This window comes from Phaenicophaeus curvirostris, chromosome 28, assembly GCF_032191515.1.
Source record: "Phaenicophaeus curvirostris isolate KB17595 chromosome 28, BPBGC_Pcur_1.0, whole genome shotgun sequence".
NCBI classification, from domain to species: domain Eukaryota; kingdom Metazoa; phylum Chordata; class Aves; order Cuculiformes; family Cuculidae; genus Phaenicophaeus; species Phaenicophaeus curvirostris.
Genome location: NC_091419.1, coordinates 5,867,609 through 6,141,655, shown reverse-complemented (window position 1 = coordinate 6,141,655; position 274,047 = coordinate 5,867,609). Strand labels below are relative to the sequence as shown.

At 55.2% G+C, this 274,047-nt stretch overlaps 16 protein-coding genes across 30 annotated transcripts in view; 7 read left to right on the top strand and 9 right to left on the bottom strand.

Annotated features, from left to right (window-relative positions):
* COMP (cartilage oligomeric matrix protein) overlaps positions 1 to 10,805 on the top strand; it is a 15,548-nt gene extending 4,743 nt beyond the window's left edge. The window contains exons 4-19 of the mRNA XM_069877798.1: positions 1,636 to 1,808; positions 3,059 to 3,196; positions 3,991 to 4,068; positions 4,218 to 4,376; positions 4,960 to 5,064; positions 5,233 to 5,340; positions 5,771 to 5,930; positions 7,167 to 7,285; positions 7,726 to 7,778; positions 8,012 to 8,205; positions 8,449 to 8,627; positions 8,816 to 8,864; positions 9,113 to 9,309; positions 9,452 to 9,624; positions 9,923 to 10,062; positions 10,236 to 10,805. Of these exons, the coding sequence (XP_069733899.1) occupies positions 1,636 to 1,808; positions 3,059 to 3,196; positions 3,991 to 4,068; positions 4,218 to 4,376; positions 4,960 to 5,064; positions 5,233 to 5,340; positions 5,771 to 5,930; positions 7,167 to 7,285; positions 7,726 to 7,778; positions 8,012 to 8,205; positions 8,449 to 8,627; positions 8,816 to 8,864; positions 9,113 to 9,309; positions 9,452 to 9,624; positions 9,923 to 10,062; positions 10,236 to 10,282 (2,072 nt within the window). The 3' untranslated portion in view covers positions 10,283 to 10,805. The remainder of the gene's footprint in view (positions 1 to 1,635; positions 1,809 to 3,058; positions 3,197 to 3,990; positions 4,069 to 4,217; positions 4,377 to 4,959; positions 5,065 to 5,232; positions 5,341 to 5,770; positions 5,931 to 7,166; positions 7,286 to 7,725; positions 7,779 to 8,011; positions 8,206 to 8,448; positions 8,628 to 8,815; positions 8,865 to 9,112; positions 9,310 to 9,451; positions 9,625 to 9,922; positions 10,063 to 10,235) is intronic.
* An 841-nt stretch (positions 10,806 to 11,646) lies between these two features.
* CRTC1 (CREB regulated transcription coactivator 1) lies at positions 11,647 to 59,050 on the bottom strand. 5 transcript variants are annotated; one of them, XM_069877799.1, is made up of 15 exons: positions 58,854 to 59,050; positions 39,701 to 39,817; positions 38,093 to 38,140; positions 34,715 to 34,852; positions 33,953 to 34,014; positions 32,533 to 32,627; positions 31,456 to 31,541; positions 31,026 to 31,069; positions 30,502 to 30,722; positions 28,667 to 28,803; positions 27,268 to 27,519; positions 25,200 to 25,301; positions 20,148 to 20,234; positions 19,166 to 19,346; positions 11,647 to 18,088 (listed from the first exon to the last, which is right to left on the bottom strand). In XM_069877799.1, the coding sequence occupies exons 1-15, from the start codon at positions 58,977 to 58,979 to the stop codon at positions 17,877 to 17,879; spliced, it is 1,908 nt and encodes a 635-aa protein (XP_069733900.1). In that variant the 5' UTR covers positions 58,980 to 59,050; the 3' UTR covers positions 11,647 to 17,876. The 5 variants fall into 5 exon arrangements, with proteins under 5 accessions (XP_069733900.1, XP_069733902.1, XP_069733903.1 ...); XM_069877801.1 differs by lacking the exon at positions 20,148 to 20,234; XM_069877802.1 differs by lacking the exon at positions 25,200 to 25,301.
* Positions 59,051 to 70,068: 11,018 nt separating this feature from the next.
* KLHL26 (kelch like family member 26) lies at positions 70,069 to 88,367 on the bottom strand. 3 transcript variants are annotated; one of them, XM_069877805.1, is made up of 4 exons: positions 88,300 to 88,362; positions 75,156 to 75,338; positions 70,575 to 72,138; positions 70,069 to 70,142 (listed from the first exon to the last, which is right to left on the bottom strand). In XM_069877805.1, the coding sequence occupies exons 1-4, from the start codon at positions 88,344 to 88,346 to the stop codon at positions 70,116 to 70,118; spliced, it is 1,821 nt and encodes a 606-aa protein (XP_069733906.1). In that variant the 5' UTR covers positions 88,347 to 88,362; the 3' UTR covers positions 70,069 to 70,115. The 3 variants fall into 3 exon arrangements, with proteins under 3 accessions (XP_069733906.1, XP_069733908.1, XP_069733907.1); XM_069877807.1 differs by lacking the exon at positions 75,156 to 75,338 and having other exon boundaries at positions 88,300 to 88,367; XM_069877806.1 differs by having other exon boundaries at positions 70,069 to 72,138.
* Positions 88,368 to 99,020: 10,653 nt separating this feature from the next.
* Positions 99,021 to 105,121, bottom strand: TMEM59L (transmembrane protein 59 like). The gene is given in 9 exon segments (XM_069877816.1): positions 99,021 to 99,224; positions 99,227 to 99,272; positions 100,103 to 100,220; positions 100,359 to 100,470; positions 100,743 to 100,851; positions 100,953 to 101,099; positions 103,182 to 103,276; positions 103,525 to 103,630; positions 104,933 to 105,121. Coding segments are annotated over 9 exon segments (1,014 nt in total). The 5' UTR covers positions 105,107 to 105,121; the 3' UTR covers positions 99,021 to 99,117.
* A 6,005-nt stretch (positions 105,122 to 111,126) lies between these two features.
* Positions 111,127 to 123,357, top strand: CRLF1 (cytokine receptor like factor 1). Of its 2 annotated transcripts, none has more exons than XM_069877950.1 (8): positions 111,127 to 111,211; positions 117,633 to 117,911; positions 118,800 to 118,929; positions 119,279 to 119,448; positions 119,579 to 119,736; positions 120,424 to 120,592; positions 120,804 to 120,982; positions 121,694 to 123,357. In XM_069877950.1, the coding sequence occupies exons 1-8, from the start codon at positions 111,145 to 111,147 to the stop codon at positions 121,715 to 121,717; spliced, it is 1,176 nt and encodes a 391-aa protein (XP_069734051.1). In that variant the 5' UTR covers positions 111,127 to 111,144; the 3' UTR covers positions 121,718 to 123,357. The 2 variants fall into 2 exon arrangements, with proteins under 2 accessions (XP_069734051.1, XP_069734052.1); XM_069877951.1 differs by having other exon boundaries at positions 120,804 to 120,986.
* On the bottom strand, positions 123,011 to 127,079 carry REX1BD (required for excision 1-B domain containing). Its single transcript, XM_069877952.1, has 5 exons — positions 127,033 to 127,079; positions 125,278 to 125,360; positions 124,661 to 124,865; positions 123,768 to 123,856; positions 123,011 to 123,485 (listed from the first exon to the last, which is right to left on the bottom strand). Exons 1-5 carry the CDS (start codon positions 127,033 to 127,035, stop codon positions 123,413 to 123,415), a joined length of 453 nt encoding a protein of 150 aa, XP_069734053.1. The 5' UTR covers positions 127,036 to 127,079; the 3' UTR covers positions 123,011 to 123,412.
* A 105-nt stretch (positions 127,080 to 127,184) lies between these two features.
* On the bottom strand, positions 127,185 to 141,924 carry UBA52 (ubiquitin A-52 residue ribosomal protein fusion product 1). Of its 2 annotated transcripts, none has more exons than XM_069878225.1 (5): positions 141,919 to 141,924; positions 128,757 to 128,876; positions 128,285 to 128,371; positions 128,089 to 128,191; positions 127,185 to 127,325 (listed from the first exon to the last, which is right to left on the bottom strand). In XM_069878225.1, the coding sequence occupies exons 2-5, from the start codon at positions 128,857 to 128,859 to the stop codon at positions 127,232 to 127,234; spliced, it is 387 nt and encodes a 128-aa protein (XP_069734326.1). In that variant the 5' UTR covers positions 128,860 to 128,876; positions 141,919 to 141,924; the 3' UTR covers positions 127,185 to 127,231. The 2 variants fall into 2 exon arrangements, with proteins under 2 accessions (XP_069734326.1, XP_069734324.1); XM_069878223.1 differs by lacking the exon at positions 141,919 to 141,924 and adding an exon at positions 129,177 to 129,257.
* KXD1 (KxDL motif containing 1) lies at positions 130,166 to 133,114 on the bottom strand. Its single transcript, XM_069878220.1, has 5 exons — positions 132,980 to 133,114; positions 132,373 to 132,473; positions 132,123 to 132,275; positions 131,657 to 131,703; positions 130,166 to 130,602 (listed from the first exon to the last, which is right to left on the bottom strand). Exons 2-5 carry the CDS (start codon positions 132,465 to 132,467, stop codon positions 130,367 to 130,369), a joined length of 531 nt encoding a protein of 176 aa, XP_069734321.1. The 5' UTR covers positions 132,468 to 132,473; positions 132,980 to 133,114; the 3' UTR covers positions 130,166 to 130,366.
* Positions 133,525 to 140,658, top strand: FKBP8 (FKBP prolyl isomerase 8). The gene is made up of 9 exons (XM_069878157.1): positions 133,525 to 133,561; positions 134,207 to 134,485; positions 134,660 to 134,829; positions 134,988 to 135,076; positions 135,550 to 135,767; positions 135,842 to 136,014; positions 136,125 to 136,202; positions 139,071 to 139,208; positions 139,843 to 140,658. Exons 2-9 carry the CDS (start codon positions 134,221 to 134,223, stop codon positions 139,927 to 139,929), a joined length of 1,218 nt encoding a protein of 405 aa, XP_069734258.1. The 5' UTR covers positions 133,525 to 133,561; positions 134,207 to 134,220; the 3' UTR covers positions 139,930 to 140,658.
* A 133-nt stretch (positions 141,925 to 142,057) lies between the features above and the next one.
* On the top strand, positions 142,058 to 198,495 carry ELL (elongation factor for RNA polymerase II). The gene is made up of 12 exons (XM_069878258.1): positions 142,058 to 142,238; positions 167,133 to 167,180; positions 172,865 to 172,986; positions 173,329 to 173,492; positions 176,644 to 176,897; positions 180,185 to 180,309; positions 184,489 to 184,582; positions 187,811 to 188,312; positions 191,131 to 191,197; positions 193,156 to 193,327; positions 194,217 to 194,261; positions 195,250 to 198,495. Exons 1-12 carry the CDS (start codon positions 142,104 to 142,106, stop codon positions 195,352 to 195,354), a joined length of 1,833 nt encoding a protein of 610 aa, XP_069734359.1. The 5' UTR covers positions 142,058 to 142,103; the 3' UTR covers positions 195,355 to 198,495.
* Positions 198,489 to 210,112, top strand: ISYNA1 (inositol-3-phosphate synthase 1). 2 transcript variants are annotated; one of them, XM_069878259.1, is made up of 11 exons: positions 198,489 to 198,628; positions 204,507 to 204,631; positions 204,710 to 204,871; positions 205,913 to 206,042; positions 206,117 to 206,310; positions 206,391 to 206,540; positions 206,620 to 206,835; positions 206,912 to 207,076; positions 207,749 to 207,862; positions 207,937 to 208,154; positions 209,713 to 210,112. In XM_069878259.1, exons 2-11 carry the CDS (start codon positions 204,518 to 204,520, stop codon positions 209,927 to 209,929), a joined length of 1,680 nt encoding a protein of 559 aa, XP_069734360.1. In that variant the 5' UTR covers positions 198,489 to 198,628; positions 204,507 to 204,517; the 3' UTR covers positions 209,930 to 210,112. The 2 variants fall into 2 exon arrangements, with proteins under 2 accessions (XP_069734360.1, XP_069734361.1); XM_069878260.1 differs by lacking the exon at positions 198,489 to 198,628 and adding an exon at positions 203,235 to 203,299.
* Positions 210,113 to 210,181: 69 nt separating this feature from the next.
* On the bottom strand, positions 210,182 to 225,385 carry SSBP4 (single stranded DNA binding protein 4). 3 transcript variants are annotated; one of them, XM_069878262.1, is made up of 18 exons: positions 225,237 to 225,385; positions 223,513 to 223,585; positions 223,298 to 223,359; positions 221,725 to 221,809; positions 216,662 to 216,751; positions 215,815 to 215,898; positions 215,617 to 215,676; positions 215,432 to 215,498; positions 215,252 to 215,322; positions 214,204 to 214,271; positions 214,048 to 214,093; positions 213,817 to 213,852; positions 213,672 to 213,726; positions 213,494 to 213,564; positions 212,685 to 212,763; positions 212,509 to 212,537; positions 211,958 to 212,059; positions 210,182 to 211,707 (listed from the first exon to the last, which is right to left on the bottom strand). In XM_069878262.1, exons 1-18 carry the CDS (start codon positions 225,290 to 225,292, stop codon positions 211,678 to 211,680), a joined length of 1,164 nt encoding a protein of 387 aa, XP_069734363.1. In that variant the 5' UTR covers positions 225,293 to 225,385; the 3' UTR covers positions 210,182 to 211,677. The 3 variants fall into 3 exon arrangements, with proteins under 3 accessions (XP_069734363.1, XP_069734364.1, XP_069734362.1); XM_069878263.1 differs by lacking the exon at positions 215,815 to 215,898; XM_069878261.1 differs by lacking the exon at positions 215,815 to 215,898 and having other exon boundaries at positions 213,672 to 213,852.
* A 2,862-nt stretch (positions 225,386 to 228,247) lies between these two features.
* LRRC25 (leucine rich repeat containing 25) lies at positions 228,248 to 230,503 on the top strand. Of its 2 annotated transcripts, none has more exons than XM_069877943.1 (3): positions 228,248 to 228,308; positions 228,552 to 229,456; positions 229,657 to 230,503. In XM_069877943.1, exons 2-3 carry the CDS (start codon positions 228,567 to 228,569, stop codon positions 229,775 to 229,777), a joined length of 1,011 nt encoding a protein of 336 aa, XP_069734044.1. In that variant the 5' UTR covers positions 228,248 to 228,308; positions 228,552 to 228,566; the 3' UTR covers positions 229,778 to 230,503. The 2 variants fall into 2 exon arrangements, with proteins under 2 accessions (XP_069734044.1, XP_069734043.1); XM_069877942.1 differs by having other exon boundaries at positions 228,552 to 229,462.
* A 959-nt stretch (positions 230,504 to 231,462) lies between these two features.
* Positions 231,463 to 236,719, bottom strand: GDF15 (growth differentiation factor 15). 3 transcript variants are annotated; one of them, XM_069877941.1, is made up of 3 exons: positions 236,692 to 236,719; positions 234,154 to 235,320; positions 231,463 to 232,967 (listed from the first exon to the last, which is right to left on the bottom strand). In XM_069877941.1, exons 2-3 carry the CDS (start codon positions 234,467 to 234,469, stop codon positions 232,180 to 232,182), a joined length of 1,104 nt encoding a protein of 367 aa, XP_069734042.1. In that variant the 5' UTR covers positions 234,470 to 235,320; positions 236,692 to 236,719; the 3' UTR covers positions 231,463 to 232,179. The 3 variants fall into 3 exon arrangements, with proteins under 3 accessions (XP_069734042.1, XP_069734041.1, XP_069734040.1); XM_069877940.1 differs by lacking the exon at positions 236,692 to 236,719 and having other exon boundaries at positions 234,154 to 234,543; positions 234,816 to 235,865; XM_069877939.1 differs by lacking the exon at positions 236,692 to 236,719 and having other exon boundaries at positions 234,154 to 235,865.
* Positions 236,720 to 243,055: 6,336 nt separating this feature from the next.
* On the bottom strand, positions 243,056 to 259,344 carry PGPEP1 (pyroglutamyl-peptidase I). Its single transcript, XM_069878288.1, has 5 exons — positions 259,288 to 259,344; positions 255,922 to 255,974; positions 250,933 to 251,049; positions 249,762 to 249,994; positions 243,056 to 249,098 (listed from the first exon to the last, which is right to left on the bottom strand). The coding sequence occupies exons 1-5, from the start codon at positions 259,319 to 259,321 to the stop codon at positions 248,906 to 248,908; spliced, it is 630 nt and encodes a 209-aa protein (XP_069734389.1). The 5' UTR covers positions 259,322 to 259,344; the 3' UTR covers positions 243,056 to 248,905.
* A 344-nt stretch (positions 259,345 to 259,688) lies between these two features.
* Positions 259,689 to 267,964, top strand: LSM4 (LSM4 homolog, U6 small nuclear RNA and mRNA degradation associated). The gene is made up of 5 exons (XM_069878221.1): positions 259,689 to 259,747; positions 260,270 to 260,311; positions 260,875 to 260,973; positions 264,002 to 264,185; positions 266,602 to 267,964. Exons 1-5 carry the CDS (start codon positions 259,745 to 259,747, stop codon positions 266,688 to 266,690), a joined length of 417 nt encoding a protein of 138 aa, XP_069734322.1. The 5' UTR covers positions 259,689 to 259,744; the 3' UTR covers positions 266,691 to 267,964.
* Positions 267,965 to 274,047: the final 6,083 nt, after the last annotated feature.

Genomic DNA, 274,047 nt, shown 5'->3' with positions numbered 1-274,047 from the left:
GTTGAAGCCCCTTCCTTGAACATGGAGTGGAGGAGTAGCCTTCAATCACAACCCCCCCCAGCACTCACTTAGTTCCACTATTCCTGCAATAAGTTTTAGTGGGTTTGTGACACACCAGGCTGTGCTGCTGCGGGAAGCTGCCCAACCACGTCTTCTCACAATCCATCCCACAGCCGGTGTTGGAATTGCCTGGGAATGCACACGGGGTATCCTCTGGGATATAGCTGGCTACTCCTGCGCTGCAAGTGGAAGAGAACATCACCCCCAAGAGGCATCACTCTGCTATTCCTTCCATCCTAGTGCTGCCACCATTCAAGCAAAGAGGTTGTTACAGAGGATTCAGGAAACGGGGCCATAAATTTTCCCATATAAACCTTGCCCTCTGCTCCCCAGTAAATAGTTTTTTCTAGGCTGGAACTCACTTCCAGTCTATCTGGCTTTCGGAAAGCGTGGTTCTTGGAGGTGCTCTGTTATTTGCCAGTACACTCAAAGGGTGGAGCAATAACCATCTCTGCATTTGGAGAGACTGTTCTGCTGGAAAAGAGATTAGCCAAAGCTTTTGGGACCTGCAGGACAGAAATGCATTCATCCACAGCAATTGCTTTAATAATTTGCTCGTAAAGCTGTCCTGGAGTTTCTTTCTTGATACTTGATTTCTGCCTTCCCGACTTGCTATTCCACTTTATATTGTTCTTCTCTTGTACTGCTTACTGTAGGATTTGAACATCTTTTAGTCATGTGTTGAACAACGTGACTCACAGCAATCGTGTGCTTCTCATTATTCCTCAGAAAGAGAAGCACGAAGAGAGGAGGCCTTATTTTTAGTGAAGAATTTGCAGCTCGTAGTGGCAGTGCTGGTTTTTGTTTTCTTTTTGTTTCAGGTTCTTTATGCTGGGCTTTTAAGCTGTAGAAAACAGGAGCACAAAGTGTCCTTGCCATGTAGAGTGGCGGGTGTGGGAGAGTTGTGACAGTTCTAGATTCTGGGAAAGTTTATTCACAGTCTTAGATTGGCCTTCAGTGAAGTTCTGCGTCCCATACAGATTAAGTGAGGTCTCCTAGCCCCGTGGAGATAACAGGTAGCACGTGATGTGTAACATTAGGGCATGAGAGCCTTAGTGAGCCTGTTAGGAGCTTGTTCCTACCACAAACCAAGCCAACCTGTTTAACATACTTGCCTCCTACAGCAGAGTTCTTTGCTGACAGCCCTCTACAATGCTTCCCAGATTTAAAACTGTGTTATGTGGGCTCTGCTTTAGCCAGGTGAGGTGTTGGAGTCCATGCCATCAGTGGGGTATACCTGTAGAGGTACCAGGGAAAGAGCTGATCTCTGTGGAACTCCAGAAGCCAGGGCATTATGCCAACAAGGAGGGCAGCACAACAGGAGTTTTGGACTGGGAGCTAAGTCTTTAGGGAGGGAGGGATTTATTTACTTTTTGTCTGCTCTGACTCAGAAAGCTGTCTTCATTTTTCTCCATTTACCAAACAAAGCGACAGCTGCTCAGCCCTCAGAAAGGTTGCACAGATCCTGTGTGGGAAGCACGCTGATATCTGCTGAGGTGGTGAGGCCACCTGATGATACCCTCTGGCAGCAACAACTCTGTTCTTACTGTTCTTACTGTTCCTCCTGTCCTCCAGGCATGCGCCCCGAGGTGACAGGCCCAGTTATCACCGTGACCCAGTTTAACAGATGTCTCCCCAACTCCTGCTTCCCCGGAGTGGCCTGCACCGAGACTGGCACTAGCTTCCGCTGCGGACCTTGTCCCCCAGGTTATTCAGGCAATGGGTCCCACTGCGCAGATATCAATGAGGTAAAAACCAAGTAGGACAAACTGGAAGTTACAAAACTGGCTTGCTTTTCTTGGAGCGTTGTGGGCTTGTCTTGTTGCTGTAAAGAAAAGTCTTGCAGTTCCCCTAGGAGCTGAATTTTACCAGAAACCTCATTTCACTGGAAGGAAGTCTATATCTCATCCTCCCCTAACTCTGCTCCATGTTGGGGTTATATCCAGTCTAGGCAGACGTTTCTCTCTAAAAGACACACAGGCTCAAACAAAATAAAGCTTTTGGTTTGTACCACAAAGGAAGGTGAGTCTGAAAGACCAGAACAGTCCCTTTTGCTCTTGCAGTCTTTCAAGCTAATGGCTGACGAGTTGTTAGAGATAAGATTTATTATGTGTGGAACAGAATCAAACACTACTGGAATAGTCCTTTATACAATAAATCCGACCACACCACTCACATTGCTTTGCTTCTGCCTGTAAGTCAGACCTTGCCAGGCAGATACTGTTTACATATTTTTATAAAGTGTGGTGTTCCATCAAATTTACTCTCTGTGTATGCAAAGCTTTACTCAACCATTAATTGTGTGTGTCCATAAGACTTCTTAGTTCTGTAGTCATCAAACCCATAGCCCTGTGCTTGCTGTGTGTAAACCAAGCACCTCTAAGTGTCTCGAAAAACCACATCACCTCTCTAGCATTTCAGTTTAAAACATGCTGAAGGTACAAGGGTCGATGAGAGATTTGAGACTGATGATAACTCATTAGTCGCCAAAATGTGAGATCCACTATTAATGCATTGCATCTGCCAGTACAGAGCATAAGAATTCAGTGATAAGAACAGTGTTGGAGGAAATAAAGCAAGCATTAAGAGCAATTTTGGAGAGACAGTTGCTTCCCAGAGCAGTAAACAACTGCTCTTGTCTTTAAAAACTAATGTAAGAAATTATCTGGTTCTCTGGGTTCACAGACTGCCAGCAAGTGTGAAATAAAGCCAGCTCTTTGCCTGGGCAATTGATGTCAGCCAAGAAGAATTAGTCCTGAAAGTTGATTTGTTTTACTTGTCTGCACATATTGGAATTTGGGAGAACAACTGAGATGGGGAAGCTGTGTTTTCCACTTGCAAGGAAAGCCAGCAACTTCTATGTGGTTTTGTTTTATTCTTTTCAAGTAAGCACAATAGCTGGATCGCGCCCAGCAAGGGCTGCTTTGAGAGCTGCCTTCAGAGCTGGCCTTGAGCGAGTCTGCCTCACGGTTCCTCACAACGTCTGTCTTGTTTACAGTGCGACGCAAACCCCTGCTTCCCGAAGGTCCGGTGCATTAACACCTCCCCTGGCTTCCGCTGTGATCCCTGCCCTCCCGGCTTCACTGGGCAAATGGTCGAAGGTGTTGGGCTAATTTATGCCAGGGCCAACAAACAGGTAAGACCCAGGAACTTTTCTGTCTCCCTCAGAAGCCATTAACTCTTTCCCCTCTGTAATTGTTATTCAAAGGTTTTGGAACCCTCAAAGAAATGGGTAGGAAATACAAGATGACTGTTCTGTCTTGGTGGGAAGGCTGATGCGGTGAGAGGAGGGACTTACCGAGGATATCCCAGCCCAGCAGCAAAGCAACTTCTGCTCCAAGACCTTACCTTCCTGAATTTGTGCTGGACAGAATGTCCTGTCTCTGACACCTTTGTGGCTGTGAAACCAATCTGGAGAATCCTTCATAATAGGACACACAAGAGTTGATGCCACTGCTCTCCCCTCCAGCTTCCTTAACAGCTATAGAAGGATAAAGTAAAAACAACCAAGCAACCCACCTAGTCTTAGTATAGTTTACAAGAATATATTGCCAAAAGCAGGAATGGTACGTGTCTCGTGTTATTTAGAGAGCTACCAGCTGGTCACAGGACACACTCTTTGACCTTCTTGCTCCATTGACTCTCTTCTATCCTTGTACAGTAAGGAGATACTCTGACAGCTAAGCTCCAAGCTAAGCTGTTTTGCCAGGCTGAAGTCTCTGGTGACTCTGCAGAGGGTCAACAGCTTGCCTGGGGTCAGGAGTGTCACTGGGATGTGACTCAAGCTTGTCTGAAGGAAAACTTTGAGCTGTGGGTCCTAGTAGGGTGTGTTAGGGGCTTTCTTTCTGTACCTGGCAGTGCCCCAAATCTGCAATCGGATGTGGTATCTGCTTAAGAATGAAGTTAATGTCTGTTGTTCTTCCTGGGCAGGTTTGTACCGACATCAATGAATGCGAGACAGGCGCTGCCAGAAATTGTGTCCCAAATTCCATCTGCATCAATACACAGGTAAATATTACCAGAAAGCCTGATGTGGATCTCTCTTCTCCAGGCTCTGGGGTCTCTGTTAGCTGTGACAATCAGCTGCTGCGGGAGGTCACAGCGAAGGTTTGCCAGGACTCATGTTATAGTTAGTTCCCTATTGCTTTTTCTTGCAGGGATCCTACAGATGTGGGGCTTGTAAACCTGGCTTTGTTGGGGATCAAGTCAATGGCTGCAGGAACCAATCGGTGAGACGCTGTCCGAATGGTGAAATCAGTCCCTGCCACGAGAAGGCACAGTGCATTGTGGAGCGCGACGGGTCCATCTCCTGTGTGGTAAGGTCCAAACGTCCCTGCTTGCTCTGGATTGTCCAAACCCCGCTGTGACTGGGGTCTGCTCGCCTCGGTATCCCTCGCACTGTGTGCGCTCTTCGGGGTCTGCCACTGCCCTCTCCTGGAGAGCATGCCTTCCCGACAGAGCCCTGGTTCCCATTGACACCTGAGCTACGGCAAGATCTTACTAGCGCTCTCTGGAGAAGTAAATTGCTCCTGGCACCTCAAATCCACTGTTGTTTGGGGTTTTTATGCCTGACGCATTACAGATTTTTGAGTCATAGAGCATCACACGCAGCTGAGCAGGGAGAAGCACCGTTCCGCAACCTGCGAGAGCCAGGAAGTTTTGCTCCTGCATCTGTTTTTACAGTCTAAGGAGCAAGCAGAGAGCTTATATCTGAGCTATTTAAAATACTATTTGCAGTATCACTACTTCATCCAGACAATATTTTTTCCTGTAGAGCATTGTGTACCTGGATTTGCAATGTTCTGTGCTGGTTCTCATGTAAAGCCTTTAAATTTTGGAGGCATACGGCCATCAGGGGACTCACCAGCAGCCTCGTTTTGTTTATCTGCTGTCTTCCAGTGCCTTGTGGGATGGGCAGGGAACGGCTACATCTGTGGGAAGGATACGGACATTGATGGAATCCCTGATGAGAAGCAACGCTGCTCTGACAAAAAATGCCGCAAGGTAAGATGCAGTTGCCTCATTTTTCACTGGGCACAGAGTATCGTAAGGATGCCAAACCAGAAGTGGTCAGTTTTGCCTTGAGGCAGGCCTTGGCTGCTGGTGAGACCCTTCAGAACTCAGGCTGACACACACAGCCTGCTAACAGGCCCGTTGTTGCTCTCCTTTCAGGATAACTGCCTGACTGTCCCCAACTCTGGCCAGGAGGATGCAGACAGGGATGGAATCGGTGATGCTTGTGATGATGATGCTGATGGAGATGGAATATTAAATGCTGAGGTTTGAATTCTAATGCTTAAGCCCCGACATACTTAAATGTCCCAAGAGGTCTAGGTAGGCAACTGCCTGTACCTTTAACATGAAGATAGAGGTCACAGCACGTGATGTTTCCCTTCAGTCTGGATGATATGAAGACTCTAAAAACAAGCAGAGAGGAGAGAACATTGTGGCATGGAAGGGACTTTACAAGTCATGTTCTCCTGAGAACTGGGGAAGCTCTCTCTCCCTTAGTCAAGCACTGGCTGGGGATATTTTCAGCTGCTCCTGGTTTCCCTGCACAGGCAGCAACTAGGCTGAATGGAATGACTGGTGAATGGCTGCTGGGCTCTCAGAGCAGCTGGGCACACACCTCACAGCTTCTGTCTTGCTGGCCCCGCATAAGCATGCTCAGTGCCAAACATTCCCTTTAACCAGGCCCTCTCTCCCCCAGGACAACTGCGTGTACGCACGCAACACAGACCAGCGCAACGTAGACAAGGATAACTTCGGCGATGCCTGTGACAACTGTCGCCTAGTGAAGAACAATGACCAGCGAGACATCGATGGTGATGGGAAGGGAGATGAGTGTGACGATGACATGGATGGAGATGGTAAGAGCAGCTGGAGAGCCTCCCTGAGATGTGTGTATTCACTGAGCTAAGAATCGGAAAGCTCTTCAGCACACAGCTAGAGATCCTCATGGCCAGTATCAGCCTTTTGAGGCTTGAGATTTACAGGAGCAGAACTTATTTCTGTGAGATGAAGCACAGCTCAGTTCTTAAGATGCCAGATGAGCAGCCAAGCCAGCACCCTTCACAGTTCAGCTCTTTTGGGGTTTAAAGAATGGTACAGGTGATTTTTATTAGCACACTTGTGCACAATCATGTCAAACCTGTGTCAGACTTAAGAAAGAAAGATGCACCATGCAAACTGATCTCAGTCCAGACAAGGAGAATGCTTTCTGCCTCAATTTAAACTTAGGAAGAAGTAAAGGAATACCCGACTTGTTAGCAGTTACTGCCTTGAGGCAGAATGTATCAGGGCTGTCTTCTGGGGGGAAGGAAAACCTGGCTGCTGTTAGAAACAGTCTGTGCGCTAATGATGTTGTGTTTGCACAAAGCCTGCTTCTAAAAGCCAGAACTCACAACTGCTGCTGGCCTGAGACACACATGTTTATTTACAGAGTATTTCCAGGGCATCTAGTGCTGTTTGGGTCTGGCTACATCCTGCCAAGTAGCTCCCTGCTGGCATGAGTGGCTGGTGTAGTAGGTAGGTAAATGCAGGGAAGGGGGAAACGAAGTCACACAGGTCACCGGTCAGATTGTTCCTGTCCTGTCTCAGGCTGAGCAAAGGCACCATCTACATCTTCCATGTCGAAGAGCCAAGGTTAACCTTGCCTTGTTTTATAACTACATAGACATCTACTGTCAAGCAAAAAGACTCTGTCACAGTTCAGGGAACCACAGACAGCTTCACCTTCATTCTTTTGGCCACTGTCCTGCACAGATATCATGGCAGTTTGCAGCCACATCCTTCAGTTCTTTAGCTTTCATTAAGGAATGCAGTTAAGGACATTTCTGCTCAGGTTCAGGGGCAAGAGCATGCTCAGACATCCCTTGTGATGCAGTCTGGAGAGTGTTTTAAGATCAGTTACTGATGATCTCTTGCATAGCTGCTAGGCTGAAACTTAAAAGCGTGCAAGATACATGCAAAAATGGAAACTGTTGCTTTCTTGCATGAATTTACCTGTCCTAGATTTTTGCAATTTCTTACATCCCAAAAAATATCTTGCTGTGTAGACATTAACAGCCTTGTTGCCTTATGAATCCTCTTTGCATGTTTTGCAGGGATCAAAAACCAGATGGACAACTGTCAAAGAGTTCCTAACCCTGATCAGAAAGATGCTGATGGCGATGGGGTTGGAGACGTGTGTGACAGCTGCCCGACAGTCAGCAACCCAGACCAGGTAAGCACACAGCCCCAGCTTTGCAGCCTTAGGGGTTCATTTCTCTCACTCACCATAGTGCTCGTGTTCTCTGCCTGCGGTGGGCAGACCCGATAACTCATCAAAAGCACCAATTGCAAGTTCTAGCTGCCATCCTGCAGTACAAAATTACAGCCCTCTCAAGATCAAATGTCCTGGGGCACAGAAAAGTAAGTCAGAGGAAGTGTTGTGCTCTGGACTTCTCTCTTCCTACCTTGCTCATCTGTGTTTAAAAATAACACTGCTTGAGTTCAGCGGGGCAATGTGTAAATACTGCAGGAGGAACACTCCCTCTGTTGTCAGCACTATTTTCAATCAGAACGACCGCAGCACTGAAGATAACAAACTTCTTGTTCTCTTGCTTGCCTAATCCTTCTGTCGACCTATGCAAAGTCTAAATGATTATTGCTTTATTTTACTAGAAAGACACTGATCATGACCTCGTGGGAGATGTCTGTGACACCAACCAGGACAGGTGAGAGCTTGCTATAAAAATTATACTTGGGTTGGATGAAATCTTGGGGATGGAGAGGTCAACAGCGTGCGTTGGCAGCTCCGTGACAACCTGGCTGATACAAAGACAGAGGTTAAAGGTGGTAGAATTTTCTGCTGTTCTTGCTGAGGATCCTAGCTCCTAGAAATGTGTTACACGCTTCTTTTGAAAGCCCTTGTCAGTGGATAATCTTGACCTGTGATTTTCTCCACCAGCGATGGGGATGGACACCAAGATTCACGGGATAACTGCCCGTCAGTGCCCAACAGCTCCCAGGTGGATACAGACAACGACGGGCTGGGAGATGAATGTGATGACGATGATGACAACGATGGGATTCCAGATGAGAAACCTCCAGGCCCTGACAACTGTCGGCTTGTCCCTAACCCTGGCCAAGAAGACTCGGACGGTAGGGGAAACGGATACATGTTAGCTGTGCATGAGGGCCTGGGGGATCTCCTATTCCCGATGGGCAACACATACCAGTGTGACTGCTAGAGAGAGATAGGAAGCAAGATCTTAGCACTGATCACCTCTTAGCCTTGCACAGACACGGCTGCCTTTAATTGTGCTAGCTGAGCAAAACCCAGGCGTGAGGGGTAAGAGAAATTAATGAACGCTTGTCTCTCCTCTTCTTCTGTCGTGCTGTCAGGTGATGGTGTGGGGAACCTTTGCGAAGATGACTTTGACAGAGACATGGTGATCGACAGAATCGATGTGTGCCCAGAGAACGCAGAGGTGACGCTGACAGACTTCAGGGCTTTCCAGACAGTCGTACTGGACCCGGAAGGTGATGCACAGATTGACCCCAACTGGATTGTCCTCAACCAGGTAGGCGGCTGCTCTGGAACGGGCTGGTGAGTCCAGCAGGACTGTACCTGTACCAACCCAGACACAGTTCTAACAGTGCTGGTCAACAGTGTCCTGATCCTGGAGCATCCCCCTTCCCTGATCACACTGCTGCAGTGTCATTAGCACGTTTGGAGCTGTACTAACGAGCCAACATTCATCTTTCTCAGGGCATGGAGATTGTCCAGACCATGAACAGCGATCCTGGCCTGGCTGTAGGTGAGACACTGATTTTTGTCCTGTTGGAAAATGATTGCTCGTTAACTGTGAGCTTGTCAGCACAGCTCTTACAAATATTTCAGCCCCTACTTAATGATTCCATCCAGCTCCTGGGGAAATATTCTCTGTAGTAGGCAGAGTCTTCATACTCGGCATAGCAAAATCCACCTCCCCATCTGAATCTGGGAACAAACAGATCTGCATTTTATTGTAGAATACAGAGCGTTTTTTTTTCCTACCAATTCCAGGTTACACGGCATTCAATGGAGTGGACTTTGAGGGCACGTTCCATGTCAACACTGCCACGGATGATGACTATGCCGGCTTCATATTTGGCTACCAGGACAGCTCCAGCTTTTACGTGATCATGTGGAAGCAGATGGAACAGACGTACTGGCAGGCAAATCCCTTCCGAGCAGTAGCAGAACCTGGAATCCAACTGAAGGTAAAAACGCCTTTGAGAAAGAATTTGGTGGTGGATTTTTGCCTTTTTCTCGGTGGTGCTGCTTGGGCAGCCACAGCAGAAGAGCAGCTGCAGTCGGTCAGGCCTTTAACCACACACCTTACCCGTCTCTTCTTTGTGTCAGGCAGTGAAGTCTAAAACAGGCCCGGGCGAGTACCTCCGCAATTCTCTCTGGCACACTGGGGACACCACGGACCAGGTCAAATTGCTGTGGAAAGACCCGCGCAACTCCGGCTGGAAGGACAAGACATCTTACCGCTGGTTCCTGCAGCACCGGCCTCAAGTTGGATACATCAGGTAAGCGGTTTAGTTTCCTTTGTAGGGCTGAGTGGAAGTTTAACGTGCAAAAGCAGCGTCTCCTGTGGTAGAGAGGAGCGAGAGTATCTGTCTCGGAAACAGTTTCTGTATCAGTTTGTCCCCTGCACGTGCTTATTCTCTACCCAGGGAGGGGGTTGAGTCCCCTTCGCTGGAGGGGTTTAAGGGACGGGTGGACGAGGTGCTGAGGGACATGGGTTAGTGATTGATGGGAATGGTTGGACTCGATGATCCGGTGGGTCTCTTCCAACCTGGTGATTCTATAATTCTGTGATTTCAGAGCTCGCTTCTACGAAGGCCCTGAAGTGGTAGCAGACACTGGAGTTGTCCTTGACACAACCATGCGAGGAGGACGCCTTGGAGTCTTCTGCTTCTCCCAGGAGAACATCATTTGGTCAAACCTGCGTTACCGCTGCAACGGTGAGTTAGTTTGGAAAGTCAAAGACAAATCTTTGCCATTTTGCTTTCAGGATGTCAGTTTGTCCTTGGCTGTACACATACAACAGCAATGGGACGTCATGCAGTAGCCTATTCTACTTCTCGTGTCTGGTTCTACCTCTGACTTGTATTTGCTTTCATCTCGTCCTCCTCAGACACCATTCCAGAAGACTATGAAACATTTAGAGTTCAGCGAGACTAACCCCTGGCTTCAACGTCTGTCCAGCCAAACCCGCTTTAAAAGCCGAGCTCAGCTGCCCCACTCTCGCTCTGGTATACGGAATAAAGACCTGTACGTAAGGTACCACTGCACGCTGCACAGCGCCAAGCGCCAGCGCCTTACCTGGCATCTTCTCTACAGCAGCAACTTTCTTTAAATGCTACAAAACCCCCTTGGAACGGGCGAGGTGTGAACAGAAACCTGCGCTGTGAACACCCGTCCTCTGCGCTGCAGGGGAAGAGATGTGCCAAGAAGCCACCTGCAGTAGGTGGAATTGTCTGAGTAAGTTTAGTGTGGATGATTCCCAGGAATATTTCCCTCCTCAAAGGCTCTCGAGTGTGAACGTTGTTCTCCTTTTCAAGACCTGCTGCAAAGCAAACCCCGCATGAGGCTGAAAAGGACGCAGAGAGCAGCCTATATACGAGTTGCTCACGGAACTTAAAGCACTTTAAGGAGAGTATCTTTGTTCTGGAATGTTGGATAATAAATACTAGATTTCTCCTTGGTCACGTGCATGTTGCTTTGTCCTCTTCTGAAATGGTTCCAATAAAAGGTGTAACGGGGAACCCTCAGCCGGCGCCAGCAGTGGTTCTGCTGGGGCGCCCGCAGCCGAGTGCTGTGCCACTAGGCAAACGCACAGGGCCACTGTTCCACTCGAGACCCTCCCCTGGTGCCCCTGCCCCACCTGGTTCCTGCGAGTGCTGGTTTGTTTTAGAACGAGGAATGAAAGCTTTATGCTCCGTTTGTCTTGTGCTGCCGGGCCAGGGCTCTCACAAACGGGACTGGGAAAACTGAAGCTGTTAGCATCACGGGGGCCTCACAGTAGACAAAGGATTTCTAGGGTTAGGAACCCGGACCGTTATAACCCTGTGCTGCTGCAATCCCCAGTCCCTTCCAGGTAAACCATCCCCCCCCCAGCATTCCAGTCTCCCTGAAGCAACAACAAAAACCTCATTTTGCAAGATGCTTCAGGTTAAGCGTGGACCCTCCTGCCCCCGGATGGCTCCACAGCTGCGCGGGGGCCCCAAAAGGTGACGCGGGCTCTGGCTTGGGAGAAGGGGAGGCATCACCGCCCTGTCACCACGGTGCAGCTCAGGGGCTGCTGCGGGAGCTGCCTTTAATTCCAGGACTCATCACAACCCTCTGCAGCGGTTAGATGCAGCTGCAGGTTCCCCTGCAAGGGCAGAGGCCGGTTTCCCTCCCTGGGAGAAGCCAGCTCCCCAAATGAACTTGCTTTTACTCTTTCTTTATAAACCCGAGCGCTGAAACCATCACTATTTCAGCACTGAACCTTCAGTCCACAAGCAAACAAAGGGACCTAAGGAAGAGCCAAGCAGCCAGAGACAAAACCAGTTGAACTTTTATTACATTTCATTTACAAATAATGCAAAGATACAAAGACAAAAGCCTTCACACAAAAAAGAAAGGGTTGAAAAGAATGTACATCGGGTTGAGCTGCTTTGTCACATCATTTCTCAGATTGCAAACACTTAAAGCCAACTTCAGTTTTCCACTTTACCTATAGAAAAAAAAACCACAATAAATAAAACTTTGATGTCACGGGGACAACTTTTCCAGAGTTCCGGTGCCACCGACGCTGTAGCTGGATATCGGATTGCATATATCAGTGAAATCATACACGATTATCAGAATAGAAAAAGGTGAGCTTGTACAGAACAGTATATTATACTGCATAAATCTGCCCTCTCGCCCCAAGCTCAACGAACGACGTGAAGTTGTTTTTAGCTGCCAGTCTGTGAGAGACGCTGCTGGAAGCAGCTGTATTGAAGTGTAGTAAAATCAAACCTGCCCTTCACTACTACAACCCTGGTTTGACTCCCAGGAGGGATCCTTCACGGATGGGGGTGAGAAGGAAAAGGAGCTAAAAGTTCTAATTCCTCCCCAAAACCAAACCTCGACGCCTACCGCGGATCCGCAACACGACCAACGACTGCGCTAACGCTGCCCCGAGGCCAGTGGAGGGGACAGGGCGTTTTATGCTTTTTCTCTTCCAACTGATGCTCATGCCATGAATATTCAGGATCCAGGGAGTAAAGGAAGTCGCGTCCAAGCAAGCCCGACACCCCCTGGTGTTTTACCCCATAATTATATGTTATATTCTCACATAACTTCTATATTCATCCCCTACTCTGCAAGAACAGAAGCTTTACCTGTTCATCTGCTCTACATTTAATGTCTTAGAAATCCCCAAGCGGAGCCAAGCTCCAGCTTTGCCTCCCCAGCGGAAGCGTCCGACGGTGCAAAGCGCGACCCGAGAGCTGCTGCGGCTTCGCCTCCCGACACGCAGCCGGAGCCAGGTTCCCAGGTTCGGTGAATTAACCCATCACCCTCGGTGCGCTCCGACTCGCCTCCAGCCCTCCAATTCCTGAGGGGAACACCGACAGCCGCAGGAACCGGTTCTTAAACGGCATGAACGCACAGAGACCTGGCCTCCTCCTCAGCCCCAGGAGCTGAACGAGCCCGGTTCCGTTTCCCTACGGCCGAGGCGGCTCTCGGAGGAGCCAGCAGCACCGGCAGCCCCTGCCCCGCCGAGCTCCGACCTTCCCAGCGACCGGACAAAGAGCAAAACCAGCTCCCACAGCTCCTACCGGCCAAACCCACACCGGGATCAACCAAACTCACACCAGGTTCAGCCAAACCCACACCAGGATCGGCCGCCGAGCTCCGGCAGCCCCAGCGTGGCAGCACATGGATGGAGATACGTCAAGAACCCTTCGCGTTTTCCCCTTCGTCTCCCTTGCCCCCTGGGTTTTCTTCCCCAGACTGTGTCGCCCTAAAGCCGAACCAATTACTAAAGGAAAAACAATCAACAAAACCTTTGTACGCACCGGCAAACGCCGACACCGGCGCGCCGGGATTCTCCAGCGCGCAGAACACGGACACAACACTCAACGCGTCGCCGATGCTTTATTCTCCTGCAGCTGCTTCCCAGCAAATTCAAAGTAAAAAGGACCAAGACAAAGCAACCCGGTATCTCACACGGCTTCATCTTCTGCCTGCACGGATCCCCTACGCTAAGGATTCGCCTCCCTCCGCGGAATTCTCCGCAGCCAGCCCCGAGCCACCCAAGAAAACAGTAAACGCCTTTTACCCCTTCAGGTCTTTATTTTGATAAAATTGGTCAAGCCCACAGAAGGCAAACGTACACCACAGGGACCCCCCCTCCCCCCCCAAATAACAAAATAAATAACACGACGGAGAGCCAGCGATGTAGTGTTTTGGTTGGCAGAATAGAAATTCCACACGATGGTTCGGTTTAAAAAGGTAAAAATGGTTTATAATACAGAGCCGTGATGCCGCCGCGGCGAAAACCGCCATGCAACCCATGCCCGCGCTGCGCGGCGACGCCAACACCAACAACAGGAACACCAAATTCCTTTTTTTTTTTTTTGTTTTTTTTTTGGTTTTTCTAAAGAAAGGAGGCGGGGAGGGACGGGCGCTGCCTGCGCTCACCTCGCCTCACAGTGTCGAGGCCGCGGCCAGCGGACGCGCTGGGTTCTCCGCGAGGTCCCAGCAGGAGGAGGAGGAGGAGGAGGCAGCTCCCCTCGTCCTCCTGGTCCAGGGAGGGGGCCAGGCGAGCGCTGTGCTCGTTAGGGACGGATCTCAAGCCTTAATTAGGGTTTCTACAGCAATCCAAGCTTTAACAGACAAGCACAGTCAAGACCTTAGTTTTGCGGGGAGTTTAAACGGTTCCGTACGGTATCGGATGCGGCTTCGATGCGCACTCAGGGGGCAGCGCTTGCTTTCCATCCTTAAGCGTTAGGGCTGCAGGCACGCTCCTTAAAAAAGGAATTAAAATGGAAAAGAAGGTAATAAAACATACAGGTCGTGAGCGATTCCGCTCGCAGGCTCTTCCTGGAAACCCGCTGCCCTCTTAAAAGCCCAAAGAGAACCCGCAGGGTCTCTGGCCGGGGCGGGGAGGGCAGTTTGGGGTCTCGGACGTGCAGAAGCGCTGGGGACGCGGGCGATCCCGCTCTCGGAGCCTGGGGACAGCCTCCTGCCCACCAAAATCACAGTATTCCCTCCCCCGAGGGGTCGCTCCTCACGTTTCCGCGCTGTCAACGCAACGGTCTGGCTCTGGAACTCGCGAGATCGATTATTGATTATCGATTTCTCTCCGACACCGCGGGCAGGGCCCCCGGCAGGGTGGGAACAGCCGCTCTGAGACAGCAGCACCTCAGCGTCCGCGACGGGAACGCAGACGCGTGCCTCCAGCCCCTTTGCTCTGGGATCCTGTCGCCCCCCGGCTCCCCTCAACTCTCGCCCGGACGCACAATTTGAGACTGAAAGGGTCCAAACTGAGTTTCCCACTCCAAGCAGGTTCTGAGAGCGCCGGGGATCTGCTCCACACGGATCGGGTTTGCTTTAAACCCAGCCCCACGTTACAAAAGCGGGAATATTCAAGGGAGAGGGGCAGAAAAACCCCTGTGGAAGTTCAGCTCCCACCGGTGCTGCCAGGAAACCACCTTCCCAGCAAGGGAAACGCAAGCGCTGTTGGACACCGTCCCCGTTCCCACAGGCAGCTGAGCCCAAGCGCCTCTCGGCCCCGCCGGCCGCCTCCCGCGGCTCCACCCGCGCGAGGAACAAACCCTGGCTCGCTCTCACCGAGATGGTCCCTAATTGTAGCATCCACACATGCTGCGTTTGAGTTAAGGCCATTTTAAACGTCTCATTAACAAGATCTCTTATTTACAGGCGTAGATTAAAAAAAAAAAATAACGAAGCGAGAAGGTAGCGATGAGCGGCAGCTCCCTGCGAAAGGCTCCGGGAGGAATCTCGACCTCCTACCTCGCTGCTTCCTTCTGAAGCGACTCTGGTTTTAACGAAGTTGATCACAAACAAGCATCGACATGCAGGAGTCATTCCAACGAGAGCAGGAATCCCACCGAGGAACCGCGGGAAGAGGGAGCGGATCCCGCTGCGGCCGCGCTCCCCTCGCTCCCGCTCCCTCGCGGCATCCTCCAACGGGGAGAAAAAAAAAAAAGCATTAGCAATCCGGAATAAGCAGACACCGGGAGTTACCGGGAGCTACGGGGCTGGAATCCTGACAGAGAACACTTCCAACAGAGATACGGAGACGCTTTCCGTGGCGCGGGAAGGAACGTGAGGAAAGGACAGAGGGAAGCGGAGAGAGCAAAGGGGAACACGAGTTTAGTGCAAATGGTCAACGAATGGCACAAACGTGAGCAAACGCGGCCCCGGCTCCGCGGGATCCGAGGCGGCAGCCGCTCCGCGGGGCTCGCCGGGAGCTCCAAGGGCGTCCCACCCATTTCTGGAAGCACACAGAAACCTAATATAACTCATTAGGGCAGCCCGGCCGCGCGGGCTTCGTTATCGCCTCCTGCCCAAGGGATGGGGCTCTGGCTGGAAGGTCGTGGCGGCTGAGAAACGAGGGACAGCTCTGGGGACAAAACGGGACGGCCGGTGGTGCGGGTGGAGGGGAGGGAGCAGCTGGGGAGGCGCAGGAGGGGAAGGGACAAAGCACAGCTTGTTCCGAGATGGAATTGAGGGGGCTCTCCTATCCAGGTGGGATTTAACCAATCGGCTCAACCTCCTGCGCGGGAACGTGCTCCTCCAGCGGGGACGGCTTCGTCTCCCGGCCCGGGGCCGAGCAAGGAATTTCTGGTTTCTTAGCAAGACTCAAAATGATATTAAGTCAGAAATTACCCCAAAAGGAGGGTCCTGCGCTCACGGATCCTGCCCCTGTGCAAGTGCAGAGACAGAATCATCAAATCCTGGAATGGTTTGGGTTGGAAGGGACCTCCAAGCCCATCCAGTCCCACCCCTGCCCTGGGCAGGGACACCTCCCGCTGGATCAGGGGCTCCAAGCCCCATCCAACCTGGCCTTGAACCCCTCCAGGGATGGGGCAGCCACCCCTGCTCTGGGCAACCTGGGCCTCCCCACCCTCACTGGGAAACGTTTCTCCCCAAGGTCTCATTCTCAATCTTCCCTTTTTCTGCTTCAAACTGTTCCCCCTCATCCTATCCCTGCACCCCCTGATCCGGAGCCCCTCCCCAGCTTTCCTGGAGCCCCTTTCCCTACTGGAAGCTGCTTCAAGGTCTCCTCAGAGCCTTCTCCTCTCCAGGCTGAACAACCCCAACTCTCTCAGCCTGTACGGTGAGAATCCTCACCAGTTCCACCCTGACATCCAAGCGAAGCCGCTGACTCGGAGCCAGCGTGGGGCTGGAGGTGTTTTAATCCACGGGTCGCTGCTCTGCTTCAGGAAACAAGGACGAGCAGGAACAGCCCCTCGTCCATCCTGCAGCTCCGTGGCCCCTCCGAGGCTCGGGACGCCCTGCGGAGCACACGCTGCTTTCCCCCAGCTCAGAGAAGGAACATCTCAGTTCCCACCACCCTGTTTGGACTATGGAAAACATCCAGACTTGCCTTCGGCTTCCTTCCTTCTGCTCAACATCTATTTAAAATTCCAGTTAGTTAAAAATACCTGTATATATAATATATATATAATATATTTCTGGAGTAAAAACACAAAGAAGATGCACTGTACAGTCTGACGTCGCGTGCTCCCGCCGGCTGCGTGTAGTTCAGCTACTTTCCTAATATCCAAATAATTAAATAAAAAAAAATAAATCATAAATAATGGTAAGAGGATAAGTAATGACTAAAAAACAAACAACAGTCCTCGCGGTTCAGGCATCGCTACGGGAACACCCTTCCTGCTGCCCGGGAATCTCTCGCGGAGCGGGATTAGGAGCAACTCCGCGAGTTAGGGCTCCTCTATTCCTTTAGCTGCTTCAAAACGCTCTGATCCTTCCTCCGTGCTCATCAAGTAATGAATTATAGTACTTTCTGGTGTGCTCAGAAATGCTCTATATATGTATACATATATTATAAATATATATAGTACACATATATCCGTTTCAAAAAGCTTTGAACATAGTGTTTCCGGGCGCCGGCTCCGCGGCCTCCAGCCTGCTCGGCCGAGGCCGCGGGTTTGCTCAGGTCAGGAGAGAAGAGGGAAGGGCCCGGGGCCCGAGCAGGGATGGAAGCAGCGGGTTTACTCTACGAAGCGGCCGTCACAAAGCGGAGCCGAACCCTCCCGAGCCCCCCCAGAGGGTGCACAGCCCAGATTTTGCTTCCCCATCGGAGCAGGGAAGGGGGAGCGTAGCCTGCGTCCCCCTCCGGGTCTCAAACAGCAGCCGACGAGCGGGTACGGGAGAAAAACTCTTTTTTCTGAACCCTCTTCACCTACCCGACCCCGCTCCCGACTTCTAGTGCAAAGGATAAATCGACAACTTAACGCTGGAGCTTTGGTGGGGGGGAAGGGGGAGACTCCGGAGAGGAAAAGGCTGATGGAAACTCCTTTCTCGTTCATGGCGATGAGCGGATAAGGGGTGAGATACGGCGCGACGGGGAGTAGGGGTCTGCAGCGCTGCAAGCTTAGAACGACAAGCTTTACTCATTGTACAGGTTGGACAGGACAGCGCTGCCGCGCTCGGCAGCTCCTGTTCTGCCCCGACTGACCCATCGGACTCTCCAGTTGGGCCGGGCTCCAGGAAGAAGCATCGCTCCCACGCTCCTGGCGTCCGCGCTTCACAGCCGATCCATCCGGAACGTGTCCTCTGTGGCGGGGTCGGCGAGGACCATGTCTGGGTCGTTCAGCATGTGCAGTCCATCCAAGGTTAAAGGGTCAATTTTGAGTTCATCCAGAGGGAACTGGGAATCCGTATCAAAGCTGACGTCTCCCACTCCTGCCAAAGAGCTGGTCAGTTCTTTTGATAAGCTGGGAGGAGATTCTCCCGTCACTGCAGGGAAGAGGAAGAGAAAAGGTGTCAGCAGGACTCAGCAAATACACCTTCTCCAGGCAGATGAGTCATAAAACAGCTTGCAAAATCCTGGGATAGTTCATTGAACTCGGGCTGATAGAGAAGAAATGTCTGCTCCTCTGCTGGGAGGAGTTACGGCTCGGTCAGAGCGCCTCAAAACCATCACAACCACCCAACTCAAAGCACGATTCACACACGTGTGTCTGGGGGTCACAAAGCGGTGTCACCCGGGTCCCTTTGCTCTCCCTCACGTTTAGGAGCAATCGCCTTTATTTCTGTGATTCGACCAGCGAGAGCCCTTGGCTGGAACAGCGACTGAACCGCAGGATTGTTTCCAAACGCCCCACGGTGACCAGATTCGCCACCATATGGGACAGGGACAAGCCTGGTGTTGGCAAACTCCAACAGAGCAGCAGAGGAAGGAGTTCAGCTTCTCTCTCGCTGCGAGAGAGGATCCAGTAAATTCGGAGGCAGGGAAGGTCTGAAAGACATTGAGTGTTGCTCTACCTGTTTGCGGGGATTAGAGAGGAATCCACCAGACCGATAACACAAATATTTACAGAAGGTGAAACCGAACCTTCAAAGGTAACAAGACTCCTTGCCTTTAATGTTGCACCATGAAGAGAATGCTGGAATGGTTTGGGTTGCAAGGGACCTAAAAGACCACCCAGTCCCACCCCTGCCACGGGCAGGGACACCTCCCACTGGCTCAGGGGCTCCAAGCCCCATCCAACCTGGCCTTGAACCCCTCCAGGGATGGGGCAGCCACCCCTGCTCTGGGCAACCTGGGCCAGGGCCTCCCCACCCTCACAGCAAAACATTTCTCCCTAAAGATCTCATCTCAATCTCCCCTCTTTCAGCTGAAAACAGTTCCCCCTCATCCTCTCCCTGATCCAGAGCCCCTCCCCAGCTTTCCTGGAGCCCCTTTCCCTACTGGAAGCTGCTCTAAGGTCTCCCCGCAGCCTCCTCTCCTCTGGGCTGGACAAGCCCAGCTCTCCCAGCCTGGCCTTGGCTCAGAGGTGCTCGACTGGTCGGTGAAGCCTGCGATTTCCTCACCTGTAAGGATGATGTTGGGGATGTTCCCATGGCTGGAGTAATTGAGCTGCTGCGTGTCCTGCAAGCTGCCGTGGCTGCCGGTCAGTCCCATCATCGCTGCCTGGGAGTAGTTGAGGGTGGAGCAGGGGCTGTACAGGCTGTTGGAACTGATGGCGTTCTCTATCATGTTAAACTGTTCCAGCTGGAGACCAAGGCACAAAGGAATCGTTACTTCCAAGCACAGAGAAAATGCAGCAAGACAACTTACAAAGCTCGAGTTACGGGGAGCAGCACTGAGAGAGACAGGCAAACAAATTCATCTTTAGGTTTCCTTGATCAAAACGTGGCCTATTGTCACTCAACTTTCCAGAGTTCACTGCCAAATTCAGAGCGCAGGGGAACGAGGAGAGGGGGGGATGCAAAAAGAAAATCACTGGTATCGTAAGAACAAAAGAAAAGGAAGCTTAAAGCAAAGTGAAAAGGCCCAAGGTTCATGCTGCTAACTCAGGTATCTGCCCCTCGAGCATCACCTCGCAGAAGCCAGCTCCTTTCTCCCTGCTCCTAGAGGCTATTTCACAGTCTGATTGCTTCGTGCACGCGCTCGTCACGCTAACGAGGGGCCGGCTCTGCAAATTGGGTTTTGGTCGCGTGCACGAGCCGTTTGCCAAATTCAGGAGTGACCATTGTTCCCACCTACAAGTGATCCCTTCCCGGAGGCAGCTACGGCCAGAGAGAGGAGGGGGTTAACTTTATTTTCATTATTTTTAATCCAATAAACCTGGCAGGACACCTTTCAAACCATCTGCTGCAGGGGCCGAGAGGGAGGGGAGGGGGGGAAGAGTCAGAAGGGGGAAAAAAAAAACAGGAGAAAAGAAAACTCAAAGTAACAGAAGTAAAGCTCTACGGACAAAATGTGATCTCATAAAAGAACCAGTTGATCTATATTTATTTTAAGCTGAAAGTGGCCGAAATATAGCTGAAAATCGGAGATGAATTTGCTCACCTGGTGGGATAGGGCATTAGCCTGCCTAGCTGTCATCTGCTGATCATAATAGGAGTCACCAAATACACTCCCCAGAATGGAAGAATGCTGAAAACAAAACAGAGTCTTTATGGCGCGAGAGTCCCCCAAGAGCCGCACCCACGGCCCTCCGGCCGCTCCAGCCACGGCCTCGACCCACCAGCAGGATCCCGGCAGCGCCCGCGCCTCGGCCCGAGCCACAAAGCCTCGCGGCGGGCACAGAAATGCAGGCATGGGACCAAACAGACTCCTCGGGGAGGACACACGACACAGAAAACTTCTGGTTTATGGATGCAGACGAGGGCGCGAGGGGACACGAGAGAGAGAAAACCACCCTGCACCCACCGGGAAGATTTTTTTGGGTGGGTGCAAAAGACAAACCCCCACGGGGAGAGGCCGGAGGCGGCGCTGCCCGGCGAGGGATCCAGCACCCAGCACCCCAGAGGAAGAGCCACGAGTTAAAGCCGTTTCCCTTCGGCTGCAGAGCAGAAACGTTAAGGAGAAGCCGGGCAGAGCGCAGGAACAGAGCTCCGAGGTGCCAACCTGTAACTTCAGCATCCCCTCTAGCACGGTAAGCGTTTACTCTCCATCATTTATCAATTATTCTAAAGGTGGCCAAGAATTTGAGGTCAACGTTTTAAAACTATTCACTTCTGTCCCAAAGACTCGACAGAAATAAAAGAAATTAAGAGATTACTTGTGTTTAAAACCATCACAAACGCTGAGCACAAACCAGAGCGGAACGCGGACGAAGAGGCTGTAACAGACAGTATCTATCAAAGCCAACTGGTATCAGTCGTGGGAAGAAAATCCAACACCCTGCATGGTATTTCCCAGCTGTGCTACCTGCACATTACACGGAAGGCTACGGATTCTCTCCCGGGAAAGCTCGGACTTAAGCGAAAGGCCGGGAACTATCTGAACAATTGCAGCAGGCAGCCCAGCCGAAGAGCAAGCACCTCCAACCACAGGATGCGTCCATCACCGTGAACACAAAAACTTCAGCAAACACCACGGTTTAAACGCTCTCCCCTCCTCCACGGCACATCCCAGCGCGGCTTACGCAGCCGCAGCAGGAGGGGACTGTGGGGACAGAAGGAACACGATATTCTCTTTAAATCAAACCCAAACCTTCCTGCCCTCAGCCAGACTCCTCGGCTAGCGCATTCGATCGCTGCTTTTTGGATAAATGGGGCCTCGAGGGAGGGATTCAGACTCCCCGGGGCGGGGGCGAGGGCTGAAGTTGAGCGCACGCCACGCGCGCCGCAGAGCTCCTCGCTGAGCAGGTCCTGCTCTTCATCACCGTGAAGTACTTTCCATCAGCCGCACGCGAGGGGGTGGGTGGCGGTTGAGTGCGCTGCGAGGAGAGAGAAATTTGCTGCGGAACAGAGCTCTGGCTAACGTCAGAGCCCTGGAGACAGGAGCCTCGTGGCCTCCCCGGGGCTGTGTTTGAGGTGAGGCACCAGCAGAGTCTGGACAGGTAGCAGAAATCGCCTGCAAATCCGTGTCGGAGACGGTAACGGTGACTTCTCAGTAAGAAACGGTTTAACTAACTGGAGCCTGAGCCAAAACCAGCGGTTACGGACAAAAATAAAGATTTTTGATTCACTTTCCTGGGTGTTTATGATCGGCCACAGCAAAGACCAGGGTACAACGATGTCTTTGCAGCCTCAGACCCTACTCGGTGCCCTCGTAGAAGCAGGGAAAAATGGAAACTGGCTGTAATTGGACCCAGTTTCCCTGTTTATCACCCCATCCTCAACGCTGCGGCGGCTGCTCTAGCCCTCACAAGACACAGGGCTGCGAGGTCACAGCCTCCTTACACCTGGTAAAAGCATTTCTTCAAGAAAAAATCCCACAACTGCCTTTAAGCCACCGATACCTCGCTCGCTGCCCTTTCGCGCTTTGCTCAGCTCCTCAAACTCCACGTCGTTCAACCTGTTACCTGCGCTACTTTTTAAGAAGCGGAGTCAGAACCCAGCGCCGGCTCCAGCGAGCGGATCAGGAGCAGCCACGCTTGACTCCGTTGTGGGAAAAGCAGCAGGCGCCGCCTCGGAGCTGCGTGATAGTTTAGAACCAGTTCTAATGAAAGATTTGTGCTTCAGGACACTGCACGCTCGATGCGAACCAGGAATACAACTGCTATTCGAGAGCTCCAGAGAGGATCAAGGTGTTTTTTAGCTTTAACTGCTGATATTTCGGTTCTGCAGGAGCTTTTCCGGAGCAGGGCAAAACCGAAAAGCTTCACGTTCCACTAAGCATCCTTCCCATCTTCAAAAGACTGAGCAACACGAAAAATAACAAACAGGAGGCCAAAACCGATTTGTGCAAGTCCAGGTTAGCGACTCCCAACAAAACATACAAGCCCTTCTTTATTGCTGGGCTCTGGAGAACACGGGTTTCTAGAGCCGAGCACGCTGGGACTCCCAAACGAAATCAACTGGAAATGTCATTATTTCAACACTTCAGCATCCTAGAATAATTTATTGACAACTCCGAAAAACATCTTGCTCACAGCACCTCCCAGAAGCAGCAGATGAGGTCTGTTTTGTCAACAGTGCATCTCCTCCGGTTAATGATGTGGTGACTGCAAGGAGAAAACCCAACCACAAAACCCCTGGCTTAAATTATTAATCTAAAAATACATACCGTGTTATCCCATCCACAGCCATTCTAATCGAAAAAGCAGATTTCTATCTAATTGGAACAGTGTGCCGGGGTTAGAGGGGAGGAGCGGAGTGGTAATAAACAAGCCATCGTCAATGAGAAGCCATGCAAACACAAAGCTGGGAACTACAAGCAGAGCTTTTCAATTCGTGTTTGAACAGGGAGACCTTCATAGAGCACACACACGGCTGAAACACGAGAGCAAATAGATCTGGAGATGGGCGAAGACGGGAAATAACTAGTGGTGAATGAACTGGACGTGATCAAAATCAAACCCAGGTCTCTTTTTGGAGTGTGTGCTGGGCTCTTCTCCCAAGGGACAGGGGACAGGACGAGAGGGAATGGCCTCAAGCTCCACCAGGGGAGGCTCAGGCTGGACATCAGGAAAAAATCTTTCACAGAAAGGGTGATTGGTCCCTGTCCGAGGCTGCCCAGGGAGGGGGTTGAGTCCCCTTCCCTGGAGGGGTTTAAGGGATGGGTGGACGAGGTGCTGAGGGACATGGGTTAGTGATTGATGGGGATGGTTGGACTCGATGATCCGGTGGGTCTCTTCCAACCTGGTGATTCTATGATTGGCTGCAGAACCATTTACCCTAAAATTCATCAGGGAAAGAGGAGCCAGGGGAAGACAACTACCCAGTCACACCTACCCGACTCCCCTCTCACCAGCCGCTGCCAGGCTGCTCCAGAACGGGCTCGGCCGGCTCCTGGCACCGCTCTGCCCTTGCTCTCGGCAGATCCCTCTGCAGCTCGGTGCGTCTGGCTCTTTGGGAGCTGCCTCCATCAGCACAACCAACCCCGATTTTGCTTCCAAATTGGTTTTTTCTTGCCCCGTTGCTTCTCTCCACGCTGAGTATCTATAACCACAGATCGCTCGCTTGCTGCTAGGAGCCTCGGTTCGTGGATGGAGGCAGGGGAGCCACCTCATCTGTAATTTAGCAAAACTAAAGACCCGTGTGGGTGTTTTGGGGAGGCCAATACTAAAGCAATTAATCTTTTCACACGGAGTTATGGTGTCCCGCCTGAAAACAGCGGAACCTAAGCAAGAGTTTACAGGATAAAACAGGCTCAGCAGGAAAAACCACAGGCGGGCACGTGCCCCACCGGGCAGCGCTTGCTGCACCTCGGCCCTTCGGCTGCCCCAGTGGCCACAGAGGCCGTGGGCAAAGCCAAGGGAGAGTTATTGAGAAGGCAAGGGGGACAGAAAATATAAGCAAAAATCAGAATTGGATGCGCTGCTCAAATAAGACCTGGACCTCAGCAGCAGGCCTGGCAACAGCTCTGCTCTCCGTGACAGCCTGGAGGGAGGGGGCTTGTTGTCTCGGAGCCACACACAGAACACGGCAGAACGGGCAGAAGCAGGCAGAAGAGAGAGGAGTTAAGAAGCAATTAAGCAAGGGTTAAGAAAATCCAGACAGTCCTGACACTCGGATCTATCGCTGAGCTTACCAGTGACCTGTCTCTGGCTAATGGCAAGGAGAGACGGAGCTTCTGCTTTGGAACCGTGAAGGGGCAGCGCTTATTTAGATAGGATCCTCCTTACAGCCTTAAACGTTAAATGACGAAACAGAAAATGCGTTTTCAGACTCTGGTGTGATGCTCTGGAAGAATTTCCCCACCTGATTTCTACAGGTGGGATTAGGAAACGGGCACGTGGAGCTGTTGTTATTGCTGCGGCGAGAACGCCCTCGCTCGCTCACATCGTGGGCACCCCCAGAACTGCCTGGGCTTTAACCGCAGCGCCGCTGGTGGATCAAACATCCCCTTCTCAGGCTTGCACACACGCCAGGCTATACAGGACACGTGGATGTACAAGAATCTACATACACAGGAAGGAAAACAGCCAGCATGCACCATAGCGTGTTCACTAACCCACTACTGCGAAGCCACCAGATACAATTCCTAATTTTAAGCGCGTTTTCTCCAGTGTTTTCTTTCCACGTGCGTGTTCCCACGTGAAGGAAGGTCCTGATGGAAATGCCTCAGGCCCCACAAGTGAGATTTAGTGCCACAGGAGTCATCCTGCTGCAGGAGGCGCCTCGGTTTCCTCCTCTCTCCCCTGCCCTCCCAACCTTATCCATCAGCTCCGAAAGGATACAGCTAATCGGAAGGGGTCTACCTGGACGCCGTGCCCACGGCACACCCTGCGGAGGCTTAATAGCGTTCAAATAGCAGTTTGGCTCAATAAAAATGCCAATTCACCAGCTATTGAAAAACTCTGGAAGGGAATGGAACCGCAGACAGGATGAGACATCGGCAATGCATGAGGCACACGGTTACAGTGAGACAGCTATGGGTCAGTGATGGAGAGACTCAGCTAAAAACACACACGAGAAGCAAGGCCTGTGGAAGCACAGAGTCCCTTACTTGAGGGGAGCTGCCAGGAGAGAAGCCTTGATTGGAGACAGGAGAGGTGGGAGACTGGTTGGCTGGGGATCCAGCATTACTGCGGTACTGCTGGAGTGAAGCCTACAGAACAACACAGAATTAAAGACCATGGGATTGATGGAAGGCTGGAAAAGCATCAACTTCTGGCGCACACGGGGAGCTGGGAGAAACCATCGTCTTCAGGGGCTCCTGGCTGCGCACGGAGACGCAGGTACTGTGAAAGGAGAGTTAGGAATCGGCGCGGCACGGAAGGGCCGAGCGCAGGGCAGCGCCGCTGAAGGGTTTTCTCACGGCTCTCGGTCACGTTCGGTTAAAAAACCACCTCCAGCAGTGCAGGGAAATCGAGTCCCGAAAGCTGGGAATAACTCCAAACTCCTTTAACTCATTCTTCACTTCAGCTGCTGCACCCGCACGATCTGAACCCCTGTTCCTGCTGCTCTGAGAATCCTTCTCGTGGTGCCCTGGGGGAGAGGTGGAGAGCGAGGGGCACGGCCACGCAAACCCAGACCCTTCCCAGAGCTGCCCTGAGCCCAGGACACGAACAGCCTCGTCCGAGGAGTCACACTGCGTTCAGCAGGTTTATAATCCTCACATTTACATCGTTCTCAGTCGTCCCGAGAACATTTCCAAAGATTTACCTTTTTTATTCAGTCGTTACCAACACTGGATTTGAACAAGTTAATAATCTTAATGGCACTTAATAGACTGTTACGCTAATTAACATCAACAGCATGGCTGTTCTCGTTATCCTTTCTCCAGCAATTAACAGATTGAGGAAAACCTGCGATGCAGTGGCTGGAAAAGGAGTGATTTAATCAGAAAGCTTTGTGGCGTGGGGGATGCTGTACAAATGATGCTTTCTGACACCCGATTCTGTCCTTCCCAAGAAAATAGGCCTTAACCCTTTTTGCTACGTGTTGCTACTCACGTGCTGGAAGCAGAGCCCCAACCCACAGCAACATTAATTTCAATATGAATCAACAAAAATGGCATAAACGCTGTCAACGAGACCCTAAAAAGGCTCAAACGGCTCAAGTTCAGAGCTTGTTTATTTACAAGTTATTTCAGCTGCTTTAAAGATAAGCACAGCACCCCAAAAGTTAAGGGCATAAAGAAGTTTAGGATGAGGAAAGCAACACAGAAAGCAAGGAGTGAAACCAGAATCATCTATACTGGTACGTGAGTATTAAAATCAAAACGCTGGGACACGGTTGGAGTGGGTCGAATCCTTTTCCACTGCCAGAGGGGTCCCTTCTCTTCCCTTTCCAATCCTGAAGGGGAAGCAGCTCCTCTCAAGAAGCACTCAGCACAAACTGTTAAAAAAACCTCATCCAGAAAAGAAACCCCTGATCAAACGGGAGATCAAAAGACAAGGATTTCTTCTCATTCTCCAGGGCAGAATGAGAGAAGGAGCCATGAAGCTCCCCTGGCCAGTTAACCCTGTGCCTGCTCTGCATTTTATATATATTATATTTATATACAGGGAGACACGACATTTCCTAACAGACTGTGTTAAAACAAGCAAAGAAAGGAATCTCTCGGTGAACCACTGCTGTACGTACACACCAGCCACAAAATCCATGTCTGACGATAATAAAGCACGCTCTAAAATGCCTTAAAATGAAAGGGTTCTGACTATCAAAAGTATAAGAAATGCTTACTTTCCAGCTTTCAGAAAACACCTGTTAGCAGGTTTCTTCATCAAAGTTCTGTTGATCCCTCCAGCCTACAGCGCGCTCGCCAGCACGCAGCGTGTCGGGGGGGGCTGCATTTAACAGCCTGCAAACCTTCTCACAGCCAGGTATGAAATCAACGCTGAGAGATTTAAGCTGCTCGAATCGAACACGGACACCACTTGATGGAACCACAGCAACCCTAAGCGCAGATTAAAACCAAATCTTCCTCTATCAAATATTTAAACGTGGGTTCAATCGAGACCGTTCAAAGCCTGCGTCAGACTCTGCCTAACTCTGGAAGTCCTGAGCTACGCTGTTAGCTACCAGGTTCTCAAAGGAGAGCTCCAGCGTTCCCAGTTTACCCAGCTTACCGAGTTGATGTCGATTCCCATGGAGGGCTGGGTCTGGCTGCCCGGCGGGGACTGCGGGATGGTGGAAGGTACCGTGACGGAGAGCGGGGGGAGCTGCGTGCCGCGCTGCAAGCCAGACGTCTGCATCAACGGAGTGTTCTGAGGAAGGGTGCTGGCCACCTGGGTCTGCGGCTGCTGCTGGGGGGTCGTCTGGGTGAAAAACGGATACGGGGGAAGCTGCTGCTCCAGAGACAACGCATCCATAGCCACAGCCTTAAAAAGAAGAAGCAAAATCCACGTTGGCAGGTGGTTTCCCTTCATTTTAGAGTCATAGAATAGTTTGAGTTGGAAAGGACCTTAAAGATCATCCAGTTCCAACCCCCCTGCCATGGTCAGGGACACCTCCCACTGGATCAGGGGCTCCAAGCCCCATCCAACCTGGCCTGGAACCCCTCCAGGGATGGGGCAGCCACAGCTTCCCTGTTCCAGGGCCTCGCCGCTCTCGTAGAGAAGAAATTCTTCCTTACACATAGCCTACAGGCCTTTGCAAACAGTCCCTCCCCAGCCTTCTTGTAGCCCCTTCAGGTACTAGAAGGTTGCTACAAGGTCTCCTCGAAGCCTTCTCTCCTCCAGGCTGAACAACCCCAACTCTCTCAGCCTGGCCTCGTACGGGAGGTTCTCCAGCCCTCGCATCACCCTCGTAGCCTCCTCTGGGCCCGTTCCAACAGCTCCATCTCCTCCTTATGCTGGGGATTCCAGAACTGGACACGATCCTCCAGCTGAGGTCCCCCAAGAGAGGAACAGAGGGGCAGAATCCCCTCCCTCCCTGCTGGCCACGCAGCCATTTTCAAGCACATCATTTCACACCAAGTGAGCTGCACTAAGCCAATCTCACCTTGTATTTAAAAAATGTTACCTAGAGGCTTGGGAACAGCCAAAAACCTGTTCCAAAAGGCTTAACGTCCCCTCCAGTGCATGATGAACAAATACACTGGTAGTATTTATAATACATAATACCCTAACCTTATGTTTAGGGTATTTAACTTATATTAAACTTATTTATTCTAAACTTTTTCTGTCTGAATGTTGAATGTCAGGTCAGGAACTCACGATCCAGGCAGTCACGGAGTCACAGTTACAAAATCAATTTAAAAAGCACATAGAGTTTCTCTCATGAATTAGAGAAACGTCTTTCCAATCACACAACTAACTTTGGGACCATTCCATTACAGAAAAGTCTTCCAATAGAAGTTTTTTACTACTGTTCTAGAAAATTCAAAGTCAAATGTGCCCCCTCTACAAACCTCCCTCTTCTTACGGCTCTGAATTGAACGCGTTTAAAGAAGAAAATTACAGAATAAGATGGGTGAAGTTTCAGGTGGCTTCTCCCTCGGTAGAAGAATTAATCTGTGGTTCCTACCTGAGTGATCGGTGACAACGGGGAAAGCGTAGGAGACATCTGCTGCGACTGTGGCCGCCTGGAGTCGGCGCTCAGCGAGAGAGGGCTGACGGCCGGCTGGCGGTGCGGCTGCGACGGGGCCGGCGTCGTCGTTATTCCTGCAGGAAGGAAGAAACCAGCTGCAATGGGAACAGAGCAACGGTTCCTGGGTGCTCGTACGGAGGCAATTACCTAAACGATGACAAACGAACGGCCTAAGTGGACAACCGCTTAATGCAAAGTGCTGAACGCGCCTCGGCCAATCAGGCTGGAACTCGTTAGCTAGTTTGCAATTAATTGTGTCAGGGTGAAGAGCATCAGGATGAGAGGAAGATAGAGGTTTATCTTGGAGCAAACCCAGTCCTGGCTGTTCAGGGTTGAAATGGGAACAGGCAGGGCAGCTCCAGCTGCGCACAGAGGCCATCGGGCATCGCTCCGTGCACACCTCCTGGGCGGCACGCACCGACCCCCGGGGCAGCACGTTCCGCTCTAGTCCTAAGAGCTCAGACTTCTGAAAGAAGAGAACAAGACTGACCAGAGGGCACTTGAGATATTCTAAAAGCAAACACCTGTTTTGTGGAAAATGCCGAAGAAAAACTGGTTACGCAGGAAGTTTTTATGGCGTCCCAGCGCACGTGAAGGCAGGAAAAACACTTCACCCTCTGAAGAGCCACAACCGAGCAGGGCGCAGGGAGAAAAAAAATTAAGTACTGTAATCTTATCCAAATTCAAGACAAAAATCTCGAGGTTTTGAAGCCTCCCCTCTTTTCTGCCTCACCCTAGAGGAACCAAGACACCCCGGGAAGTGATTTCAGGACAATGTAGCTTGTAAGCTGTTCTTCCAGAGCTGCCAGAAAGGAGGAATTTGCGAGAGCCTGAGAGCTCCTAAGCACTTGGCAAATGTTCAAGGCTTCCAGGCAGGCTGCCAGGGAGCCAGGAAGTCCGGGCTGCCAAGGAGCCAGCAGGCAAACTGGCTCAAACGGCGCAGATTGCAACGTTTGAACAATCGATGTCGTCTCGGGGAACGTGTCAGCGAACCGACAAACCCAAACGTGCAGTCACGAACTGCTGGCAGCTCTTTGTTCCCCACCTTCTCTTGGGGACAGGCCTGGGCAGCGTGCAGAGCTCCCAGCAGAGCGCGAAGCCTTCACCTTTCCTGCTAAAAAGCCGAGAGATAAGGAGAAGCAAGGAAGGTTTGGAAAAATCAGTCAAAATAGCACCAAACTGACTGTGCCAATGATTAAACTATGGGATAGTCTCCAAAGAGAGGCAGGAAAATCCTCAGTGAGCACCTCTTCTTAAATTGTTATGTCCTTGATTGCTTTGAAAACATTTCCTGATCTATGATACACTTATCGGTTTGGTCTGACACCGTCTGCTTGGCTAATTATGGCTATGGTGAAAAAATTAGCAGCCCAGTCCAGCCTAAAGGCACACAAGGTGTTTGTTTCCTTTTACACACGCAACAGCTCCTTCCACAGAGTCACCAAGCTCTACATGCCTGACAGCCCAGCTCTGGAGCACCAAATAGGCTCTTTTGAGACCTGGAGAGTTGTTCAAGGACGCTCTGTTGAGCGGCTGAGGGATGTGGGGTGGTTCAGCCTGGAGACGAGAAGGCTGTGAGGAGATCTTAGAGCAGCTTCCAGTAGGGAAAGGGGCTCCAGGGAAGCTGGGGAGGGGCTCTTGATGAGGGAGGGCAGGGATCAATCCGCAGAGATGCGCGATTACCTCTCAGGCACCACAGCAACACAACCTCATCCCTTCAGACAAGTGACCCAGGAGGGACGATGAGAACCACCTCGGAGTGACGATCTTACCCTGACTGGCAGTGCTGATGCCCAAGTGAGTCAGGTTGGCAGCAAGATTTCCGGTGCTGTTGGAGCTACTCAGGGCTGGGAATGTGGATTCCTCGGGATCTAACGGCGTTGGGAGAGGGGAAGGGAAATGGATGTTCGTCAGGTCTGGCAGGGAGCCGCCCGTGTTGTGCGTGGCAGGAATCAGGGTTGTAGTGTTTTCCTGGTCAGCTGATGGGAAGATGCTAAATAAGGAAGAGAAAAAGGAAACGCACCTCAATTTAAATTTCAGCCTGGATAGATCAGCGTAAAACCTCTTTATAAAAAGAAAGGTGCCGTATACAGAACTCAGTATCGTGTTCCCGATAAAATGATGGGAGCTGTAACAGCCAGTGGGTCCCTCCAAGAGGCCCTGGCCTGGCTTGTATCTATCGCAGCGTTAGACCGTCTACAGGCTTTATGGAAACTCCAGAGCAAGAGGACACACAGCGCGCAACATCCTTAAAGATTTCAATGCTTTTTAACAAAAAACATTGCTCAAAACTTACTTGATTCCTGGAACTTCACACGATTTAGGTCTCGATGACCCAGTCTAAAATAGAAGGAGACATTTTTTTAAGCCAAAGACACTGCTAGAGATAATTTCATAGGACAGATTTCAATCAGAAAGTTTTATTTAATTGAACACATTTCTACACAAAAGCTGTTCTTCCACACAAGAGCTCCGTGAAGCTCTTATGCCTGTCACCCCTTGTGCTTTATTGGTCCAACAAGGCTCAAATTTAGAGTTCTTCCCAATATAATAAAACAAGCACACGCACTCTTACACGTAAAGTACCCTCTAACCTAATTGCTAGTGATTTGTTGTTAAATACAGCATTTCATCTCTAATCTTCGTTTCACAATATTTAGCACATTAATTTACCAGGGTATACTTAGAAAATAAAATCCCTACACTTTGAAATGTGAGTTTCCTACCTTTTTAGTGTCCCAGCCTTGCTTAGAGAGGGTCTTGTCCGCCTCCGAGGTGGTTTCCTCCATGCCAGGGACAGTCAGTAATAAAACTAAAACAATGAGAACACAAGGAATCGTGGGGAAAGGCTGTTTAAAAAGGCTTGTGGTGATAGGACGAGGAGCAATGGGTATAAACCAGAGAGGGGCAGATTTAGACTAGACATAAGGAGGAATTTCTTTACTATGAGAGCGGTGAGACCCTGGAACAGGGAAGCTGTGGCTGCCCCATCCCTGGAGGGGTTCAAGGCCAGGTTGGATGGGGCTTGGAGCAACCAGATCCAGTGGGAGGTGTCCCTGCCCATGGCAGGAGTGGAACTAGTGGGCTTTGAGGTCCCTTCCAACCCAAACTATTCTGTGAATCCATAAAATAGTAACTATTCGATGTTCTACAGCTCTACGAGGATATGGAAGAGCTGCAGTACAGAGCATACACATCTGCGTGTTGTGCGTTCACCTCTCTCTGGGTGGTTGTTTAAGGATTAAGTTTCTCTGCAGGGATTTAAGAGCTTCCACTGCGTTTCTTGAACAGAGAGCAGGACCAAGGGCCAGCAGAGGGCACCAGGATTGTTAGTGCCGGAGGGCTCATCATCAGAAATAGCATCAGAGCATTGTGTGCTGCCTCTGAGGGTGTATTCACACCAGTGACCCCAATCCTGTAAATGAAAACTAGATGAACTCTGGCTACTTCGATATCCCCGTGATCTCCACACTTGTCTAGAAGCTACTCGAAATCACAAACCTCCAGTACCGCTGAGAGCGGCCTCACCAGCATCCCACAAGCCCAGGTGACACCCCTCAAGGTCTCAGAATAACAGAATTCGGGGCTCAAGGAAACATCCTGTTGGCTTTGTATATTTTTTTCTGGATTATGGTACCCAGATGCATAATTTTGGTCCCTTGTCCAATTCCTGCGCAACTGAATATCAGGAGTGTTTTGCACACCTGTATTTTGAGATGGATGAGCACCGATACGTGTGCACGTCACCGAAATACAATGCTTTGAACGTTACAAATACATATTACTGTTAGATTTCCATTTACCTCTCTTCTGCTGCATGTCCTGGGAGCCTCCCGAAAAGGATTCTTGTTGAGCTGGGGTCATAGTGCTCTGGTGCAAGGCAGAATCGGAATTTGTCCTGAAAGGAAGGCAAAAATCAAGACTTTTATGGTCAGTTCCTCTAAATAAAAGAAAATTTAATCTCAGATCAATGTATCCAAACCCGGCTACCTTGCATTAAAAACCCCAAATCGATAGATGGCACATCCCAGGCTCAATTTCCTTGTGAAACAATCAATTCCAGACCAAAGCAGTTCAAGCTTGAAGAGCAATTGTTTGAATAACGGGATTGAGAGGAATAGAGGATAAACTGGTAGCCGTCGTTAGAAAATAATTTCATGATTTGTTAAGATTACGCATGATCAAATCATGCAAGTTTTAAGCTGCTGACACACTCTTTGGTTATGGTGGTCGCTCAAAGGACAGCATCTCTGTTCCATAAGGAGGGAACACGAGTGGTTTGGGATGCAGGTACGTGGTGGAGAGGGGAGTCTCCACGGTCAGCACATCTCACGATGAGATGTCCTTCGCTTGGGAACGCAGGCACCACCGAGGCACCTCAGTGAGGGCTCGGAACAGGCAGCTCGGAGCTCCTTTCCACTCCAAAGCTTGTGAGCACGGGCCGGCCCAGCTGCTGCGCACCAGAAACAGCCTCGTCCTTTACAACCCAACAATGCTGGGTTTGGTTCTGGGCCCCTCACCACAAGAAGGGTGTTGAGACTCTGGAGTGAGGCCAGAGAAGAGCAACGAAGCTGGGGAGGGGGCTGGAGAAGAAGAGGAGCGGCTGAGAGAGCTGGGGGGGTTTAGCCTGGAGAAGAGGAGGCTGAGGGGAGACCTCATTGCTCTCTCCAACTCCCTGAGACGAGGTTGTGGAGAGGAGGGAGCTGGGCTCTTCTCCCAAGGGACAGGGGACAGGACGAGAGGGAATGGCCTCAAGCTCCGCCAGGGGAGGGTCAGGCTGGACATTAGGAAAAATTTTTTCACAAAAAGGGTGATTGGTCCCTGTCCGAGGCTGCCCAGGGAGGGGGTTGAGTCCCCTTCCCTGGAGGGGTTTAAGGGCCGGGTGGACGAGGTGCTGAGGGACATGGGTTAGTGATTGATGGGAATGGTTGGACTTGATGATCCAGTGGGTCTCTTCCAACCTGGTGATTCTATGATTCAGAGGTACGCTTGGAACACCTGCTAAGATTTACCTTTAGAAAGATCACGTTAGCTGACACGCCTTTAGTTTAAAACTGAATCGTCTGAAGAGTGACGGGGAGAAAACATCAATTTCTAAACCCAGGAAGGGACAACAATCCCAGTGAGCGACTGCTGCTGGGACCAGTAAAGGCCTCTGCACATGTGGTAGTATTGGAGAATGCGCTCCAAACCCTCACACGCACGTACGACAGTGCTACTGACCTTCTCCAGCTGGTGTCGGACGGAGGTGACAGATACACAGTGCCGTAGGGACAGCTGTCCACGTGGTTCTGTCAGTTAAGGGCAAGAACACCACTTTCTCACTTAAGTAGGAGCCTATTGGAAATCATTTCCTAAGGAATAATGCAAATTCCCCCATCAGAACCAGGATGCTCACACGAGAAACGCAAGCGGGCTTCCCTACGGGACAGCTGTAATGTTTGAAGAGGGCACCCACCCTCCTTTTCCCTTTCTGAGCATCTATCTCCTCCCTGAGGAGCCCCCGCCTCGCTGCTCGCCCCTCACCTGGCCCCCTTCGCCCTCCCAGGCCGCTCTGACTGTCCTAAGCCGGCCAGAAACACCAAGCTAATTCCTTGTCACAAACAGCAAGAAGAAACAGAGCTCGGCAAACACTAAACTGGTGAATCAACCTGTAATAAAACACGCAATGTGCCGCGAAGAAGCATTCTGGTTTGGATTTCATCAGCTTCAAAGGGAAATTCGGCATCCCCAAGGCTGCCTTGCCTCTCCCATCACAGGGGCTCGATCCCTCGCAGCTCCGCACACGCCGTTATCCCCATCGGAGCGGAGGAAACAGAAAGGTAAATGCTTACTTTACAGAATAGCAGGTATTTATAGACCAGACCGCAGCTCGGGGAGCTGATGACATGAACTGCACGGGGATGGGAGGAAGAAGGGGACTGCAAAGCTGCGATATCGCTGGAAAGGCAGGTGCTCGCTGCCAGCTCGTAAATCAAAGGATATTTGTCTTCCGTGTTTATCCACAGAGAGAGGGCGGCGATGCGGGGAGCCGAGGCGGTTCCTGTCCCGATAGACTCTGTCCACCAGCCCGTGGTGTCGAGTTGTTCTGCTCGTGTCCAGTCCTGACGACTGAAAAGGAGTCTGAGAGAGACACACGAGGTTACGAGAGAAAGGTCCGCGCTGAGCAGCCTGCCCAGACCCGGTCACATCCGTGTTATTCTAAGGAATAAAACTCAAAAGAGAGACGGGCGAGTGTAACCACGTCCGTTTTCCTCCAACACCACGTTCCCTACGGCCACGGGAAGCGATGACCAAGGCTCTCTCCTCCAGAGACGAGCGACAAGCGGAGGCAGCCCATGCTGGACCTGCCCTCCCGGCCCTCGGCGCTGCTCTCCGACCTTGGCGTCTCGAAACCACCGCAGGGAGCCTGCGGCCAGGGGCTGCTCGCATTCCCTCGGCCCAGCATGCAGCATGCATCCAGGAGGAACATGCTGACATCCAGAGCTTCACCTCCCAGGGCAGGAAATGTGGGAAGAAGATGCACGGTGAGCCTAACATTCACCAGGATTCACGTTCTCCCAACACTTCCTTTCAGCCCTCCTCGCAGCAGAATTACTTTAAGGGGACACTGACAGAACGAAAAGAAAAAGAAAAGCCGTTTCCTTCCTCCTCTGCCTAGGAAAAGTTATTTTAAGTGATTTTCATTTCATTCAGGCAAAGCTGGGTGGGTTGATTCCACCTTGAATCTTATCAGCACCGATGTCTTGAGAGAGTTCACTTGTCAGCGAGTGATTCCAGAGAACGAGGATGGCAAAGAAAGGACAGGGAAGATGAATTCCCAGGCTTAAAAGGAAAACATCTCCTACGTTTCCAAAAGCCCTTCGCAGGGTCTACCTGTGGGGAGGGAAAGGAAGTGCCGAAGGGTCAGCCTCTACTCATACCTCGCAGCAATTTATGGGCCTCCGGGGAAAAAAAAAAAGCTCCAGTCTTCCCCTCCTTGCCAACGCGAACAGCTTTGCCGAGTCCCTCAACACCATCTGTTTGGAAACCCAAAATTTCCTCCTCCATTCAGGTGCTGCACGCGGCAACGGCGCTGTCCTGCCTGCCAAGCCGGGGAGCCATCTGGCCTCCACACCATCTGCATTTCCTAGTGTCCAGCTCTGGCTGCTGAAACCATTAGCGCTAAAAAGTTTTACACTTATTTTCAAACGTCTTGTTTGTGATAACTTTTTAAAGAGTCTTCCTGCTATTTTAAACTCTTTTGTTTAGCAAATACTCGTCTCCTCTCCCTCTCTGCACACACAACCTGTGCTAACAAAGGGATGCAAAGCAGCTGGGCTGTTTATTTTCTCCTCTCAGGGCCAACACTTTCTACGCAGCAGAACATCGCTTAAATCAACACGGGACAGCACAGAGCGCAGCAACTTTTTACTCTACTCTCAGCCACAAAGATGATGGGGTTTTGATTCAGTTCTCAGCAAGCCTGATTTTTCTTGCGTGAAGACTCAGAAACCTCAAGTCATAGCATCTCAGTTTAGAACCAGACTCCTAGAATGGTTTGGGTTGGAAGGGACCTCCAAGCCCGACACCTCCCACTGGATCAGGGGCTCCAAGCCCCATCCAACCTGGCCTTGAACCCCTCCAGGGATGGGGCAGCCACCCCTGCTCTGGGCACCCTGGGCTGGTGCCTCCCCACCCTCAGCGTGAAGAATTCCTTCCTAATGTCTAACCTAAACCTTCCCTTTGCAGTTTAAAGCCATTCCCTCTCATCCTATCACTCCAGGCTCTCGTAAAGAGCCCTCCCCAGCTTTCCTGGAGCCCCTTTCAGCACTGGAAGCTGCTCTAAGGTCTCCTCAGAGCCTTCTCTTCTCCAGGCTGAACAACCCCACCTCTCCCAGCCTGGCCTCGTACAGGTTCTCCAGCCCTCGAATCATCTCTTGGCCTCCCTGGACTCATTCCAACAGCTCCATATCCTTCTTTAATTAATTGAAGTAATCTAAACTAAAACACATCGGTTTATTCCCCGCTGCAAACACTCAACACCAATGCAGCTCTACCTCACGGGCACCCCAGAAGCAGGAATATTGATAATTAAAACCAGTAGCACAAGGTCTCAAGCCCCTCTCTCTGCTGGCCTCACCTGAGCACAATTTGCCAACACGCTGTGTTTGGGGAGCTCACCAGGGGAAGCGATTTCCTACCCCAGCGGTGTCACCACAGCGGTTCTAAAAAAGGAGAAGCCAGGCCAAGGGACACAGAAAAAGCAGCCCTGGCCCCGGCGTTTAAAAGGAAGCCAACGCACATCAGCATAGAGAAAAAAAGGTGAACGCAAGAGTAGTTAAGAAGTTCTCCCGTTTTTTGGCATAAATAAAGCAAAAATGTGATTTGAGTGCTTTAGAAACAGACCCTGCCCCTGCACAGAGCTACAGGTCACAGCGTGAGGAATTCGAGGCAATGCTGTTCTCTTGTCTTTCCAGGAATAAAGATTCCAAGCGAATCCTTAACTTGCTTCGGGAAATCAGAAAGGAATACAAAACACCTATCACCTCCAACAGGCCTGGCTTCTCTCAGCAACCAGACTGTGAAACTGACCCTGGACCAAACACCTTCGCTCAAGTTCTCATCCGTGTAGGGAACCTGGTATCTCACTACGGTAAACAACTGTGATGGGAGAAAATAAACAAGAAGAAGGGATCCAAGCATCCGTTTTATTTGCAAAATGAAGAACTAGAACTGTTTCACTTCCCTGAAAACCATTCAAGGGTTTGAGATCAGAACCCAGACTCCACAAAGCATTAAAAAAAAAAAAAAAAAAAGGAGCTAAAAATACAGACAGGAAGGAAAAAGCTCAGTGCTGGAAAGCAACAGTGTCCCTTTAAGATTTGGCAAGACACGGACTTGAGAAACAAAACCAAGCGAGGTGGATGAGGGGGAAGGAGCGGAGTGGTCCCTCCTGATGGTTTCCATCCCGGCGACAAGCAGCGTTGGGGTGCGTTGGGGTCGTCATTCTGCTCTTCCCGAGGGAGTTTAACATGCAGGCTGAGTGCGCATGCTCAGAGACGGCTTAAAGACAGGCCAAGACAGTTCCAAATAACCCACCGCCTGCACCAAACGAACCCCCGTACATCGTAAGTCATCACAGCACAGAGCACAGCAAGTCCAGGGAGCCCGGACGGGAATTATTATGCACGTTCCAAACCGGGATGCATGGCAAACCCTGTATTTATGTGACAGACCACAACTCCCGCGGAGCTGGGAGGGTGAATCAAATAAATACTGTGCATACCAGGAAGAGTAACGTGTGCCGAAATACGTATCTACCTGGGCAAACAGGACACCAGTCCTAAATACGTATTTGCACAAACCTAAATGCTTGTTTACCAAAGAGACGGGAACTGCTCCAAAGGTTTCTGCCAGAGCTCCGTTGTGCTGCAAATGCAAAGAACCAAGATGCTCAGACGCTCTCAAGAACCAAGAACCGACGCTCTCAGCAGAGACAACCAGACAGGCTTCGCCTGCGCGGCGGCAACGTCAGCGCACGGCACCTTAGAACCGAACACCTGGAAAGCATTCACCACTGGGACAATGCATGGGTTTATTTTGGTGCTCGGCACCATTTCTTATCTGTAACAGCATCAACTTTGGGTTTTGTGGGTGAAAAATGCCTCCCAACCTGGGGTTTCAGGACAATTTCTTTCCATACCCTCCTCTAGTCATTCATAGATGCTTGAATACTTACGTTATCATAGAATGGCTTGGTTGGAAAAGATCTTGGAGATAACCGAGTCCAACCGTCCCTGTCCACTAGCAAACCATCCCTGAGCACCTCATCTACCCATCTTCTGAACCCATTAATTTGTTCTTAAAAGAGCAAATTAACTATGAGCCTCCGTAGTAAGAAACGAAAGGCAACATCTTGCAGAGAGGAGACACTCATAGAGCAATACCAAGGGCTTCATAACATCACAAACCTCCCTAAAGGCAGAGAAGATCAGGCATTTGCTTCTCCTCTTGTACAAGATTTGAGCTTTTAGCTTCCACAAACTCAGCTGCCTGAACGTACGTCAAAACGCGTAGAGGACATCATCAATGTTTCTCCGTATTTATTACGTCAGGCTTCATCAGAAAACCACAAAGTGCAAGATTTAACTCTTACCACATCCTCATGAGATAGAATGTAAATGTTACCACTCAAAACAAAAAGAAAACTAATGCAGAAATTTTAATTTTGAGCACCCTAAACCAACTAACTACGGAAATCAGGTGTCTCAAACGTATCCATCACCTAATCCTACCCACTGTACATCACCTTCTGTTCAAACACGCTAACAGGAAAACACCCACACAACACACGGAGAACCTCTGTGCACCTGTGGAGTCCCAACAGCAGGTGGAGAAGAAGTCAGCACCTCCCTACAGCTACTCTTCAGCCAGACCAAGGACAAGTGACCCTTCCGATACCACTTCATGTCCTGTTTGCCCTTCCCCTCTCTTAAAATCCAGACGTTGCTCTCGCGGAACGTACGCAGTGCCACGAGGCACCTTCTTCCACAGCCCCATCTCCCAGCACTTGCCCTAGTTCCCCTCCTCCACATCCCCCACATTCTTTGCTCCCACTTTGACTGTGAGCCCGCAGCATCCACGCGGGACCTTCCGTTGAGATTCGGTACCGAAACAAAACCCCAGTCACCGACCCACCACCAGGAATATTCACGGACAAAGAAACCACCTCGCCTCCGCCAGCTCCTGACACAAAAGCACGACGCCAGGGGACAGCAGGGCTGGTATCTGACACCGGATTTATCCACACCCCCCAGACACAACTACTCTCCGTTCCAGAAGAGCAAAGGTCTCTGAGGTAGGGTGATCTGAGGCCTCGGTGCTACGTTCGGCACCAGCAGCTGGTTCACGGTCTCCTGTGAGGAAAAGGAAGAGCATCCAGGCCCAGTATTAATCAACACAACCTAAGAAACGCGGTATTAAACTCACCTGGAAGGGCAGATCCATGGCACTGTTCCCAATCTGGTTCACATTTGGCAGTGACCCTCCGTAGTACTGGCCACGACTCTGTCCCAGTTGCAGGTATTGGGTTTTCTGCAGCTGTAACTGTAAGAAAAGGAGGAAGAAGCGTAAGCACAACTCGTTTATCCATTTCAGTTGTTTTAACTACTCCGCCCCGGCGTTCGTTACCGCCGAAAGTGGATCCCAGCCATGACTTCTGCGAGTGGACGTCAACCTTCTGTCTCGGTGAGAGCATAAAGGGAGGGGAAAAAAAGCAACTTCACGGTCAGCAATCGTATTAGAATTTCCATCAAAGAACCACCACGTGGAACCACACGCTTCTCGTGTCACCTGCTACTCTGAACACTCACGACTCTAGTAGCAAAATCAGTGGTTCTGGTGGGATATGCGTAAAAGTCACTTTTATGGAGTATGTTGTTTAAACAAACATTTGCTCTTTTAACTACCCAGGTAACAGAGGCTGCAGCCTCCCACCAGCTCAGCGTCCTTCTTCCCTGCCTCGGGGCCAGCTCTGCAGGAAGGGCAGGGACACGGGGTCTCAAAGAAAACACACCAAGCGGAGGATGAAACAGCAAGGAAAGAACCGTGAAAACGTGGAGATAAACCTGCTAGTCTGTAAAACGCCGGGTATCACTCCAGTTCTGAGTGATGCTTCCCTACTAAGACATCCCAGCAGGCTTCCCCCAGTTCCTGCACAATCCAAGGTACAAAACCACCTGCAAGCAAGAAAGTCTTTCCTTTTCTACTCCAAAGTCAACTTATTCCCATCGTCACTTCTTTTAGAGAACTACACTATCTCAAGTCATCAAGAGCCATCATTTTTTGATTAATCTTTCTTCGGTGACCTTTCTCATCTTTTTATTAGCAGGATCGCTATTTAAAATAACACCGTGTTCAATTCTGTTCCCACTGAACCTGCAACCATCTGAACACAACAGCCCCGCTCCCAGCGATCTATCTCCCAAGGACTCAAGAAACTACAATTAAAGCAGCAAAGAAACGAGCTTATGTAAGTCCTCTCTCCTCCCACTGTGGAGGAGTTCGTATTTTATAACGCGTGTTGTTCCTCGCTAGATGTCAACTGGCTGGTTCTGCGCTCTGAAATGCAAGAACGTTCCTAGATGGGTAGCAAGGAATTGTTTAAAGACTCAATGTTCAGATCTTGGACGAGATGCAGGTTGGTTGCTAAGGTACGGGAGTGTGTACATCAACAAATCTGGTTCAGTTTCATTCAGACAGATCCGAAAGCCTTTGCCTCGCGATGCCAGAATTCGGAAGAGCAAAGTTGGGAAAAGCACTGGAAACCGCGGCATCCCCGAAGGTGGATGTTCACACGAGGGTTTGGTGGCCCTGCCTCTCTGGCTTGAGGACAAAGGCCCTGAGGTTGGGTGAAGATGTTCCCAGCAAAGCAAAGAAAGAGCTGGTGCCACCTGTGAGGGGATCTGCAGAGTCCTCCGATGAGATGGGAAAGGGATGCGGAACGGAGCCGACAGCACCGGGACAGACAGAGAGAAAAGGGACTGGTGTGCTCACAGCACAGCGACATCAGGGGTAGAAATATCAGAGAATCATGGAATGGTTTGGGTTGGAAGGGACCTAGAGCCCATCCAGTGCCACCCCGGCCATGGGCAGGGACACCTCCCGCTGGATCAGGGGCTCCAAGCCCCATCCAACCTGGCCTTGAACCCCTCCAGGGATGGGGCAGCCACCCCTGCTCTGGGCACCCAGGGCTTCCCCACCCTCACAGCAAAACATTTCTCCCTAAGATCTCATCCCAATCTCCCCTCTTTCAACTCAAAACAAGCTCCCCCTCATCCTATCCCTGCCCTCCCTGATCAAGAGCCCCTCCCCAGCCTTCCTGCAGGCTCCCAAAATCTTTACGCTTCACCTGAGGGACCAAATTCATCCAGAACTTCCGAGATGACTCTTAGAAACGACACCTCTCTACAGAACAGGCGCTCTCAAAAGCCCCAACTGTTCAGCCAAGGTATCAGTCCCATGGGGCTGATGGTTTTTTCTTAACCAAAGGGCAGATAAATCCCCTCAACCCAAAGATTTTGCAGACATTCAGTGTCCCGCATCAAACAGTTCAAAAAGCTCCCACCTAAAAAGCACAAGAGGTCCCCCCCAGGCTTCCCTTTCGCAATCTTTTGACAGCGATTCCAACCCCGCGCTCTCTAAGCGACACGTGAAATTAGAGAAACGCTCCGCGCTGGTACCACGAATGAGTCACAGCCCCTCCACCTCGGAGCCGCAGATCCCTAAAAGCACAATAGCAGAACTCGCTGTGCTTTTTTGCCTGGCCCCTACATATGTTTTTGTTGTTAAAAAAGCCTCGCTCGGGATTTCTGCCAAACGCTGCAGCAACTGCTCCAGCAGGTGTGGGTTTCTGGTACAGAACAGGCTCCAAAACACCCAGCGATGGGCGCGCTTCGTGGTTTTGCCTCCCCTGGGTCAAACCTACCTCAAAACACAACGTAACCCAGGAGGTCACAACCATTTGTCTGAGCAGGAGGACGCAGAGCGGGCTCGTTCACCGACCCCCTCATTGAAAAGCAGAGAAAGCATTGGTGAACATGCCACCACCAGACCCCGCCGCCGTTCCGAGGGGCGTCGCGAGTAAGTTCAGCTCAGGTTGGTGGAAGCAGAGGATCGGCACAAAGCCTGCAGGTTTCGCTGTCGCGGTTTGAGGTAAATCAGGAGTTTCGAGTCTCACTAAGGGACCTGCCGCGCCGAAAATGGAAACGCGCATCGGTTGCGACTAAACCGAACGCTTCCTCCCCTTCCTGTACAACCACCTCGCGAGGTGAACTAAGGATATTGAGCAAGCGGGGCTTGGGGATCAGGTTTGAAGAGAGGGGTGGGGGGATTTTATGTTAAAATACATTTTAAAAGCCTTTTCTTAATAGAAAAATTCAGATTAATCTTAAAATGTTAGCGAGCCTCCTGACGGCTGCAGCCGCGTCTCCTGGGGTTGGAGTCAATCAGAAGCGACGCGCGCTCCATACAGACTTAGATGATGAAGCCCGATAATGAATTACTCAGTGTTCACCAGATATATTAATTTCTTGAACCGTGAGAACGCGGTGACTCCACAGCTTTTCCATTTACGTGTTGTGCAGCCAAGATAGCGGCTCCCTGACAGCTGAAAATACGGCTAAAGATTCCAGTTCTTTCCCCGAGAAAGTTGTCAGTAAAGATAAAGCTTTTGCTTGTTAAACCTGCATCTCTCTGCTTGGTGTTCTCGTTCGGAAGGAGCACTTCCCAACCGACAGGTCCTAGCTGCGTCTGTAATCGTCCCTCCACCAACACGGCTCTTCAGCTACTTAAAGATAAAATGAAGATTTTAAGTTAAAATCCAACTTAATCGTTAAAAATCAAATACTTCTGCCTAACCAGCTCTCTAGAACAGCTGAGAATGTTCTCCAAATAAAGGCAGGATCTGAAGCGATGTTAAAACCAATGAATTCTACAAAGAGCAGCAATCGGTGAGGCAGCAGCATCTCTACAGCATTCAGGGAAGGAATTGTTAGCTTTCAAGTAGTAATTAGGGATTTGCAAGCAATTACACTCTTTAAGTCCAGTGACGATTGAGTAAAATGGCACAATCTCAGCCTGGTTAATGGCACCGGACACACACAACCTTGGTAACACGAGAAATACCAGGTTGGAGAAGCAGCACTGGGCAAACCTCACGAGGTTCAACAAGGACAAGCGCAAAGTCCTACACCTGGATCGGAGAAATTCCCGGGTTCAATACAGGATAAGGGACGATGTGATGGAGAGCAGCCCTGAGAAGGACTTGTCCTTGCAACTATTCTATGATTCTCTGATTTAACATGACTGACTCGCTGGCGATGGAGTGTTCTCCAGGCACTGGCTCTGGTGGGAACCCATTTACATGAGCCACCTCAGTTTTTCCATCCACGCAGGGTTCAGGGCTGCTGGACGCACAGCTCTGTTTATAGTGAGAAAGTCAAGTTATACATTAAAAAAGAGAGGAGCTTATCCCTACAAGCATATCCCGTTCTCTGACAGACCTTCCAAGCCGTGCAGATGGGAATCAAAGGGAGCATTTACTAAAACTCAACACTTGGGCTTCTCTAAATTCTTCCAAATAAACTCTGGGCAAATTACAGGCTTTGGGACAGAGCTCAACCGTAATCAAACAGCAAACCCGACGCTGGCACGGAGTCAACCAAAATCCACCATAACCATTGCTTTTTAGCTGTTCTTTTTAAGCACATACTCGATTCCCTTAATCGTAATAAAAGGGTGGAGTGTCCTTTTGATAAAAAACCCCTAAGATATCTGATGAATACAGGAAGTGAGATCTCACGATAACTGCTCTTCTGCCGGTTTGCTGTTTCCATACGAAGCTTTCTTATGAACTTCAGCCTTTCCCCTCCGAGAAGCTCTCTCCTTAGGACACTGGGGTGAACAAGCAGCCAAATGAGTGCGGATTAAAATCAGAAATGTCTTATTAAAGCCTAATTGCAAATTAAATTCTCTTCAGAGGATTAACCGCAAGTTTTAGAGATTACATTATAGGTAAATCCTGTTGTTCAAATGAGTTCAAAGTTTCCCTGTTAGAAAAGGTCTCAAATTCCTCAGGAAGGGTTTCTCCTGGGGCAGCCAGCGGCAGGACCTGCCACGGAACGGAATGAGAGGCCACACGGAGTTTTGAGCCTGGCTGGGACTGATTTGGCCTCCTCAATCCTACGGCACCGCTATTGCTGCTCTCCCACAAGGAATGAACTTCCAGCTCAGCTCTGCCTCGAAAGGCACTGGTGCAGCTGGTTCTGGCCCCAGCAGGGACCCAGCACCCTGGGATGCTCCGGATTGGACTTTTCTCCTCACTCAGGGGAAGCAGCGAGAGCGAAGCCGCCTGCTCTGTCCCTCCTGTGAGCCAGCAGAGGGTAGAGCCTCCCGAACTACCAACCTGGCTGCTTTCTCCAGCACAGAATTAAACAGCAAGTCAAACAAACCCTCAGGACACGTCAGTGACTCAGCGGAACCTCAGTGGAAGCCTTTTCTTCTTCTTCCCATTCACAATCCTCGCGTTGATTAGAAAAGCATGCACGGTCTTCAAAAGAAAGAGAAGTTCACATCAGTTTAAGGATCCACAGTTTAGACGCGGTGGCCGTACCTTGAGGTCAAAATCACCTCGTTACCCATCCAACCACTGCACTGACAAAGTTTGTGTCCAAGCTGCTCCAACAATTAATGAACCTATCGAATAATTAAAGAACCGCTCTGAGCACCAAGCCGTTTGGCTCCTGCCTTCCCCTCAAGCCAGCCCTTTCTGTTAAAATTCTAAAGTTCGTATCAGAATTTGAATTTTCAAACCCTACACTTGCTTCCCAACCGATTTCTAAAATGAATACACATCTGAATAACTGCTGATTGACCAAAATCAGCTGAAAGCTGCCTAAAATGTGTTTAGTTAAATGAGGACGGAGTCACAAATCAATAACAGAGAATCCTGGTTAGCCAAGGGAAAGAAAATCCAAACATTAGCCACAATTTCATTAATTACAGCAGGTACTCGGCTGCCAGTCCCTCTCCGCATCAACAGACGCAACCTCGTTAAAGCCAAGAACCTAAAATTAATATCAATAATGAGAAGATACAGAAAGTTATTAGCAGAAAAAAAGTTCCATAAGCAAAGAAGTAGTTTATAAGAGAACCCAGGCAGAACCGCTCGGGTCTTAGTCACCTTCCTCTAAAATGAGAATAATCCCACTGGAATACTGGACAGATGAGGCTGGGTTTGAACTACTCGGAGTCTTGAGCAGCACCCAAATTGCCACCCAGAGCTCCACAGGGAACACCAGGAATAATTCAAGCTATTTCACAGCCTCCCATTATCTGTGTTTGTGCTGAAAGAGGCAGGAGTCTCGGTCTCACCAAGCAAGCGGGGAATATACAATAAATTAATTAAAGACACTCATCCTGCTCACGCAAGAGATGAATGAAGATTGGAGGGAGGCTTGGAATGCTTGACTTTTTAATCTCTATAATGCTTTTGTAGTTTGAGTACCACTGATAAGTTAATGCTGACCATTCATAGTGCTATCAGGGTTTTGACAAGGTCTTGCAAATAATGAAAAAGACTTTCATTACCGAGATGTCGCAGATTAAAACTCACCTACGCGTGTTATTGGAATGGTGGCTAAGGAAGAGATCACAGAATCATAGAATAACCAGGTTGGAAGAGACCTACTGGATCATCGAGTCCAACCATTCCTATCAAGATGGGTGTCTACTCACAAATGTAGCCCTTTGCTTTTATTTCCCAAGTAATTAAAAGCTAGATGATGAAATCTAATAACACTGACACTTTCCCTTCCATCCCCGTGTGAGCGCAGAGAGCTGCGTGTGTACGATGGGTGTTTCTCTGCAGTCCAAAGAGCATCCTGATGGCCAGGGAGAATAAACCCCAGCATGTAAACTCACTTTTAAATTGTCTTCCAGCATCCCTCACGCTGCTGAGCCTCGTACAAAGGGAAAGGAACCGCACCAGGAAACTACGGTTCAAGTTCTTTGATTAAAGACTTTGATTCTCTAAAAGAAAGGCTTGACCGCAGAGCCAGATAAAGATTATCTGGAGTCACACAGCAGCACGCAGGCTGCTAGCAGCTCCTTGAAGCTGTCGACACAGAAAGGGAACTCTGAAACCTGCCTTCCTCTGAAAACCAGGACACATTTCCACGTGCCAGCTGCAAAGCGAGTGACGCTGCTCTTTTATTCCTCACTAACCAACCATTCATGGCAACTCGGGAAAGCGAGCTCGGCAGACGGAGCGACAACGGAGCAGGGAGCGTCGCTGGCGGCTCCACGGCCCCTAATGGCTACTGGAGACAGACTCACAGAGCGATTCATCACGCATCCTCCTTCGATTCATCCTCTCTCCTCTGGGCTGTCACCGTCAGGAAGAAATGCCATCAAACTGGATTTCTAAACTAACTTATTTCCTGCAGTTTCCAGGTCCGATCCAAGAGCAGCAGCAGATCCAAGCGCACAGCTGTTCCTCCCGGGAAGGCTGGTGGAGGAAATGAAGCCTGAAGTGCAGAGGAAAGGTATAATCCGCAGCGATAGCAGCTGCTCTGGCTGGGTCACGGGGGATTTAAAACATTCCATCAGCAGCTTTGTAAGAAAATACATAGGAATTGATAGGAATGGTTGGACTCGCTGATCCGGTGGGTCTCTTCCAACCTGGTTATTCTATGATTCTATGAAAATGGTTTGCAATGTGGGTTGGGTTTTTTTTGTTTGTTTTAGTATGTTTTTATTTCCATAAAAGTGAAGATTTTCACGCAGACAAGCACTGACAAAAGTTTTCCTCCCATCCTCTGGGCTCCTAACGCTGTGAGCATCCCCGTGCAGCGACAGCGCGGAGCGAAGCTCGGAGCCAAAGCAGGAAGCCAAACGTCTACGAGAAACAAAGTGAAAACGACCGCGAAAGGATCCAGACACATGGCATGAACTGGATTTGAACCCCTGCGTTCAGAACTGCTACCTCATTGTTTACTCCTCCATCACCAGCACTGTCACTGCAGTCACTCACGAGTATTTGTTCCATCATCGCGTGGCCCTGCCAGGACACAAACAGAAAAACCTCGCAAAGCAGCCAAACACCCAGAACACAAATTGAAGAAAAAAAAAAAAAAAACCACAATTTTGCTGCTTTTTTTTTCTTAGGGAAGGAATCTGTTGCAATACATTGGAATTCAGCAGCCACAGAAGAGGAAGGGCTTTGTTTCTGGCACACTGGAAACCTCACAACCCTTTACTCGCAGCAGAGCTGCAAGGACAAGGCCAGCTCTGCCCTCGTTTTTTCCTGGTGGATCAAACACTCTGCCCAGGGTCTGAGGCTTTCCCAGAGCACTCACACCCCCAGATATTCTCAAGGACTTCACAGAATGGTTTCAGTTGGAAAAGACCTTTCAGATCGTCGAGTCCAACCATCAATCCTGCCCTGCTAGGTCCACCACTAGACCATGTCCCCCCCAAAGAAAGAGGAGCTCCCCCCAGATGCCATGAAAAAACAAACTGGGAATCAGAAGAAGGGTTCTTCATCATGAGAGTAGTGAGATCTGCTAGTCAGAGGAGCGGGGACAGTGCGATAGCTGACTTCAGATTTTAAAAACCTGAGTAAGCTTAAAGGTTACCTGGTAAGACAACACAGAAGCCACAATTCCAGTGGCTTCCCAGTAAAACTGGGAGGTCTCAAAGGGCGAGCACCTACTGGAACACCCGTGCGGGTCCCTCGCAGCTACAAAAGAGCTTCTACAAAACTCAGTCAGTCCTGAAGGATTCTGTGCTTTGACCAGGAGAAAGGATGATGGAACACGCTCCTATCCCCAGCAGCTCCAACAGCGCCACTCATCCAAGGAAGATGTTCCTGTTGGTTTGGGAACATCTAAAACCCTTTCATTTTGAGAGCTCACGTGTCCATGAAGCGACGACCTGCAAAGGTCGAGGTTGCTTTCTTTCCGCTCCAGGAGGTGCGAGCGTTATCACAGGTTCTTCCCCATCAAAAACTCATCTTGGTCACCTGGCTGAGTCACGGAGCGAAGAGCAGAGAAGAGGAGAAAAAGCAAACCTGGAAAGATGAGGCGCAGCCCCAGCCCACGCAGCCGAGGTGCAAAGTGCTACTACTACAAACCAACTTAAAATAAACTTCTCCCGACTGGGAACTGCAACGCCGCGTTGCTAAAGGCATTACAGTCCAGTCCAATAAACCTCATTCATGAGAGCCGAGATCTATATTGATCAGCAAAGCCTAAGCAGGAATCTGCTGAATCCCTGCCAACCGGCGATCGCTGCACTCTTAGCACTCCAGGAGAGCCAATTATTGCTCATGAGTTCATGATGTTTTCTTCACCTTCCTGTTGAAGAGATTATTTAAGACCTCAAATCACTTAACTGGATTGTTTTGTCCCGTTATGAGTCATCTACGAATTCCAAGGCACCATTAGATTCTCCTTCAGGAGCTCCAACCGCCTCCCCAGCTGCCTCGGCCATAAAACCGGGAGGAAACGGGGTTATAAAAACTGCACCCGGCCCCGGCTCTCCACCCCCCAGCTGCCTCCGGAGCTCACGGGAAAAGAGCTCAACCCAAACACACACTCACTTTTATAAACCACCCCGAACGCGCATTAAATCCAGGCCAAAACTCCTCTTCTTGTGAGCCCAAAGAGAACAACCCCGAATCTTTAACTACTCTGGGGAAAGAGGTGGGGGAGAGGGATGAACACAAGAGAGTTTCATGCTGCGATTCATTTTTCTTCTGGTTTTACCAGCCAAACCTCGAAGAGTTCCGCTGCCTTAAGCGTGAGCTGCATTTAACTTTCTCCCCCAAAAGAATTAACAGGAATAATTCGATATTTTGAGGCAAAAAAAGGTGGTAAGGACACACCTTGCAGAATTTGAATAACAAACAATAAAGCAATAATAATAAATTTGAATAGCTGGGCTGTCGCTCTGTGTTTCAAAACACTCTGCTATTTCTGGTGAACAAAGGTTTACTGTTTAAAACTTAACAGTCACAACCGAGGAGCGAGTAAAAACAGGATACGGCACAACTAGAGACTTAAAATAGTGACTATTCTTTGGCGTCGTGCTCTATCGCCGGGCAGGGAGCCAAGCGGAGCTACAACACGAACCAAACCCGATTTGCGCGGCTTTGAAAAACAAACCAGATCCTGTGTCAGGCTGGCGAACGCCGCCCTCCTCCTCCAAAAGGGGTTTCAGAAAGAGAAAGGCGATAATTCAATCCTGCCCATCAGAGAGGACTCGCGCTCGAAGCTCGGGGATTAGTTGATAGCTGGGAGGCAAAGAAATCTTTATTCTAGGCTTAAATCTAGCACGATGCTCTCAAAACGTATGCATTTTAGTGAGGGTTATTAGCTAACAAGGTGCTTTTGATGCAAATATCCACCCTGAGCAGGCCGGCGTTTCTTCTTTCTGGCTGACCGACAACACCGGGAGGATGAAAGTCCAGGCAAACCCAGAAGTTCTTAAGCCATCCCCTTTCCTCCTATTGAAATGCCTCTCAAAAGATGAAATAAAAGCAGAGATGCCCTCATTAAGCAAGATAAAAATAGCTTTTATGTTCCATTTTTTATTTTTAGCCGAAGAATGAAAATTCAGTTACGTAACCCTACGAGTTTCGTAAATTAGGAGAGGAACGGGGCACGTTTGAGCTCTTCGGAGTTCATCAGCCACCAGGAGAGCCCCTAACGGGCACGGCCGGCTCCGCTCAAACCTACCAGCACACAATAAATCTGTGATTCTGCTGCCACCGAGGCGAGAAAGCCACCTCACAAGCTCCAGTCCTGCTGCCAAGATAACACCTCAGCAGTCCTCAAAATCAGTGGCCTCAGCACCTTCTTCCCTCCGAGTCCTCCCTCTCCAGGTCAATCTTAGCCCCTCCTGGTGCAGCTTTTGTAGCTTTTAAGATGAGGCACCCGACGATTCCCTAAGCATCAAAACCACCTGCTGATGGAGTCCCAATTCTTCGAATGCAGAAGGCTCGTACGGTGTAATCGTTACACCGCACGAGAGAAAAATCTAATTACAACGAGAAGGTCAAGAAGATCTTTGGATCCGAGTCGCCTGGTGGAAAAGTGCAGCATTAAAGGTGTTATTTTTGCTCTCTTCTCGCCAGTGGAGAAATGCCAGAGGCGGCGAGTGGAAAACAGGGTTTCGTAGAATTGTGATTGAAATATTAGAGCGAGAACCATCACGTATGGACAGGACAAGGAGAAACACAGAACCACACCCCAATAACCGGTGGCCACTGCTGGATGCCATGAATATGACCTGTGCAAGACTCCACAAAGAAAGAAGAAGGTGAAAAGTCAGCATATTAAACTATGACTATCCTCCCTTTTGCCACTGAGGTTGGTTTTTTCCCCCTTATTCCATCTGAAGGATCTCCAAACACCACTGAAGGACCCCAGAGCAAGAAAAATCTTCTGGGCAGTTCCACATCACTCCAAGATGCTGCTTCTACAACAGGTTTGAAGAGGCTCCACGGCACAAAAAGGTAGGTCACGAGTAACCGAAACCCTCTCCGAGCTGAGAACTATCACCTCATGCCTGAAAATACAGACGACTTGGAAAATCAACTCAAATTCCTTCTCCTTTGAGACCTCGGCCAATGATAAAAGGCCAGGTTGGATGGGGCTTGGAGCCCCTGATCCAGTGGGAGGTGTCCCTGCCCATGGCAGGGGTGGGACTGGATGGGCTTGGAGGTCCCTTCCAATCCAAACTCTTCTATTCTATGAAAACCCAGGAGCAAGCAGCCCAGTCGGGACATCACAGAGGATATTTTCCCAGTCACCAAGAAAAGCGATAGACGGAGCAGGCGAGGAAGTAAAATCCGCATCGAGAAAATCCGCCTGGAAAAGAGACTTTCAGACAAGGATGGCGAAGTGCTGCAGAATTATTGCTGCAGCCTAAAGCCAGGACGCATCATTCTATTCTCCTCTGCTTCATTATTTAAGACCCATTTCTGTGGGCGGCGGTGGCGGTTTATTGCAAAGGATTGTTCTGGTTCAAGGGGAAGAATTTGCAGTTCCCAAGCAATAATTTGCAAAACAAGGCGATTATCAACACTCGCTTACGACTTCATCATTTATAAAGTGCCAATGAGATCATCCAAAACCAGCCCCGGCCGATAAAAACACGCACTTTGGGCTCGACGAGACCCCACGGAGATGTCGACAGAGATCTCATTCCTGGATATCACTTACACAGCACTAAACACGCTATGCAAATCACGTAGAGCAAATCAAAGCAAGGCTTTAAATATTAACTCCTACGCGCTATCAGACACGCGGATCTTGGGTAATGAGTTAATGAAGACTCACAAGTTTGGCTGCCACCTCAAGTTTACACCGAAGCCCTCGGGACCGCATTTGTTTATCAAAGCGCGAGGAGTTCAGACCAAAAGAGAAAAAAAAGGGAAGCGGCACCGAGGTCGCAACCGGTCGCTGTCACAAAACGAACAAGCTTCTGCTGGGGAAAAACCTGCCAGGTTTTGACAGTTGGCTTCTCTTCGCCCACTTCCTCCGGTCGTGTCGGCTACCAACTATCCTCAAAACAAAGCCGCAGCGACCCCACCACCCCGACAAAACCACCGGGGTGAAACTCCAGCCATCGCAACCAGAAAGGTTATTTTACAGAAGAAAAGCTTGGTTTGTGAAGATCTGGTATTACGCTTTAGACTAGACATCAAGAGGAACTTCTTCACAATGAGGGTGGGGAGGCCCTGGCCCAGGGTGCCCAGAGAAATTGTGGCTGCCCCATCCCTGGAGGGGTTCCAGGCCAGGTTGGATGGGGCTTGGAGCCCCTGATCCAGTGGGAGGTGTCCCTGCCCGTGGCAGGGGGTGGGACTGGATGGGCTTGGAGGTCCCTTCCAACCCAAACCATTCCATGATTCTATAATTTTACTCTATGACTCCACACTTGCTGCAAAGTGCCCTCATGTCCACCGGAGCTTCAGGTCCTGCAGGTACAAAACCATCGCTGCCAGCAAGGAACCTTCCCTGGAGGGGTTTAAGGGACGAGGTGCTGAGGGACATGGGTTAGTGATTGATGGGAATGGTTGGACTCGATGATCCAGTGGGTCTCTTCCAACCTGGTGATTCTATGATTAGGGACCAAACCCTTCTAACGCAGCCCAGGAAAAGGCTCCTCTGCAACGAGACACGGATAGCAGAAAGCCGAGGCAAATATTTAGCCTTTAAGACATTTTGTTTAAACCCCTATTGATCAGTTTTGAGAAGACGCCTACTTTTTGCCAAATTAGTATTTATCGCCACGACAATGGTGTCCAGAAATGTTTGATAATTCCTTACGGAAGGACTCACGCGTCTGGTCAGAGCAGAAAGCCACTCAGCTCACCAAAATCCTAAACCTACCAACTTAGCGTGGCCAACCCTGATGCGACCCACGGCGCGGCCACGCTGGAACCTCCACTCGGTGCAGGAGAGAGAACTCACAGGAGCTTAACTCAACCCAACGCTGCGGCCCCAGAGGAGAACCAGAGCCTCGATCGTGGTGAGGCACAGTGAACGCTCCATAACTAAGATCGATGACATTGATGGATTGATTGTAACGTGGAAAACAAATGCTAAGTGCTAGGAGCAGGGTGTTGATGAAAGGCAGATTCAAATAAAAGCCGTTTCCAAATCGGCACAGGTAATCCAAGATGGTGAGAACAATAAAACTGTAGGTTGTGATTTAAAAAATAAACCAAATAAAAGGTCATTCCATTGAGAAACCCAACTGCAATTAAAACGGTTTTCAACATCGCATCCTTAGAATCATGGACTGGGTTGGAAGGGACCTCAAAGCCCAACCAGTTCCACCCTTTCCATGGGCAGGGACACCTCCCACTAGATCAGGGGCTCCAAGACCCATCCAACCTGGCCTTGAACATCTCCAGGGATGGGGCAGCCACCCCTGCTCTGGGCAACCTGGGCCAGGGCCTCCCCACCCTCACAGCAAAACATTTCTCCCTAAGATCCCATCTCAATCTCCCCTCTTTCAGCTCGTAACCCTTCCCCTCTCATCCTCTCCCTGCCCTCCCTGATCAAGAGCCCCTCCCCAGCTTTCCTGGAGCCCCTTTCAGTGCTGGAAGCTGCTCCAAAGTCTCCCTGGAGCCTTCTCCAGGCTGAACAACCCCAGCTCTCTCAGCCTGGCCTCGCACAGGAGGTGCTCCAGCCCTCATCTCCGGGACCCTGCGCTCCTCACAGTCCCATTATGGGCTCTCCAGGTCTTGGGGGTTTCTCTTCCCTGTTCCATCTCACGGGGAAGCTTTGCACCTTGGCCACACTACAAAAACCATCTTTCAGCACAAGCTATTCTTGAGAGCTGCTTTAAGGAACAATCCCTGCTGTCCCGTTCCCGCGGTTCAATGCTTTACTTGCTCACCTCTGCCCTTCCCCTGCTGCCAGCACATAACTCGGACTCACGGAATCAACTCCTGCGACTTCTACGGGAGGTTTGTAGCTCCAGCATTCACCACTAGAAGTCAAAGTCATCAAAACTACAAACTTGAATTTGTAAATACATCGGCATCCAGACCTGGAGGTTTTCAGGATGTTAACCACCTGCACAGCTCCTCTCGGCAACTCGCTTCGAGGGAAAGCCCCGAATCACCTCAAAGAGCTGAAAGGGCTGACTGCACGTAACCTTGAGCGCGTATTCTCTTACTAAATTAGTACCTTTTATAAATGCAAATTACTGCAAACGCTCTCCACCGCTGCAGCTAAAGAGAACCAAAACGCAGCACACTGAGCTGGGTTCTTCGGGTGAAGTACAATTAATAATAATAATAATAAACGATACACAGCTATCGTTTCACGTGCTCACAGCTCCTTCACAGCTCTGCGACGTCATTAAACCAGATGGACTTGGCCACGGCACAGAAGACGACGCCGAGAGCCGAGGCGAGCGGCTGTAACACATGCTAATGGAGGAATAACAACAGAAATAGTCATTGCCTCCTCAAAGCTCCAAACCACAACAAAAGCCTGATGGATGCAACCAGAAGAAATACACCGCTGGGGCCAAGCTGTTTGCCTTGGCCAGCTCAGCCGGGCTACCCACGGACAGACCCGCTGGGCCCCCGAGCAGCTCCCCTCTGCGCGGTCCCCCTCTCGTTTACAGTCATTCTTTCCAAGAATTAACGATGTGACACCTATAGTCCATCTCAATCAATGCAGCCCCTCGCCTGTCAGAAGAACCGCGACGTGGGGAGCGCGTCTGGCAGCAAGAAAACCAACTGACTTGGTTCCGTGTCCTGCTTCATCCGGGAAATCAGAGGTTTCATCCAGGAAATCAGAGGTTTCATCCACGCTCTTCCTAAGTGACCTATTTCTTGGCCTGGAAATGTGCTAATATAGGGTCCAAATCCTGCATCTCGGAAAGTAACGGAGGAAAAACACCATCCGGGGCTTGAAAAATCAACATTTCTGTTTAGAGAGAACATCACGCCACTATTAACTCGAACAAAACTCCTTCCAGCTGAAAGCATTCATCTCCGTGCTCAGTCCTGATTCTGATGCATGGCTTTAATATCTTTCAGACATTCAAAAATCCTGGTACATAGGCAGGAATTTATTTTTGATCGAATTAACTCATAAAAACATGCTGAAAACATTAGGGAGCATCGTGACGCTGGACCATCATCATTAGTGCTTCTCATTTTTAAAGCCACAGATTAGCATTCCTGATTTAACTAAGCTTTTAAACACTGGTTTGCTTGCTGTCTGCACCGAGCGATGATCTGGGCACAGACAGTTTGATCTCTTCCGCAGGCAGCAGGAAGGAGTAAAGCAGGAGGCAGGCGTTTCAGTACAAGTTTTGTTGCAGAGAGGCGCGTGCCTGCGTTTTACACGCATGCGACACTAAGCTGGGTTTGTTTTTTTAAACTTGATTTTCACTTAACTGCATTTCCATCCGGTTTTGCAGAAGGCTTTTGCTCCCCTGTTTTCACTCCACGAGCACCAACGCCAGCGCTGCCCAGCAGGTTTTGGACTTGGGGGGGGATCTTTCTGTTAAAGTGAGACTGTAAGGTCTGTAAAAGGGAGTTGAACCCCAGCTCTAGCTGGAATCCCTCAGATTTAAGTGAGTTTAACAATATATCCATTCCAAATCCAATCCTGGGATGAGAATCCCAAGCAAGAGCAACACAGTTTGCCAGCTCTGCCCAGGTTTTCTTTCCAAATCCTACACTCCCCAGCGTTTGAGGAGCCGCACATCAAAGCGTTCAGCACTATCCACGTTATCCTGAGCGCTGATGTTTTGTTAATTACTATTTTAAAGGGCAGGGACAGCCTCGCGCGAGCAGATCCAGGCAACGCAGCCAACGTCGCCAGGGTTTGCTACGACAGAGCGAGCTCAGGCCCTGGCAAGCAACAGAAACCCAGGCAGTTCTACGATTTCATGCTGCACATGGAAAAGGAGCAGGAGCAGCGAAACACAGGAGTCTGTATCACACGAGGAAAAAAAAAGCCTCCCCCTCGCCTCCCCCACTTTGTTACTATGGGAGTCGCGGGAATCTTGGGGTTATAAACACGCAGGTCCCACTCACGAGACAATTAAGCAGCTCCAGGGCTTCTCTCGGCCACCCACCTCCACGACTCCTCGCAAGGCCCGCGTCTCCCAGAAAAGCTAAAATGCATTCTGGAATGTGCCAGCTGGAAGACAGCACTCGCTCGCTCCTGGGCCCAGGGGAACGTCTTTGAAACCAAAGCGACTGGTTTCTTTCAAAGGAATTCTTGCTTTTCCAACTGGACGGTGATGGCAACGGAGCAAGGAGGAGTTGATGTCACGCTCTGTTTTGTCCTGGGTGAGGAAGATGGGGTAGAACTTCAAAAAAAATCTCAGATGGATGGAAAAGCAGAAATAGGGGGAAGAGCAGCACGGCAGAAAACAAGCTGAGAACCAGCCCGGGCCCAGGAGAAACGGTGGAGCGGGAGCTGTGCCTCTGCGAGGGCCGGTAACTAACAATAAGGCAGACGAGATGGTAAACACTGCAAAAAGACAATTGCTAATAATGAAAAGGCAACAGAAAATTTGGGCTGCTTCCACAAACTGAGTAACGTATTTTCAATCTGACAGCAAAGCGCCGGTTGCCAAACGAAAATGAGAGCAAACAGCAAAGTTGTGCTTAACCCCTTTCTGCTTTTAGACTGAGCTTCAAACACCAATGAAATCATGGAATTTAGGAGAAAAAGTCTACAAAGGAGACATTTTATTCGGCTCCTCGGTCAGTGTTTCCACCACATCAGTACCCAGAATCCTCGGACAACTTATTCATCTCGGGTCCCGTACTCAATACCAGGTTCATGAAGGTAAATGGGTTTTCATCTGTAAAACCTGGGTGAGAAACCCTCAGATTTGGGAGAAAATTAATTAGGATTCTGTTGCCGAAGGCCAACATTCAACCTAAGAATTAAGCAAAAGACAACCTGCAATCCCTGACTTCAACTCCCTCTCACAGGGATGCTCGGCGCTCCAAGGACCAACCATCCAAAGGGAAAACCCTGGGGCACACAGGGACAAGAAAGACCCCGCAGTGTCCACAAACACCTCTAACCTGTCCTCCATCTGCTCGAAAGCGACTCTAGCATCATCCTTTCCGCATCCCCAAACAGGCTAGTGGGAACAAAGCTCCGGCCTCGCGCCTTCCCAAGCGCCGTTCTTCTACATCCAATGCACCAATTCAAAAGAAATAGTCACTCTCTTCTGGCACAGAGGAATAAAAGGAAATATCTCGCTGCAAACCCAACTCTACCTTCTCCAGACCCCAACCCTGCAAAGGTTCGGCCACAAACGAGACCATAAATTGGCTTTAAAAAGAAAAATAGAAGCGTCGGCACGAGCAGGTGAGGAAGGAGCCGTGGAGAGCAGCTCCAACATCTCCACCGCCACCCCAGAAAAGGCACCTGATAGTGGGAAAGCATTGGTTACGCCGCTGATTTCTGCTGATGGCTTTGCAGAGACATCAGAAACCACGGAGGATTTGCAAGTGCGGCGATCTGCACCTACGACAACCCGAGTTCAACAGGAATAACAGCGAGGACAGGAGGCCAGCAGCTCCCGCGGTGTCTCCGCAGGCCCCACAGCGGGAAACGGGGGGGCTCGGCTGCTGGTGGCCCAGGGCTGGAGCAGGGGATGCTCTGCAGAGCCCCGAAGGATGCGCTGCCCACGCAGGAGGGTGCAAGGCTCGGACCCCCCAAGTCCGGGCCTGTCCCAGGGTGAGGATTTGGGACCAAACCCCTAGATCTGGGCTTGGCCCAGGGTGAGGAACCACTCCCCCCTCATCAGACCTGGGGCAAAGGAACCAGGACCCACCTCTAGATGAGGGTGAGGGAACCAGGACCCCCCTCAGACCTGGAGTGAAGAAACCAGGACCCCCACTCAGACCTGGTGTGGAGGAACCGGGACCCCTCTCAGACCTAGGGTGAGGGAACCAGGACCCTGACTCAGACCAGGATGAGGGAACCAGGACCCCGACTCAGATCAGGATGAGGGAACCAGGACCCCCCTCAGACCTGGGGTGAAGGAAATGGGACCCCCCCCTCTCAGCTGAGGGAATGGGGACGCCCTCAGATCTGGGGGGGCGGAAGGAACCAGGACCCCCTCACTCAAATGAGGGAATCAGAACCCCCCTCAGACCTGGCTGAAGGAATTGGGACTCCCCCCTCATCTGAGGGAACCAGGACCCCTTCAGATCTGGGGGGGAAGGAACTAGGACCCCCCCTCGTACGAGGGTGAGGGAACCGGGATGCCCTCAGACCTGGGGTGAAGGAACTGGGACTCCCCCCTCAGATGATGGTGAAGGAACCAGGTTTCCCCCTCAGACCTGGGGTGAAAGACCCAGGTACCCCCCCTCATATCCATGTGATGGAAACGGGGCCCCCCCTCAGAGGGAGCCACAGCTGAGCTGCCGCCGAGGAGCCCCAAACCATGAGGAAGATGGAGCCCCCACCCCAAAATACAAGCAGGACGGAGCCCCCCCCGCCCCCGCTTCCCAAACAAGAGGCCGACGGAGCCCCTCCCCTCCAACAGGAGAAAGACGGAGCCCCCGCCCCCTGAACGGCCGCACGGCGGAGCTCCCCCCTCCCAAAACAGCAGAAAGATGGAGACACCCCCCTCCTCCACCGGGAGAACAACGGGGGCGCCCCCGCCTCCTCCCCCAGGCCCCGCCCGCCCCCGCTGCAACCGGGGAAACCGGCGGAGGGAGAGGGGAGGGCGGGGGATGCCGGGGGGTGGGGGGAGGCTCCGCGTAGCCCCGCCAGGGGGCGCCGCCCGCCGCTGCCCCCGGCCCGGGGTACATAGAGGGGGACGGCGGGGGGGGACGGGGGAGAAGGGGCGCGCGCGCGGGAAAGCGGGGGGGCGCGCGCGCGGGAAAACGGAGGGGGGGGCGCGCGCGCGGGAAGGCGCCGCCCTCCTCCCCCCCGGGGGCGCGCGCGGGGCGGCGGTTGAAGGGGAAGGACTGAGGCGGCGGGGGGGGTGAGGAGGAGGAAGAGGAGGAGGAGGAGGAGGAGGGGGGGGGGGGTGCGCGTCTCGCGGACGGCGGCTCACGGCTCACCCGGTGCGCGCGGGTCAGGCTGAGGTCCTTCATGACCTCCTCGAAGGCCGCCGTCTCCTCCGCCTGCTTCTGGTTGTGCAGCGCGATCTTCTCGCTGAATTTCCGCGGGTTGTTCGAGGCCGCCATCTTCCCCCGTCCGCATCCCCCTCCCCGCGGCCGGAGCGCGGGGGGGAGAGGGCGGGGAGGGTGGGAGGGAAGGGAAGGGGGAGGGGGCGGGGGAGAAGGGAGGAGGGGGGGGGAGGCGCGCGAGGCGCATGCGCGGGGCGGGCGCTGCCGGCGGGGCGCGGGGCGCGTGCGCAAAGGGGGCGGGGGGCGCGCATGCGCGGGGCGGGGGTGTCGGCGAGCGGCGCGCATGCGCGGTACCGCGCGGGGCTTCCCTGCGGTGGGCGGGGCTGGGGGCACGAGTGGGGGGAGGGCGGCGCATGCGCAGTGAGAGGGGCGCGCGCGCGCGCGGGAAGGGGGCGGTGGGAGCTGCGCATGCGCAGAGCGGGGGCTTCCCCGGTGAGGGGCGGGGCCAGTGAGGCGGGAAGGGCCCTCAGAGCACAGCCAGTGCCACCCCTGCCAGGGGCAGGGACACCTCCCGCTGGATCAGGGGCTCCAAGCCCCATCCAGCCTGGCCTTGAACCCCTCCAGGGATGGGGCAGCCACCCCTGCTCTGGGCAACCTGGGCCAGGGCCTCCCCACCCTCATCCTGAAGAAATTCCTCCTTATGTCCAGTCTAAATCTGCCCCTCTCCAGTTTATCCCCATCGCCCCTCGTCCTGTCACTCCAAACCTTTGTGAACAGCCCCTCCCCAGCTTTCTTGTAGCCCCTTCAGGTACTGGGAGCTGCTCTAAGGTCTCCTCAGAGCCTTCTCCAGGCTGAACAACCCCAACTCTCTCAGCCTGGCCTCATACGGGAGGTTCTCCAGCCCTCAGATCGTCCTCGTAGCCTCCTCTGGGCTTGTTTCAACAGCTCCATCTCCTTCTTATGCTGAGGATTCCAGAACTGGACACAACCCTCCAGCTGAGGCCTCCCCAGAGAGGAACAGAGGGGACAATCCCCTCCCTCCCTGCTGGCCGCGCTGCTTTGGATGCAGCCCAGGACACGGTTGGTTTCCCAGCACCCCAAGTCCTTCTCCTCAGGGCTGCTCTCCATCACATCATCCCCCAGCCTGTACTGAACCCAGGAATTGCCCCAACCCAGGTGCAGGACCTAAACAAACCCAGCAGTGATGTGGCTGGGCCCTGTCGAGGCACGAGGTGAAGGACAGAGCCAGCTCCTACCCATCTGTGCAGCGGGGAAGGAAAGGGAGAAGAAAACAAGCTACAAATTCATCAGCAGGTCTTTTAAGATAAACAACTGTTTATACTCCCCAATTGCTGCCTCTTCCAAAGCCTTGCAAGATAAGGCGAGGGATAGGAGCTTGACTCGATGATCTTTGAGGGTCCCCTTCAACTCAGGACATTCTATGAAATCTAGTACCAAAATACCAGGTAAAGCACGAGTTCTGTGAAAGGTTTAGGAATCGGGACGCCCCCCTTTTTCCTGGGTGGTTTAGGTGTGTTGTACAGCGAAGCAGAAGATGCTCCCGTGGTTCTGTTCCAAACTACGCCGAGCAAAACAGCGCAGCCTTCCCACACACGCTCATCCTCGCTGCCAAACCTGCAGGCACATCCAGCCTTCCCCCTCTCCTGCGGCGTTCCGCACACGCAGCCTTCTTCCTGGTGAACCCCAACCCTACGTCAACGCCAGCGGAGACATTTCCCCCCTCCCCAAGGAGTCAGGACCTTGGCCGCCGCGGCCGGGGGTGTGTGGGACGCAGCGGATCTGTCACAGGGACGCGATGACGGGCAGAGATGACCCTGCTGGGATGCCTGCGGGGTGTTCTGAGGAGCACAGACGTTTCAAAACACCAGCTTAGGCTGCTAAACCATTGATTCCAGCTGTGTTAACATCGGATGGGTGCAAAGTGCTGCGATGCTCAGGACAGACGCATTAGGCAGCAATAAATCCTGACCGTACTGTTTCCCGACACCCACACGTTGCCCTTTACACTCTGTTTTTTTACAAAGCAGCAGAGAGAAAGCGGACACTCTCCTTTTCTTGGTGCTCTGCTCTGCTCCCGAGCAGGGCTTGCTCCAGAAACCTGATCCTCTCAGGGCTGAGCTATCAGATCGAAGAAATCAGACTCATTTCCACTGCGATCACCTCCATGGCCTCAGCTCAGGCAGTTTACCCTGATGGATAAACATATAAGCATTTATGAGCATCTCCTGCCCACGTGAAAATAAAAAGATTATAATTACCCACCACTGCAGGGCTGTTCGAGAGGGGCGGATGGAACTCAGCTCAGCAACTGCCAGGATTGGTGTCGGCCACAAAATCACGTCCTCCCCTAAAGTCTCGTTGCCAACTTGCACTTTAGTTTATGAAATAGGTTGAGATACCATCGCGGAAAACAGAGCTGGGACTTAAAAGATCATCCAGACGCTGGCGGGATCAGCCCTTCCTCTGTCATTCCTGACAGATGTTAGTCTAACCACTTCTTGTGCCTTTCACCAGGAATAAACAACCGGCACGCATATCCCGTTAAATACCCTCTAGCTGTGTACATGAACAGCCCGTGACCTGCAAAATTGGCCTGTCATGCTAAAAGCTCATCAATCATAAAGATGTAACACTCTGATACCTATTACCCACAGTGTTTTTGCTGGAGAAGCGAGACAATGATAAATAATTTGTTGAGTAATCCTGGATTTCATACCATAGGTGGTAATACCAAACGTCTGGAGACCCAGCTGCCATTCTGCCTCTCCTGTAGCACCAAAAGATTAAGTGCCTCAGATGAAACTTGATAAATTTTCCCCTCTTGGCTCTCCTGAGATTGAAGAGAAAGAAATCTCCCCTCCGTCGGCTGCTCCTCTCGTGGTTCTTCGCAGGGAAGGAACGCAGATGGCCAGGGAGGTGGGGGCTTACGACTTCCTCCCATAAGAAGACTCCCCTTTTCTTATTGTTTCGCCTGTGCAGCTTTATCAGATTGAATTCCAGAGCACAAGATGGACCCCGCTCCTGTTCTTAAATTCCTCGCTTTTCAAAACAGTTTGCCCAACAAACTTCTCTTCAATGAAACATTTGTGTTTGCCGAGCTGCTTCTGGAATTTCTCACCCGCTTGGAGCCCCACGTTTCGGGGTGTGGGTGGATCCGAGCGGCTGCTAAGTGCACGGCCCAGCAGACAATGTAAATCTTGACTGCATTAAGCCATTGGCAAGGAGAGGCTTCAGCCCGGTGCCAGGTTTCCTCCTTCCTCCACCGAAGGAGATATGCCATGCCTTGGACTAAATGATGAGCTCATACCCTAAGTATTATTTATGTCTCCTGCCGTCTTCACCTTGAGCACATATGGGGCCATGCGAGAACGACTGGATCTCGCTGGAAAGCTGCGGTGGGATCCCCTGAGAGCGCAGAGCTCTCTCCCCCAGCCTTCCAGACGCGTTATGAAAAGGGTTCTTGTAACCGCGACCCGGAGCTTTGCTCTGGAGCAAACAAAGAGGCCAGGGAGGACGGGGCTGGTGTTGTTCACATCTGCTTTTGTGGCCAAGAGCTCCTCGCCGAGCAACCTGCATCTTCTTAGAGCAGATGCAGCCGAGAGTCGGAGGGAGGAGGTTGTGTTTACTTATCCCCTGTTTGTTATCCTCCAGGTCCTTTGGAATCGCTCTGGCAGACAAGAGCCAGCAACTTCCGTGCTCTCTCTCGGAGGCTCCAGAGGAAGGTGTGAGGTTGAGCAGCTTACACAACAGCCTGGGATTGTGCCTTGATCGACAAAGAAGCTGACATTGTTTTGCCTACAGACACAAAGATTTTGATCTCTCACACTTCCTACTTAATGTTCCTGTTGGCGTTCCCATTATCCTCCGAGAAGAATATCCTGTCAAGTCCACCGTGTCCCTAGTTCCAACCCTGTTTGGAACTGAGCTCCAAATTGTGCTTTCAGTGGGGAAACAGTCTCTTGTTTCCCTTGGAATATGTGACCATTTCTTTAATTTAAGATCGCCTCCTTTCCCCGAGGGCAGATAAAAGCACTGAAATAACCCTCGACACTATTCATCAAATCTGACGAGGGGTCCAGGCAAACCAAGAACGTGTGGTTCTGCTCTCCATACCAACATTCCCTTGTTGTCCTTCCAGTTTAGTCCCTTTAGCATCCCCCGCGAAGTCTAGAATTGCAGCAAGCGAGCACACGCCGACTGCTACAAGATACCCTTCTCATTTCTACCAGCCCTATCCGCTGCTGCTCTGAAATCCTTTGGCAACCACACAGAGGATTCTGTTACGGTTATTTTACCCAAAATCCAGGCTTGGCCTGGGGCTGCACTGAAGCGAGGAGCATTCCCAGGCTGCTGAGGTGAGGTGCGAGCCCGTAGAGCGGCAGCCGCTTTGTCTTTCCAAAGATAACACCCTGGTGGTAGGCAAAGCGCTCCACGCTCACAGGCAGCGCTAAAAAGCGAGGCACCAGTGGGATTGAACTTGATGGAAACAAACAGGAAAGAGGGAAATACTTTTTTTACCACTAAGAGATGGCAAATCGAACTGTAGCTGGGACAGAGAAGCACGTCGGGTGGCTCGCTGCCTCCTGCTGTAGCTTTCTATCTAATCCACGCTCAGAGAATTTGCTCGTTTTCTATATTTAAAGCAGCAGAAAGTATTTGCTTTCTGAATTTCATAGCTCCCTGCCTGCTCCTCTGGGTCGTGTCCCCGCGCAGAACCAGCCTTTGCTGTTCCCATCCTTGGGACAGACGCTTCCCTACAAGTCACAGCCTCGGTTTTCATGCTGAAGGTATTAAAAACCCACAGAAATCTAAAGGGGAAAGAGAATTCAGAGTGGGCTTGTCCAGGTACAGGTAACTTTTGCATGAAAACCCGTGGAACAGTCAGTCAAATGTGGAAGCCAAACGCAGGCACCTCCAGAGTTTCAATCATTGCACCCTCGGGAACGCAGGAGCTTTAATTCCAGTAGGGAAAGGAGCTTCAGGAAAGCTGGGGAGGGGCTCTTGATCAGGGGGTGCAGGGACAGGACAAGGTGAACGGTTTTCAGCTGGAAGAGGGGAGATTGAGATGAGATCTTGGAGAGAAATGTTTGGCTGTGAGGGTGGGGAGACCCTGGCCCAGGTTGCCCAGAGCAGGGGTGGCTGCCCCAGCCCTGGAGGGGTTCAAGGCCAGGCTGGATGGGGCTTGGAGCCCCTGATCCAGTGGGAGGTGTCCCTGCCCATGGCAGGGGTGGGACTGGATGGGCTTGGAGGTCCCTTCCATGATTCTATGATAAAAGAAGGTTGAATTCTCAGCAGGACATGAAGCAGTCAACACTGCGGCCCCAGTTTTGTGGCCTCTGGGAGCGAGATCTTCTCTTTGCCGGCGATTCCCTTGGTTCACCAGCTGTGCCCGCACGGTTGTGTCTCCACGAGGACGGCTCGGCGCGTGCCCCAACAGGAACGCAACTAACTCTACCATCAGCCACGCTTGCAAACTGCTCTGTAGCCACAAAGTCAAACCGCCTCCTTTCTCCCTCCCTCTTCCTGCTACGGAAGCAAAACACGCGGCGCTGCCAAAGCTGCCGGATGGGGCAGTTCTGCAGGGAGAAATCAGCTTTGTTTTGCAGACATTTCCCTGGTGAAGGCTGCTCCGGTCGCTGCCTGTGGCCAGTTGAAGGCTGCGATTCGGCAGCACCCATCGGTGCACGGCACCTTCGAACACGGGGTTCCATCCTCCTTCAGCAAAACACCCATGTGAACCCACAGCAAACACTACGCTGGGCTGGGATCCCATCTCCAGCTCCTCCGAACGGGGTTGAGATGCAGGAGAAAGCTCCGTGCCTCGAAAAAATATGTTCCTATGAAGCCCCTTTCAGGCCTCTTGGATAGCAGCAGCGAGTCGTTCATGCGAACTCTAATTGCTGTCCTGAAAATCCCTCGGAAGGAATGTGACAGCTTGTTTTACCCTGTGAAAATGGGAGGCTCTCCACTGCGAGCTCTGAGCCTTCAGCTCAAAACCTGCCACACATCTGGCCCGGGATCAAGGTTGGTTTTGATGGGCACTCACGGTACAACGGGTGGACGCATTTCTAGGTTAATACGACTCATAGAAGTGGGAAGAAGAGGGTCCCTTCCTCCTCTTACCTTTAGTGTAACCGCACAGAACGCACCAAGCATTCGGAAAGACTCTGATGGCAGGAGGAGAAGCCTCCAGCACGGAGCAGCCCCACAGAAAGTGGAGGAAGAACCATGGGACAGCGTCCCTGGCCTGCACGACTCACGAGCAAACACACACGTGTGCTTGGATGTAGAGAGCATCTGCACTCATCCAAGGACTAAACCTGACCCCTGCACTGGCCCTGGGTGCCCAGAGCAGGGGTGGCTGCCCCAGCCCTGGAGGGGTTCAAGGCCAGGTTGGATGGGGCTTGGAGCCCCTGATCCAGTGGGAGGGGTCCCAGCTCATGGCAGGGGTGGGACTGGATGGGCTTGGAGGTCCCTTCCAACCCAACCCATCCCACGATTCAGTAATTCCATGCTACATCCTCCAGTTTTCTTCAGCAAGCGTGCGCTTCTGGCTCAAGCGAGCTCTCATCACGTGCGAACCTCCAAGTGCAAAAAATGAAGGTCCAGGCACGCGAACTGCGCTGCAGGGCGAATTTCTCTCTTCCAAACCTCAGTGAAATTCATACATTCCTTCTAAATCCCGTTGTAAACCACTCTTCTTAAGGCCCCGATACTGCAGGCGAGTATCGATATTGCCAAAGAGTAAATCTGCATCCGTAAGGAGGATCACGGGTTTCGACAAGACCCCAGGCTACAGCGAGGGGAAAAAAAAGGATGCGTTCAAAGGAAATAATTGTATGGAGACCCAGATTAGCAGCCTGATTACAAACATCAGAGAACCATATGTAAAACGCTTTTTAGTACATTTTCAAAGCGTTGTGACCGGAAGATCTACATCACAAATATTAAACTCGGCTAAAAGGATAAATTCAGCTCCAGGTACTCCAGTGTTAATGGAGCACAACTGCAGTGACTTCAAAGGACCTGCACCAGCTCCAGAGCAGCGTAGCCAGGAGCAGCCTGGCTGGTAGCCCGCATAAACAAGCAAAAGAGTTTCATTTTTTAAAAAGCCATCTAAAATAGTTCCAGCTAATTATGTGACAGGAGCCTGGGTGTGAAGTAGCAAACGCAAAGCCTCAGGGACTGAGCCAAGCAGCTTTGATTTGCTTTCTGCAGCTTCTAAAACGTTCTGAGAACTTTTGCTCCAGCAGAATTTCTTCATTCCCCTTCAAACTGCAGATCCTGCTCCAGCGCTGCCCTCCTGCCGGCCCCAACCATCACTCTCCACCACATCTTTACCTTTTGTCTCACAGTCCGAAGCCGATCTCAGGTTGCAGAGCTGAACCCCCAGCTGTTTCCAAGCAGAAAGCACATTTTGTGTTCATTTTATGAACAGTGGATGTTGGAACAGTCGAAATCGCGCTGGCTCCACAAATAAATTGTAAAACTTCTCTGTGAAACATCCTCAATCTGAAATATTAAATTGAAAAGTGCCAAGCAGCCTTCCAGTAGGGAAGGGGGCTCCAGGAAGGCTGAGGAGGGGCTCTTGATCAGGGAGGGCAGGGATAGGACAAGGAGGAATGATTTTCAGCTGAAAGGGGGGAGATTGAGATGAGATCTTTAGGGAGAAATGTTTTCTGGGAGGGTGGGGAGGCCCTGGCCCAGGGTGCCCAGAGCAGGGGTGGCTGCCCCATCCCTGGAGGGGATCAAGGCCAGGCTGGATGGGGCTTGGAGCCCCTGATCCAGTGGGAAGTGTCCCTGCCCGTGGCAGGGGTGGGACTGGATGGGCTTGGAGGTCCCATCCAAGCCAAACCATTCCACAATTCTATGATTCTAAGCTTGTGTTCCTGTAACTCCAGTTATTATTTTGAAACGAGAAACAGAAGTTCTGGGTCTGTGGGATGATTCTGTGCCTACTCACCATTAAAATGCAGAGCAGAATCGCAGCTGTCTCTGTAAAGCATCACTTGAAGAGGGAGATGTCGAGGTGATGTATGGATGCTCCCAGGTGAAATTCAAGGTAGCCGAGCCTCTTCGGAAGGCACCGCCGGCTCCGCTCCCTCCCAGGCCTGCACACCCAGGCCAGACGGTGAATTTACTCAGCCACGTTCACTTTTCCTGGTCCTTAAGTCACAAGTGATGAAATCTCATTCATTTATGCAAGCAACTGGAAGATTTATTGTAAATCAAGTTCTGCACATTACACAACTGGCTAAAAATCATAATTAGAGTTGCACTGGGAACCATGTTTTATTTATTCTGACAGTAGTCTGGCTTCAATAATCCCGGCATGATAAATGTCCCTGAATTTTGCAGAATTTCAGCAACTAAAGACCTTATCACAGCCACGAAGTGGGAACATCTGACCGGGTTTGATGTGGCTGACGAGAGGCCCCGTCAGTTCTGCTGCTCAGCATCATCTCAGAGCAGCACCAGCCCCCGGCGCTGGCGGCAGCTCCTGCCTTCGCTGTAAATCAAAGATTTTCTGCTGCTATTGAACTTCCAAGACCTCGGTACGAACGCTCGGACCCGTCTGGGTGAATTAGCAAGGTTCTAGGATAGGGAGAAGTGACAGTGGGATTGGGGAGCCGACAGACCCTCTGGAAAAGGGTCAGTGACACCATTAATAGGATGCAGACATTCCCAGTCTCTGGCTAATCCGCGCTCTGCCAAAAGCTCCAGTGCTCGCTTGCTTTATAGATTTAAACACAATTTCAGGCCCATAAAACATCAGGGAAGACAGAAGCTGTTCTCCTGGCCCTGACAGGAGTCCCTGACGGGACGGGCTCTGCAAATACCTGGAACCAACGGCTTTTACCGCTCCCCATCTGTTCAAGGGCATTTTCAAATGCACCAAATCAGGTTTACCCTTGTAATGTTTATAGCTGCTCGGAGAGCAATAACCGACTCCGTGCGCAATCAAACACTTATCTGGCTTTGCTCATTCCTGAAGAGAAGAGGAGCCCCGTCCACTCACTTTCCGCATGAGGCACGTTTCCTCCGACCCACCGCGGAGCACGACCACGGAGGTATTTCTGCGACGACCCCCATCCAGCAGGGAAGTTGCTAAAACATCAAACCCGTTTATTTTCAGAGTATGAGAGAGGTTTGGCACAGAACAGCCCCGAGCCACAGCCACGACGCAGCAGCAGCAGCGTAAAACTAACCCGTCTCGCGACAGTCTAAATCGAGCTCACGCTCCTTGTTAGCGGGTGAACAATCCAACACGCGGTGAATTCTACTTCACAATGAAAAGAAGAGTCAACATCGAAGGATCAAAAAGCGACGTCGCCGTGAACGCTTGGCCGGCACGAGCCAGGGTGAAACCAACTTTATTGTCAACGTGGATGATGCTTCCACCAACACCTCAGTCTCTGCTAACTCTGTAAGAGCTGGAATATTATGAAAAATAGTTGTTTATATTGCTCTAAAAAGAACATCCCGGTAACAAAGAGGCCATCCAACACGAACCAACACAGAGGTGAAGTTGATTTTGGCAAGGCTGAGACCAAACCCACGACCCCCCAACACACGCCTGGACCTCAGAAGTTTGAAGTGAACCATAAAGCAGGTTTCCTGGTGACAGGACAACAACTACAGTCACCATCTGGCTTCTCTAGTGGCTGTTGTGGTGCCGCTTACGAGCACTGAGGTTGCACGGCCAGAAATTCTGTTACTAGAGACCACCCGGAGCCCCAACCGCTGCCATGGAAATGCTTTTGGTAGGGCAATTTCAATAAAATAGGGCAGAATACTGAAGTATTTTAGGAAGGCAGTGCTGAAGGAATGACAGACTCCTAAGAGGATTAATTGTACTCTGCAAATAGGAACACATTTGTTACTGACCCCAGAAAATACCCTTTTCATAAACATATGGGAGCATTAAAAAAAGAAAATCCATTATTTTCTAACTTTGAAGTTCGTATCGAGTTACATTTCATCTTTTCAGAATTCGCTTGTTATCTGCCAAGGCGGTTCTGCTGCATTTCTGGCTTCTCCGCCAGAGCAAACGAACAGAGAACGGAGCGAATTAACTGCCAGAGAGCTCGAAAGCGGCGCCTGCCCACCGACCTCAGCGTACGACGACGAGTGCTTTTCATCCATTTATTATTGGCAAACCAGCAAATGGACGGGAACAGACGAAACCACGCATCATTTTATCTAAAATTCAGAATGCAGAGATTAAGGGAGGGGCACGTGCCCTCCCCGCGCCGTATCCAAAGGTGCTTTGATGCCGTTATTAAAGTATCTTGGAGTGAATCTGAGGTACGAGGTTCATGCTGCACACAGGCCCGCTCGGTGATTCATTAGCGAGACAGATTTTTCACATTATCTCTAAACATAAGAGCACGGTATTGTTTTAACAGCAGAATGCAACGGTTTCGCTAAAAAGAAGACTGCAACCATCGAAATCCAATTCACACAGAGAGAGAACAAAGCCCTTGAAACAATACCTGATTAAAGGAGGAACCGTCAATCCATTAATCAGTCAAATTCATTAGGAAGGAATGGCTTTGGAGGAAAGGAAAGTTCAGGAAGTAACAGTATGCTGTGCGGTAAACACAGGTCTTAGAAAAATGACAGAGTCATCGTAACATTAACCTCATAATTGAAAAGACCCACTGGCAACAACAGCAATAAAACCCATTCCAATCAGAGCGCGGCCACATTAGGATCCAAATCTCTTATTTACAGGTCAAGGGAGAAAACCTTCATGCTTGTGACAAGTAGCACCCACCTCCTTTACTGTAGGAAAAGGGTTTGGACCAACGTGACTGGAAAGGCAGAGGAGCCCTAAGCCAGCACCTCCAGGCGCTCTCGGCTCCAGCGAGCAGCTCCAGAGCTCTTATTGCCACAGGGCTTTGGCAATGAATTAAAAAAAAACAATCATGCTCGTTTATACATAATCAAGTTATCAACATGGCTTTAGTGCTGCAAACTCTGGATGCTTCAAGGAAGGGAGAATTTCTGGGCTGGAAGATCATGCTGCTCTCTGGAGGGGGTGAGGAAAGGCTCTGGAATTGCTGTGTAATCCAAGCAATGAAGAACCAGAGATGTGCAGGGATGAGCATCCCCCTTTTAGGAGAGGGGGAAAAAGTCACTTTTGAAAAGCAAGACTATGTTGTCATAATCCAAGCACCTGAGCTCTCCCACTCCCGCTGTCCTTTATTGCTTCTGGAGGTCAGTGCGTTACACGGGATTTGGTTTTCTGGTTTGCTAAAAAACACCAAAGCGAGACACAATGATTTTTTTTGAGCTATTAATAAAAACCCCACCTGAACTCTTTTAAATGTACCACAGTTCTTTGTGACTCCTGAGCTGGCGATGTCTGCAGCGCGTAACAGTGTTAGAAGTATGAAAAGTTGGCAAAATGCACTCCCCGCATGGGAAATATGGAAAGAAAAGAGAGAAGCTTCTCCCGGCTGTAGCATCTGTGAAGGCTGAGAAGGGCTGCTGCCGCACCGCGTTTGCCAGGACACGGCGTGGAAGGAGGAGGGACTCGCGGAGGAGGGAACGCGAGCAATTCGTCTCCTTCCCTCGCCCACAAAACGCACAACACCACTGGCAGAGAACGAAGAGGCCACACAGCATCCTGACAACATGCAACGCGACTTCCCGGGCCGTGCGTCGTTATCTCTGGGTCGTTACCTGCGGCAGGATAACGGGAGCGCACGCTATCCCAGCAAACGACTCCGGAAAATGGAGGTCCCTTTCCCACTCATCGGTTTCTGTGTTGTACACCTGCACGATGCTCGTGACATTGTTCAGGTGCCAATTGTACCCCCCTACGATATAAATCTTTTTCTCTAGCAAGCAGCAGCCGGCTTCCGACTGCCCCGCGCGCATGGGGCTCACCGTCGTCCATTGATCCGTTTCAGGCACGTAATATTCCACAGCCAAAACATCAAAACAACGGTCAACGTGGTCCATGCGGCCTCCCAGAGCGTAAATCCTATTATTTGCACTCACCATGGCGTGCAGAACCCTGGGTTCGTTCATGGGGGTTTTAAACTCCCACTGATCCGTAGCGGGGTCGTAACAGTGCAGGGCTTTTTTGTCCTCCACGGAAATGCCATACCCACCCGATATGTACAACCGGTCTCCTACCGTGGCTCCCGCGTGCCCCCATGTCCTGCGTTTCAGGGAGCAGACGTAAGTCCACTCGTTATTTTTGGGGCAATACTTCTCTACGGAGGCCAAGCTCCCCGAGCGGTTCCTCCCGCCGGTGGCGTACACCATGCCGTGGAGGACGTTGAGTTGGAACTGGATCCTGCTCTCCTGCATGGCCTGGATGCGCAGCCACTGGTTCAAGTGAGGATCGTAACGGTAGCAGATATCAACGGCTCCCTCGCCGCTCCGGTACTGCAGGTGCTGCCCTCCGACGATGTAGACGAAGTTGTCGAGCACGGCCACGCAGGAATGGCTGCTGCCCACCTCCATCTCCGTCAGCTCCTTGAACTGGCGCACGCTGGCATCCGGCAGGCAGTAGACTTTGCAGCTCACGGTGCGGTCGTTGTCGGTGTAGGGGGTGCCGCCGAAGGTGATGAGGGACAGGACGTCCGAGCGGATGGTGGTGCGAGGGGATTGCATCTCGTGCTGCCGAAAGGGCAGGATCTGGTAATTGAAGGCCTCCAGCAAGTACTGCCGGCACAAAACGTCTTCCACCATGATGTCCAAGGTCTGGACGCTGTCCACCAGCTCCGAGGATTTCATCAGCGGGAAGCGGATGTGGCAGAGCACCTGGCTGGCGTTGGCGCGGCGCGCCGGGTCGTACTGCAGCCAGCGGACGGCAGCGCGGAAGAGGTCGATTTCACTGCAGCTTTTCAGCTTATTGCTCTGCAGGAAGAAAACCAGGCGCTCCAGCGGCAGGTGGAGGAAATCCTCTTCCTCGGAGATCTGGAGGAAATGCCTAAAAGTGAACGCATCGACCGATTCCTTCAGGGACGCGAGGCTGAAGGTGGTGGCCATCTGCCCGATATTGAGGCACGTCTCTACGCTCATGGCAGACTTCAGGAACTCTTCGCAGAGCTCCACGACGGGCACCATCTGGAGGAAGACGGCGGCCCCCAGCACGTCCTGAATACAGTCAAGATCGAGAGTCACCTCGGCGCTGTACGCAAAGTCTATGATGTGCTTCAGTCCTTTTGCAGATACGCCTTTCAGTTCGATCACGTCTTGGCTGGCTTCTCTCATCCCGCCCGTGAACATCGCCCTGGAGGTCAAGAACACAAACAACAATTCCCCCCTCTTTTAAATCCATTTAAAACGATGTGCTGCTTCATAATTTAATTTTATCTTTTGAACACGCTGATTCTCTTAGGGAGGATAGGGAAGGGGAGGAATAAATCAAGGCTAAATCTCTAAAAGCCAGGAGAAATTAGGGTATGCAATTACTGACATAAAGCTCTGCTCTAAAGACTGCACTGAGAAGTAACGCGCAGCTATCAGAAGGTTAAGTTTTTCAGTCCCGCTGGCAGCACAAGTAAAGCAGGAGAAAGCTTCGGGAGGACACTGGACACCAATGAATCCATCATAGTCACCAACCAAAGGACACAATGGGATCTGCACCAGCAGAGACCGGTAACCATGCCCTAAGGAGTCCAGGTACACAGGATTTATGAGCACAAAGAACACGCCTCGGGAAGCACCTGTGTTTAGGAGCCAGCGATCCCCTGAGCTTGCCTGCAGCGCTGCCTTTAGGCACAGATCGCAGTCAGGCAGGCTATGAAATGGCTTAAATACTGCAGATGCAACACATCTAATGAACAGCTTTAGTAATCACAGCAGAACTTCCCCTCCAAGTTTCATTCCCAGAAAACAAGAGGTGCAGCCCCTTCAGAAAGCATCTGTCAGGCTGCAGCGTGACAGCAGGGGGTTAGCAGGCGACTAAACCCACAAACCCAAAGATTTGGTTACAGCACAGCTGCAAATGCATCGGTTGACCAAGCCACACAGAGATTAGGCCCTAGATCCCCCTCCCTGGAAGGCTTCGTAATTCCACAGGAAGCACACACCACGCCAAGGACTGCGCGCAGGCACCTCGGGAGCCGCTCATGTAGAGCCACGCTGCATTTCTCAGCTACGGGGCCTGAGGTGTGACAGGGACATCCCTGCATGCTTGGGTTTGGCACATTTACACCACATTGCAGCTGTCTGCGTTCTATCTGGGCAGCTCGGGGGCGAAGGTTTGTGCCCTGTAGGATTCCACAAGCAGTAGAGGAGCGGCTCCGGGGAAGTCAAAGTTGGAGCAGGTTGGTGGAAGAGCTGAGACGTGGAGTTTCACCTGGAGCTGCCGTTGCACGCTGGCAGCACGTTCCGGGCTGGTTTTCCCACCACTGATAATCTACTCTTCTCCATGGGAAAGGGAAATTCCTGGTGAAGTCACGGTGCCGTTTGAGCTGCCTTAGGGAGCTGCAGCAACTCTAAGATCCGAGTTAGCAAAAATGCTGATCAGACCCTCCTCTTCCGCGCTGGAATAAAGGAATATCTTGGGAACGCTGTCGGAGACAGCAGCTCCAAGTTTCCTGTCCAAACCCAGCTAGAAAACCTGCTGCCATCCAGCATGACCCCGAGAAATCCCCCATGACCTAAATAAGGAAATATCTGCATATGAAATCAGCTTTCCGTAGCCGAGTGACCAGGAATGCTGTTCCCAATTACTCATCCATAGAGCAGATGCTGAAATCCCCTCGCGCATCCCGTGTCCCGGCCCAGCGCGCTGCCCTGATCCCCTGCCCCGGGGGGCCGTGCAGGCACACGTGCACTCGGGCGTTCGCTACACGGAGCTAAACGTGCACAGGGAGAGAGAAGCGTTATTGTTGCCATGATGAGGAGAAATCATCAAACAGAATGCAATTCCATTACGGTTCTTAAACGCTGATTATATAAATGCCTCCATTTCACTCTTCCTTCCTTCCTTCCTTCTGCATAAAACCAGAGTATTTTCAAAAGCAGGATTATTCTGCTCTTGTTCCCCAGGCCAACCTTCCTCAGCACCACAGAAGTTATAACCAGAAACCTACTCAGCAATTATATTTTGACAGCAAAAACGCACTCGTAGTGGCTCTGCACACAGCATTTCTGAGTGCAAACAGAGCTATTGGCATGTGGGGAGAGATGGGTTCCTTCATTAACTGCAGGGGAGAAGAATCAGCTCGGGAGGTTTGTGCTACCGAAGGGAAAGAGAAGGGAACAGCCTGGAAAATCTGTGTGTGTGTAAGACAGACAGCATTGGAGCGGCAGAAGGAATGAGCGAAGGGACACAGGGGATGTTCCAGGGGACACTGGAGTCCCTCGCTCTCGGTTACCTGCTGAGCAAACCAGTCTGCTTGGCCCAGGAAGAAACCTACACATCAGGGAGGGGAGCAGTGAGGACAGCTCCCTCTGCCCCTCTCTTGCTGTGGGGAACAACACCCAGGCTGAGCTCTCTGTTCTGAACCCTCCCTGTATGCTCTGCCTCCAGCACATCCTCACTCAGCACTGCTACTGGTGCTGCCAGAGAAGATCCCTAACTCAGAACAGAGTCATTCCCAGTCAGAGAACCGTTACAAAAGACTCTGAAGGAGGCAGGATGGATGCATACATATTTTCGCTTCAGACTCGATTTCCTGCTCTGCAATAGGTTCACTCTGCATTAATTTGGCTGAAGAAACTCATCACTGTGTTTCAGTTTACTACCCACTCAAGATGGGACGATTCTGCCTCTCTCTAGGGGCCAGGGGAGTGCACACACAAAGCACTTTGCACTCTTCAGATCAGTGGTATTTAAAGATAACACGAGGGTAGCTACAGTGGGCACCATCGTTCCACGGGATGACTCACTGAATTGATTGAATGGTTGGACTCGATGATCCGGTGGGTCTCTTCCAACCTGGTTATTCTATGATTCTATGATTCATTCCAGAGCCCTCGCTGCCACTTGACAATCAGCTCGAGTAGCTCTAGGGCAAACCCTGTTTCCTCCAGTGCCGCGGAGGTGGGTTCAAGGCCTGAGCTTCAACTCGCGTCTTGGCCCAGCGGCTGTAGTTGAACAAACCGCATCTGCGTGCGGAGGGACCAGCTCTGAGCCTCCAGGAGCCTGCAGGTAATCCCACCACCACCGTGGGCAAACCATCCCTCCAAAGGGCTGTGTGGGTGTGATTGTGGGGGGAAAGTTGGGGTGGGGGAGGATGGGGAAACAGAAAACCAATGGGAAGGGTAAAAATGCCTGCTTCCCTATTGGATTCTCACCTGAAATAGTCACTGCAGGCAGCCAAGACAACTTTATGAACCTGAAACACTTCATTATTTATAGTGAGGATGACATCAAGCAGCTGAGCCTGAGCTCGGAGCGAGGCCAGTCCCTGCAGTAGAGTGGTGCTGTGGCCAGGAGCAGAGAACGTGCATTTCAGGGTGCTGTTCTTGTCAGCCATGCTAAAAACAGAACAAGAGAGACAGGCCGGGTTTAAATTAAAACAATATGTGGCACACCTACAAAGCATGCTGGGGTAACACGAAGCGGTTTGAGCGCAGATTCCCAGCTCAACGGCCACACGGAACACCATGACATCAGTTGTATTCCCTTCTCCCAGTACAAAAGAGACTTCCAAATGTTCCAATTATCCTTTCGCATTACTGACAACCCGTGCAGCACACGTGGCCTGCAGGGACCATCCAACGTCAGCCAGTGAAGCCAAAAGCTCCGGCGAACACGCGTGTCCCCACGCTACAACCACCCCAGAGCCCACCCTGACATTGACTTCAACCACGAGATGGAATCACAGTTGCTTAATCTCCCCACCACCTTTCCTGCCTGCAGCTGTGAGATCCTCAGCATCCAGGGGCAGCCCCGCTACCCTGATTTGATCCTTTCCGTATGCCTGACCCTCACGAGAAGAGCAAAGGCAAAATATTACAGAGCCCTGGCTGCTCTACATAATGTCAGCGGTTTGAACTGCGCTGTAAACAGTTCCCTCCCAGGGTAAACATCTCCTTGGTTTTCTCAGTGCCTCTCACACGTTTCCTGCGTGACAGCATCGTTCCTAGATCACCTGGCCTCAGACGCGCTTGTCGGAGAGAGGGCTGCGTTTGCAGATGAGCATCAGCAGCATCCGTGCAAGAACAGACTGTGAGATGTCTGAGGGTGGGGAGGCCCTGGCCCAGGCTGCCCAGAGCAGGGGTGGCTGCCCCATCTCTGGAAGGGTTTAAGACCAGGTTGTATGGGGCTTGGAGCAACCAGATCCACTGGGAGGTGTCCCTGCCCATGGCAGGGGTGGGACTGGATGGGCTTGGAGGTCCCTTCCGACACAAACCATTCCACAATTCCACGACTCTATAATTCCATGCTCTATGCACCTCTGAACAGAACTGCAACCCTGCTGCAGGTCTCCCAGGCACGGTGAGACACGGCTGGAATTCCCTGCCCACCAAAGAGTTGACTTCCTACCTTCATTTATAAACTTAATCCAACTCCGAACTACTTTTCAGGATCAAGATCCAAGCCCTTCTGGGAAGAAAACACGCACAAGGACAAGGAATCAGGATGCGGTTTATGTTTTTGGAACAATCCTGCTATTTGGTCTCTGCATCTTAAGAAATATTTTATGCAAGCATGACATAAAAAATCCTACACGGATCAAACGGAATCTGGAAAGTTGTTCTAAAGTCCACAGTGGGAGAGTGCCCTCAGTACTGTACTTAAAGGGTATTATCATTATTATTATTATTAGTTTTCTTTAGGCAGAATAGACTGACAAAGCCAACAATTCCAGCACAGAGACTGGGTCGAGCTGGGTCGGGCTGCACAATCACATCCTTTGCTACCAACTGTCCCCGAGATCTCTCCCCAAACAACAACAAATGCCACGTGCAACACGTGCAACAAGCAGGTAAGGTCAGAGAAGAGTCTGGGAGATGGGATAACAAAAAACGGGATGTAAACAATCCTCAAACAATAAGCAACAATGGACAGGGCTCACCATTTGCCTAACTTATCGGACTGCAATTTCCTGTGAGCTTTAGAAGGAAGGCGAGTGAGGGGAAATCTGTGATGTTCATCAGAGCGCTGTGAGGGCAGACACTTTGCGCGAGCGGCTCCAGAGCTCTCTGGGATGCTGGAGGATGCAGATAGCGAAGCTCTGCAGGCTTGGGAACACACACGAGTTCCTACTGGGATGGCTGATACCGGTCAGCTGCGCTTCTTGTAGCACAGATCGGAGATTCCTACCTTAAAGTCCAAGCATACTAAAAAGTCTGAATTCAGAGCGCAGAGCCCAGCTACAACATCCTCCCTATATTAAAAAGGATTAGCAAAAAGGCAGTTGCTGACAAGACCTTTATCCATCACTCTGGGAGCCAAGAAACCTCTATCCACTCCAGCTAAGAGGGAGGAGATCGGAGGGAGCGAGAGCATGAATATTCATCACGTCAAACTTGTTTTCCTCTCCGCTCTGGAGCAATGGCTTGGAGTTGCTGGAGTCAAAAAAGGAAACACCGAGCATAAGCACGGAAATGCTCTTCCCTTGGAACACGGCATTGTTCACCAAGCAAACCCAGTTTGCCTCAAACTGAACAGGTAAAACACACACAGCTGGGAGACAGCAACTCCCAAGCCTATCAGAACTCCATCAGCCTCGATCTCCTGCAGGATTCTTCTGGGAATTCTCTTCAGCATTTGTTTCAGACCAATTCTAAATGTTCCTTTTCCCAGCCTAAGGGCTGATCTTTCACTGCCTTCATCAAGTTCCAACCCCCTTCCAGTGGACCGGGATTGCTCTTACTGTATCCACAGCCCTCCCAGCGCGAGTCCCTCTTCAAACAACGAGTTCTAGCTGAACAAACACTCCTCCTTTTTCCTTTTTTCTCCATTAACTTTTCCAGGCACTGTTCAAAACCAGGGTTTAAGTTTAGAGCAGATGGAGGAGTAAATCGGGGTGGGTGGATATTTCTGTGCTGGAATAAACATGTCTGCATGTGCGACTCATTTCAACAGGGAATTATGAACAGCTCCCCCTGGAAATCTCCCTGCGTGAGTCCCTTTGTCCATTTACAGGTACAGAATAAAGGGATCCGATGTTTACACAGTCCTCCAGGGGGGAAAAAAAGGCAAACCAGAACCAAACAGTAAGAGCAGAATCACTCACGTCCAGTTTTCTTCAGTCTGGAATAAAGGAATTTTTAGAAGCAACACATAAGCTGGAAGCAAACCAAATCCATACAAAGAATAAGAAACCAGTCGAAGACAACAAAAAAAACCAAAGCGAGAGGAGGAGAGGTAGAAAACAGCCACAAATGGTGGTTGCACCATGGTCAGCAGAGAGGGGTTTGTGCCAAAGGCAGGCTGGGCACTAGCCAGGCTGCGGGACCAGGGGCACCGTCCGCTCTTCCAGTCCTTGGGCTGCATCGGGAACAGAGGAAGAACAGAGGCAGCAGCTGGAGGACAGGGAAAGGAAAAAAACACAAAAGGAAGCCTTGAACATCTGAAAGCGCCTTTGTGAGGCTGCCTCTATCTCGTGAGATGGGAATATGCCGTGTACTTGTTGCTTAACGCTCTGTTACAGAAGGAACTGCCTGGCAGACGAACTTTGGAAGAGTTGGACCTACTTCTCAGCCACGCAGATAAAAGCCTTTTCTCACACAACAGGGAGAAAGTGTTTGTTCTGCTCTTTCCCCCTTCCGAAGGAGGCAGGGCTGGAGAGCTTCTGGAATTTTCCTCATGCTGTAGTCTTTGTCCTCAAAGCTGAGCGCAGCCCTTCCCCTGCCGCGGAACTTTGCCAGAGCACCCTTCGGCAGGGGCCGAGCACGCCAGCTCGGAGCAGGGTCAACCGTGCCTGGCTGCACCCGCTCAAATCCATCCTTGAAAAAACTGGAAACCACAAAAATCCCATTCACATCCAGCAGGGTTTCCACCACACGAACCATGGGCTGCACGGGGAGCTGAAAGTGTTTACATGATCGGGGCCTCCAACATGTGAATATATTGGTATAAAGGTGACTTTACTGGAACAGAAATCCCACTTTCCATATGGAAATAGCTGCAGCAATGAAAGGCATCTTTGTATTCATGTAACTGCATCCATAGGAGCTGGAATTCAATAGGCACATTGATTCCGAGGGGTGATCCATTTTGGGCTCCGCTAACACCACGGGTACCCATTTTTCCAAAAGGCACTGCTGGGGAACAAGTGATGGGATTAAGGATTTGTCTCCAAGCTGCTGCTCTGGAAGCAGATTGCTTCCAATCCTTCCCAGCCACTGCAGGGCAGAGCTCGGCACAGCGCAACAACCAGAGCGTGGGGAGAATCACAGAATAGTTTGGGTTGGAAGGGACCTTAAAGATCATCCAGTTCCAACCCGCTGCCATGGGCAGGGACACCTCCCACTGTCCCACTGGATCAGGGGCTCCAAGCCCCATCCAACCTGGCCTTGAACACCTCCAGGGATGGGGCAGCCACAGCTTCCCTGGGCAACCTGGGCCAGGGCTGCACCACTCTCATCGCGGAGAAATTCTTCCTTATGTCTAGGAGCAAGGATGGCTTGGTTTTCTGACCAGAAACAGATGCAGCAAGAAGCACCTGGACACCCCAGAGGCCTCCAACGCTGGCAGGTTGAGGGCTCCTAGCCCCCTGCTCATCGCTTGGGGGTTGGAATTAGATGATCTTTAAGGTTTCTTCCAACCCAAACTAGTCTATGATTCTATATCAAAGGGCCGTAGCTCAAGAACCTGTTCAGAGGAGGCACAGAGACCATCCCAAAGAACAACTGTCCCCTGCCTCTGCCTCCTCAGCTCTCCACAGCATCACGTGTAATCCAAGCTGCATTTCAAGCTAATGAATCATTTTTACCAAATCTGTACTGATGATTAAAAACATCAAAGCTGGAATTAAAGGCTTAGCGAGGATGGGTCCAGATTTCAGCATATTTGCAACTCCTGCACGAGTGCAAATGGCGAGAATTACACCGGGCCGGATTACGACATTGCGGCGATTGAATTAAATAAACCTTTTGCTTCACCGCTGCCTGTCGCCTTCCTGCTCTGCTTTCCCAACCTGCTCCTCCTGGGGAGGAGGGACGGCTCAGCGCTAGCCAGGCTGGCTCTCCACTCCGGTTCAGCATCCTTGCTAATATCCACCCACGTTTTCCCACTCTCCGGGCAGGTGGTGTTGGTAATTTTTTCATACGGGAGAAACTCGAGGGGGTTGGCAGGGTTTCTGAGCAGGGCACGCTGCCAGCAGGCAGCCTCTCCAGCAAACACAGCGGGCACGGCTGGGTACGGAGAGGAGGGAGGAAAGGCAGCAGCGTTTCTGTGTGTGTGTGATCACAAGCATCGAGCACGCAGCGCCGCAGCTTTTTCCTGGATAAACAAAGGACTCGGGAATGCAAAAGAGCCAGCGAGGCACCTTCGGAGCTCTCAGGCAAGAAATCTTTTATGGGGAGAGCAGCAGAGCTAACATAAAGCTGAGGAGTAACTCTATTTAGAACACAGGGTGTGAATATTAAGGACCTTCTTTAAGAACCTTTGAAAGGCAGCATTATAGATATTTTAATAATGCAAATCATTTAATGCCTTTAGTTTCACACCTAAGTAAAAAACACATTCAGATTCTGATTTTTAAACTACAATTAAGACACTTAAAATCAAAACAAAAGTCAAACTCCCTCGGATAAGTCACTGGTAGCCATGGTTACTGTAATATTTCAGATCCTGAGGCTTTATATCACATGCCCGAAGGATGAAAATGAGTTCCCAGTGCCTCACGTTACCGAACATTACGTTAGGGTAGAAAGGCCAAGAGTGTTACTGCAGACGTGCTGGGTCCACGGGCTCTTGCCTGGACTTGGGGACAACGCTCCCGTGGCCTTTGCATCCCTCTAGGAAAAGGCGTCCAGAGGTTCCCTTGAAGATGAGATGCTGCCAGGCAATGAGACTTAAAAATACCTGCCCCGTTAACCTACTTACGTTCCCAGCAGCCAGCACAGTTGCCACCAGCACCCATCAGAAACATTTCCCAGCACTTCCCTGTCTAGATTAACAACAATAAGCACTTAATGATCAGCAACTGATTAAATATTAATACAGTGAGTGAAGGGGAGGTTTCCCAGAGAAACTTAATAATTTAATCAATATCTTTGTTCCCTTCTCCACCTCCTTTTCTTCATCTCTGCCATTTGTCTCCTCTGCCTCCACTCGCTTCCCTCTCCTCACATCCTCTCTCTCAGCACAGGCAATAAATACAAGTAGGAAGCCTGAAACCAATATCGCTATTTAGAAGTGACAAGCAATTTGGAGCACTTGGATAAAGAGATTATAAATGGGTTGGAGTTTTAGGAGGAGTAACACTTTGTGTGAAAAACATGGTCTACTGGAAAACACCTGACGCTGAAGAGTGAAGTTTGAAAAGCTTCATCTTCGACCTTTTACACTTTGAATCTCAAAGTTTAAGGAACATTAATGTTTGACCAAGGGAGAACAAGCAATATCCATTCTTTTAAATGAAGAACAAAGCCCAAAGCAAGCTGTTCTTATTTGCATTACAGGGACCTAGAGGCTCTGTCTCCCTCACAAAAGGGAAGGGAGGTCCCAAAAGATGGATTATGCGATGCTGGGACAGGGCTGGGACCCACAACTCCGCAGCTGGACAACCTTCAGCCTTGCCATTAGTGAAACCAGTAATTAAAGTCGCATTGCAGAGAGGCCAGGAGGTACCTTAATGGTTAGTTTTTAAGCACTACTGATCCCTTCACTTGCTTATGTGCATCTCCCAGACTGGAACCACGGGATCCCTGCAACCCAAAGGTACAGCAGGAAGTTGAAGCAAGAGGTTTTTCAAATTATTTTAAAAAATACTAGGTTTTGCCCCCTGAGAGGTCCCAGACACATTTCCAAATCGCTGTTTGTCTTGTTTTCTGAGCAGGACTCACAAACACACACACAGATCTATTCTGCTCCCAGGCTTCAATTGGCAGGCTGTTTGCAAGCCAAAGGAGGTGGGATTTTGGTTTTTGCTAAAAGCACTAATAAACGGGGCTGTCTGTCAGAAGCTGGCTGGCCTGGTAAAACAGAGCGAACGAAAAAAACCAGAGAATCTGAACACATTCAACTCTGTGCCACCTCACACAGCTCCAGTGTCAGGAAGTGGTCAGCATGTGCTGTACCCGTGAGAAACTGGGGAGAGAGGCAGGAAAGAACAAGATTCTGAAACACGCTTCTGTCACGGCTTCAGAGTCGTCTTTATGCTGGTGTGGGGACAAATGGGAACAGCAGTTTGGTCCCCTTCATTCAGCAACCAAAGCGGCCAACACAGCTCCCAGGGCCGGCTCCGTCAGCCCAAATTTGCACAATGGATCTTGGAGGGGCACAGAATGTCAGGCTGAGAAGATCATTTACCAGGATCTGCCTTTTCTCTTCTTTTCTCTCCTCTTCCTCTTCTCTCTAGCCACATCCAGAGCTACCACAGAGCAGGGTGTCCTGCACAGGGATCCTCCTGGGGCACCCTCAGTCCTGCCCAAGCCTCCTCTGGCAGCAGGGGACACATCCCCCATTGCCAAGGACACCCTGCAATTCCACAATCTCCACTTGTATTACCACAAGGACCGAGAATGGGAAGACACTGCCCCACCCCCCAAACTCGACCGCGATTATATTCCTGTCAGCCCCAAACTTAATCCCGCTGAGCCAGGAACAAACTGAGCAGATATAAAAATCACTCTAAGCATATAAATTACTCCGGCAGTCCCAGGCAGCACCACGGCTATGAAAACGTCAGCTGCTTTTGGCTGCTCCCGAGCTCAGCCAGCCCCACCAGGACCCCCAGAAGGAAGGAGGATTTTACACCACGTAAAATCTGCCTGTGTATCCACAGTACGTGGTGAAGTGCAGGCTCTTTATACACTCGATATTCCTGCTGACAGCACTGCCTTAAACAGCTCCACGTTTCCCACACCATATGCCCTGGCGGTCCAACCCTGCCAACCCCGGTGCTAGAAAAAGGAAAGCTACAGCCATGCTGGATCAAAAATAAAGGCAAAAGAAGCAGCCTCATCCCTTCAGAGCACACGGCCGCGGTGGTTCCAGCAGCCAGAAGGCGCAGCGGGTGCTCTCTGCGCCTGCCATCCCAGCAGCACCCGTGGCAGAGCCGCTGTGCAAAGGCCGAGAGGCACCTAGTGGTGTTGGGGAGCACAGCAGAGCCACCAAGGCCACCCCAAAAGTGACACCGGAGCACCGTGTGGCTCCCGGCCTTCTAGACACCACCCTGCTCCTCCCTACACCCCTGCTCTTCCATCCACCCCACTCCAGCATCGCATTTCACCTTTGGAAACAGAGTGAGGCTGATCTGTGGCACAGCTACCTCTACTTTCATCCAAGAATCTATTGGGATCTGTCTCAGCTTCCCAGCTTGTCCCAGTTGAGCGGTGGCTGGCTTGCATTCCCGCTGGAAACAGCCTGTTTTGGCTCTGCTAGCAGCTCCTAGCAGGGCAGAGAGATTCCCCCACCAAGCAAATCACTCTGCGACCTTTTCCCACACAGTCACACCAGGTAATAACTTGGGAAAACTTCAAAACCAGCCTATGAGTTACTTGGAGCAGCATTTGTCTCAGTCTGTCTCTCTGACACCCGATTGCATCCTCTGGGCAGCGTGGCAACAGGAACAACAGGAGTAGCTAGATGTAGAGTCGGTACAGCAGCACGGTGCCCCGCAGCCTCTCCTCCTCCCGCACCTCCACATCCACACTCCTGCCTCTGAGCAGCTCGGGATCTCAAGCAAGAGCCACACAGAGCAACTAAACAGCTGGCAACAGGAGAAAACCGACCATCCCTTAACACAAACTAAAGAAATCATGTTTTCTAGCAGCTGCCCCAGCACTTGGTATCGTAACACCAAGCAACAGGATGAGAGGAAATGGCCACAACTTGCACCAGGGGAGGTTCAGATTGGACGTTAGGAAAATTTCTTTATGGAAAGAATGGTGAAGCACTGTCAGAGGCTGCCCAGGGCAGTGGTGGAGTCTCCATCCCTGGAGGGGTTGAAAAACCTTGTGGCCATGGCGCTTTGGGACATGGTTTAGTAGAGATGGTGGTGTTGGGCTGACGGTTAGACTGGATGAGCTTAGAGGCCTTTTCCAACCTTAATGATTCCATGATTCTATGATCATTCTGTTTCCCAGATCGTGGGGCAACTCACATCTGTGCAGGCTTTGTGGCACCCTCAGAGCATCCCCTGAACAGAGTAACCCAAGACCACCAGCAGCACAGCAACAGCTTTCCCTAAAGGTCCCTGGCTTCTGGGCAAGTTCAGCATTTACCTTCCACATGAATGGGAAACTAGAAAAGACGCCTCAGCCACCATCTCAAGACTCCTCCTTACAAAGCAGCTCACACTAAGCCACGCTTGGAGGTAAGACAGAAACCTTTACAGAATTACCGAAGTTCCCTTGGGTCTAAATAAAACCTCTAGCTCCGAAGTTTCCCCGTGTTGAAAAAGAAAGCAGCAGTTATTTTTACAGTGATTGAATCAGAGCGTAAACATTTACACCACGTCTACCAGATCTAACAACTAAAACTGCTTTAGAATTGCCATGTGGCGGAGCACAGAACACAGGAACCACACAAACCCAAACTTTGAACAGTTTCAAAAAGAAGCCTAATTGAAGAGTGAAGCTATACGAGATCACAGGAGCACAAAAGCAAGGCAGACTCACAGCCCTCACACTCCCCCGGTGCAGAGTTACTCCATCCTCCTGCACATTTGCTCTCTCCCACCACTTTCCTCAGCAGGTGTAAGGGCAGCGCAGGTCAACTTTCCTTTGACGCGAACCCAGACGTGTGTACGTTTAGATAAGGAGGCCCTGCAGGTCTCCCTCCCCATTTCATTCTGGTTTTGAGAGGTGGAACCGCTTTCAGCGAAGACGCCAGCCTGTAACAGCAATAGGGAGGGTTTGAAGAGCATTTACACAACCTTCCTTCCTTCAGGAATCATTCCCAGTTTAACAGATACACAGCTCTCCTCAGGTGTCCGGACACCCTGATTAATTCCTACTTGAAGGCCTGCATGATAACATCTTCTCCAGCATCCAAAAAGACATTTAAAGATCTTTGCCACCCTGCTTTGTACAACCCTACCTCTCCAGCATCGCAGAAGAGTTCACACTTCTCAGCGTCGGCTCCTCTTACCGAGGGTACCGACGGATTTCACTTTGCTCATCAATCTCAATGCGTATCCTCGATGTTACACAGTGAATTACGCAGCCTGAAACTCTCCCTCCACATGAGACCGAGGGCTGGGAGTAAATTATGAAACCCACCTGTAACTCATGAAATTCTACCCAGAGAGGAAGAGAGAAAGTTTATTTCTAAGCAGATCGAGGCTGTTTGTTTTTCAGTGCACAGCAACAGCCTCAAATCATGCCCTCAGTCTGTCCAAAGCCTTTTGTCCACACGGCATGTTCCATATCAAGAGAACACACAGGATCCCCAGCAGATAAGTTGATTTTCTCGCTCTGGGGAAGCGATTGTACTCACGGGTAACTTGCATGAGCCATGCAGTAGCAATTCCAAAGATGGAAATTCTGCCTGTGCTGTTTGAGTAAGAGCGCAGCACCGAAACGGCACGGGGGATAGAGCGAGAGGGCACTGTGTCCCTTTGCCTGAGACAGTAAATACTCACCAAGCCCCAAAAAGTCACAAGTGGGAAGCACCTAACAAGGAATCATTGTGGATGGAGAATGCCTGTGAAACTCTCGTTCTACAGAGGAAACGCGGCACGTCCAACGTCCCCCATCAGGCTTCTCCCCTCTATTCTCTGACAAATCTATCCTTTAAAACAGGACTTAGAACCAACAGGAAGCAAATTCCAAACTTCAACGGGCTTTACTTTAAAACTCACAAAGAAAATAAACACACAGCGATAGGGAACACGACGGAGCAACAGCTCGGGGAACAAAACTGCTGTAGCTCCAGGCTGGGTGATTTATCACAGCCCTGAAATAAATTCCTTCCACACTCGCCTCTGAGAAACTCCGAGCAGCCCTATGGACATCCGTGTGAAAGAGGTGCTGCTGCTCCTGTTAGGAAAGGGAAGGAGGAACAGGGAGAGAAAATGGAAAGCCCCAGGTAACACAGCACAGAGCACACGCAGGCGGTCATTAAAGCACAATAATATCTATATATGAGGTGAGAATTCCGAGGCTCCTCCAGCATGGAGCGATGACTGGGAGAGCTTCCCTCTCCGCAGGGAGACGTACAGGGTGGTTATTTTGGGTGCGAACGCAGCGTGAAGTTGAGGATAAACAATGCTTCCAAGTGACAGGCTGCTAGCACAACATCCCAGAGAGACACCACAACTCCCGAACGCTGCTCAACACGGGAACTTTTGGACGGCGATGGATAAAGAAGCCTTGGGAAGAGGAACTCCTCCAGGACCTGGTCCCAGTGCCATGTACTACACCACCTCTGTGACACCTTCTAAGGCCAAGTCACCCTGCAGGGACCAAACCCAGGACCCAGGGGGCACGCATAGGGAATGGGATGGGCCTGGAACCCCAAAACTTGGCTTCTCCATGAACCTGTCAACCCTGTTTCTCCCTAAACCTACGAGGCTTGTGGCTCTGCAAACCCAGCCCCATTGGGACCGAGGTGGGATTCACAATATCCTGGTTTAGAGCTGTACTCAGACCCCAGCCCCCTCCTCATAAAGGGAAAGCGCTGTAATGAATTATCATCATTATCTTCCAGAGGTCCCCCCAACTCCAGGCCCTGCTCAGGATCCCCTTCTCCCCAGGACCCCCAACCTCAGGTCCCCACTCAAGACTTCCATGACCCCCCACATCCCAGGACCCTTCCATGACCCCCCAGACCCCAGGACACCCCTCCCCAGGACCCCCACCTTCAGGACACCCAGACCCGGGCCCTGCTCAGGAGCCCCAGCCCCAGGATCCTTCCTTCCCCAGGACCCCCTACCCCCAGCCCCATGCCCTGCTCATGACCCCCAGCCCCTAGGACCCCGACCCCATGAACTGCTCAGGAACCCCAACCCCAGAACCCCCACTCTCAGCACTCCCAACCCTGGGTCCTACTTAGGACCTCCCCAGGACCTCCATCCCCATGTTCTACTCAGGATCCCCAACCCCGGATCCCAGACCCCATGCCCATATCAGGATCCCCAAACCCAAGACCTCCACCTCCAGGACCCTCATCCCCATGCACTGCTCAAGACTCCCACCCCAGGACCCCCATCCCTAGGACCCCCAACCCCATGCTCTGCTCAAGATCTCCATCCCCAGGACCTCCAACTGTGGGCCCTGCTTAGGACCCCCCCTTCCAATACCCCCCATCCCCAAGACCCCCATCCCCATATCGTCCTCAGGACCTCCAACCCCAGGACCCCTATTCTCATGCCCTGCTCAAGACCTCCATCCCCAAGACCTCAGACCCCATGTCTTGCTCAGGACCTCCAACCCCAGGACCCGCATCCCCATGTCCTGTGCAAGACCCCCAACCCCAGGAACTCCAACCCCAAGACTCTCAACCCCAGAACCCCCATTCTCATGCCCTGCTCAAGACCTCCATTCTCAGGACCTCCACCCCCAGGACCTCACACCCCATGCCCTGCTCAGGACCCCCACACTCTGGACCCCCAACTCTGGGCCCTGCTTAGGACCCCCCCTTCCAATACCCTCCAGCCCCAGGACCCCCAGGACCCCCAACCTCATGCCCTGCCCAGGACCCCCACGGCCAGGCCCCCACCCCCAGGACCCCCATTCTCAGGACCTCAGACCCCATGCCCTGCCCAGGACCTGCACCCCCAGGACCCCCAACTCCAGGACCCCCAACTCTGGGCCCTGCTTAGGACTCTCCTTCCAATACCCTCCAGCCCCGGGACCCCCAGCCTCATGCCCTGCTCAGGACCCCCAAGGCTGGGCCCCCATTCCAAGACCCCCATTCTCATGCCCTGCTTAAGACTTCCAACCTCAGGACCTCAGACCCCATGTCCTGCTCAGGACCTGCACCCCCAGGACCCCCAACCCTGGGCCCTGCTTAGGAACCCCCCTTCCAACACCCTCCAGCCCCAGGACCCCCAGCTCCAGGACCCCCAGCGCCAGGACCCCCAGCCCGATGCCCTGCCCAGGACCCCCACCCCCGGGCCCCCACCCCCAGGACCCCCATTCTCACACCCTGCTCAAGACCTCCACCCCCAGGACCTCACACCCCATGCCCTGCTCAGGACCCCCCCAGCTCTGGGCCCTGCTCAGGACCCCCCTTCCAATACCCTCCAGCTCCAGGACCCCCAGCGCCAGGACCCCTAGCCCCATGCCCTGCCCAGGACCCCGCAAGGCCGGGCCCCCAGCCCCAGGACCCCCCGGCGGAGGGGCCGGTCCCGCCGCCCCCCGCCCCGCTCACCCGCCGGGCCGCTCCGCGCAGAACTCGGCCCCGCCGGACTCCGCCATCTTGGGCGGGCGGGGAGGGGGGAGGGGCCCGAGCGGAGGGGAGGGACGGGAGAGGGAGAGGAGGGAGAGGAAGGAGAGGGAGAGGAGGGAGGGAAGGGGGAGGAGGAGGGGAGGGAACAGGGGAAAGGGGAGAAGGGTAAAGAGAGGGGGTGGGAGAGGAGTGAAAAGAGGGAATGGGGAAGAGGGAGGAGGAGAGGGAGAGGGAGAGGGAGAGGGAGAGGGAGAGGGAGAGGGAGAGGGAGAGGAGAGGAGAGGAGAGGAGAGGAGAGGAGAGGAGAGGAGAGGAGAGGAGAGGAGAGGAGAGGAAGGAAACAGGGAAGAGGGGAGAGGGGAAAAAGGGAGAGGAGAGAGAGGAGAGGGGAGAAAAGAGAGGAAGATAAGGGAGGGGGGGACGGGGGAAGATAAGGGAGAGGGGAGAGAGGAGAGGGGAAAGGAGGGGAAGACGGGAGGGAAAAGATAGGGGAGATGGGATATATGGGAGGGGAGAGGAGGGGAGAGGAGAGGAGGGGAGGGGAGGGGAGGGGAGGGGAGGGGAGGGGAGGAGAGGAGAGGAGAGGAGAGAGGAGGGGAGAGGAGGAATGGGAAAGGGTCAAGTGCTGCCACCAGTGCCGCCACCACCCCCCACCCCCGAGGACCTGGGGGCTCAGGCTGTCACAGCCCCCACAGCACAGTGGGTTTGGGGCTCCATCCCTCGGCCCTGGGGTCCCAGGGGCTGTCTCTGCTCCACAGGACAGGGGTTGGGGGGCACCATCACCTCCCCACAGCCGAGGGTATTTGGGGGTCTGTCCCCATCCCTCAGCTGAGAGGTCCCAGGGGCTGCCACCTTCCCACGGCTGAGGGAACTTGGGGGGCCGTCACCGCCCCACAGCTGAGGGGACTGGGCGTCTGTCGCTGTCGCTCGGCTGTGGGGTCGCAGTGACCATCAGGGGCTGTCACTGCCCCACTGGCCACCACGCTCCTCAGCTCCCTCCATCCGACCACTACCCAACAGCAGCCGATGGTCCATGCCCTCTCCCTCGCGACTCCACATTCAACCCATCAAATATCTTCTGCTGGGGTCACAGGAGATCACGACCAGCCTGGGATCGTGGGGACAGCCGTGCTCCCTGTATCCTTGGGGACAAAGTCTCCCTCCGTGCCATCCAGATGGTTATGGACTGGGTTTTATCACCACGAGCGCTTAGTGCAGGAGCAGCCGTACCCTCCAGAGGGTGCAGTCTTGTCGCTGGAGATCTCACGCCATCTCTGTGCCAAAGATGCCGCCCAACGACGTCCCCACACATGGTCGGCATCAGCGTCCGGCTCTCCCCGAAGCAACCGGCGGAGATGAGGCCAAGCATCGCTCTGGGGTCCGTGTAATCGCTGAAGCCGGAGCGCATCTGGAGAGAGCGGACGGTCCAGAGGGCATTTCCAATCAGGAAATTCTTCATAGCGGTGGCTGTGCCAGCGGCCGGGGGTAAATGGCTTTGATTTCGCATGCCTCGGTGTCCGCATCTGCATGGGGAAAGGGGGAATTCATACACGAGAATAAACACACTTGGAAAGCCGTGACCGTACTCTTTCAAGTCAGCCTGATGAAAACTTCATGTTCCGGAGCCCTCCGCTTCAAGGGGAGCAATCTGTTTCAGAGGCAAAGCTGTGTATTTTTCTTATTTAAACCTTCTAAATCTGCTGGAGCATTAAAAATATTTGGCATTTCCACAGCACATTTCATTCCCAGCTCCGAATGCGTTTTACAGACATTCATTAATTAAGCCTCGTAAAACCTTTGGGAGAAAGGGAAGCAGGACTTATTAATTTGCTATTTGTATTGCTGCAGTGCACGGAGACCCCGACCAGGACCTCGGGGCCCTGTTATTTTAGACCCGACCTGCACAGAAGAGGAGATGTCAGCGGGAGGAGAGACAGCAGGTGAAAGTTAACGCCGTGAGCCATCGGCAGAACCCGCAGCTGCCCGTGTCCAACGCTCCAGCACGATGCCCCATCCACCGGGGTGGGAGTGACTGGGGCTCCCATCTCAGCTCTCCCAACACCCCACCGGTTGCTCTGTGTGTTTTTGTAGAATCATAGAATGTCCTGAGTAGGAAGGGAGCTACAAGGATCATCTGGGCCAGCTCCTGTCCCTGCAGAGGACAACCCCAACACTCACATCATCTTTTTCTGGTGCTCGGGGGCTCCTGCCCCTCCTTGACAACCCCTTGCCCTCATCATTCTGCAGGCACTGGCTCTGTTTCATTTATCATAGAATCATAGAATCAACCAGGTTGGAAAAGACCCACCGGATCATCGAGTCCAACCATTCCCATCAATCACTAACCCATGTCCCTCAGCGCCTCGTCCACCCGGCCCTTAAACCCCTCCAGGGACGGTGACTCAACCCCCTCCCTGGGCAGCCTCGGACAGGGACCAATCACCCTTTCTGTGAAAAATTTTTCCTAATGTTCAGCCTGAACCTCCCCTGGTGGAGCTTGAGGCCATTCCCTCTCGTCCTGTCCCCTGTCCCTTGGGAGAAGAGCCCAGCTCCCTCCTCTCCACAACCTCCTCTCAGGGAGTTGCAGAGAGCAATGAGGTCTCCCCTCAGCCTCCTCTTCTCCAGGCTAAACACCCCCAGCTCTCTCAGCCGCTCCTCTTCTTCTCCAGCCCCCTCACCAGCTTCGTTGCTCTTCTCTGGACTCGCTCCAGAGCCTCAACATCCTTCTTGTGGTGAGGGGCCCAGAACTGACCCCAGGATTCGAGGAGCGGTCTCCCCAGTGCCGAGTCCAGAGGGAGAAGAACCTCCCTGGCCCTGCTGATCCCTTCCACTTTCTCCTGAGGCTGCTTTCTGCAGCACCCCACCCCCCCACCCCTTGTTAAAAGGTTTAAAAGAAACACTTTCCCTTTGTTTTGTTTAGGTCCATATAGATATTTTGAGTGCATCTATTTGGGGTCAGTAACCATGCTCGCCGTGGACCTCTCCATCCCAGGTGGGTTGGCCGGTGGGAGCTGTGAACCTTACACCTCTGCTTCCCCTGCAGGAAAAACCCAGGCTGTGCCGCACGCTGTAAATGCCTTTCACATGTTCCCCAGATCCCAGTTAAATCGAAGCCCAGAAGGGCTCCTAAAGCATGAAAAATGCATTTATGAGATGCTGGAAGGAAGATGTGTTCCATAACTACTCTGGTGACCAGGCGCGCTGACTTGGGTCATGTGGAGAAGGAACCAGGAGGGGGGTATTTCTCGTTATTTGGTCCTGCTGGTGGGATTTTATCTCTCCCAGCAAATCCAGAAACTTTTTAGTTACCATTATTGCTGGATTTTATGGGCCATTTGATATTTATTTTTATTTCTATTCATTATTTGTTGAGTGCACTTAGCCCCTTCCCCAAGGAGTCTGCCTTATATCTAAGGTGATTTTTACGACCCGTGTTAGCGCAGCATCTGAGCGGCTCGCACAACGCTTAATACATTTATCCCGCACACAGTATATCAAGGCAGTCCCACTATTCCTACTGTGGAGAGCCTGGAAAACCATAAGGATAACTTACTGGGTTAAAAAAAAAAAGAATAAACCCCAAACTATTTACATTCTTCTTCTTTCTGATCCTTATTTGAAGCCATCAAGATATATTTGAGTCACATTTTCACCATTTTACAAAACATGAGCTCTACCCTGTACGGCAAGCCAAGCGCTCGCCTATCCCACGACTCCCACAGCTGGGGCTTTAAAATCTGCATCCAGCACTGTGAGACTAATGACAAAATCATGAGCTGGCAGCGCTGCCTTTTCCTCCGACCTTTTTGTTTCATCCTGAGAGGGCTCAGAAACAGGAATTCCTCGCGGCTCGCAGCGGTCCCCACAGTTTGTGCTGGGTGGAGGAGCTGGACAGCTGGCCCCAAACAGCTTATTTTTTTTTTTACTCCCAATTCTTGCTAGATTTTCCTCAGCACAACAAAGCCTCTTGGTTGCTTTATTTGCTGTTTTTATGAAGGAGCCTGTGAGTGGCCTCCCTCACGTTCCCTGCCTCCAAACATCGCTGTCTCCTGCTGGCAGTGCGTGTCCGGAGGGTGCCAGTGGGTTTTTTTTTGGTGCCTGTGCTTCTGGCTAGTTTTATTCCCTCTCAGTTCCTGGTAGACTGCTCTCTGCTAATCCCAGGGTGATCCCAGCGAGCGTGTGAGCCCAGGGAGGGGTGGAACATTCAGGCTGGGGTGTAGCTGCGTGTGCTGGTGGAACTGGGGCTCTCCGTGTAAAGATGAGCCACGGCATCGCACGAGCTGGTCCTTCTCCCTCCCTTCTATCTTTCCTCACCAGGATTCCCTGCCAGCATCTCCCCATGTCCCTGCTCAGGTATGGAGATGTTTTAGCTCCCTGAGACATTACCAGTCTCTCCTGGGAGGATGGTGAAGGCGAGATGCTCTCTCCTTCCCACCTTGAGGACCATCTCTGGCAGTGCCACCGCAGATAACTCCACGACCGAGACCAGCGCAGGGGACACGGGACTTCCAGCAACACAGGAGCCCCTGAGCAGGGTGAGGTCTGTAGGTTCCCACCTAACCGGGGGCGCAGAGCAGCCCTGCAGGTCCCCAACCCTGCTGGGATGGAGACAACCTGGCCCTTTGGCCACGTTCCCACGCCCAGGCAGCTCTACCCACCCCGCGGAGCAGGAGGAGCGGGAAGCAAACAGCAGAGCTACGTGGGATCTGGCTTGGAAGAAGGCCGAACACCTTCTTTTACGAGTCTTGGGCTCCTTCCACTCCCACGCAGGGCTGGGCGAGCTGACGCACGCGGCACCCGCGGGAGCCGGCTCCCACGCCAGCTGCAGGCGTTGGCCGTCCCCAGCGCCGCTCGGCACCGCCGCCGTCCAGCAGATCCCCCCCTGCACGTTGCTGCAGCGTTAGCCACGCGTGTCTCGTCCCCGTGAAATCATGGGATGGCTCCAGCGCCTGGAGGTGAGCAGGTGCCGCATCGCTGCGTCGGTGCTTAAGGGAGCTCGATTCCCATCCATCCAAACCACAACCGTACATCCCTGCTTTCCCGGACCAGCTTGGCTGCGCTTCTCACCTGGCAAAAGAACACACGGCGAGGAAAATAAACACGGAGGGAAGCGAAGCCCCTCGCAGCCCAGCAAGCAAGGTCTGCGTTCCAAGAAGTAATGAAGCCCAGGGAATGGAAAATGCATGTCACTTGGCGGTGGGCTGGAGGCACCGCGCAGGCGCTCCGTGCCGGCTGCCGACAGGGCCCTTCGCCTCCGCACGGCATCGCCACGGGTCCAGCCAGCGGCACCGCGCTCAACTCTGACATTTGAAGATGGAGAATAATAATTTGGCTTCGTTAGCCTCCCCTTCTCCCCCCCCCAGCCCCGCGTGGTCCCTCAAGCTGGGCTGGAATGTGCGTGGTAGGGACAGAACCAATCCCATTAGCACAAGGAGATTGTTTTTCGTTTGGTTCTGTTGTCGTTGAATCACCCGTGGCTCCGTTTCTTTGGGGTAGGTTCTAGGAAGGAGGACAGGGAGAAGGAACCCATGAAGCCCCATGAAGTTTCCATCTTTGAAGGCCACGTGAGCTTCATCGCTGGCTCCAGGATGGTGCCCAGCACGGTTTGAAGGAGAATTTGTAATGATCCCATCTGTGGGATCAGAACAGCGCCGGGGCCAGGGGTGCTGCTGGAGCTTGCTTTGAACCCCCATCCAACTCCCCACCCTGCATCCTCATCCTCTCTCCATCTCTGGATGGAAACCTCCCTCCGCTGGGGTTAAAGCTGGATTTACAGCCCTGCGTGTCGGTCAGGACAGCGCTGGATTGCAGCTTCGTGCTAGCAGGAGCCGGGCCAGGGGCAGCGCGAGGCAGCTGGAGCAGCAAGGGAAGCTTCTTTCCCCAGCAGAGAGAGCAGCTCAAGCTCTTTTTTTCCCCACCACCTTCCAAAGCCCTGCTCTAGCAGGGCCCAAACCCGCTGCTTCACCCTCATCGTGCTTTCTCTTTACCCTCATTCCTCCAACATGAGACCAGAAGAAGAAACCTCCCTCCGGTTGCAGCGTCTCCCCAGGATGCGAGTTGGAAGGAGCAAAGGGGAGCGATGGGTGCAGACCCAGCGAACCACCACCGCGTCCTCTCCAAATCAGGAAAATTGACCACACATCATGAAAACTGGGGTTTGCACGCGTGTGTGGAAGGAAGGACGTCTCCAAGTCCTTCTCCATCCTGCTGTCCCAGGCCTGGGCTTTCTGCACATCCCTGTCCCACAGATCCCAGTGTTTTTCCCAAGTGGGGACACGGCACGGGGCTCTGGGCACCGGATAGTGGGGACAAGATGCTGCAAGCGCTCCCAAATCGTCATCAGTGCAGGAGAGCGCGATGAGAAACAGGGGCGAGCGGCGCCGTCGGGAGCAGACGGCGGTGGGAGGGAAATCCGTGCACAAATGCATTCGCCGCGTGGCCGGGCTCCTCAGCTGGAGTGTGCGAGCGGCGATGGAGCCCGGCCAGCTCCCGGCAGCTGAGATCGGCAGTGAGGGGGGAGAGGAAGGGGCATTTTCCCAAGGTGAGGACAGCAGATCAACGCAGACAAGCAGAGAGGCTGCTGACCCCAACCCTGGCCAGCAAGACCTCCGCAACCCTCGGCATCCGCTGCTGGCATGGAAGGAGCAACAGCATCACCCAAGGGGGTGGAGGTGTAGGGGGCAGCTTGCTGGCCTTCTGGAGGTCGCTTCTCACCATGACGTGGCTGATAATCTCCACCTACCCGTCTGTGATTCCTCACTGACCTGGGGCTGGACACGCGGGAGGCGAGCGCGGGTGCAGAGATGCTCGCCATGAGGATGTGACCCACCACAGGCTCATGGTCATCGAATCATAGAATCACCAGGTTGGAAAAGACCCACCGGATCATCGAGTCCAACCATTCCCATCAATCACTAACCCATGTCCCTCAGCACCTCGTCCACCCGGCCCTTAAACCCCTCCAGGGAAGGGGACTCAACCCCCTCCCTGGGCAGCCTGTGCCCCCCGGCCTCACCACCCGCCATGGATGGAGGGTGCGACTCCTCTGAGCTGCTTTTCTCTTTGCCGATGGGGCCACACACCGCGAATTTTGCTTCCCCTGTGAAAAAAAATAAGAGGGAGTGAGAAGAAAAAGGCGTCGGATGGAAAACACCCCGGCTGCCTGCTGGGGGGAGTGGAACCAGCTAATTTCATGCGTCTCCTTTTCGTTAGAGTGGGGTCCCTCCTCACCTGCTCCTGGGCACGGTTTCCTGCACCCCGAGCCAGCAACGCGGAATCTGACTCCAGTTTAAAGGCGAGGAGTTTGTCCACGGTTCGTAGCCCGGCTCCCATCCCAGGAGGGGACCCACTTGGAGCCACTGCCTGCGGCGGGCAGGGTTTGCCAGCTGTCTGCACCGATCTCATGTCCTGCCATCTCCTAGAATCATGGGATGGTCTGGGGTGGAAGGGACCCCAAAGCCCATCCAGTCCCACCCCTGCCATGGGCAGGGACACCTCCTGCTGGATCAGGGGCTCCAAGCCCCATCCAACCTGGCCTTGAACCCCTCCAGGGATGGGGCAGCCACCCCTGCTCTGGGCACCCAGGGCCTCCCCACCCTCACAATGAGAAATTCCTTCCTAATTTCCAATCTAAACCTCCCCCTTTTCAGCTGAAAACCATTCCTCCTCATCCTATCCCTGCCCTCCCTGATCATGAGCCCCTCCCCAGCTTCCCTGGAAGCTGCTCTAAGGTCTCCCCAGAGCCTTTTCTTCTCCAGGTTGAACAATCCCAACTCTCAGCCTGTCCTTGGACGGGAGGTGCTCCAGCTCTTGAATCATCTGCGTGGCCTCTTCTGGTCTCGTTCTAACAGTTCTTCTTCTGTTTTATCAGCTTGCACCTATCCCACAGGCTGCTCGGCGCTGGGCTCTCACCTCTAGGTCCATCTCTCTTGTCCTGCCAACCCCCGACGCCCTCTGCCCACCCCAGGACCCCGAGGCACCCGCCAACCCGCTGAGGACACCCTGCAAGCCCCCAGATCCCATCTCCTGGGAAATGCAGCACACGCTCTGCCTCCCACACTGCCGAGGCATCCTCTGCAGGGCAGGCAGCGAGCTCCAAACCCATCCCTCTCCCTCCGCTGAGCAAGCCGAGCCGAGCCCGCGGAGCGCAGCGCTCCCCTCCAGCACCGGCACCGCGTGGGGGGTGGCATCGCACCCCCAATTTAGGGCCAGGCGGGGGCCGAGCGCTGGCAGCGGAGGCTGCTGGCAGGCAGCAGAACAAGCTCAGCATCCCCTTTGGAGATCCTTCTTTGGCATCCAGCACCCCAGCATCCACCCGCAGCTCTCGGCGGGGCTCCCCATCCCCAAGAAAACAAGGAGCTGAGGCCAGCGCCAGCCCCAGCTCCGCGGGGGCCCCCGTGCCGCTGCTGGCTCCGAAGACAGGACCCCGCTGAGCTACTGAAGTGCTAAAAACGAGCCTGCAGGCCCTTTGCGTGAGCTTTTGTGCCGTGCTTGGCATGGGGAGAGCTCGACTGCGGTGTGGACGCGGGCGCCGCGCCAGGAAAAACACACACGCCGCGGGGGAAAGGTGGGCGCGAGCACGTGCGAGCGCGTCCCGGCCCTCGAGCACTGCAGCCGCGGCACGTTCTGCTGACGTGTCGCGTGCGTGCACAGCCCCACTGACGCTCTCCCTCCTCCAAACGGGTGCCCGGGCGCCAGCGGGCATTTCTCAGTGGGAAAAAACCCTTTTTCTCTTTGCATGCGTGAGCATGAGCACGGAATCCTCCCCACTGCCATCACCACCCCCTCCTCCTCCTTGCAGCTGACGGGTGCTCGACTTTGGGTGCACGGCTCCCTGCCTCCTTGCACCCTCCCAGCTCCATCTGAGCCCTCCCAGCACCCCCCAAGCCCACCCCGCACCCCCCAAGCTCATTCACCCCACAGACATTGGTACCAGCTCCCCGGGCACCGCAGCATCTCCGTAGATGCTTGACGTTGAATCCCTCCATGCAGCACACGTGCCAACCCTGCAAGCTGCAGCGCAGAGGAGCATCGCTCCGTGGCCGTGCAAAACAGCCCAAGCAGGGGATTTCTCTCCGTTTTGGCAGCGGTTTCATCCTGGCTCGGCTTGCAAAGAAAAGATGTGGAGCTGGGAACAGCCCTGCACTCTCCCACCCTGTGGGAGCACCCTGTGAAGCCACCAACTCATCATCTGATCCGGTACAAACCTTTTATTTCCCCTCCGCCCGCGCCGCCCAGCCAGCCTGGGGCCAGGTTTGCCTTTTGGAACTGAAGCAGAGGGGGCTCTGCCCTCTCCCCACCCCCCCAAAAAAAAAAAACATGCAGCCTGGCGTGGTTGCACCCCGGGAACCAGGAGAGCCGCCGAGCCAACACCACAGACTCCACCGAGCTTTACAATGAGCCGAGCGGCTAGAAAGCGACGACGAAAAGTGAACCCCAAAATGGACACGAGAACCCCCCCAGCCCCTCCCCAACCCCGCTCCCCTCCCCTAGATATGATGCACAGGTGAAAGTGATACGGAGCAGCACGAAACTGGGATCAGACCCCTCCATCCCAACACTCCAGGGCCCCCCGAGAGCGCTGAGGAGCGGCCAGGGCATGGAGAGAGCCCCAAAACCCCAAGGGAGGGGAGTCATGGTAATAAGTTAACCTGTACAGACGCGTTAGGTGGATGCAGGGAAGGCAGCGACGGCCGCCGCTGAGCCGTCCCTCCCAGTCGCAGCGGTGTCCCCACGGCGTGCCGGGGGCCGAGGAACCGCAAAATGATGCGCGAGGTCAAGTGATGGAGAACAGTGAGGAGATGGGGAGATGCCCCAGCCTGCACCGAGCCCGGCTGTGGGAGCAGAGGGGAGGGAGGGGACCCCTCCGCATCGAAGGGCTGCACTGGGGGGAGCCGAGGGGGTCCCTGCTCGGCTGGGGGACCCCAGGGCTGGCCCCGAGCTCCCAGCAGCCCAAGACTGGCCATAAGCAGGTCCTGCCATCGCTCCAGCCCCACAGGCTGAGCCCCTCCTGGCGCTGGGCAGGGATGCTGAGCCCAGGGTGGAGGCGTCCCAGCAGCTCCCTCGGACTCAAGCCAGGAGTGGGAGGCAGGGAATCGCTACCTCGTCCCCTGCTCGGTCCCACCAGCAACGCTTCGACGTTGGAGCCAACCTCCTGAAAGGCTCCCAGGGCAGGGAAGGGAAGGAGCCATCCCGGGGCCCCTCCACAGCTCTGGGAAGGAGCCGCCTGGGTCCTCGCGTGGGCACGGAGGCGGCAAGATCCGCTCCTCTCTCCGGCTGCCAACGCCAAATCCATTCGCCACGTTTCGGCTCCCCAAGGCAAGCGGCTGCGGCCGACGGAAGGGAGTTCCCAGGGCCAAAGCCGGCGCCTTGGGGGCTCAGCCTAAGGTGGGAGGCCAGGATTTGCAGAGCCAGAGCCCAGAACACTGCACTCTCCATCCCCCCAGGGGCTCCAGGCAGCAGGAGATGAACCCCCTCACTACCAGAACATGTTCCCCCAAGCCTCCCCACTCCAGCAGCTCCTCTCTCCACTCTCCAGGGCTAGAAAACCAGGATCCCAACAAAAAAGGACATCTATGGAGGAGGCAAAGCCGTTGCTTGGCTTCCAGCAGCATCCTCCTCCATCACCGTCCCTGGGGAGGAGAGTGGGACCGAGCCGCATCGTCCCCCAGTCCCCCCAGTGACAGAGATGTCCCTCCAGGAGCTGGGGACACGGGGCAGCGGAGCAGGACCGGGGGTGATGCCGTGGGGACGGTGACAGGGAGGTGGCATGGAGGTGATGGATGGGAAGGGGCGGGAGAGCTACAGGACCGTCTTGTCCAGGTCGACTTTGAGGGGCAGCGGCCCCGCGTCCTCGCCACCGGGGCAGAGGGTGACGGCGATGACGGGCGGCAGGGCGAAGGTGCTGGGCCATCCAGGTCCTGCAGGTACTCCTTGTCCCCGTTGATGCTCAGAGGCTGGAAGAGAAGCAGAAGGGACCGTGCAGCCCTGCAGCCGGGGATGGAACCTCCTTGTCCCCCGACTGGGAACACGGTGGGGGTGGCTGGGGACAGAGGACACGGCTGGGGACCACAACCACCTTATCATAGAATCATAGAATCACCAGGTTGGAAAAGACCCACTGGATCATCGAGTCCAACCATTCCCATCAATCACTAACCCATGTCCCTCAGCACCTCGTCCACCCGGCCCTTAAACCCCTCCAGGGAAGGGGACTCAACCCCCTCCCTGGGCAGCCTCGGACAGGGCCAAATCACCCTTTCTGGGAAAATTTTTTTCCTGATGTCCAGCCTGACCCTCCCCTGGTGGAGCTTGAGGCCATTCCCTCTCGTCCTGTCCCCTGTCACTTGGGAGAAGAGCCCAGCTCCCTCCTCTCCACAACCTCCTTTCAGGGAGTTGGAGAGAGCAATGAGGTCTCCCCTCAGCCTCCTCTTCTCCAGGATAAACACCCCCAGCTCTCTCAGACGCTCCTCTTGTTCTCCAGCCCCTTCCCCAGCTTCATTGCTCTTCTCTGGACTCGCTCCAGAGCCTCAACATCCTTCTTGTGGTGAGGGGCCCAGAACTGACCCCAGGATTCGAGGAGTGGTCTCCCCAGTGCCGAGTCCAGAGGGAGAAGAACCTCCCTGGACCTGCTGGTCACACCTTTTCTGATCCAAGCCAAGATGCCATTGGCCTTCTTGGCCACCTGGGCCACTGCAAGGTTCACCCAAACATGCTGGGGAGACCCAAGGTGTCGGGGACCCCCGTAAGACCCCCCTGAGTGCCCTGAGCACCGTTCGCCCCATACCTGGGTCTTGACGTGCTGCTCGGGGGCCGTCACCAAGCTGGCACAGCTCAGCCACAGCATCACCATGATGGAGAGGAAGAGGCAGGCGGCCAGGATCCAGCGGGGAAGACCCGAGCGCCTGTAGCAGCCGCCCCCCGGCAAAGAAAAAGGGATGAGTTTATGGCAGGGCACGGGGTGGGGATTTGGAGGGGAAGAGAAGCATCTCCCCAGGGTATCTGGCAGGTCCCAGCTCCCCAGGGGACCCCATCCAACCTACTTGGACATGCAGCCGAGGAAGTCGTGCTCGGGCTGCGGGGGTTCCGCGGGCTGCGTCTTGGCTTTGCCCCTTGGCTCCTTCCCGGGGGGCTTCTCCCCCTTCACCCGGGGGCCTGGCCGGGGAAAAGAGACGCTGAGCCCACTCCTGAGCCCCTGCCAGGTCTCCCCGCAAGGACCCCCTGCCCGCTGAGGAGACGTAGATGATCTCAGCGGCTTCTTGGAGCGGGTCCCCAGCCCAGAGTTGCCCCCTGCGTGGGTGCGGCGCGAGGGAAGCTAATCAGAGCCGAGAAGCGGGTAATTTGTTTAGCTCTGGAGAGATCAGATGAGCGCCAGGACGGCTTGGAGGTTCCCAGCCCCCCTGCCAGCCTGGACACCCCCCTGGCACCTGTGTGGGGCTGGGGGACGCGGGGGCTGGACCCCGATCCCGGCCGTGGCGGCTGCTCCGGCTGCATCTCCTGAGCCTCAGGTACTGGATACTCCATCTCAGGCTGGGACTGGTGGGTTGGAAGGGAAAAAAGGGAGAAAGCAAGCGGTGAGGAGAGGGGACCCCTCCCCTCTTGGCGCCCAGCAGAGAGGGGACACGGGACACCCCCACCTGAAACACCACGACTTTGCCGTCGTCCGCCTGCAGGTAGAAGGTCCAGGTGGAGGAGATGAAGCTCTGGGCAGAGCTGACGATGTCGTTGCAGAAGGTGGAGACCAAATCGAACATGGAGAACGACGGCACCTTCATCTCCGCGCCCTGCAACGGAGCGGGGGCATCGCGTCACCGTTGTCCCCAAGTGGAACACGTCCCACCTTGAGGACACGGGTGGGTTGAGCTGGATGCTCAGATCTGGGGCTCAGCCTCCTTCTCCCAGCGCTGGGGACCTGCAGGAGCTGCGGTTAAGCTCTGGAAGGGTCACCAAGCTGATGGTCCCTAGGGTCACCATCCAGCCCCAGGGTCACCATCGAGCCCCAGGGCCACCATCCAGCCCCAGGGTCACCATCCAGCCCCAGGGTCACCCCCCAGCCCCTCAGTCACCCCCTAGCCCCTTGGTCACCCCCCAGCCTCATGCTCCCACCAGCTCTTTAAACAATAGGAGCCCAGTGGCCGAGATGCCGAGGGCGTTTCTCTCCTGGCAGCCTCTCCGTGCCCTGGATTCTTGGCCGTCGCGGCGGTTTGTTATTTTTAAAGCATCCCTGCTGGAATCCGCTTGGCTGCTCCCTGCCACTGGCTTCGAACATTTTCCGACAGCCCCTTGCACGGTCAAACCAGCAAACAGGAAATAAATAGGTCAGATTCTGTATCTAATTATTATGCTAAATCTGCTTTGCCTGCTCGTCTGGGAACCCAAAGGAAAAATGCTTTGGGAGGGTGAAAGGGGTGAGGGCCCCTCCCCGCGTGCCCCGATGCTCATCCCTGACCCCGGAGCGGGGCTGGGAAACGGGAGCAGACACCGGGAAGGGCTTCAAAACAGGCTGCAAAGTGGATTTTCAGAGGAGCCGCAGCTTTCTAGAGCACAAATCCATCTTTGTCTGCACGCGTACGCAGCCAAAAGCCTCCACCTTGGGCCAAAGTCTAATTTAATTAATTGGGCAAAAGCTGAATTAATTAAATCTAGGAGGGAAATGCGTGGCTAATTGCTGGGAAGGATAACGGATCAGAGCAGGGGGAATCCGCAGCAGCCACCAGGCAGAAGATCTCACCCTGGGAATGGGGCGTCACCGCCCGGCTTGGCCCCAGTTCACCCAGTTAATCTGCTTCCCATGCTCCGGGTGAGGCAGCGCTGGGCTGGTGGGGGGATCGCGATCCCACGCCCACGGGGGTACAAGGACAGGGGATGTGAAAGAAAGGAAGAGGCAGCAGGCAGGCTGCGGCGTGGGCTTCGCCGGGCAGCGGGAGAGCCCCTGGACCCTGGATGGATGGAGGGATGGATAATTGGATGGATGGAGGGATGGAGGGATGGAGGGATGGAGGGATGAATGGATGGAGGGATGAATGGATGGAGGGAGGGAGGGAAGGAGGGATGGAGGGATGGATAACTGGAAGGATGGAGGGATGGAGGGATGGAGGGATGGATAAATGGAAGGACGGAAAGGTGGAGGGATGGATTATTGGATTGATAATTGGATGGACGGAGGGAAAGGTGGAAGGAAGGATGGATGGATGGATGGATGGATGGATGGATGGATGGACGGACGCACGCACAGAAAGGTGGAGAGGTGGACGGAAGGGCTGATAGTTGGATAGATGGATGGACTGATGATTGGATAGATGGATGGATGCATGGATGGATTGATAATTGGATGGATGGAGGGAAAGGTGGAAGGAAGGAAGGATGGATGGATGGATGGATGGATGGATGGATGGATGGATGGATGGACAGAAAGGTGGAGGGATGGACAGAAGGACTGATAGTTGGGTAGATGGATGGATGCATGGATGAATTGATAATTGGATGGATGGAGGGAAAGGTGGAAGGATGCATGGATGGATGGACGAATGAATGAATGGATAATTGGATGAATGGAGGGAAAGGTGGAGGGGTGGGTGGTGGTTGGATGGATGGAAGGAGTCCTTCCTGAAGCAGGACGCAGGGGCCAAGCTACCACATCCCAGCTTCCCCCCAGGGGACCGCGGGCAGGGTGGGCTCAGCAGGGTTGCCGTGGTCTCCATCCCATCAGTGCTGAACTTTGGTCCCTGCCGCGTGTACGGGGACCACGATGTCCCCACCCCAAGGGTCAGGCAAGTGGCCAAGCGGAGGCGAATGCCATTCCCAGCCAGGGACCGGCTGGGCACATTAAGGGGGTACAGGGGCTCCCCGTCTCCCCAGCCCCTCACCTTCTCCTTCCTGCTCTCCACCTCGGGCAGCTGCTTGCGACACCCCGTCACGCAGCCAAACTGCTCCTCCGTGTTGCTGTAGGCTTCGGCGCACGCTGTGGGGAGGAGGGGGTCACGGTTAGGGGGTGCTGGACCCCCCTGATGAGCCCCACACCCCCAAATCCCCCCTACCCCTCCTGATTTGCACCCAGGGGCTGGGAACAGCCGCGGGGCGCATCATGGGGCTGAGCAGAGCGAGGATGCTCGGGAGGGGAGAAGGCGTCGCGGTGGTGCCGGTGGCACTTGGGGACCCCCCCAGGATGGGGTTTGGGGCGCGGGGGCTGCTCGGCCAGTGGCTCCTCACCTGCCTCACACTCGGTTCTGGTGGTGTTGAGCTCGGCGCTCGCATCCACAAAGTGACAGATGGAGAACAGCCGGCAGCCCCGGTAACAGGCGTTGAGAACAGCATCCTGCGGCGAGGAGGAGGGCGCGAAGCTGGCACCGAGCTCACCCCGCTGCCTGCGCCCCCCCAGACCCCCCCCCGCATCCGTCTGGGGGCACCGGGCATCGCCAACCTCCCACACGACTCCGAACCCAGGGCGACGGCATCACCAGGGAACGGGGAGCTGCCGGTGCCCCCCCAGGTTTGACCCACAGGTCGCGTTTGCACGTGGCCTTGTCCCCATCGAGGACGTGGCGGGTCCCCCCATCACTGTCGGGGTGCTTGGCTTTGCCTAGGCCCCGGCATGGGCTGTCAAGGGCGGGGGGAGGGGGTGGCATCGCCCCTCGCCCTGGTCACCCCTGGCCCCAGTGGGGATGGGGGACAGGGGGGCAAAGCACCCTCAATGTCTCCGATACCCCCAGTGCTCCCAGTATCCCAGGCACCCCCAATGCCCCCAGCACCCCAGGTAACCCCCATGCCCCGATACACCCAGGACCCCTGGTACCCCAATGCCCCTGGTACCTCTGACACCCCCAATGCTCCCAGCACCCCTAACACTGCTGGTACCTCTGATACTCCCGGCACCACCGGTACCCCTGGAGCCCCCAGTGCCCCCAATGTCCCCAGCATCCCCGATGCTGCTTGTACCCCTGACACCCCGATGACCCCACTCTCTCTCACGCCCCCAGTGTCCCCAGCATCCCTCGTACCCCCACTACCCCTGGTACCCCCAGCACCCCTGATGCCCCCAGCACTCCTGATGCTGCTGGTACCGCTGGCACCCCTCATACCCCCGATGCTCCCAGTATCCCTGGTACCACCAGTACCCTTGGTGCCCCTGGCATCCCCACTGCCACCAGCATCCCCATTGCTCCTGTACCCCCAATGTCCCCAGCACCCCCAATGTTGCTTGTACCTCCAGCATCCCCGCTGCCACCAGCATCCCTGGTACCCCCAGCCCCCCCAGTGCTGCTGGTACCTCTGATGTCCCTGACACCCCTGATGCCCCCAGCACCCTCGATGTCCCCAGCATCCCCGATGCCCCAGTACCCCCCATGTCCCCAGCACCCCCAATGTTGCTTGTACCTCCAGCACCCCCAATGCCCCTGGTACCCCTGACGCCCCTGACACCCTCGATGTTCCCAGCATCCCCGATGCCCCGGTACCCCCCATGCCCCCAGCACCCCCAATGTTGCTTGTACCTCCAGCATCCCCAATGCCCCTGGTACCCCTGACGCCCTCGATGTCCCCAGCATCCCCGATGCCCCGGTACCCCCCATGCCCCCAGCACCCCCGGAGCCCCGTCCCCGGGTCCCATCCCCGTGCTCACGGGGTGGCGGCTCCCCAGGCTGCGGCCGCAGTCCCCGCGGCAGCCGTTGGTGCCTTCGAGCTGCGGCGAGAAGGGGTCGGTGGCGGCGGCGGAGGAGGACGAGGCGGCGAGCAGGGCCAGGGCGAGGGCGAGCGGGGCCGGGGGGCGCGGGGCCGGGGGCCGCGGCGCTGCCATCGCCGAGCCGAGCGCTCCCGCAGCCGCCGCCGGCCCCGCCGTGACGCGCCGGGCGGAGCCGCAGCCCTGACGCAGCCCCGGGAACGGGAACGGCACCGGCAGCACCGGGAGGGGGTGATGGGGGCGAGGGGCGGGCACCGGGGGGTGACGGGAACCGGGGATGCTCGGGTGCCGGGGATGCAGGAGGATGGAGGAAGCGGGGGATGCTCGGGAACAAGGGATGCAGGAGGATGAGGGGACCGGGGGATGCTCGGGAACCGGGGATGCAGGAGGATGGGGGGGGGCGGGGGATGCTCGGGAACCGGGGATGCAGGAGGATGGAGGGACCAGGGGATGCAGGAGGATGGGGGGAGCGGGGGATGCTCGGGAACCGGGGATGCAGGAGGATGGAGGGACCAGGGGATGCAGGAGGATGGGGGGAGCGGGGGATGCTCGGGAACAGGGGATGCAGGAGGATGGAGGGACCAGGGGATGCTCGGGAACAGGGGATGCAGGAGGATGAGGGGAGCGGGGGATGCTCGGGAACAGGGGATGCAGGGGAATCACGGGATGCAGGAGGATGGGGGGGACCAGGGAATGCTGGGGAACCGGGGATGAAGGAGGGTAGAGGAATGCAGGGGGTTGGGGGGGGTTGGGGACCAGGGGATGCCCAGGCACCAGGGGATGCCCAGGCACCAGGGGATGCACAGGAATCACGGGATTCAGGAGGATGGGGGACCAGGGGATGCTCAGGCACTATGGGATGCAGGGGGATCACGGGGTGCAGGAGGACGAGGCAGGGTTGAAGAGCAGGAGTTGTGGGGGGACTGGGTGATGCAGGAGAATGAGGGGTGCCCGGGTACTGGGGCATGTGTGGGGACCAGAGGATGCAGGGGAATCATGGGGTGCACGAGGATGGGGGGGGCTGGGGACCAGGGGATGCTCAGGCACCAGGAATGTAGGGTTACCGTGGGGTGCACGAGGATGGGGGGCCTGGGGAATTCTCAGGCACTGGGATACAGGGGTATCGTGCGATGTGGGACGATCAGGGTCCTGGGGACAAGAAGATGCTGAGCACCAAGGGATGCAGGGACGTTGGGGGACACAGGAGGAGCAGGTGATGCGCAGGGTTCAAAGGGCACAGCAGGACTGAGGGATGCAGGGGGACTGGGGAGAGGAGAGGGCCTGGGGGGCACACGGGGACCAGGGGGCACTCTGGCACTGGTGGCACATCCCCAGGAGCGTTAGACCCAGGTGTGTCACCCCCCCCGTGTCCCTCGGGGCCTCCCCGAGTCTCCTCCGTGCATCCCACCTGCACCCTCACCCGTGCCAGGGGGCCCCTTCCCCCCAGGGCGCTGGGCTCCCCTGACACCCCAGATTTACAGCTTTGATTTCCCAGGGTTTAAAAGGCATAAAAGGTTGAGGCTCAGCCCCGTGTGCCGCCCTCCCCATTAACCTTATTTATGGCAGCACCCCAAAGCAGCCCGGGGGGAGGAGGAGGAGGGCTGGGGGCTTCGCTAACCTCCAGCCCTAATGGGGAACACATGGCAGGACCCCAGTGTGGGGAAGGGGGGTTCTTGCGGTCCCAGCTGAGGGTTGAGGGGTGCTCCCTGCCCTGGGACCAGGGGGAAGGGGTGGGGGGGGCTGCATCCCTTTGGGAACGGCCGGGGGGGCACAGGGCTGTGGGGAGTGGGAGTGGGGCCCCTCCTCGCCCCGCTGCGCTCCGCCAGCTTATTCATCTTGTTAATCAAACCAGGGCCGGGCTGCTGGGTCGGCTTCGCTCCCCCCTTCCCCCTCCTGGAGCCCGTCCAGCCCCCCGGCCTCGTGTCCGGCCCCGGTGACTGATGGCCAAGTAAATGGGGTAGATTGGGGGCTCTCACCATAAATCCCAGTGCCGCCGCGCAGGTGACGTTTCCATCGTTGGGAGGGATGGGGTCAGAGCCTGGACCCCCAGAAGGACCAAATCCCACTGGATCGTGTTCCAGGAGCCGGGAATGAGCTCTGGTGGGTGATGCTCCGGCTGCACCTGCCCGTGGGACGCCAGGCTCCATCCCATCACCTCTGAGTGGAAAAAAAAAACCTTCCCAGCCCATAACAACCGAGTTGGCAAATATTGACTGCCGGGTGATTCCTGGCCCTCCCTCTGCTTCCCCCCCCTCTCCAGAAGCTCTCCACGCCTTTTGCATTTCTCACTACTCACCTACATTCTTCCCTGGAGGTTTCCACAGCAGCTCCCAGGACACCCCCACGGTCCCCCCAGGGGCTGGGGACCCATCCCCCAGCTCCCAGCGCTGCAGAGCCCTTCCCTGGAGCTCAAGCACCCCCTTGACATCAAACTGCATTTTTTTCCCCCCCTCTCTAGAGCTCCAACTCCACCGCGAGACTTTTTGTGCTTTCCCAAAGCAAACAGAGTGGGGAAGGTGCGGCCGCCAAGAAGAGTGAAGAGGTTTGGGGGGGGGGCGGCAGGGAAGGGGTTAAGTGGGTTATAAATTACCCATGGATGTGGAAATGTGACTGAGAGGAATATAAAGAAAACTCTGCCGGATTCTTTGCATTTCTAGCCTCTTTATTTTTCCCCCAGGTCACTTTAAAAGGATGCAGGCAGTCGGAGCTGCTCCGCTGCGCCTCTCCGCTTTGCTTTTTCTCTGGGTTTGGGTTTTTTCCTTTTTTTTTTGCTGTTTGTTTTTTACACCCTGGCCCTTGAGCCAGATGCTGGCTCTGTCCAAGGACTCTGCAGAGCGAGCTCTGGCTGGGAAACCGAATCCTTCGATTAATTCAGGGGAGATGTGCTGGGGGTGGCGATGCCCGGGGAGAAGCCGGATGCTCCATCTGGGTTTGGGGGCATCACCGAGGCCACCCCAGGGGCTTGGATCCATCTAGGGGGGATGAAGCTCGTGGCTGGTTGGGAGCTGGGCCCCAGGGTCCAATCCTTCCCAGCCACAGGGCAACGAGGCCCTGGGAACGGAGCCACCGGGGCCACCGCGCGGATGCCACCGGCTCAATCTGGGGCGCAGAGGGGACACATTCTGCCTCGCCAGGGCTGGTGCCGGAGGGAGCAGCTCGTTAAAGGTCGGTGCCAAAGGGCAGCGCTGCCCACGGCTGCCCGCGCGCTGACTCAGAGCGCGGAGAGCGGCTCGGTGCCTCCCACCCCGCCGGCCGCATCCTGCCACCCCCATGGTGCCGGCGAGGTTTCGGGGCACAGCTCAGGGCTGGCTTTGGCCCCCCAACCCTCGCCCCATCCCACAGCGTCGGGTCAGCGAGGGCAAAGGTTGAGGAGCGTCACATCCAAGATGCCACCGGAGGGACCGATGCCCCCTCTGCTCCCGATGCCCCCTCTGCTCCCGATGCCCCCTCTGCTCCCGATGCCGCTGCCCCCCGTGAAGCCCCCTCCTAGTGATGCTTTTATCAGAGCTGCCCACAGCCCCTTTTCCAGCGCCAGGATGGTTGTTCCCCCCTAACCCACCCACTCCTGCTTTCCCAAACACCAAATCCCACATGACTGTGGTGGCTGCAGTGGCTGTGGTGGCTGCAGGTGGCTCTGGTGGCTGCGGGTAGCTGCAGGTGGTTGCAGTGGCTGCGGGTAGCTGTGGCAGCTGCGGTGGCTGCGGTGGCTCCAGGTGGCTGTGGGGCTGTGGTGGCTGCTGTGGCTGCTGTGGCTTCAGTGGCTGTGGGTGACTGCAGTGTCTACGGGTGACTGCGGTGTCTGCAGGTGGTTGCAGTGGCTGCGGTGGCTGTGGTGGCTGCAGTGGCCGCGGTGGCTACGGTGGCTGCGGTGGCCGCGGTGGCTGCTGTGGCTTCAGTGGCTGCGGTGGCTTCAGTGGCTGCAGTAGCTGCGGTGGCTGCGGTGGCTGCGGTGGCCACCATGGCAGCAGTGGCTGTGGTGGCCACGGTGGCTGCGTTGGCTCCAGTTGCTGTGGTGTCTGCAGGTGGTTGCAGTGGCTGTGGTGGCTGCAGTGGCCGCGGTGGCCACGGTGACTGCAGTGGCCGTGGTGGCTGCGGTGACTACAGGTGTTTGCAGTGGCTGCGGTGGCTGCAGGTAGTTGTAGTGGCTGCAGTAGCCACGGTGGCTGTGTTGGCTCCGGTTGCTGCGGTGTCTGCAGGTGGTTGCAGTGGCTGTGGTGGCCACGGTGGCTGCAGTGGCTTCAGTGGCTGTGGGTGACTGCAGTGGCCGCAGTGGCTGCAGTGGCTGCGGTGGCTACAGGTGTTTGCAGTGGCTGCAGTGGCTGCAGGTAGCTGCGCGTAGCTGTGGTTAGTTGTGGGGAGCTGTGGTTACCTGTGGGGAGCTTTGGGGAGCTGTGGGGAGCTGTGGGTGGCTGCGGGTGGCTATGGTTATCTGCAGGGAGCTGTGGGTGGCTGTGGTTATCTGCAGGGAGCTGTGGGTGGTGGGTCCCGCTCGCAGCCAGGTTGCTCCCTTCTCCCCATCACCCAGCACCCTCTCCCACCCCAGGGCTCGCGGGGCGCTCGGGCCGCAGGGTCGGGCGCGCGGGCGGCCGTGATTCACTCGGCCCGACCGCGGCCGCTGCAGTTTCTCAGGCTGGGTGGCTCCCGGCGCCTGACGTTTTTGGGAAATTTCAACAAAAACAGTTCAGAGGCTTCCAAAAAAACCCAGGGCGGTGGGAACAGGCATTGTTTTGCCTCCCTCCCGCTCCCTTTCTCTATTATTTCCTTTATCCCGCTGGCCGCTGCCCAGCATCTCCGAGCCCTGGGCTGAATCCACACAGCCTGGACCCCCCCTCCCTGCTTGGCTTGGGGGTCTCACCCCCCCCCAGGGCTGTGGGGCAGGGGCTGAGCCTGTTCCTCCTGCTGAATCGCTGAATCACAGAATCACTAATTTGGAAAAGACCCACTCGATCATTGAGTCCAACCAGTCCTGACCCACAGGAGGAGCCCCCTGAGCCCCCCATCCCCTGTCCTCGCAGCTGAGGGGACGCAGAGCTGGGACAGGGAGCACAGGGACAGTGAAAGCCCCCCAGGAGATGCCCCCCCCAGGCTGGAAACGCCACCCCCTGCCCATCTCCGAGCCCCCAAAGTCACCTGCAAACCTTGGTGACGCAGCCGTCCCGCAGCCTCAGGGCTTCCAGCTCCATCCCAACCTCAAGTTCATCTCCAGCAGGTTCTTCTGTGTCCTCTCGGGGGGGGGAACACACCCCACGCCCCCCCCCTCATCTTGGGGGCCTCTTGGGGCTCCCCGAGGCTCCATCCGACCTGACGGACGTGCGGATGGGACAGACCTTGGGACGGTGGTGGCCTCGCCACAACCAGGAGCTGCCACCCAAAGCGCCTGGTGCCACCAAACCCTGGATTTTGGCGGGGGGGGGACACACAGGGGGCACCGGGATAAGGGCGCGATGCCCACGCGGGCGGCTTTGCCGCGGTCCTGGTGGCACCACTGGACGTGCCACCAACTGGACGTGTCCCCAAAGCCACTCGGGGACAAACAACCCCAACCCAAGGGGGGGCTCAGAGCCATTTTTGGGGAGGGGGGGTCAGCTTTTGGATTAAAAACCAAGCAGAGAGGTTGGCGGTGATAGGAAACGTTGGGATTCAGGGGAAGACAGAGCCAGAAAACAAGGTATTAACGGGATTTCGGTCTCCGAAGGATATTTTGTGATGGGGTGGGGGGGCCCGGGGGCACGGGAGGGTCCGTGTGAGTCACCCGTGGGAAGGCGGCTTCTTACTCACGTCTCGGGGAGGGGGGGGGGGAGCGGGGATGGGAGGGGGGGGAGGATCCCCCATCCTATATCCCGCATCCTGCATCCCGCATCCCGCATCCTGCATCCCGCATCCCACCCCCCCCCCCGCCCCGTCGAGGCTGCGGGTCCCCGGAGAGGGTCGGGGTCGGGGGGGGGGGTGCTGGGGGGGCCGGGGGTTCTTTCTGCCCCCCCGGGGGCGGTGCCGGGGCCGGCCGGGGCGGGGCCAGGGAGGCTTTTAGGGCTCCGCTTACCGGGGGGGTCGCTCAGACTCGCTCGGCGCTTCATCCCGGGACGGGACGGGGCGCTCCGGGGGGGGGGGTAACCGGGAATTAAGGGGGTTGGGGGTTAAAGGAGGGGGGGGGGGCCATGCCGCCCCTCCCGCTGCTGCTCCTCCTGCTCGGCCCCCACCTCCCCAGCGCTGAAACCACCGCCTGTGAGTAACGGGGGCACCGGGAGGGACCCGAGAGAGGGGTGCGGGGGGTGCCGTCGGGGCGGAGAACCCCCCCCCAACCCTCCATCCGTTCTTATGGGGGGGGGGGAGGTCCGTGTCCCCCGGGTCAGCTCGGTCTCGGTTCATATGGGGGGGTCTGTGTGTCTGTCCGTCCATCCGTCGTTGCCCTTTCCCAGCCCCGGGATGCGGATCCCACCCCCCCCCCCGGTTCATACTGGGGGGCCTGTACGTCTGTCCGTCCATCCGTCGTTGCCCCCAGCCCCGGGATAAGGAGCCCCCCCCCGCGCCCCGGTTCTTACTGGGGGGGCTGTATGTCTGTCCGTCCATCCGTCGTTCCCCTTTCTCAGCCCCGGGATGCGGAGCTCCCCTCCCAGTTCTTATTGGGGGGGTCTGTGTGTCTGTCCGTCCCTCTATCGTTCCCCCCAGCCCCGGGATAAGGACCCCCCCAACCCCCGGTTCATAATGGGGGGGTCTGTATGTCCGTCTGTCCATCCGTCGTTCCCCTTTCCCAGCCCCGCGATGCGGATCCCCCCCTCCCAGTTCATATTGGGGGGTCTGTATGTCTGTCCGTCCATCTATCGTTCCCAACCCCCCGGTTCATACTGGGGGGGGGTGTCTGTCTGTACCCCGGTTCATCGCAGTCTCGGTTCATCCGGGGGGGTTTGTGTCCCCCCGAGGTGCTGGTTCATATTGGAGAAGGGGGGGGGGGTGTCTGTGTGTCCGTCCGTCCCCCCGTTACCCCTCAGCCCCGGGATGCGGAGCCCCCCCCGGTTCAAACTGGGGTGTCCGTGTGTCCCTTGGTTCATCGCGGTGCCGGTTCTTACCTTGGGGGGGGGGGGTGTCTGGGAGGCGGCGGGGGGGGGGGGTGTCTGTGTGTCTGTCCGTCCGTCCATCCCGTTCTCCAGCCCCGGGATGCGGAGCCGCCCCGGGGGCATCACCGACCGCACCTCGGGGCTGCGTTTTGCCCCCCCTCCGGGGCAGCGGGGGCCCCTCTGTCCCCCTCACTAGGTTAACGGGGACCCCCCCTCCCTGTGCGACCCCCCAGCGCCGCCGGGACCCCCCCTTACCCCCCCAAGAACAATAGAGGAACCTTTTTCGGGACACCCCCCCCCCCCTCCTTCCCTGGGAGCAGCGACTGCTCCCTCTCCCTATGGAGAAGAGGGATCCCCCCCCCTCCCAGAGGAGGATCCCCCCTCCCCAGCCATGCAGACCCCCCCCCCCCATCCAGGAGAACAATGCGGCTCCTTCCCCACCCAGGACAATGGAAACCCCGGAGAACAATAGCGACCCCCTTCCCCTCCCACCCCTGGGGGCGCTGACCCCCCCCTCCAGCCTTTGAGCCCCCCCAGCTCCTGCTGAGAACAACGGGGACCCCCCCCCCCGCTCCCTATCCCCTCCCGGAGAGCCGGGCCCCCCCCTTCCATCCCAGAGAACAATGAATCCCTATTTCCCCACCCAGAATTATAAGGAGAAGCCTCCCCCCTCGGAGAACAATGACACCCCCCACCCCCCCAAAAAACAACCAACCCCCCCGGGGGGGTCGGCAATGGTGCCTTTTGGGGGTCCCACCTGTGTGCTGAGCTGCGTCCGGTCTCAGCCCCGCGGGGCTCCGCGTCCCCCTGGCCAAGGGTGGGGTGGGGGGGTCACAGGAGGGCTCCCCCCTCCCTGAGGGGCCCGACACCCCCAATTCAGCTCCATCCCACACCCCATCGCCCCCCCACCCCGAGGTCCCGCTCCCCGCTGCAGGAAGTTTGGTTTCCTCCCTTCGCTGGGAATTTCTCAGGGCGAGGGATGTTCGCTCCGTCGCGCACCAAGAGCGGCGGCGCCCGCGCCCCACAACTGGGGGACCCCGGGGCTTGGACCCCCCGACCCGTCGCATCCTCAACGGGGGAGACTCACGGGGCAGGAATCGCGGAGAGAGGAGGGAAAACGCTCCCCAAATCCCCTTTTAACGAGAGCTGCTGGATCCAAACGGGTTTTGGCACAGAGCGGTGCCCACTCCGGTGCTCTTCCCACCAGCCAGAGGGGTTAATCCCAGCGGGGACCGGGGGGGGTTGTGGATGGGCCTCGGTGGGGCTGATTCTGCGCCGTTTGGCTCTTCCGATGACCCTGTTGGGCTGATTCTGTGCCGTTTGGCTCTCCCAGTGATCCCGTTGGGCTGATCCCGTGCCGTTTGGCTCTCCCAGTGATCTTGTTGGGCTGATCCCGTGCCGTTTGGCTCTCCCAGTGATCCCGTTGGGTTGATCCTGTGCCATTTGGCTCTCCCAGTGACCCCGTTGGGCTGATCTTGCAATATTTGGCTCTCCCCGATGATCCCGTTGGGTTGATCCTGTGCCGTTTGGCTCTCTCAGTGACCCCGTTGGGCTGATCCTGCGCCGTTTGGCTCTCCCAGTGATCCCGTTGGGTTGATCCTGTGCCATTTGGCTCTTGCAGTGACCCCGTTGGGCTGATCTTGCACCATTTGGCTCTCCCAGTGATCCCATTGAGCTGATCCTGTGCCATTTGGCTCTTGCGGTGACCCCGTTGGGCTGATCTTGCACCATTTGGCTCTTCCCGGTGATCCCATTGGGTTGATCTTGCACCGTTTGGCTCTCCCCGATGACCCCGTTGGGTTGATCCCTCGCCGTTCGCCTTCGGCCGATGCGAATGGGGTGAGCGCTCGCCCCTCGACGTGCGGCGCTGGCGAAAGGCGAAGCCAAATCTCCTTTTAGAGAGCGAATGTTTCCCCTCGGTTCAGCTCGGTCGCGCTGGCTGGAATTCCTGGGCTTTTTATAAACCCCTCCTCGAGCGGAGCGATGGGCACGAGAACGGAAAAAGACACTGGAAAAGCAGGATAAAACCATTTCTGGTGCTGTGTCTCCCTGCAAACTTTGCTCTTTGAGCTTTACAAGAGCTCCATGTACGTCGATATCTATTTAAAGGTATTTTTCTCACAGAATTCCACGCTGCCCCAATTTCCTTTTGTTCTCCAGGGCAATTATTTCCATTATTTTCCCTTCCCTCCCCGCACATCCCAATAAATCTTTTTTAACCACGCGCTCCCCGACACTTATCGGAGGGGTTTGTTCTCCCTCTTTTCTTCCCCAACTCCTTAAAACACCGATATAAAAATAAAATGAAACCTGGCCCTTCGGAAGGAAAGCATAAACGTTCCCGACACCTTGGAAATGTGGTTTTACTTTATAGCCTTACTTAGCACCTGATCAGCTTTTTTTTTTTTTAATAGGAAAGCCATAAAAACCCCGAACAGGTATTTTTTTTTCCTTGCGACTCGCACATTCCAGAGGCTGCCCGCGGCTCTCCGGCCCTTTCCTCTCCGATCAGAAAATTTCACACTTTTCCCTTTTAAAACACATGTTCGGCTCCGGGGAAAAGAATTGCAAGGAGGGGAAAGAAAGTAAAAAAAAAAAAAAATATATATATATATATATATAAAATAATAATAAATAATTGGCCTCTCCCGAGGGTCCCGCTCGGAGAAGGGGAAACGTGTCCGTTTTACAGCGCTCGGGAGTGTTTCTGGTGCTGTTATGAGATGAAGATTTAGGAGAATCGGGGCCCGCAGAAGCAGATGGGTTGTCGGCAGCGCCCGAGCGGCCACGGAGCTGGGACTGGGGGGGATTGGGGGCTCAGGACCCCCCTCTCCCTGGGAAGAGTTTGGTTTGGGGTGGGGGGGGTGGATCTGTGCCGTCACCTCCGAGCCGCCCCAGGGATGCGTTTACACCCTGATGGTTTCTACATCCACTCCGATGCGTTTTACACCCCGATGCGTTTTACACCCACCCCGACGCCTCCCGGATGCGTTTACACCCCAAATTGTTTTACACCCTGATGCATCCAGGATGCATTTACACCCACCCCGACGCACTCTGGACTCGTTTAAACCCCGATGCCTTTACACCCCAATGCTTTTACACCTACCCCAAGGCATCCCCGATGCATTTACACCCACCCCATTGCACCCCGGATGCTTTTACACCTTGGATTTTTTTTTACACCCACCCCAATATATTCACATACCCCCCTATGCACCCCGGATGCTTTTACACCCTGAATTCTTTCACACCCTGAATTCTTTTACAGCCACCCCAATGCACCCTGGATTCTTTTACACCTTGCATTTTTTTTACACCCACCCCAATGCACCCCAGATGCTTTTACACCCCGAAGCTTTTACAGCTGATGCATCCCGGATGCATTTACACCCTAATTCTTTTACGCTCACCCCAATGCACCCTGGATGCTCTTACACCCTAGATTCTTTTACACCCACCGCAATGAATCCCAGATGCTTATACACCCTGGATTCTTTTACATCCACCCCAATGCACCCCGGATGCATTTACACCCCAATAGATTTACCCCCACCCCAATGCACCCCAGATGCATTTACACCCCAATATATTTACCCCCACCCCAATGCACCCCAGATGCTTTTGCACCCCAATGCTTTTACACCCATCCCAATGCACCCCAGATGCTCTTACACCCTGGATTCTTTTACATCCACCCCAATGCACCCCAGATGTATTTACACCCCAATATATTTACACCCACCCCAATGCATCCCAGATGCTTTTACATCCCGGATTCTTTTACAATACCCAATGAACCCTGGATGCTTTTACACCTTGGATTCTTTTACACCCACCCCAATGCATCCCAGGTGATTTTGCGCCCCAATACTTTTACACCCTAGATTCTTTTAGACCCACCCCAATACACCCTGGATGCATTTACACCCCAATGCTTTTACACCCACCCCCATGCACCTCGGATGCTTTTACACCTTGGATTCTTTTACACCCTGGATTCTTTTACACCCATCCCAATGCACCCCAGATGCTCTTACACCCCAGATTCTTTTACACCCACCCCAATGCATCCCAGCTGCTTTTGCACCCCAATGATTTACACCCACCCCAATGCACCCCAGATGCTTTTACACCCCGATATATTTACACCAACCCCAATGCATCCCAGCTGCTTCTGCACCCCAATGATTTACACCCACCCCAATGCACCCCGGATGCTTCTACACTCTGAATTCTTTTACACCCACCCCGACGCTTTTCCATCCCGGCTGCTTTTACCCCCTCGCTGCTTTGACTCCCCCCACCAAGTCCCCCCCCTTGGGCTGCAGCAGGCGCTGCTCATTACGAGGTCTGCGGGGTAACGAGGATCTCGGGGCACTAATTGGCGGCGGGCGCTGGTGGGGGCCAAGGGAGGTCGGAGGGGAGGTCGCGGCGCTTTCCGGGAGGTCAGCGGGGATATTAGCCCGGCGCGTGCGGTCGGAGCCGATAACACCGATAAAGCTTCCCGGGGAACCCCCCGTTCAGCCCAGGAGCCCCCCGGCTCGCGTGGAGGGCGTAGACGCAGCCAGCTCCAACCTCAGCTTCCGAGAGGGGCTCTGCCAGCATAAATATTATATATTTGTGCATAAAAATAGGCATATTTAAATCTATGAAAGAGATTAAATATATATTTTAGCATATACGGGATAAAATCCACTTAAATATAGAAAAATTGATGTATTTAAGCATATAAATTAAACTTAAATATATGTAAAATAGGCATAAAATAGATTTAAACACATATAATAAATGGGAGAATATATAAAACAGACATAAAATAGCTTTAGGTGCATTAAATGAGTGGGAGAATATGTAAGATAGACATAAAACAAGTTTAATGGTTGGACTCGATGATCCAGTGGGTCTCTTCCAACCTGGTTATTCTATGATTCTATGAAATAAGGGGGAGAATATATAAGATAGACATAAAATAAGTTTAAGTGTATAAAATAAGTGGGAGAATATATAAGATAGATGTAAAAGAGGTTTAGATGCATACAGTAAGTGGGAGAATATATTAAATAGACAAGTTTAAAGGCATAAAATAAGTGGGAGAACATATAAAATAGACATAAAACAGCTTTAAGTGTATAAAATAAGCGGAAGAATATATAAGATAGATATAAAATAGGTTTAGATGCATACAGTAAGTGGGAGAATATATAAAATAGACAAGTTTAAATGCATAAAGTAAGCGGGAAAATATATAAGCTAGACATAAAATAAGGTCGAATGCATAAAATAAGTGGGAGAATATATAAGCTAGACATAAAATAAGTTTGAATGCATAAAATAAGCGGGAGAATATATAAAATAGACAAGTTTGAATGCATAAAATTAGGGAAAACATATAAAATAGACATAAAATAAGTTTAAGTGCATAAAAGAAGTGAGAGGATATATAAAATAGACATAAAATAAGTTTAAATGCATAAAAGAAGTGGGAGGGTATATAAGATAGACACAAAATAGATGGAAATTGACCTAAAAGAGATAGATATCTATAAAATTCTTTTCCCTCTCCCCCTGCTTTATCCCTGTGGCTGCAGACCCCGCCGTGATCTCCCCCCAGGACCCGACGCTGCTGATCGGCTCCTCGCTGGTGGCCACGTGCACGGTGAGCCCGGACTTTCAGCTGAAAGCCGAGGACCTTTACTGGACGCTCAACGGCCGGCGCCTGCCCGCCGCCCTCTCCACCGCGCTGGGTCCCACCACGCTCAGCGTTGCCCTCACCCACCTCAACGGCTCCAAGCAGCAGTCGGGGGACAACCTGGTGTGTCACAGCAGAGACGGCGGCATCTTGGCCGGCTCCTGCCTTTACGTTGGACGTAGGTCGGCGCCGGCGGCTCGCGACGGGGTCCATCCAGCCCCGACGCTGCGTCCGATGGGTCCCCACGGGGGTTCGCAGCCTGAACGTCATGTTAGGGGCTTGTGATGGCGATGGGAGAGCTGGAGAACCTCTTGGGCGAGGAGAGAGTCGGGGTTGTTGAGCCTGGAGGAGGCTCCAAGGAGACCTTAGAGCAGCTTCCAGTAGGGAAAGGGGCTCCAGGAAAGCTGGGGAGGGGCTCTTGATCAGGGAGGGCAGCGATAGGATGAGGGGGAACGGTTTCCAGCTGGAAGAGGGGAGGTTGAGATGAGATCTTGGGGAGAAACGTTCTATGAGGTTGCTCAGAGCAGGGGTGGCTGCCCCATCCCTGGAGGGGTTCAAGGCCAGGTTGGATGGGGCTTGGAGCCCCTGAGCCAGTGGGAGGTGTCCCTGCTCATGGCAGGGGTGGGACTGGACGGGCTTGGAGGTCCCTTCCAACCCAACCCATTCCATGATTTTGCGCAGCCGCTCGTTTTCCATCTCCTCCCCGTGGTTCGTGCGCCGTCCCGCAGCCTCCAGCTTTTTTGGCAAACCCTCGTTAAAATTACACTTGTCCGAATCAATAATCGTAAGATTTTATCTCGGGCTATTTTAAGGACGATGCTCCGTCCCACGAACACAGAGGCTTCACTGGGAATGCAGCTTGGACGTGGTTTTTTTGGGTCGCTCTTGCTGAAGGAAAACAAACAGCTCCAGAGCTGGGGGTGCAGGATCCGAACCTCGTGGGGCCGCGGGGATGGAGCTTGGGGACCGCGGTGGCCTCGCCTTGTGGACCACAGGCTACGTTTTGCTGTCGTGCCATTTCACCCCCCTCCACTTCTTACTGATTTCTTCTTTCTTTCTCTCCCAGTACCCCCAGAAAAACCAGTCAACATCACCTGCTGGTCCAAGAACATGAAGGATCTCACCTGCAAGTGGGCGCCGGGGACGGAAGGGGAGACCTTCCTGCACACCAACTACACCCTCAAGTACAAGCTCAGGTGGGGTCACCCCCCTTCATTCCTCTTATTCCTGAAAAATGAACCAGCGTGGGATTTAACGACTTACGGGGTGGTGGGAACGGGGAGCCCGGTGCCTCCTTTTTGGGGTGGGATGAGTTTCTTCAGTTCTCGGTGCCTTGAGGTGCCGGGGAGGAGGAGGAGGAGGGTGAGGAGAAGCTGCTCAGCCCCGCTTGAGCCGGGAGATGCCGGATGAGCCGCGGGGCCGGTAACCCAACACCCCATCGGCGCGGTGCTGGCGGTGTCGAGTGGTGGATAAATGAGACGAGGTCCCGTTGGGAGCCACCGTTCCCTCCAGGGATGGATGGGTGAGCGTCCTCGGCTCCCGCAGGTGGTACGGCCGAGACAACACGTGCCAGGAATACCACACGGCTGGGCCCTACTCCTGCCACATCCCCAAGGACCTGGCGCTCTTCACACCCTACGAGATCTGGGTGGAGGCTTCCAACCGCCTGGGGGTGGCCGTCTCCGACGTCGTCATGTTGGACATCCTGGATGTGGGTGAGCGATGGTGCCGTGACTTCACCGGGGGGCTACATGAGCAGAATCGCTCCTAAACGAATTAGGCTCTTTTTGAGGGGTTTAGCATCCTTAACCCCCACTGCGCCGTGGTGCTCCCCTGTCCCCGCAGTCACCACGGACCCGCCGTCCGATGTGCACGTCAGCCGGGTGGGCGACCTGGAGGACCAGCTGAGCGTGCGCTGGAGCTCCCCGCCAGCGCTTAAGGATTTCCTCTTCCAAGCCAAGTACCAGATCCAGTACCGGGTGGAGGACAGCTCGGAGTGGAAGGTGGGTTGGCCGTGCAGGGGGGCATGGGATGCCTGGTCGGGACTGCATGGGATGCTTGATTGTGCCCAAGGGATCATAGAATCACCAGGTTGGAAAAGACCCACCGGATCATCCAGTCCAACCATTCCCATCAATCACTAACCCATGTCCCTCAGCCCCTCGTCCACCCGGCCCTTAAACCCCTCCAGGGAAGGGGACTCAACCCCCTCCCTGGGCAGCCTCGGACAGGGACCAATCACCCTTTCCGTGAAAATTTTTTTCCTGATGTCCAGCCTGACCCTCCCCTGGTGGAGCTTGAGGCCATTCCCTCTCGTCCTGTCCCCTGTCCCTTGGGAGAAGAGCCCAGCTCCCTCCTCTCCACAACCTCCTCTCAGGGAGTTGCAGAGAGCAATGAGGTCTCCCCTCAGCCCCCTCTTCTCCAGGATAAACACCTCCAGGTCCCTCAGACTTGTTCTCCAGCCCCTTCCCCAGCTTCGTTGCTCTTCTCTGGACTCGCTCCAGAGCCTCAACATCCTTCTTGTGGTGAGGGGCCCAGAACTGACCCCAGGATTCGAGGAGCGGTCTCCCCAGTGCCGAGTCCAGAGGGAGAGGAACCTCCCTGGCCCTGCTGGTCCCAAGGGACACCCAACCAAGGTGCGATGAGATGTTCAACCACGCCAGCACCCCCCTCTCCTCCCTCCTCCCCAGGTGGTGGACGATGTGGGCAACCAAACCTCCTGCCGCCTGGCCGGCCTCCGCCCCGGCACCGTCTACTTCGTCCAGGTGCGCTGTAATCCCTTCGGCATCTACGGCTCCAAGAAAGCCGGCATCTGGAGCGACTGGAGCAACCCCACGGCCGCCTCCACCCCGCGCAGCGGTGAGTGCCGCCGGCCTCGGGACGTGCCGGGGGGCCCTTCCCCGCTCCGTGCCCAGCACCTGGATTTCTTGCGAAGGAGCCAATTCAGAGCTCGGCTTTCCTAGCAGGAAGCCAAAAAGCCGCTCATTTTCCCCATTCTTCGCGGCGCTGGGGGAAGGTCGAGCCACGTCCCCCACGCCCCGCGGCGCCGCTGACCCCCTCGTCCCCGCAGAGCGAGCAGCGGGGGGCTGCGACCCCAAAGGGGGGGAGCAAAACACGACGCTGCGGAGGGAGCTGAAGCAGTTCTTCGGGTGGGTGAAGAAACACGCCTACGGCTGCTCCAACCTCGGCATCAAACTCTACGACCAGTGGCGCGTGTGGTTGCAGAAATCGCACAAAGCACGCAACCAGGTAGGTAAGGAGCCTTTCGCACTTCTTTTCCCCAGCCACGTGGGGAGGGAGAGGGGGAAGGGTGAACCCCCAAACCCTGAGATGCTGGGGGAGGGTGCAGGATGAACCCCAAGCCCTTGGGATGCTGGAAAGGGGATGCAGGGTGAACCCCCTACTCCTGGGATGCTGGGAGGGGGATGCAGGATGAACTCCAAGCCCTTGGGATGCTGGAAAGGGGATGCAGGGTGAACCCCCAACTCCTGGGATGTTGGAAGGGGGATGCAGGGTGAACCCCCAAACCCTGGGATGCTAGGGGGGTATACAGGATGAATCCCAAGCCCTTGGGATGCTGGAAGGGGGATTCGGGGTGAACCCCCAACCCTTGGGATGCTGGAGGGGGGATTCAGGGTGAACCCCCAACCCGTGGGATGCTGGAGGGGGGATTTGGGATGAACCCCCAACCCTTGGGATGCTGGAGGGGGGGATGCAGGGTGAACCCCCAAGCCCTAGGATGCTGGAGGAGGATGCAGGATGAACACCCCGACACACTAGGATCCTTCTGGGGGGCTGCAGGGTGAACCCCCCACTCCTGGGCTGCTCTGGGGTTGGGATGCAGGGTGACACCGACCCCTGGGATGCTGAGAGGAGGGTGTCTAGGGGGACCCCAAACCCTGGGAAGCCGGCGAGGGGGTTGTGGGGTGCGGCGACGTGGGGCTCTGCTCCTTTCCCCAGGTGCTTCCCGGAGATAAGTTGTAGCCCCCGGGGGGGCCCGAGCGCCAGCAGGACGAGACGGGGCCCCCAGCGCCCACCCGGGACCCCCCGGGCCCCCCCAGCCCCACCACGGGGGAGCAGGACGGCGGCCGGGGCGCAGCGCAGCCCGCGGGGTGGGATGGGGTGAGGCGGGGGGGGGTCAGCTGGAGAGCCCCTCGCTCGCACCCCACAGCGGCGAGGGGACCCCCCAGCCTCGCCCGGCACGGGGGGAACCCAGCGGCTTCGCTCCTTCGCCACCAGCCCGAGCGACCCCGGGGATGAAGGGGGTGACAGGGGCTTTTCGGGTGCCCCCCGCCTCGCCACAGCCCCCAGGACGTGATTTTGGGGACCCACGTGCGAGCGCATGGGGGGTCCGTCCCCGGGGAGCCGCGCGGGCTGGGTTTGAGGCTGCTGGGGTTTGCCCAGCGACTGCTCCAATTTTGATTCAAACCAGCCTTATTTTGGTTCCATTGCAGTCAATTAGGAACAGATTTAAGCTTAATGCCAATAAACCTCGGAAACCCCAGCGGGGGCTGCGTCAGCGGAGGGGCCGCGGGCAGCCAAACGGGACCCGTGTCCCCATCACCGTAGCCAAACGGGACCCGTGTCCCCATCACTGTAGCCAAAGGGACCCGTGTCCCCCATCACCGTAGCCGAAGGGACCCGTGTCCCCCACCACCGTAGCCAAACGGGACCTGTGTCCCCATCACTGTAGCCAAAGGGACCCGTGTCCCCCATCACCGTAGCCAAATGGGACCCATGTCCCTTGTCACCACAGCCAAATGGGACAAGTGTCTCCTGTCACCGTAGCCAAAGGGACCCATGTCCCCCGTCCCGTAGCCAAATGGGACCCGTGTCCCCATCACCGTAGCCAAATGGGACCCGTGTCCCCATCACCGTAGCCAAAGGGACCCGTGTGCCCCATCACTGTAGCCAAAGGGACCCATGTCCCTTGTCACCCTAGCCAAATGGGACCCGTGTCCCCCGTCACCGTAGCCAAACGGGACCCGTAACCCTCGTCACCACCCCCATGGCTCCCATGTCCCTTGTCACCATAGCCAAACAGGACCTGTATCCCTCATCACTACATCTCAGAGCCCTCATGTCACTTGTCACCACATCTCAGAGGCCTCATGTCACATGTCACCACATCTCAGAGCCCCTGTATCTCTCGTCACCACATCTCGGAGCCCTCACGTCCCTTGTCACCGCTTCTCAAAGGCCTCGTGCCCCTGGTCACTGCACCCCAGGGATGGAGCCAAGGGGGGGAACACAGGAGCCTTCAGACCATGCGACTCGGCCCACGGGAACGGGTTTATTTGGGATGAGGAGGAAAAGGGCCCTTGGGGGGGGCTGGGTTTGGGGGCTCTGCTGCCGCAGGGTTCCAGCAGACACCCCTCCCTCGGCTCTGTGGGTTGGGGTTCCCCTTAGGGAAAGCCCTGGGGGAGCTGGGAAGGGAACTGGTTGCCCCCCAGCCCCCTCTGCCAAGAGGCCTCAGAGTTTAGGGGGTCCCCACCTCTCCCGGGACGGGGTTTCTCTCCCCCTCTTCCAGCCTGGGCTGAAGAAAAGGGTCTGAGGGGGGAAGGCTCCCACCTTGCGGGCTCGGGGGGTGCCGGGGGGGGCTACCCCGGAGGCTTGCGGGGCGCGCGGGGCCCCAGTTTGACCGGGCGGCCCCTGCGGCTGTTCCCACGGGGACACCCATCACTCGGCTTCTTCCGAATCGTACTTGAGGTCCTGGAGAATTTCGCTGATTGCCTCAATGGTTTTAATTAGCCTAGGAGAGCGGATGGAAACTATAAATAAAGCCCATATGGAGCGTATTAGCCGGGCCGCCTCGCCTTCCCCGCGCTGTTTATGAAACACTCAGCCCGGGGAGGCCGAGGAACCGCGGCCGCGGCTCCGCAAACCCTCCCCGGGGCTTCTGAAGGCACCATCTGGGGCCCCCTGGGCTGGAGGGGGTGGGAGAGGCAGGGAGGGGGTCCCTGCTATCCCCCCCACCCCAAAAAAAAAAAAAACCAGGGGGAAGAGGGGAGCTGGCAAGGGGGCCACCACTTACTTGTGCTTGAGCTCCCGCACCTCCTGCTGCGGGGAGTCCCCGTCGGGATCGTCCTGCGCCCGCTGCCGCGCCAGCTGGAGCTGCGCCGTCTGTGGGGGGCACAAGGGTGGGACCCCCCACCCCCAAAAAATGCAGCCCCCGCCGCGCCCCAGGCAGCGGGAAGACCCCACACCCCAAATTCAGCTCCAGCCCTTTGCCCTGGGGTAGCAGGGAGACCCCCTCAACCCCAAAAGCAGCCCCAGAACGATAGTGGGACCCCCAACCCCAACAGCAGCCCCAGTCCTGTCCTGAGCAACACTGGGAGCACCCCCCCCCCAACCAACACCCCAAAAGCAGCCCCAGCCCTTCCCTGGGCAGTGGGGGTACCCGCAACACCAAATTCAGCCCTAGCTGTTCCCTGGGCAGTGGGGAGACCCCCAAAAGCATCCCCAAGGCAGTAGTGGGACCCCCCCCACACCCCCAATTCAGCCCCAGACGTGCCCTGCAGCAGCAGTGAAACCCCTGAACCCCAAAACCATCCCCAGGGCAGCAGGGGGACCCCTCCCCAGCCCTAATAAAGCAGCCCCAGCCCTGTCCCAGGGCAGTAGCGGGACCTGCAACCCCAAAATCATCCCCAGACGTGCCTGAGGTGGTGGGGGGACTCTCCTTCACCCCAAATTCAGCCCTAGACATGCCTGAGGCAGTGGGGGGACTCTCCCTCACCCCAAATTCAGCCCCAGATGTGCCTGAGGCGGTGGGGGGACTCTCTCTCACCCCAAATCCAGCCCCAGACGTGCCTGAGGCAGTGGGGGGACTCTCCCTCACCCCAAATTCAGCCCCAGACGTGCCTGAGGCAGTGGGGGGACTCTCCCTCACCCCAAATCCAGCCCCAGGGCAGCGTCCCCGTCCCTCACCAGCTGCAACTTCTCCTGCTCCCGCTCCTGGAGGCGAGCGAGGTGCTGGGCCAGGTCGGGGCGCGCGAGCTCTCCCCGCAGACGCCCCGCGATGCGCAGCACCTCGCCCGAGACGCGGTTGAAGGTCTCTGTCACCTCGTGCACCCGCTGCCGGTAGCGCGGGAAGTCGTAGTGGGGAGCGCTGCTCAGGTATGTCTGGTGACCCCTGCACGGGGCGAGAGGGGACACGGAGACGGTGACACCCCAGCATCTCAGAGCCAAACCCTCTTTGTCACCCCCTGCAAGCAGCGCCACGAGGGTTTTCCTACCCAGACCCATGACCAGGCTTCAACCCTTGCACACGACCAGCTTTTTGGTTTAGGGAGGGGGGTATTTGGAATTTTTGACTTTCCGCTTCACAAGCTCGTGGCCCACAAAGTCCATCACTGCCTGTCGGATTCTAAAATCGAATCCAGGTGTCCAGCACGGTCGTCCCCTGGCAGCTGGAGCTCATCAGCCACCCCGATGCCCGCCGCTCCCCCCACCAGGGGATGCAGAAGAAACAGGATGGGGGATTCGGTTCCTCGTCGGGGACCCCCCGCGCCCCCCTGCCCACCCACGGCGGTGCCCGTACTCACTCGTCCAGGAGCCGGTACGCCTCGGCGCGCTCGCCCTGCAGCTCCTGCAGCCGCTGCAGCAGCGCCTTCACGGCCTCGCCCGTCTGCGGGAGAAGGGGACGGCAGCCGCGTGGGGTGACGGTGACACCGGCATATGGGGCAGCTCTACTCCCGCTAACGAGCTCGGTGGCGTGGGGTGACGGTGACACCAGGATATGGGGCAGCTCTGCTCCCGCTAACGAGCTTGGTGGCATGGGGCGACGGTGACACCAGGATATGGGGCAGCTCTACTCCTGCTAATGAGCTCGGTGGCGTGGGGTGACGGTGACACCAGCATATGGGGCAGCTCTGCTCCCACTAACGAGCTGGCATCGCTTAGGGGTCCCCCACTCCGTTCTGGTTCTGGGGGAGCCCCGAGCTGGAGCGCAGGCAGCACCAGCACTGCCCCCTCCCAGTTTATTTGGCTCTGGAATGCCCCTGTTTTCCTACCCAGGACCCCCTGGCCCTGTGCACAAACCAGATCGGGACCCCCTCCCCCCCAACCCCTCTGCTCACGCACCAGGAATCCCCCTAGGACAGGGACACAAAAAACAGACCAGGACCCCCCCTACTTACAAACCAGGACCCCCCCTCATCTGCTGTGTGAGCAGAACCGGACCAGAAGCCCCCTCCCCTGCCCCTCGCCCAGGTGTGCACAACCAGACCAGGACCCCCAGCCAAGTGTGTGCAAACCGGATTGGGACTGGGATCAGGACCCACCCAGCCAGATGTGCCCGAACCGGATCGGGACCAGGAACCCCCCAGCCAGGTTTGTACAAACCACATCAAGACCAGGAACACACACGCACAATCTGGACTGGGACGCTCCCACCAGCCCCTGCCCACGCTCCAGGAGCCCCCCCAGCCACGTGTGGACAAACCGGGTTGGGATCAGGACCTTTCAGCCCCTGGTCACGGAGCAGGACCCCTCTTCCCTCCCTGCCCACACGCTGGGATCCTCCTTCCCCACCAAGAACCCCAGCGCCCAGGCCAGCGTGAACTGGATTGGGATCCCCCAGCCCCATGGGAACGAAATGGATTGGGACCCACTCCAGTTACGCGTGATTGAACCGGATTAGGACCCAGCCGGCCACGCGTGATCGAACTGGATTAGGACCCAACCCATCCACGCGTGATTGAACTGGATTAGAACCCACTCGACCACGCGTGTATGATCCAGATTAGGACCCACTCGACCACGCGTGATCAAACCGGATTAGGACCCAGCCAGCCACACGTGATCGAACCGGATTAGGACCCACTTGGCCATGCGTGATCGAACTGGATTAGGACCCACCCCATCCACGCGTGATCAAACTGGATTAGAACCCAGGTGGCCACGCGTGATCGAACTGGATTGGGACCCACCCGGCCACGCGTGATCAAACAGGATTAGAACCCACCCAGCCACGCGTGAATGAACCAGATTAGGACCCATCCAGCCAGGTGTGCACGAACCGGATTGAGATCCCCCGCCCTCCGCCCCATCACGCGTGCAGGGACCGGATCAGGACCCCTCCCCCAGCCGGGCGCGCTCGAACGGGATCAAACCCGCGATTCCCCCAGCCAGACGCGTACAAACCGCATCGAGACCGGGACCAGCAACCACCCCCACCCCACCCGGCATCCCCCCCCACCCCCTCAACCAGGCGTGGCCGAACCGGAGCGGGACCCTCCCCCCGATCCAGGCGACCCCGAGGCGGATCCGGAGCGCCGTCCCGGTCCCTCCCCGCTCACCATGCCCGGTGCTCGCGGCCCGCGGGGCGGAGCGGGGCCGGCACCGCCGCCTGCTGGCACCCGCCGGCACCGCCGCCGCCTCCCTCCGCCCCCTCCGCCCCGGGAACCGCGGCCATTCCAACCCCCCAAAAAAAACCCCAAAACCCAGCGGGGCAGGAGCTCTGCGCTGCTTTATTGGGGGGCGCGGGCCGAGCCCGCTCTACTTGACCTTCTTCTTGGGGCGCAGGTTGTTGGTGTGGCCGCACTTCTTCTTGCGGCAGTTGACGGCACGGGGGTGCAGGCGAGCGTAGCACCTGGAGAAGGGGGGGGGGAAGGTCAGCTGAACCCCCTTTTCCCCAAGGAAGGGGCTCCCCGCTCCCGTTTCAGCAGAAAAAGGGAGCCCCACCCCACAGGGGAGCTCCTCTTCCTCGATATGTGGGTCCTCAGCCCACCGGGGGGGCCCATTTCCCACAAGAAGGGGGTCCTGCTCTGCAGAAAGAGCCTGGTTTCCGCAAGAAGGGGGTCCTCACCTCACAGGGGAGCCCATTTTCTACAGGAAAGGGGTCCTTACCCCACAGAAGAGACCCATTTTCCAATAAGGGGGTTTGTCATCCCATAAGGGAATCCCATTTCCAAAAGAAAGGGAGCCCCATTTCCAAAGGAAGGGGGTCCCCACCCCACAAGAGAGCCCATTTCCAAAGAAATGGGGCTCCCCACCCCACGAGAGCCCCCATCAGCTCTGGGAAGGGGGACTCTATGCCACATGGAAACCCTGTTTCCACGGGAACAGGGTCCCCAGCACAGGGAAGGACCCATTTCTCCAAGAAAGAGGATCCTCACCCCAGAGGGGAGCAGCGTTTCCCTCGAGAAGGGGGTCCCCACCCCACAAAGCCCATTCGGACAGCAATGGGACCCCCACCCCACAGAGAAGGCCGCGTTTCCCTGAGAACAGGATCCCCACTGCATGGGGGGAGCCCCATTTCCACGGGAAGGGAGTCCCCGTTCCCCTGGAGAGCCCCGTTTCCGTGGGGAAGGGGGTCCGCACTCCTCAGGGAGCTGCGGGGACGGGGGCCGTACTTGCGGCAGATCATTTTGTCGCAGTTGTACTTCTGGGCGAGCTGGCGGAGGGAGGGCTCGATGATGCCCCCGCGCAGGCGCAGCACCAGGTGCAGGGTGGACTCTTAAAAGGAGAAAGAAGCGTCACAACAGGGCCAAGCACTGCCAAGGAGGCCTTGATGCCCCCTCCCGAATCACCCCGGGAAAGCCGGGGTACCTTTCTGGATGTTGTAGTCTGCCAGGGTGCGTCCATCTTCCAGCTGCTTGCCTGCGAAGATCAGGCGCTGCTGGTCAGGCGGGATCCCTGAAAGAGAATGATGGTTTGGGTCGGAAGAAACCTCAAAGTCCACCCAGTTCCACTCCCTGCCGTGGGCAGGGACAATTCCCACTGGATCAGGGGCTCCAAGCCCCATCCAACCAGGCCTTGAACCCCCCAGGGATGGGGCAGCCACCCCTGCTCTGGGCAACCTGGGCCAGGGCCTCCCCACCCTCACAGCAAAACATTTCTCCCTAAGATCTTATCTCAATCTCCCCTCTTTTGGTTTAAAACTGTTTCCCCTTGTCCTGTTGCTACAAGCCCTTCTAAAAATGTTATCCTCCTTCCTTACAACACCCCTTTGAATAAGGAGGCACAGAGAAGGGCAGCGATGGCAGGAGAGGAGGCAGCAGCTCCCCAGTGCCTCCAGTACCTTCCTTATCCTGGATCTTGGCCTTGACGTTCTCAATGGTGTCATTGGGCTCCACCTCCAAGGTGATGGTTTTGCCCGTCAGCGTCTTCACGAAGATCTGCATCTCGGCGCTCTCGGCTTCTGCAGGGAACGGCGGCCGCGTCAGCCCCGCCGGGCGCTCAGGGGAGGCCCTGGGCTCCCCGTTCCCCCCCGGGCTCTGCTCTCCCTGTCCCCTCTTTACCACAGGCCTCCAGGTCCCCGCCAGCGCAGGCCCCGAGGCCTCCCCCGCCCCCCCCCCCAGCACAGGCCCCGGGGCCGCCATTCCCTCCAGGGCCTCGGGGTCTCAGTCACCGCATTCCCCTCGCCCCAGCAGAGGCCCCGGGGTCCTTCCCAGCCCCCCCCACCCCTTTCTCACTCCCGGGATCCCGGCCCCACGCGCACCCGCCGCCTCGCTGCGAGAGAGAAAAGGGGAGGGGGCCGGAACCGGAAATGCGTCAGAGCGGGGAGGCCCCGCTCCTTCCGGTGTGACAGTCAGTGAGGCTCTAGGCCACGCCCCCTCGGGAGCCGGGAGCTGCTCCAGACCCATAGCGGAGTCTCTTGCCCCACAACTGCTCCAAAGCAGCTCCCCCAGCAGCTCCAAAGCTCTTTCCCCAGCCCCACAGTGGCTCCCCAGCCCCTCCAGCAGCTCCAAAGCTCTTTCCCCAGCCCCACAGTGGCTCCAAAGCTCTTTGCCCAGCCCCACAGTGGCTCTCCAGGCCCCCCAGCAGCTCCAAAGCACTTTCCCCTGGCCCCCCAGCAGCTCCAAAGCACTTTCCCCAGCCCCACAGTGGCTCCCCAGCAGCTCCAAAGCTCTTTCCCCAGCCCCACAGCTGACTCTCCTGCCCCACAGCAACTCCAAAGCAGCTCCCTCAGCCCCACAGCTCACTCCCCTGCCCCACAGCGGCTCCAAAGGTCTTTCCTCAGCCCCATAGCTGACTCTCTTGCCCCACAGCAGCTCCAAAGCAGCTCCCCCAGCCCCACAGTGGTTCCCCAGGCCCCCAGCAGCTCCAAAGCAGCCTCCCGGTGCCCCCCTGTCCCCTCCCATTCAAGCACCCTGGTGGATCCCACAACTCCCCGAGGAGCCGGGGGGACCAGCAGCCGCTGTGGATCCATGGACACAACCGAGGGAGCCCAGGGTAAGAAGCTGAGAGGCCGGAGAGAGCCAAGGGGATGCCCAGGTGAGGCGCTTTGCAAGGTGGCAGCCGGCACGAGCCCATTGGCAGCTTGGAGAGATCCACCAGGAACTTAGGGTGATGGACGTGAGCCTCACAGCCAACATTCTGTGTGAAACACCCACCCCCAGGCCCCAAACCGGCTCTTCTGTGCCAAAGTCTCTGTTGAAGGTGGGGTTCTGCCGCTCTCCCGATCACATAAAAAAGGACGGACACGTGTTTGAAACCCACGTTTTACTGATTCCCCCCGCCGTGAGCTGCGGGGTCGGCGCTACGGTGGCAGTTTGGAGGCAGAAGGGACCCTTCTTCACTCGGCCATTGCTTCTAGTGACCCTCGCCTCCCTCGTCCCGAGAAAAGAGACACACAAATATAAATACGGGATAGAAAGTCCTTGAGGCCAAGCAGCGGGACCCCTTGTCCTAGTCCAGGTCGTTGGCCGTGTCTTCGTCTGTCAGACTCTGTCCGTTCACGGCCGGCAAATCGTACTGCCCTTGGGAGAGATCCTCAAAATCCTGGCTCGTGGTGGGAGAGATGATGTCCGGGCTGGTGTCGCAGGACTCCGTGCTCTGCTCAGAGGTAGCGATGGTCGTCGTCGTGCTCTTCGGGACGGGGTCGAAGTCGTCATCGTCTTCCAAGATGGGAGATTCGTGGACGTCTGGAAAGGAAGGTGTGAGGAGCTGATAAGAAGGTTTGCCTCAAACACAACTGCAGATGGGATTTTGTCAAGTCTCCAACTCAGCCCTCAACGCTGAGGGCTGAAGGGGATCCCTAAGGAGAGGAGCTGACGAGAAACTAGTTCTACCAAAGGTGGGGGATTGTCTCGTCTACAGCTCTTGATGGATGAAAAGGGAGGAAGGGGAGCTGTCTCCTGTCTCCAGCCCCAGTTCCCACCCCAACGCAACCCTGACTGCTGACAGAATATCTGATAAGTGACCACAGAAGAAGTTTTATGGGGCTTCTCAATCCCCAGGCCCTTTTCCAGACCCTCCCAGAAGGCTTGAACGAATCTGAGAATCCCTGTGCCAAATGGGAGGACCCTGGAGAACTGGGGCAGATAAAAGTTGACCAGTTTGGCTGCTGCTGCTGCTCTTTCTGCTCCCTCTTCCTCCCTTCCATTGCACCTTGGATCAACTCCATCTCCAGCAAAGAAGAAACTTCCTCGCTGGAACTCTGGGGTGGTCTGCTCTTTTTCCATTTCTTTTCCTTTTCTCTTCCGCTTTTCTTCGTTTCCTGACACGTTCAATTACATCATAGTTTGATTCCTTGCTCAACAAAGCGCCTTTATTTCTCACGTTTCTCATCGCTTGGTGTGGCTGCACCTTTATTTGCCTCATGGGAACCTCAGATCTGTGTCAAACCAGGCTTGAACCCAGGGGTTCTCAGGCTGGTGCTTGACAGAAGATGCCAACATCAGCTTTGGTGCCGCCAGGGTCGAGGTGCAAAGAGACAATTTGCTAAGTTCCAACCCTAAATTTTGCCTTCTTGGAGCAGCAGTCGATAAAAACCCAACCCCATGGAAACAAGTGGCCGTTTGGGACTTCCCGCAACCACGTCTGATATCATCGAGAAGCTCTCCAGGCTTTTAGTGCCTGGATGTCTCATCAGCTCCTCCCGACTCCCAGGAGACACCTGGCGTGTCCTTAGGAAACGGGATTCTTGGCAGGGGAAGGAACCCGATGGAAGCGGGTGCGTCGGGATGGATCACTCACTGCTGAAGGCCTCCGGGTACTGCTTGGCCAGCTTCCCTTTCAGCGTCCTAGGGAGGAGAGAGCGAGCTGAGTCCCCGGGGAAGCCGAGAGATCCGGGGCTGAGCTGCCCCAGCGGCTCCCTCCGCTCTCCAGCGTGCACGGACGACATAAACGAATCCCCAAGGATTTCTCGGGCTGCAGGGCTCCCTCCCCGACCCACCCCGTGTCCCATGGCCAACCCTCCTAGTGCCCCGAGGGAGCGTGGATCATCCCGACTGGAGCAGAACAGAGGAATCCTAAAGCCCTGGCCTCCACAGCTCCTCTCCCGCTGCCTCCCTGCATCCCCTGGCCACACATTTCTCCCTTTCCCACTATTTTTTTCTGCTAAACCCACGCTGAGCTCCCACTTGCACACCCCAGCAGCCCGCCCGCACCCCGATGAGCCGACCCCGATGTTCCCGTCCCCGTCCTCATTCCCGGTGCCCACCGGATCCTGCGGAAGATGCTGTCCAGGTCCTTCTTCATCTCCACCAGCGTCTTGGTGTGGTGGAGGAAGCGCTCGCTCATCTGCTGCATCCGGACGCTGGAGAGGTTGTTGAAGTTGAGGAGCATCTCGTTGGTCTTCTCGAACCGATCCAGCCTGCGGGCGGGAAGCAGATGGAGATCGGTAAAGGTCCCCGAGAGGCTCCCCGGTGCCGGTACCGGGGTCCCTGCGGGCCGGTTCTCCCGGGACTCACATGTTTTTCTGGGCCAGGATGATGGCGTTGACATCCTCGGCGTTGACCATGCCCAGCACCCGCCCGCAGAACACCTGCGAGGCCGTGGGCTCCATCGCGGCCTGCGGGAACCGAGAGCAGCTCAGAACCGGTAACTAAGGCCTCCATCTCGTCCCCCCCCCGCGCCGTGCCGCCCCTCCTGGAGCCCCGTGCCGCCGGTACCGGGACTCCCCACCTCTCTGCACGGTTTTCGGGTGGCCCCCTGCGCCCCAGACGCCGGTACCGGGTCCCCGTGCCCTCCCCAGCCCCGGTACCGCGGCTCCCCGCCCCCGTGCATGGATTTGAAGCGGCCCCACGTCGGTACCGGGGTGGCCTCCACCCTTCCGTGCTGCCGGTACCGAAACTTCCTCTCTCCCCGCTGCCTCGCTCGGTTTTGGAGCGGCCCCACGCCCCAACCAGGGACTCCTGACAGGCCCCACCTCCCGGTACCGGAGCCGCCCCGCCCCTAGCCGCCGGGCACGGTGTTGGGGCGGCCCTGCGCCGGTACCGGTGCCCCCTGTGTGGGTGCCGAGGCTCAGGAGAACCCTTGGGCCCGTCCCGGTATCCCCGGTTTCTCCCCCTTACGCACCTAAGAGAGCGACCCCTCCGCTTCACATGCCGGGAGCGGCGGCACCGGGGCGGCACCGGCGGCCGCTCCGCGCTTCCGGGTGCGAGGGCTGGGGGAGGGGGTCACGCACGACGCGTGACGTCAGCACGCACGCGCGTCACCACGCAAACCCGGAAGTAGCGGCGGGCGGTGAGGAAACAAGTGCCTCTTCCCCTCTCTCCACACACGGGGCCCCCGCGCCCATCACCGACGCCGCTCCCCGCAGTCTCCGCCTCGCCGGTTCCTCCTTCTCTTCCCCGCCATCCCGCGGCCCCTTTAAGGCCGAGCCGCGTCCCCGAGGACGAGCGGCCGCTTCAGCCAATGGCGGCGGCGCGGCGGGAGGCGCCGGGCCAATGGGAGCGGGGGGCGGGGCCTGCGGAAGCGAGGGGGCGGGGTCAAGCCGTATAGGGGCGGGGCCAACGCCGACAGGAGGCGCGTTCGGACCAATAGGAGAGGCGAGGGGCAGGGACGGACCAATGGGAGCGCAGGGGGCGTGGTCACTGACCGAGGGGGCGTGGTCATCGCGGAGGGGGCGGGGGCACCGGCAGCGGGGCCGCGGGACAGGTGGGAGCGGAGGGGGCTGCGGGACCGGGGAGGGAACGGGGAGGGGTGGGGGGAGCGAGAGTGCGGGGAGCCACCGGCACCGGCCAGGGCCGTGTGTCCCTCCCGGGGCCCGACTCTACCGGTGCCTCCCCTGCAGGGCCCGGTTTTCCTCCCCGGGGCTCGATATTCCCGGTCCCCCCACCCCCGCACCGGGGTCCGGTATCCCACCGCGGGCCCGTTCCCTGCCCTGCAAGGCCTGGTGCCTCCCGTTCATCCCCCCCAGGGACCCGGGGCCCGGTTTCCCCCATCCCCTGCAAGGCCCGGTGTCCCCGGGTTCACCCCCCCCCAGGCCCGGTTTTCTCCCCGGGCCCAGATTTTCCTCCCTCCCAGATCCCGGTGTCATCCCCGTTCCACTCTCCCCCGCTCCCGGTGCCTCCCCTGCGCTGCCCTTGCTCCCCCATCTCCTCCCCCTCGGGGCTCGGTGTCCCCCACCCACCCCAGGGCCAATCTTCCCCCTCGTTCTCCCCAGCCCCCAGGCTTCTCTCCCCAGCCCCCAGGTTTCCCTCCCCGCTCCAGAGGGCTCAGGCTGCCGGTGGCCTCGTCCCATGTCCTGTCCCCCCTCCCCGGTGAGCGCAGCCCGGACCCCGCTTCTCTCTTCCCCTCCAGGCTGCTCCGCCGCGATGGCTTCCAGCGGGGAGGAACCGAGGAGCAGCTCCCCAAGCCGGGCAGGCCCCGGCACCGAGCCCACCCCGATGCCTGACGCTGCTCAGCTGGACACGGGGGAGGATTTTGAGGTCCTGGAAGATGAGGAGGAGGAGGAGGACCTGAGCGAGCTGCCACCGCTGGAGGACGTGGGCCGGCCAGCGCCGCGGGAGGACACCCAGCCCTCGGAGCCAGGCAGGGGCGACGCAGCCGAAGACCCCCAGGAGTGGCTCGATGTTTTGGGTGAGAGCCTGGGGAAGGACAGTGCTCGGCACATGGAGCCTGACGGGCTTCCCTGTGGCTCTGCTGGTGCTCCCTGCACCACGCCGGGTGGCTGGGAGCAAGAGCAGAGCAGTGGGAGAGATATTTTTCATTGCCGGCCCTGGGCTGATGCGTCTCTGGCTTCTCCTTTCCCAGGGAGCGGGTTGCTCAAGAAGAAGACGCTGGTGCCGGGCCAGGGGGTGGACACGCGTCCCCGCAAGGGCCAGGACGTGACCATCCGCCTGAAGGCCACGCTGGAGGACGGCAGCGTGGTGGAGGAGAACCCTGCCCTCACCTTCACGCTGGGCGACTGCGACGTCGTGCAGGTCAGGGCTGGGATAAAGCGTGCCGGACATTGTTGCTGGCTTGGTTTCCCCCTGCAGAGCACGCGGAGGGGTTGTGGTTGGTGATGTCCCCATTTGTGGGTCAGAATTGGTCCCTCTGCCTTTGCTTGTGCTCCTCCTCACGCTGTTGTTCCCTGTAGGCTCTGGACCTGTGTGTGCAGCTCCTGGAAATGGGGGAGACAGCGCTGATTGTGTCAGATGCAAAGTACTGCTACGGCGCTCAGGGCAGGTGAGCAGCAGGAATCACAGAATCATAGAATCACCAGGTTGGAAAAGACCCACCGGATCATGGAGTCCAACCATTCCCATCAATCACTAACCCATGTCCCTCAGCACCTCGTCCACCCGTCCCTTAAACCCCTCCAGGGAAGGGGACTCAACCCCCTCCCTGGGCAGCCTCTGCCAGTGCCCAATCACCCTTTCTGTGAAAAAAAGATGCGGGGTGGAGCAGGATGGCCCCAAAGAGGGTTCTGAAAGCTCCTGGAGGCAGCCCAGCTGGTGATCCCTGCGTTCATGGGCAGGTAGACCCAGCTTGCTCGCCACGTGCTGGATCCTGGGGCAATGACATTCATCGCACCCTGTCCCGGGGAGCTTCCGTTGCTCGGAGTTCTGGGCCACGGTGCTAAATCTCTGTGGCCCCGTGGCTGGTAGAACTGGGAGAGGTGGCAGTGGTGCCGCAGCTTTGTGCCCCTCGTTGCACAGGAGCCCTGACATCCCACCCAACGCGACCCTCTCCCTGGAGGTGGAGCTGCTGGCGGCTCAGGACGCACCAGACCTGGAGCTGCTCAGCGGGAAGGAGAAGATTGAGCTGGCCAACCGCAAGCGGGAACGCGGCAACTTCTTCTACCAGCAGGCAGATTATGTGCTGGCCATCAACTCCTACGACATCGCCCTCAAGGTTATCGGCTCCAGCTCGAAAGGTACCCGCTCCCTCCCCAGGCCAGAGCCACCTGGGGTCCCTTCCTGCTGTAACCCGGGTCTGGGGTCTTTGCAGTCGACTTCAGCCCAGAGGAGGAGGCAGAGCTGCTAGACGTGAAGGTGAAATGTCTGAACAACCTGGCAGCTTCTCAGCTTAAATTGGACCATTACGAGGCAGCCCTCAAGTCCTGCAACCTCGTCCTGGAGCACCAGCCAGGGAACATCAAGGCTCTCTTCCGAAAGGGCAAGGTGAGGCTGGGCCCGCGGCAGGCGTTGCCGTTCCTCCTCCATGGCAGGCGGAGGGCAGGGATGAGGGACAGACCTCAGCCGTCCTGCTCAATCCGTACCACACCTCCTAGGTCCTGGCTCAGCAGGGCGAATACAGAGAGGCCATCCCCATCCTGAAGGCGGCGTTGAAGCTGGAGCCTTCGAACAAGGTACGTTCGGTTCTGTGCCGCCCGCATGTCAGCAGGATGCTCTCCTTTTTGCCGTGTCCTGGCAAACCTCAGCGTTCCCCGTGGAAGGCTGAAGCCCCCATAGCTGTTCCCGGCTTCCTCCGTGAACGGAGGTTGGAAACAGCCCCCCGGGCCTGGGAGCGTTGTACCCCGTGGTGCCGTGTCTGAGCTTGGCTGGGCTGCTGGATCCTTTATCTCTGTGTTGTGAGACTCCCTCTTTGCCCTTTGGTCCCTGTGTGCAGTCCTGGCACCTCCAGCTTCCCCGGGTGGCTCCAGCGCTTCGTGCCGCGGGAGCAGGAAGTGGAACAGAGCCCGGTCCCCACAGACTCGCTCAGCAGCCCGGAGCGTGATTCACGGGATGACGGGAGCAGCCTAAACCTCGGTCCAGCGCCCAGGCCAGGGCGAGCTCTGGGTCAGGAATTTCCTGTTGGTTAATGATCAGCTGCAGGCCTGGAGCCTCAAGAGAAATCAAAAGCCAGGGCCAGGAAATGGCCCCAGCAGGAGTGAGACTGGGCAAGAGGCAGGGTAGTGCTGCCTGTGCAGGGCATAGAGTCATGGAATGGGTTGGGTTGGAAGGGAACTCAAAAGCCCATCCAGTTCCACTCCTGCCATGGGCAGGGACACCTCCCACTGGATCAGGGGCTCCAAGCCCCATCCAACCTGGCCTTGAACCCCTCCAGGGATGGGGCAGCCACCCCTGCTCTGGGCAAGCTGGGCCAGGGCCTCCCCACCCTCACAGCAAAACATTTCTCCCTAAGATCTCATCTCAATCTTCCCCCCTTTCAGCTCAAAATCGTTCCCTTCATCCTATCCCTGCACTCCCTGATCAAGAGCCCCTCCCCAGCTTTCCTGGAGCCCCTTTTCCATACTGGAAGCTGCTCTAAGGTCTCCCCAGAGCCTTCTCTTCTCCAGGCTGAATAACCCCAACTCTCCCAGCCTGGCCTCCTACGGGAGGTGCTCCAGCCTCATGGCAGGGGGCTCACTTACACACCCAGGCTTCAGTCCTTGGGTCTGTCGTTTTATCCACTTCTTTCCTGGGAGTTTCCCCAAACTGGGATGATTTGTGTTGCGATCTGGTGCCCAAAGGCCGCAGGGAGGATGAGGCCCTGTGAAAGGAGGTGATTGGTGGCCCCACAGCACTTGTGGAGCTCGTGCTGCAAGAGCAGCTGTGAGGAAGGCTGAGCAGGATCCCCGACCCTTCGCTTCCCAGCGAGGCTGGGGTGGGCAGCCGTGGTGAGGGAGCAGCACAAGCCATGCCGGCAGCACCGGCAGCGGCTCCCCCTGCGTCACTGCTCATCAGCCCATTCGGATGAAGCTTTTAATTGAAGAGGGGTGAAAAATCAAAATGCCTGGCAGTGACGTTACCACTGAAACCACAAGTACAGCAAATTACTGACCTCTCCGGCTGGCTGCCGGGGCTCCTGGGGAAGTGGCAGCGCTGCTCCAGACGGCAGCGTTCAACACGCCTTGTTGAGTCACGGGCTACGGCTACCGGTGGTGGAAACAGACTCAAGAAACGCTGGGGTCCACCTGCCTCAGATGTGGGAACCCAGTCAGCCGGGGCTGTTGGCTCCTTTCAGCATCACAGACCATCAGCCGTGGGCTCCCTTCTCCTGACCTCTCAGAAATGCATGTGCTGAGAGCAGGAGATGCCAACCTTTATCCTACACCTGTGTGGCAGCCCCGGTGAGCTCAGGGGTGCCTGCAGATGCTTTGTGGCTTTGCCCCCTCAGGAAATCCAAAGCCTCACATTCAAAGCAGCGTTGCCCAGTGTGGCGTGGTCTGGTGAAGTCCTGAGTAGGTTCCAGATGAGCACGGCATGGTCTGGTGAAGTCCTGAGTGGACTCCAGATGAGCACGGCATGGTCTGGTGAAGTCCAGAGCGGGCTCCAGATGAGCACGGCATGGTCTGGTGAAGTCCAGAGCGGGCTCCAGATGAGCACGGCATGGTCTGGTGAAGTTTTGAGTGGGCTCCAGATGAGCACGACATGGTCTGGTGAAATCCTGAGTGGGCTCCAGATGAGCACGGCATGGTCTGGTGAAATCCTGAGTAGGCTCCAGACGAGCACGGCATGGTCTGGTGAAGTCCAGGCCAGACACCGGAGGAGCCAATCTGAGCCAAAGCCGGTGTGGGTTGCTGGTGACACTGGTGACAGTGTTTTAGGGAGGCATCAGAGCCACCTGGAGCGTGGCATGCCCAGCAGAGGGCACAGCACGGTCATGGTGCCTGAGGGCTGTGTCACCGCAGCCACCACGATGTCCTTCCTGCCACTGTGGGCTCAGGGATGGCTGGCGGTGTCATCCTTCTTGCTGCTTTTTGGGAGGCTGGAAGCTCGGTATGGGACACGGAGCTTTCTCTGCCAGCGCTCCCTCCAGCCACCGCTGCCGCTTGGCACAGCTAGGCAGGTACCAACACGCTGCGGCTCTTGCTGCAATTCTGCTTCAGACCAGGCTGAGTTTAAGCCCTCTTTCCCAGTCTGCTTCCAGACAGAAAAGGGGGAGAGCTCGGGAACATCTGTCCTGGAGGCAGGAACTTTTCTGTCTCAATTAAAGGATAAAATCCTTTTCCTGATGTCTGGCATCAGCCCTGGGCTCTGCTCCACCACTGCCAGGCAGAGAACCGCTTGGGTGGCCTAAAAGGATGGAGCGGCGCTCAGAACCGTGGGGCACCCGGCCGGGGTGTGCGATGCCAGCTCGATGCAGCCCCTCGGCGCAGGCCAGCGGGGCAGGATGAGGCCATCGGTCACCGCAGCTGGATCCGGTGGCGCTGGCCCCGTGGTCCCCATCCCCTCCCCTGCGCCCCAGGGACGGTGCGGGATCGGTAACCGCAGCACCGTGCTCTCCTCCCCAGACCATCCACGCTGAGCTCTCCAAGCTGGTGAAGAAGCACGCGGACCAGAAGAACGTGGAGACGGAGATGTACAGGAAGATGCTCGGGAATCCCAGCGCCGCCGGCACCGTGGGGAAGTGCAAAGACAAGCTGTCCTGGGTAAGGGCTGGCGCTGGCCTTCTGGGGGGTGGCACAGCGGGTAGGGGTCACCCCTAGGGTGGGGAGCACTGGGCTGCACGCAGGGGACGTGGTCCTGGCTCCCAGATCCCTGTGGATCGCCACAGCCTGCTCCCAGGCCGGGGAATGCTGCTGTGCCCCTCAGAGTGGGCTGTGTCAGGGCAGTAGGACTGCGGGCACCGGGGGCGGCTGCGGCAGCCCTGCCGGGAACACGGTGATAGCTGTGGCTGCGCTCCTGGCTCTGCCCGACAGATCCCGGCGATGCCAGCTGGAGGGTCCGGGCTTTGCTCTCGGCTGCTGCGCTCAGGAGCCCGCTGGCTGCGGCGGTGGAAAGCGTTGTCAGCTGGGCTGGCGGCGGCACACGCTGTCCCTGCGGACGTGCCGGCCACGCGCTGGGCAGAGCAGACGCAGCACTTGCCTTTTTGGGCTGTGTGAGCTTGGGTGTGCGTGGGGAGCTACGTGCTGCGCCCCGGCCCCGTGCCAGCGCAGGCAGGGCTGCACGTCCCCGCTGCCGGCGGGGCTTACGGCACGTCCCTAATGTCAGTGGGGTTCCTGATGTCAGTGGGGTTCACGGCATCCCACACACCCCCTTGTCACCTCGCTGGTCTCTCCTCAGTCCATCCCCTGGAAGTGGCTCTTCGGCGCAACAGCCATCGCGCTCGGCGGCGTGGCCTTGTCCGTGGTCATCGCGGCGAGGAACTAAGGATGGCGGCGGGGCGGCTCTGCGGCACAGGACCTGCCTGCGCCAGGATGTGCCTCTCTCCCACCGAGGAGCTTCCCTGGGGCTCCACCGACCTCTCCCCACGGACTCGCAGTTGCAGAATACGGATGCTTTCTCTGCCAGAGGTGCCAGATCCCCCTCCGACATCCCCCCATCTCCCTCCTGGCGCGGGCAGGGTGCAGTTGTAGGGACGGAGCAGCAGGCAGAGCAAAGACCCCCGGGTGTCCTTCCTGCAATCAGGGGCTCAGCTTCCAGCCCCGAGCACATCGGGGGGTGCGGGAGCTCTGGCACGCCGGTACCCGGTGGCCATCCCCGGCACCGGGGTACGGCCACCGTGGCAGAAAAGGCAGGGAGAGGCACGTGGAGGGAAGCCGCGTGGGTAGGAACGAGCGCAGTGGTTTCTGTGGCTGGATGCAGCCGCGGGATGGGAAGCGGTGCGGACGTGTCCAGCTGGATTCCCCTCCTCGGCATGTCCTCGAGCACGCAGTGCCCAAAGGATGCCAAAGAAACCCGCGGCGGGAGGGATGTAGAGGGGAGCACGGAGACCTCTCCCAGCGTCCTCGTGCAGCTCCGAGCTCTGGGGGTCCCTCTTTGCCCTCTGCAGCCCGGGGCCACCCCCGCGCTGCCCCAGCCTCTGCTCCCAGGGGGGCTGTCGCACTGTTCTCCTGCCCCAAACCGACTGAACTTCCCAAATAAAGGACAATTCCTTCACTCCCAGACCTGGTCAGTGCCAGCGCGGGGCAAGGGGGACACTTCTCTCAGCTGTACCTCTCTCTTGCCGCACATCTGTGGCTGCAGGAGATGCCAGGACCAGCTTCTTAGTTTCATAGAATCGGGAGGTTGGAAGAGACCTACTGGATCATAGAGTCCAACCATTCCTATCAATCTGGGGGGAGGATTTTTCTGGACTCTGAGCCACAGCAGCAGGGGAGCAGGATCCACCATAGCCAGTATTGCTTGGCTCTGGAGGGCCCTGAGGAGAGGGGAACAGCACCCTGGGGTGGTGGCAGCCCCTGGGCTGGGCAGGGGGCACCCAGGCTCTGCCTGGAGGGGAATACGGAGCCCACGGGCCCAGTCAATGAGGGCGGGGAGGCATCCAGGGCCCACAGGTCCTGCCTTGGAGGGAAACATGGACCCCATGGGCCCTGCCTGGTGGGGAAAACTCACCTTGAGGGAGGTGGGGTTATGGGTGACAAGGGGACACACGAGCCCTGCTTGAGGTGGGACAGGTTCTACAGGCTCTGCCTGGAGGGGGGTGCACAGCGCTGCGTGCCCTGCCTCGGTGGGGATGAGGAGGCCCACGGGCGCTGCTTGAAGGGGAAAACGTTTGCGTGGGAGGACAAACCCAGGTCTAGGGGCCCTACCTTGGTGGGGAAAACACAAAGCCCACAGGGCTTTCTGGAAGGGACAACGAGGGAGCTCCTGAGCCCTGCTTGAGGGGTGAAATGTGGAGCCCATGGGCCTTGCCTCACGGGGGAACCCAGGGTCACAGAGCCCTGCTTGGTGGGGAAACATGGAACCCACGTGCCCAGGTAGAACCTGGGGCTTCCAGGCCCTGTTTGGAGGCCTTGGGGGGCACCTGGGTTGGACACTGGGACCTCCAGGCCCTGCCTGGGGCCGGGGTGGGGAACATGGAGCCCCTGGGCCCTGCCTGGGGGTGGAACCTGGAGCCTCCAGGCCCTGCTGGGCTTGGGGTGGGCACCCGCGTGGGAACCCAGAGCCTACCCTGTGTGCGGGAGGCAGCCAGAGGCTACAGACCCAGGAGAGGGAACCCTGGAGCCCCCCCAGCGCTCACACCGGGGCCGCCCCCCCACCCCAACCCCGCGGTCCTCCAGCGCCCTCCAGCTGCGCGAACCACCCTGCCCGTCATGCCCCGCGCGGGGCTCATTTGCATAGCCCCGCCTCCCTTCCCCGATCACCCAATCAGACGCGCAGGCCGGCGGCCGCTGAACCAATGAGCGCGCGCGCTGCCCGCCGCCTCGACCCAGCAACAGGCGCGGCGCGTGGGCGCGGCCGAGGGCTTTAAAAGGAGGAGGAGGGGGCGTGGCTTTCAGGGAGGAGGGGGCGTGGCTTGAAGCTCATGAATAATGCATGAGGGGGGCGTGGCCTCGGGCGGCCCCGGCGGCCCCGGCGCGGAGGGGGAGACGGGTCCCAAGATGGCGGCGCTGCAGGCGGAGCGCGGGTACGGGCTGTCCTGCGGCCGCCTCGGCCGCGGCACCCGCGTCTCCGTCTTCCACGTCAAGCTCACCGAGAGCGCCCTGCGAGCCTTCGAGAGCTACCAGGCCTGCAAGGTATGGGCCAGGCGGGGGATGGGGGGCGTACACCGCCGTGAGGAGGGCACCGGGGGGGGGGGGGCGCGCCACGAGGCCCCGGTGGGAGCCCCGGGGGGCGGTAACTGAGGAGGGGGGATTGGGATGGGGGAGCCGGTCCCCTCTCTGATGGGAGGGGAACCCGGTCCCGTGTCTATTTGAGGGGGGGGACACCTGGCTCTGTGTCTGTTTGGGGGGATAGGGGGCACCCGGTCCTGTGTTGGTTTAGGGAGGGGAACACCGGGTCCCGTGTCTGTTTGAGGGGGGGGCACCCGGTCCCTGGTCTCTTGAGGGGGGGTGCACCCGGTCCCGTGTCTATTTGTGGGGAGGGAAACACACGACGACGACACACACCTGGTCCCTGGTCTCTTGAGGAGGGGGGCACCCGGTCCCTGGTCTCTTGAGGGGGGGGGCACCTGGTTCCGTGTCTATTTGGGGTGGGGGGGGCACCCGGTCCCGTGTCTGTTGGGGGGGGGGCTCATGGGATTGTGGGGGGGGAGACCCGGCTCCTCACAGGATGATGAGGGTGAAATGGGGGCTCTTCACAGGATGGGGCGGGACCCGGTCTTGCTGGGTGTATGAGGAGTAGGGGGGCTTCTGTCGGGATGGGGGGGGCATCTTGTCTCTGCTGGGGGTGGGGAGCTTCTCCCAGGGTGAGGATGATGATGAGGGAGTCTCATGGGATGGAAGGGGGGGGGTGCCCAGTCCTGGCTGTGCTTGGAGGGGCGGGGGGAGGAGTCGGGGGGCTCCTCACAGGGAGGGAGTGGGGGTCCTGTCTCTGCTGGGAGTGGGGGCTCGGCTTCTCTGGGGGGGACACGACACGACCCATGGAGAATGTGGGGGCAGGCCTGGCCCTGTCTGTGCTGGGAGGGCTCCTCATGAGATGGGGGGGGGAACAGCCCTGCCTCGTAGGGGGTGGGGGCTTGATCCTGCCTCTCTTTTGGGGGGGTCTTGTCTCGGGATGGGGAGGTGGGAAGGGGGATGCTCACGGGATGAGGATGGGGGTTGGACACCCAGTCTTGCTGTTGCTGGGTGTGTGTGGAAAGAGGGGGGTGGCCACAATGGAATATGGGTGAAATGGAGGAGGGGGGGGCAGTCAGCGTGACACCTTCCCCGGTGAGGGGGCTCCTGGCCTCCCCTTCTGCCTGGGAGACCGGTGATCCCACTGGTGTTTGAGGGGCCCTTGTGCCCCCCCTGCCGTGACCGGGGCTTTGATCCTCCAGTAAATGTCTGAGGGGGCCGGGAGGTGTTGGTGAGGCCCCCCCCCCCCCCAAGTAACTGCTGGGGGGACCCTGATCTCCCTCTCATCCCCCCCAGATGACTGGGAATGGTAACTGGGGTCTCAGTGCCTCCTCCAGTGGATGCTGAGGGCATGGAGGGGCTCCCAGTGTCCCCTCCAGTAGATACTGGGGCAGGGGGGCACTCCTGGTGTCCCCCTTGGTGGATGCTGAGGGGGCTGAGCTCCCCCTGTCCCTCCCAGTGGGTGACTGGCAGCCACCCCAGTCCCCAAAATTGCCGGGGGGGGGCATGAGACGTGGGTTTTCAGGCCCTGGGGACCCCAGTCTCATCCCGGGGAGCAGGATGTGTCCCTCCCCGGTGCTGGCATCTCGGATTGGGGGGGGTCCCTTCCTCCCTGCCCGCCAGTGTCCCCCCGGCGCAGGGATGTGGGTTCTGGCCAGGGCTGCACATTGAAATTTCCAGATTGTCTTTTCCAAGCTATTTCCTCGCAACGCATCCAGAGAGCTCCTTCGTCACGTAAATAAGGAAGAGCGGCGCTGCTCGGCGCCTGTCGCTGGGGTGGGCCGCAGAGGGGCTGAAAGCTGTCCTTTTTCCCTGGAATTTTATCTTCCCTGTCCGCCGTGGATCCTGTGCAGAGCGTGTGCGCCTGCTCACCTTGCCAGGGAGCCGGGGGAAGCTGGGAACCTAACCCGTTTGTCATTAGCAGCGTCCTGCCTGCCGGCTTCTGTAGGATAAACCATATGTTGTCACAACACTATTTTTAATTTGGGGTGTTAGTTACATCACATCGCTGAATTGGGCAATCTCTGTGCGAGGACGAAGGTAATTACTGCACCGGGGTTTATCAATTTATATTTTAATGAGTGTTTATCAGCATTATGAGAAGTCAGAAGCAATAAGGGCCTTGTACAGACTGAGCTATTGGCTTCTTCTCTGAAAAAGAAAGGGAAAAACATCCCGAAAAATGCTTTTCTATATATTAGGGAAACCTTTTCTTTTGGAGGAGGGTGAATAGGAAGACTACAGGCAGCTGCATTCAGTATTTTGGGCACCTATTCTGAGTCCGTGTCACACATGAATAGTGGTGTTTATTTTCTAAATGTAGTCTGGGCTCTGGACTGTTTGGTGGCCACCGGCCACTAATGAACTTTGCTTCCTCCACCGCCACCCAAAAGAGAAATAGTCCGAGGCTCCCGGTGATTAAATGGGCAGGAAGGGATAAGGGCAGAAGCGCTCACTTGTTTGTACAGTGAATAACGCAACAATTAGTGGGCTATTAAATACATACGCTCGTTCTGCATTTGTTCTATAAACAGTTTCTCCAGCTTGTTGGACGTCTCTGCTTCCCCTGACACGCTCAGCTCCGGTGATGCCAAGCTTTCTAACACACCTTCGCAGTGGGTGTTTGTCCAGCCTGGGCTCCGGTTTAATTTTGGGCTGCAGTAGGTAAATGGAAAAAATGCGCTAAGGCTTCTTGTGCCGGGTTTGGTTGGAGCTGTGGTGGAACTGACAGCAGAGTTGTGTAAGAGGGATAATGGCCTGGAATCCAACGCTGCTGTTTGCCTTACCTGGCGTCCAACGCGTGTGCAGTCTGACCTGTTTTATGCGCTGGGGCAACACGTCGCTGCGATTGCTGCCACCAGGCTCTGCCCCTCTGCTGGAGCGGGCAGGCTAACGTCTCCAGCTTCTTCCTGGTCTAATAATAATGTATTGGGATTGCGTAATCCCAAAATGATCGCCCAGCCAGGCGAGCTGCCATTGGTTTTAGTGTCCCTTGTGCCAGAGCGGTTGTGTTCTTGGTGTGGAGCTCTACCATCAGGCAGCAGGACTCTCGAGAAGCAGATTTATCTCCTTGAGTCCCTCCCGCTCGGGGCTCTGCTGAACTGTCCGTGTCCTGGTGAAGGAAATGGGGTCTGCACGTTGATGCCCGGCTCTGTATTTCTGTGTCACATCCAGAGAGCGTGGAGCTGCTGCTGGAGAGGTCCAGGTCACAGGGCTGCCAGCTCCTCGCGGTCCTTAGAGGGATTTCTTTCTCCAATAGCAAGGGGGCTTTGCTCACCTGAAAGAAATAGGAGTCTTAAAAATAACTCTGGCTTCGTAGGGGATGCGTTAAGGTGTCACCTGCCTGCTCCTTGTGAATCTCGCTGCCCTGAAACTGCTTCCACGTGGTTTTGAAAGGCTGAGCATGAGCACTGAGCTCCACAGCTGGGGGCTGCATGGTGGAGAACGTGTCCTGAGTTGATTAATCTACTGGTGAAATGGAGCTGGCCTGGTGTGTTAGCCTGGATCAGCTCCTGGGCCTCTGAGGAGTCTGATTCCATGTGAGCCTGCAGCTTTTCCTGCCTTCCCTGTGGGTGGGTGTGCAGGCCCTGTTTAGGCCTCCCATCCCCTAAAAAAGCAGGGCTTGACTCTTTCCCGTCTCTCTTGCTCTGCCCTCAGCTTCCCACTGCTCGTGTTGAGGCACAAGGGAACTTCCCACCCCCCTGCCTCGTTTTCCTTTTTCATTCTTTATCCTGGACCCGTCTTCTACACCAGAGGTAGGGATGTTGCGTCCATCCTTGTCCAATACACCTAGGTCTGTCCACAGCATTCATCCTTTATTTTTCACCCTTATTTTCAGCCTCATTGTGGGGGTTCTGGGCAAGCAGCGATCTTGATGCAGGATTTAAGATGCTCCCAGGCCACCCGAAGTGTCTCTTGGCTGTAGGTGCCTCTCCTCACGCTGTTGTGATGTAAGTGCTGATGCCGTGTAAACAGGGGCTGTTCCTGGAACCTGACCTGGGAATTTCCTGACTTTCATGTATTTATCTGAAAACCCTTAGTGGTTAAGGAGCTTGCGAGGCGGATCCTTTTTTGATAATGGATGATGTGGCACAGTCACCCACCTTTCTCTTATTCGTAGCAGTTGGCCTGAGCACAGACGATGGAGGCCAGGCCCAGCTCAGCCGCCAGTCTTCCTCCCAGCTCGCCTGGCAGCCTCCTGGTTTTAGGAGGAAAAGAAGGTCCCAACATCCCTGATTCAGTCCAGAGTCGAGCAGCGGTTCCTGGTCGCATCGAACCTCCCTGCCCCTCTTACATGGGGCCTTTTGAACCGAAGCCACCAGTTGATTCACTGGTGAACTTCAGCAGATGCACAAATATTTATCGGGGGCTGAGCTGAGATAACCGAAGCACATTGCCCCTGCGCTCGCTGAGCCCAGCTGGATTTCGGAGCTGTACTCCAGCAGATGTGCCTTCCCAAGCCCTCGTACCTATGCTGCTCTTAAGCAGACCAGGACAGAAGTCACCTCTCAAAGGCTGCTTAAACCAACCCCTTGTAGCACTGATCACTGGGAGAAGTTTGTGAGACTCTCCTTTCGGAGCAGGCTGTTGTAGATGCCTTCATCTTGCTGGGTTTAAAATAGGAGGTACAAAATGAAGGCTCCTGCTGTCATTACAGGGTCGTTAGGGTAATGCGTATTCGTGCTGACTTGGGAATCGAAAGCTGCTTGCAGGTGTCAGGAGGAGAACAATCCGGCTTTCCAATCAAAATTCATCGAATTATCTCGGAGCTCTTTGCATCATTCCTCCTCTCCTGTAACCTGTTTTTTCCTGTCCTATTAATTCACTGATGCCGTAGTCCGTCAGAACTGAGGCTCTTACGACATTGGGAACATGAGTCGGTGACAGGGCTGAATGAATCAGTGGAGGCTGGCTGGGAGGGAGCTCATCGCACACGTACGTCGCTTCGCAATCAGCAGAAACAGGACAGGATATGCAGAACACCCTGAACTGCCAAACGTCCCCGGTGTCCACCTGAGCGTGGCACCTCCCCTTCCGGGGAGGGGGACAGGGAGACCTTTAACAAGGAGCACGAGGAGCATTTTGGCCCGTGGCAGTTTCCTTTCCATTATTTAGGGTAGCTTTTTCTCTCAGCCGTGTGCCATTTGGATCTGCTCAAATTATAGATTCATCTCTATAGTTTTCAAATTGCACGGGGAAGAATCGTCTGTAATTTCCATCTGAAGTGACGTTCAGTTGCTATGGGATTCGGTGGCAAATTAGAAACCCATTATGCTTTGTTTCGTGCCGGTGGTGGCTCACTGGAGAACTCGGTCTGATTGGTGACGTGCTGAGGGGAAAGAGAAAGTTTGTGACAGGATCCTTGTGACCGAAGCCGCTGCTTTTAAAAACGTGATCTGCGTTTTATCAGCAAATCATATGACGCCATTAACTGGGGAAGCGGAATTTGGGCACTAATAGCTTTGTGCTCTCTAGCAGCACTGAGGGAACCCAGCCTGGAGGTTAACCCCTTAGGTTTTGAGGAGACTGGGCTGGTTTTGAAGGGATGCCAGTGGGGTGTTTCGGCAACCCTGCAGGGGCTCTAGCAGGTGAATCATAGAATCATGGAATCATCAAGGTTGGAAAAGACCTCTAAGCTCATCCAGTCCAACCGTCAGCCCAGCCCCACCATGCTGACCAAACCGTGTCCTGAAGTGCCACGGCCACGCTTTGAACCCCTCCAGGGATGGAGACTCCAGCACTGCCCTGGGCAGCCTCTGCCAGTGCTTCACCACTCTTTATGTAAAGAAATTTTTCCTAATATCTGGTCTAGACCTCCCCTGGCACAACTTGAGGCCATTTTCTGTCATCCTGGTGATTGGATTCATGACTGAGCAGGACTAAACTCTCACTCCATTTTGGCATGTAGCTAGTTTCTTATTCCACCTATACAGCAGCAAAGGGAGGAGAGGAAGCTATTAAGCATTTGTTTTAATTGTCTGACATGTATCTGATCACACGTGGTGTTCTGGTGAGTCTCCTCAAGGGGTCTGTTACCCAGTGGCCTCTTCCCTGGCCTTGCGGGGCCAGGTGACTCACTGAGCATGGAGTCCATGTCCCCAGCACCAGAGGTTTTTCTGGACCAGCCTGAAGCGCCCTGTCCTGCTCGGTTGGGTTTTGTCACAGTGCTGCTGTTGAAATAGTTTGTTAACACAATGTGGATGCTGCTGGGACAGCAGAAGAACCTTTACTTCTGTCGAGGGAGGGGATGTTTTGTGTGGCGGGGGGGAAAGCATTTTAGGTCTTGTGAGTAAATGACCATGTTATCTGCTGAACAATGCGCGCGTTCCAAACCATTTAAACTCGGTTCTGCCTGTAACTTGTGAAGCGTCTCCAAATCCCTGGTGTTTGTGCATGTTGAAAAATGGGAAGGGACAGACTGCATGCGTCACTCTCGTGCTGATTTGTGCCAGCTAATCCCTGGGAGAAGAATACGTTTTGGCTGACTTAGTGGTTTTGCTGCTAATGCACGAGAGAATGTGTTTAAATGGCTGGAGTGGCTGCACGGGTTTAGGGAGACTTTGAAGAGATCCATGTGTCTGGAATCCTGTAGCGAATACCTGGATTTGTGAACCTGGTTGTGTGATAGACTGGTTTTATTTGGGTTTAGGGGAATGAGAAGAGAGGTTCAAGGGGGGAGAAGTGGTCATCAGCCTTGTAAGGTCAGGAAGGCAGAGATCAAGTTACCTCTGAATAATTAAGGTTAATGCTGTTTCTGGAGAAACCATTATCAGGAGAACTTAATGCTAGTGAGAGAAAAGAAAGAGCCTGATAACCCAAACTGTGCTGATATTTTCTAGAGGGTGGATGCAGGGGAGACCTCACCAAAACTGGCCTTCTACATTCAATGTGCCTTAGCGTGACCTAGATGCATTATACAGGGAAGCAGCTTGGATTTGCTGATAAGAAGAGTTTTCTGTGGTATCTCCTGTGTTGCTTAGGAACATCTCGTGTCCATAGGGCAACTCCTGCACTCCATGGTAACCTGCTGCTGCCTTTTGACTGGTTTTGTCGTGTTTTTCCTCAAAGCGCTGCTGTAATAAAGAGCAGGATAAACCCCTGGGCAGCTGGTTTGCAGTGTGCCAGCGTGTATCACTGCTAGCACGATGCAGGCTTCCAAAATCCAGCCCTTTTCGCATTGCTCCAGCAGAAAGGCAGTCTAGAAAAAACACTGCTCCGTGCGCTTGGTCTCTCCTTTCTTTACATTGGACTAGTGCCTCTCTTAATTTAAAGAAACCAGCATTGGTTTAACTCAAAAAGAGGTCACTGCTTGTCAGCAGGACTCAACTGAGCTGCCCACCTCCACCCACCCGGAGTCTTCCCTGATCCAGTGCGACCTGGTGGATGTTAACCCTCTGCTCTCCCTCTGTGTGCCAGAACTCTTCTTGGTTTTGGTAATGTAGAAGAGGATGCTTCAGTCCAAGGCATTAATGGAAAAGCAGGATGTTTCACTGTTCTACCAAGGCTTTTCAGGCCAGGCCCCACCACTTTTCCTTCTTGGATGCAGAACCTCCAGCCGCCCAGGGAGGCTCTGGGCATGGTCCTGTGGTGACTGCATCCAAGCAGTGGGACCAGCAGGGGCGAGAGAGGAGACTGCCCCTCTGCTCCACTCTGGGGAGGACTCACCTGGAGCCCTGCATTCAGCTCTGGAGTCCTCAGCACATGAAGGACATGGAACTGTTGGAGTGAGTCCAGAGGAGGCCACGGAAATGATCTGAGGGCTGGAGCACCTCCTGTATGAGGACAGGCTGAGAGGGCTGGGGTTGTTCAGCCTAGAGAAGAGAAGGCTGCAGGGAGACCTTAGAGCAGCTTCCAGTAGGAAAAGGGGCTCCAGGAAAGCTGGGGAGGGTCTCTTTATCAGGGAGGGCAGAGATAGGATGAAGGGGAACGGGTTTGAGCTGCAAGAGGGGAGATTGAGATGAGATCTTAGGAAGAAATGTTTTGCTGTGAGGGTGACGAGGCCCAGGTTCCCAGGGCAGTGGTGGCTGCCCCATCCCTGGAGGTGTCCAAGGCCAGGCTGGATGGGGCTTGGAGCAACCTGATCCAGTGGGAGGTGTCCCTGCTTGTGGCAGGAGTGGGACTGGATGGACTTTGAGGTCCCTTCCAACCCAAACCATTCCATGATCCTCTGACTGCTCTGCGGGAAATCGGGTCATCACAGGGAGAACGCTGGAGCGGGCACCAGGATGATCTGCACGAAGCACTGTGAGCAAAGGCCTGAGCTGCGCTGCCAGCATCAGCCCCCGTTCCAGACTGCGCTGTTGAGTTTAACGGTGGATGCAGACTTTTCTTTGGGTTCACGTCTGCGTGCGATGGTGTTTAGCCAGCACTGTAAAACCTCTTAAAAACAGTGAGCTGCCTGAATCTCCGTAGTACTTAGATTTCATCAGCACAAGCATCCTCTTGACTACTTGGCTCCTGCATTTTGAGACCCGGATGGTTTAGCAGGTAGGCCGTGCTGTGATAAGAGCAGCCCCAACACTCGTAGTGTGTTTATTTGTACAAGATCAGCACTGTGAGGGCAGTTTAAGCTCCTTGTAGTTCCTTAGCGAGAGCAGGCACGTCCTGTAAAAGCTTAACAAAAAAGAAGGAAGACATGCCAGCTCAATCCATATCCCTGTGCCCAAAGGATCCATATTTTCTAAAACTAAGGTGGACGATGCTATTTTAATCATTCTTCTATATTCTTACCCATTGCGGGCTCATTCCGTGATGGGCTGCAATCGATACGTTATGTGCCAGCTGTGGTTATTTGAATCATATTTCCACATCGCAGTGTCTAGACTTGATGTTTGTGTGAGTTCTGTTGTACCTTTCCAGCCCCGGCGCTGATTTCAGTTGGTTTTGGCTCCCGGTTTCTATGAGAAAATGAAATGGGCTGTGTTTCTGTCTTTCCCAGTCCCCAAAAAGAAGAGAACTAGGAAGTTGATGGAACTTGGGTTTTTTAAGCTCCTTTGCCACCATTTTTCTGTCTTTTGGGAGGATCTGTGTGTGGAGGAGCTGGGTTCTGCCCTTCATTGGCTGGAAGAGGAAAGCCCAGGCAAACCTCTGGTGCTGGAGATAAATCCCTCCCTGGTTCTTGCAGTGAGGTTCTTGCTCTGTGTCGAATCTCTGTGGTGCTCAGAGAGGGTGATAACAACGCAGCCCTAGATGACATGAACCCCCTTGTGACCAGGAGGCAGGACAGGGTTTGGTGAACACAGTATTTCAGAAAGTGTATTATGGATAAATCGGTGAAAAGAAATAATGTTTCCAGCTCGTAAGTAACTTGTAAAGCTTGCTGCCATTGAATTTAAAAGACTTAAGTGCATTGGAATAGCGAGAAAACTTGGCCAGATGGTATGCAAAGAATAAAGGCTGCGGTCAGGGCTTCTCTGCATCTCTGCGCATCGGCTCCTTGGCTCCCGTTTCTCCTCCGGTATTTGAGGTGATCCAGCTTGTTGCCAAAGCTGTGGCTCTACCTCTTCCAAGGAGCTGAGCTCCATGCAAACGTCAGTGTAAATTCTTCCATTCCCGTCGGATCCAGGATTCAGTGGATGCTTTTCGGAGCCCAGGATGGGCGGAGTAGCAAGGAAGCAAAATTTTTCCACCCTGCCTGAGCTTGGGCAAGCGGAAATTGTGTCTTGGAAGCCATATAAGGCAAGTCAGCCGGCTCCTGCTGGGCTCACCTTTCCACGGGGAGGCTGGGGAAGGGAGCAGCCCTCGCTCACAGGGAGAGCGTAAGGTCTGCTGGCCCTTTGAAGTTGTTCCTTGTGCGTCTGGCACTCGCCGGAGGTGTGGTGCGGCAGGCCCGATTAGGTCGCAGCAGCTCATTAACTCCCTGAGTTGTGGGGCTTTAGCACGCTGTCCCAAAACGAAGGCGTGAACTCATGATTCAGGATGAAACTGCAGTAAAATGAGTGGAGCCGGGAAGAGGTTGAGGCAGGTCAGAGTGAAACAGGCTGCTGTCACGGGGCGTCTTCGCTCCTGATGCGGGTGCTGGCGGCAGACTGGACCAAGCAGGACTTTGCTCGGAGACGATAGTTCCTACATTGATAAAATAGGAATTTGAAAACACAGATTGTGCCTCCGGGGGTGTTCGGCCATCAGAGCTGGCAAAGATGGAATCGTGACCTCTGCTGCTGCTTCTCGCAGAACTAAGCACAACTTCTGCTCCCATAAATAGGCCCTTAAGAAGTGCGTAGGAGCGCTGCCGACCAATTTCTCTTGAAAAGTGCTTTCAGTGGTGCCTGCGACAGCGGCCTCGCTCGCTGCTGTCCGTCTGCGCGCTTCCCAGTGCAGCTGTGTGCTGCTGGGATCGGGGTGGGCCTGTGCACAAGCCCCGCTTCCTTCTCTCCCAGTAGGTACTCAGTAATAAAAGGAGCCTTTAATTACCTGTGTTCTCTTCGCAGTCAGGGAGGGAAGGAGCTGATACTTCTCCTGTTTGATTTTTCCTGCTGTAACAGGGTCCGTGTTCAGTAATGCCACTGAAGGGGTGAGAATGGAGCAGTTTCTGAAAGCTCCTGGGTCCCGTGTGCCTCAGAGGTGGTCTGGCTGATGTCATGGATGGCCACCAATCCTGGTCTTTATCCCAGAAATCGAGGGTGGTTTCCTAAAGAGGAGCAATGCAGCTGAGCCAGTGGGTTGTAGTGAACCAGTTCTCCCAGCTGAGACTCCAGGAGCAGCCCCGAAACACACGGCTTTGCTGAGGAAGTGGCTCTTTGTTTATTCGTTACAAAAGTGGAAATGGGAAGGGGGAGGTGGTAATGGACACAGGATAAAGTAAAACATACGTAACCTTTCTGAAGGTAACTGTGATATCTCAGATCTGTTTGGTTGACGTGGGACTTAATGGCGATTAAAACCGACGGCAAACATGTTTCTAGAGGCGTGATTTGGAAATTGTTGATGAATGGTTGAAGGACTTTGTTCTTACTGTGTTCAAATGGTCCAGTAGCGATGACTGCGTTAAAATCTAGAATGCTTTCCTTTTGGGTTCCTTAACATGGAGGAAAGAACGAGATGTATTACCTAGAAGGTTTAATATTCTAGTATCAGGATAGTTTCCATGGCCTTCCCACTGAATCCCTGCAGTGGTTTGCACTGGAGCTGTATCTCACGTAGGTGTGCCGCCTGCATCTCGCTGGGAATTTTAGCTCTCGTACAATTAAGGCCATTTAACTCAATATAAAGGCCTTTTACTTGTCATTAAGAGTGAATTTATGGATGCTGACAGCAGCAAGAAACACATTTTATTCCGACCTCGATGGGCTCAAGTTAAGAAAGCAAAATGTTTCAGCTACCGAGAACTCTGGTGGATTGTTATATTTAGCCCCAAAATTCTGGTCAGACAATTCAGCGCCGGCTCAGTGGCCACACCACCTCTTTTGCATGTGCGAATGAGCTGAACCGGCTCGACTCACTCCGCTGGGCAAGAGAGATGCTCTGTCTTCAGGTACCAAATCTCTGGGGGCCTTTGGGCTCGGACCTGGGGAGCCTTTGCAGTACTGCGGTCAAGCCTTGTTTAGCTGGCAGGGGTGGTGTGTTTTTACTGCTCTTATCTGGAATATTTTGTGTTCATTTTTGGAATTTGCTGTAACCTGAACTTCCACAGGTGTCCTTGTGGGGAGCAGAGAAACATCTGACTTGGCTTTTTTTTTCCTGGAGGTCGATTTTTGCCAGTTTAGAAGAGTGCGTTCTTTCTTTGACTGTTTGTCGCTTTATTTTTGGAGCAGGTTTGTTACCAGCCAACCTGGCAGTGCAAATAAAGAGGCCGCTGAAACAGTGTGAGTTCTGTGCTGCTCGCGAAGGAGAGGCAGCACCTCCTTGAACTCAGCAGTGGCTTCATCGGGCAGCTGCCCTCGCTTCTCTGTCGGAGAAAGCACCCCTGGAAGCTGGTGTGTGCGAGGAGGCTGTGGCTGTGAGGTGGAGGGTATGGAACACACGGAGGGTATAACACGATAGAAAATCCAGTGGGGTTGTCTCGCTCGGTGCTTTGAGCTAGTTTTTTTGCAGGCAGTGATGGAAAAAAACAGTATTTAGTGATCACTTTATAGCCAACTTCCCCTGAAGATGGTATGAGATTTCAGCAACGTTCCTGTTGGGTGCCAAGCTTCCGTTGGGTTGTGTTCCCAGAGTCCCGCTCAGCGTCACAGCAGCTCTGCCTGAAAGCCAAAGGAAGCTGCGTCTGAGCACTGTGCTTTAGCTTTTGAGGTTGATACGGCTTGTGGGGTGGTCAGATTTCTCTGGGATTCCTTTAGGTTCCCGGCTCTGATGGGTTTTGTCGTAGCCTCTTCCAGGAGGGCTGGCTCCGACTCCATGAGGAACGTCGGAAGATCATCTGAAGTGGAACTTTGGCAGCCTAGTAATTACGCTTCCCTTTGAGTGTCGGTAGGATATAGCTGGGCACCAGGGGAAAACTGGTCCAGGCTTGTTCTCCTGGGCTCAGCACCGTGTTAGGTCTGAGATTTCCTCCAGGATGGCTGAACGAGTTAGTCAATCCGATCTCTAAATTACCTTTTTATATTTTTCTCTTGCCAGAAAAATAGTAAGGCTGTCCGAAAGATAAGGATCGCAGTGATATTTCAGCAGCTTAAGCCATCTCTGAGCACACAGGCAAGTGAATCACCCCGGTGTGTTCCTGTGGCCTAAAATAAACGAGGCTTTCGTAAGCAAATCCAGGGAGTTAGAATCCCCGTATTTGCATTAAAAGACTGCAGCGGAGAAAACTCTGTTTAGAATTCAGCCTCGGGGTTGTGTTGTTCATTAACTGATAGTTGCTCCTGTTTACCTGGTGCGATAAGTACGGCGTTAGGAAGGGCTAACAGCGCCGATGCCGTCACAGCTGCCCTTCAGGGGGAATTGCTCCCTGTTTTATGGCTTGGTTTACTGACAGGTGAGATTTTTTTGAACTGAAATAAATGCAAACAGCCAGAATGTACCTCTCCTGATCGTGGAAACCAGCTTTTTACCCCCTGTCCTTAGCAGCCTGGTAACGCTGTTCTGGGTACAAAGGTCATTTAAATATCTGACATCTCGGGCCAGCAGCGTGCTGGCTCTTAATGAGGCTTAAAGCCAGCGCGTTCCTGTCTGACAGGAATACATTCGACTCTGGATCAGGAGGGAGACGTGGACTGCTGCCTGGGATGGGATGGCCCCTTCCTGGCCCAGCTTCCCAGAATCTTCGGGCAGTCCTGGGTGCTTGCGGTTCACTTACGTAGTGGGGTTTTGATTTCTCTCTTGTTAGGCAAATGAGCGCAGGTGTTGGACGGCACATTCACATTCTCAGAAGAAAAGCAACTGAAATATCCCACAGGTGCTGTTTTAGAGCAATCACTCCCTGTGTTTCAGAAGTTGAGATTATCTCTTCCTGGCCGTGGCTTCCCACCACCACGGTCAGCATGGAGGCCGTGAGTGCCTTTTGCTTCATCCTTCATTGCTGTCCTGCTCAAACCCTCCCATCCCTTCTCTGCACATGTCACTGACAGGGCACTAAAGCTCTTGAACCCTCCGTCCCGTGTTCTCTGCGAGGCTTGGTCAGTGGTTTGGGTGTCTCAGGGCTCTTGTTCTCATCCTGCTCCAGTACTGGAATTTCAGCACCTTCGGCCTTGCCGCAGCCTTGTTGGCTCTTTGACTGTTCTCCAGTTAAAACTAGGTCAGAAACAACCGTCAGCTGCTGATATTTCACTGTTCCTGTTGTATAAGTTGTAACCCAGCATTGCTGTGTTTAATGGCTTGCTTTAATTTTAACAAATTAAATGTCTCGCCTTGCTCTGCACGAGCAGCCTGACAGAGCTGGTAAAGCTGCTCAGAAGAATGTCTCGGCTATAAAAGCAGCGTTACCTGGTTTGGGTCTGAAAGGTGAATTATCTGTTTGCTACACGTAACGCCCGAGATGCTGAGCTGATGGATTGTTTCCACACGCTCTCTCTACCTTGAATATTCCCTGACGGGTTGGGTGCAGCTGGTTTTCTGCCTGTAATTCACCCGCTCCTCTCGCTGTCTGAGTGGGGTTTTAACCTGATAGGTGAAAGAAACATAGCTCTTAAAAAACATGAAGTAGTTGGAAACACACAGGTTGGCAAGGAGCACAGTGCAGCGGGTATGCTGGGAGTCATTTAAAATGTTTATTTTTATCTGAGTTTTAGCTGACTCCAGCCGCTCAACGTTGTTACGTGACTGTGATTGGAGCAGTGCTTGAAGTCGGAGCCTGCGTGGCTCGGGATCCAGTGAAATCACCTGGTGTAGTTAAACACCAGTTTAACTACTCCTGCTCTTTGCACCTCAAATCCTGGGCTCAGTTTTGAGCCCCTCAAGACAAGAAGGACATTGAGGGGCTGGGGCGCATCTGGAGAAGGGGAACGGAGCTGGGGAAGGGTTTAGAGCACAAGCCTTGTGAGGAGCGGCTGAGAGAGCTGGGATTGTTTAGCCTGGAGAAAAGGAGGCTGAGGGGAGACCTTGTCAGTGTCTACAGCTGCCTGAAAGGAGGTTGGAGTGAGGTGGATGTTGGTCTCTTCTCCCAAGTGACAGGCGATACGATGATAGGAGAGGAGCATGACAGAATGATACATGCAGTTTGGAATAAGAGGAGCGTTTAAAGAGAATGGAATTGGCCAGAGGAGTAGGTGAGTGTTGATGGTGGATGTTGTGCTTTGAGCAGCAGGAGTAGAGAAGTCTCATCTGCAGGACCGGCTCCCTTGTTGACCATCTCTTCGTTACTCTGGTGTCTGGTGCATCCGTGCCCTCGGCAGCGTGGAGCCGCCGCCTGGCGAGTGCGTGTCAGCTGGCTTCTGCTTCCCGTTCCCCAGGGAGGGGAAGCAAACTTTAGGCTTCCTTGTGTTTAGTAGCTAAATCTTTCTGGTAAAGCTTCTTGAAATCGTTGTTTTTAGCTGTGTCCGTGTTTCAAATTTGAGGTTGTTGGGGGTGGGAAGGGTCAGGAATAGAAATGCTGGGGAGTTGCTGCATCCTTTTTGGGCAATCAGACCAAAAATGTCTCCATCTTTGCATTTCACAGACCCAATTCTGTTGTCAAAACAGAGCAAAAGCCGTAGTGCTTGTATTGCTTCAGGAAGGCAATAGTGAAAAGTGCCATTCGCAGAGAGGTGGTAGCGAGCCAAGCGATTTTCATGGTTGAAATTGTTTTCCTCAGCATTTCCCAAGCTTTTTGGTTCCCTTTGAGAGGTGGCCACATCTCCCGCAAAGCTCCCTCCTCTTCCAGAGGAAGCACAGAACCCTTTGTTCATGGTACCTTGGGCTGGAGGCACAGCTTTTAAAATATCAATCTGAGAAAATCTACAACCCTAAAATGATTCTTGGCCCATAAAAATGTTTGAGTAAAGCCCATAGGGAAAAGCAGGACTGCTGCTCCCTTTTAGCAGAGTTGGGAATTTGGGATGCTTCCCTTTCCTCCTGCCAGGGTTTTTCAGTCCTTTCTCAATTTAACGAGATCATCTGATACTACAGTAAAATCCTGCCACAAAACCAGGGGATGTTGCGTGCGAGGGATGATTGTCCAGGGAATTCTGGGCACGGATGTCTTAATGGGATCCCTGCCAGGCTACGGTCTCTCTGAATTGTCCTGTAACACAAACGTGTAAAGCCATGCTGCTGAGCTCTTCGTTAAGAGAATATTTGATAATCATTACCCTGCTCGCTGTTTCCAGTGCATGGAGGCAGAACGGGGAATTTTTTTGTGGGACGGTGTTTCTTGTTGACAACCGTGTTTCAAAGCAAATCCACGTGTTCAAAAAACAAATGGAAGAGGGTTTGCTTTCCTGGGCCTGCACTTCAGAAATGGCAATATTTACCTTCCCTTTTTCTGCCTTATCTTTAACCTGCGGTGCCTGCTAGCAGATGTGTCTGTGCTAAGGTGCTGTTCTAGGAGAGGAACAGGCTCAGGCCACGTGAGCAAATGGAATTCTGACTTCATTTTTTGATTTAAACCATTTTTGTGTTCCTCTTGTGCAAGCAAGCGACTGTAGGGTCGTTACTTTAAAGATAAAGTGGCTTTGGGATGCATTAATTTAACATAAAATTACTTTTCTCCAGTCCAGTTGTTTGAGTAACAAAGCAGTGGAACTTACTTCTAGGTTTGGGCTTAGATTTTTGGGATGAATTTGCCAGCGCAGCATTATCTCTGTACGAGTGCTTTGGGAAATGTTGTTTCAACTTGTTTTACGCTTTCCCGGCTTTGCCTTCTTTTGCTTTTAGTCTGAGTTACAGAAGAGCGATCCCTTGGGGAACAATGGCAATAAAAATAACTGTTGGTGCAGGGTTATGTTGATTTCTGCTTGTGGGGAAGGGGAACTGGAAGCTCCAGGCTGAGGAGAACGAGACAGGACCCTGGGAGAAGAGTAAGGGCGTTTCAGTGGGGCACTCCGGATCAAGAGCTCAGCGCTGATGGGGAACATTGACATAGCTCTGGAGGCTGCTGGCTCTGTTTCACTGGGGGTCAGGAACACCCTCTGGTGATGAGGAACAGAGGCAGGATGCGCAACAACCAAAATGCAACTTCCTTTTCAGAGTGATGCGGTAGCTGTATCGGAACCACTGGCGTTTTGCTTTGAGTGAAGGAGGTCTCCTGTGTTCTTGTGTTAAACATTGGGGGGAAGTCTTGTGTTTTGATAATTCTTTTGTTCTAGATATATTTTGAAATTTTTAATTGATTACCAGGTGCTTTGAGCAGTTGTACAAGACGCTGAACGCTGCACAGGGATGGAATGCTTTTTCCTTTCCAGTACCTGAAGAAGAAAGCTGTGGAGGGACTTTTTATGAGTATGTGTAGGGATAGGAAAAGGGGGAATGGCTTGAAAATGTGTGAGGGAAGATTTAGATTAGATATTAGGAAGAAATTTGTCACAATGAGAGTAGGGAGGCCCTGGCCCAGGTTGCCCAGTTCAGGGGTGGCTGCCCCATCCCTGGAGGGGTTCAAGGCCAGGTTGGATGGGGCTTGGAGCCCCTGATCCAGTGGGAGGTGTCGCTGCCCATGGCAGGGGTGGGACTGGATGAGCTTTGAGGTCTTTTCCAACCCAAACCATTCTATGATTCCCTCAAGACATTTCTTTCTCAGGTCCTTGGGTGCTCTAGGAGTTGGCCAGTGCCCATAAAATCTCACTGAGCAGCCCTGTCTGGTGAACAGTGAGATTGGTAGGAGTTGGTGATGGTTAAACTGCAGATGGTCTTCCTTTACGCTCTCATGGCAGTCTGATATCAGGCATAAAGGGTTGAGACTTTATGGTTATTGCATCCCTTACAGACTTAATGAGTTGGGCTCCTTAGCTCCCTGCAAAAGATAAACACCAAATTAAAAAAGGAGCACTGTACCACTGGGAAATACGCTCGGAGTCTCCCAACTTGGATTCCCAAAAGAGGCTGACTTCTGCATCAGCGCCGAAGATAGGTTCTGTGTCTGAGTTAATTAGGAGCTGCTTAATTGGTGCTACAAAGCCTTCTTGGGTCTGTTCTTTCTTACCATACGCATACCCTTTGACCTCAAGAGTACACATTGCCTCCTATTTCAGTGGGGATTTGCGTTGCTTTTCAGCTTTGGTAGAGAGCCGCAGCCACTCCATCAGATGACATCAAGCAGGGATGGGGGGCAACTTGGAAGCAGCAGTGATGGGATCCAGTGAGGAACTGCCCATCTGAAAAGCAAGCGATGTTTATACAGAAGTGTTGGGGCTCTTAAAGTGAACTTGGTTCTTCTGTGCCTGTCCATATTCTCCTCTGGCGATGCCTCTTCTCTCGCATTAGCCTGTTCTCGTAGAGCTGGGCCCTTCCCTGGAGACAGCAGGTTTGAGTCCTCAGCTTCCTCTGGAAGTCCCAGGTCCATTGTTGGCACAAAGAGTTTGCGTTGTTGTTCGAGCCCTTCGCATCCCTGCGGCATCGCATGCAGCTGCTGCAGATCGCGTGTCCGTACAGAACAGTTCTGCATCCATCCTGCTGTTCTTGAGAGAGAGCTACTTCGCTACTGCCTTTGCATTGCTGTAGACGTTTAAGAACAGGGATTGCAAGAAGTCCTTGGGTGACGTCGCGGTGGCAGGGGTGTTTGATTGCTCTCTGATTACTGATACACGTGGCCTTGAAGGGACCGAGCTGCTGCTTTGCAGGCACAAAGCGTTTCAGCCAGGCTAGACGCTTTGTTTTAACTTAACCATGTGTTTTAGACTAGACATAAGGAGGAATTTCTTCATGATGAGGGTGGCGAAGCACTGGAAGAGGTTGCCAGTTCAGTTGTGGCTGCCCCATCCCTCGAGTTGTTGAAGGCCAGGCTGGATGGGGCTTGGAGCCCCTGATCCAGTGGGAGGTGTCCCTGCCCTTGGCAGGGGTGTTGTAACTGGGTGAGCCTTGAGGTCCCTTCCAACTATTCTATGATTCTGTGGTTCTACTCTAAACTTATTCAGAGGCAGTGGTTTTCTGTATTCCGCTGGGCCGGTATCTCTGGTGCTCAGGTTGTAGCGGCGTAAAATCTTCCAATCTTACGCTGCCTGTTACTGAGGAGCTGCGAATGATGGAGTTTTGCAATGCAGCTGCAGTTTCATTCAATGTTAAGATTTTCTTGGGCTGAAATTTTCAATAAAACCACTTTTCCATCTCCTAGTGGCTCTCTTGGTTCTGACGCTGGAAAGTTCAACTGCAGAGGAGGTGACGTTTGTGCTGTAACAGCCTGCTTAAAATGACGCAGTTATGAACAAGGAAGCCAGAATGGGTTTTTTTACAGTTTAACAATTAAAAATGCAAAGCCTAGTGTTCTGGCTGACGTAACAGCTCCTTATCATTTTATTGCTGCTTGCACCATGTGATGGCTGGGATTTGTAGGTGCTTTAGTATCACAGTGATCAGAGAATGGTTTGGGTTGGAAGGGACCTTAAAGATCGTCTCATTCCACCCTGCTGCCATGGCCAGGGGCACCTCGCACTGGATCAGGGGCTCCAAGCCCCATCCAACCTGGCCTTGAACCCCTCCAGGGGTGGGGCAGCCACAACTTCCCTGGCAGCCTTGGCCAGGGCTTCCATAGTTGTGGATTTCCATGGGATTTCCAAGACTGTTTCCCTAAGAACATCATATTTGAATCACAAACTCCGTACCTTATATATAAAAAGGTCTGGAGGGCTTTGTAGTTTAGCTCAACAGAAATTATACAGCATCTGTGATTTCCAAGTCTCAGCAGACTCAGTCCTGTCTACAGCCTCTCCACGTCCGGAACCTTAACGAGATTGTTGGGAGGCCTGGAATTGCACGTGGAAATTGTATTGCAGGGAGACAGTGTTTTACTGCTGTAAGTAATAGATGGGACATAAAAAAGAAGATTCACGAGGTTTTTTTTCCTGCTGTGTTTCTAGTAGGAGGTAAATATAACCCTTGAAAAAGGGGAATGTCTTGGGAGAAGGTTTTTCTCTCCCAAATACACGGTGGGTCTCTGGGGCCAGGTCTGGTAATTGCCTGCCAGGAAACTTTGCACAGAGTCACTTGAAGTTGTTGTGGCTGTATTCAAAGGTATTTATTTCCCCTGGGGTTTATAGATCTCGCTGCTAATGAACTTTGGGACTCCAGGGTGTCTCTGGTGAGTGCGTCACAGCGGGACATTTGGTATATCAACAGCCTTCCAGTACAGAGAGAGGCTCCAGGAAAGCTGTGGAGGGTGTCTTGATCAGGGAGCGCAGGGGTGGGGTAAGAGGGAATGGTTTTAAATTGGAAGAGGAAGGTTTCGATTAGACATCAGGAAGAAATTCTTCACGATGAGGGTGGGGAGGCCCTGGCCCAGGTTGCCCAGAGCAGGGGTGGCTGCCCCATCCCTGGAGGTGTTCGAGGCCAGGTTGGATGGGGCTTGGAGCCCCTGATCCAGTGGGAGGTGTCCCTGCCCATGGCAGGGGGTGGGATCATATGGGCTTTTCAGATCCCTTCCAACCCAAACCATTCCATGGTTCTGTGGTTCTATGTTTGCTTTGGGTTTGGTCTCTGTTTTACTTATCAAAATCTGTGTACTGTGTTTAAAATGAAAATATAAGTGGAGATCTAAATGGTTGAGTTCTCTTCAGGTCTGCAAGGCAGCTTTTCTTCAGCATCTGGATCTGCTCGAGCCACGTCTCCTCCAGGACTGAAAGCTGACCCTTTTTCCCCTCCTTTGCCCAGTTATTCTGAGAAGCCAGAGGAAGGAATGGATCGTGCTGATATTTGGTGCACGCTGCCCGTGCAAAAGAAACGTAAAGCAGTCGTAACCAAGGAATTAGAGGAACTCTGATGAGTTTGGGGTATTAGCGAGTCAGAAATTAATGAATTTTAAGGGATTTCTTTTTCTTCTCATATTTCTACCTGGCTTCTGAGGCGTGGAGGCTTTTCCTTGCTGGATTGCGTGTGCCACTCCAAATGTCCATTAATGCTAGCCCTGGTGCTGCAATGATTGTATTGTTTCCCTGTACATTTATTGAAAGTCTTGCTCCTGATTTTAAATGTTTGCAAGAAGCTTTCAATTCAGAAAACAATTCTCTTTCTCCAGCATAAACATGGGGAAGCTTTCATTTGCACTGTTTGCTCAGCGTTTGTGACTGCTCACACTCAAGAGACCAGACAAACACACCGGCACCGAGAATAGGCAAATATTTTCCGTGTAACTTTGCCTCCAGCATGAATTCCAGTAAATCCATCCCAGCAAATGTTCTCAAACCAACGTATTCTCCAATTATCTTTGTTTCCCTGAAGAAACGGGAAGTTTCCAGCTCAGGATTTCAAGTGCCCCTTCTGGTCCTTTGTCAGAATATCCCATCCAGCTTTCCCACTAAATGCTTTTGAAACCCTATGCAGGCTCTGATCCTACCTGATAATGTACGTGATTGGTTTGACATTCCATTTTTGTGTGTTTTATGGATACTTTCTTGTTCCTCCTCCTCTTTACTCAAGCTTCCATGTGCCACATCTGCAGTGTTTCAGTGCAAGGAGCTGTACGTACATCGCGTCTGTGGGCTCCTAGCTCTCCTCTATCCCGGGGAGGCCGGAGGATGAAGATGAGCTCAAAACCCCGCTAATAGAAGACAAATGTTTTGTGGGAGCTTTGGGGATGAGTGTTTGGTTTTTTGGTTTAATCCCGTGACTTCTGCAATAACCTCACAGCTTCTGGGGGCCCATCTGGCAAACAGCACTTGGGAATGTGGGGTCTGATTCCTGCTGGCATCCCGGAGCAGAGAATTTGTGTTTGGAGGCTTGTGGCTTTTTCTGCACTGTGCCCCAAGAATACAGCAGGAGCTCTGCAAGGCAGTGAGCTGGGCAGGGAAGATGGAAATGCTCTTTCCAGATGGCAAAGAAGGGAATTTTTATGGAGTCAAACACTGGGTTGTCACCCACTGTAACTGGGTCTGTTCAGGCTCCTTTGGGGATCTGGTGCTGAGTTGGGTGGATTGGCTGATGCTGGAGCTTTGAGGAGATCGGGGAGAAGTACAGCCACGCGTTTGCAGTTTGGGTGTTCCTTTGGAAGTGATTGCTGTAGAGCTTTGAGGTGAGGAGGACTTCCTGGTTCGTTAAAACAGCTCATTTTCTCTTACGGTAATGGTTCATTTTCTTATATGGTGCGATGGTAGGAAGCTCAATGTGTTTTCTTGATGCTCCACTGCAGAAGTTTGCAAACAGTGAGAACGTAGCTGTGCTTTGGCAACCTCTCAGTCCTCAGGAAGCCTTCTAAAAGAACAACAAGTGGGGAGATGCGTAATTCACGTCTGAGGTGTGTTTAAAGGAGCTCTGCTTGCTCCTGGCTTAGAAACTCATTGTTCTTGCCTGGCAGCCGCTTGTTTGCTGGTCCCACATGTCCGAGCAGTTGGGCTTGTTCAAGCCTAGATCTCTTCACCAGTGCTGTCCCTGTTAGGGGTGAGTGCAGTTCCCATGGAGGTGCACATCTGGAACCCAGGAGCAGCAGCAGACCTGGTTTAAAACACTGGAATGGTTGTCTTTTTGCTTAGATTTTTGTCTTGATCCCATCAGCTTCCAGCAGCCTTTTGAAATATAGTGAGGAGATGTAATGCCAGAATCTGGACAGGCTCCTTCTCCTCACTGAACACCAAGGTGAGGGTTTGGCTGCATCCCTGATTTACTGCTGATTTCTTGACCCCTGTGAGCCAGGGGACACAGGAGAAGGCAAGCGTTGCACCCACAGCAGTTTCACAGTCCCGTTCTAGGGCTCAGGAGGGGAAGGGTTTAATGAGAAGGAAAGAGGGAAGGACCTTGTTCCACTAAAGGTGGATGGGACAGTGTCTCTAGGAGACTGTAACATGGGAAGGTCCCCGTTGTGGCATCACGCAGGAAGAATGTGATGGCTCTAGAAAATGACAAAGGAATTTTGGAAATGGTAGCAAGAACTTTTGGAAATTGGAGTTTGTCCATAAAAGAACACTCAGAAAAGTTAATCCCAATGAACTGACAATGCAAATTGAAATACAGTTTTGATTTGGTTCAGCTTAATTCATCTGTTTTCTGATTCTGAGTGAAGATGTCCGTGCAGGAATTTGACTTCATCTAATAAACATACTTCAGTTCAGATCCCGAATTAGGTTAGGGTCTGCACGTGTGGTGCTCTTCCCTGAGTGTTCACAAATGATGTTGGGCTGGAACTGGAAGGTCTTTAAGGTCCCTTCCAACCCAAACTATCCTATGATTTTATGATCGGAAGAGAGATGATGCCTGTCAAGGAACAGGGGTGTTACTGGGAAGCCTTGGAGCCTTCCCCATGTCTCACTGGGAGGGGAGCTCAGACAGTGCAGCGAGCCTCCAGTGTCTGGCTTTTCCCTGCGATCCCTCTGTGGATCGTGGCAGGGACATACTCTGATATTCCTACATGGCAAATCCCAGAACTTGGCATCCCTGAGGCAAAGCCTGGAAATCCTGTACTTGGGGGTCAAGGAAACAAAGGTGGAGTTTGCCTTTTCACCTGCACGAATGCTCGTTTTGAAGTTGAGATGATGCGTTTAACTTCAAGCCGTTGTGTATGGAGATCAGACAATTAATAAATCCTGTAATTAAAGCTTGTCCCGATGTGTGTAGCAGGGCTTCCGCGTTGTTTCAGCCTCGCTGTTCGGCATCCACTCCCTATCACCTTTGTGTGTTCCCAAATGAACAGCAGAGCTCCCTGATCCCCGACCAGCCGGACGCGATCCACGTTCCCGTGTTTTTCAGCCCAGATTTTTTCAATGTTTGAGATGCCTGTTTGCTCGAGTCTGTCCGTGTGGATTTCTGGGCACCTCGCGCAGGACATGCTGAGAGCGTGAGCGCAGAGCTGGCCGGCCCGTCCGTGAGCTGCGCGCTCTGGTATGCGGTGTCGTGGCACTCAAAGAATTCGTCGATCTCTGTACGGAGAGCTACATGTTGTTTATTGTTTCTCTCCAAGGTTGGTTTGGGTCTGTAAAACTCACTGTACGGCACAGGGTGAGCACCGCCGGCTTCAGGCATGTTCTCGCTTTGCTCACCATCCTAAATATCTCGTAACGACCAGGGCGGGATGAGAATCTGTTAAATCACATTCGACGGGCTCTCAAAGGGTCGGGAGCCGTGGCTCGCTCTGAGCTTATCCAGCTCTGCTTGGAGGATGGTTTCTTGCTAGGGAGTTTTTGATTGTTAATGTCAGCGTGTTGTGGCCGAGATCCTTCACTCCTGGGCTGAAAGCGTTTGGAAAGGTTTTACGAGAGATGATAAATTTAATGAGCTTTCGGGCTGTTAACTCCTCCGCTGCTCACTGTAAACGTCTGTTTCTGGGATTCTGGGGAATTCCTTGTCGTGCCGGGAGCTGCGGGCACTAGGGCACAAACAGGACAGTCCAAATGCTCCATTTGGGCTTGGGCTCCTAAACCCTTACTGGCTTTTTGCCTGTGAAAATGTGTCTCCCGTAGATGTTCTCTTCTAAATGACATTCCAACCTGTCTGTAAACCCTCCGGTTCCTTCGGAAAGGCTTCAGATGGGATCCCACCCACTGTGTGTTCCCACCCCAGAGTGCAGCTCCCAGGCTGGAGGGGGGTGTCTGGGAGTGGTTTCTGGGGCTTAGGAAACAAACCCAATACAGCAACGTTGCCCCTGAAATCAAAGAACTAAAAACCTTACTTTAAGTGAGTTTGGCTCGGATTGCTTACGTTACTGCTTTCCCTGCATTGAAACCTTTCCCTGTATTGTAGGAGCTTGAATTCCAAAGCCTCAGTGATGGAAAAACATCTTTACGGTGCAGAAAGGCTGGAATTCATGGTGTTTCTGTCTCGAGCAGCTTTCAGGGGTTTTTAGCAGAGTGCAACGGCTTCTGGGATGTCATCGAGAGAGGACGGAGGAAGAGGCCGAGGGCTGGAATGGGCAGGGTAGCAGCGGTGTTTTGCAATGGAGCTGCAGCTTGCTTTCCCAGCAAATTGCCAAGCTCTCTGTTGGAAAAAATGTTCTTAGCATGTGCCCAGGCCTAGGACTGCAATAAGTTTTCCCCTCCAGTATCCCCTGTTTAACTCCAAACTCCCAGAAGTGCAGGAAACACACAGTTGAGTGGTGCCATGCCCGCCCGGGATGTGGGGTTGGAAGGAACCCAGTGGGTCCAACTGGGTATCAGCTCAGATTTCCTCTCTGAAGTGAGGGTTAATGGCTTTCACTCGTGATGCTGTTTAGCCACTGGTGATATTACAGCTTTATCCCTTTTCTAGGTGGAAATCACTGTTTCAAGAGGTATTTTATTTTCTCTCCTGGAATTCTGTATGTTTCCCTAAACCATATTCCTGAAGAAAAATAAAAGCATAGGTGGTAACTCAAGCTGAGGATTTTTTGGCAGAGAATATTGGAGATTTACGTTTCTCAAAGGTAATCTGTTTTCTTTTTTCCACTTGTTTTCGCAGGATGCTGTGACATCGAAGCCCGTAATCCAGTTTCAAGGAAGCCAAGGGGTAAGTTTGTGTGTGGGTTGCCTTGGAAAGTTCTTTACTGGCTTAGAGGATTAATCCAAGTGAGGTGTTTGTTCTGTGCGTCTGTTCTGTTCCAGCCCAAAGAGCGACGCTCTGGTTTCTGAGAGTTGTGAAGCTCAGATGTGGTCCAGGAAAGAGAGTTTGCTCATGGATCACATCGATTATCCCTCTGTAAAAGCTTCCCTTCCCTCCCCGCCCCCTCTTCTTTGTTTCCTAACCATGCTGAATCCATAGCGATGTGAAAGTGCTGCTGGTGAGACAGTTCACTTTTATAAGGCCATGCAGGATGAGGAAGCGGAAAGTTCGCTGATGGCCGTGCTGGGGGGGATACAGGAATCCACGGAAACCTCGCCGGTGTCCTGAGGAAGCGCCACGCCAGGCCTGGAAAACTAGGAGCAAGACTTGAGGCGTGCAGGTTGCTTACAGCAGGGTCTGCTGCGGGTGTGCTGGGAGTAGTAATGTGCACCCCTAAACGACTGTGCAGCTCCTGTGCGCACCAGAGAGATTCCACGTTTAGGAGTTTTATTTTTTTAACCTCTGTTCTGCTGAGTGAACTCCAGGGTATTTATAGATGCTTGGAACCCTTGGTCATGCCGGTTACTGACAAGGCTGGGATTTAATTGATAGTGATTTTGATAGTCTCTGTACTAACCTTTGGAAACATCATTTATACACATTTTATGCAGAAAAAGGGGGATGTTTCACTCCGGTGCTCTGCATGAAGAAGGGGAGTATTTTTTCAAGAATCCGGACTGCAAATAATTGATTTTTTTGTTTGTGGTGGCACAATAACGGTTTTAAAAAGGCTCAGATTCAGCAGACGTTGAAGTCCAGCCTGTTCCTCCTTGCCCATGTTCTACCCTGAGTCTCACCGGGTCTGTGGTTACTAGCAGGAAAGACATGATTGTTATTGAAAGTTAAGAAGGAAAATACAAACCTTTTTGTCCTGAGAAATAAAGAAAGGAGCAATTTCCAGGCTTTTTATTTTGTTTACAATTAAACTTCCCAGAGAGCTCAGCATGAAAGCCTAGATAAAAATCTGCAACTGAGGGTTGGCCAAATGAGAGACAAGTGAGGAGGAGAAGTGGTGAGGAGGGGCGAGTTGTCGGTATGAGGGGAGCAAACGGCTGTAATAAAGCAGCTAAAAAGGCTGTGAGCGCTCTCCTTCCCCTTTGTGGAGAGGATCCGCACCAAACTTTTCCTGTAAGGCTGCTGAAGTTCTAGAAAAGCCTCTGCTCTGACTTCATCTCTGGCCTGGAAGGGAACCGAGCGAACTGAATCGGAACAGCTTAAACTGCTCTGTAGCTGCTGCTCTCACCTTGGTGGGGGTTTTAAATGGATCTGAGAAGGACCTGAGCATTTTCGGGTTAACCAAGAGGAAACCAGTTTTCAAACAGTGGAGTTCCTTAGAAATTTAAAGAATGCTTGGTTTAAAATGATGCAATTCCTTAAAAATATGGAAAATATTTTAAAATAATGGAGTTCCTTATAAAAAAATAGATTTCTTTTAAAATTATCCAGTTCCTTATAAAAATTAAAGATAAATATATAGCATATTAATAATTATATACGAGCTCTTCACTTCCTGAGAAGAGTTTTCGGTGGCAGAGCTGCCGGTTCCCTGTAATTGCAGTCAGGATTGAACGGGAGCAGCGCGATTGCTGCCGTGTGAAGAGGGAAGCGTCGCGGCCAGCGCCAAGCAAGCAGCGGAGGAGGATGCTGGCAGCGCGACGCTGACCTCCGCTCGCCTTGTCTTCGGCTGCTTAATTAATGGTGCTGTCGGGTAAAGGGCAAAGGTAGAGCTTTGAAGAAAGCGCGGTCCCGGTCAGTTGGGGCAGACAGAAAGGGCTCTTTGTCCTGCTGTTATTGTCTTGGTGGGGCTGAGGAGGGGCGCGCAGCTGCAGATCCATCTGTGTGGGGCTGCTCTGTGTCAGGATCGGGCCCTGCGTGGAGAAATTGTCTCCGATCGGTTGGATCGGGGGCATAATTCCATTGATTTAATGAGTTCTTAAAGTCAGGCGATGACATGAAAATGTTTTTGTTTAGCTATTTATTTTTTAAATACGCTTTCTTCCCCTGTACCTTAATTCCAGGATTTGGTGGATTCTTCTTTTGCTTCCTAATAAATGTTGCTATGGAGGTTTCCCAGGAGCTTTTGAGGGTGGTGGGTTTTGTACGCACGTAGATGTGACTTTAACGCAGTGGCCGGTGATAGGAGGTTTCAACAGTGCAGCTTTTCTCTGCCAGCATCCCCTCTCAAGAAGTTAAAACTCAGAATACTTGGTGCCTGGGGGAGGCAGGACGTAAAATGAGAGTTCAAACCCAACTGCTGCTTCCTCAGGTTAACTCTTGGAAGCCTCCTGACCTGTTGGGTCTCATTATTTGTGAAGCCTTTGAATTCCTGCGTCCGGGTCACTCTTCACCTGTTCCCAGCGTTCGTTTAATGCACGCGTCAAGGATACTCCCGGCTTCTGATGCACAGCAAACACCGTAATGCTGTGATTAACCGCAGAGGGTGCTGGCCAGGAATAACCCGCGGGGTCAGCGAGGTGCAGCGCGGTCGCACGTGCTGGAAGGAGGATGGGGGTGTTCTTACCCAAAATAAACCGGCTCCTTCAGCAACGGGGCACAAACGCTCCTGCGTGGACCCTGGTCTGGATTGAATCTCACGCCAGTTTTAATAACCTGTGGACTGTAAATGATCCTTGCCTTGGGATGCGTTTCTTTTAAGTCTGCTTAATGACGTTTTCAGGGCAATAATCAGCGCAGGGATCAGATTCTGATAGCAGCAATGAAGTTGTGATTGGTAGAGTTATCTACCTTGAGCCGCTGAGGTGGGGCTGTCTGGATATTCCCCAAGAGCAGCAGCGTCTCCGTTAATTTTACATAATGAACTGCGTTTTCTGTGATGGTTTTGTAAGCTTATATGGAATCCCGAGCATTTGGCTTGTTTCAGCGCGCGAAAGTTAGAATTTAAGAGCTTGAGTACCAAACGGCGGCAGTTGGAAGGCGTAACTGTATAGGAAGGGCTGAAGATGCTTCTGTTTCGGTAAAAGCACGTGCAGAATCAGAGCTTAGACTGGCTCGGATTTGCAGGTGCTTTCTGGGGGCAGAAGGGGAGCAGGGAAAGAACTGACCTGCGGGGAAAAAACCTTCAGGTGCCAAACATATGGGTGTCCAGGCAGCTCTGCAATACGGCTGGTAGGCCTAACTCAGCTTGATCGGAAAATATGACGTTTCTGCGTTTCTTGGGATGAACTTGTGCCATATTAATAGAGGGAGGTGCAGTTGCCGTTCGGAGCAAGCTGTACACAGATGAATGTTACTTGAAAGAAGAAAACAGAAGTCACATCTGTACTGCGCTATTTTTAAGTGCCCATGGTTACTGTTGTCATACTCTGCACCAAAATTAGGGCTCCCTCAAAGCAGTTACCATGCTGATTTGGTGGCTTGAGAAACCTTCTGTTTAGGCTAAAAATAATTCCTAGATAACGGCCGGTTTGCATATGCTACACTTTTCAGTACTGGAACGAGCAGCGTTTGATGCTCCACTGACTCCCTTGCTTCTGTCTCTGGGTTCTTTGAAGAAGCTGCAGAAACTACACAAAACCACTGAAGCTGGGGCTCTCCAAGCAGCTGGTTTTTGCCATTTTTAATGGCGAGCTAGAAGCAGGTTATTTTAGAATCATAGAATCACCAGGTTGGAAGAGACCCACTGGATCATCAAGTCCAACCATTCCCATCAATCACTAACCCATGTCCCTCAGCACCTCGTCCACCTGTCCCTTAAACCCCTCCAGGGAAGGGGACTCAACCCCCTCCCTGGGCAGCCTCGGACAGGGACCAATGACGCTTTCCGTGAAAAATTTTTTCCTAATGTCCAGCCTGACCCTCCCCTGGTGGAGCTTGAGGCCATTCCCTCTCGTCCTGTCCCCTGTCACTTGGGAGAAGAGCCCAGCTCCCTCCTCTCCACAACCTCCTTTCAGGTAGTTGTAGAGAGCAATGAGGTCTCCCCTCAGCCTGCTCTTCTCCAGGCTAAACACCCCCAGCTCTCAGTTTGTGAATATTTGTGAATATATTTTAGTTCGTGAATATTTGATTTGGTTCCATCCTCCAGGTTTTGCTTTACAAGCATGACTTGCTGCCCCTCGGAGCCTGGGCCAGGGCCTCCCCACCCTCACAAGAAAACATTTCTTGCTAAGATCTCATCTCAATCTCCCCTCTTTCAGCTTTTTCCTCCTTGCCCCGTTCCCAGCAAGTGGAGCAGCAGGTGGACAGGGCCAGCTGTAAAACACCCACAATCTGCTGTTGACATAACTGCGACTTCGTGCATGTTCTCAGCTTGCCTGTAAAGCAGAAGGGAGTTTTATTTGCTCTGGCTGGGTGGGGGCAGAGGGTGCCGGGGCAGATTACGGGCTCAAGGCTGTGGCGCACGTTTGGCAGGGGAGATAACGGAGCTCGGCTGCTGCTGGAGAGTCGGCGCTGCCCAGATCCCCACCAAACCCCTCCAGGTATTTTTGGATCCGGATCCTAGGACCGTGCAGAACGTGACACGTCCTGTATCGCTCTAGCCTCCCAGTTTGGGAAGCAGGGAAGGTGCCTGGGAGCTGGCAGGAGCAGAGCCGCTGCTCACAGACAGCAAATGGAAAATGCCGCAGTGGCTCAGCTCGGCGTGGGTCGCACAAGCGTTTTTTGCCGGTTCTGGGAACATCCCTGTGGTTTCGCAGAGTGGCACAGATGCAGTGAGTTTCCAGGCTGCTGTAGACGTCTGAGGTCAAAGGGAAACCACCCAAACCCTTCTGTCCCAGCAGCGATGTGCGCGGCGCAGTCATCTCTGGATGCCACGGCGTGGTTTGGGCATGCAGATTTTGTGCTTATATGTGGCAATCCGGGTAAATATAAATCTGTGTGGTAGAGCGTAGCCTAAAATAGGCTGGAGCTGATGTTCCCTCTGTCTCATTTTCTGGAAGCCATCTTCGTGATCAAATATTCATGTGATAGTAGAAGGGATGCGGAGATTTATGTTGGATCTCGAGCGCGGAGGGGAAGCAGTTTCCCTTCTGAAAAATGAATGGCTGGGGGGAGAGCAATAACGCAGGTGGCTGTGGAGTTGTCTGCAGAGCACGCTTAATGCTTGATTAAATATTTAATTTAGAAGCAGCGTCACACTCTACTGTGAGCCATGAAATCTCGTTATGGAATTATGATCTCTTAAAAAAGAGTGAGCGTGCTACCTAGTGACCCGGCTCCACTGTGTTTAGTGTGGGATCGCTAGTTCTGAAGGAACAAGGCTCGAGTGCTTTAAATTGAATATAAACAGTGGTAGCAGGTCTGGTTTGAGCCTGACTCTATAGAATTGGGTCAGATCCTAGAATAAGATTATTGTGGGCTCTGAAAGGCAGCAAGCCCTCTGTTCTGTCACAGTGCTGTCTTTTTAGCTGTTCTACATCTGTCTGCCTCTGTTACCTTATCTTTTCAGTGCAGAGAGCTTTGCTAACGGGAATCCTTCGTGTAGCTTCCTGCTCTCCATGGTCTCCTGAGCAGGAATCCCTGTGCTCTACTTCTAGTGCGCTGCACGATGGCTAAAAGCACACTGATTGCAGGAACATCGCATTTTGTGTTCATGTGCGCTACCCAAGTGACCAATATTGTTCTCTTCCAAACAGCACATCGCAATTCCAAGGCCTGATCGACCCACGGAAGTGCGGACTTTCACATTTTACCTTTCCAATATTGGCAAGGACAGCCCCCAAGGGAGCTTTGACTGCATCCAGCAGTATGTATCTAGGTGAGTGGCACAGCAAGAGGACATCCAGCCTCCGTTTTTGTCTTACCTTCTGTAGAACCTTTTCCTTAACAAACCTGAATAGAACTTAATACATGCTTGCTCTTAGAGTCTTTCTAATCTGCTTGTGTGTGTGTATTTGGATGAGAAAACGCTTGCAGAAGAATCTGTTTACCCTTCAGCTTCGTTCTGTCCCCTCCCTAGGTTGGACTTGATCTCAAAGGTCTTTTCCAGCCAAATGATTCTATGATTACTTAGAGAATGTGGCCTCGGTTATTCCCCGGTGGCGGAGTTGTGCCCTTTTGCAGTGTTGGGAGTGTCTTTTCCATCTTTTCTCTCTTACAGCAATGGCAACATCCACCTGGATTGCTTGGGAAGCATTCAGGATAAGATCACGGTGTGTGCTACTGATGATTCCTACCAGAAGGCAAGGCAGAGCATGGCGCAGGCCGAGGAAGAGACTCGCAGCCGGAGCGCTATCGTCATTAAACCTGGCGGGAGATACGTAGGTAAGCAGCAGCTCGCTTTGGGGGGCAGTTTTCTCCGGCTTCAGAACTCAAATGCTGACACTTGTTTGCTTGAGAGTGGAAATTTCTAACGAGTATTTGGTGGTTCCTTATGGGCGTCTGACTTTAGGGTGCCGCTTTCTTTGTGTTGTGACTTGGTTGTTGCTTCCATCTTCACCCCAGAATGTGTGGTGGTGTTTGTGTGGCCTCTGAGGGTTGTCAGGGTGCAGTCACGTCGCTCTTGCGTTGTTTCCTGGCTGCTATGTGGGCATGCGGAGAGCAGAAAGGGGGATGCGGAGAGCAGAAAGGGGGATGCAGAGAGCAGAAAGGGGGATGCTGATCCCTCAGAAGTATCTGTGCCCTAACGAAGGCGACTGAAAGGCACCGTGGCTGTTGTCACGCGTCTGGTGGGTGCCTGCACTTCAGACTGGAGCTCACAACATCGAGGATGTGGAGAGCAGTGCCCTGGGGTTACAGAGAGACTAAAGCAGCACTGGCCTTAAACAAACCACCTCATTGTGACAAACATGGGGAATCTCAGGGGGGAAAAAAGAAAACTGAGCTCCAGGAGGACCCTGCAGAGACTGAACGTTGGGCTCAGGTCACTGTTTAACCTCAGTCTGGTCACAAATAGTAACCAGAAAGCGGAGTTCCATTTTGTTTGTGAGGCAGCTGCTTTTTCTGCAGCCAGAGGATGTCTGTGATGAGACGGGTGAGTTGCAAAATGCAGAGCTGACCCTGACTCATTGTTTTATCAGCCAAGCACTCAAAGCTGAGAAATCAGATAGTAATCAGGAAGGAAATGCATTGATTTCCTGTAGACTAGAGGATTATTTTGTTTAGCTTCTATTTGAGAGCATTACTGTAAGGGGATGGAGTTCGTAGGCTTATGAGGGAAAAGATTCTCGGAGCAAATTGCTTCCCGGAAAGATGGAGCAAAACTTTTGATTTAATAATACTCTTGCTGAAATGTTTGTTACTCCAAAATGGAGACACAGCACTGTGAAAGCACCGGAGTGGAGGGCATATATGGGATATCAGGGTTTCAGGTTGGAGGAGAGCACCGGTCCAAGAAGGAAGAGCCTGGGCAAGGACACCCCTCCTCTGGGACACGCACGGGTTCCGTGTGCCAACACCATCAGCTGATTCCCGTGCAGGCCGCTCTGGAGGGACGAGGCTGGCTCTCACATTTCCATGAGAACACAGCGCTCAGCACTTCAGCGTCAGTGGAGTCTGTCCAGGCAGCTCAGATGGGGGAGAATTTGTGTGAAATGTTGAAATTGGAGATCAGCAGAGCAGTAGAGCCGTGAAGTAAGAGCTGAAGGAGTGTCTGTGTAAATAGATAGGTGATATGCCCGTAGGGGGATGTGTTATACGTACTCTAAACGTGTGTGCACGTTGATATAGATGCACGTGAAGAAATATTTGAAAAGACTTCATGTTCTGGCTTAACTTCATTTTCTCTTTCCCCGTCATCACACATTTTGGCTTCAGCTGTCAGTGGAAATGTCCCTGTGTGTTTTTGCCGTCCCTGACCTGGCGAGAGTTAAAGTTAAGTTGTAGAAAGCTGGTGAATCTCCTCGTGTCCCATTTCTGGAAACCAAGTCCAACTGACCTCTGGCTTTGGGGATGTTTAATGTGCAGATTGTTGTTTTTCTCCCTCTCGGCTTTAACTCAGCCCTGCCGACGGTGGGTTGTGCTTACTTGCATCAGTGTGGTGCGTAAGAAGAAGCCAGGAAATGGGAACTCGGTTATGCAATCTACATTTCAGTAAAACAAACACTGCAGACAATCGCCAGTATCTTCAGATGACTCAGTTGAAGCCATTGCTCCCTAGCAGCGGAGAGCTGCTCAAATAGCCTTCCAGAAGCCTTGCAGTGATGTTGTTTGTCCCAGGGAAGGTCACTTTCTTGAACCAAGGTGATGGTGGATTGTATCTCTGTGGTTTAGACCTTGGAGCCTACACGTTTTCTTTCTGGATTTGCCGATTTTGCCCTTGGTAGCAGGAACCCAGCTGTGCATCTTGTCTCTGGATGAGTGGGAGTGCGTTTAAATTGCAAGGGGCAAGATTTAGATTAGATGTTAGGAAGAATTTCTTCACGGTGAGGGTGGGGAGGCCCTGGCCCAGCTTGCCCAGAGCAGGGGTGGCTGCCCCATCCCTGGAGGGGTTCAAGGCCAGGCTGGATGGGGCTTGGAGCAACTGGATCCAGTGGGAGGTGTCCCTGCCCGTGGCAGGGGTGGCACTGGATGGTCTTTGAGGACCCTTCCAACCCAAACCATCCTCCCATGGTTCTGTATTTAGAATAGTAAAATTCTTTGATTTGCACTTTAGTGAGTGGTGTGGGACTTGAGGGCTCCAGTAAAGCTGGTTTTGATAGGAATGGGAGCATGAATTCTTGTACGATGCTGTCATGAACCGAGAACCGCACTTGGGACAGAGCTGAAGAAGCTGCCTCTGAGGGCTTGAGGTGAACTTTTGAGACAGCTTTATGTTCTCCTGTATAGATAAATGTAAGAGGAGGGGGAAGCTGTTGTTATGCAGTGTGGAAGGGGTTATTCCATAGGAGCAGCCAGCACGCCAATGAATAGGCCGATGGATCAGCGTTAGACCCCATTCATGTGGCCGTGTTTGGCGGGGGGAAGGGAGAGGACCCAGCCCCATAAAGTTCCCATTGTTCCAAAAGCAGAAACATCTGCTAGAGCAGCGTTTTTGCTGAGATCAGCAGCAGGGAGCCGCTCGTTGACCAGTTCTGGTCTTTCCACTCCATATTTCGACTCTTCTCCATAATAATGCAGAATTTTCTTCACATAGGGAAGCAAAAAAATGGTCAGATTAACTGTGGGGGATACATGCACTTGGGATAAATGAAAAGCTGGCAAACAAAGAGAGCTTTATGTAAGCTTGCGGGCAATAATGCTCAGGTTTCCAGAGCTTCGTGTTGCTGTTTACTTGTTACAAGCTTGTCATGAATCATAAAACTCACGGGATACCTGTTCCAGCGGCGTATCGGAGCGGATGGGCCGTGCTGGTTGTGTTTGTCCTTCATTGTCATTTCTGATGAAACTTCTGGTGTGATGATCTCCATGTATGTGTTGATGCCCACCGGCCTTTGCGAGGTGACTGCTGCCGTTCACTCTTCTCATCTCATTTTAGGCAAAAAGGTTCAGGTGCGTAAACCAGCGCCAGGAGCTTCTGATGCCGTTCCCTCCCGGAAGCGCCCAACGCCCGTCAACCTTGCCAGTGCAATAAAGAGAGGCAATAGTGCGATTTCTCAGAGACCCTTCAAAGACAGGGTCGTGCACTTACTGGCACTAAAGCCTTATAAGAAACCTGAACTTATTCTCAGATTGCAGAAGGATGGACTTTCTCAGCAGGACAAGGATTTGCTGGACAACCTTCTGCAACAGGTTTGTACTCGGATGAACGCAAGGAAGTTGGGGTTGTTCAGCCTGGAGAAGAGAAGACTCTGAGGAGAACTTAGAGCGACCTTCCAGTACCTGAAGGGGCTACAAGAAAGCTGGGGAGGGGCTGTTTCCAAAGGCTTGGAGGGATAGGATGAGGGGCAATGGGGATAAACTGGAGAGGGGCAGATGTAGACGGGACATAAGGAAGAATTTCTTCACAATGAGAGTGGTGAGACCCTGGAACAGGTTGCCCAGTTCAGTGGTGGCTGCCCCATCCCTGGAGGAGTTCAAGGCCAGGTTGGATGGGACTTGGAGCCCCTGATCCAGCGGGAGGTGTCCCTGCCCATGGCAGGGGGTTGGAACTGAATCTTTAAGGTCCCTTCCAACCCGAACTATTTTATGATTTAGGTAAAGGGGAAAGGTGGTAACTTCTGCATCTCAAAGCTGTGGCTGAGTGTTTCTTTAAAGGCCGTGTCTGACAGCAGTTTGCAGTCACATCCCTATTTTGCCAGAGACAGCAGGAGCCTCTTGTGTTTGTGCTTCAGTGCAGCGTGTGCAGCCAAGCTCTATGATTTGGGTTCACCAGCTCAGGCCCTTCAAGAGGAACACTTTTGTTTGGTCGTGTGGAGAAGGGAAGGCTCTGCGGAGACCTTCTAGCAGCCTTCCAGTACTTGAAAGGGGCCTACAAGAAAGCTGGGGAGGAACTTTATTTTTAGTAACGTGGACCTAAAGGAACGTGGTTTATATTTTCATAGACATAATGTGAAAGAAAGATACGTGCCCCTCCTCTCAGCTCTGCATCTCTGCTCTGTGCAGATCCAGGCCTCTCCTGCTTAGGTGTGAAGATCACGCAGCTTCTGAGCACATTATTTGTGTGTCAAGTGTGAAAGCTTCCTCCAGGCTGAATCAATTCTTAACACTTGTAGTCCTGTTGAAGGTGCCATTTTAGGAATTGCAGAACGCATCACGGATGTTTATTTAAATGCTGCAGCTGCCCTCTTTTTCAATTTTGATCTCTTCCCGTAGCTGAAAACAATGGGACAGTGAGAGTGAGTTTGTCCAGGGGCCCTGGGCAGATCATACTGAAAACAGAGTTAGTGCTGGCACGACTTACTCCTTCCCTGCATCTTAATCCTTAATTTTCCAGCAGTCACAGAGTTCTCTTGAGCACTCTTTTGAATTTTATAAATAGGTTTAATACTAGAAATGCTGTTTCTGATCATCACCTTTTAGTGATGCTCTCGGAAGCCCCTAGCAGGCGAGTGGTGTGTGCAGCAGTGTCCCCTGTCAGCCCCACTGGGCACCGTGCTTCTCTGGCTGTGAATATATCGCTCCTAAACTTAATCTTTCTCGGCTCTACCAGGGCTCCCATCCCCAGGCAGACACAGATAAGCTAAAAATTACAGGCTGCATTAAAGCTGCGTGTCTAAATACGTCTAGGTGTGGGTTTCATTGTGCTCTTGCATCTCTCGTAGGACTCGGTGTTCCTTCTGGCCTTTTTGCCTCATTTTGCAAGGTTTCTATTTTTGGGAGGCCTGGGGTGGAGCTTGCGGAATCCCAACCAGCAAAACAAGGAGGCAGAAGCTCCCAGCCTCTGTGCAGGGAAAGCTGGGGCTGTTGTTCTGCTGGGCTCCGAGCCCTGCTGAGCAGCAGGTAAAAAGCACCGGTAACTGGAGAGATCCTCGGAGAGGTTGTGCAAAAGAGCCTGGCTTTGCTTTTCCCTCCTGGGTGTGTTTACCAGGATATCGAAATGTAAAACACAGCTCAAATTCTCCTTGTAGCTTGGCTCAGGGTTTTGGAAAGCTGACAAAACTGAAAGGAAAAACAAAGTGTTTGTCACGTAAACTGATAACCGTGCTTTCTATTTTTTGCTTATCAGGAGAGCTTTGCTGTGTTGGTTCTGCAGCTTTTTGCTTTTCAATACGTGGATTTTTAATGTTGGGTCAGAGTCTCCCTAAATCAAAAGCAGAAGAATTAACAGCATCTCTGATGAATTCAGGACTTTCTGCTCCCGTCACTTGCTTTTCTTACTGCTGTGTGGATAACAGCGATTCCTCAGCACGGCTCCTGGGTGCAGTGAGCAGCGGAGAATACCAGTCCTTAAACACGTGCCCAGTATCTCCGCTGGCTGAGCAGAAGCATCATCCAGTTCCAGATGCCACGGAGCCACCAGACTCGAGCAGCCCCTTCGGGACGCAGTGGTGGCTCTGCCAGCTGATCCCCCTGTGGGTGCAGTGTTTAGCACCTCTGTATCCCTCCTATAAACATGAATTTAAGGCTTTTTCTTTCTAAACTTGCAGTGCTCTGCGCTCGCTTGAGAAGGGTTTGCTAAGGCGGCATCTGTGAAAACTTCCCTGGTGCATTTGCTCTGCGCTAACCTATTTTTCAGGCTTTACCCAGCAGCAAGAAGTTAAATTTTCAGCTGAGCTGTGGCAAGACTGGCTAAAGTGGGATAACTCTTACCAAGTTGTTTCCATTCTAATGCATTTCTGCCAGTTCCAGCAGTGTTTCCGATCTGTGCAGGCTCCGTGCAGAGTTTGGGGAAGCTGCACATGGTAAAAGTGGATAAAATGCCAGGAAGCTGCTCGTGCGAGCGCACCGAGCTGCCTGCACGTGACCGAGGTGCAATGCCTTATTGCAAAACCCTGGGTTCTAAGCTGGTAATCACAGGTTTTGTTCTTGCCCTCGAGTAGTCCTCGGTAAAGTTCTCCTCCGTGAAACCCAGCAGGTGATCCTGATGCACCGAGCTGCACAGTGCAATCTGCACGCTCCCTAGCTCGCTCTGTCTCCCAGGTGTTCTCTTCGCTGCTCCTTGAGAGCGCAGCTCTCTGTCGCCTGTTCTACTGGCTGGTTAGTGAGAAATTATCTCCTGGCAATTGTTAACTAAGCTATTGCCGCAAGAGTTCCTCTATCAGCTAATAAACTGCACTGTTTTCGCTATCGGCCGGCTGCAATAACTGAACTGCCTGTACCCAGTAGGGTTTGTTTCCAGGTATTTCCATAAACTGATGCTGCCCGTTCCAGACTGTCCAGGCTGAATAAACTGCTTAGATATCACTTGTTTCCCAGTGAAGTGGGTTTGTTTTGGACTAAAGAATAAACTGCAGCAGTGGCAGGGAAAAAGGAATGGCACGTTTTGATGAAATAATCTAAATAATTAGGAAATAAAAGGATAAATCTCTCCTGACGCTGCTCACTGCAGAGATTTTGCCTACATCTTAGATCTCTGTTGTTAGCAGAAGGGGGAAAATTAAACTCTAACTGTATTTTGCAAATGACTGTTGTTTCAGGTGGCGAATTTGAGTGCCAAGGACAGCACTTTCACACTGAAAGACTGTGTCTACAAAGAAGTGCAGAAGGACTGGCCTGGCTACTCTGAAGGAGACCAGCAGTTGCTGAAGAGAATACTTGTTCGGTAATTATTGCATCTTCTCTGTAACATCACCTGGAGCTTGAGAATACCAGGCCAGGTCAGTTGCTGTAGATCAGGGTAGTCGAAGGCAGTAGGACAACGATAAGTTGATCATTTGATTTATTTGAACGTAAGGTGAAATTGTTTATCAACCAGGCAGCTGTAGAAGCTGACTGAACGTGAGTCTCGGAGTGGACGTGCTCTTCACATCGTCCTAGGCTGCCTTTAAATCATTCTACTGACTGTTAGGGGAGAAAGCTGCACAGGCACAAAAGCTGTTATGGTAGTTTGAAGTCCTGGGAGATGGGTGGATGAAGGCAAATGCATCCAGCTCAACTCTCTATCAAAACTCTCCCTTCCTTGTTCCATATCTCTTTGTGCATGGCTTCCTGCGCGGGTAGCCGTGTTTGTTCAAGGCACGGAGAGAGACCTTACTGTGCAACCACAGCCCCGAGTTGTCTTGCTCAGCCGCGTCTCCTCTCTGGTCCTGTGGAAGTCTCTGTCCCTCTTGAGCTGTTTGCTTTGGAGACTTGACTGATGTCTGTAGCATTACTGTGGTTGCAAATTCTGTGGGTGTCACGGTCGCCCTGCAAGGTGAAGATTTGAGTGAAGCAAAGGGTGTATAGAGAAGCACAAGGTGGTTCTGTAGACGTAGACGTAGGTTCTGTAGGTGAAGATTTGAGTGAAGCAAAGGGTGTATAGAGAAGCACAAGGTGGTTCTGTAGACGTAGACGTAGGTTCTGTAGGTGAAGATTTGAGTGAAGCAAAGGGTGTATAGAGAAGCACAAGACGGTTCTGTAGACGTAGACGTAGGTTCTGTAGGTGAAGATTTGAGTGAAGCAAAGGGTGTATAGAGAAGCACAAGGTGGTTCTGTAGACGTTAAGTCCCCTAAAGCACGTGCTGGTTGTCCTGCTGCCTGCGCAGTGTGATCCTCGCTGCCCTCATTGCCTGTGCTCCCATTCCTTCCTGGAACGGCTCTAAGCAGGGGCAGTGGGGATGGTAGCTTTGTCCTCTTGCTCACGAAAGACTCCACAGATATTTTTCCTTAGGTGAAGCCTCCAAGCTCAGCAGCTTTGGGCTGGCAGGGAAAGGGAATGTATCACCCAGATTCCTAAAGGAGAATTCTGCGCTGTTTGTTTCCCCCCTCTGGGTTTTCAGTGCGTTCGTGCTGCTTTGGTGCAGATTTTTAATGCAGATAGAGATTTTACTTAGTTTTGAGATTTATTTTATTGGACTTTTTGGTTAAGATGAAGTAGAGCGTGCTCTGTTTGAACAGGTTCCATGATTTGAAAGCACAATTGGCTGGGAGATGAGACTTTGCTAAACCAACAGAAACTCACACTCAGAGTGCTTTGGCACGCTAAAGAAAAATCAGGCTCGTTTAAATGGCCTTGATGTTGAGTTATAATTAAATGGAAAAATACAACTGCCATGCGATCTTTATGGCTTTCAAAACCAGTTAATTTTTCTCTGTAGAAAGCAATGTTTACCGCTTTTTCTAGAATTGTGGCATTCAGTTATGCGAAGGGCTAAAAATAACCCTTGGAAAGGATGTATTCAACTGTACAAACAAAGCCCCGCGTGGCCAGCGCAGGTAATGAGGCTACAGAATGGAAAAAACAGTCGGGTGGAAGACAGGAGAAAAACACTCACCAAAAGGGCCCGGACGCAGGGCTTTACGTCGCTGCATGGTTGCCTGGATCCAGCTAATTGTTCAGTGTCCGCACGGTGTTGGGGGCTGGTTGCAACTCAGTGGTTTGTTGGCTGCAATAATTAGCATGTCTGCACGTCTTCAGAGAGTCATGGAATCATGGGATGGGTTGGAAGGGACCTTAAAGCCCATCCGGTTTCACCTCCTGCCATGGGATGGGGCACCTCCTGCTGGCTCACGGTGCTCAGAGCCTCGTCCAACCTGGCCTTTATCTTTGAATACAGTGCCCATGGTAGGCTAACTCAGTTTTCCTCATAGATTGTGTTTTCCGTCCTCCTTTCACCATTGTAGTCATGTTTTTCTGCCATTCCAAGAGCTGCTGAGCTGAAAGTTGTCATCTTTCATTCCCTTTCTTTAAACCCCTAATTAACACGTCAGGAGATGTGACAAGGCTGCTCCATCCAGTCAAACGGCACCCAGAGCGCCACTTTCACTGCAGCCTTGCTGGAATATTGCTGTTCCCCTTCCTGATTTCACGCTTCAAGTACTTTCCTTGAGTTGATCCGCAGCTGTTGAAGTTGCTCTAAATAAAATCAAACAAAGCAGCAGCCGAAGCCAGAGCAGTGGTGAAAACGCAGGTGTCTTGTTGTGGCTGCAGTGCGACCGAAGGGTCCGGCTCTGGTTAAAAGGAAACGTTGTGAATCTGTGAGCTCTATCGCTGCAAAAATCCCCCCAGGTTTGAAAAATAAGGGTGTGCTTTAGAGCTGAATGAAATCTCTCGTGGAAGGGTTGAGATGTTGGTTATTTGGGCTGGAGACAAAATGACCGTGGAGCTGGTTTGTTAAAACCTTTAACCCTGATTTTTTTCAGCTTGACAGTTGCAGCTTGATGCAACCCTAGTTTTTCTCAGGTGATCGATACGGGAGTGGTCTGTCCAGTGTCAGAGCAGGATAAAGCCAGAGCGCTGGGAAACATTACTACAAGGTCTAGCCTGGAGAGGAGAAGGCTCTGAGGAGACCTTAGAGTGGCCTTCCAGTACCTAAAGGGGTTACAAGAAAGCTGGGGAGGGACTGTTCACAATGGCTTGTAGGGATAGGACGAGGGGCAATGGGGATAAACTGGAGAGGGGCAGATTTAGACTGGACATAAGGAAGGATTTCTTCACCGTGAGTGTGGGGAGGCCCTGGCCCAGGTTGCCCAGAGCAGTGGTGGCTGCCCCATCCCTGGAGGTGTCCAAGGCCAGGTTGGATGGGGCTTGGAGCCCCTAATCCAGTGGGAGTTGTCCCTGCCCGTGGCAGGATTTGGAACTAGATGATCTTCAAGGTCTCTTCCAACCCAAACTGTTCTCTGATTCTGTGTTCCAGAGAGCCCCTCGGGTGGTGGGGAGCGGGCATAACCAGCCTGAGTGTGAATTAATTAATGAGAATGGCTTTCATAGTGCCTTTTTGCTAGCAGAGGTTCCTGTTGTTTGTTGAATACCACAAATACAGAGCAGAGTGGCTCTGTTATGCATGATGCAACTTAAAAGTGTTGTTATGAAGCCTGAAATGTAAATCCTAGTGGGCCAATAATACCACAATGGTTCCTATTCTAATTCTGCTTTTCCTGGAGCCAGAGGGGCTTGCTTGGGGTAGAAGACAGCTGCTCCTGTCCAGTGTTGGTTTAATGGTGCTGATGAGTGGGAGAACTTCTTCCTCAACATCTTAGGAAGAAACTTTCTTAGGCAGAGGTGTTTAGCTGTGAGGGTGGGGAGGTGCCCAGGGAAGCTGTGGCTGCCCCATCCCTGGAGGGGTTCAAGGCCAGGTTGGATGGGGCTTGGAGCCCCTGATCCAGTGGGAGGTGTCCCTGCCCACGGCAGGGGGTGGATCTGGATGGTCTTTGAGGTCCCTTCCAACCCAAACCATTCTATGATCCGATCTTGGGTTTTGACCCCTTTTCAGTGCGCTTGCTCTCTGAATTTTCTCGTGGAGTCAGTTTTAACTGGGTGAGGCAGACTCAGCAGAAATTGGTTTAGATAATGTCGTGCTTATCGAGCTGTGTTTCCGTCCGTAGCAGGAATACCAATATCCTGTATGCTTTGAAGTTCAATGTGAGTTTTTACTGATCTGCGTATGGATTATTTTCCTAACATTGTAACTCATTTGTGGGAACGCTGATGTCAGCAGTTCAATGCAAAAGAGGTACAACTGCTGGAAAATAAGTTCCATCCTGAGCAGGGAATCCTCTCGCGTGCCCAAACGCTCAGCCTGCCTCCTCCCTCCCTGCCACAGCACCGTTCACAGAGCACTGCAAAACTCACAGGAAGGCAAGAAGACATGAGTGGTTACCAGGTGACGTTGGCTGATATTTTCCTGTAGTAGATATTGTCTGAGATGGAAGCTGGAATTGCCTGAACGAGCTGCTCTCACGGCATCGTTGAGCAGTCAGAATTGAGCCCACAAAAGTCTCTGTGCTCTGCAGGAGGATGTGAAATGCCGTCCCTTGGTTTCTCCAGCCTGGAGTTTTAACAGCCTGAAATTCTGTTTTTCAGGAAACTCTGTCAGCCTCAGAACAGCAGCGGCTTTCAAGGAGAGGCGCCTTCCCTGAGTCCACCGAAAGACAACGTCAACTCCTCTCCCCCTCAGGTGGGTGATCCCTCTCCAAGGGTATTAGGTCCAGTTAGCGCTGAGCTCGCTGTCGGTTTGTCTGCTCTCGCTGGAGCTGGAGGCAGGGCCGGGCTGAGCCGTTGGGCCTGTCTGATGCTGTAGTCGCCGACGCAGGAGGCTGCTGGGTCGAGAGGTTGGGGTTTTTCCTCTTTTATTAAGTTAGACTCTAATTCCGGGTTTCCTTAGCATCTATTTCTCCTCTGGATGTGGTTTGGTGACGGCCGATGGGAAGGATCTCTGAGTGTCACTTAGGTTCAGTATGAAGGGCTATACTTTTTTCACAGTGCCTCCATCCATCTTGGAGTTCCTGGGAGAATGAGCTTGTGTTTTACTCATTACTAATAATTGACCGGAACGAAGCAGTAATAAGCAGCTCCCAAACGTGGTTGAGTTATTAAAAACCTTGACCTTTTGCAGCCTAATTGCTGTGGCAGATCAGGGCCAGGTTGGTCTGCGCTTTGATTTGTTGAGATGCCAGCGTGTGGAGCTGGGAAAAGACGCTTGGGCTGTTTTTCCATGATGATGAACTGCATGAGAGCTGTGTTTGCTTGTGTTAAGCGGCGTCCGTCCCTGCTCTTCGCAGTATCTCTGAGCGCAGGCATTTCTTGTTCACGTTGTGAAATCTCAGCTTCCCTTCTGTGCTGCGGGTCAGCCCAGACAAGTTGAGTATTTATTCTTCTCCTGCCAATGGAATGTGTAATGCCTACTTGTCCGGACAGACGCTCTGAGGATTAGTGGCAAAGAATATTAGCAGGTAAAGAAATTATGTGCTTTCTGGCAGTGAGAGGGAGGCAATTCTCTATTGAGAACAAGAACCGTGCAACTTGTTGCACCAGGTGGCTGATTCCAAATCCTCTCCTGCTCTGCTGTGGGCATGTTTCTGGGGAATAAAGAATGATCCCCTTCATTTGAGTTCGCTCGGAAAGACACAAAAGGCTGTGCTTGTGTGTTTCTTAAGCTGATCCTGAAAGAATGTAGGTTGAAAACTCACCTCGCTTCTGGCTGTGCGTGGTATGAAGGACACACAGGTCCGTAGGGGATGGGTTTGGTCTCTTGAGGTGACCCAGATAAAGCTTTGGGTGGTCGATTGGTTTGGATCTGGAAAAGTCTGGTGAAACAGGGGTGACCGAACCATGAATAGGAATGTTTTCAGCCATGCTTCCAACGTGGGTTGTGTCAGACAGCAAACTACATGCAGCTTCTGCTTCTGAGCCATCATTTTTGGATACTCCATCGCTGTAGTTTCTATTTAGAGAAGGGGTGGCTGCTGGTGGTTGCAGCCCCAGCAGAGGACTGGGATTCGGGAGTCTGGAATGCAAAATGTTTTGGGAACGTGCAGTGGTGGAATGAGGGCGAAGAAAAAGCTTGGTCTGGGGGGTCCAGGGAAGTGGCAGAGCTGGTATCACATGCCTGTCTGCCTCATAACCCAGGAGGTGAGGATCAGAGAGGCTGGGGTTGGTTTGGTTTATAAAGAGAGGCTGAGGGAGATGGGGTTGTTCAGCCTGGAGAAGAAAAGGCTCCAGGGAGACCTTGGAGCGGCTTCCAGTACTGAGACGGTCTCTGGGAAAAGCCAGGGACAGACTTCTAAGCAAGGCCTGTTGTGACAGGACAAGGAGTAATGGTTTTAAACTAAGGGAGGGGAGATTTAGACTGGCTATAAAGGAGAAATGTTCTTCTATGAGAGTGTGGAGGCCATCCAGATGGCAGTTCTGGATCTGCCTCCTGTTGTGAGCCCTGTAGTTGGGGTGAACGGCCCCTCCTGTTGGGAGCTGGGCACTGCCCGAGCTGTGCTAGGAACCAGGCGGGGATGTTGCAAAGCCGGTCGGACGTGCTAGCCTTGCCCCTTGAACTCCGTGGTGGTAGGAGCAGCTCCTCTCCAAATTCCCTTGGCAGGTGGAGAGGATTCCTGCACTGAGCAGGGTCCTTGAGACCCTGGAGTTACTAACCGAGGGGAGAGGAGTCAGTGGCTCCCTGACAAAGCAGCTGTGCGTCCAGCTGCGCTCTTGGATGGAACAACATTTCCATTTGCAAACAGCGCAGCCCTGCCCGAGACAGAAAGAAAACACTCAAATATCCAGAAGAAATAACCAGAACCGTCGCTTGTTTGCATCTGGGCACTAAATAACCTTTCCTCGGGGTTTCTGCAGCCAGGCAGGCGCACAGCGCTGCGCTGAGGGCTGGCCAGGGGGATTTTGGCTGGCTCGGGCTGGACTGAGCCCCGTAGCCGTCGTTCTGGCTCTGCCTGAGCTCTTTCTGCTGACTGAGGGGTGGGTTCTCTCCCACACTGCAGCCTCCCCGGGCTGCCCACAGCCTGCAGGTACAGGCACACGGAGCTGCTCCCTCCCTGCCTGTGGCTTTTCTGGTCTGGCTGATGGGGACGGTCGGGAACCACTTCTCTCTCTACACTTCTTAGTTAAAAAAAGCATCCTCCAGTCATGTTGGTCTCTGTGACGTGGCTTTAAAGCTGCTGCAAGTGTCCTCTTTTGCCTTAAATTCTGAGAACTTAACAGCTGACTCTTCTCGCCTCTTCCGGGAAATGGCTCTTTCTTGAGAAGGGGAAGAAGGGGTGTTGGGAGGGCTAAGCTGTTCCAGATTGGGCAAAATCAGCTGGGAATAAAATACAGAACTTACCCCTCTGCTTCATTTCGGTGAGACCTCACCTGGAGTCCTGCGTTCAGCTCTGGAGCCCTCAGCGTAGGGAGGACATGGAGCTGTTGGAGCGAATCCAGAGGAGGCCACAGAGATGATCCGAGGGCTGGAGCACCTCCCGTATTAGGACAGGCTGGGAGAGTTGGGTTTGTTCAGCCTGGAGGAGGGTGAAGGGCAGGGTTTGAGTTCTGAAGGGCAAAGTTGAAATAAGGTGCAGCTCGAGCAGACTGGATCTGCTGGGCTGTGTGAGAACAGCGCAGGAGATCAGGAACTGCTGTTGTGTTGTGGGTTTGTTTTTAAGCTCTCCCACCAAGCCTCGGGCTCCAGAGCGGTTCAGGATTGTCAGGAAGCGGTTTGGGATGGATCAGCTTCTGTAGAAGCTGGCGGTCCTGGGACCTGTGTCCAGGACCAGCCTCTGAGCTGGGAGCTGGCTGGCAGCTCTTTTTCTGGGAATGCTCCCTCCTTGTGTGATGTTGCACCCCCACCTAGTGGTAACCGCATCCATAACTCCGGCCTCTGGCCTTCAAGATTTGCTTTTTTCCTTTTTTTCCTTTCTAGAAACGAACCCAACCTCAGGATTTCATTGATCCCCTGGCTAACAAAAAGCCCAGGATCTCGCATTTGGCTCACAGAGCTCAACCCACATTCAACGGGAAGCTGAATTCCTCCAACGGGAAGGATGCCCCTACGCCTGCGCCTGCCCTGCCGCCGTCTGTCCCGGAGTCGGTGAGCTCCAGTTCCAGCCTCCCGGTGCTGGAGCTGCCGAGGCCTCACGATCCGCTCTCGGATGTCAGCAATGACCTGACGCACAACGGCAGAGACTGTGAGAACCCGGAGGCAGCCGACAGACTGACTCAGCCGTTGCCCACAGACTGTCCCCAAACGAGCAAGCACAACTGCAGCTCGTACATAAAAACCAAGAAGAAATCCAAAAAGCACAAAGACAAGGAAAAGGAGAGAAAGGAGAAGAAAAGCGAAGAGAAATGCAAAGAGGAGAAGCAGGACTGTGAAGTAATAAAAAATGCTGACTTAGTTAGTGTTCCCCAGGAAGAGGTCACAGGTACGTACGCTCCAAGCCGTCCTCCTCTACACCCTGCACTAAGATACTATCAGGATCGTCTGCGTGCGATTCCTGCTCTAAATCCATTTGAGGGAAGGGATTGCGTGTCCACTTGTGGAGGCCGTGTGGTTAACGAAATAATATCGCTGTCCCTGCCTCCAACTCAACAAATGCTCCTCTCGAGAGGATATCAGGTTTTTCCTGTTTCGCCTCCCGTGCCTCAGAGCGTGGCATGTTTCTCCTTGTTAAGTTAAAAGCCGTATGAATAGGTGGGGATGAAAGACAGACATCAAGATCTGTTGGAAAAAGCAGCGCTGCGTGATTGCTCGCAGCTCCTCTGCTCGTGCCCCGCGCTGTGCTGGCTGCTGTATGGATCTCTAACTTGGTAATGAAAAGTTAGTCACAAAAGCTTTTAATATCAGACACAAAAGAAATGATAAGTCTTGTGATAAATATCAGAGCAGCACACCACCAGCTCTTGCAGGCTGAAAGAGCTTCCTTGTACCCCACTATTCCTTGGAACTTCTCTCTTCGAGAACTAGCACAGCAGCGAATCCGTTACCGCTGAGATGTGTGGAAAGTGTTTTCCCTCAGACCAGTGCATTTCCAAGTCAGTTCTATGCGCTTTTAGAGCAGAGAATATACAGTAGCTCATCCCATCCATTCCATCACCTCCTGCTTCCCTGTTTTCTGCTGTTCTGTAAGGGTTTGTGACAGCTCCCCGGAGTGCTGGGACGTCCCCTGCAGCCTCTGGGAATATTGTTGTTCCCATCTGTTGTTGAGTTTCTTCTTGTGTCCATCTTGTTCCTTCACCCCATTACTGCTTTGAGTTTCTTTTTGTCCTTGGTGCATGAAAATCATCCAGTTTGGGCTCGAAAAGACAGGAACTTGAAACTAATCAGTCAAATTCGTGGAAAGGGACGATATCATGTTAACATTGTGAATGTGATGTGAGCTCTCGCCTTCCCCACAGTCTCTGTAGCCCCTACGAGCTGCAGTTTGACTGCTCCCCAGTGGTTTTTGGTGGCAGTCTGCAGCTCTGATCACTGTGGGGCACTGCAGAACCACACTCGGATACTTGTGCTGGGATCTTTCTTCTGTCTCGGTCCTAGGGTTTTCTGGGAGTGTCGTTCTCCTCGTGCTCCTGGAATGGCACTGGATGCAGACACGTTCTCTCCCTAGATAAATATCATTGTCAGGGTTTCTCATAATTGCCAAAACGCCCTGCGTTCTTTCCTTGTGAAGTCGCTGACCCTTTATCACCTTTTCAGCTTGGCTTTAAAACCAGTTTAATGACCACCTCTCTGTTAATTGGTAGGAGCCAGGTTTTGTTCCTGCTGCACCACTGATGCATGCGAGGTAACGAATCCGAGCTGGACTCGGGAGTGATCATAAACAGGATGTGGTCAGTGGCTGCTTAGATTTTGTACAACCAGCATCTGCTTTGGGATCTTTTCCTCCTATGCCTCGCTTCACCCAGGCGGCACAGGCCTCATCCTGCTCTGTTTGTCTGCAGCACACGGCTGGCAGCAGCTCCCCTAAGTCCCTTTGGGGCAAGGGCCGCAGGGAAGCAGAGTTTGTCCTGGGAGGTTTGTTGGAGAGGGACCTTTGGGGGCTTCTCAGCAGACAGTAGGTGGCACTCAGAGCCAAAACCAGCCTCTTCTCCCTCTCCCCCGTCTCCCTTGTCCCCATTCTGCAGGCTTTATGCTGGTGGTCCAGTAAGGAAGAGAGCAGAATCATCTGCCCCCGTCTGTAGCAGGGATTCACACTGCGGTATTCGTGATGATCCAGGTTTTCTGCCACTCTTCCATTCTACCCTGGAAAGCCTTCTTGTGGAAATAGAGAGAAAAATGAATTTTTAAAGAGGTAGAATTAGGTTCTTGCTTTCGCTTGCCTGTGTTTGCGACTCGGGTGTTTCACGCTCCCTGCAGTTTGTCTGGCAGTAGCTGTAAAGCAGTGCAGGTGCCTTGAGGCTCGTGTGCACCTGGGGAGTCTGTGCAGTCAGAGCACTGCTCACTCAAAGTAAAGGACTTGGGAAGAAGAGGGAAGAAGAAACACATTTTTGCAGAGAGTTGAATGCTTTGCAGCCTTCTCCGCTTGCCTCTTACTCTGCTGCCTTCTCGTGGGCTCAGTTGATTTTCTGGTTAGGGCTTTCGGTGTAACACACGGCTTATGAGAAATATCCCTTTTCAAACCTCTGTCTAACCACTTTCTTCATCCAAACTAATAATGCAGCGTTCAGTTCAGTTGAAGAGGAGTCTGTGTCAGGCTCGCGTTCAGAATCCTGTTCCTCTTGAGGTCTTTGGTCCATTTTCTTCAACTCCCAAACGTTCTTAGTTGAGCCTTGCTTGATTCCTCTTTCTTCCATGCGCGGAGCAGAGCACGCTTTGATTTCTCTGGGGCTGTGCAAGGGAAGAGCTGCACGCCTTAAAACCTGCTCTGCTGTCTCCTAGAGTAGTAACAGCGGAGACAAGAGCATACATCCTGCTCAGCTCCATTCTGATCATCTGGACTCGCTTGTTTTGTGGTGGTAGCAGTGTGATCCCTCCCTGCAGGCAGCATTTATACACCAAGTACATTCAGATCGTTTTGCTGCTCAGTTCAGGTTGATGCTGTTTTGCTGACAGACAAATATTAGACAAGCCTTGAAGCTTTTAACCACCTGATTGTGAATCTTCTGTCTTTGTCAGTTCAAAGCAAACCAGACATCCCTTAGAATCTGATAAACTGTATTACAGATAAGTTTGTGAATTTGAAGTTGAATTGCATAGAGCTTTGAAGTGTAAGGACGTCTATAAACAGGTCTTTATTTTTTCAGGTTTAAATGGAACATGCAATAATTCTAGTGTACCAACATCAACTTCAGAAATGCCAGATTATTTATTGTAAGTACCCTTATCAGTTGTTTCATCACTTTGGGATTGTTTCAACCTAAAAATCAAAATGTACTGGGGATTTTTGTTGGGCTTTATTGTTACTCGATGTCACCTTGTACGGTGGGTTTGAAAAAAAGTGTAAATCCAGCTTTGCAGACAGTTCCTGGACTAAACTGAGATCTGCTCTGTACCTCCTGGAGTTCAAGGTTATCTTCCTATCAACCAGTTCTTACAGTACTTCTAGAAACATTGCATACCTCAAAGGGGTTGGAAGGGATTAAGCATCTCCATGTTAGAGCTGGAAACTCGGAGAGGAAATGATCTGCTTTAATGTTGTGGAAGACGGGGCAAGCAGGGGTTTTGAGAGCTTGGCTAGTTCTTCCCTGTTCAGAGCCAAGATTATCTACATAAACCACTGAAATACTCTTCCTCGGGAGGTTATAACCCATGGGTTAGGATGTGAGCTGTTTCACCTCTTGACTTCTTAATCAGATCCCTCTGAGGTTAACTAAACAATGTACTCGTCTGCTGCAGCACAAAAGCCCCAGTGCACAGAGCCAGAAATCTGCATAAGGCCAAACCTGTTCTAAGCAAAGCTCTGCGATAGCGAAGCAGCGTGGCTGTGGGTGATGTTCACTGCGTGCACCTCAGCCAGGGTTGTTAATGCCATCAGATCTCGTTGGGCTGTGGTGCGATCACTCGGAGGGAAGGGATGGAGCAGGAGGAGGCATCGTCCTCTCCTGGCTCTGTAGGAGCAGTTGCTGGAGCTGCCTAGAGGACAGATAGGGTTCTTGGGTGGTTACAGAGCTGTGGTTTGCTGGACTGTAGGAACCATACAAACCGCTTCGAGCTGGCATTCCTAGTGCCGTACAGAAGAATGCCGATGGCCGGGGGTCATTTCTTACAATGGATGTGCTGGTCCCTCCTATAGAGGGATCTTGCAGCTCCGTTCCATCCCCAGGGAAACCCTGTGAGGTTTTTGAACTCCGCAGGGTCTGTTGTCTCACCTTCTGGTATGTTCCAACTGGTTTGATGGTCACCTCCTTAAACTACGAGAGCTGCCTCGGCTGGTTTGATCAGAGAGGCGTGTGTTTCATACCGGTGAGGGCAACTTCCTTATCTCCTAGCAGCATCTCCTGTACAGATGCTTATTTATACCGAGTGAGGAACAGGTCCTTGAAGACAAGAGCACATTTGGCTTAATAGAGTGGGAGTTGTCCCTCCATTTGATACCCAGGTCAGCTTATACGGGTTCCTGCACCAAGCTGGCCCTGCCGCAGGCAGAGTAGGGTGGCAGATCAGAGTCATCCTCTTCAGAAAGCTGAGATTTGCCATCAGAATGTCTTGGCTGCTGGGTTTTCTGCAAAATGTCGGGTTAGTGGCTTGTTGTGGAGCCGAATGAATAACTTTCAGGGAGCCTGAAAGGTGCAGCTGTTAAACACGGGCTCTGGCGCTCGATTCACAGTGGGTGTCTTCGGGAGACAGTGGGAATACGGTCAGTGTAACGTGGTTTCTTGCCACGTAATCGTACTGCGAGTGTTTTGCTGCGATAGCTGAACACATTTTGTATTACTTTAAAGACTTAACGCTGGAAGCATGGTATTCCTGCTGTTCCAAGGTCTGGCACAAATGCAGAACTCCATGTTCTGCGGGCCAGCAGGAGTTAGAAAAGCTGTAGCAGTGCTATCGGAATGTCCTCCTACACCCTCAGCTGCTCCTGGGCTTTGCTGTACCTGCATATTCTTGGCACAGATGGGAAACGTTGGGAGCAAACACTATTGTTTTATGCAGAGGACGAGGCAATAATCGTAGCAGTTTTCTCAGTGCTACCCTCATGCAGCTCATAAGAGACCGTTTTCAAGCACAGTCACCCGGTAGCTTGACTGTCCTGGTTTGGGCATTGCAGTATTCGTGCTGTCTGGATCAAAAACTTGCTAAACCTATTAACAAAATTATTCTTCCTCCAGAAAATACGCAGCCATTTCCTCTTCGGAGCAGCGTCAGAGTTATAAAAATGACTTCAATGCGGAATACAACGAGTACAGAGACTTGCACGCTCGGATAGAAAGGATAACTCGCCGGTTTACACAGTTAGATGCCAAGCTGAAGCAGCTTTTGCAGGGCTCTGAAGAATATAAGGTAGAAACAGAAATATATCTTTTGGAAAGCTACTTCTGCAAAGCAGCAGCACTACAGCTCGTAGTAGTCGCTCTATGTGGGGCTGTTTGGGATGGGTTGGTGTCTAAACCAGAGCGCCCAGAGCCCAGAACTGGTGGATGCAGAACGTGCAGACAGCTGACAGCCCTGAAGACTGTTCTTAAAACAGCTCTGTGTTCTTTCGTTTTCGAGCCGGAGCACACATCATGGTACTTGTTGACAAGGAAAGGCCTCAGTGAGACAATTGGCGTCTTCAGCCAAAAGCTGCTGGAAGCTATTAGTGTATCCCAGCCAGAAAGCTCATATTCGCACATATGGTAGCGTATCGGGGCTGGAAGGGGAGTTGGGACAGGGTCATCTGTTTCCCTGGAATCTTTCATCTTAATAATGTAGCAAAATCCAACTTGTCAGCCTGATTTTAAGAGCTTTAACGATTCATTATCTTGAGAAAGTAATTGAGTAGAACAGATTTTTACAGAGCCTATTGTGCCGAGCACTGTTTCCTCCCTCCAACGTCCTTTCCCTCTCAGAGAAAGGCAGCGATTCCTCGCTGAATTATTGTTAGGTCGGGGGGAAATGAGTCTGAGCTGTGGAGGAAGCGTCAGTTATCGTGCCAACCCGGTGCCCATTGCAGGTGGTTCTCATGGCTGGGAAGTGGGGCCCGAGCTTTCCAGTGCTCCCAGTGCTGGCACCAGTGGAGTCACGGAGTCGGCAGGGCTGGCTGTGGCTGTTGGATTTCACAGGGGACTCATTGAGGGGTGGGTTTTGGTCAGTGTGTGCACACTGAGCCGTGGGGAAATGCTCGCCTGCTGCAGCGAGTCACAGCACTGCTGGGTCTTTTGAAAATAATAAGCCGTGTTTTCCTTTTTAGACCATCCACGATCAAATTCTACAGGAGTATCGGAAAATTAAAAAGGTAAGTAAAAATAGCCGGCCACAAAAAAGGCTTTGGGTGGTGCCTCTGGTGGCTGAGAGAGCTGGGAGCTTGCCAAGTGAAAAACCCGGTCACTGGAGCTTGCCAGCAGATCTTTGTTCAGCTTGAGCTTGTCCAAAAAGTGATCCTTTCTTGGGTCAGAAGGGTTTGTGGGGAGCTGGGGTGGCTCCTTTAGTCCTGGGGAGCTCTCAGCTGAGTTAGCAGCGTGCTGGCACGAGGATGAGGTGTGTTTAATCAGTGCCATTATCCCATCAAGGGGAAGAATGGTTTGTGTTGAGGTGCAGAGACTGGTACTGGGAGAGACTGGGATCTGCTGGTCTGTGAGGCACGATCTGAGCATGGTCTGTGGTGCGAATCACTGGGTACGGAGACCCCTGCAGGGCTCCGCGGGGCTTTTCAGAGCGTGGGGCATGCAGAACACTTCACATCTTTTCATACGTATGTAAACCAATGGTTGTTGACAGGAGGAGGTTCTGATGTAGCTGGTTGAGGTGGAAATGCTGGGACGGGCTGGGGCATCCGTACACTGGGAATGAGGGGGTCTTCTTAGAATCTACGAGTATGGCCCTAAGCTCTGCTGTCCCCGAGGCATTTGGGAGGTTTTTGAAGAGGCCCTCTGTGTGCTGCAAATTCCTCTGCGTTGTACAGCTCCCAGACACACAATTCAGTGCTAACATGGGGCAGGTGATGCTGGAAGCCAAGGTGTATGGCCCAGCAGCTCCGAGTTCAGCTAGGCCTGGCTCAGGGTGCCCTCATTTCCCTCTGCAGGGGCTCCTGGAGCTGATTAATGAGGAGAAGGGGTTGTGGTTTTGCTTTATTTGAGCAGAGTAGGTCTGTTTGAAATGGGCATCTACTCCTCCAGCTAGAAAAGCTTCGTTCTTTGGTCGTGTATTTATGCTCCGAGGCTGGGTTCAGCACAGGAGCTCTGAAGCATCACCTTCCGTCACTGCATCTTCATTTTTCTTTGCAGACTAACCCCAATTACAGCCAAGAGAAGAACCGCTGCGAATACCTCCACAACAAACTGGCTCACATTAAAAAACTGATAGCAGAGTATGACCAACAGCAGTTTTAGCTGGCGCCGATCCGGACTGGGTAGGGCAAAACAAAAAAGTCACCTGGACGTTACGTTCACTTTTATACAACTCGATTCCCTTCAGAGACGAGCGTTAATTCCTCATGGTTGAAGAACTTGGGGATTCCTTATGATGCCGAATCTATCATGTCTGTGTCCGAGCTGGGCTGCGAGCGCAATGCCTGGCACAATCCTCTTTGAGTTTTAGCCTCTCTGAATGTTGGAATGTAACAAGTGAGGAAAAAATCTGCTTATTTTGAAGGCAGCGTTTGACACTTAAGGGAAAAAAAAAAAACTTGCCTAAAGTGAACGAAGCTCCCAAAGGTTAAGAATCAGTAGTTTTCATGGATTAAAGTTTGGTATGAAGTGTAATTACCCCTGGCCCAGGTCTGCTGGGTTACACATTGTCCTTCAAATGGTGAGGAACTGGAATGCTGCTAGGTTACCTCCTTCTCTGGCACCTGCGACTGTTCGTATGCAAGCTGTCTGCTCCTCATGGCACCGCGTTAAATACACCACGTACCCAGAGCTCTCGTGTTTGTTCCTGCTTTTCTCCTCGCTGGTGTGTGCTCTCTCGAGGCGGTTGTGTCGGTAGGAGGGGAGCAGCCCAGGGACCCGCGCTGAGTGCCTTGGGCAGTGCAGAAGTGGATCCTCCACGTGGAAAAAAACCCACAAAACCCACCCTTAGTTGTTTGTTCAATCCGCTTGTGCGTTCGGAAGCAGCGGGCGTAAAGGTTTTGCAGTGGCCTCTCCAGCAGGTGCGACCCAGTCTGCCTGCGCTCACCTTCTCGTACCAGCGCGGGGAAGGTCGAGGGACCTGTCTGGCTTTGACTTTTATAGTTTTATACCAAGGCAGACAGTTTTATTAATTGCTGACGAGACTAAGGTCTATTTTTGTATAAGAAAACAAAAAAAAAAGAGCATCTTTTTCTAAAACTCTGCCTCCCCTTTCCCTGTAGGCCAAGTGTTTGAGACCCTTCCCTGTCCTCTACCTGCAGTGTTACTGGAGCCGAGCGGATGGGCGCCCAGAGAAGTTCTTTTCTTACCTGGCTGACCCAGGAGAGAGGAGGGGGGTTGGGGATGCCATGCTTTCTTCTTCTATTTTTTTTTTGTGGAGTTCCAAAGAAGCAGCAGCAGAAAATCGGTCTCAGAGCAGGCGCCCGAGCGTGAGAGAAGCAAGGTAGCGTTTTCCCATGCGGGTCACTTCCACTGCTGGGCTTTATCGCCAGCTTCTCCGTGCCGTCTTTCTTCTGGATTTGGTTTTTCTTTTCTTTTTGGACTTGAAGGGAACAGTTTTCGAGTATGGCCAGAGTGTGAGAAACACGCCAAAAAGCACAAAGGTGTCCTTTAACTCTGCTCTTTCTTTCTCTCCCCTCTCCCCTTTTAATCCTGCCAGCCTGTGTGATTTGACTTCTTCCCGCTTCCGTTTATCTCAAAGTAAAGGATTACTTTCCTGTGGCGTCTCCTTCCCTTGGAGGTTGCACTGAGGAGTCTTTCACCCTTTGAAGGAGCGGAATGGCAGATTCAAGGAGCGAAACAGTTCTTGCACAAGGAGTAATTTATATCTTTTTCCACCCCAAAATGAAAGTGGGTCCATCTGCTGTATAAAAATACTAAGAATTCCATTCTGGCTGGATGGGGTTTGCGTCGTCCGGCCAGGGCCACCGCTTTGCTTTGCCGCTTGCGATGTTCTGAGTTTCTCTCCCTGCCGCGTTGCCCACAGCGTCCAGGACTTTGCCGTCGCGTTCTTCAAACAGAAGCTTGCTGCTGGAAAGCAACAGCCTCCCGCTGCTCTACAAAGCCCAAACCCATGCAGGAGCGGAGCGGTGAAGGAGAAGGGGGAAGAGATGCGATGGCCGAGGATGCAGTGGTCTGTAGGGTGAGCTAGGGAGGTCCTGACGAGCCTCTTGTGGCTTGGGAAGCGCTTCGGTCCCATCTCTTCCTCTCCAAGAAAAGACTAGTGGAAGTTAGGGAGCGGTTTTGTCTTGTGGGCCAAGCTTTGTGTAACGCTGCCTGCCTCCGGCGCTTCTGCTCAACAGAAAAAGCTGGAAAATGCAGGAGAGTCAAAGGCAAGGAGCTTTTATCCAGAAAACTCTGTCCTCCCGCTCGCTGGGGTCTTGCACTGGGCCGGTGGGGGGATCAGTGTCCACCCTCAGGCCTCGCTTCAGCTCCCATTCCCACAAACCCCCCGTGGCTCTGGATTTCTGCACCGGAGCCGCAGGGACCTGGGAAGGGAGCATTTGGGCTGCTTGGAGGAACCAGGGCGTTGCATTTCCTCGGACCCGCTGTGAGATTGGTCCCTGCAAAACCCAGTCGGTGCCAGACCCGCTTTCGGCGTTCCCGGTGACGAGACCGAACTTCCCAGCGCTCACCCATCAAATCCACCGCGGGGCTTCACCTCTGATCGCGAGGAGCCTGGAACTTGGATGGTGGAAGAGGCAGCAGCTACAAACCCAGGATGAGTAAATTCTTCCATGGAAACACTTCTCCTCCTGATCCTTAATATTTTGACCGGGGTTTTTTGTTGCTTTTGGGGTGGGAGGGGGATAGAGATGGATCTCAATCTTTATACATCTGCTATAAGATATTTTTGCAAACAGAGTTGTATACGAAGATGTATTGTGTACATTTACCTGTATATTCTGGAACTTCTAAAAATTTGAATATAAAAACTGAAAATATTTAATGAATATCCAAACTGTGAGACCCAATGAGCATTCAACAACGTTCTGCTTCACTTTTTCTTTCGGACTGTGTTAACGAATTGTAGTCGAATCTGCCTTTTTCTTTTGTTTTGTTTTCTTTTCTTTTTAGAGATTACGAAGCTAGGCAAAAAAAAAAATGTGCTTTTTGGGTTAATAGAAACCAGTTCTAGGTGATTAAGTATGATCTTAACTTATTGATACTGTGTTTTACTTTGTAATATTGTACTGTGGATAAAACTATATTGAGCCATGGAGTTGGAGTTTACAAAAAGAGAGCTTTTCACTTTGCCAAAATGTTACAATTTAAAGGCAGCATAGTCTTCAGCTTTCCTAATCTTTTCTTAAGAGCTAGTGTCTTTTTTGTACACTAAAAAAAAAGCTGAATGCTGATTTTGCAACATATAATAAATTCACTGTATTGGAAAACAAGCAAACACTAAGGTTGTACGTTTCTTTTCAGTGCTGCGAGAGGACTTGAAAGAGAAAGGTGATAAATGGCTGGCGTGGAGTTTGAAAGCAGGAAGCAAAGGATCTGAGTCAGTGAGGGAGTGAAAGTATCAGAGCAGCGGGTAAGGAACGGGAGAAGGAGAAGGTGCTCAGTACGGGCTCTCCGTTTTCTTGCTGCATACGGGGAGTTCTGGTCTAGAAACGTGGCTGCAGAGCAGCTTTGCTCTTCACGGTGCCTTCCCGGTGCTCCGGTGGGATCGGCAACTCCATGCGTGGCAGGAGCTGGTGGGGATCTTCCTACTCCAATGGCATTAACAGCCACGTTTGGGTGGGAAAAGGTGCTTTTGAGGAAGCGCCCGTTGCTGGTGTCGGTGTGGAGGTTTAGAGGGGTCCTGTGAGCATGGAGCTTGTCAGCCAGGAGGGCTCAGAGCTGGGTAGGAGGTGGTGGTGGCAAGCGAGGGCCTTGCTGCTTCCCTCAGGATTTGAGAGCCCGCAGCTCCTGGGGAGGGTCCGGACCTAGTCCAGGTGTCTCCACCGGCCTGTGTCGGCAGCAGGGGCTCCTGCTTTTCATGCTTGGTGAGCCAAGCTGGATTTGACGTCTGTGCTCACTCGCATCGGGGAGGTGAGTCACATCCATGGGCAGCTGGAACAGGGTCGACGTTGCCAGAGCAGCAAGGTGGGGATGAGCCTGGCCACGCTGCTGGAGCTGCCGCTTCCACCCACGGGGGATGAATCATCTGCCTGCTGCACAGGGTACTGGTCGTATTGAAGCTCTGTCCCTTTTTTCTGCTCTCATGGTGGCTGGTTGCTCTGGTCTTGGCTTCTGCAGCATCCCTGGCTCTTCTGGCTGGGCTGGAGCAGGCACCATAAAGCAGAGGATAAAACCACTCCAGTGAAGGCTCCATACCATAATACACACTAAATACCTTCTGTTTTCCTTCAGTGGTTGCCGTGCTGCCTGCTTTGAGATCTAACGGGCAGGTTTGGTGGTCTTGAGCCTAAAAGCATTGCCGGTTGGTCTTGTTCCACCCGTGTTCACCCACAGCTCCCTTTGCTTTAGTGCGGGATGCTGGATTCCACCTCCAAAAGAGTGAAATATGGAGAAAGAGAACCCAGCAATCAAATAATGACTTGGAAACACCTTGGCTTTAAGGGTGGTAGGAACAGGGAGGGCTCTGCTTGGTCCTGTCTCATCAGCCTTGACCTTGGAGCTGATACAAGAGCATGAGCACAGCCAGAGGGAGATGATGCTCCCAGGGCAGGGGGGAACCTTTGGGTTCCCTGAGGTGCTCTCGTGGGACTCTCGCTTATGGAGCAGAAGCTGTGATGCTTTGGGTGAGCTGATGCTCTTGCAAAGCCCCAGCTGGCCAGGTTTTTAGTTTCAAATGCTGCCTCTGAGACAATTTCTGTCCCCTGAGCTCCCCTTTCTTTAATTCCTCGCTCCCGAGAGCTTCCCCTCGGGGTGCTCAGCTGCTGAAAGGCTGGTGCTATATGGGATGTGCACGGGGGGCTCATGCAGGAAGGGTCCCTGTCCCCTCCCGTCCCAGCTTTCCTGGAGAATTCCTCTCCACCGCTGGCAGCTCCGGCTGGGGTCACGCTCTGAGCTCGGAAATGCCGAGCTGCCCCAGTGGAAATTTACTGGCTGGGTCCTGTGTGCCAGAGCCAGCCCGGCTCCTGCCGCTGCTCCTTATCTGTGCCCAGCCGGGAGCCCGGCTGCCGGCCCTTCCCAGGGATGAGGAGCAGCGTGGATGCCAGGCTGGGACCCTCCTGTCCAAACCAAGCTTGCTGCGGCTTCCCGAGGAGCTCTGGGCTCGGATAATTCAGGTCACACCTGGGAAAAGTGTCACTTTGCACCACATCAGGCGCAAAGCCCTCAAATTAGCTTCACACACACGCATGGGAAGTCGAAGGTGACCCCATGCTTCAGCTTTTTAGGGACGCTGCAAACACCCAAAAGCTCAGTGGGTTTTTTTCCGGGCACCTTTTGCTCCATGGCTCATTTGCAGGAGGAAGCTCAGTAGGATCGTTTGTCCTTGACACGCTCCGATGGCGCTGGTCCCGCGTGCAGAGCAGCTGCTGCACCTCCAACCACCCCGGATCACCCCTTCCTGTCCCTTTCCATGCGTGGTTGTGTCTTCGGGAATGGGGATGGGAAGGAGAGGACAGGGGGCTGCGAGCAGTGGAAACAGGCGGAGATATTGCAGGCTCAGAGCTTGGAGATTGTTCTACACGAGGGAAAAGAAAAACAAATGGAGGAAACGTGTCCGTGACACAAATCTGGAGCTGCTTGGGTTAGCCTGGACCCGCTGGGGGGACGAGGGATAGTTCCTACCTGCATCCCCCACAGCTGAGCCCTTCCCTGTGCACGGAGCATCCCTCGGGCTCATGCGGAATCGAGCCCTGAACCTTCTTATGAGGAACCACTGAGGAACCGGTGCTTGCCCAGCTCCAAAACGGGGGCTCTTGGGGGCTCGGTGGCCCCATCCTTGGGGACCGAGGGGGTTCTGGTGGCCTAGGGCGGGTGGGCTCGGTTGCTGGGGGAGCGGGAGCGGTGGCTGAGGCTGCGCGCTCGCCTGGCCCCCCGCCATCCCCCGGCAGCTGGGGAGCGAAGGCGCTGGGCGGCCGTCCCGGGCTCGCGGCCCATGGCCGACGCGTTGGGCGAGCAGGAACAAGGGAGCCCCTGCTCATGCGGTGCCGAGCGTGGGAGGAGTGGGAAGGGAGTGGGGGAAGGAACAATGGTGGGAGTTCTGGGAGGGGGGCAAGGGGAGAAAAAAAAAAAAAAAAAAGCTAAAAAAAAATAAAAAATAGAGGGAAGCAGTGGAAAAATACCAGCGCGGGCCCTGGCAGCGCTGCCCAGACCCTCCCCGCCGCAGGATTATTGTACAAAGAAATGTTATTTTTGTTTCAATAATTTGCTGAGGCACTGGCATTCCATCGCGGGGCTCGTTTTGTCCTCCAGCCCCGGCACCAAGGCCCCATTGTTCGCCCCTGGCCCCAGGGCCGGCCGCGGCCCCCCAGCCCCGTCCACGCCGCGAGCCCCGTTGGTGGCAGGTGCCCCCCGGGCTCGGTCCCATCGCGCCGGCTGCCAGGAGGGTGGGTGGCGGCGGCATCGTCGCCCCACGGAGCGGGAGGGTGGGTGGCGGTGGCAGGAGTTGGGGGGGGGGACAGGGTGGGGAAGGGGCCGGAATCCACCCTTGTGCTCCGGGGGCTCCTTTGGAACGACGCCTGGCATTGAACGGGGCCCCCGGGGGACGCCGAGCGGGGTGCCAGCCCTTTCTCCGCCGCGGCTGCCAGCAGCCCGCGGGCACCCCGAAACGTGGTGGGGCGCAGGCTCGCACGGGGACTGGCTGCCCTACGGCATCGCCCGCGGGGGACGTGGTGGGGGGACCGAGGTGGGGGGCTGTGGCCTTCGGGGTGCCGTGGCAGGGTTCTGGGGTGCTGATACTGGGAACTCTGGGTTGCTGGGGGCTTTAGGGTGCTAGCAGCTCTGGGGTTCTGATACTGGGGGCTTCGGGGTGCTGATACTGGGAACTCTGGGTTGCTGGGGGCTCTAGGGTGCTAGCAGCTCTGGGGTTCTGATACTGGGGGCTTTGGGGTGCTGATACTGGGAACTCTGGGTTGCTGGGGGCTTTAGGGTGCTAGCAGCTCTGGGGTTCTGATACTGGGGGCTTTGGGGTGCTGATACTGGGAACTCTGGGTTACTGGGGGCTCTGGGGTGCTGGTACTAGGGTCTCTGGGTTGCTAATACTGGGGGGGCTCTGGAGTGCTGGGGGCTCTGGGGTGCTGATGCTGGGAGCTCTGGAGTTCTGATACTGGGAGCTCTGGGATGCTGGTACTGGGGTCTCTGGGGTGCTGGGGGCTCTGGGATGCAGATACTGGGGGCTCTGGGTTACTGGGGGCTCTGGGGTGCAGGTACTGGAGTCTCTGGAGTGCTGATACTGGGGGGTCTGGGATGCAGGTATTGGGGTCTCTGAGGTGCTGATACTGGGGGCTCTGAGTTACTGGGGGCTCTGGGGTGCTGGTACTAGGGTCTCTGGGTTGCTGATACTGGGGGCTCTGGGGTGATGGTACTGGGAGCTCTGGGATGCAGGTACTGGGGTCTCTGGGGTGCTGGGAGCTCTGGGGTGCTGGGATCTCTGGGGTGCTGATACTGGGGGCTCTGGGATGCTGGCACTGGGCACTCTGGGGTGCTGGTACTGGGGGCTCTGGGGTGCTGGTACTGGGGGCTCTGGGATGCTGGTACTGGGAGCTCTGGGTTGCTGATACTGGGAACTCTGGGTTGCTGGAGGCTTTAGGGTGCTCGTACTGGGGGCTCTGGAGCGCTGGGGGCTCTGGGGTGCTGGTACTGGGAGCTGAGTTACTGGGAGCTCTGGATTGCTGGAAGCTCTGGGGTGCTGGTACTGGGAGCTCTGGATTGCTGGGGGCTCTGGATTGCTGGGGGCTCTGGATTGCTGGGGGCTCTGAGATGCAGGTACTGGGAACTCTGGGTTGCTGGAGGCTCTAGGGTGCTCGTACCGGGGGCTCTGGAGCGCTGGGGCTCTGGGGTGCTGGTACTGGGAACTCTGGGGTGCTGGTACCGGTGCCCGGGAGGAGCCGGGGGGTGGATGCTGGGGATGCGGGGGGTGCCGGGGACGGGGGGGGGGGGGTGCCGGGGGTGTCCGTTGCGGGGGCACGTGCGGGGGCGGGGGGGGGGGCGGGGCCCGGCAGCGAATTAATCGGCGGGGCCGGAGCGGCCGCAACCGCGATCGCCGAGACCCCGCGGGGCAGCGCCGGCTCCACCGCCCCTGCGACCGGTGAGAGCGCTCGGGACCCCGGCCCCCCGGCCGCCACCCCCGCGAGCGGGGACACCCCCTGCCCCCCCGGCCACCCCGGGAGTGGGACACCCCCCGGCCCCAAATATCCAGCATCTCCTGGAGCGGGGACACCCCCTGTCCCCGTGTCCCTCCTGCCACTCCAGGGAGCGGGGACACCCCCTGTCCCCAAATACCCAGCATCTCCGGGAGCAGGGACACCCCCTGTCCCCTCTGCCACCCCAGAGTGCAGGGACACCCCATGTCCCTTGTCCCCTCTGACCCCCAGGGAGCGGGGACACCCCCTGTCCCCAAATACCCAGCATCTCCTGGAGCCAGGTCACCCCCTGTCCCCTCTGCCACCCCCAGAAGCAGGGACACCCCCTGTCCCCTCTGCCACCCCCGGGAGCGGGGACACCCCCTGTCCCCCTGTCCCCTCTGCCACCACCTCAGGGTGCAGGGACACCCCCTGTCCCTTCTGCCACCCAAGATGCAGGGACACCCCCTGTCCCCATGTCCCCTCTGCCACCACCCCCGGGTGCAGGGACACCCCTTGTCCCCATGTCCCCTCTGCCAGCCTAGGCTGCAGGGACACCCGATGTCCCCATTGCCACCACCCCAGGGAGCAGGGACACCCCCTGTCCCCTTGTCCCCTCTGCCCCCCCAGGGAGCGGGGACACCCCCTGTCCCCAAATACCAGGCATCTCCGGGAGCAGGGACACCCCCTGTCCCCATGTTCCCTCTGCCACCGCCCCAGGGTGCGGGGACACCCCCTGTCCCCATGTCCCCTCTGCCACCGCCCCAGGGAGCAGGGACAGCCCTGGTTCCCAAATCCCTGGCACTCCTGGGTCTGTCCCCATGTCCCCTGCACCGCTGCGAGCGGGCACATCCCTTGTCCCCATGTCCCCTGTGCCACCCTGGAGTGCAGTGACACCCCTTGTCGCCATGTCCCCCGCACCGCTGGCAGCGGGGACATCCCTTATCCCCATGTCCACTGTGCCACCCCGGAATGCGGTGACACCCCACGTCCATCCCTGGTCCCCATGCCTTTCTGTGCCCCCCGATACCTCAGGGATGGGGACCCCGGGGGGCTCCGCGTGGGCAGGGACGGCGACGGGGCTCGCGGGGCAGCGAGCCGAGGTCCCCAGCGGTGGCGTGTCCGGCAGGGCGGGGGTCTGGGGGGGCTGACACCCGTTTCCTCCCGTTCCAGCTCCGGGAACAATGGCCGAGACCTTCCTGGTGGAGAGCCCCGACGTCACCTACAGCAAAGACTTCATCGAGGCCAAGTACACGTACAGCACGGTGCACGTCTGCAAGGAGAACGGCGTCACCAAGGTGGGGACAAGGGCCAGCGGGGGCTGCGGGGGGGCTCAGCGCCGCTGCCACTCACCCCACGTGTCCCCTGTCCCACAGGTGCGGCCGTGCGCCACCCGCTTCACCTTCCGGACGGGGCGACACGTCCCCCGCCTGGGCCTGATGCTGGTGGGCTGGGGGGGCAACAACGGGACCACCGTGACGGCGGCCGTGCTGGCCAACCGGCTGGGGCTGTCCTGGATGACCAAGACGGGGCGCAAGGTGCGTGTGTGGTGACCGTGATGGGATTGGGGACACAGAGCTCAGTGGGAGCACAAGGTGGGGGTCCCATCACTGTGATGGGGTTGGGGACACGGAGCTCAGTGGGAGCACAAGGTGGGGGTCCCATAGCTGTGATGGGGTTGGGGACACGGAGCTCAGTGGGAGCACAAGGTGGGGGTCCCATCACTGTGATGGGGTTGGGGACAAGGAGCTCAGCAGGAGCACAAGGTGGGGGTCCCATAGCTGTGATGGGGTTGTGGACACGGAGCTCAGTGGGAGCACAAGGTGGGGGTCCCATGGCTGTGATGGGGTTGGGGACATGGAGCTCAGCAGGAGCAGAAGGTGGAGGTCCCATAGGTGTGATGGGGTTGTGGACGCGGAGCTCAGTGGGAGCACAAGGTTGGGGTCCCATGGCTGTGATGGGGTTGGGGACATGGAGCTCAACAGGAGCACAAGGTGGGGGTCCCATAGGTGTGATGGGGTTGTGGACGCGGAGCTCAGTGGGAGCACAAGGTTGGGGTCCCATGGCTGTGATGGGGTTGGGGACATGGAGCTCAACAGGAGCACAAGGTGGGGGTCCCATAGCTGTGATGGGATTGGGGACATGGAGCTCAGCAGGAGCACAAGGTGGGGGTCCCATAGCTGTGATGGGATTGGGGACATGGAGCTCAGCAGGAGCACAAGGTGGGTGTCCCCTGGCTGTGATGGGGTTGGGGACATGGAGCTCAGCAGAAGCACAAGGTGGGTGTCCCATGATGTGACAGGGATGGGGACATGGAGCTCAGTGGGAGCAGAAGGTGGGTGTCCCCTGGCTGTGATGGGGTTGGGGACATGGAGCTCAGCAGAAGCACAAGGTGGGGGTCCCATCACTGTGATGGGGTTGGGGACATTGAGCTCAGCAGGAGCACAAGGTGGGTGTCCCATAGCTCTGACAGATGTGACAGGGATGGTGACATGGAGCTCAGTGGGGACACAAGGTGGGTGTCCCCTGGCTGTGACGAGCCCCATGCTGGCAGCTCATCCCCGTGTTCCCCATCCCAGAAAGCCAACTACTACGGCTCCTTGCTCCAAGCCTCCACCGTCTGCCTGGGCACCGGCCCCTCTGGAGACGTCTACGTGCCTTTCCGGGACCTGCTGCCCATGGTGCACCCCAACGACATCGTCTTCGACGGTAGGTGAGGTGCGGAGGGGACCCCGCGATGGGACGGGGGCCCCTGAGCACTGGGGTCACCCCTGGTTCCCCAGGCTGGGACATCTCCTCGCTGAACCTGGCCGAGGCGATGAGGCGAGCGGAGGTGCTGGACTGGCCGCTGCAGGAGCAGCTCTGGCCCCACCTGGAGAAGATGAAGCCGCGACCTTCCATCTACATCCCCGAGTTCATCGCCGCCAACCAGGAGGAGCGGGCGGACAACGTCCTCCGCGGGACCATGGCCGAGCAGGTCCTGGAGGGGCGCCGGGGGGAGGCGGGGGACGGAGGGGCTGCCACCGGGCTGACGTGTCCCTCTTGGTGCCATCCCAGATGGAGCAGATCCGCAGGGACATCCGGGACTTCAAGGAGACCAGCGGGGTGGACAAAGTCATCGTGCTGTGGACGGCCAACACGGAGCGCTTCTGCGACGTCGTCCCGGGGCTCAACGACACCGCTGACAACCTCCTTCGAGCCATCGAGGTCAGGGGGACCGGGGAGGGGACCTGGGTGGGGGGACACCGCGTTCCTGCTGGGGCTGAGCCGCCCCGTGTCCCCGCAGCAAGGCCTGGAGGTGTCTCCCTCCACGCTCTTCGCCGTGGCCAGCATCCTGGAGGGCTGCGCCTACATCAACGGCTCCCCCCAAAACACCTTCGTGCCGGGCGCGGTGGAGCTGGCTGCCCAGCGCCACGTCTTCATCTGCGGCGACGACTTCAAGTCGGGGCAAACCAAGCTCAAGTCGGTCCTGGTGGACTTCTTGGTGGGCGCCGGGCTCAAGGTATGTGGGGACAGGGTGGCCTGGGGGACACCTGTGTGTGACCAGGGGGGCTGACCTGCCTCTGTCTCCTGCCCAGACCAAATCCATCGTGAGCTACAACCACCTGGGGAACAACGACGGGAAGAACCTCTCAGCCCCGCAGCAGTTCCGTTCCAAGGAGATCTCCAAGAGCAACGTGGTGGATGACACGGTCCAGGCCAACCCCATTCTCTACGGCCCCCAGGACAAACCCGACCACTGCGTGAGTTGGGGACTGGGGAATCATAGAATCACAGAATCACCAGGTTGGAAAAGACTCACTGGATCATCGAGTCCAACCATTCCCATCAATCACTAACCCATGTCCCTCAGCACCTCGTCCACCCGGCCCTTAAACCCCTCCAGGGAAGGGGACTCAACCCCCTCCCTGGGCAGCCTCGGACAGGCACCAATGACCCTTTCCATGAAATATTTCATCCTGATGTCCAGCCTAAACCTCCCCTGGTGGAGCTTGAGGCCATTCCCTCTCGTCCTGTCCCCTGTCCCTTGGGAGAAGAGCCCAGCTCCCTCCCCTCCACAACCTCCTTTCAGGGAGTTGGAGAGAGCAATGAGGTCTCCCCTCAGCCTCCTCTTCTCCAGGCTAAACACCCCCAGGTCCCTCAGACTTGTTCTCCAGCCCCTTCCTCAGCTTCATTGCTCTTCTCTGGACTCACTCCAGAGCCTCAACATCCTTCTTGTGGTGAGGGGCCCGGAACTGACCCCAAGATTCAAGCCCCATGTGCGGTGGCGATGGGTGACGGTGACGATGGGTGATGGTGACGATGGGTGATGGTGATGATGGGTGATGGTGACGATGTGGTGATGGTGACGATGGGTGACGGTGACGATGTGGTGGCGGTGACAATGTGGCGGTGACGGTGACGTCTCTTGGCAGGTGGTGATCAAGTACGTGCCCTACGTGGGGGACAGCAAGCGTGCGCTGGACGAGTACACGTCAGAGATCATGATGGGCGGCACCAACACCATCGTCATCCACAACACGTGCGAGGTGCGTGGGGTGTCCCCGGGGCGTGGGGACGAGGCTCCTTGGGGACGGTGGCTGACGGCTCGACCCTCCCGCAGGACTCGCTGCTGGCCAGCCCCATCATCCTGGACCTGGCCATCCTGACTGAGCTGTGCCAGCGCATCTCCTTCTGCACCGAGGCCGACCCCGACTTCCAGGGCTTCCACAGCGTCCTCTCCATCGTGGGGTTCCTCTGCAAGGCGCCGCTGGTGCCCGAGGGCACCCCCGTCATCAACGCCCTCTTCCGCCAGCGCAGCTGCATCGAGAACATCCTGAGGTACCGGGGGATCCACGGGATTGGGGGGGGGGGACAGTGCCAGGAGCCCCTGGGGGCACCCGAGGTGGCACAGGTCCTGGGGGCAACACCAGTGGCTCCCAGTGCCCAACACGTGGCCCTCCCAGTGGCTCCCAGTGCCCAGCGCGTGGTGGCTCCCAGTGCCCAACGTGTGGCCTTCCCGGTGCCTCCCAGTGCCCAGCGCGTGGTGTTCCCAGTGCCTCCCAGTGCCCAACACGTGGTGCTCCCAGTGCCCAACGCGTGGCCTTCCCAGTGGCTCCCAGTGCCCAACGCGTGGCCTTCCCAGTGGCTCCCAGTGCCCAATGCGAGGCATCCCCAGTGCCTCCCAGTGCCCAGCGCGTGGCCTTCCCAGTAGCTCCCAGTGCCTGGTGCCAGCGAGCCCCACAGTTTGATGTCCAGGGGGTGCCCAACACCAGTGCATCCTGGTGCCCAGTGGGATGCCCCCAGCACCAGTAGGACGGCCCCAGCACCAGTAGCTCCCAGTATGATGGTCCCAGCACCAGTATGATGGCCCCCAGCACCAGCAGGATGGCCCCAGCACCAGTGGCTCCCAGTAGGATGGCCCCCAGCACCAGCAGCTCCCAGTAGGATGGCCCCCAGCACCAGTAGCTCCCACTGCAATGCCCCCAGCTCCAGTGGGACGCCCCCAGCACCAGTGGCTCCCAGTAGGATGGCCCCCAGCACCAGTGGATCCCAGTAGGATGTCCCCAGCACCAGTAGCTCCCAGTGGGATGGCCCCCAGCACCAGTAGGATGGCCCTCAGCACCAGTAGCTCCCAGTGCAATGCCCCCAGCCCCAGTGGGATGCCCCCAGCACCAGTGGCTCCCAGTGTGATGCCCCCAGCACCAGTAGGATGGACCCCAGCACCAGTAGCTCCCAGTGCAATACCAGTAGCTCCCAGTCCAATGCCCCCAGCCCCAGTGGGACACCCCCAGCACCAGTAGCTCCCAGTGGGACACCCCCAGCACCAGTAGGATGGCCCTCAGCACCAGTAGCTCCCAGTAGGATGCCCCCAGCACCAGTAGCTCCCAATGCGATACCAGTAGCTCCCAGTAGGATGACCCCCAACACCAGTTGCTCCCACTGCAATACCAGTAGCTCCCAGTCCAATGCCCCCAGCCCCAGTGTGATGCCCCCAGCCCCAGTGGGACGCCCCCGGCACCAGTGGCTCCCAGTAGGATTGCCCCATGCACCAGTGGCTCCCAGTAGGGTGGCCCCCAGCACCAGTGGCTCCCAGTAGGGTGGCCCCCAGCACCAGTGGCTCCCAGTAGGGTGGCTCCCGGCACCAGTGGCTCCCAGTAGGATTGCCCCATGCACCAGTGGCTCCCAGTAGGGTGGCCCCCAGCACCAGTGGCTCCCAGTAGGGTGGCTCCTGGCACCAGTGGCTCCCAGTAGGGTGGCCCCTGGCACCAGTGGCTCCCAGTAGGGTGACCCCCAGCACCAGTGGCTCCCAGTAGGGTGGCCCCCGGCACCAGTAGCTCCCAGTTTGATGCCCCCCAGCCCCCGTGCGGCGACGCTGACACCCGGTTCCCCCCCGCAGGGCCTGCCTGGGGCTGCCCCCCCAGCACCACATGCTGCTGGAGCACAAGCTGCAGCGGCCGGCGCCCAGCGCCAAACGCTCCTGCCCGGGGGGGGCCGCCTGCCCCCTGGCCCCCAGGAAGACGCCGGGGGGGCCCCAGCTCAACGGGCACCCCTGTCCCGGAGCCCCCCGGCCGGGGCCCCCCCGCACCCCTCTGCGCGTCGACGGGGACGACTAACACCCCATGGGGCTCCAGCAGCGGTTTTGGGGGGGGGGGGTGGATTTGGGGGGGGTCTATGAAGTGTGGGGGGGTGTCTATCACCACTACCCCCCCATCCCCAAACTCTCGGTGCCGCCCCGGCTCCGACATCCAAACTGTGAAGCTTTGCCCCCCCCCGGCAATAAACCCGGAGCGCATCGAGACCCCCCCAGCTCGCCTGGTTCCTGCTCCCCCCCCGGCAACGCAAGAGCGACCGCTGGCACCTTCTGAAAAAAATCAAATTACATTTATTGATGGGGGGGTGGTTGTTGTTTTGGGGTGGTTTTTTTGTGGTTTTTAGTATTTTTTGTATTTTTTTAGCAATTTTTTATTTCTAGAGGGTTTTTTTTTATTTTTTAGTGGGTTTTTTGCATTTTTTTGTATATTCTTTTTTTTTTCTGTTGTTTTTTTTTCCTTGGGGGGGTCCCCTGGTTTCTTTTGATAGGCAAGGGGGAGCTCTAAAGGCTCTGGGGACTAAAAATGGGGGGGTCCCTACACAGAACGACTACGGCTACGGTGGCCGCCCCCCCCACCTCGGGGCTGTACAAGGGGGGGCTGGGGGGTGGCAGCAGTTTGGGGGGGGCAGGGGAGGGGGGAGCTTGAGGTCCTTTCTGTTATAAAAGTCGGGGGGTGGGGGGGAACCCAAAAATTCAGAAAAAAACACACACAAAACCCCTTCCTTCATATTAAAGTTTTACAAGTGGTCCCTGGAGGGGGGGGGGACAGAGTGGGGGGGGCCCCGGTCTGGCGCTCGGGGGGAGCCGGGGGTCACAGTGCTGGCTGAGCACACAGACGGGGCTCTGGGGTGGGGGGGCTGCCCTATAGGGTGCTTTGGGGGGGCTCCATTTGGGGGGGTGGCTTGTGTCCCCACCCCAGCACAGCCTGGGGTGCCCCGGGGGGGGACTGCGCTTTTGGGGGGGCTCCATGAGGAATGGGGAGCCTTGCCCCCCCCCCAAGCATAGCCTGGGAGAACTGGGAAGGGGGGACAGACCCCCCCCCATCGACAGGGTTATTTTGGCGGGGGGGTGCATTGCTCATTAACACTGCACCTAATTGCAATTAAGTGCATGCGGGGGGCACAGTGCTGTTAACCCCCCCCCATCCCCAAATCCCCCTCAGCGTGCTTAGGGGAGGCTGGAACCAGCCCCGGGGGGGGCAAACCCCCCCCCCAACAGCCCCCTCTGGGGATGCTGGACACCCCCCCAGTGCCTGGGGGGGTTCCAGTGCTGGATGTGGGGGGCTCAGGGCTTGAGGAGGGGGTCCTGGTGCTGGGGGGAGGTGTCCCAGCTCTTGAAGGGGGGGGTCCCAGCACTGGATGGGGGTGTCCCAGCATTTGATGAGGGGTTTCCAGTGCTGGGGGAGGTCCCAGCTCTTGAGAGGGGGGGGTCCCAGTGCTGGAGGGGGGGGTCTCAGCACTTGCGGGGGGGGGGGGTCCCGGTAGTGGGGGGCTGTCCCAGCTCTTGAAGGGGGGACCCAGCGCTGGATGGGGGTGTCCCAGCTTTTTAGAAGGGGGTTTCCAGGGCTGGAGGGGTCCCATCTCTTTAAGGGGGGGTCCCCACACTGGGAGGACATCCCTTTCCTGGGCCGGTGGGGGGGTCGGTAATTAAGTCTCCTGACTTATTCCTAATTATTATCATTGTTTCTGTGTTTGTTTCGTGCTGGGGGGGCAGCTGGGGGCGGGGGGGGGTCAGTAATTATTATTAATTATCATCCGGCGGTCGGCGGCCTCACACGCTCATGGTCATACTGGGCGAGTACTGGGGAGAGAGGAGATGGGGGGGGGTCAGTGCAGTGGGGGGGGTTGGGGGGGGCACACGCACTGCTGCCCCCCCCCCATCGCCCCCCTCACACCACCCGCTGCCCTTGGGGGGGGGTTGTTCACCCCCATGGGGATTTTGGGGTCCCCCCAGCCCCGTCCCCGGCTGTTTTGCCCCCCCACATCCCGCCCCCCAATCATCACTGCCCCCCCCCCATCACCACCGCCCCCCCCAGGGGGGGGTCCCTTACGCTGTCGCTTTGGAAGGGGTTTAAGAAGTTGCTGCTCAGCTCGGCGTCGTCCCGCGGGGTGCCGGGGGGGTTGCTCAGCGCCCCCAGGTTACTGGGGGAGCTCTGGTAGGTGGGGGGGGAAAAGGTTAGGGGGGTGGAAAATGGTGCAGGGTCCCAGTTTGGGGGGGCTCCCAGGGAATGGGGTGATAAAAGGGGTCCTTCTGTGGGGTTGGGGGGCAGAATTCCAGTGCAGGGAGGGGCTGGGGGAGCAATAAATGGGTCCAAGTACATGGGGGGGGCAATTAACGGGGTCCCAGTACATAGTGGGGGAAGATCTCAGTGCAGGGAGGGGCTGGGGGGGCAATAAATGGGGTCCCCGTACATGAAGAGGGGCATCCTAGTACATGGAGGGGGCAATAAATGGGGTCCCAGTACACGGCAGGGGGAATCCCAGTGGATTGGGGGGTGTCCCAGTGCATTGTGGGGGCAATAACTGGGGTCCCAGTATGAGGTGGGTGGTCCCGGTGCACGGGGGGGGGGTCCCAGCAGACGGGGGCTCAGTCCCCCCTCACCTTTGGCAGCCCATCCATGTCCCCGGAGCCTGCAGGGACGACAGCGGGGGGGGTCAGTGCCCCCCGAATCCCTGTGTGTCCCCCCAGCACCCCCACCCCCCACCCCTCCCCAGCCTGCAGACGGAGCTGGGGACACTGGGGACACTGGCACGTCCTGGGGGGGACACGACACCCACCTAAGGATCCGTTCATGTGATGTGGCTCCATGGCGCTCATGGCCCCCATCGGCCCCTCGGGGCCCGGCCCCATCGGGAACTGGAAGGGAAGGGGGGGGTGGTTTGCTCTGCGGGACCCCCCCATCCCTATTCCCACATCCTTGCACCCCCTACTCCTGGCCCTTTCCATCCCTGTCCCCCCATCCTCTTCTTCACCCGCATCCTCTTCTTCACACCCCCATCCTCATCCTTGTCCCCCCCATCTCCATCTTCATCCCCCCATCCCCATCCTCATCCCTCCCTTCCCCATCTTCATCCCCCCATCCCCATCTTCATCCCCATCCTCATCCCCCCATCCTCATCCTCATCCCCCCATCTCCATCTTCATCCCCCCATCTTCATCCCCATCCCTCCATCCCCATCTTCATCCCATCCCCATCCTCATACCCCCATCCTCATCTTCATCCCCCATCCTCATCCCCCCATCCTCATCCTTGTCCCCCCCCATCCTCATCCCTCCATCCCCATCTTCATCCCCTCATCCCCGTCTTCATCCCATCCTCATCCTCATTCCCCCATCCCCATCTTCATCCCCCCATCCTCATCTTCATCCCCCCATCCTCATCCTCGTCCCCCCATCCTCATCCCTCCATCCCCATCTTCATCCCCCCATCCTCATCCTCATTCCCCCATCTCCATCTTCATCCCCTCATCCCTGTATCTCTATCCTCGTCCCCCATCCCTGTCCCCCCCATCCCAGTCCCTTTTACCTTTGTCCCCCGAATCCCCCCACCCCATCCCAGCCCCCCCTCCCTGTCCCCCCCCCTCACGCTGGGGCGGCTCCCGGCGGCTCCCATGGGGTTCATCATCGTGTACATGTTCTCACTGGAGTTGGTGGAGTCTGGATGGGGGGGTGGGACACGCACCCAGGGAAAGGGGGGGGTGAGCACGGCACCCCAAATTCCCCCTCCCTCCCCACCCCTGACCCCCCCCCCCCAACAAACTCACCTCCGGGGCTGGGCAGGATGGGGGTGCCGGGGGGGCCGCCGCCCCCGGGAGGGCCCTGGGGGGGGACAGGAGGGAGGTGGGGGCTGGGGGCAGGGGGGGCACAGCGGGGCCGCCCGCAGCCCCCCCAGCGCACCCCGATACTCACCACGTAGTTCCCGGGGGACGAGGAGGAGTAGGCGATCTGGGGGGGGGCACGGGGGATGAGAGGGGGCTCAGCACGGCGGGGGGGCAGCACCCCCATGGCCCCACAACCCCCCCAGGTATCCCCCAGTCCCCCCCCAGCTATCCCAGTCCCCCCCCCCAGCTATCCCAGTTCCACCCCCCACCAAGGTATCCCCAGTTTTCCCCCCCACAAGGAATCCCCCCCCCCACTTACAGAGTTGGCGTTGGGGTTCGGCCACGGCCCGCGGCCACCGGGACCCCTGGAAGGCAACGGGGAGGGTGAGGGGGGGTCCTCTCGGTCCCTGCCCCTCCCCGACCGCCCAGGTCCGGGCTGGGGGGGGCACAGAAAGGTGGGGGGGGGGTGCCTTACATGTTCATGGTGGGCAGCCCGGGGCCGGCCAGCGAGCTGTGGGGGGGGCGCATCCCGCTGCCGTAGGTCTGCGGGGAGAGCGGGGGCAGCAGGGACATCCCCCTCCCCAAATCCCGTTCCCGTCCCTGGGCCCTCGTCCGAACCCTCAGCCCCATATCCCTGACCCCAAACCCGCCCCATCCCTGTATCCCTGTATCCCCGTATCCCTGTATCCCCGTCCCTGTATCCCCATCCCCATCCCTGCATCCTGGTCCCCAACCCTGTATCCCCGTCCCTGTATCCCCATCCCCATCCCTGCATCCTGGTCCCCAACCCTGTATCCCCATCCCCATCCCTGTATCCCTGTCCCCATCCCGTTATCCCCGTGTCCCCATCTCCACCTCGTTATCCCCGTGTCCCCATCCCGTTATCCCTGTGTCTCTGTATCCCCGTCCCCATCCCATTATCCCCATGTCCCTGTGTCCCCGTCCCCATCCCTGTGCCCCTGTCCCCATGTCCCTGTCCCCATTCCTGCATCCCCATCCCTGTGTCTCCATGTCCCCGTGTCCCCATCCCGTTATCCCTGTGTCCCTGTATCCCCGTCCCCATCCCATTATCCCCATGTCCCCATCCCCATCATCCCCATGTCCCCATCCCATTATCCCTGTGTCCCCATGTCCCCATCCCCATCCCGTTATCCCTGTGTCCCCATGTTCCCATCCCCATCCCATTATCCCTGTGTCCCTGTGTCCCCATGTCCCCATGTCCCCATCCCCATCCCATTATCCCTGTGTCCCCATATCCCCGTGTCCCCATATCCCCGTGTCCCCATCCCATTATCCCCATCCCCATCCCATTATCCCTGTGTCCCCATATCCCCATGTCCCCATATCCCTGTCCCCATCCCATTATCCCCGTCCCCATCCCATTATCCCCGTGTCCCCGTATCTCCATCTCCCCATATCCCTGTCCCCACCCCGTTATCCCCGTGTCCCTGTATCCCCATCCCCATCCCGTTATCCCCGTGTCCCCGTCCCCACCCCGTTACCCCGTGTCCCGTTCCCCTCACCTGCCCCCCCATTCCGGCCATGCCTCGCGGGGGGTTCATACGCGGCATCGCGCCCCCCATGCCGGGGTGCCCTGCGCAAAGGGAGTTTGGGGGTGTGTGTCAGCCCCCACAGCCCCCACCTTGGGGACCTGGGGTGGGGGGGACCCGAGGGGACCCGGGGGGGGGGGGTCCCCGACTCACCCTGTGCCCGCGCGGCATCCATGGCGTTGGGCAGCAGCGGCTGCGAGCCCGGCACCCCCACGGGAGGCTGCGGATTTTGGGGGGGGGGAATGACAGAGGGTCAAATTGTGGGGGTAGGGGAGGCCGAGACCCCCCCACCCCCATCCTCAGAGGGGTCTGGGGGGGCCCGTCCGCAACCTCCTCACCTGGTTGGGCATCCGGAGAGGGGGCCGGGGGCCGCCGGGGTAGCGGGGGGACATGAAGGGCTGCAAGAGACGGGGTGGGGGGGTCAGCGGGGCGAGGGGGGAGCTGGGGTCACCCTAGAGAGGGGGGGTTTGGGGGGGCTGGGGGGGTCTCCTGCGGGCCTCGGGGTTGTGGGGAGGGGGGTGTCTGCGGGGCCTTACCTGGCTGTGGGGCCCCAGCATGGGGGCAGCGGGGTTGTGGGGCGGAGGTTGGGCGTGGGGCGATGGCTGAGAGCCCGCGGGTCCCTTCAAGAGAAATAAAACACGGTTATGGGGCTGGGGGGGGACCCCGGGGATTGGGGGGGACGGGGGGAGGCGTGGGGCTGGGGGGGGGGTGGGGCACCTGGCTATGCTGGGGGGGGGACACCCCAATTGTGTAAACCCACCCCGGCTGCTTGCACACGTGGGGACACGCTAAGAGCACACGCTAAGGGCGTGGGGACATGCTAAGGACACGCGTGCAGCATGAGCACAGCGGGAGGAGCCCAGTGAGGTGCACACGGCCTCACGTGCGTGTGCACACGCTTGCACCCACACTGCCCCCTCCCCAAACCCGCTGTGCACGCGCCTGCACACGCACATGGCACGGGGAGCTCAGCGAGGACATGCGTACACGCTCACACCCACGCTGTGAGCACGCACACGCGTGACCGTGCGCTTATACACACGCTCATCACTTGCACGCTCAGCCACGTGCTCACACACGCATCCTCACGCACTCGTGTTCCCACTTGCACGTTCACCCACCCACATGCTCCTGCACATCCACACGCATCCTCACGCAGTTGCACGCTCACCCACATGCTCCCCCACATGCTCACACTTGCACACACAACCACTCACATGCTCACACACGCTTGCACACACGCTCGCACATGCACACACACCTGCTCACACACGCACACGCACACCGATGCACACCCACATGCTATCGCACGCGTGCTCGCACGTCCTCGCACGCCCCCACCTGCGCCAGCGTCCCCCGAACCCCCCAACCCTGTGCCCGTACCTGGAAGAAGGCGGGGGGCATGGGCCCCCCCGGGATGCCCTCGCCGGGGGGCAGCGTCCCCATCACCGGGCTGGGCGCCGCCGCCGCGCTCTGCGGGGAGAGGGGAGCTCAGCACCGGGGTACCCAGCGCCCCTCTGGATGTGCCCCGGGACCCCCGTGTTACGGGGTGGGGAACAGGGCTGGGTGTCCCTCCCCATCAAAATGTCCCCATTGCCCCCACCCCGTGTCCCCACGTCCCCCCCTCCAGCACTCATGGGGCCTTGGCACGTGCGAGCAAGAGGGCAGCGCAGGGAGAACCAGCTTGTGAGCCTCCCAGCCAAACTGGGAGTCACTGGGATCCCGTGTTGGGGGGACAGGGCTGGGTGTCCCTTATTCTCACAGTGTCCCCGTCGCCCCCACCCCGTGTCCCCACGTCCCCCCCTACCAGCTCTCAAGGGGCCATCGCCCGCGCGAGCAAGAGGGCAGCGCGGGGAGAACCAGCACACGCCTCTCCCACCCAAACTGGGGGGGACTGGGGGTCCGCAGGCGGCGCCGGGGGGGCTCGGGGGGGTGGGCAGGGGCCCCCAGCCCCGCTCGCCCGCGGCCCCGTCCGAGGGGAGCTGTTAGGGAAAGGAATGCGCCGGCTTTCCGGCTCGGCCCCTCGCCACAACTGGTTTCAATTTGTAGGGGAGGAGGAGAAGGGGGGGCCCCACGCCGCCCCCCCACAGGGAGAAGTGCGGGGGGGTGGGATGGCTGCACGCGGGGGGCATCGCCCAGGGAGGGGGGGGACGCGGCACCCATGGGTGCGGCCGGGGCGGAGATGGGGAGAGCGAGACCCCCGGGAATCCTGCGGGGGGTCCCCATGGGCCACGGGTCACGTGTGGGACACGGGTCACACCAGCACATGAGTCACACTGGGACATGGGTTGTGCCCCCCCCCCCCCCCAGCACCATTTACGCTGCAGGATGTGGCCCCAGCGAGAACTTCGGAGCCTGTGCCACCCACTTGTGGTGCCACCGTGGTCCCCATCCTGGAGCCACCATGGAATCAGAGAATCACCAGGTTGGAAAAGACCCACCAGATCATCGCATCCAACCATTCCCATCAGTCACTAACCCATGACCCTGAGCACCTCGTCCACCCGGCCCTTAAACCCCTCCAGGGAAGGGGACTCAACCCCCTCCCTGAGCAGCCTCGGACAGGGACCAATGACCCTTTCCTCTGATGGAGACATCAGAGCCCACTTGTGGTCCCACCGTGGTCCCCATCCTGGAGCCACCACAAAGCCCACGGATCCCACAACGTTCCCCACCACACAGCCCATCGCCGCGCTCATCGTGGACTCATCACAGAGCCCCTCACGGAGTCATCGTGGAACCACCACAAAGCCATCCCAGAGCTCACCATGGTCCCATCACCGTGCCCACCCCAGAACCATCCTGAAGCCCAACCAGGAGCCCCCGCAGTGCTCACCCCCCTCACCCCAGCACAGGGCTGGGTCCCCATTGCCGGGGGTGGAGCCAGGCTGGGATGGCAGCGGTGTCCCCCCCATACCTGTGGGGTCCATTCAGCACCTGCAGAGCCCCATGGGGGGGTCAGGGCAGCCTTTCCCGGGGCGGGGGGCATGAGCCCTGTCCCCCCCTTATGTCCCCCCCAGCCTCCTGCCCCACAGCGCAGGCGCAGGGTTTGACCCCCAGCCGCCGCCGCCCCCCAGCTCCAGCCCCGGCATGGGGACCGTGCTGTCCCCCCACTAAAGTGGGGACCAAACTGCACACCCCCCCCATCAGTGATGCAAAGCAGAGTTGCCATGGCAACAGGTTGGGGAGTTTGGCTCCTCCTGGAGGCTCAAGGTCAGGAGGGAGAGGCTGGGGGGGCTGGCAGAGACAGGGGGTGCAGACGGGGGGTTCCCCACACTCCTGTGCCCCGGGAGGGACCCCACTGGGGGGGGGGGGCACTGCCCCAACTCCTCTCTACGTCAGCCTCCCCGAGGGATGCGGGGTCACAGCCCCTGGGATGCTCATTTTGGGGGTTCCCGGGGCGGGGGGCAGCCCAGCAGCCCCCACAGCGAGGGCGCAGGGAGCCCCCAGTTCACCTAGTGGGTTCCAGTTTAGCAGAGCAGCCGCTGGGCAGCGGGATGGAGTCCTGGGGGGGGTTGGGGGGCGCAGCGTGGGGGCTCCCCCCGAGCGTCCCCCGCGCCCCAGCTCTGCCTGCCAGCCAGCACTGCCATGGCAACGCGGCCTGACCCGTGTCCCCGGCGTCCCCGCATCGCAGCCTCATTAATTCCAGCATGGAAATCAGCTCCGTGCACGCCAGGGGTTGGGGGGGCTGGGGGGCGGCGAAGGGGGGGGGGGCCCTGCTGCAGCCCCCACCACGCCAGCTCCCACCTTCCCGCTGTGTCCATGCACACGCACCACGACTCGCTGTCCGGCGCAGGCACACGCGTGTCCGTGGGCACACATAGCGACCCGCTGTCCCCAGCGCGGTGACGGGCAGCGCAGTCACCCCCCCTGGCACCGAGCCGGGCGCTGCTGTGGGTGCTCAGCACCCAGGGAGGATGCCTGGGGACACCCCCAGCAGCCTGTCCCATGCATCCCGCATCCATGGCACCACGGAGCCCGTGGCATCCCGCATCCCACCCAGCACCACGTACCCCAGAGCCTCCTGCGTCCCTGGCATCCCAGAACCCGCAGCATCCCGCGCTCCCCAGCACCACGTACCCCACGGCATCGCTCCCAGCGCCCTGCGTCCCACACGCCCTGAATCCCTGGAGTCACAGAGCCCACGGCCCTCAGTGCCGTGGATCCCACAGCATCCTGCATCTTCCATGCCCCGTCAGCCCCAATCCCACAGCACAGTTGATCCCACAGCATCCACATCCCACACCCCGCGGCACCGTGTGCCCCACGGCAGCCTGCATCCCTTAGCCTTCTGCATCCCTACACACCACAGCACCGTGGATCCCATGGCATCACACATCCCGCAGCATCCCGCATCCCTCAGCGCCATGGATCTCACAGCATCTTGCATCCCACATCCCTCAGCATCCTGCATCCCACATCCCTCAGCATCCTGCATCCCGCATCTCTCAGCATCCTGCATCCCGCATCCCTCAGCATCCTGCATCCCGCATCCCTCAGCATCCTGCATCCCGCATCCCACAGCATCCTGCATCCCACAACACACACCATCCAGCATTCCACACTGTCCTGCATCCCTCAGCGCCGTGGATCTCACAGCATCCTGCATTCCACATCCCAAAGCATCCTCTGCCCCACAGTGCTGCGGATCCCACACCATCCTGCATCCCTCAGCCCCGTGGACCTCACAGCATCCTGCATCCCACAACATCCTGCATCCCGCATCCCACACTATCCCACATCCCTCAGCCCCATGGACCTCACAGCATCCTGCATCCCACAACATCCAGCATCCCGCATCCCACAACATCCTGCATCCCGCATCCCACACCGTCCCGCATCCCTCAGCCCCGTGGAACTCACAGGATCCTGCATCCCACAGCATCCTGCATCCCGCATCCCACAGCGCTGTGGACCCCACAGCATCCTGCATCCCACATCAACCCCAATCCCACAGCATCCTCCTCCCCCATCCCGCAGCACGGTGGCTCCCACAGCATCCTGCCCCCTGGGCACAGGGCACGGTGCCCCCAGACCACCAGGACTCAGTTTCCCACCTGTCTGGAGTGGGCACACGGCACAGGGACACGGAGCAGGCACCACGGCACCCGGCGTGGGCAGCCGGAGCGGGCACGGGCACACATGGAGAGGGCACAGGCACACACGGAGCAGGCACGGACACGCATGGAGCAGGCACGGGCACACACGGAGCGGGCACAGACACACACGGAGCGGGCACGGGCATGCGTGGGCACACGGAGAAGGCACAGGTATGTGGAGTGAGCACACATGGAGCAGGCATGCATGGGCACGCGGAGTGGGCACGTATGGGCACAGGCACATGGAACGGGCACACGGAGTGGGCACAAACACATGGAGCGGGCACACATGGGCACGCAGAGCAGGCACACGGAGCGGGCACGCATGGGTGCACGAAGCAGGCATGTGGAGCAGGCACATATGGGCACAGGCACACAGAGCGGACACACGAAGTGGGCACAGGCACACGGAGTGGGCACACAAGAGTGGGCACGCACGGGCCCACGGAGTGGGCACATGGAGCAGGCACACATGAGCACACGGAGCAGGCATGTGTGGGCACACGGAGAGGGCACAGGTATGTGGAGCGGACATGCATGGGCACACGGAGAGGGCACAGGTATACGGAGTGGACACGCGTGGGCACACGGAGTGGACACGCGTGGGCACACGGAGTGGACACGCAGAGCAGGCACACGCACTGGGCACAGGCACATGGATCAGGCACACACGGGCACACGGAGCAGGCACGCACGTGCACACGTGGGCACATAGTGAGGGCACGCATGGACACACGGAATGAGCACACGGTGCAGACACGCAGCAGGCACACGGAGCAGGCGTGCGCGGGCACACGGAGCGGGCACACAGAGCGGGCAGCGGGGCTGTTGACTCTGTGCCAATGATTAACTCGCCGCAGGCCAGCGCCGAGCGGAGCTGCCGGCACACGGGGGTCCCGTGGAAGCCCAGCCCCATGGTGCCCCCACGCAGAGGGGGACACTAGGTGAGGCGAGGGGACCCCAACCCTGCTGGTCTCCCCCCCTCCATCCCAGTTGGGACGCAAGAGGCTTCGCTTCGCCCTGGGATGGGGCTGGATTTGGGGGTCCCTGCGCCCCGTGGGGTGCAGGGCAGGGGGTGATGGGCACAGTGGGGAGAGGGGGGGTGTTCCTTTGAGGGGGGGGCGCTGAGCCAGGCCCCCAGGGATTTACCCCCCCCACGCGGCCCTGCAAAATAGGTCAGGCTGCTGGCGAGGCTGGCAGAGCAGCGTTAACCCCTGCAACGCCAGAACCCTCCGTGCAGGGGACTCAGCAGCCGCTGGGGAGGGGGGCAGCGTGCAGGGGAGCTTTGGGGGGGGCAGCGGGGAGGGGGTGTTGGGGTTCTGAGCCCCCCCCCAGCATGGTACTCACGTAGTCATGGAAGGCTTTGGCCTCGCTGGAGTGCTCACAGGTTTCCCGGCGGTCCGGAGCAGCACAGTACAGATCCCAGAAGACGCTGGAGATGGAAGGAGGTGGGGGGGGACAGTGGGTCAGGACCCCCCCAGGATGCATCCTCCATCCACTCCCTGAACCCCCCTCACCAGCCGTGCCCCACATCGCACCCCAAATACCAGCTGAGCCCAGACCCACTCGTGTCACGGGTGGGGTGGGGGGCGCAGGGGTGGTGCTGAGCCCCCCCCCCAAGCAGTGTTGGTGCTGAGCCCCCCTCCCCAGCGCGGCGGGGGCCTCCCAGCTCCAGCGCTGCCGCCTGTTTTCCCTGGAAACGGTTGCTACGGCCCGAGCCCAAATTCCTGGGACTTTACATCAGCATCCCGGGGTGGGATGGGGGGGGGGGGGGGTCCGGCTACCCGCGCCCCCCCACCTGGGGCTGGGAGCCACCCAGGGCAGCAGAAGGATCAGAGATGATGTGTGTGTCTCTCCCCCAGCCCTGTTCTTGGGGTGCCCCCCGCATTTTGGGGTCTGGCAGCGGGAGGGTTAAAGGCCTGGAAGGTGATGCCACCCTCCCCCTTGCCACTGTGTTCCCCCCCCCCCAATAAATTAGGAACAAATCATTTATTGGAAATGGCTCAATGTGGCGGCATCGCAGTGCCCAGCACGGCCCCCCCCGGCACAGCGGGACCCCCGGCACCACAGCAGCCCCCCCGGCAGACCCCCCCTCCGGCCCCGGGTGCAGGGGGTCCAGCTGGGACCCCCCCTCCCTACCCCACGCTCAGAGCCAAATTGGATCCAGCTGGAGGGGCCGGGAGGGGGCTGGGATGGGAAGTCGGGGAGGGGGGGCTCCCTGGGGGCTGGGATGGGAAGTTGGCCCCCCCTCCCCAAATCACTGCTGGGATGGGAAATTGGGGGCCCCCCCTAAATCACTGCTGGGATGGGAAGTAGACACCCCCCCCCCCAAATTGCTGCTAGGATGGGAAGTTGGAGGCCTCCCCGAAATCGCTGCTGGGATGGGAAGTCAGCCCCCCCTCCCCAAAATCGCTGCAGGGATGGGAAGATGGGACCCCCCCAGAATTGCTGCTAGGATGGTAAGTGACCCCCTCCCCCCCCAAATCACTGCTAGGATGGGAAGTTGGGCCCTCCCCCAAAAATTGCTGCTGAGATGGGAAGTTGGGGGCCCCCCAAAATTGCTGCTAAGATGGGAAGTTGGGAGCCCCCCCCCCCCCCAGAAATCACTGCTGGGATGGAAGTCAGCCCCTCCTCCCCAAAATCACTGCCGGGATGGGAAGTTGGAGACCCCCCCAAAATCACTGCTGGGATGGGAAATTGGGCTCCCCCTCCCCAAATCGCTGCTGGGATGGGTAGTTGGGGACCCCCCCAAATCGCTGCTGGGATGGGAAGTAGGCACACCTCCCCCCCGCCAAATCACTGCTGGGAAAGCAGAGCAGCTCGTTTCTGGGGTATGAGGTGCTGTGGGGAGGGGTGGTGCAGCCCCCCAGCCCCCTTCTTGGCCCCCCCCAGCCCCCCCTCCATCCATCACCCCACTCACCACCACCAGGAGTGCAGGAAGCCGGGGGGCTCGCCCAGCGTGATGTTCTTCTCCCATCGGATCTGCGGAGAGGGACAAGTTAGGTCTCACCAGGCCTGATACCCCGGGGATGGGCTCAGGGCTTTGGGTAGCGGGGGCTGTAGGACCGCCCCCCCCGCCAGACATGGGATGAGGGGGTTAGGAGGTGCTGCCCCTGCCCCCCGATTCCTTCTTACCTCTGACAGAAAGGTCTGTGCTGATTTTTGGGCACCCACGTGCAGCAGGTACTCGTAGACGTACAGTGCCAGCCTGCGGGGACCCGGACGGAGACGGAGACAGGGGGGTCAGGGGCACCGGGTACCCCCCCAGGGACTCCCCCACAGCATCGTGGGGACAAAACCTTCCAGCACACCCCGAAACGGAGCTGGGAATGGGGGGAATCACGGTTCCCGGTGTCCCAGGGATGCCAGGGACCCGGGGGCATCTCGGTTCCCAGGATCCAGGGGGCATCTCGGTTCCCGGTGTCCCGGGGATGCCAGGGACCAGACCAGGGGGCATCTCGGTTCCCGGTGTTTCCACGGTTCCCGGTGTCCCGGGGATGCCAGGGACCAGGGGGCATCTCGGTTCCCGGTGTTTCCATGGTTCCCGGTGTCCCGGGGATGCCAGGGACCAGGAGGCATCTCGGTTCCCGGTGTTTCCACGGTTCCCGGTGCTCCAGGGATGCCAGGGACCGCGGGCATCGCAGTTCCCGGTGCTCCAGGGATGCTAAGGGCCGGGGGGCATCTTGGTTCCCGGTGTCCTGGAGATGCCACGGTTCCCGGTGTCCCAGAGGGCACCTTGGTTGCCGGTGATGCCACGGTTCCCGGTGTCCCGGGGATGCCAGGGACCCGGGGGGCATCTCGGTTCCCGGGATCCAGGGGGCATCTCTATTCCCGGTGCCCCGGAGGTGCCAGGGACCGGGGTATCACGACTCCCGGTACCCCGAGGATGCCCCGGTTCCCGGTACCTCCACAGGGCCGGGGGTGCATCTCGGCTCCCGGTGCCCCGGGGATGCCCCGGTTCCCCCACAGAACGGGGGATGCTCCGGTTCCCGGTTCTCCCACAGACCAGGGGGCATCACGGCTCCCGGTATCCTGGGGGAACATCTCGGTTCCCGGTGCCACGGCGATGCCCTGGTCCCCTGGGGATGCTCCGGTTCCCGGTGCCCCGGGGAATCCCCCGTTCCCGGTGCCCCGGGGGAGCAGCTCGGTGCCCGGTGCCCCGGTTCCCGGTACCCCACGGGCTGGGGGTCCATCTGGGCTCCCGGTACCCCGGGGGAGCAGCTCGGTGCCCGGTTCCCGGTGCTCCAGGGATGCCCCAGTTCCCGGTACCCAACGGGCTGGGGGTCCATCTCCGGTCCCGGTGCCCCGGGGACGCCCCGGTTCCCGGTACCCCACGGGCTGGGGGTCAATCTCGGCTCCCGGTGCCCCGAGGATGCCCCGGTTCCCGGTACCCCACGGGCTGGGGGTGCATCTGGGCTCCCGGTACCCCGGGGGAGCAGCTCGGTGCCCGGTTCCCGGTGCCCCTGGGATGCCCCGGTTCCCGGTACCCCCACGGGCTGGGGGTCCATCTGGGCTCCCGGTACCCCGGGGATGCCCCGGTTCCCGGTACTCCCACGGGCTGGGGGTCCATCTCGGCTCCCGTTACCCCGGGGGAGCCGCTCGGCGCCCGGTTCCCGGTGCCCCCCCGGACCGGCGGGCAGCTGGGTGCCCCGGGGGCGCCCGGCAGGAGGAGCTGACGGCGGGAGGAGGGGCGGGGGGGAGCCTCCTGGCCGCCGGTGCCCCGGCGATGCCCGGTTCCCCCGGGGCAGCCCCGGTTCCCGGAGCCCCCCGGTGCCCGCGGCGGGTCCGGGGCGGGTCCGGGGGTTCCGGCCGCCCCCCCCACCCTCCCCCGCCGCGCTCGGCCCTCGCCCCGCACTCACTTCTCGCGGGCCTGGCCGTCCGAGGGCACGGCGGAGCCCTTGCCCTTGCCGTACATGCTGTCAGCCGCGGCCCCGCGCCCCCGCCGCCATCCCGGCCCCGGCCCCGGCCGCGGGGGAGCTTGAAACCGCCGTCCCCCGCCCCCCCGCCGGCCCTTAAAGCGGCGATGGCGGCGGTGGGGACCGCGCGGGGACACCGGGGGACAGCGCGGGGGGACGCGGACACGAGAGGAAGGACAGGGACAAAGAGGGACAGGGACACAGGACACGGACACGAGAGGAAGGACAGGGACACAGGGACACAGGGACACAGGGACACAGGGACACAGGGACACAGGGACACAGGACATGGACCCGAGAGGAGGGACAGGGACACAGGACATGGACACGAGAGGAAGGACAGGGACACAGGGACACAGGGACACAGGGACACAGGGACACAGGGACACAGGGACACAGGACATGGACCCGAGAGGAGGGACAGGGACACAGGACATGGACACAAGGGGAGGGACAGGGACATGGGGACAGGGACACAGGGACACAGGGACACAGGACATGGACATGAGTGGATGGACACTGACATGGGGACAGGGACACAAGAGGAGGGAAAGTGACACAGGGACAGGGACACAGGACAGACACGAGAGGAGGGACAGGGACACAGAGGGACAGGGACACAGGGACAGGGACAGAGGGACAGGGACACAGGACATGGACACAAGAGGGGGAACAGGGACACAGAGGGACAGGGACACAGGGACACAGGGACAGGGACACAGACATGAGTGGATAGACACAGACACGGGGACAGGGACATGAAAGGAGGGAAAGGGACACAGGGACAGGGACATCAGCGACATGGACACAGGGATAGGGACACAGGACAGGGACACAGGACAGGGACATGAGAGGAGGGACAGGAACACAGAGGGACAGGGACACAGGGACACAGGACACAGACACGAGAGGATAGACACAGACACGGGGACAGGGACATGAAAGGAGGGAAAGGGACACAGGGACAGGGACATCAGCGACATGGACACAGGGATAGGGACACAGGACAGGGACACAGGACAGGGACATGAGAGGAGGGACAGGAACACAGAGGGACAGGGACACAGGGACACAGGACACAGACACGAGAGGATAGACAGGGACACAGAGGGACAGGGACACAGGGACGGGGACACAGGACACGGACACGAGAGGAGGGACAGGGACACAGAGGGACAGGGACACAGGGACAGGGACACAGGACACGGACACGAGAGGAGGGACAGGGACACAGAGGGACAGGGACACAGGGACAGGGACACAGGGACAGGGACATCAGCGACATGGATACAGGGACACGAGGGGAGGGAAAGGGACACAGAGGGGCAGCGACAGGGACATCAGGGACATGGACATCAGGGACAGGGACCCAGGACACAGACACGAGAGGAGGGACACATGGGGACAGCGACAGGGACACAGGACATGGACACGAGTGGATGGACACAGACATGGGGACAGGGACATGAGAGGAGGGAAAGGGCCACAGAGGGACAGGGACATGAGAGGAGGGACAGGGACACAGGGACAGGGACACAGGGACAGGGACACAGGGACACAGAGGGACAGGGACACAGGGCACGGACATGAGAAGAGAGTCATGAGGGGACATGGACATCTGAGAATGGACCCAGGAGGACAGGGACAGGAGAGGAGGGACATAGGCCTCAGGGTGGGCCCGGGGGACACACACGCAGGAGAACATGGATATGAGGAGGCAGAGAGGGACACAGAGGGACAGGGACACGGGGGGGGGGGACATGGATGGACAAAGGCACGAGGAGGACCCAGGGGGACGCAGGGGCAAGGGGGGACATGGAGGGGTGGACACAGGCGTGAGGGACGGGGACAGAGGGGACACGGGGGAGAGAGGGTGGAAATGCGGGGACACGGGCACCAGGGGGCAGACATGGACACGGGGACAGGGGGACATGAGGGGAGGAACATGGACAGGGGGGACACGGGGACATGGACATGAGAGAGGGCCCCTCCCCACAAGAAGGATGTTGAGGCTCTGGAGCGAGTCCAGAGAAGAGCAACGAAGCTGGGGAAGGGGCTGGAGAAGAAGAGGAGCGGCTGAGAGAGCTGGGGGTGTTTAGCCTGGAGAAGAGGAGGCTGAGGGGAGACCTCATTGCTCTCTCCAACTCCCTGAGAGGAGGTTGTGGAGAGGAGGGAGCTGGGCTCTTCTCCCAAGGGACAGGGGACAGGACGAGAGGGAATGGCCTCAAGCTCCACCAGGGGAGGGTCAGGCTGGACAGTAGGAAAAAAATTTTTTTTTTGGTGATTCTATGAGTGGGTGAGCGTGGAGGGACAAGGACATGAGGGGGACATGGATATAGAATCATAGAATCATAGAATGACCAGGTTGGAAGAGACCCACCGGATCATCGAGTCCAACCATTCCCGTCAATCACTAACCCATGTCCCTCAGCACCTCGTCCACCCGTCCCTTAAACCCCTCCAGGGAAGGGGACTCAACCCCCTCCCTGGGCAGCCTCCGACAGGGACCAATCACCCTTTCCAGGAAAAATTTTTTCCTGATGTTCAGCCTGACCCTCCCCTGGTGGAGCTTGAGGCCATTCCCTCTCGTCCTGTCCCCTGAGTGGGTGAGCATGGAAGGACATGAGGGGAAGATGGATACAAGGGGGTCTCGGATACAAGGGGGTCCCAGATACACGGGGGTCCCAGACACGAGAGGGTAGGCACAGAGGGACAAAGATGAGGGGACAGAGGACAGAGTGGGCAGCAGATGGAGGGGCACATGGGGACACAGACACAGGGGGACATGGAGACAGACCCAGAGGGATGTGGACATGGGGAGCACCAGGATGGGGACAGGGACCCTGGATGGGGACAGGGACCCTGCATGGGGACAGGGGCACCCAGGCACTGCTGAGGTGGGGGTGCTGCCCCTTTGTCTCCCCCCCTGGGACCGGTTACGCCCTGGCAGGGTGACAAGGGACCCGCCTGTTCCTCTTCCCGTAACCCTGCCAGGCAGTGGCGGCCGGAGCGCAGGCGAGTCGGGGCGCTGGGGCCAGGGTGGGGGTCACAAAACCACCAATCAGCCCCCCCAGGGGGGAGAGGGAGCAGGCTGGGTGCCCCACTGGACTGCACTGGTTTGCACTGGGAAGGGGGAAAGCAGCACAGGTCGGTGGGAACGGGGGGTTGATGGGAATGGGGGGTCGGTGGGAACGGGGGGTCGGTGGGAACGGGGGGTTGGCTCAGTCGAGCTCTGCTGACCCCGCTTTGCCCACTCAGGTGCCCGGAGGGGCCATGGGGCACCCTGCGTCCCCCCTGCTGCTGCTGCTGCTGCTGCTGCGCCCCGCGGCCTCGTCCCCCTGCTTGCAGGTGCCAACGGCCGCCCCCGCCGAGCTGGACTTGGCCAACAAGAGCCACCACTGCGTCGAGCTGGACTGGGGCATCTTCCATCAGCAGAGCCGGCTGAATCTGAGCCGTAACGGCATCGACGCCCTGAGCCCCTCGTCCCGCGTGGCGCCCGAGCTGGAGGAGCTGGACCTGTCTCACAATGGGCTGCGGGAGCTGCCCGCCACCTTCCTGGCCCGAGCGCGGGGGCTGCGGGGGCTGCGGCTGCAGCACAACCGGCTGCGAGCGCTGCCCGACGCTTTCTTCGCCAACGCCACGGCCCTGCAGACCCTGTGGCTGGACGGGAACCCGCTGGCCGCCGTGCCCTCCTCCGCCTTCCAGGCCAGCCTGCGCTCCCTGGCCGTGCCGTGCCGCTGCGACGCCGTGGGCAGCGTCCTCACCCCCTGCGCCTGCCCCCAGCCCAGCTGCCGCGAGCTCCAGTGCCTCTGCTACTCAGACCACCAGCTCACTCTCAACGTCACCGATTTCCATGCCCAGCAATGCCGGAGCAGCGTGGGGCTGGTGGCCGGCGTGGCCGGGGCGGCCGTCGGCGTGGCCGTGCTGCTGGCGGTGGTCGCCGTGTTGGGCTACCGGCGCAGGAAAGTGGCCACGGCCGGCGCGGGGTGGGGGAAACGCGAGCCCTCGGTGGCCCACGGGCAACCTCGCTACATCAGCCGCGCCTCCGAGACTGGCACCGCCGAAGCTGCCACCACCGCGCCGGACTATGAGAACGTCTTCGTGAGCCCCTGCGCCGCCCCGGCTGCCGCACAGGGCTGGACACCGGGATGGCAGGAGGAGAGGTACAGGTGAGGCTCCCATCCCCTCCCATCCCTATTCCATCCCATCCCATCCCCATCTCCATCCCCATCCCATCCCATCCCATCCCATCCCATCCCATCCCCATCTCCATCCCCATCCCCATCCCATCCCATCCCATCCCATCCCATCCCATCCCATCCCATCCCATCCCATGGTAGGTGCCACCTCCCTGTCCCCTCAGTCCCCAGGTCCCCACGGACGGTGACTATTTCCTGGAGAGCGACGCGGCCCCTGGGGAGCAGCCCATCTACGCCAACACCCAGAACCCCAACGACGACATCTACATCGTCCCCAACCAGTGAGGGGACCGGAGGGTCGGGGGTTGAAGCTCCGGCTCCTATTGATCCTTCTCCCAGCCGCTTTCTCTGGTGGTCTCGCAGCCCAGAAGGGACGGGGATGGGCACTCCCCGTGGCTGAAGGCTCCGTGGGTCTCCGCACAGCTGGGACGGGGACACGTGTGGTCCCCATGCACGCATCCTGCCCGGGACGCCTTTCTCAGGGGGGTTATTTTTACACCCCCATCCCCCTCCTTCGCCCCAGTTCCCACCGTGGCGCTTCCTCCCCAGGCCGGTGGCCACCGACCGCAGGGACATCTCGGCACGGCATCCACCGGCAGCCGGCGCACCAGAACCTTCCAGGCCAGGAACACATGTAGGGGGGCCCCAAGCTGGCTGGGGGGACGTGGGGTGACCGCAGCCAGCGGTTCCTCTTCCCCTTTCAGCTGCTGATGGAGAACGTTGGCGCGCACGTGCGCTTGGGGACAACCTGGAAAATGGGGACAACGTGGCCCCAGGACCCTCCCTGCAGCCTCCTGCACCCCCTTTCTCTCCGCAGACGTTAATTTGGGGAACAGAGCCAACATTTCTTTTTTTTCTAACGCTCCTGGCAAGGTCCCCGTGCCCGTCCCTGCCCTGAGCTGACCGGCAGCTTGGGGACACGGGGACCCCGTGGCTTGTCCAGGTGCCCCCCTCAGCTCCAGCCCCTGTGATGCTCCACTGCACCCCATTAAATAGTTTAATTATCTTAAATTACCTGCGTAGCTCGTGGTCTGCTGGGAGCCCCAGGAAGGACGTGGGTGGCTGGTGCTCCCTGAGCAGGATCCGTCCCTCGGGCAGCTGCAGGGTGGCACCAGGCGTTCGTTATCTGCTCCTGGCCCAGACAGCCCTGATAAGGGGTGTTGGGAGCTCAAAGGTGGTGTAAATATTAACCTGAAGGAGCTGTCTGGGGCTGGATGGCCCTGGGGAAAGTCCCTGGAGCTCCCCAAGGCCGAGTCCCCGGAGCGGGGTGGCCCAGGACCGTCAAGGACAGGTCCCCAGAGCCCACGACACTTCCCAGAGCGGAGGTCGCTGAAGCCCAGATCTCTCAAGCCCATGTCTCCGAAGTGGAGGTCTCCATAGCTTGTGTCCTTCAAGCCTTGGTCCCCAAAGACCCCATCCCCAGATTGGAGGTCCCCGTATCCCGTGTCCCTCAAGTCCTGGTCCCCATCAAGAGCTGCTGAGGGGCTGGGCAGCCCGGATACCCCTGGGATGTGCTGGATGGGACAGAGTGGTGACCAGCAGAGCTGCCCCATCCAACTGTGGCCTGTCCCTTGGGGACACGGCGTGTGCCACCAACCTCCGCAGAGCCTTGGGGAGATGGGGGTCCCCCACCTCTTGGTATCTGCGGGATCCCACAACAAGAGGTACCTGGAAATGGGGCAGCATCCATGTCCTTGTCCACCTCAAGGACACAAACAACTCAAAAGTCTCTGGGAGCATCTCCCGGGCGTTACGCACCACAGCAGCTGCCAGCAGAGATGGGGCTGGCCCAGCACTGAAAATCCATAAGGATTTATAGTGTGAATCCATATGGATCCAGCTCCAGACAAGGCACTGAGGGTCCAAGCCACAGGATCCCCGGCTGAAGGTGACCTCTGCAGAGCTTCGGTCCCCGCTCACCCCATCCCTCGGAGACCCCACCTGTGCAGGAGGAGCAGCCGGCATCCCTGTTCCCATCACTTTATTCATTTATATTCTCATCTCTGTTTTATAGAAATATATAAAATACAAATACACACACAAAAAAACCCCAACCCTTTCCCAAAAAGGTATTGTGCTATAAAATGCAATAAGTTAGCAATAAATAAAGGAGTCGTATAAAAAAGTCTCTAAGCAGAGAGGAGATGATGCTCAGACGTGGGATGGGCTGCAACCACCCGGGGACAGACCCACCCTGGCCACTTCGGGCTCTCCCGTGTGGGAAGGACCCACTGCCCCAATAAAATAGGGGTTTAAATAAGAGAAGAGAGCGAGGAATAAGTTGTAGTGGCCTGGGGAGGGGGATTCACAACCAGAGACCTCAGGGCTGGAGAGCAGAGTCCAGGGTGGCACGGAGGCGTTGCCTGTCATGGAGTCATAGGATCATAGAATGGTTCGAGTTGGAAGGGACTTGAAGATCATCTAATTTTAACCCCCTGCCACGGGCAGGGACACCTCCCACTGGATCTGGTTGCTCCAAGCCCCATCCAGGTGGCCTTGGACACCTCCAGGGATGGAGCAGCCACCGCTGCTGGGCCTCCCTACCCTTGTTATGAAGAATTTCCTCACGTCTAGTCCAAACCTGCCCCTCTCCAGTTTCTAGAGTCTGGTTTCTGGGATGCTGGAGCTGCCAGGAGGCGAGCAGGAGCTGCCTGGTCCGTGGGATGACGGGCGCAGGGGCGATGCCATCAGGCGCAGTGGCACCTGGTGACCAGCATGTCCTCGAAGAGCGTGGAGACCAGCCGGCCCTCGCCGTCGTAGTGCATCAGCACCATGGGGTCGTAGGCGGCGGGGACGCAGCAGGGCGGCGGGGTGGCTTTGGAGAGGGAGTGCATGCGGGCTTTGATCTGGGCGTGCATGCTGGCCGGCTTGTAGTTGTGGGGACAGGAACCTTCGCAGAACCTCATGTAGTAGCTGTGGGGGGCGATGACCCAGTCTGACCAGCCGATGTCCTGGAAGGAGACCTTGAGAGACTTGAGGCAACACTTCCCATCGCTCTTCCCACATTCTTCCTCCAGACCCCGGGCTCTCCTGGCCCCGCGGCTGGTGGCCTCGTGGGTTTCCACCTCCAGCATGGGGGTCTCGCCCTCCGAGGCGGCCAACGCGGCTGAGACGTTGGCTGTGAATTCCAGCTCGAGGTGCAGCGCGGCCTCGGGGCCGGCAGCCCAGGGCTGGACGGCCGCGGTGAGGTCCAGGCTCGGGGCGTTGTGGTCCAGCTCTTGGCTACGGAGGAGACGGGGGGTCCCGTCAGCCCCCTCCAGCGTGTAGATGCTGACCCGAGAGGGCATGGAGGTGTTGAGGATTCCAGGGGATTCCAGCAATTGCTTGAAGAGCTTCAGCTCTGCCTGCACCACCCGGAGCCGCCGGTGGAAAGTCTCGGTGCGGGAGACGAGGAGGTGGTAACGGTAGGGACCGTGGGGGTCCTGGTCTTCTTGGGGGTCCCGGTGTCCCCGGGGGAGGTCCGGCCGGCGCAGCACTGTGGGGACAGAGGGGACAACTGAGAGAAGAGCCAGCAGTGCACCCCGCTGACCTAGGCGAAGACCACCCCGAGCCCAAGGGATGCTGAGGCTGGGGAGACCCCCTTCCTCCTCGCCGGGTCACCCCCCATCCCCAGGGAGCCCCCGCCGGAGGGTCCCGTCGGGGTGACCCCCAGCCGTCCCCCACCCCGAGCAGCAGGAGCTGGATATTTCCCTAAATCCCCCCCAAATCGGGATGAAAACCCCACATTGGGACAGGAGGGATGGCACCTGCCCTCCGCTAGCCCCCCGCGCTCGGACCCCGCGCTGAGCACCCGCAGCTGCTGCTGCTCCAAACTTTCACCCTAAATTTAACTGGGTTTTTATGTTTGTTTGTTTGTTTTAAAAAAATCAAAACAGCTTAAACCAGCCTCCCTGCTGCTGGGGCAGGGGAAGCAGCTTGGATAAGGATCTCTGGGGCCACCACGAGTCATGCCCGGTCATGTCCTGGCGCACTCCGAGCAGGTGGGATGGCATGTCCGGGCACCGACACCGCATGGGGACACGGCAGGGACACGGCACGGGGACACGGCACAGGGACACGGCACAGGGACATGGTGGGGACACGGCATGGGGATGTGGCACAGGGGCGTGGCACAGGGACACGGCACAGGGACACGGCACAGGGATATGGCAAAGCGATATGGCACAGGGACACAGCACAGGGACATGGCACAGGGACACAGCACAGACACGGCACAGGGACATGGTGGGGACATGGCACAGGGATGTGGCACAGGGACATGGTGGGGACATGGCACAGGGACGTGGCACAGGGACACGGCACAGACACAGCACGGGGACAGGACATGGAGATGGCACAGGGACATGGCACAGGGATATGATGGGGACACGGTGGGGACACAGCAGGGACATGGTGGGTGATATGGCAGGGACACAGCACAAGGACATGGCACGGACACAGCACAGAGACATGGCACAGGGACATGATGGGGACACAACAGGTACACGGCACAGGGACACGGCACAGGGACACGGCACGGGGACACAGCACAGGGATGCAGCATGGGGACACGGCATAGGGACACAGCACGGGGACACGGCACGGGGACATGGCACGGGGACACGCGCCTGTGTGCGCAGGGTCAAGGCTGGCAGGCTGCAGGCAGAGCCACGACCACTCACCTGTAGGGATCAGGCGGTGCAGACGCCTCGTCCCGGGCACGACTCTCGCCTCCTCGCGGCTCCGGTTGCCCATCAGCTCCGCCACTTTGTGCCGGTAGAGCCGCTGCGCCCGCTTGATGCTCTCGGGGTCCAGCGGGTGCCGGAGCACGGGGGGAGCCGTCATCCCCAATCGCTCCAGGATCCCTTTTTTGAGGGCTTCCAGCTGCAGCCTGTCCTCATCCCACGCGTGGGGCCTGGGCTCGGCGCCGCTGAAGAGGAGCAGCAGGAGCTGGAGGCAGGTGAGGGTGGTCCCGGCATCCCTCAGCGCTCCCGGCATGGCGCAAGCGATCTCGAGCGGATTTATCTGCAGGAGCTGTCGCGCAAAGGCTGGACGCGCGGCCGGCGACGATGCTGCCAGGGGAATGAATGGAGGGGACCAGAGCTGACTTTATAAGAGCAGAACTTTGCCCGCCCTCCGTCCTCCCTCCCTGTCCCGGGCTGTGACGCCGCTGGAGTAAACATCCAGCAGCAATCGCTCCTCTCCGCCCGGGATTTTGCACGCGAGCTCCGAGTCGCAAGATGGTTTGGAGCCGAGGAGATGAAAAACGTGTCATGCTTCTTCTCAGACACAAGTGTTTCCCTTCCACCTCCTGTTTTCCTCACGGTTGGGGGATGCTCCTCACCTCTGCTGCCCCATCAGCGGCTGCTGGGGCGCTCGGTGGCCTCGGAAGAGGCAGAGGGTGATGGAGAGAGGATGCTCTGCAGGGAGGCGAGGGCTGCGGGCAGCACCGCGGGGCAGCTTGTCCATCCCGGCATCCTCAGCTGCCGTCTCCATCCTTTGCCTCGCGCCGGTGCCCGTTACCGCGTGCGGCTGAGCCGGACGCGCAGCCTGTTCCCTGCATCCCTTCGGAAGCAGAATCAGAGCAGGGAAAGGGTGAGAGGGTGAGCGTGCAGCCCGGCTCGTGCTGGCACACCAACGGAGAAGGGAGTGGAGCGACATCGGACCTTGTCCAACCGAAGCACCTGCGCAGCCCAGCTCCGTGCGGAGGCTCCTCCGTGCAGCCTCCGTCCTGGGTCTGGTCCCTCCCGAAGCAACAGCGGCTGGGGTTGCGTCATGCCGGGGTCAGGATGGAGCCGGGCACGCGGGGTGGCAGGGATCCAGCAGGACCACGTGCCGTTGGGAACGTCCTGCCAGACCGGGGAAGAGAGAAGGCATGGTGGGAGCAAAGCAGCGAGGCTGGAATGGGGACCAGCCACCCCTCACCTCCCCTAAAGGGTGTTTGGACCAAACGCACGAGCAGAGGGATGAGAAACTCCCAGATGGATGAGACACGAACAGGATCCCCCCGGCACCGGCGAGGCCGATCACAGGAGATCTCCTGAAGTTGAGCCAGGCGCCCGGTCGCTGACTTTGCTCCCACCCCGGGATGAATGTGCCTGCAGTAAATCCCGTGATTCGGGGCTGAGAATCCTCCAGCCTCCCCCTGCCCTTCTCACCCAGCTTCTCCAGGGGTTGCCCGAGGCAAACGCAGGAGCGAGCGTTTCACCCAAAAACATGTGAAATGAGAAGTTTGCTGGCACAAGCGGCGTCACCTGGAGGGGATCGCGCGGTGCCGGCTCCTCTGCCCCGTTCTGGATCCATCCTCACAGAGCGATGGGTGGAGAGGGGCAGGAGGAACCCACCCAGAGACCTCACACCATTTCATGCTGCCCAGAGCCTCCAGCTTGGAAAGAGACCCGGGGCAAAACTCAGCGCCAGGTTTGGAATCATAGAATCACCAGGTTGGAAAAGACCCACCGGATCATCGAGTCCAACCATTCCCATCAATCACTAACCCATGTCCCTCAGCACCTCGTCCACCCGTCCCTTAAACCCCTCCAGGGAAGGTGACTCAACCCCCTCCCTGGGCAGCCTCGGACAGGGACCAATCACCCTTTCCATGAAAAATTTTCATTCCAGCTGGAGCTGTGGGATCCTTAGGGAGTTCCCAGGAGCACCAAGCCCCTCAGTGATGCCCTATCCCAGGGATTTTAGGAGCTGGGGGGATTGCAAACCTTCAGCTCCCCCAGTTCAGGGAAGAACGGAGAGGGACCAGCACCTCAGGAAGACCTCAAACCCCTGAGGAACACCCCAGAGCAGAACTACCTCCACCCTGAGCATCTCTCGGTCCCCAGCAGGCGCCAGACACGCTTATCCACAGCCAAACTGGAGCCGTGCGGCGTGTCCGGGTGCAGGAAGAGGCCCTGACCCAGGAGCATCGCCCGGTCCTTGAGCAAGACCCGTCAAAACCCTAAATCCTGAAGTTCTGCTTTTGCAATGAGTTTTCTAACCGTGGGCGCGCTGCGCGGTACGAGCCCCCTCCACGAGTGACGCAGGGTGGCTCGTGCTTGGAGAGCATCAAAGTTTGACGAAGCCGGATGTTTCCCCCCCAAAAAAAAGGCACCAACCGTGGAAATGAGAGATTTACAGCCCAACCAGGGCCATAAAACACGGGCTGTGCGAGCAGCAGCTGTGGATGCTGAGTGACCTGTGATGAAATGTCCCAGCTTGATCCTCACCAGCCTGCGAGCCGCGATTGCAGAGCCTCAGCGAGTAAACAGCATCCCACGTTTCCTCTGGTCCTCGCTGGGCCCTTCACGCATCATTATTTTTTTGCATCGGAAGGTCAGGTTTATCCAACGCCTCCGCTCAGCGGGATGCAGGTTCCTCTCCGGTGAGCGCGTCCTCCGTGCAACCCTCGGCAAGGTACGAACCCCAGCACAGCTCTGATGAACCCAGCGTGAAACTGGAGCCCTTGGCCATGGGGCTGCTGGTGGCTGGAGCCTCCGTGGCCTCAGGGGCCGAGGAGGAGCTGATGCTCCTCAACATGCAGCCAGCAGGAGAGAAAACTGGGGTCTGGGTGATTAAAGCACCAATCAGTTGAGCTCCGGAAAAGGTGCCGAGAGCCTCCAACGAAAGCCGGAGAACCTCGAGAACGAGCGTGCATCAGCCTCAGGACAACAGAGGGAGGTAAGAGCATCTTCACACAGAATCACAGGATGGTTTGGGCTGGAAGGGATCTCAAATTAAAGCACGTGGAGGCCGGGGGCTGGAGAGGCTGCTGGGAAGTCCAGGGGAAGCTCGGAGTGAGGATTGCTGAGCTTGGGAAGGTCTAAATGACCTTCTCACCGTCTCTCCATCTCCATGGAAGAGGCAGTGGGCACGGAGCACAGAGCAGGACACAGGATGCTCCGAGCGTCCCCCGGAGTCACCCACGGCTCGAGCTGAGCCAGCACGGGGGAAAGGAGACGCGCTGCAAATGCTGAGGCTAAATACCAAAAGAAACGGGAAGGGGAACGCGAACATGAGTCACTTCCCCATGAAACAAGCCGGCTGCAGCCCTGAACTTGACCCAACTCGAGCAGGGCTGGGAGCACGACCGGAGAAACCCCTGGGGCCGCGCCGGACCACGGGATGAGCCCCCAAACCGGACACGTGCCACTGCAGCTCCGCGGCCACCCGGGTGCTGGTGCCTCCCAGCTGGGTGGGAGCATCGCTGGGGTCAGCCCTGCTCCCCTCCAGCCCAGCACGTGGAGCTGGCAGGGGTGAAACCAGATGAGGGGGATCCAGAGGGCTTTGATTCCCCAAAAAGTGTAAAATTTCCCCCTTGGCTGCTTGCTCGTGGGTGCTTGGAGGAACCCTGGTTATTTTTGCAGCGCTGGTTACCACAAGTGGCAAGAGGGGAAGTGCTGCCCTCCGGATTTTAGGGCTGATGGTTCCTTGTGGTTCTTGAGCTCCGGAAAAGGTGCCGAGAGCCTCCAACGAAAGCCGGAGAACCTCGAGAACGGGCGTGCATCAGCCTCAGGACAACAGAGGGAGGTAAGAGCATCTTCACACAGAATCACGGGATGGTTTGGGTTGGAAGGGATCTCAAAGCCCATCTAGTTCCAGCCCCCTGCCCTGGGCAGGGACACCTCCCGCTGGATCAGGGGCTCCAAGCCCTGTCCAACCTGGCCTTGAACCCCTCCAGAGCATCCTTCTGCAAGACAAAGGACATCGGGCTGGGGCTGCTCCCCACCACCTCCCGTGCTCCCTGAAACCACAAATCGGGTGCTGGAGGGGGGATATTTGCAGCAAATCCTGCCAGCAAGGCAGGTAACACTTTCCCATGGCCTATTTTTCAGCCAAGGGAGAAGAAGGGGAGGGCAGCCCAGCTTCCCGTATCTGCTGCCACCACGTGAAGCTCCACGCAGCCCTTTGGCTCCGTCTCGAGGGAAGCTGGTGGCTGGAGGCAGCTTCACAGCACTTCCAGGAGTAACTCAGGATAGAAAAAAAAAAATTGATGGAGGCAAGGAGCGCAGCCAGCCTCAGTCAAATAACAAGGTTTGTTCCATCCTGCCTCATCCCAGGTCTGGAAATGGGTGCAGAGCGATGGGAGAGGAAGGTTCTCGCTCTGCTGCCAGCGTGAGATGCTTGGGAAGCCTCACTCTGTGTTTTCTCAGCGCTGGACAACGTCATGATGAGTCGGCAGAGTGGATACTGTCTTGACCTTTAGACGTTTCTAAATAAAAGACAAACAGGACGGGTCAGGTGGGCAAAACACAGTTTGCCCCCTCATGAGAGGGATCGCATTTTTCTCCGTTTGCCTCAGAATTAAAGCATCTGCCAAAAAATGAGCTTCTGCTCCCCTTGGGCAAAGCCGTTTTGGCCTCGACTGCACCCGCGGTCACTGATTAACTCGAATTCCCAGCCGCCCTGGCCGGGCAGCGCAGGACGTTGCTCCAATCCAGCTACAAAAATGGAATTCTCACCGGAGAGCCCCTCGTTTGCCTCTCCAAACGCCTCTCGTACGGTGATGCGGAAGGTTCTCCGCTGGCAACGAGCGTCTTCCCTGGAACGGGCTCCCTGAGGGATGCGCGGGGTAAGGGCTGGGCTCCAGCTCGGATGCTTTACACCTTGTAGATGGGATTTCCCCCTCAGCAGACAGAGATAAGGGCTCAAGGTCATCACCTACCCGAGGAGCAGGCGACAAGCTCAGCCTGGGCAGAGTAGAAGTGATGAATACTGAGAAGCAGCTTTAGAAAGAAGCTTTTCCACCACGTGAGCCTCTTTCTGTTCCAAAGGGGAGGTATCTCACCCCTCCAAAGGACTGGACCAGCCCTTCGCTGTCAAGGGAGGGGATGCTGCCCCTCTATTTCTCTCCTGGGAGACCTCACCTGCAGGATCGTGTCCAGTTCTGGAATCCTCAACATAAAAAAGGAGATGGAGCTGTTGGAACGGGTCCAGAGGAGGCTACAAGGATGATCCGAGGGCTGGAGAACCTGTACGAGACCAGGCTGAGAGAGTTGGGGTTGTTCAGCCTGGAGAAGAGAAGGCTCTGAGGAGACCTTAGAGCAGCTCCCAGCACCTGAAGGGGCTACAAGAAAGCTGGAGAGGGGTTTGGGACCATTGTTCTCCCTCTGGACGGTGGCACTGAGCCCAGAAGTGAAGCACAAGGGAGCAGCAGAGGGAAAGCTGTGGCTTTAGACCTTGTTCAGGCTCCAGAGGGACCCAGACGAGCTCTTCCTCCAAAAACCTTCCCACCATGGAGCAGGGAGAGGGAAAGAGATCCAGGAAACCAAATCCAACCTCGGCTCATACCAGAGCAGCACCTGTGGCACCGAGGAAAGCCCAAGAGATGCGACAAGGGAAGGAAAGCACAGAAAAATCCTTAAAGATTTGAAGATTCCGGGTGTTTTTTTAATCGTAAGGCACAATTTTGGATGAGGTATGAGAACGAAAGCAGCTGAAGGATCGAAGCGAGGTTGCTCTCAGCCCAACCTCTAACATAAATAGATTGATGCTTTTGTGAACGGGGCATGGACGAGGCTTCTGTGCCCGTCAGGAGGGAATTAGTCACTGGAGCGTGACTTGGGGAAGGGCTGTGTACACAGGGCACGTGGCTCCCGCACCGGAGCATCCACTGCAGCGGGAAGCGGCTGAAGAGCAGCAAAGAGAGACTTTTCCCCCAGGGCTGAGCCGCGATGCCAGTTGGGAAGCGGCCAAGAACACCCCAGCCCAGAGCAGAGGAAGGTTTGAACGTCCGTTTGTATCTCCTGAAGGGCTGGATCCAGAGGATGAGGCACCTCCAAGCAGCAGGGAAGGAAAAAGCATGGTTGAAATGTCTTGGCATGCGGAAATGCTCACGCAGAGCATCATCCCTCGGGTGGGAAGAGCATCCCGGGAGTTCTGCCCTGCTCCGGGAGCCTCTTTGTCCCCTGTCTGGGTGCAAGAGGCAGCGAACCCTGACCTGGGACTAGCCTGTACACGTCTCCACCGAGAGCAGCAAGAGCTGCTCGGAGCAGGCAGGAAATTCCAGCCATTCCCCTGCACCAGATCCGCAGCTGCGAGTTGCTGCTGGGAGCCCTGGGGAGCCCTTTGGCAGCGGCTGCACCGGAGGGTGGGCTCCGCGGCACCTTCGCTCGAGGTCAGCTTTGATTCGCAAGCCGGGCGAGCAGCCTGCCAGATGGACGCTACCCAAAAATCCCACCTCGTTTACGAAGGGTTTGGAGGGCTCGAGGAGTGGGGGAGGAAGAAAAAAAGGGGGAACAAAGCGGGCTGCTAGGAGAAAGAAGTTAAGATCGCCGAGGAGCCAGTCCACCAGAGATCTCCTCCCAGCTCTCTGGGTCCGCAGCCAAGGAACCCAAGCGGGATGCTCTGTGATGAGCTTCCTCGCCACCGACAACCGAAACCTTCGCTCTGTCCCTCCGGAGGGTTCTGGTTGCAAAATGACCTCATTGGCACACGGCTTACCCAACAGCATGACATCACTCTGGAAACACCACCTCGCAGGAAAAGCTTATCGCCTTATAAAGCGAATTAAAACGAGAGTGATTGCATCAGGGTGAGAGATCGCGTCCTCTCCAGGGAGCACGTGAGCTGGCTCACGCTTGGAAGATCTCAAACTACCCCGGTGTCCGGCGCACGCTGGCTCTCAGCGAGTATAATAAAAGCAGGAGAACGACAGAGCGCTCCGTCTCTGAAGACGAGGCTGGGCAACGCGGCGAGCTCACCACAGCAGCTTGGGGAAAAGACAAAACCAGCAAAGCGAGACAGAAAAGGCAGAGATTTCAAAAGAACTGTCAACGTTCCCTTTCTGATCCCACCCCTGCAGTCACAAACCGTGCAGACCGTCCAGACCAACAGCCTCGGTGCAATCGTCGCTTGTGCCGCAGGACCCGAGGCTGAGGTGTTGCCTCATTTCCTCCCATCTCTGCAATATCAGCAGTCCCAGAATTATGGAATGGGTTGGGTTGGAAGGGACCTCAAAGACCATCCAGTCCCACCCCTGCCATGGGCAGGGACACCTCCCGCTGGATCAGGGGCTCCAAGCCCCATCCAACCTGGCCTTGAACCCCTCCAGGGGTGGGGGAACCACCACTGCTCTGGGCAACCCTCACCGCAAGACATTTCTCCCTAAAACCTCACCTCAATCTCCCCTCTTTCAACTCAAAACCGTTCCTTCCTCATCCTTTCCCTGCCCTCCCTCATCCAGAGCCCTCCCCAGCTTTCCTGGAGCCCCTTTCAGTGCTGGAAACTGCTCTAAGGTCTCCCCAGAGCTGAACAACCCCAACTCTCTCAGCCTGGCCTTGTAGAGGAGGTGCCCCAGCTCTTGCATCATCTCCATGGCCCTCTTCTAGATTCACTCCAACAGCTCCGTGTCCTTCGTGCGCTGAGGACTCCTGAGCTGAACGCAGGGCTCCAGGTGAGGTGTCACCAGCGCAGAGGTGGAATGCTGGTCCTGCTGGTCCCGCTGCTCTGGACGCAGCCCAGGATACGGTTGCCTTTCTGGGCTGTGGGTGGTGGAAGTCAGGACCTCAAGAAGCCCCCTGGGACGGAGCTGGAGCTGTTGAGGTGTTGTTGCACATTCAGGCTGTCCAGGTCTGACTCCGAGGGTGAAGCTGTGCGTGTTCCAACTGTATGGCAGCACCATCTGGTGGCACCAACCCTCCTCCTCGCCCCAGTTGGCTCCCAGTCAGGACCAGTGGCAGCAGGAACAGGGGGGCAGCCAACATAAGGATGTCCTCAGCCCAAACCAGGTTGCGTGGATTGAGAGCAGCCCTGAAACAGACTCGGAGGTGCTGGTGGATGAGAAGCTCTTGTCCCATTTCCAGTTTAGGATGCAGGGAAGCAACTCCAGTCGCTGGAAGAGTGGGGCTCCAAACTCCGCTCTCCAAGACCCAAGCAGAGCTGCTCCTCTCAGCCTTTCTCTATGAATAACAAGAATGAAAACCAAAATCTGAGTAGAATTGGCATTTTTGGTGCAAGAAATATACAAGGTGGGTTATTAATCGTCTTTTTGTTGCTGTCTGCCAGAATTATCCAGCTTGGAGTGCAACGGTTAAGTCTTAAACTCACAAAGAAACCATTTCATAGTTTTTTCTCCCCAAAGCTTTCGGGATCACAGGCTCTTGGGAACCAACCTCGCTGCTGCACGCTTTGAGGATTCTTCATCAGATCAGGGGAAAGACGCAATCCTGGGCGTCGGTGCCTGAACACCAGTAACGCTCAACAAGTTTTGTACAATTATTTCCATTCATAAGAGCAGCTGCTCCTCTGTTCAGCCACGAGGTCTAGGCTGGGGCTGCAAAAGCTACCTCAAGGTAAGAAGAAAGAACATAAAAGAGAAAAGAAACACAGCTACACGGTAGATAACGTTAAGATCGAACTTCCAAAGACTGTTCTGAATAACACCACACAAACACCTGAGACCTGTGGTTGAGGTCTAAGAGAAGGAGCCCAAAGAGCATCTGTTCTCACGATGAGAGAGAGCAGAGCATCCCTGCAGCCCAGGGCTCGTCTCCACCAGCAGCAAGTGCTTAGGAAATGGTTTGAACCCCAAAATGCCACTCTACAAAAGACATTTTTAAAAGTGACTCGTTAAAGAACACCAGGAGCGCGAGTTAAACTCTTTATTTACCTTGAAACATCGGTTTAATTCTCAGTTACAAAGTCCAGTCTAGCAATCGCAAGCTGAAGGTTTGTTACCGGTTCTTTATTACACAGCCCTTTTTGTGACACGCGAGATTGTTTGGTTTTACAAGGCACTGCAAGAACACACTGAGAAAAACAGAAGCCTCGACAGATTGAGAATTGCAGCTCCAAGAGTCCTGACAGGCAGGAGATTAGCAGCTCCTGAGACACCCAGACAGACAACTGGTTATTTCACCACGGTTCACGGACGGGGGACCCGACAGGCTGGGTGATGCTGTAAACACACACAACAGAGCCCGAAAAAAACACGTAACCTTAAAGAAGAGATGGAATAACCTTCACAGATTTGGCCAACCCAACCGAGAGCGACAGCAAAGTGGCAAACCCTCTGTTTTATCGGCTGTCAGGTCCGAGCGGGCGTCAGAAAACCTCGAGGACTCAATCCAGTGCAGTTTCTGAAGAGCATCCTTGGATAAAGGGGACACTGAACAAGTCCAGCAGTTTCTCCCAGTGCCAAAAGCCCAGTCTTTCCAACCCCCTGATGTGCAAACGGCTCAGCTGGCCCCATCGCCCCCACTCCGCTTTCCCAAAGCGAGCCCAGCACAGGACAAGGCACTCCCTGTTTAATCAAAGTAAACATTGGTGATTTAAGAAGCTGGTGCAATAGAAAACCTGAAGGTGTATTTAAGTAGCACAGAGTTTTATCTAAGGGCAGTGTGTAGTTTCATTTCCTAGACTTAATTCCTATCTATGGGGAGGTATTTTCTTCTCTATTTCATCTTAGACAGAGCAGAAGCAGATCTCAGGCTTCAGTTAACATGATGAAGAACTGACAATACCCTCAGCTCCAGAGGTTTGGCAGAATCTCAATCCCATCAGGTAAGACATGAATCAGACAGGAATACAAACTTTTAAGAAAAAGTGCACTTTATACTGCAAAACATTAGGGATTCCCGTGCAAAAATAACAAATCCATCTACTTACGGTATCAACTAGGGGTATTTTATCCAAGCCAACAGAGAAAGTCAGAAAGAAAACCTTTACAACTCTGAAATTTCTCATTGAAATATCACCGGATACAGATTAAAGTAAGGAAAGGAGACGATAGGAAGGAAGTTACTTTGTGAAAGTAGGTACAAATTAATTGTAGACAAGTTTATAACCTGCGCTGAGAGATGAGGCCTGGAAATCATAATTAAAAAGCATGTAAGTGGACTCCCTCCATCTAAACACACCGGTTCCAGTCAGCTCGCGAACACCACCACTGGTGTCCGAGCACCAGCTGCGTGGCTGGAGTCAGAAACACTCTCCAAGTTAAAAGATGCACAAGTCACCGCGAGCTAAACCATGAAACAGCATGGTCAGCCCAAAACCGCTGCTTTAGGCTGGTGCTACCTCTCATGTTTGCGAGGAATTACCAAACGAATTGCTTACATGGTTTCCCAGTTTTGGTTTTAAGACGCTCCTCCTCATGCAATTCCTTTTTTTTCACGTTTCCTAAGAGCCTACACGCAAGACCAACAATTTGTCACTCAGTCAAGTGAAGATTATTCGAGTATTAGAAGAAATTCCACTGGATTATGACTTCTTTTAGCTTTTCCATTAAGGAAAAATACCAGTGCTGGGAGTCTGCGCTGCCCCTTTGCGAGTCCCCAGGCCTGGAAGCTCCTGGGCTCTTACTCCAGGCCTGGCACTGTATGACAGCAACCCGAATAATCCCCTTTGCCAGCTGACTGAGGCACTGAAAGGTTAAATATTGCCTGTACGACCAGCAGAACAGTGAGAGACAGGGGAGCTGGAATGCTACATCTATGTGTGGCCATCTGTGTGCACACACACAGGTGGCACAGGGTCCTACCTGGCTCAGCACAGCACAAACCCTACTGAGACAGAGATAAGCCCTGGTTCAACAAGCCCATTTTCCTACCCGATGCATCAGGCTACGCTTTACAACGCGATGTCGCATGCAAAACGCTTTCTCAATTCCTGCAAGGAGTCAGCATTGATCTCAGATTTACCCTGGACACCTTTGAACCTCTCTCCTCTCTGGGGTGAAAGCAAAGCAACCGGTTGGCGTTCCTGAAGTCTTAAACTTCCAAATTGTATCTTCCAAACTTCCAGGCCCCTCCTGGACTCTCGAAGCTCAACAGTTCTTGGCTGCAGTCTCATGTCACAACCACACTCAACACCTCTCACCATCTTCATGACCTTTTCATCCCTTCCCACTACCACCACGTTTAGGAGGAAGCCACCAGGTCGGGGAATCCTCCAGGTAAGCGTGAACTGCTCCACAGGATCTTACGGATTTGAGCATCCTTTCCATAAGCTGCCAAAAAAATACAAAGAGCTTCTATCAATGGGTGTTACCTTCAATCACATCATGGAAGGACTTGAGTTTGAAGGGATCCATAAGGATCATCAAGTCCTCTGTGAATCTCTAAGGTCAAGAAGCTTTTCAAGCCCATCTTTTCTTTTTGCTGTGTTTTACAAGGCAGTTCAATCCACAGGGAGTATCTCCAGACATCACAACCACCATGAAGGAGTTTACAAGTACCTGGAGTTCCTCAAAATCCTCCGCAGTGTTTAATAACCGAAACAATTAAATCGTCACCAACAAACCCCGTCAACTCGTCAGACAGCTCCTACTCCAAGCTCTTGGCAAGCAGATAAAATGACAGCAGACCCGACACAGCGGAACCTCCCTAATTCTCTCTTCCACACAAAATACCTTCACCCCTGTTTCTCCACAAAGCGGATCCCCAGAGAGGATTTTGCAGTCACAGGATTCCAAAAACGTTGCCAGCTTTTGCATTGTATTAATTGCAGGCACAGTAATTAACGCTAAACCTGAACTTCCTACGCTTACTCCTAGCAGGAAATGTTTAGTGGTTGGCAACAGGTCTCCCAGTCAGTACAAATTAGCAAATTCTATTTATTGATGATCTGGAATAGAAAGCAGAGAGGAAGCATTACACAAAATATCAGCTCTTCGAAGCTCTGTGCCATTTTAACGTCATCTTTCCAAAGCAAATATGCTTGCATAGGGAAAGATATTACCAATCAATGAATTTAACCAAAAGCTTTTGAAAAAACAAAAAGGATTCAATTTAGGCTGGATTAAATAAAATTAGTTAAATGCCATTTTTTAAATGTTTCGCTATACAAATCTCTCTACCACCAAGACAGCCTTTACAAACACAGCCTCTGAGGACTAATTCTCAACAAAACCCCAAGGATTATAAAATAAATTATGTTTCCTAAGAAAGCAATTGCCCGGAAGCTTCAGAAAAACAGATACCGAGGAAATGTGTAGCTCAAAGCCACGTTCAGAGCAAAGTATTACCAAAAATGAGACTTCTAACACTGACACGGCCACCACTGCAGTCCTCGGACAAACAGCGGGCACGGGAATCAGCTCAAGGACTTCTCCATGAGCAGCCAAGCGGGTCCAAGGAGAAGATGGATGGACCAGCACGGAGAGCCCCCTTCCACGATGATGGGTTTGGAGCTGCTCCTCCTCAGCCACATCCAGGGGGATCTCCAGGGCTGCTCCGAGGAAGCAGAAACGTTCAGCGGACACGGACAGACCAGCCCCACGGTGCTTAGAGACGTTCATTGCTAGCGGAGCGCAGCCAGAGACCTGTCTCCAAACCTCCAACCAGCCCTTCCTACGGCCGCTCCGATTCCACCGTCATCGTCTTGCTATTCCCTCACTGAATTGTTTTCCTCTTCCACTCCCGTTTTATTCCCAACTACATTACACGTAAATTAAATAGCATTACCGAAAATCACTTAACTGAACTTAGCAGAATACAGGAATCACTCCTCATTTAAAAATTCAGCAGCTACGATACACCGACAACAAAACCTTCCTACCAGATAAAGGAACAAACCTACAAGATAAGCAGCTCGACTACCTGCAAAAAAACGTGTCAAACCGCGAATATTTAAACAAAATATTAAATATAATAAATTACCGATCAGAAAGTCTGCCTGCCCGCGGACAATCTGACAAGTGCTACTTCAGATCTGAACCCGTGAGAGGGTATTTACTTGGAAGGCAAAACTCCTGTGAATGGGAAAGCCTGTCTAGGAAATACAGCAGGAATTCCCTCGGGAAAGCAGTCTGTCCAAAGGTCTTCACACACGGGTCCCCTTCGCAGAGTTATCACAACGGCAGAAGTCTTCATCCTCTCTCCAGATTCAGGAGGAGAAAAGGTGTTGCCTTGGTCGCTAGACTTCTACTGGAAAACAGGACGTTAAGGGCAGCTCTCACTGAGAGATACGACAGCGGAATCATCCATCATTTGAAAAACTAAAATAATGGTATTTTAGAACGTTTCAAATTGCTGTTTATATATACATATATATATATATTTGTAGGAGTATTAGAATCAAATCACAGACCTCTTCATTTAAGTGGCCTCTCAATGAGACCTACTGGTCATCGAGGATCAATTTTTTGCCTGTTCCCACTGTAACATCATCTGGTTTGTGCTGGAGTCTTGTAATTCGGAAGGAAACGCACACACAGGACAAGTGTCAGCCACTGCTAAAATCCCACTTAGAACCTGTACAGACACTTCCCCAAAATAATTGTAGGGAAAACTCACATGAGAACCAGCACTTGGCGCCCTCCATTGGGAGGGGGACACTAAAACAACCCAGAATACTCAATTGAAGCAGAATTCCTAGTTTTCAAATAAGCAACTCTGATTTACAGTGGGAATAAGATTTTAGATCTGATTTGGCAGAATATCTTCTAATCAGCGCAGTCGCATATTTATGCCTGTAATAAATCAAGGAGGCAACTCTGAATTTCAGTTAAACATTACTCTTCTAACCTTTAACAAGAACGAAAATTTATAACTAGGGAAGTTATAAATTACTCAGCCTTCCCCTTAAAAATAGCAGCTAGCACCAAGAGTCTAGGATAAAGATCTCCTGCGGAGAAAGTGGCCTTTAGCAAAGCTATTTAACCACCACTGATTTGCTTTATACACACAGGAACAACGTGTTTTGTACAGGAGGTATACGGTTGACTTGAGTGAGGAAGGTGGCACCAAAACCATGATAAAAAAAGGGCATTTGGAGATGTTTGGCGCAAGTTAGGCTCATCATGTGTACAAAAAACAGCTCTCCTGCTCTACAACAAAAGGAAGCCAAAGCACATCCCTTCCATCCGCAGCTACCGGTTAACCAGGACATTCCAGAGGACCCTATGAATATTTGGACAATGTGGGATGAGAAATCAGCACCTAAAATAATTTTCCATCTCGGCAAACCAATTTTAAAGACTCCTTGTCTCCACCACACGCTGTTTTACAACAGACAACCCCCACCAGTCAAACTCTTTCCAGCTGTACTTTGACATATAATACCCTATAACCTATAACTTGGGCCAAAATAACCAAACCAAAAGGAAAGCAAATCTTTCAACTTAAGAACCACTCATTAAAAGATGGGGTTATCGATTCCCTGCACCTGAACAGCAAGTGCAGATGAGAAACTTTCCATCTGCACTGTACGAGACCAGTCAGTAGCTGTCACTGGCTGACAGATGAGCTCTGGAAAGCACAGCACACGCCTCAGTCACGTCAGAAATGAGTGGTTGCAGGTGGTTTAAAGAAGAGGTTTTGAATCCTTTGTTGCCTAGGCTGAAATGCACACATTGGACAAAAAAAAAAAAAAAGTCAATTTTTAGAAGTGGAATTTTCCTTGCTGAAGTCTCCAATTCTGGGTCTGTACATTCCAGACCTTTTTTCCCCAGTAGCAGAGGAAATTTTGGAAGTGCAATACCAGGATAGCATCTGCCCACTTTCAGTGTTCATGCTGACAATTGATTTTGTCTTCAGAATGCTCCAAAACATCCAGCATTTCCTCGATGATAGCCTGTAGCGCCCGACCCAGCTGTTCTGCCGTGTACGGTTTTCCCAGCGGAGGCACGTGAACGAAAGCCGACCTGCCGCAGCTCTGGTACAAGGAAGTGTAGTACGTGAAGTCACAGAGGTATCTGAAACACAGGGATAGAACTCATTTAGCAACAAGCGACAGATGCAGCATGCAAACTGAAGGAGAGGATGAACTGTATTCTTATCGTTCAGCATCGCAGCAGAATCCTGCAAATAAAGAGGGGAACGCGAGGCAGGTGTTGTCAGTCTGTGGGATTGCTTTAATCAGAGTGGTTTGGGTTGGAAGGGACCCCAAAATCCATCCAGTCCCACCCCTGCCATGGTCAGGGACACCTCCCACTGGATCCAGTTGCTCCAAGCCCCATCCAACCTGGCCTTGAACCCCTCCAGGGATGGGGCAGCCACCACCACTCTGGGCAACCTGGGCCAGGGCCTCCCCATCCTCACAGAAAACGTTTCTTCCTAAGATCTTATCTCAATCTCCCCTCTTTCAACTCAAAACTGTTTCCCCTCGTCTTATCCCTGCCCTCCCTGATCAAGAGTCTCCCCCCAGCTTTCTGATTTTTCTTAATCAGACCTAAGATAACAAAACGGAAAGATCTCTCTCTTTTCCCCGATGACTGGGCGACCACTGGAGAAGAGACACCATTGCCAACCCCGTGAGAAAGAAAAATTGTGTGAATTGTATGGATCTTGTGAGCGGAGCACGAAGGGAACACATGCTGCAGTGTGCGTTTTCCCCATCAATCACAGCTATCCCATACCTGCCAGCGTCCTTGGATATGGTGATGGTGACATCCAGCCCCAGTGCTGAGACTCTCTTGCACACCGTGTCCATGTCAATAATGGAATCGATGCATTCTGGGCCACCTTCTACGCAGCACTGAGAGCCAGGGCAGAACCGGCAGTTGTCCAAGCCTTTATAACCCACGTTATGGCCACACTTCTCCAAAGTTACCGTTGTTGCCATGCCCGAAACACCCACGTGAACCACCAGCTACAAGGGAAAAGAAACAAGTCAGAGCAACCAAACTCCAAATGGTGGGAAAACACAGCCCACCACTCCCAGTTACGGACTGATGGAATTGCACACTTCTTGAATGAATATTACAGTAGCGAGTCATTTTATCAATGAATTTCATAGAATCATAGAATAACCAGGTTGGAAGAGACCCATCGGATCACCGAGTCCAACCATTCCTATCAAACACTAAACCATGTCCCTCAGCACCTTGTCCATGCGTCCCTTAAACCCCTCCAGGGAAGGGGACTCAACCCCCTCCCTGGGCAGCCTCGGACAGGGACCAATGACCCTTTCCGTGAAAAATTTTTTCCTCATGTTCAGTCTAAACCTTCCCTGGAGGAGCTTGAGGCCATTCCCTCTCGTCCTGTCCCCTGTCCCTTGGGAGAAGAGCCCAGCTCCCTCCTCTCCACAACCCCCTTTCAGGGAGTTGGAGAGAGCAATGAGGTCTCCCCTCAGCCTCCTCTTCTCCAGGCTAAGCACCCCCAGCTCTCTCAGCTGCTCCTCATAAGACTTGTTCTCCAGCCCCTTCATTTGTGGGTCTAGTACAGAATTCTTCTTGTTTCACCCCCTCTTGGCCTAAATTAAGATGTACTCCGGGTGAAAACGAACGTTGGCATGTTCACAGCTGAGAGCAGCGCTGGAACAGCCCAGGTGGCACAGCCTAACCACAGGCTGTCTAGACAGCCCCGCGCAGCGGCCTCTTCACACCGGCTGCTCTCGTTAATTGGAGCACTCTGTTCCGAGCTATAAAATTCTACAAATTCACACTTTCTCGTGACAAAAGAGGAAAAGATCTAGCAAGGGACTGAACATACATTGAAAATGGGACTTCATGTTATGCTCGCTGCAGTACGAATGACAGATTCCAACCGTTTGCTCTGTCTTTTCTCCTCCTCCCTTTACTCACTCACTTGTGGGCTGTGCTTTTTCCATAGTGCAGGAATGAGCCTTTGCACTGTCTGGTATTCAACTGGGACCTCATAGACGTGCAGATCCACGTCATCTCGCAGTCCCAGCTTCTCCAGCTCCTAAAAACATAAGGAAACAAAACCAGGATGGTCAGACACAAGCTCGGAAGAGGAAAGTTTATTAGCAGAGTCTGCTGTGGAGGACTAATGCCAGCGTGCAGCAGGCTATGTAACCTTGTAAACACCACTGTTAAAAAACATATTGGGGAAGAAGAAAGGCATCTCTCCACCTGCGTTAACAGTTCTCACCCACAGGACTGTTAGTTTTGCTCTGATGTGTGTACAACAAAGCAATCAGCATTTAACTGACAATAGTTACCAGCAGCACCCACGCTCAGGAGGAAGGTTGGCTGCGTTATTCACAGTAGTATAAAGTTAGATTCGCTTCTTGAAAGAACTGGGTATTGCTAGAAAAAGTAGAATTGGGAGGATTATATTCATCGACTGCCCTGTCCTTTCTCAGGACTGCTGGCCCAGAGAGCAAACTCCCATTTGTTCCCAGACAAAGAGCTCTTGGGGTTAGGTGACAGCTCTGCCAGGCTGTGATTCTGCATCTGAGCGCCTTCACAAACACTGCAAACACTCCTCGTGTGAGAAACTGGAGCAACAGTGGCATACGCTCCTTAATGTATTTGTCTTCCTTTCATCTTGGCAGAATCTGGAATACAAAACAGCCCGATCCAACGTTAGCTTTATCTGTACCTCATACATTGTACCTCACTCTGCAACATGAGCTGTTACCAGTGCAGCGCTTCAGCTAAGGCAGTGAACGATTTCTCCCTCTGCAACGTTAACTAAAGCCATGCCTTGAAAACATCCCAAATATCCAGGCAATAAACACAGCCAATTTCCTTCAGGCCTTTTAAAACACCAGCATCAGACATGGCTTCTCTGGGCAACCTGTGCTAGGGCCTCTCCACCCTCACATGAAAACATTTCTTCCTGATACCTTATCTCAATCTCCCCTCTTTTGGTTTAAAACCGTTCCCCCTCATCCTGTCCCTGCCCCTCCCCAGCATTCCTGGAGCCCCTTTCAGCACTGGAAGCTGCTCTAAGGTCACCCCAGAGCCTTCTCTTCTCCAGGCTGAACAACCCCATCTCTCTCAGCCTGGCCTCATACGAGAGATGCTCCAGCTCTCAGATCATCTTCGTGGCTTCCTCTGGGCTCACTCCAACAGCTCCGTGCCCTTCCTGTGCTGAGGATTCCAGAGCTGAAAGCAGAGCTCCAGGTGGGGTCTCATGAGAGCAGAGGAGCAGAAACTTCAGGCTAGGTTTAAAATCCTTCTAAATTAAAAGACAGCTGAAAGGAGAGGACACGCTGAGGTTTCTGGACACCCCCATGACAATCCTACCTCCTCTCAGTCAGTGTCTTAGCACCCTTTCTTCTGTCATTATCAGCATGAGTTGTTTCTTTGCCCTTTCACACTTGCAGAGACAGACCACGGAGCGTAACACGACTGGAGATAACTAAAACACACTGCAAAGGCAAGAGTAAGACTCTCACGGACCAGCAGATATGAGCAACAACCACGATAAATCACTTGCTGTGGCTCCAAGGGCAAGTCTGATATTGAGGGCGAGTCTGATATTAAGGGCTCGCTGTATTGATTAGCGTCTGGCACACACAGACGTTCATTACCAGAGATGGATGCTAAGTGATGTTTCATCACATCTACTTTACACAACTATGCCTTCCGAACGCTGCCTGCTTTATGTGGTGCCTTAATATAAGGAGTTTACAAATGAGAGTATTCAAGCACAAGTCAGTCTCTTCAGGAAGATCTCCAGCGCGTTAATTGGTAGGAATTCATCATCACTTCTCTAAAGAGCGTGAAACAGCTCCTCGAGATGGATTTGACAGCGGGAAGTTTTACCGGCTGCGTGGAACAAGCACCCACAGCAAGTAAGAAACCTCGGGCTGTAGGAGCCACATCGCCCCAGTGACAGCTACCTTCCCCAAACGCCGCCGCGTTAAACCTTAGCTTTACAAATCCACAGCTTTCTTTTAACCAAACACAGTGTCCGCACGCTCCCATCCAGCGATAAAGACATCTACTGGCCCACAGACAACTTATTACCCACAGCCTTGTCTACCTGACAAACACAGCGAAACGAACACATCTGACCGATTCCCTGACCCCTCGACAATGCTCCCCTTTGTGCGTCTCTAATATCCTTATCAGGTCTGTCTAGACACCCTGACAGCAATTGTCCTTCGCAATGTCAGAACGCGCTCTGACCTCTCTCCTCCCCGGGCTCAGCCAGAAGCGCCTCGGGGGGATGAAGGCAGGAGCCCATCGGATTCGCAGCTCACGAGGCTCACCTGTGTCTGCACCTCAGTCCCACCAGGGAGGCTGAAACGGCACCCAGAGAGCCCGTTTCACGGACCCAACAGAGCGCCTGCTTCAGCAACAACTTCTTGAAAAGATGGTTCTTCCCCAGCCAAAATCCCAGCTGGAAAAATTCCTCCAGTGAAATATTAAAAAGATGCAAACGCGGAACAGCAAGTCCACATTAACACGGAACATTTTCACTGTAAGCCCCGGAAAAGCAAGCAGAAAGAAGTCATTCTCTGAATTTATGGGAAATCTCTCCCTTTTTCCCATAAATCTGAATTTATTGGAAGTCTCCAAACATTTCATCCCTGTGTTATTTTATTGGTACCGCCGCTACCCAAGGTACCTGTACAGTAACTATGTGTAAGAGGCGTTCAGTTTCCAGAAACACGCAGCTATCCTAGAAATCCACAGCGGGAAAAGCCGCACCGCGTCCCTGCTCCGTGTAAGCAGCCAAATAAACCCAAAAAGAGGACTGGAAGGAAAAGCAAAGAATTTTATCCTCAGGATGCAGGATAATAAAAGCTGTAATAAACCCAAACTAGCTTAGCCCTAAAGCCAGGCAGGATTTCGAGAGATTGTTTAATTGATTTTTGTGCTATTAAAATGCAGATCACACAGTCTGGGATTCAGAAACTCAGACACGCCTTTGTGTCCACTCCGCTCCATGAAGTCCCCTGTCTGAAACTCGCACAATACCCAACTCGCATGTGCTCAAAGACATGCTGTTCCTTTTTGTCTGGGCCTCTCGGGGCTGAGACGGGGGAAGGAAAGGCAAATCCTCCCCGCTGCCTCAACGCTTCAATTTGCGGTTCGCAGCCCGCGTTAGCCAGGATGAAGGTGGGTTCTGAGTGATCCCGCACCGCCGACTGTAGTTTTGTACTCTCGGAACAGCCATAAGCCCTTAAAACACCTTTAGAACGCAGGTGATCGTGCATCAGCCGCAGAGCCAAACAGCCACTGGTGCCTCGAGCTGAAAGATCGACACGCCGCTCCTCTGGATAGGAATTAGCCATCAGGTTTGGATTTGCAAGCAAACACCCACCGCTCTTCCTGCCCCAGAAGCACAATGCCCTTTTGTCTGTCTCCTCTGTGGATTGTTTACAATAACTGGCATTGCATGAAGAAGAACCAACCAAATCAAACGGCCTCACCACTAAATCTCAGTTGCTTTCCGTGCCCCTCCAGCTTGCATTTTTTCCCCAAATTTAAGCCGAGCAAACCTTCACCCGGAGAGCTTCCTTTCCAAATGTATTCCAAAAGGCTCTCGGAGGCAAAGGTTTCATCTTCTCCTACCACCCAACACATTAGACATCTGGACATTAGTCGGCTGTAATTGATTAGAGTTTGTGATTTAATTTAAAAGCATTCTAAAGAAGATATTAATCTTGGCTCTGAAGGGAAGAGAGATGTGTTGGGGAGAAAAATAGATTTAATTCCCTGGGCAACTGTGCTAAAAGGTGCCCTGGAATTCCCAGGAGCTTTGTCATAAACCACATCCAGAAGTGACAAATAAGGAAGAAGGGGGATAATGTGGCATTGTCCCTCACTGACGTTTTTACACCAAATAGTCTCAATTCTCAAGTTCAGCTGGGCATCCAGCAAGAGTCTGGATCTCTTCTTCATTGAATCATGGAACGGTTTGGGTTGGAAGGGATCTCAAAGCCCAGCTAGTTCCAAACCCCCTGACGTGGGCAGGGACACCTCCCACTGGATCAGGGGCTCCAAGCCCCATCCAACTTGGCCTTGAGCCCCTCCAGGGATGGGGCAGCCACGACTTCTCTGGACAACCTGGGCCAGAGCCTTCCTGCCTCGTTTGTGGATCTGTCAGTGTTACAGATGAACAGGCTCATGTGGGTGCGCAGCTACAAGTGGCAAAAAGGTGATTTGTTAAAGCACGTATGACCTGCTGGAGCAACAATCCTCCACAAGCGCTCTTGTCTCCAGCCGGTTCCATCTCCATCGGTCAAGCAACCCTTGCCGCTGCTTCCCAACAGAGAGGGGACGTTGGATCCGGGCCACAAATGCTGCCCAGTCCCCCCATAGCTCCCGGGAGCAGGGAGCTGCAGAGGGAACCGAGGGGAAAGGAGGCAGCGGTGGCTGCTTTGCTCTGGATTCAAAGCCCTGACACTCGCCCGACGCTGCAGGATGTCTGACTTCACAAGACTATGGGATGGAAGTCACGTTATGGATGAGACTCGGCTCAAAGGTTAACCAGCTCTCAGACCCAGCTGAGAGAGAAACTAACAATTCCTCTGGGTTGGTTTGTTTGTTTATTTTGAATTCTCTAGGGCAGAGGAAGATTCCAGGCACCCTGTCCCCTTTAACATCGTTCCAACCCAGAGCATTAGCACACGAATTCCTTACAGTCTGAGCTACATTAACTCAGTCTCTTTAAATTCTACCAGCTAAGACATTGTTTTCTACGAAGCGAATAAAACATTACCCAGATGAGCACCGGGATGCCTGGAGCGAGCCGGTCTCGGGCGATAAACTGGGAAGTCAAGTTATAAAAGAGCTGCAAACTAAAATCTCTACGGATATGTTATCAGCATGGCTCTCCTTTAACTTGTTAGGAATGAAGTTGTAGTGTTACCTGAACCGCAATCCAACTGGCATTAACAGCATGCTCTCCAAACGGACCAAACCCTGGAAGAGAAGGAAAAATCCACAGTGGTGAAGTCATCCTTACAGGTTAGACTGAACTTATAAGCTGTGAAGAGGTCTGTGCTTTCCTAGTCCATATATCCTGAAAGAAAACCAACTTCTAATGCCCAATCCTTATTTATCGTAGAATCGTGTAATGGTGTGAGTCGGAAGGGACTTAAAAGACCATCCGATTCCACCCCGTGCTACGAGCAGGGACACCTCCCACTAGATCAGGCTGCTCCAAGCCCCATTCAGCCTGGCCTTGAACCCCTCCAGGGATCCAAGTACCAAATAAGAGACCTGGACAGGAACAGTTGGCCTGAACACTTTTTACCATGAAAGAAAACAACAGCACGCCTTAGAGGAACTCTTGCCCCAGCTGACACCAGGGAAGCACATTTCTCCCTTCCTGACCGGGTCAGAAAGGCTTGTTATTAGCAGATAAGTTGACCGATGTCACAGAATGAGAATGATTATTGGATTTTCTCTTCCTGACTGTTTTAGCCCACAACAGGTGCTTCCACAAGTGCAGACCAGCCTGCCTTTCCTCTCTGCTCCGGTCTTCACCCAGATCCCCATTCCTTCCTTAGGAAGAAACAAACGGAATGCTGCTGACAACCCACCCGCACCCAGCAGCAAAGGTTACAACAGTGTGATCAAAAATACTTACTCACCAGATCTGAATTTCCTAATGAATAACTTAAGAGTTAACTAGTAATCCATAACATCTTTCCCTGAGCCAGCACACAAAGGTTAGGCCATTTATCTGGGCGAAGCGTCAATAGGCGCTAATTTAAAATGTCAGAGGTACCCTGTGAGCCTAATGCAATTAGGGGACATAAATTGTGTCTAACTCGGGAGAGGACTGGAGAGTGACTACCAATATCGGATGACTCGTTAATGGAAACGTTCTACGCGCTATCAGCAGCGACCCTGAGGTTGCACCGCGCACGGCAGGCGGAAGGGATTTGCACGGCGCAGGTTTGTCCACGCTGACGGGTCTCTCGCAATCCAACCCGTGGCAACAGCTCCTCAAAGTAAATCTTCCAGAGGTTCCCACAAAATCCCAGTGAGTGTGCGTCCCCTGAGCAGAGCTCGATGTGATCTACGGGCAAACAAGTCCAATCATCAAATCCCTTTTCTGATGCCTCTGCGAGTCCTGTGGGCTCTGGAAACAAACCATCGTGCCCTGCCAGGCTTCACAGAATCATTGAATCGCATGGTTGGAAAAGACTTTTGAGATCACCGAGTCCAACTCTACCAGTTCACTGCTGAACCATCCCTGAGCACCTCTTCTGCCTGTCTTTTAAATCCCTCTGGGGATGAAGACTCCACCACCTCCCCGGGCAGCCTCTGCCACTGTCCAAGGACCCTTTCAGCGAAGGAATTTCTCCTGATAGCTCATCTGAGCCGCCTCTAAATCTTATTTCAATCCTAAAGAAACCATAATAGCCTTAAAAAAAGAATTCAAATACATCTATTTTCACCAATTCTGCCACTGCAAGGCTGAAAACCCACAGGTGCCCATGAACGTAACGTAGCCCCTTAACTCCAAAGCCAAACTGGCACAAACACCACCACGGGCTCTCGCTCCTCTGGCTCATCTGCACAGATCCCTCACGTTTTCATTTCTGGGGAAGACAAGCAACTTCGTCAGCAGCATCGAACTCCGCCGAGCATGCCCAGGAGTTCCTCCACGTCCGCAGCCAGGCCCTCCAAGGCTCGTTACCAGCAAAACCTAATGAGCTTTGTGGGATTAGCTCCTTAAAGAGTTCTAAAACAGAAATGGCGCACAAATAACCCAACCTCAGCGAGGACATCGAACGGAAACACGATGATGGTGACACCGATGATGTTATCAACGCAGGCGGATGGGACAGGATAACCACTGGACTTTAGAAGCAGACTGAAAACAGGAGGAAAAAGAGGGAGGAGAAGCACTGCGAGCAGCAGAGCATTCACTGACACCACTTTTCTGTTTAGTCACCGCGCGGAGCAGCCGCTCCACGGGGGATACAGGGTTGGGAACGCCAGAATCCGCCACCTGCTTCTCCACTCTCCGTAACCGCTCTCTGCAAAGCCACTTGACTCCAATTAAAACCGCTCCAGCGCCTCGGTGACAACGAACCCCTCGCCCCCGCGCTCGCTATTCAACCGGCCTCGACTTCAGCTGCTGGGGTGAGGTGGGGGGGGGACCTGAATGGTTCCCGCGAGTTCCCCATTTGTCACAGGGCTGCCTGCCCTACAAATCAACCCGCTCGGCCTTTGTACCCGGGGGAAAGGAGCCTGACAAGCTCTCATCCACAACACCAGGGCCTTTCATTCCCTCACTCATTCTTCTGCCGCGCTACGTGGGTGATTTCGATAAGATCATGGACACCTTGATGCTATGGGATGGGGTGATCACAAACAAACGCGCCCCCCCCGCACCCCAAGAGCTTCTCCCGCTCCTGGGGAGTTTCAGCTCCCTTCTCTCTACAGGCAACAAACCCTTGGGGAGGATCAGGGATGAAAGAAGGGGATCCCCGAACCCCCAAGCGTTAGGAAAGGGGCTGCAAAGCCCCACACCAAAAAAACACACAACGCAGATCCTGATACCTGCCCCCCACCGCAGCCCCCCCTGTTCCCCGAAGCCCCTCAAGATGCTTTCCCCCATCCCCAGCGCTTGTCAGCCGCCCCCCAACACCCCACACAGGGAATAGCCCCCCAATACCCCACATACGGAACACCTCCCCCACAGGGAGAGCCCTCCCCTCGCCCTGCATAGAAAACAGACCCCCCCCCCAACAAGCTACGGCTCTCCATAACCCCACACAAGGAGCAGCCCCCCCTCTACCACCCCCTAGACTCCCCCCAAGGGGCAGACCCCCCCTCCAAGCTCCTGGCCATGCAGATCCCTCCCTCACTCCAAGGAATGGTCTCCCATCTCCCCCTCCCCATTTACCCCCTCCCTCACCCCAAGGAATGGGTCTCCCATCTCCCCCTCCCCATTTACCCCCTCCCTCACCCCAAGGAAGGGGTCCCCCACCTCCCTTTCTCCATTTACCCCCTCCCAGCCCCATCTGCCTCCTCCCTCACCCCAAGGAAGGGGGCCCTCATCCCTCTCACCCCAGAGAAGGGGGCTCCCACCTTCCCCTCCCCATTTACCCCCTCCCAGTCCCACACGGCCCCTCCATCACCCCAGAGAAGGGACCCTCATCCCTCTCCCCCCCCCCATTTGCCCTCATTCGTCCCCCTCACTCCCCCCCCAGTCCCCCTCACTCCCCCCCCAGGTCCTCCTCCCCTACCCCCTCAGGATACCCCCTCCCCGTACCCGTCACCACCACCGCCCGCCGCGGCTTCTCCATCGCGGCTCCGTCCCGTCCCGCCGCCGCCTCCGCCCCGCACTGAGCGCGGCCCCGCCCGCCACCACCGAGTTCGCTCCGCCCCCCGCCTAGAGCGCCACCCCCCCCACACCACCGACCGCTCCGCCCCTTTCCCCCGCCACCACAGAGCGCGCCGAGCAGCCCAGAGCGACCCAAAGCTACCACAGAGCACAGCCCTCCCGCTGCTCAGAGCGTCTCCACGCTACCACCGAGTACAGCCCTCCCGCTGCATAGAGCCACCCCCCCTTTCCCGCCCCCGCGCTGTCGTAAAAGGCGCGGAGCCGGGAGGCGCGGCGGTTGCTTTACGGCCGAGGCCGCGTTCTGCGCTCGGATTGGCTCCGCCGGGACCGCGCCGCGCTCGGATTGGCCCCGAGGGGCGGCCTGAGCGGCACCGGCACCGGCACCATGGTGAGAAGGGAGCGGCCCCCAGCCCGCTGTCCCCGCTTCCTCCTTCCTCCCCCAACCCCGGTGTCCCCCTTTCCCCCGCCATCCCGGTGCTCCGCCCCCAGTCCCGGGGGTCCCCTCCCTGCTCGACCCTCCCAGATCCCGGTGTCCCCTCCCTGCTCGACCTCCCGATCCCAGGGGTCCCCTCCCTGCTCGACCCCCCAGTCTCGGGGGTCCCCTCCCTGCTCGACCCCCCGATCCCAGGGTCCCCTCCCTGCTCGACCTCCTAGATCCCGGGGTCCCCTCCCTGCTCCCCAACCCAGATCCCGGGGGTCCCCTCCCTGCTCGACCCCCCAGTCCCGGGGTCCCCTCCCTGCTCGACCCCCTAGATCCCGGGGTCCCCTCCCTGCTCGACCTCCTAGATCCCGGGGTCCCCTCCCTGCTCGACCCCCCAGATCCCGGGGGTCCCCTCCCTGCTCGACCCCCGATCCCGGTGTCCCTGTTCCCAGTGGTGCCTGAGCGCTCTCTCCTCTCTCCCTGCTGCAGCTGCCCCTGTCTCTGCTGAAGACGGCACAGAACCACCCCATGGTGAGTACCGGGGCCCTGGGGTGACACTGGGGGCAGATCCCGGTACCGGGGCCGGGCCAGTGCCCTGGGACTCCTCTTGGAGTCCTCAGCACACAAAGGACATGGAGCTGTGGAGTGAATCCAGAGGAGGCCACGGAGATGATCCAAGGGCTGGAGCACCTCCTGTATGAGGACAGGCTGAGAGAGTTGGGGTTGTTCAGCCTGGAGAAGAGAAGGCTCTGGGGAGACCTTAGAGCAGCTTCCAGTAGGGAAAGGGGCTCCAGGAAAGCTGGGGAGGGGCTCTTGATAAAGGAGGGCAGGGAGAGGATGAAGGGGAACATGTTTCAGCTGCAAGAGAAATATTGGGGAGAAATATTTTACTGTGAGGGTGGGGAGGCCCTGGCCCAGGTTGCCCAGAGCAGGGGTGGCTGCCCCATCCCTGGAGGGGTTCAAGGCCTGGTTGGATGGGGCTTGGAGCAACCAGATCCAGCAGGAGGTGTCCCTGGCCGTGGCAGAGAGCGGAACTGGATGGGTTTTGAGGTCCCTTCCAACCCAAACCGTTCCGTGACTCCTGTCTCTTGCAGCTGGTTGAACTGAAGAATGGCGAGACGTACAACGGGCACCTGGTGAGCTGTGACAACTGGATGAACATCAACCTGCGGGAGGTGATCTGCACGTCCCGGGTAAGGCCGGGCCCTGTCCTAGGCAGTGTCCCTCCCACTTTGAGCCCTGGGAAGCCCCCAGGGGTCCCTGGCCATCAGGCCTGCAGCCAGGCCACTTGAGCTGTTCCTCAGCAGCCATCGCTCTTCTGGAATCCTGGCTCCAGCCTGGAATGTGAACATAATCTTGGCCCTGGCCCAGGTTGTCCAGGGAAGTTGTTGCTACCCCGTCCCTGGAGGTGTTGAAGGCCAGGTTGGATGGGGCTTGGAGCAACCAGATCCAGTAGGAGGTGTCCCTGCCCATGGCAGGGGGTGGAACTGGGTGGCCTTCAAGATCTCTTCCACCCCAAACCATTCTATGATTTATAATTCTATGATTTACACTATCCATGATTAAGGAATGTCCTTGGACACAGGCTGGAGCATGGCTCAGAGGGTTCCCTTGCCCAGAGGGTTCCCAGTGCAGGGTTGGGGTGCGATAGCCCTTGCTGAGCTTCCCAGGAACGGAGCCTTCATCCAAGGAGCGAGCTCTGCTCTGAACACCGCCCTGGCTTTCATTAACTCCTCTCCACATCCAAATGGAGAAGCCGGTTGTTTACACGCACCGGGGCTCTGCGCCGTCTGGTTCTTTTGCCCTTGGCCAAAGCAGCTCCAGCAGATTGGGATCTGTGTTTTGGGCTTCCACCTCAGTAGAAATGTCTAGTCTTGTCCCTCCCAGCTGTGCGCTGTGGGAAAGCAGCAGCCGGCTGGATGTCAGCTGGTGCTGCTTTCCCTGCCTCAGAACATCAAGAGCCCTGTGGGAGAGACAAGCAGAGATCCTTGTTCTCCCCAAAATTCCCCCAGTACCTGTGGTCTCCAAAACAGGGGAGTTTTGAGCGATGTTGTTCAAAACAGAGACGTGTTTTCATGTCGGTACGAAGAGTGAACACCTTGAGGTTTGAGAGGGGCAGAGCAGCGGGGATGAGGGATTTTGGGGCGCACCTTGTCTTATGAGGACTTATGAGGAGCGGCTGAGAGAGCTGGGGGTGTTTAGCCTGGAGAAGAGGAGGTGAGGGGAGACCTCATTGCTCTCTCCAACTCCCTGAGAGGAGGTTGTGGAGAGGAGGGAGCTGGGCTCTTCTCCCAAGGGACAGGGGACAGGACGAGAGGGAATGGCCTCAAGCTCCACCAGGGGAGGTTCAGGCTGGACATCAGGAAAAAATATTTCATGGAAAGGGTGATTGGTCCCTGTCCGAGGCTGCCCAGGGAGGGGGTTGAGTCCCCTTCCCTGGAGGGGTTTAAGGGACGGGTGGATGAGGTGCTGAGGGACATGGGTTAGTGATTGATGGGGATGGTTGGACTCGATGATCCAGTGGGTCTTTTCCAACCAGGTGATTCTATGATTCTGGAGGGACAAGCAGGGAAGGAGCTGCTGTTTTCCTTAGCAGGAAGGGGACTAGGAAGAGGTAACAGACAGCAAAGCTTTATCTGTGCCCACAACACTGGCTGGAGCACCTCTTGTACAACAGGATTCAGCCTGGAGAAGAGAAGGCTCTGAGGAGACCTTCGAGCAGCTTCCAGCAGGGAAAGGGGCACCAGGAAAGCTGGGGAGGGACATTGATCAGGGAGGGCAGGGAGAGGATGAAGGGGAACGGGTTTGAGCTGAAAGGGGGGAGGTTTAGATGAGATCTTAGGGAGAAATGTTTTCCTGTGAGGCTGGGGAGGCCCTGGCCCAGGTTGCCCAGAGCAGGGGTGGCTGCCCCATCCCTGGAGGGGTTCAAGGCCAGGTTGGATGGGGCTTGGAGCCCCTGATCCGGGGCTGGAGCCGCCCCTGGGGCTGTGCCGGTGGAACCGGGCACCGACCGCTAGATGGCATGGAACGGCGGGCGGCTCTTTGCTCCGGGGGGGCCGGAACGAGCAAGCGGGGAGCCTGGCTCCATCCCTGCCCGCATCCCGAGCCAAGGAGGAGCAGCCAGGCACATCCAAGGCAGGGTGGGGTTTGCTTGGGTGTCTTTTGGAAGAGAACAGTTTCTCTCTGTCTCGTCTTGTGCGTGAAGGACTTGCCTGTACAGGCAGCGTTGCCCCAAATAACTTTGGGGGTTGGGGGGGAAGCAGATTATTTTATCCCAGGAGAGGAGGAACGAGGCGTTCCTGTTTAACCCCCTCTTCTGGGACACGACAGGCGCCGTGGCTGCGTGCTGCCGCTTGAGAACCGCTGGGCTCGAGCGATCCCATCTGCAGCCAAGCCCTGGCGGAGCCCGAGCCGGGGCGAGGCGGGTCCCCATTCCTCCTCCCAGTTACATCATGGGCAGCCGAGTTGTTGTTCAGCTTCATCGCTCCGTTCTTGTTCAGCTTCATCGCTCCATTCTTGTTCCCGCAGCTCGATACTCAGGAGCCGAAGCCATGACAGCTTGTGTCCTAGGAAGAGCCCTAAAACTGTGTTCAACAACATCTGGAGATGCCGCTCTGTAAACGAGCGCCTGAAAACTTTCTTCTGCGTGTATATAAAATCTATAAGCTCCTTGTTTTCCACAGCCGCCGTTCCCGTGCTCTGGTGGCACAGAGCCCGCAGGCAGCTGGCTCCAGACCTGCCTCCCTGCTCCATCCACACCCCAGAGGAGGGAAGGAGGGAGGTGACTCCCAGCTGAGGCTGTGGGAGCAGAAACTCAGCCTTTGTGCAGCTGCGAGGTCTGGAGCCGTGGTGTGTGATTTACCACCCTTGCCTCTCCGGTCCCGCTTTCAGTTCCCTCCCTGTACGAGAAGGGAAGGTGCTGAGAAGGGAAGGTGCTCGTTTCCTCAGCCTCCTCTTCATTTTCTGTCGGTGTCAGAGGCCGCTGTGGAACAAATCGAAACTGCAGTTGCTGGTGGCTGAGCGCCCTTCCCCCAGGCTGTAGGGCTACGTGGTTCGGAGGAAAAGAACCACCCTTTTTTTGCAGCTAGTTCTAAATAACGCTTCCAGAAAAGGCTGAGGAGCTGTCATGCTCTCCAGAAGTGATGAAAACACTCAAATGTCCCAAAAGTAGCACAGAATCCCCTGGCTTTGCTCCTAGCCTAACGTGTCGCTCCCCACTAGGATGGAGACAAGTTCTGGAGGATGCCAGAGTGCTACATCCGTGGCAGCACGATTAAATACCTGCGTATCCCCGATGAGATAATTGACATGGTGAAGGAAGAGGTGGTGTCCAAGGGCAGAGGCCGTGGCGGGATGCAACAGCAGAAGCAACAGAAGGGCCGTGGTGTTGGAGGTGCCGGACGAGGTAACGATTCTGTTTGGTTTTCAGCTCAGAGAAGGGCGAGCGGGGTCCCTGCTTTTAAGTTTCACCTCTTGTGCACAGAAGAGCTCTGGCTTCTCGGCTTTAAGCCCGGGATTGTTTGTCTGGGAGAAGCTGGAGCTGCTCCTGTGCGAGATCCAGCCGAGCAAGTGTGTTGCCTCGCTTGTCAGGCAGCCTCTGCCAAAGAATAGAAAGGATTTGTGCCAGGGCTGTGCCTCCCTCATTACTGGGGTTGGGCAGGAGCTCGAGAGAGTCTGAACGTGACTGTTTCTACCCCTCCCGGCTGGTTTGGAGCGTGGCTCTGCGAAACCAATGTCTGTGAGCTCAGCAAGTCGGGGAGGGACACACACGGCTGCTCTGTGTGAAAAGAGAACTGGGCTTTGGCCATGGCAGTGATAGGAAAATACCATCTTTTCTCCCATTCTAATGAGGCTTTGGATCTCCTGGCTTGTTCAGTTATTTATTTTTCAAGAAATCTCTGTGGGTTTGTGTTCCTCCCACCTGATGCGAATAACTCTGGTTCCTGATAAACAGAGAGGCTGTCGCTGACGAAGAAATGGGTCATGGAAAGAGCTCTGCCTCTCCTCACCCACTTCTTGTGGCTGGGAGATCTCAGAGGATATATTTGCTGTTTTCTCCCCAGACTGTCCTGCTGGAAGCCTGAGATCTCTTCCTCTCCTTTCCTTCACACAATTTGGGGTTTGCTTTGTGGTCCCTGTGCTCTGCTCCAGGGTTGCTCTCGGCACAGGCTGAGCCTGCAGTCGGAGCTAAAAATCCTAAGCGCGCTTGCTTGCTGCAACAAAATGGGGTTTGGTCTGGGGAATCTGAGTGTTTAAAAGGAGCCCTGGGGACTGAGACACCGAGGGCCAAGTCTGCAGAACACCCTTAACGAGCTGCCTGCGTTTGGATTATGCATGGAATCCTGGTAGGGCGGCTGGGATCTACCCAGGACGTGTGACAGGCAGCGTTTCCAAGTCCCAGGGACTTCTGGAGGGGAAAATCCCTGGTGATTTCTGCTGCCTGCGCTACCTCCAGGAAGCTCCGAGTGTGCAGAAGTGACCTTTACAAATCTGAAGGCGCCTTTATTTTTCCTCCTTCCCTTTTTTAGTGTCCAAAGCCCTTGGCATCGCAGCTTTTTTGGATATGGTTGTTTGGACAAACATTCTAGCTGAAATGTTTTCTCTGCTGTGGAAACATCCACCTTGTGGAGAGCCGAGCGCCGTTTGAGGCGGGGTTCCCTGCTGGTTTGATGTGCAGCTTAAATTTGCTGATGGAATATTTTAAAGGGAAGCTTCAGCATTTGCTAATTAGCTGAAAGGTTTGGCTCCCATTACTGAGACACGAAGGGAGGAGGGGAAATAAAAAGAGGCAGGACGGTTCTGTCGCGAGGCCAGCAGGCAGAAGTGAAGCTGGAATTGTGCACGCAGTTGAAAGGATGATTGTTTCTGACACTGCTAATCCTTCGTCTTCTGCTTCTCGGCGTGCCAGATGCAGAAGCGTGGCAGGCTCTGCCCGGGGAGCTGCCAGAGCCCCGTGAGCATCCCGAGGGCTGCAGGATTAGGAGCACTTTGGTTTTACCCCTGGTTTAGGTGCATCTCCGTGGCAGAGCAGAGGGATCTAGAGCTGCTCTCCTGCCTGGCCCCTAATCCGAGCTGCTCTGGGCTCTGCCTCTTGTCCGGACGTGGCTGGTGGAGCAGATCCGCTGTCCTTTTTCTTGTTGACACACATAGAAATTCCAGCCTGGAATCGCTTTCTGCTTGTTTGGAGCGAATCTGAGCAGCGAGGGAAGGAAGAGAGTGGGCTCAGCAGCTCCAGGGACAAAGAAGGAGGTGGCTTTTGGATGCAGGGATGCTCCTGCGTCCTCAGCAGGTCTCGTGTAGCATCCCAACTCCCACTGCAGCTGGGATCGCTCGTCTGGCAGCAAGGTGCTGACAGAGGGGTGCATTTTTTTCTTCTGTAGCTGAGCAGCCTTCAAACCAAGTCATCCACTTTGGTGCTTTTGGGGGTCACGTTCTAACCTGTCCATCCCACTGAATTTAAGACATAGGATCCCTTCCTTGGCTCTGTTTTCCAGAACTGAACATGGGAGGTGTCCCTGCTCGTGGCAGGGGGTTGGAACTCGATGATCTTTAAGGTCCCTTCCAAACCAAACCATTCCAGGATTCTATGATTCGATTTACAATAACACAACGAGCACAAGGGGACAATAATGCCCTGTGAAGGGGTTGCTGAGCTTGCTGTGGAGGGGGAATAGATTGTAAATAAAGAGTCTGGATCTAGAGGAGAAAACAGGCATCTGTGTGGGTAAAACATCACTCAGTGAGAAGCTCTGAGTGCCTGCGAGACATTGCTGGCTCACAGAGATGCTCTTACCCCCGTGCTCTTCCTTTCTGCCCCGCAGGTGTGTTTGGTGGCCGCGGCCGAGGGATTCCGGGCAGCGGAAGAGGCCAGCAGGAAAAGAAGCCGGGCAGACAGTCAGCAAAGCAGTGAGAGGCTGCCTGTCCCCTGGCCGTTGGGTTTGTATCGCCTCAGGATTGCCACGTCTTCAAAACGTTCCCTTCTTACCCCTCCGTCCGTCGATCCCTGCCCGAATCATGCCTTTTGGAAGCTATTTAATCTGGTAAAGTGGAGTTAATCGCTCCTTGTCATGTTAGAAATGTTTCAAAAATCACTTGTGATTAAGGAATCCTGAGAGTGAAACCAGTATTTAATTTTTTGGGGTCACCAGGTTTAATTTAAATGTTGAACCGTGCACAGTGGTGCCAGAACGAAGGCAAATGCCTTTGGGATTGCTTGGATGTTTTTTTTTTGTACTTGAAACTTGGGAAACTCTTTACATTTGTCACAGATGCAACTTGAGGATTTTGTCTCTTTACAGGCGGAGTCTTAAAGGTTTGGGGGTTTATAAAACCAACAGACTTTTAAGCTACTGCTGATCCCCTGGTTTTGGCTGTCAGTTCTCTCTCCTGTTCAAGGAGAACCTGGGATAAGCATTGCATCGGCTTCAAGGTTTTCCAAGAGAGCTTTGTGATAAATGAGCGTTTCCCAATTAATGTATTGCTAATTTGACTTCAGATTAGAAGTTTCCTTTAAAGGAAAGGGCTTTCTGTGTTTCCTTGTGGAAGGCTGGTGTCCCCCTCCATTTTCCTTTTATTCTGAAAAGCAACCAAGCTGTGGAGTTGATTTATTCTCCCCCTTTCCCTCTGATGCCGAGTCCTGAACTCGGAGAGTATTTCTCAACCTCATTTCTTTGGTGCCCAGCGATGGACTCCACCGCTTGTGCTTGTTCTTTCCTTTTCTAGTAGCGGATTATCTGCCCTTGGGGACACGGAGCCGCGTGTGAGCGTGTCCCCCCTGTAGGTTAAGGAAGCTCCTGTGAATTCCCAGCTCGGGTTGCTCCAATTTTCCTTTCCACACGGTGCAGGGTGAGCAAAACGCACCTGCAAACTATCCTGGCTGATCTGAATTGAATGTCTGCACGGGGGCACCGGGGGAAGAAAGAGGCTCTGGCTGTGCCTCAACCCCCTGAATAGAGAAAATAGCTTAATTCTAGGGGGAAAACTGAGACTGTGACTTGTGCTGAACAGTTCTGGGTTTGGTTTGGTTTTTTTATTTTACAACTGATTCCCATTTTGAAGTCGCCTCTCCGCCATCGCCACTGCGTTGAGAAAATGAGGAAAGAACATGCTTTTATATATACTTATTTTTTTAACGTTTCTAAACCTTGTGCGCAGTGGTGAGTAGGAATAAATCACCAACCTGTACCGAACGACTCCCTCTCTCTGTCTGCGACGGGGCCGAGCCCTGGTTGGTCCTGCTCCTTCCCACAGCCGAGGCCGGTGTCACCTCCACCTGCACCTGAGCTCTGGTTTAGGGAATAAATCCAGCACTGGGGCCGAGCCTTCGCTCTCTAACAGCAGCCACGTGCTCTCCACAGACGCCTTTTCCTTGGCGTTAACCGGCAGCACCGAGATTCCAGCCCCATTCCGGGTGAGCCAGCTCTGGCCAAGGAGCCAATTCCAGGCGCTGGGAGCAGGGCACACGTGTCCTCTCCTCCTGGAAACTCAGTCTCAGCGTAAACACCCGTGTGGCATTTTAACAAAGCCCAGCCTGAGCCCCGTGTCAGTCTTTCCCCTCCCGGGTTGCTCCCTCCCTTTTGGGTCCCTCCAGGCACAGAAACTGTGTGCCTGGATGAAAAAATGAAGCGAAGGCATTTAAGGTCTCTCCTAGCCAGATAAATCACCGCAACAACGGGACCTTTGGCTTCGGCTCGGGGTAGGGTCCTCCAAGAGCATCTTCTCCCCTGGTGAAGCGCTGGAGTCAGGATTGGACCTCGTTAAGTTCTGCTTTTGTTTAATTACAACCATAGGCCTTAGCAGCCTTCCCTGCTTGCCTCCCCTCTTTGTTTTTTCTCCTCTGCAGGGATAGTTTTGTCCTAAGCTTTGGAATAGCTCCTTGCAGGGGAATTGGCATCAGGTTGGGTGCGAGGTGGCTCCTTTCGGGAGCTCCTGGGAATTGAGGTGACGTTTATCTGTGATTTTGAGCCTTTTTGCCCCAAACCTGAGTGTCTGGGGCTCCAACCCTGCTCCGTGGCAGCGCGGGGAGGCGAGCCACGGCCGTGAAAACCCAACCAGAACAGGGAGGAGCGGGAGAAAAGCAACAACTGGAGAGGAGGAAAAAGATCAGAGCCTCGCTGCTGGCGTGGGTGGGTGCAGCCTGGCAAGGCGAGTGCGTCCTAGCCGGAAAGACAGGCTGGATCGGGGTGGGGGGGACCCCACAAAGGCCACCCTGGAGACCCTCCCTGCTCCCTTTCCTGGATGTTTTCATGATGGGGGGGTTGGTGGCAGCTTTGCAGGGCTGCGGGGCTGGCACTGCCACACGCCGCTGCCGGGTGACTCACAACTCGTGTTCCTCGCCAGGGAGGCAGCACAGGAATAGTTACACACCAGCCGCCTGCGACGCGGAGGGAGTGGCTGCCGAAATATTTCAGGGCTGCGCTAAGCAACTAAAAATACACGTCAAACCCTCCTCCTCCTTTTTTCCTTTTTAAATGTGTTTGCTTGCTTGCTTTCTATTTTTTTTTTTTAATTTTTTTTTTTTTGGTCTTGGCAATTCTTGTTTGCGCTTGTTGGAAGCCCCCAACGCGGGGACCCGCGTGAGTTTTGGGGGGCAGGCGCTGGCCACCAGCGGCTTCTTGTTTTCCCGGCTCTGTTCCGCAGCGATGACTAAGAGCAGCTTCCACTTCCAGCTGCCCGCGGTGCGAATCCCAGGGTGGCAAACGCTCTCCTCCTCGTTCCCTTTTCGGGGAAGGGCTCGGCGGGCAGGGGGACGCGGGCGAAGCCGCAGGAGTTTGGGGGCGTCTCGCTTTGGATCCAGCCCACGTCGTCGATCAGAGCCGTGGGTGTCGAGCGCTGGGGTGGCGTCTTCTCTCAGCCGCTGGCGGAGCGGGATCTGGCAGTGCCGGTGGGACGGAGCCGGCTGCCCGCAGGGAACGGGCCCTTGGGGACCAAGGAAAGGGGGAGAGCAGGGGCTTGGAGGTGTGAGGATGCTCCGGGGAGCGGGGCCCTGCTCGAGGCAGTGTGGGCTCAGCCCAAATCCTTGCTGCCTGCTCCGGGGTAAATATAGCCCGGCTGGCAGGTGGCGAGGGACAGCGTGACTCAGTGTTCCTGGGGGAATAGCAGCTTGGGCCACCGGTGCCCAGCCAAGGGACGGTGGCACTGCCACCAGCTCTGGAAATAAAGCTTTGGTTCCTAGCTCCCAGCCAAGGGACGGTGGCACTGCCACCAGCTCTAGGATATAGCAGCTTTGGTGACCAGTGACCAGCCAAGGGACGGTGGCACTGCCACCAGCTCTAGGAATAGCAGCTTTGGCCACTGGTGTCCAGCCAAGGGACAGTGGCACTGCCACCAGCTCTAGGATAACAGCTTTGGCTTCTAGCTCCCAGCCAAGGGACAGTGGCACTGCCACCAGCTCTAGGATAACAGCTTTGGCCCCTAGCTCCCAGCCAAGGGATGGTGGCACTGCCACCAGCCTTGGGAATAACAGCTTTGGAGACCAGTGACCAGCCAAGGGACGGTGGCACTGCCACCAGCTCTAGGATAACAGCTTTGGCTTCTAGCTCCCAGCCAAGGGACGGTGGCATTGCCACCAGCCTTGGGAATAACAGCTTTGGCCACCGGTGCGCAGCCAAGGGATGGTGCTGTTGGCTTTAGGGAGGGGACCCCCGACTCGTGCTCCCCACGGCAGGCGGAAGGGGTGACTGAATCACGGCCCTCATTAAATGCTCATTAGGAAAATTAAGCTGCCGGCATCAAGGTTGCCACTGGCGAGACGTCCTGTGGCGTCTCCAGTTTGGGGACAAGGGCCACATGGGATGAACAGCGGTGGCGTCGGGGTGGGAGCCCACGGAGGGGACACGGCAGGGTGACCCCGCGGGGCTGTGACCCTCGGGGAGGTGATGCTGGGGTTTCGCTGGTGGCTGAGCCCAACCAGAGCCGGTTCTCGTGGCTCGCGTCCCTGGCCGCCCGCCAGCCGCTCTTCCAGAGGCCCCGGAGCTGGTTCCTTCTTCCCTGGAAATGATTAAGGCACCTACAACCAGAGCTGGTTCTCATTCCATCCCGCGGGGGCTGGTTGTGGGTGCCCGTGGGTCCGTCCCTGGCCAAGGGGGTCCCCGGTGGGGCTGGAGCGGGGGGAGCTGCCCCCCCGTACCCCCCATCCTTGTCCTGAGCCAGATGGGTTCCATCAGGATGGAAAGTCTGAACCTGCCAAGCCGGCCGCCGGCCGCACCCCTAATGATGGGGTTGGCAGCGGAAACACAACCAGGACGGCGGCTTCACCTGGCAGCGAGGCCACGGCCGCCCCGCTGCCTCCTCCCCGATGGGACCCCGGGCTCGGAGAACCCTGGCACGGGGCTCGCTCGCTCTGGGTTCTGTGGGGTTTAACGAACGGCAGCGGTTGGGGTGCCAGGGGGCCCAGCCGCCTCCTGCCTCAGTTTCCCCAGTGCCGGCGTCACTGGGTGGCTCCTGTAACCGCTGCGGGCTCCCTGCTGCCAGGGCTGAGCCGCGCTGTCCCCGTGTCCCTTGTCCCATCGTGCTGTGCCCCATGCCACATCCCTCACCGTGCCCCACAATATGCCGTGGGTCTCACGGTGCTGAGGGTCTCACCGTGCCCCACACCGTGCCGTGTCCCTCACTGTACCATGTCCCTCACCATCCCGTGTCCCCCACCGTGCTGTGGGTCTCACCATGCCCCACACCATGTTCCTCACCGTGTCCCTCACCATGACCCACACTATACCATGTCCCTCACCATGCCATGGGTCTCACCATGCCCCACACCATACTGTGTCCACCACGATGCCATGGGTCTCACCGTGCCCCACACCATCCCGTGTCCCTCATCGTGCCGTGGGTCTCACCGTGCCCCACACTGTGCAATGTCCCTCACCATGTCGTGTCCCTCACTGTGCCCCACACCGTGCCGTGTCCATCACCGTGCCGCATGTCTCGCCATGCTCCACACCATGCCATGTCCCTCACCATGCTGTGTCCCTCACGATGCCGTGGGTCTCACCACACCCCACACCATACTGTGTCCCTCACCGTGCCATGGGTCTCACCGTGTCCCTCACCATGCCGTGTCCCTCACCGTGCCCCACAACATGCTGTGTTCCTCTCTGTACCGTGTCCCTCACCATGCCCCACACCATGCCATGTCCCTCACCATGCCGTGTCCCTCACCGTGCCGTGGGTCTCACCATGCCCCACACCATGCCACGTCCCTCACCATGTCATGGGTCTCACTGTGCCCCACACCGTGCCATGGGTCTCACCATGCCCCACACCATACAGTGTCCCTCACCGTGCCCCACACCATGCCATACCCCTCACTTTGCTGTGGGTCTCACCATGTCCCACACCATACTGTGTCCCTCACCGTGCCGTGGGTCTCACCATGTCCCTCACAGTGCCATGGGTCTCACCGTGCCCCACACCATGCCATGTCCCTCACTGTGCCGTGGGTCTCACCGTGCCGTGTCCCTCACCGTGCCGTGGGTCTCACCGTGCCCCACACCATGCCGTGTCCCTCACTGTGCCGTGTCCCTCACCGTGCCGTGGGTCTCACCGTGCCCCACACCGTACCGTGTCCCTCACTGTGCCGCGCCCCACACCGTGCCCCACGGCTGCGGCTGGGCACACCAGCACAGGGTGTCCTCGCCGCCACAGCCGCCCCGTCCAGCCTGGCACCGCGGCACCGCGGCACCCTCTGATTTATCGCCCCCGTTCGCGCGGGCCCGCGACCTCTGGCCACGATCGGTGTCACCGCGGCCTCCGTGGCCTCCGTGGCCTCGGCGAGCGAGCGCCACCGGGACCCCCGTTGGGCACGGAGCGGGGGGGGGGTTACCCTCAGCCACCGGCGCTGGCTCCACGCGGGGAGCGTGACGTCAAGCGCTGACGCCGATCCACCCCCTCAGCCGCCCGCGGGCTCGGCCGGCGTGACGTGGGCCACCAGCGCTTAACTCCTTCTCCGGTGCCACCGAGGGGGGCAAAGACCCAGTTGGACACCCCCCCCCGCCCCCAAGCCTCGGTGCCACCGCGGCACGAGGCCCGCAGCAGCCGGAGCCACCACGGCCAAGCACGGTTGGCCACGCGCCATGTGCACCAGGGAAACCGGGCACGGCGGCAAAGGCTGAGGGGGGGACAGACAGACAGACAGGGATGGGGTCTATGGTGCTGGGGGGGGACACAGGGGGACAGGAGGGGACACATAAGGTGCTGGGGGACAGACAGACAGGGATGGGGTCTATGGTGCTGGGGGGGGACACAGGGGGACAGGAGGGGACACATAAGGTGCTGGGGGACAGACAGACAGACAGGGATGGGGTCTATGGTGCTGGGGGGGACACAGGGGGACAGGAGGGGACACATAAGGTGCTGGGGGACAGACAGACAGACAGGGATGGGGTCTATGGTGCTGGGGGGGGACAGACAGACAGATAGGGATGGGGTCTGTAGTGCTGGGGGGGAACACAGGGTGCTGGGGGACGGACAGACAGACAGGGATGAGGCCTGTAGTGCTGGGGGGGACAGACAGACAGACAGGGATGGGGTCTGTGGTGCTGGGGGGGACACAGGGGGACAAGGGGGGGACGGACAGACAGGGATAGGGTCTGTGGTGCTAGGGGGGGATAGACAGACAGGGATGGTGTCTGTGGTGCTGGGGGGGACAGACAGACAGACAGACATGGGGTCTGTGGTGCTGGGGGGGGACAGACAGACAGACAGGGATGGGGCCTGTGGTGCTGGGGGGGGACAGACAGACTGGGATAGGGTCTGTGGTGCTGGGGGGGGACAGACAGACAGACAGGGATGGGGTCTGTGGTGCTGGGGGGGACAGACAGACAGGGATGGGGTCTGTGGTGCTGCGGGGGACAGACAGACAGACAGGGATGGGGCCTGTAGTGCTGGGGAGGAACACAGGGTGCTGGGGGGGGACAAACAGACAGATAGGGATGGGCTCTGTGGTGCTGGGGGGGAGACACAGTGGGATGGGGGGGACAGACAGACAGGGATGAGGCCTGTGGTGCTGGGGGGGGGACAGACAGACAGACAGGGATGAGGCCTGTGGTGCTGGGGGGGACAGACAGACAGACAGACAGGGATGGGGTGCACGGTGCCCCTCCGCACTCCCCAGGAGGCTCCTGCTGAGCCCCCACAGCCCCGTCCCGGTGTGTTTATTCCCCCCGGTCCCGGTGCCCCCCCCCCCCCCCCCTCATACCCATTAACCCCCCCGCTCCCGGTCCCGCCCCCCCCCCCCCCCCCGCCCATCAGCCCCGGCGGGGCGCGCG

Bases quoted from the DNA above. Each gene is read 5' to 3' on its own strand.
- CRTC1 (XM_069877799.1), bottom strand. From the start codon at position 58,979: ATGGCGGCCTCGAACAACCCGCGGAAATTCAGCGAGAAGATCGCGCTG. The intron at 31,070-31,455 runs GTAGGAAACTCA...CTTCTATTTTAG, and splicing joins AAGGCTGGGACACTAAAAAG to ACTGGGTCATCGAGACCTAA. The intron at 18,089-19,165 runs GTGAGGAAATCG...TCTTCCCTGCAG, and splicing joins CCCCAACATCATCCTTACAG to TGACGGGAGAATCTCCTCCC.
- KLHL26 (XM_069877805.1), bottom strand. From the start codon at position 88,346: ATGGCGGAGTCCGGCGGGGCCGAGTTCTGCGCGGAGCGGCCCGGCGG. The intron at 75,339-88,299 runs GTGAGCGGGGCG...TTCTGTTTTTAG, and splicing joins TGCGCGGAGCGGCCCGGCGG to CATGGCTGACAAGAACAGCA. The intron at 72,139-75,155 runs GTGAGAATCCAA...CTTGACCTCCAG, and splicing joins GCCTGCAGTGACTATTTCAG to GGCGATGTTCACGGGCGGGA.
- CRLF1 (XM_069877950.1), top strand. From the start codon at position 111,145: ATGCCGCCCCTCCCGCTGCTGCTCCTCCTGCTCGGCCCCCACCTCCCC. The intron at 119,449-119,578 runs GTGAGCGATGGT...CTGTCCCCGCAG, and splicing joins GTTGGACATCCTGGATGTGG to TCACCACGGACCCGCCGTCC. The intron at 119,737-120,423 runs GTGGGTTGGCCG...CCTCCTCCCCAG, and splicing joins AGGACAGCTCGGAGTGGAAG to GTGGTGGACGATGTGGGCAA.
- REX1BD (XM_069877952.1), bottom strand. The intron at 123,857-124,660 runs GTGAGGGACGGG...TGCCCCCCACAG, and splicing joins AGCAGGAGAAGTTGCAGCTG to ACGGCGCAGCTCCAGCTGGC. The intron at 123,486-123,767 runs GTAAGTGGTGGC...CCGCTCTCCTAG, and splicing joins GTGCGGGAGCTCAAGCACAA to GCTAATTAAAACCATTGAGG.
- UBA52 (XM_069878225.1), bottom strand. From the start codon at position 128,859: ATGCAGATCTTCGTGAAGACGCTGACGGGCAAAACCATCACCTTGGAG. The intron at 128,372-128,756 runs GTACTGGAGGCA...ATTCTCTTTCAG, and splicing joins CAAGATCCAGGATAAGGAAG to GGATCCCGCCTGACCAGCAG. The intron at 127,326-128,088 runs GTACGGCCCCCG...CCCCTTCTCCAG, and splicing joins GACAAAATGATCTGCCGCAA to GTGCTACGCTCGCCTGCACC.
- KXD1 (XM_069878220.1), bottom strand. From the start codon at position 132,467: ATGGAGCCCACGGCCTCGCAGGTGTTCTGCGGGCGGGTGCTGGGCATG. The intron at 131,704-132,122 runs GTGGGCACCGGG...TCTCCTCCCTAG, and splicing joins AGCATCTTCCGCAGGATCCG to GACGCTGAAAGGGAAGCTGG. The intron at 130,603-131,656 runs GTGAGTGATCCA...CTTCCTTTCCAG, and splicing joins GTACCCGGAGGCCTTCAGCA to ACGTCCACGAATCTCCCATC.
- FKBP8 (XM_069878157.1), top strand. From the start codon at position 134,221: ATGGCTTCCAGCGGGGAGGAACCGAGGAGCAGCTCCCCAAGCCGGGCA. The intron at 135,768-135,841 runs GTACCCGCTCCC...GGGTCTTTGCAG, and splicing joins TATCGGCTCCAGCTCGAAAG to TCGACTTCAGCCCAGAGGAG. The intron at 139,209-139,842 runs GTAAGGGCTGGC...GTCTCTCCTCAG, and splicing joins GCAAAGACAAGCTGTCCTGG to TCCATCCCCTGGAAGTGGCT.
- ELL (XM_069878258.1), top strand. From the start codon at position 142,104: ATGGCGGCGCTGCAGGCGGAGCGCGGGTACGGGCTGTCCTGCGGCCGC. The intron at 176,898-180,184 runs GTTTGTACTCGG...CTGTTGTTTCAG, and splicing joins TGGACAACCTTCTGCAACAG to GTGGCGAATTTGAGTGCCAA. The intron at 184,583-187,810 runs GTGGGTGATCCC...TTTCCTTTCTAG, and splicing joins TCAACTCCTCTCCCCCTCAG to AAACGAACCCAACCTCAGGA.
- ISYNA1 (XM_069878259.1), top strand. From the start codon at position 204,518: ATGGCCGAGACCTTCCTGGTGGAGAGCCCCGACGTCACCTACAGCAAA. The intron at 206,836-206,911 runs GTATGTGGGGAC...TCTCCTGCCCAG, and splicing joins TGGTGGGCGCCGGGCTCAAG to ACCAAATCCATCGTGAGCTA. The intron at 207,077-207,748 runs GTGAGTTGGGGA...GTCTCTTGGCAG, and splicing joins AGGACAAACCCGACCACTGC to GTGGTGATCAAGTACGTGCC.
- SSBP4 (XM_069878261.1), bottom strand. From the start codon at position 225,292: ATGTACGGCAAGGGCAAGGGCTCCGCCGTGCCCTCGGACGGCCAGGCC. The intron at 223,360-223,512 runs GTAAGAAGGAAT...CCCTCTCCGCAG, and splicing joins CACAGACCTTTCTGTCAGAG to ATCCGATGGGAGAAGAACAT. The intron at 216,752-221,724 runs GTGAGTACCATG...CTCTCCCCGCAG, and splicing joins CCAAAGCCTTCCATGACTAC to AGCGCGGCGGCGGCGCCCAG.
- LRRC25 (XM_069877942.1), top strand. From the start codon at position 228,567: ATGGGGCACCCTGCGTCCCCCCTGCTGCTGCTGCTGCTGCTGCTGCGC. The intron at 229,463-229,656 runs GTGAGGCTCCCA...CTGTCCCCTCAG, and splicing joins TGGCAGGAGGAGAGGTACAG to TCCCCAGGTCCCCACGGACG.
- GDF15 (XM_069877941.1), bottom strand. From the start codon at position 234,469: ATGCCGGGAGCGCTGAGGGATGCCGGGACCACCCTCACCTGCCTCCAG. The intron at 232,968-234,153 runs GTGAGTGGTCGT...CTGTCCCCACAG, and splicing joins GCACCGCCTGATCCCTACAG to TGCTGCGCCGGCCGGACCTC.
- PGPEP1 (XM_069878288.1), bottom strand. From the start codon at position 259,321: ATGGAGAAGCCGCGGCGGGCGGTGGTGGTGACGG. The intron at 255,975-259,287 runs GTACGGGGAGGG...CTTCTCTTCCAG, and splicing joins GCGGGCGGTGGTGGTGACGG to GGTTTGGTCCGTTTGGAGAG. The intron at 249,099-249,761 runs GTATGGGATAGC...CCTGTGTTTCAG, and splicing joins ATATCCAAGGACGCTGGCAG to ATACCTCTGTGACTTCACGT.
- LSM4 (XM_069878221.1), top strand. The intron at 260,312-260,874 runs GTGAGTACCGGG...TGTCTCTTGCAG, and splicing joins CGGCACAGAACCACCCCATG to CTGGTTGAACTGAAGAATGG. The intron at 264,186-266,601 runs GTAACGATTCTG...TCTGCCCCGCAG, and splicing joins TGTTGGAGGTGCCGGACGAG to GTGTGTTTGGTGGCCGCGGC.